The sequence below is a fragment of the Selaginella moellendorffii genome, unplaced genomic scaffold, assembly GCF_000143415.4.
Source record: "Selaginella moellendorffii unplaced genomic scaffold, v1.0 SELMOscaffold_127, whole genome shotgun sequence".
In the NCBI taxonomy this organism is placed as follows: Eukaryota; Viridiplantae; Streptophyta; class Lycopodiopsida; order Selaginellales; family Selaginellaceae; genus Selaginella; species Selaginella moellendorffii.
The window spans coordinates 160348-405971 of record NW_003314388.1 but is presented as its reverse complement, the minus strand read 5'-3'; the positions used below and the strand labels follow the sequence as shown (position 1 = coordinate 405971).

General features: G+C 45.0%; 30 protein-coding genes, 5 long non-coding RNA genes, 3 other non-coding genes and 3 pseudogenes across 55 annotated transcripts; 21 read left to right on the top strand and 20 right to left on the bottom strand.

Moving 5' to 3' along the window:
* Positions 1–51426: 51426 nt before the first annotated feature.
* On the top strand, positions 51427–54948 carry LOC112343013 (glycine-rich domain-containing protein 1-like). The gene is made up of 11 exons (XM_024665783.1): positions 51427–51560; positions 51762–51819; positions 52090–52254; positions 52405–52464; positions 52515–53237; positions 53294–53721; positions 53846–53958; positions 54013–54179; positions 54241–54393; positions 54448–54561; positions 54691–54948. The coding sequence occupies exons 1-11, from the start codon at positions 51427–51429 to the stop codon at positions 54946–54948; spliced, it is 2373 nt and encodes a 790-aa protein (XP_024521551.1).
* A 109-nt stretch (positions 54949–55057) lies between these two features.
* Positions 55058–61364, bottom strand: LOC9650230 (annotated as a pseudogene).
* Positions 61365–72758: 11394 nt separating this feature from the next.
* Positions 72759–76214, top strand: LOC112343012 (glycine-rich domain-containing protein 2-like). The gene is made up of 12 exons (XM_024665782.1): positions 72759–72854; positions 72902–73342; positions 73394–73493; positions 73544–73783; positions 73832–74266; positions 74323–74810; positions 74875–74987; positions 75042–75208; positions 75270–75422; positions 75477–75624; positions 75678–75953; positions 76180–76214. Exons 2-12 carry the CDS (start codon positions 73050–73052, stop codon positions 76212–76214), a joined length of 2448 nt encoding a protein of 815 aa, XP_024521550.1. The 5' UTR covers positions 72759–72854; positions 72902–73049.
* Positions 76141–77520, bottom strand: LOC9650267 (CBS domain-containing protein CBSX1, chloroplastic). Of its 4 annotated transcripts, none has more exons than XM_024665769.1 (8): positions 77194–77520; positions 77036–77123; positions 76911–76975; positions 76804–76852; positions 76700–76752; positions 76527–76642; positions 76397–76454; positions 76141–76343 (listed from the first exon to the last, which is right to left on the bottom strand). In XM_024665769.1, the coding sequence occupies exons 1-8, from the start codon at positions 77446–77448 to the stop codon at positions 76260–76262; spliced, it is 768 nt and encodes a 255-aa protein (XP_024521537.1). In that variant the 5' UTR covers positions 77449–77520; the 3' UTR covers positions 76141–76259. The 4 variants fall into 4 exon arrangements, with proteins under 4 accessions (XP_024521537.1, XP_002992036.2, XP_024521535.1 ...); XM_002991990.2 differs by having other exon boundaries at positions 77036–77120; XM_024665767.1 differs by having other exon boundaries at positions 76700–76852.
* A 106-nt stretch (positions 77521–77626) lies between these two features.
* TRNAP-AGG lies at positions 77627–77698 on the top strand. Its single transcript has one exon. It is a non-coding gene; the product is annotated as a tRNA-Pro (tRNA).
* Positions 77699–77745: 47 nt separating this feature from the next.
* On the top strand, positions 77746–79994 carry LOC9650229 (DEAD-box ATP-dependent RNA helicase 17). Its single transcript, XM_002992028.2, has 10 exons — positions 77746–77823; positions 77877–77949; positions 77999–78108; positions 78188–78331; positions 78388–78496; positions 78546–78808; positions 78868–78944; positions 78998–79296; positions 79352–79598; positions 79657–79994. Exons 1-10 carry the CDS (start codon positions 77748–77750, stop codon positions 79906–79908), a joined length of 1650 nt encoding a protein of 549 aa, XP_002992074.2. The 5' UTR covers positions 77746–77747; the 3' UTR covers positions 79909–79994.
* Positions 79995–84612: 4618 nt separating this feature from the next.
* LOC112342995 lies at positions 84613–86309 on the top strand. Its single transcript, XR_002991144.1, has 2 exons — positions 84613–86109; positions 86183–86309. It is a non-coding gene; the product is annotated as an uncharacterized LOC112342995 (long non-coding RNA).
* Positions 86310–89545: 3236 nt separating this feature from the next.
* On the bottom strand, positions 89546–91579 carry LOC112343011 (pentatricopeptide repeat-containing protein At4g02750-like). Its single transcript, XM_024665781.1, has 3 exons — positions 90076–91579; positions 89778–89972; positions 89546–89670 (listed from the first exon to the last, which is right to left on the bottom strand). The coding sequence occupies exons 1-3, from the start codon at positions 91577–91579 to the stop codon at positions 89546–89548; spliced, it is 1824 nt and encodes a 607-aa protein (XP_024521549.1).
* A 623-nt stretch (positions 91580–92202) lies between these two features.
* LOC9650226 (receptor-like cytosolic serine/threonine-protein kinase RBK2) lies at positions 92203–94460 on the bottom strand. The gene is made up of 7 exons (XM_002991987.2): positions 93898–94460; positions 93547–93798; positions 93111–93262; positions 92949–93025; positions 92741–92876; positions 92503–92652; positions 92203–92428 (listed from the first exon to the last, which is right to left on the bottom strand). Exons 1-7 carry the CDS (start codon positions 94400–94402, stop codon positions 92255–92257), a joined length of 1446 nt encoding a protein of 481 aa, XP_002992033.2. The 5' UTR covers positions 94403–94460; the 3' UTR covers positions 92203–92254.
* Positions 94461–96088: 1628 nt separating this feature from the next.
* On the bottom strand, positions 96089–96818 carry LOC9650225 (60S ribosomal protein L27-3). The gene is made up of 4 exons (XM_002991986.2): positions 96647–96818; positions 96487–96581; positions 96344–96425; positions 96089–96282 (listed from the first exon to the last, which is right to left on the bottom strand). The coding sequence occupies exons 1-4, from the start codon at positions 96797–96799 to the stop codon at positions 96208–96210; spliced, it is 405 nt and encodes a 134-aa protein (XP_002992032.1). The 5' UTR covers positions 96800–96818; the 3' UTR covers positions 96089–96207.
* Positions 96819–96936: 118 nt separating this feature from the next.
* LOC112343010 (pentatricopeptide repeat-containing protein At2g35030, mitochondrial-like) lies at positions 96937–99411 on the top strand. Its single transcript, XM_024665780.1, has 2 exons — positions 96937–98954; positions 99090–99411. Exons 1-2 carry the CDS (start codon positions 96937–96939, stop codon positions 99409–99411), a joined length of 2340 nt encoding a protein of 779 aa, XP_024521548.1.
* Positions 99412–99961: 550 nt separating this feature from the next.
* LOC9650224 (fasciclin-like arabinogalactan protein 17) lies at positions 99962–101314 on the bottom strand. The gene has a single exon (XM_002991985.2). It carries the CDS (start codon positions 101312–101314, stop codon positions 99962–99964), a length of 1353 nt encoding a protein of 450 aa, XP_002992031.2.
* Positions 101315–101795: 481 nt separating this feature from the next.
* On the bottom strand, positions 101796–102897 carry LOC9650266 (annotated as a pseudogene).
* LOC112343009 (pentatricopeptide repeat-containing protein At4g02750-like) lies at positions 102897–104894 on the top strand. The gene has a single exon (XM_024665779.1). It carries the CDS (start codon positions 102897–102899, stop codon positions 104892–104894), a length of 1998 nt encoding a protein of 665 aa, XP_024521547.1.
* Positions 104819–109232, top strand: LOC9650265 (lisH domain and HEAT repeat-containing protein KIAA1468 homolog). 2 transcript variants are annotated; one of them, XM_024665806.1, is made up of 21 exons: positions 104819–104862; positions 104914–105122; positions 105178–105321; positions 105372–105523; positions 105573–105674; positions 105737–105859; positions 105910–106215; positions 106261–106335; positions 106392–106520; positions 106567–106641; positions 106689–106898; positions 107001–107165; positions 107217–107431; positions 107485–107602; positions 107656–107788; positions 107841–108048; positions 108100–108205; positions 108251–108391; positions 108444–108567; positions 108635–108748; positions 108803–109232. In XM_024665806.1, exons 2-21 carry the CDS (start codon positions 104933–104935, stop codon positions 109174–109176), a joined length of 3204 nt encoding a protein of 1067 aa, XP_024521574.1. In that variant the 5' UTR covers positions 104819–104862; positions 104914–104932; the 3' UTR covers positions 109177–109232. The 2 variants fall into 2 exon arrangements, with proteins under 2 accessions (XP_024521574.1, XP_024521573.1); XM_024665805.1 differs by lacking the exon at positions 104819–104862 and having other exon boundaries at positions 104869–105122.
* Positions 109233–109235: 3 nt separating this feature from the next.
* On the bottom strand, positions 109236–109308 carry TRNAK-UUU. The gene has a single exon. It is a non-coding gene; the product is annotated as a tRNA-Lys (tRNA).
* A 67-nt stretch (positions 109309–109375) lies between these two features.
* On the top strand, positions 109376–113474 carry LOC9650264. 2 transcript variants are annotated; one of them, XM_024665807.1, is made up of 12 exons: positions 109376–109418; positions 109471–109569; positions 109653–109871; positions 109949–110161; positions 110215–111026; positions 111078–111221; positions 111274–111473; positions 111530–111706; positions 111760–111933; positions 111984–112622; positions 112682–112842; positions 112891–113474. In XM_024665807.1, exons 1-12 carry the CDS (start codon positions 109416–109418, stop codon positions 112981–112983), a joined length of 2934 nt encoding a protein of 977 aa, XP_024521575.1. In that variant the 5' UTR covers positions 109376–109415; the 3' UTR covers positions 112984–113474. The 2 variants fall into 2 exon arrangements, with proteins under 2 accessions (XP_024521575.1, XP_002992072.2); XM_002992026.2 differs by lacking the exons at positions 109376–109418; positions 109471–109569 and having other exon boundaries at positions 109810–109871; positions 109927–110161.
* A 2949-nt stretch (positions 113475–116423) lies between these two features.
* Positions 116424–117162, top strand: LOC9650263. The gene is made up of 3 exons (XM_024665804.1): positions 116424–116456; positions 116521–116746; positions 116804–117162. Exons 2-3 carry the CDS (start codon positions 116548–116550, stop codon positions 116935–116937), a joined length of 333 nt encoding a protein of 110 aa, XP_024521572.1. The 5' UTR covers positions 116424–116456; positions 116521–116547; the 3' UTR covers positions 116938–117162.
* A 58-nt stretch (positions 117163–117220) lies between these two features.
* On the top strand, positions 117221–119083 carry LOC112343016. The gene is made up of 2 exons (XR_002991149.1): positions 117221–118175; positions 118257–119083. It is a non-coding gene; the product is annotated as an uncharacterized LOC112343016 (long non-coding RNA).
* Positions 119084–121416: 2333 nt separating this feature from the next.
* Positions 121417–124241, top strand: LOC9650223 (probable Xaa-Pro aminopeptidase P). Of its 2 annotated transcripts, XM_002992023.2 has the most exons (16): positions 121419–121559; positions 121616–121679; positions 121755–121894; positions 121951–122235; positions 122286–122408; positions 122459–122677; positions 122741–122827; positions 122893–122960; positions 123010–123076; positions 123133–123267; positions 123310–123390; positions 123441–123495; positions 123551–123655; positions 123715–123786; positions 123842–123966; positions 124023–124229. In XM_002992023.2, the coding sequence occupies exons 1-16, from the start codon at positions 121470–121472 to the stop codon at positions 124176–124178; spliced, it is 1872 nt and encodes a 623-aa protein (XP_002992069.1). In that variant the 5' UTR covers positions 121419–121469; the 3' UTR covers positions 124179–124229. The 2 variants fall into 2 exon arrangements, with proteins under 2 accessions (XP_024521517.1, XP_002992069.1); XM_024665749.1 differs by having other exon boundaries at positions 121417–121559; positions 123842–124241.
* Positions 123783–124054, bottom strand: LOC112343004. Its single transcript, XR_002991147.1, has 2 exons — positions 123943–124054; positions 123783–123879 (listed from the first exon to the last, which is right to left on the bottom strand). It is a non-coding gene; the product is annotated as an uncharacterized LOC112343004 (long non-coding RNA).
* On the bottom strand, positions 124084–145639 carry LOC9650261 (ATP-dependent zinc metalloprotease FTSH 12, chloroplastic). Of its 5 annotated transcripts, none has more exons than XM_024665744.1 (19): positions 127705–128227; positions 127460–127638; positions 127230–127402; positions 126900–127177; positions 126769–126846; positions 126495–126722; positions 126297–126437; positions 126082–126249; positions 125914–126026; positions 125645–125861; positions 125527–125598; positions 125354–125473; positions 125006–125296; positions 124837–124953; positions 124709–124783; positions 124546–124653; positions 124406–124492; positions 124269–124352; positions 124084–124199 (listed from the first exon to the last, which is right to left on the bottom strand). In XM_024665744.1, exons 1-18 carry the CDS (start codon positions 128203–128205, stop codon positions 124275–124277), a joined length of 3024 nt encoding a protein of 1007 aa, XP_024521512.1. In that variant the 5' UTR covers positions 128206–128227; the 3' UTR covers positions 124084–124199; positions 124269–124274. The 5 variants fall into 5 exon arrangements, with proteins under 5 accessions (XP_024521512.1, XP_024521513.1, XP_024521515.1 ...); XM_024665745.1 differs by lacking the exons at positions 126900–127177; positions 127230–127402; positions 127460–127638; positions 127705–128227 and adding exons at positions 144195–144252; positions 144306–144583; positions 144636–144808; positions 144868–145046; positions 145113–145639 and having other exon boundaries at positions 124188–124352; positions 126769–126788; XM_024665747.1 differs by lacking the exons at positions 126900–127177; positions 127230–127402; positions 127460–127638; positions 127705–128227 and adding exons at positions 144195–144252; positions 144306–144583; positions 144645–144808; positions 144868–145046; positions 145113–145639 and having other exon boundaries at positions 124188–124352; positions 126769–126788.
* On the top strand, positions 141469–148059 carry LOC112343001 (aspartic proteinase A1-like). The gene is made up of 13 exons (XM_024665751.1): positions 141469–141825; positions 141972–142032; positions 142099–142193; positions 142251–142363; positions 142416–142627; positions 142684–142748; positions 142796–142909; positions 142958–143013; positions 143067–143208; positions 143278–143397; positions 143480–143568; positions 143704–143779; positions 147949–148059. Exons 1-13 carry the CDS (start codon positions 141484–141486, stop codon positions 147955–147957), a joined length of 1494 nt encoding a protein of 497 aa, XP_024521519.1. The 5' UTR covers positions 141469–141483; the 3' UTR covers positions 147958–148059.
* LOC9650260 (aspartic proteinase oryzasin-1) lies at positions 145716–148017 on the top strand. The gene is made up of 12 exons (XM_024665750.1): positions 145716–146104; positions 146172–146232; positions 146293–146387; positions 146444–146556; positions 146609–146820; positions 146877–146941; positions 146990–147103; positions 147152–147207; positions 147272–147419; positions 147489–147608; positions 147691–147779; positions 147873–148017. Exons 1-12 carry the CDS (start codon positions 145745–145747, stop codon positions 147955–147957), a joined length of 1518 nt encoding a protein of 505 aa, XP_024521518.1. The 5' UTR covers positions 145716–145744; the 3' UTR covers positions 147958–148017.
* Positions 148060–148200: 141 nt separating the features above from the next.
* On the top strand, positions 148201–149512 carry LOC9650222. The gene is made up of 2 exons (XR_002991146.1): positions 148201–148612; positions 148850–149512. It is a non-coding gene; the product is annotated as an uncharacterized LOC9650222 (long non-coding RNA).
* Positions 149513–149729: 217 nt separating this feature from the next.
* Positions 149730–153291, bottom strand: LOC112343000 (pentatricopeptide repeat-containing protein At1g26460, mitochondrial-like). Its single transcript, XM_024665748.1, has 6 exons — positions 151550–153291; positions 151271–151493; positions 150749–151210; positions 150480–150683; positions 150268–150405; positions 149730–150208 (listed from the first exon to the last, which is right to left on the bottom strand). The coding sequence occupies exons 1-6, from the start codon at positions 153271–153273 to the stop codon at positions 149993–149995; spliced, it is 2967 nt and encodes a 988-aa protein (XP_024521516.1). The 5' UTR covers positions 153274–153291; the 3' UTR covers positions 149730–149992.
* A 90-nt stretch (positions 153292–153381) lies between these two features.
* Positions 153382–155519, bottom strand: LOC9650221 (aspartokinase 2, chloroplastic). The gene is made up of 5 exons (XM_002991982.2): positions 154973–155519; positions 154793–154916; positions 154075–154712; positions 153631–154020; positions 153382–153576 (listed from the first exon to the last, which is right to left on the bottom strand). The coding sequence occupies exons 1-5, from the start codon at positions 155399–155401 to the stop codon at positions 153457–153459; spliced, it is 1701 nt and encodes a 566-aa protein (XP_002992028.2). The 5' UTR covers positions 155402–155519; the 3' UTR covers positions 153382–153456.
* Positions 155520–155545: 26 nt separating this feature from the next.
* On the bottom strand, positions 155546–156802 carry LOC112343003 (uncharacterized protein At1g28695-like). Of its 2 annotated transcripts, none has more exons than XM_024665754.1 (3): positions 156584–156802; positions 156140–156523; positions 155546–156087 (listed from the first exon to the last, which is right to left on the bottom strand). In XM_024665754.1, exons 1-3 carry the CDS (start codon positions 156707–156709, stop codon positions 155581–155583), a joined length of 1017 nt encoding a protein of 338 aa, XP_024521522.1. In that variant the 5' UTR covers positions 156710–156802; the 3' UTR covers positions 155546–155580. The 2 variants fall into 2 exon arrangements, with proteins under 2 accessions (XP_024521522.1, XP_024521523.1); XM_024665755.1 differs by having other exon boundaries at positions 156140–156520.
* Positions 156803–156842: 40 nt separating this feature from the next.
* On the bottom strand, positions 156843–159249 carry LOC112343002 (reticulon-like protein B21). The gene is made up of 9 exons (XM_024665752.1): positions 158188–159249; positions 158039–158077; positions 157882–157984; positions 157758–157832; positions 157567–157708; positions 157446–157515; positions 157328–157393; positions 157147–157269; positions 156843–157093 (listed from the first exon to the last, which is right to left on the bottom strand). The coding sequence occupies exons 1-9, from the start codon at positions 158951–158953 to the stop codon at positions 157011–157013; spliced, it is 1467 nt and encodes a 488-aa protein (XP_024521520.1). The 5' UTR covers positions 158954–159249; the 3' UTR covers positions 156843–157010.
* Positions 156894–156966, top strand: TRNAE-CUC. The gene has a single exon. It is a non-coding gene; the product is annotated as a tRNA-Glu (tRNA).
* A 1657-nt stretch (positions 159250–160906) lies between the features above and the next one.
* Positions 160907–162154, top strand: LOC9650258 (tetraspanin-8). The gene is made up of 2 exons (XM_002992020.2): positions 160907–161526; positions 161679–162154. Exons 1-2 carry the CDS (start codon positions 161029–161031, stop codon positions 162006–162008), a joined length of 828 nt encoding a protein of 275 aa, XP_002992066.1. The 5' UTR covers positions 160907–161028; the 3' UTR covers positions 162009–162154.
* Positions 162155–163531: 1377 nt separating this feature from the next.
* LOC9650220 (pentatricopeptide repeat-containing protein At4g02750) lies at positions 163532–168999 on the top strand. Of its 3 annotated transcripts, none has more exons than XM_024665738.1 (3): positions 163532–165214; positions 165288–167475; positions 168137–168999. In XM_024665738.1, the coding sequence occupies exon 1, from the start codon at positions 163538–163540 to the stop codon at positions 165017–165019; it is 1482 nt and encodes a 493-aa protein (XP_024521506.1). In that variant the 5' UTR covers positions 163532–163537; the 3' UTR covers positions 165020–165214; positions 165288–167475; positions 168137–168999. The 3 variants fall into 3 exon arrangements, with proteins under 3 accessions (XP_024521506.1, XP_024521505.1, XP_024521504.1); XM_024665737.1 differs by having other exon boundaries at positions 163532–165227; XM_024665736.1 differs by having other exon boundaries at positions 163532–167475.
* Positions 167710–168138, bottom strand: LOC112342999. Its single transcript, XR_002991145.1, has 2 exons — positions 168052–168138; positions 167710–167891 (listed from the first exon to the last, which is right to left on the bottom strand). It is a non-coding gene; the product is annotated as an uncharacterized LOC112342999 (long non-coding RNA).
* A 3444-nt stretch (positions 169000–172443) lies between the features above and the next one.
* On the bottom strand, positions 172444–173425 carry LOC112342997 (tetraspanin-8-like). Its single transcript, XM_024665739.1, has 2 exons — positions 172898–173425; positions 172444–172824 (listed from the first exon to the last, which is right to left on the bottom strand). The coding sequence occupies exons 1-2, from the start codon at positions 173396–173398 to the stop codon at positions 172504–172506; spliced, it is 822 nt and encodes a 273-aa protein (XP_024521507.1). The 5' UTR covers positions 173399–173425; the 3' UTR covers positions 172444–172503.
* Positions 173426–173614: 189 nt separating this feature from the next.
* On the top strand, positions 173615–176043 carry LOC112342996 (pentatricopeptide repeat-containing protein At3g24000, mitochondrial-like). The gene has a single exon (XM_024665735.1). It carries the CDS (start codon positions 173677–173679, stop codon positions 175828–175830), a length of 2154 nt encoding a protein of 717 aa, XP_024521503.1. The 5' UTR covers positions 173615–173676; the 3' UTR covers positions 175831–176043.
* Positions 175807–176577, bottom strand: LOC112342998. Of its 2 annotated transcripts, XM_024665740.1 has the most exons (4): positions 176360–176577; positions 176234–176285; positions 175967–176136; positions 175807–175894 (listed from the first exon to the last, which is right to left on the bottom strand). In XM_024665740.1, exons 1-3 carry the CDS (start codon positions 176544–176546, stop codon positions 175986–175988), a joined length of 390 nt encoding a protein of 129 aa, XP_024521508.1. In that variant the 5' UTR covers positions 176547–176577; the 3' UTR covers positions 175807–175894; positions 175967–175985. The 2 variants fall into 2 exon arrangements, with proteins under 2 accessions (XP_024521508.1, XP_024521509.1); XM_024665741.1 differs by lacking the exon at positions 175807–175894 and having other exon boundaries at positions 175916–176136.
* Positions 176578–177149: 572 nt separating this feature from the next.
* On the bottom strand, positions 177150–179371 carry LOC9650219 (myb-related protein B). The gene is made up of 5 exons (XM_002991980.2): positions 179112–179371; positions 178877–179003; positions 178437–178701; positions 177340–178322; positions 177150–177179 (listed from the first exon to the last, which is right to left on the bottom strand). The coding sequence occupies exons 1-5, from the start codon at positions 179369–179371 to the stop codon at positions 177150–177152; spliced, it is 1665 nt and encodes a 554-aa protein (XP_002992026.2).
* A 33218-nt stretch (positions 179372–212589) lies between these two features.
* LOC9650257 lies at positions 212590–213490 on the bottom strand. Of its 2 annotated transcripts, none has more exons than XM_024665758.1 (4): positions 213150–213490; positions 212978–213096; positions 212819–212910; positions 212590–212771 (listed from the first exon to the last, which is right to left on the bottom strand). In XM_024665758.1, the coding sequence occupies exons 1-4, from the start codon at positions 213473–213475 to the stop codon at positions 212613–212615; spliced, it is 696 nt and encodes a 231-aa protein (XP_024521526.1). In that variant the 5' UTR covers positions 213476–213490; the 3' UTR covers positions 212590–212612. The 2 variants fall into 2 exon arrangements, with proteins under 2 accessions (XP_024521526.1, XP_024521527.1); XM_024665759.1 differs by having other exon boundaries at positions 212978–213084.
* A 666-nt stretch (positions 213491–214156) lies between these two features.
* LOC9650218 (auxin response factor 17) lies at positions 214157–218351 on the top strand. Of its 2 annotated transcripts, none has more exons than XM_024665757.1 (16): positions 214157–214283; positions 214857–215292; positions 215372–215481; positions 215575–215673; positions 215748–215804; positions 215871–216023; positions 216081–216165; positions 216219–216309; positions 216366–216533; positions 216588–216707; positions 216775–216850; positions 216908–217043; positions 217095–217556; positions 217622–217842; positions 217901–218082; positions 218142–218351. In XM_024665757.1, the coding sequence occupies exons 2-16, from the start codon at positions 215091–215093 to the stop codon at positions 218296–218298; spliced, it is 2319 nt and encodes a 772-aa protein (XP_024521525.1). In that variant the 5' UTR covers positions 214157–214283; positions 214857–215090; the 3' UTR covers positions 218299–218351. The 2 variants fall into 2 exon arrangements, with proteins under 2 accessions (XP_024521525.1, XP_024521524.1); XM_024665756.1 differs by having other exon boundaries at positions 216769–216850.
* Positions 218352–220835: 2484 nt separating this feature from the next.
* Positions 220836–225285, bottom strand: LOC9650256 (SAC3 family protein B). Of its 2 annotated transcripts, XM_024665765.1 has the most exons (9): positions 224928–225285; positions 224771–224871; positions 224488–224703; positions 224195–224422; positions 224048–224139; positions 223910–224003; positions 223766–223858; positions 223005–223714; positions 220836–222954 (listed from the first exon to the last, which is right to left on the bottom strand). In XM_024665765.1, exons 1-9 carry the CDS (start codon positions 225283–225285, stop codon positions 220929–220931), a joined length of 3918 nt encoding a protein of 1305 aa, XP_024521533.1. In that variant the 3' UTR covers positions 220836–220928. The 2 variants fall into 2 exon arrangements, with proteins under 2 accessions (XP_024521533.1, XP_024521534.1); XM_024665766.1 differs by lacking the exon at positions 224928–225285 and having other exon boundaries at positions 224764–224856.
* A 236-nt stretch (positions 225286–225521) lies between these two features.
* LOC9650255 lies at positions 225522–228801 on the top strand (annotated as a pseudogene).
* The last annotated feature ends 16823 nt before the right edge of the window (positions 228802–245624 follow it).

Here is a 245624-nt window from a genome sequence, read left to right as displayed (position 1 = left end):
CCCACTCATCAGATACTAGCCTGTGGTTGTATTTGCTTTGGATGTCGATACGGCTCACGTCGATTGTATATACTTTGTTGGAATAGTAACAAGTACTATTATCTGTGATGATTTTTGCTGCCTCTTCTTGTTCTTTCTGCTCTTTGCGACTCTTCTTTTTGGTGGGTGTAGTGTTCGAACCCGAGGCAATGGCATCACTGAGTAGCTTCTTTTTTGGAGCAGGAGAGTCAGACGTCGGCTTGAGCTTGACCACCCTTTTCTGCTTCGAGGTAGTTTCCAGATCGACCCCCTTCCCCTTTGCTTCGCAAACTGGAGTCACTCTCAACGGCTCAATGTTGGAATATAGTTTTTGAACATCGCCGTAGGTGAGGTCCGTGGATTCCATGTGATCTTCATAGACCCGCAGCGTCTTTGAAATTGTGGGCCTCCTGGACAACCTCTCCCTAGCTCCCTCTAGGAATTCCTCATAGCCGCTGCCCCCCTCCGGGAAGCCGCTAGGATGTGCAAGGTGGATCTTGAAGGCAGACGCTGTCTCTACCACAAGTGCCAGTCCATATTCTTGCATGGAACTGCATGGAGTGTCTGTCACTTGGATGAGGATCCCCATGCATTCTTTTCTCCCACCATCTATATTGTACAGCCTCAGATCCTCGCCTTCCATCCCGAAAGTCCAACTGGTGAGCTCCTCCCCCTTCTCTGCATCCACATTGACAGTGGCTGGAAGAAGAATGCAATTCCTCGCCTGTTTAGAAATGCACAACAATTAGAGCTGACAGATGAAAAGCTAGTAGCTGGAAATAACGTGAGGCCACACGCCATTCACCACTGCATCAGATGTCTTGAGGCTGCATCCTAAGATGGCGTGAGGCTACACGCCATCTATAACCGGACTGCACTCGAGAGCCCAATCGGTGCATGCCAATGTTGCTACTGAATGGCATGTGGCCTCATGCCATTTTCTACTTGGCCTAAAAGACTTACCATTTGAAGCCGAATGGAGGCGTGACAACCGGACTCGCTAGCGAATGTGCACTGTGTGTGCAGCGGATCGTAGTAGCAAGGCTACTCTGCCACTTACAGTTGGAGAGTGGTGCTGAAATCTCCCGGGACGCCAAGTGGGCTGCGTGTGGGTGGCGGAGTGGGCAGCGGAGTTGGCGGCGAAGTTACAAACTGGGTGTGTCTTGAAGTGGACGCCGATGCACACGAGCGCGATGCGAGCGCGAGTGTGATGCAAGTGCGAGTGGACGCCAATGCACACAAGAAACCTGTAGAGAAGTGGGAGCGCGAGTGGGAGTGCGATGCGAGCGCGAGTGTGCGAGCGCGAGTACGAAGCAAAATGCAAAACCTAACCTCACACGCGCGAAATGTCACGACGGTTGGTAATCCCGCCACGTCATCATTCCTCGGACTTGGGCGCCACCATTAATTTCTGGATCGGCGCGCGCATGCGTGAAATCCAAAAGAAATCCGCAACGTCATCATTCCTCGGACTGCATGCACGCGAAATCCAAAAGAAAGATCATGATTGGGATATCATTTAATACCCTCGCTATATTTATACCATGCATGATTGGATATTCCAAAGCATCTTGTATTTCCAAAAATGCCAGATATTCAGCTAAATAAATTGTCAGAGGATTTGATGTGACGTTCAAGCGTGTGGGCTCATGCAATTTTGATCCCAAAAAATGCACCAAAAAATGCTCGGCGTCATCTGGCGTTATCTCTTGAATGGCGTGGGGCCGCATGCCATTTTCAGGAGCACATAGGAGTATATTCCTAGAATATTCTGACACGTGCGAGATTGTTTTGAGTTTCCTGGAGATCCAACCGTTAGATCGCAACTAGATTTTACAGAATGGTATACAATGTCCTTCTTGATGACCCTGCAAAGAAGCATCTCGATCGGACACCACATGAGACCACACGAGCCTTACAATGTTTCAGGGGCATTTGCCATAGATCCGACTGTTATTTTGCTCCAAGATTCTACAGTTTGGTGTGCATTGACCTTTCCATCGACACTGCAAAGGGACATCACAATCAGATGCGGGATCACAAGAAACCAACTTCACTAACTCTGGTTTCACCAAGATCTACGTAAGGAGTTATGAAATGAAAGGACCCTCTCTATTGAAATGTGTTTATGGTCCTAGGGGCATTGTGACATATCAAAGGATTTTGCATCAAATTCTGTATTTGCATGTTTATCAAGCTACTGAATTGCTAAACCCTAAACCCTAAACCCTAACCCTAAACATGTGGCAAATGCTGCGTGAAGAAAGATGCCCTTTCTTGGCAAATGCTGTAAGAAGCAGATTCCGAGCAGATGTATCTCAGGCCAGCGAAGGGGACAAACGAAAGCTAGCTATAAACATGACGGGATGCAAATAGATTACTAGGCTGGTCCTACGAAAATCAAAAACCATAATTGAAAACATTGAAAATGCAAAAAGAAAGGTTTATAATATTTTTGAATTTTAAGCAACCAAATGAATGTAAGTAGGGCATGTGTTTGTAAGTTTAAAAATGCCTCAACCACTTAAATTCCCAAGTAAATAAAGCTGTTTCTATTTTTGGTACAGGTAAACTTTATAGTGTGTGGGCTCATGCAATTTTGAACCCAAAAATGCACCAAAAAATGCTCGACTAGCATTATTCTTTGAATGGCGTGTGGCCTTATATTGCCATAAATGGACGTACACACATAGCATAATTATTCCTTTACACGGCGAATAATCTTGGCACGGATCGCTGACATGGCATGGCAAAGTTCGAATCACTGACATGGCACAGCTGGATCGAGGCAAGGACATGATGTGACAAAGTTCAACCTCCGATAGCAAAGTCTAGAAGCTACTCAGTTTGAAATTTGTCAGAGGAATCATAAGATTTGGTTTGTCAGAGGATTTGATGTGACGTTCAAGCGTGTGTTATTTTTGAATTCTCGAACTCATTCCCGCCGTGTTCTTGGTTCCGCTGAGCGCAGTGAGCGCTGCTTGTGTAAGCGGCGTTGTGAGCTGTGGTTTATGCGTCTACAAGCGGTTGCGGCATTGCGAGCACCATTGCGAGCGGCAGTTTATGCGAGTGGCAGTTTGTGCGAGCGGCGCTACGAGCAGTTGCGGTGTTGCGAGCGGCGCTACGAGTAGTTGCGGTGTTGCGAGCGGCACTGTCTTTGGTGTGGCTACCGCTTCCTCTTGATATTCGGCACTTGTGCTTCCTGGTATGTTCACCATGGAATGGTTTAGGACCACATTTAGAAATGGCATGAGGCCACATGCCATCTTGGGCCCTTGCAATTTCATGGCTAGCGTATTGTCATGTATGTTTTTACTTGCCTGCAGCTGTGTGTATATCAAGATGGCATGAGGCCTCATACCATCTTTGGCCCCTGCTAGCCTTTTGCCATATTCCTTTGTCCTTGCTGCAACTGTATATATTTTTGTATGTGGCCTCATGCTATTGAGGTTGTTTGGTATGTTATGATTTAGGCCATTCTCCATCATTTTTTGTATGGTCTTAACTTCTTTTCTGCACTTTCAGAATGGCCTTCAGGGTTGGGGAAAAGGTTTACATTTTGAATGGTGGGAAGAGAGTTGCAAAAGGGACCCTTGTGTCTATGGATCGGAACTTTGTTATACACTGTCAAAGGCTTGGGGAAGGCAATGCTGCTGTATCAGTAGAGACTGTCTTCGATGGGAATGTGGTCGCTATTGAACGAGGAAAGATGGTCGTCGGGGTAAATGTTGTTGTTGCCTTGAAAAATCTGCAGAAGAAAGCAGATGTTGGGGACAGCACAAGTGCGACGCATGTTCCCTCCGTGGATCTTAAGAACCGTGCTACATGGATTCAGGCAAAGGTGTTTCTAAACAACCCCGAGGGGGAGGTGGTAGCTGAGGGCTTAGCCACAGTTGTCGATCCAAGAGATGCGGTTGCTAATCAAGAATTGGGCTGGGATGATATTGGAGTTGCGATTTTAGAGGTTGTTGACACAGAAGAAAACAGTCTGACTATTGGAAGCATTGTGCGGTGGAAATTGAGGCATTTAGTGTTTGAGAATGTGAAGGATTCACAATCAAACACCACTACAACTGATGACAGAACATCTCTTCATGGGAAAAGAAAGTACACCTTCATACAGCGCAGCCAAAGGGATCTGAGCAACAAACCGAAAAGGCAGAAAATAGCGATGGAGGTTCGAATGGTCTCGACAGTTGCTTGTTGCAAGAGGAGGTGCTGTCAACATGCTGATTGGGATGCTATTGAAGAGGAGAGAGCAAGATACAAGACATTGTCCTGGAAGGCAGCTCGCAATTTTGTGTATGAGGCATTACGGTCATCTGTTGATGCTTCAGAACATCAGGTGGGGGGCATGGTCTTCCAGAGGGGTTTGGTCTGCATGAAGGCATGGAGAATCATTTATGGAGTCCCTCGAAGCACATTCTACATAATCAAAACTGAGTTCGAGGAACAAAGGGTTCAACAGACAGTCCATGGGAATGACGGTACGCACAAAACCAGGGGTCATGTTGTATATGGAGAGGCAATCTTCAAGAGGTTTGTCGACACATGTAGCGAGCAGCAACCACATAAAACCCGCCTCTTGGAAGATGGAACACGAGACACCCAACGAGTTCTCCCTTCCATGTATACCAAAGGGGCCATATTGGAAGATGTGAATCGGGAACTCCAGAGTAATGGCTACAGAAAGCTGAGCCAATCTAGATTTAGTAGATTGTGGAGCAACAGGTTCAAGGATGTGAGTATAGGAAAGTACTCCAGCTTTTTAAAGTGTGACGAGTGCACTGCTATCAAAATGGCTTTGTCGAAGAATTCTTGCAGCGCTCAAGAGCGAGAGACGTTGGTTAGAAGGCGGCTCGACCACAACATCGAGCAGAGAAGCTGCAGGACTGCATATTATCATAATAGGATTCTCTCCATGGAGAGACCTGACTCTTACCTCTGCATCATCCACGACAAAATGGACCAAAAAAAGACGTGCTTACCTCGACTCAATCCTGCCCCCAAGGCAATCTCTTCATCCATGCAGCTGCCTGTGTCTCTGTTTGGCATAATCGCTCATGGGCATGGTGCCCAGAACTATGGGAACTTCTTTGTACCTCTATGGGGTGGCGGGGGTGCAAACATGATGATTGCGTCCCTAGCAAAACACTTAAGGTCTCTGCAAAGTGCGCAGACTGAGCTGAACGGCCAACCCTTGCATAAGGCCCTTGTCGATCGAACCCCATACAGGGTTCAGCTGGAGGAGGAGCAAAGGCTTGCAGTATCGTGTGGGGCCCCATGCCATCCCAGTGAATATGTTGGCCGTCAGATTGTAGGGTTATCACGTGAGGCCTCATGCCATTCCGACGAGGCTGGTCGCCCGGTGAATGCACAGCCTCATCCAAACGAAGCAAAATCTCAAGGAAGTTCTTGCAGCCAATGTGGCCTTCCACCCCATCTTCTGCTCCAAACAGACAATGCTGGCAGTGAGAACAAAAACATGTACGTCTTCGCGTACTTGGCGATGCTTGTTGCCAAAGGCATATTTGAAACGGTTACACTTGGCTTTCTCATGGTTGGGCACACTCATGAAGACGTCGATGCCATGTTCAGTCACCTGGCAGAGTCCCTCCGGCGATCCAATGTCCTCACCCTCTCACAACTCTACGATGAATTCCAAAATTGCATCAAAGGCACTGTTGAAGCTGCACTTGTGACAAAGGTTCCAGACTTTAAGGGGTTTGTTAGAGGCTACATCAGGGACGGATCCGAAACGCTGATTGGCCACTCCAAGCCTCTTCAGTTTCATTTCAGCATGCGTGACGGTGCTCCAGTGATGAGGTACAAGATGAGAGAATGGGACACAGTGTGGCTGCCAGTGGACGGCATTGAACTCTTCAAGAGAGATCCCATAACTGGGGAACCTATGATTCCTCAGGGTTCCCCACGGCCAATGCACCCGGATGGACTCAAAGACCAGGAAAGTATAGTGGCCGGGATTAGACAGCATATTGCCTTCTAGAAGAGGGGGTTGGTGTTTGGTGGAGAATCCTATTTTAAGAGGTGCAAGCCTTTGCTCGAATACTGGGAGAAGATTATATCTGCTATCCAAAATGGGCCGGTTGTATATGAAGAATTGGAAGAGTCCTTTTGGCCAGAACCCAGAGCACCAGATAGTACCGAAACAATGTCCTCTGGAAATGCAGTGACAGATAACGATGTTGAGGATCACTATTGTGGGCCGAGGAACAAGAAGCCGGATTCAGCATTCAATCCAGTACAGGTCTGCAAAGGAATGGTCGTGCTTGTCAGACCCAGTAATAAAAAACAAATGATATGGGTGGGGCGCTGCATCACTGATGCAGAGGAGGACGCGGAAACTAACTCCTTCAATGTAACTGTGGAGTGGTTCAAGCCAAGTTCCGGATATACGAAGGATTGCCTAGAAAAGAGATGGGTGCTGAATCCAAGGGATCCCAGCATGAGCATATCAGTGGATAATGTTGTGCATGGTTGGATGCGGAAGCAGAGTGCCACCATCACCTTGCCAGACCATGCAAGAGATGCAGCAAGAGCATTCATAACCCGGGTTCAAGGTGAGATTCATTAATATTCCTTTACTAAGTTTCTAATGTATTTTATTTCAAGGTGAACAATCCGAATCTGAATCAGAGGAGGCGTGATGGCATGTGGCCCTTTGCACTAGTATATCTTAATACCGGTCTGAGAAATAGAATGGCATGTGCCCTCAGGCCTTTTACTAAATCACCTTTGAAAGAAATGCAAGCCTCTATGTCGTAAAAAAAAGGTACTAGAGAAATTCCTTAATAATATGAATGTTATTTAGTTTCATGAAAATACACTAAGGGTCAAATGAGTTAAATGACTTCTCCAGACTAGCAATGCCTCTTGCTACACCTTCACAATTAGATTCGTTAGAAAAAGATAACATTGAATAATATCTAAATGTTCTCACCATTAAGTTATATGTCTGGCTAATAGGAATGATGTTCATCTTGGAAAGCTCACCACACACTCAATGAACAAACAAATAGCGTGTGCGCGCATGCCATCACTCTTCTTTAGCTTCAGATTCGGCTTGTTCACCTTGACAATGAGATTTATTATACAACCAGATGGACTCAGTCTGGACACAAAGTCACCGCGCTAGTCACCATGCCCCAGATATGTCTAGCCCCTGGACAAAAAACATATAATTTCACGTCATTTTCAAATACTTGAAAATTTGTACCTAGTCCCATTTTACTGAATAAATCCCACTTTAACGAAATAGAGCTTAAATGTAGTGCATGTGGTTTTAACCCGTTATCCTATAGTAAATCACCATAAGATAAAGGGTAAAAACCACATGCACTACAAACTAGCATATATAACATCATTATGTTATTGAGTCTATTGACTAAATAATGTGTTATGATATTATCTAATATATATGTAACTATATTTAGTGCCAAACTATCATGAATGTGACTTTGGGTATCAAAAGTTACCTATCGGCCAGTCCTTACAGATACTTTTTCCTTACTACCATGATGGCAGGAGGTCGGTATTGCTGGTTCCCTTTATCAGCCCCTCTTGTTCAAGTGTTAGTAAACTAGGCTTAGCACATGTACTTAGCCAGATGGACATAAGGTAGGAACTCCTATGTGTTTCTAACTGCGCATACTCGGTCTGGCCAATCTCTACATTTCGTAGATATGCCAAATGAGCAAATCTGGACACTTTCCATAAATAGTATTTGGGATCAACACAAAGGGCATGATAGCGAAGGTGTTTGGCAGACATGGTAAACTATCATCTAGCGATATTGAGGGACTAATCTCAATATGTGAGGGTTCTTGTCAAGTTAGTGCAAGATAGAGCAAAAAAGAACTAAGAGCCAAGCTGAGTATGCTCAACTAGAAACACATAGAAGTTCCTACTTTATGTTCATTTGACTAAGTACATGTGCTAAGCCCAGTTTACTAACACTTGAACAAGAGGGGCTGATAAAAGAAACCAGCAATACTGACCTCTTGCCATTATGGTAGTAAGGAAAGAGTGTCCATAAGGACTGACCGACAGGTAACTTTCAATACCCGAAATCACATTTGCGACACAAACTTGTAATACTCCCCCTTGTAACATAAAAGGATGGGTGGAGTCAATTGTAATTTTCCATTTATTTAGGTTAGTGATGTTTGATTTGATAGGATATTTTCTATAGTTGACTATTAGTAATGAGTACATCATTATTACTTCTAACTATTTGACTTGTTGGGTGGAAGTCAATACTCTTACTAATTTGTGATTGATGTTGGATACTTCTTCCTCAATCGAGTGGTATTTTAACATTTTATCTAAAGAAGATTTTCTCAGATAATGATCCTACATTTATGGTTGAGTTATTTCATGTTTTAACATCTTAACTAAAGATACACCACACTTTCAGAAGTGTTAATTATCTATAGACTAATAGGTTGGTTAAATAGCTTCTTCGGACCTTCAAAAAGATGATCATGAAGTATATAAATTTTCCATATTTAGATTAAGATGGTTATTTATTATCTCTTCAGTATGCATACATCACAAGAGTATAATATAAACTTTTATATGGTCATGATCCAATATTGCTAACATAAACCATAGAAGTGTTCCTATTTTTATATGCTTTAAGACCGAGTGATTACAAGACAACAATTGTATTGTTAAGTTTACCTTTACAATTGCTACGAGCTACTGATGCTAAGTCCTAGAATTAGTATTTAATAAGCATTCTTTCACTGGTTCTAATAGTTTACTAAACACTTAAGCCGCATACAAGTGGGACAAAAATAATGCTATAATTTCATCATCCACCTATAAAGTATAAAGTGGATAACTTGGTGTTAGTTTTTTTTCTGAATTTTATAGTATATTATTTATTTAAGGGGCTTTTTACTCAATGGAAGGGAATGTATTGAGTATTGTAGCAACTTGGACCATAAGTTTAACATGATATTTAATAGGTTGATCCTCCAAAAATTATGCATATACAATAGATGAAACACTTTATATAAAGGGATTATGAAAATTGACACCATCTAGAAATCCTTCAATGCCTCCTTCTTATGTTTCTCCAAATTTTAACCATCAATTAGAGAACCTTAATTGCCTTCTAACTTTTCAAAAGGCGGGGATGATATAAAGTTTATATATACAACTATGATGTTATATATTATTATTAGTGTAATTGCTAGTGTAATATGATCAATAGTGTAATAGCTATTTAGAAGATAGAAATGTATATATCCATTAGCCTAAAAATTCTAACTTATATACAAGAGTGAGTGGTCTAGATTGAAACCAATCCAACAACTATTATTAGTATATGGCATTATAGCTGTACACTTGGACCTCATATATATATATATATATATATATATATATTTCTACCTTCCATTAAGAATAATTTTTATCTTGTTGAGTATCCATCACCTGTGTTAGAGCTTTAAATCACTCTAAATTAATGGGTATTTAGCCTTATTTTTCATTAAAGCAATTTATCTAGATAGAAACACATGGAACATTGGCTCTTTTGGGACGTATGACCACTATGTGACAACTTATTATAGTTCTAAATATTACTATAAATAAAAGGCATTATTTATGTCATTTTTTCTAAATTATTGCAGCATTTAAGTGGTAATCTAATATATATTTTTGAATAACACTAAATCAAAAAATGGAAAAATTATTAAATTATTTCTTTATATATATTATATTATGTATTTTATCAACATGTATTATAGCACCATTGAATAAACCAAAGTTTGGAAAGTTTGGAATTTTAAGTCCTCAAGATATAGCAAAGATAGCTACAGTATTTAGAAATTTAATATCTAAATTAATTGATAATAACCCATATCCTGCTAATTATGCTGATGGTGAATTAATAACTACTTCCATAGGTGTTATAGATTTTAGATTCAAAACAAAATATGAATGTAATAATGAAGAAACACTCCTAGGTAAAACTTTAGTAGCTGGTTTTGAAAAACTTTTCTATGCAAATATTAATGAATTACAGATTAATCATCCTGGATCATTTGAAAATGAAAATCCAAAATACTTTATGCAATATAAATTGGTTCAAGAGTGGTATACTGATGTGCCTGTTAACTTACAACAGAATTATGGTGAAAGTTTTAATCCTTTATGTGCTCTTGGGCAACATACATTATATAATCCACAACAGTTACATCAAGATCAATATTTAATTTCTCCAAATGGTAAAGTTATCTTAATGGTAACATTAAAGTGTCAAGTTACTATTTTCTTTAAAAATAATAAAATATGGGAATCAGAAATATCTCTAATCTATATTAATGTTTGTGTATTAAAACTTCAAAATGATGGCAATCTTGTGTTATATAGTGGCCAAGATGTCATATGGTCATCAGGTAAATATTGTTCTAAGAAACCTAATTGTATAATTTCTTCATACTTAACTATTCAAAATAATTGTAATTTAAAAATTTATTTAGCAAAATATCCTAATACTATTTGGTGGATATTAAATGAAAACTATTTATGTACAATAATTTAATTATCTAGAAAAATTACTACAATATGAATATTTGAAGAATCTATATAAAAATTCAACAAGTAAAGCTACAAAAATTTCATCAATAATGTTTTTTCTTCTATGCAACTTCCTCTTTTGGCAAAAGGAATTCCTAGCAATAATGATACATTATTGTATCAATTGGCAAATAGTCTAAGCTATTGCAAAAGTAGTCATAGCTTTACTTATTTATGTTTAGTCATTTAGAGAATTGTGATAATAACCCTATTAGGGGGGAGAGAGAGAGAGAGAGAGAGAGAGAGAGAGAGCCACTTTATACTTTTTAAGTAAATGATGATGATAGTTATAATATTATTGTTGTCCCCCTTGTGGAAGAATAGTCATTCACAAGTGGAAGAATAGTTATTAAATTTTAATCTTAGGACCTAGCATTGATAACTCATAGTAATTGTGAACTTTATTGGCAGTATTGGATTATGACTATAAAAAAGTTTATATGGTGAAACACTAATAAAACTCTATACCCCTGTGATGTAATTTGAATATTGAAAATTCACATATTTCGTGATCATCCCTTTAAATATCCTAACAAATAATTCCACCAAGCCATTTATCTGTGGATGATAAACACTTGTGAAAGTGATATATATCCCCATTCATGATGTTGCCATAAATGCAAGACCATGAGAGAATCCACTCTAGATAAGAATGTTCAAATACCACTCAATTAAGGAAGAAGTACCTAATAATAGTTTTTGACACATCAGCAAAAGCACTAACTTCCACCTAGCATCAAGTAGTTAGAGGCAATAATGACGTATTCATTGCCAATAGTTGATTGTAGAAAAGGTCTTATCAAATGAAATACCACTAATTTAAATGAATAAGAAATTGTAGTTGACTTTAACTGTTTTATAATATAAGAGGGAGTATTACAAGCTTGGCACCAAACATAACTATGCACATACTAGATAATATCACATTGCATTTCTGGCCTAAAAAGATTTACATAGCTTTTAGTCACACACTAATGTTCTATATATATACCTAGAATAGGAGAGTCATGATAAATAAAGAAAGCGTGGAATTAATATCAAAACCACCACCAATCATAAATGATTAACATACTTAGTCTCAACAAAATAAAGAAGATCATCCTTAAGGCAATATTGAGAATGTAAATGCCAAAATGGCAAGTCATTAACAAGTGATACAGGATTTTCAACCCCCTCACAAAAATTTTAGATCAATAATTCAACGTTTTGAGCCTCACGAACTTTGTCAAAAGAAAGTAAATTTTGCTTTATACTTTATGAATATTAAACATTATATACAACAATCACCAATGGCATAGAATCTTTATCTAAAAAATCCAATAATGCAGAAATAACAAGCTCATCAAGAGAGTATAAAAGGGAGAAGATTTCGGGAAAGGGTATTAACATCAATTATAAAACTCCTTAAGCAATGAACAACCTTTAAATCATATATCTAAATCTTCAAGGCCCATCAAGTAGTACGATAAACTAAGTTTTTACACTTCAATAATAAAGTAATTACAACATAATCACTTTATAGTAATGTCTGAAAACCATGCAAATATACATGAAGCTTCTCAAGACCCCAAACTATTGCTAAACACTCTTTATCTATTATGGAGTAGTTCATCTTTGCTGGTTGTAATAGGATAATGTTGACCAAGCATATTTGGACTCTTTTGCATCAATACACTTGCAACATTGATATCAAAAGCATCCATGTGTAAAATGAAAGTTTAAGTCAAGGTATGTTAAAATTGGAGGAGTGGTCAATAATTCCTTAAGATTCATAAACACCCACTCACAGTCTACAAACCACATAAAAGATGGGGATGGTCCAAAATTGAGTTGAGCTCAACTCAACACAAGTCCATGTAAGTCAATGCAGTCAACTATAACTTTTACAAAGAAAATCTATATTAAAAAAATTAAGGCTCTGAAAAACTTTAAAATATTAAAATATATAAAGATCTAGGTCAAAAGTTTCTACTAGATTGAGTTATTTAGAAAATACAAAGTTCATGAGAACTTATCTATTTTCTTACTAAAGATTATCTTTACAACTATCATATTTTGATTTTCTTGCAATTTGTTAAAAAAGCCTAAATATGAATCAAGATAAAGTTTTTTGAAGGATAGCCATTAATAGTGTATATTGGTCAAGGCAATATATATTTACATATTATTCATTCATTTTAGAGTTTTTAAGTAAAATAGAAAAATCTGTAAGTAAGAGTTGTAGGGCAAATCAATGTGAGAATATTAATTTCCTTTCACTATCACAATATTTATATTAAACTCTTAGTCCTTATTACCCATCCGGGAATGTAAAGACTATTATCACTTTTCATGTTCCAAAACAACAGTCTAGAACAAAAGAAATGAAGAAATGAATATAGCAAAAAAAAAAAAAAACTAACAAATCTACTCTATAGAGCATTTTATAGAGTAATTTATATATTAATTCATATAAAATCTACTCTATAGAGCTTTCTATAAAGTAATTTATATATTAATTTATATAAAGTAACTCTACTTGTCTACCTATAATGCAATCCTGAAGACCAAGGTATATTTTTGGGATGAATCCCCACTAGCATTTTTTCGAGAGTCATTTGTGAATAATAATAATAGAAATCAAAATCTTTTAAAAGACTCAAAAATGATATCACATCAAAGAATCAAGTTTATCTACATTTCCAAGATTAAAAGGTAATCTCACATAAGAGAATACATGTGGGCTTGTGTGCTTGCATACTCTGCTACCATAATATAGTTTATATTTCCTTATTGTGTATTTTTTTAGAAAGTTGACACAAGTGTAGCATTAGAATGACAAATATTCTAGCATGTGTATCTAGAATTCTAGAAGCTCTTCAATTCATAAGTAGACTATCATTGTGAAATCTCATTTATGAGATTGACAATTCACAAATCTAAGTATTATTAGTGTCATAATAAATAAACCTCATTCCCAAGACTAAAAATTAATATATAAATGCCAAGAAAAGTTAGTTATTATAGTATTTTTATTATCCTTACACTCCTAAAAATTCTAATATAAAAATGGCTCAAAAGAAAGTCATTGCTACTCATATATGAGTCCTTAACATCTCATATTAGTCTCCACCTTCATCCCTAAGGTTTACCAACATTCCACATTCACTTCCACCATAACCACATTACAATCTTCTTTTTATTGAGGGTTTTTATGAAGTCGAATTAAAGCTCCTTATATACAAAATTTTGAATATTGTTATTAGAGAGGGATTACCTTCAACGCTTCAAGAGTAGTGCCACATGTTTTTGCAAGATTTTTCTTTTGGTATGGCAAGATTACTTAAAAGCACAAAATGCTATTATATTCAATGTTTGATATGCTACTTTTTTTTTGGACAAGACAAATGTCTTCATTACAAAATTTTCTTAAGCACTATAACAATTGCCTAACAATGGGTCTAGAAAGTGTGGATGTATAATAAATTCAAGAATAAATTATGGACACATACCCACTATTGCTTCATGGTGAGGAACAACATCCTTTTAGAAAATAATGCATTGGCTAGTGTAAACTATAGACTTTTTAAGCTATTGACAAAGTCAATGATAGGGAATTTCCTCAAGTTGAAGTTTAGTACACCCAATCCATAGAAGAGCTCGCTCTTGATTTAGTGGGAATTAGTGAACAAATTAAGAGTTTGATTTTAAAATGCCTAATATGACTTTTTTTTCTTGGGTTAGGACATTTTTATGGGCTTTTATAGTTTTCTTGAGCTCTGCCATAATTGCTACATAAATGGTGTTATCACTTCATATATAATTGTTGATAAGATATTGAATGATGAGATGGCAACACACAAATATTACAAACTGATGGTTGCATGTGAGAATACCAATTTGCAATTATGGAATATGATACTAACATTGACATTATTATGGACATTTTGATATATGACAGGATTTTCTTCTCAAGTAAGGATTCATTTAACTTTCTTCTATTTTATTATCAATATATCATTTCCTTCTATGCCTCCTTCTATATTGGGACTGTGCTCAATTTGCATTTGTTAAACCATAGCTTTTGCATACTTTGGGAAACTTCTAAAACCTCCAACTCTAAAAACTCAAGATTACTGTGATCTATAAAACAAAATTAAATATATACTGAAATCTTAATAAATATAATTTACCTCCTTGAGGTTAGAGGTAGCTCTAAGCTAGTGTTTGAATAGATGTTCTTCAATAGCAAACACTAATCTATCAAAATCATATACTACCTCCACCATAGAACCATTATTTATTGTGCAATCAATCACAATACTATCTAGTGGGTAATAGAATTCAAGCAAAACTTGCATTGCTAATGGAGTTTCAAATCAATACCTAGGAACGTATTGCAAATCTACTCAACCACAAGATTCGATATGATATTAATGGCACTATTGGGCTCACCCAAGGCAAGAAACTGCACGAGGTGGCAAGCCCGAGCTCAACATTGGGCAGTTTTGGGGTCTGGGGGCCTGAGGTTATTTAAATAACCTCAGGCCCTCGAGGCCAAAAACTGTCTGAGGTGGCAAGCTTGAGTTTGACCTCGGGCAGTTTTGGGGTCTGGGGGCCCGAGGTTATTTGAATAACCTCGGGCCCCCGGACCCTGAAACTGCCCAAGGTCGAGCTCGGGCTCGCCACTATGAGAAACAAACCCCTAAGCCCCAAAGTGGAGCTGAAAGGGTGCCACATGGTAGTGGCCGAAGTGAAAGCCAAACAAGCGTAACACATTTGGACTAAAAGCTCTGACTCAAAAAAGTCAAGAGCGGGAGTGGAACTCTCAATGAAGTGTTTGAAGAACGAGCATGAAACGAGCAATAAGTGAGTCTCTAAAAAAGGGACATAAAAGGACCAACACGTGACACGTGGAAGTGCCTGAGATGGAGTTTGAGAAGGAGTCTAAGATGGAGTTCGAGATGGACCTGAGATGGACCTGAGACGAAGTTCGAGATGGACCTGAGATGGACCCGAGACGAAGTTCGAGATGGAGTCTGAGATGGAGTCCGAGATGGACCTGAGATGGAGTCTGAGATGGACCGAAATGGAGTTCGAGATGGACCTAAGATGGAATCCGAGATGGAGTCTAAGAAGGACCCAAGATGGAGTCCAAGGTCGAGACCAAGACCGAGGCCAAGGCCGAGACTAAGCCCGAGCCCGATTTTGAGTCTAAATCCGAGTCTGAGTCCAAGTCCGAGTTCAAGTCTGAGTTCGAGTTCGAGGGTGAAAGCCCAAAGCGTTCGTCTCCTAGACCCTAGGGGGTTTGGTGAGCTTCAAAAGTATAGTAGAGGGAGAACTCTAGTGGAACCAATTTGGCCAGGAAAGGCTAATTTGGCCACCTAGGTGTTGGGTGATGGGATAACCACTAGGAAGTCTAAGGCTAGAGTGAATACGAACCGAAAAACGGGGTAATTTGGTGAAATGTTCAAGAGCCAACTGTAGTTTCCCTAGGAGATCAAATGGTCAATGCTCCTAGTCCAAGTGTGGGTGGCACTACCTATTTGGATACATGGTGTGGCTCAACAGAACCTCACTCTAAGCCCACAGCTAGAGCACTAAAAGGCAGAAGGTGGGGAGAGTACCTATGAGGATTATATAAGACCATAGTGTTCCGAAATGTTATCCCAAAGTCCTAGATTGTGAAAAGGAAAAGGAGCAGTCCTTTAGTGCAATGATTAAGGATACAGTCACATGGTGAGGAAGTCCCAAAGGATAGTGGGACTTAGAGGTTGGGCCTATGAGCCTTGTTCCAAGGGCAATATTGGCAAACATGGCCATGGACAAAAAAGGATTTAGTGGGGACTGAAAAAGGGATATTGGGGAAGGTTGTTTCCCATGTCTGTGGACATCTTAAGGATGCTAAGGAGTGGATTTAGAATGACCACTCATAGATGGATGGCTCAGTCTTGGAGAGACAGGATTGTGATCTAGGGGATATTAAACCACTAGTACAGCAAAGGTGATTAGGCATGGTTTTAACGTAATGGGTTGATATGTCGATGGTACATTTGAGTGTCAGTCATAGGATTGGACATGTGAAGCACTTGAACCAAGTGCAAAGGTTGAGTGGCAGGAATGCCATTCTCGTGGCTAGTAAGCCTCAAGTCCAGAATAGGAATTATGGAGGTTGTGAGTGAGACTCCTCCAAGTGGTTGGAGGTGTGGTTAAGTGACTAAAGTAGAATGGAGTAGTCACTTATAATTTGGTATCAGAGCTATTCCTTACTCCAACTTTTATTAGTGTTCAAGTATATCACCACTGGTGTTAGCATAAGAAGGTCCTAGTAGTGGACCTATCCTTGGGGAGTAACATGTCGGGAAGACATGGCTTTCCACTAAAGTTCATAGGTGAACTTGTAGGTGAGGTGGTGGATAGAAAAGGGCCAATAATAGAACGACTTTGGGATCTTGAGAATAGTATAAGGGTTTCTTTAGAGAGTTAAAGATATGATCCAGATGAGCATTTGGCTTAGCAAACTGGCTAAGGTAGTTATAGTAAACAACTATAATTGGGACCATGGGGAAGACAGAGACTCTAAAACAATAAAGGAGTCACAAGACTACCCTCATATAATTAAGGTTAGTGCTCATAAAATTAATGATTGTGAGAGGTTAAATACAGATAAGGACATAAGTCCTTGAAATGGTAGTGGGAGCTACCTTTTATAAATGCTGAAACAAACCTAAGGAGTTGGGGGTGTGTTTAAAGGATGAGTTAGTATTCTCATAATATGGATAGATAGTCTTAAAGGGCAAAGGTAGCCCACAAGGAATGGAAAATAATCAAGTGTTGGAATAACACTTGTAAAGATGGTCCTTATGAGTAGGATATAAATACAATAGGTTGTATTCCAGTAAGTTGATACCTCAAAAATGGGACGTTGTGGGTTATTGGATTGGCAAAGTTTAAAAAGCTGGATGACTCAAGTAGAGTCAAAGAATGGTCTTAAGGGACTGGTAAAAGCATTTGGACTGAGGTGTGTTGTGTCCTACGAAAGATGGGGAGGATCATAAGATCCAAGTATGAAAACATTGGGTATCTTATTAATGGCAGAAAGTGCCATACTCAAGTCATGGGAAAGGTGAGAACAATTTTGACACAAAGTTGTATGTAAACTCTATGGTATATGCTAATGGATAGTTGGCATGAGAAACAACGAAATTGATCTTGGTAAAGACTTAGACACAAGTAAGAAGTGTTATAAAGGTAGGCTTGTGGAGCCAATAGTGTGAAAACACTGAATGCACCAAGACATGATGCCTTGAGGTCAAGTTGGTAGGTTCTTAAGAACCCTTCCCCAAAGGAATCCTAATAGAAATGGGAATAACATAGCCTAAGCTGGAAGGCATGTGATTGGAGTGTGGTGACCTAGATAATGATGGAGGTGTGGAACCACTAGCAATGAGTTGTAAGACTTAACCACTATGAGGCAACTAAGCAAAAGATGTAAAATAATAATTGGTAAAAGGTAACTACCCAAGACTACTTATTGGGATAAAAAAGTTAAATGTACCCTTATGGGGGATAAATTACTTAAGTTGTGATATAATAAGTCAATGTCGTAAAAGGAATGTTCATTGTCAAATAAGGCCATCATTGGGACACTCAAACACTCTAAAACTCCAAAAAGTGGTATTTGGTATCATGAGGGCATTAGATAAGGCCCAAGGGACTAAGTCCCTAGCGAATGATGAATAAAAAGTGGTATCCAAATGTCCAAGGTTGCAAAGATGGGAGAAGTCTGTCTACCCAAATTAGACAAAATCAAAAAGGGATTTTGGCAAAGCTAGTGATAGACATATAAAGGCCCATAAGTAGCAACGTTAATCCGGGTGTATGGGAATACAAGGTGAGCATACCCAAATTGAGGAACCACTTCCTAAGCTATTCGATTCGTTCATCCCTATGAATACTTGCTAAGGCATGGTAAAAAGCGCAAAGCTATCTTTTTAATCTAGAGGAGAATGACTGAAGGAAATGCATGAGGGCAAAAGTAAGTAGTAAAGGGATAGAATTGAACCATATTAATCGAAGGGCATAACCAAGAAGCTCTATTTCGTTAAAGTGGGAATTGTCATTATCCCACTTGTAAAATAAGGTTTCCAAACCTTTATATAGTATACAAATATAACAAAATTCAACTGCATTGAGGCACATGCCATTTTATTTTAAACAAGGAAATGTCTACTCAATCACTTCTCCTCCCCCTGCCACTGCTTCACCTCTCTCTTCTCCTTGTCATCGTCGTCCAATTTCTTTCCATCCTTTTAATATTGGCTCAATTGCTCCGAGTCTAGGTGGAGCCCAAGTCCCCATTCAATCTTTACTTTCCCATTATTAATAAAACAACTTCGTAGACTTCCAATAACATGCTGTAACACTTCTAGTATAATGCAAATCCTCTCAAAGAATTGTCTTTTAATATTAATACAATGGCATGGAACCCCATGCCATAATAAGTTACATTTTTAAATAAATACATGCCATCTCAGACTGTTATTTTTTGCCTCCAACGCCTATACAATAATCTTGGAATTTCATCACTCTCCACACTATCAGGATTTAAACCCAATAGTAATGCCATCTCTTCTCTAATACGTCCACGCTCATGTTCAGTGGTCGAAGAACCCATCCGGTTGAGCAGATTATGGAGATGCGGATAGTGCTTGGCTAGACAATATACATGCCATAAATGATGACTGGTGTCTGTCCGATCAAATGGCTTCTGATATACCGTTCCATCTGCCATTTGGTTGATTTCTGCAGCCACCTCCTGGACTGGCCGGTTCTCTATCACCATCGCTCCAAGCCGTTTTGCAAGGTCCCCCAGAACATACGGTTTCTTCTCCCTAGTTTCCATACTGCAAGAGATGGGGTGCACTGCATATGTGTGCGTGTTCGCTGCAGTTTTAATCGGCGAGTCATCGATGATGAGGATTTCACTTGAGCTAGCAATCTGGTTCATCACTACAGCCTCTGGCTTGACGAAGATGGGCTTGCTACCCCTCACATGGACCATAGTCAAGCAATCCTCCTGCGTTAGGAGAAAGTCAAATGGTAATATTACTCGCGTCTGATCGTGCATCATCTGTAGCAACGTTAATGCATTGTGGCGCATCATGGATGTCCAAACTCCCAATTGCAAATTGAACCCGGCCCTCTGTTTTAAGTGTCGCATGGTCATTATTAGATCCCGCAGTTTCTCCCGTGTGATTAATGTGAATCTGTCTCTTTTGACCAACTTGCGACCGCAGGCTTTGGAGGGTGCAATGACATTCGAGGACGAGCCACGCTCATGGGAGAAAAGGACACCGTTCAGATCAAAAACGATACAGTACCTTCGCCGTGACTCTGAAATGAAATGCGTCAGCATAAAAAATGGTACAAGTCAATTTTACCATCTACAATATTAGCGAATGTTGCTCCCGATGGTCGTTGAGAGGGTTTTGGTCGAGGAAACGTGAAGGGCGGAAATACTCTCCTCTGCAATGTGGGGTCAATCGCATCCGATGGCATGTGGACACATGCCATTTCAGCTGTAGACTCTGGTACAACTGGCTCAACAGTGGCATGGGGTGGTTCCGATGGCGTGTGATCACACGCCATTTCAGCTGGTGCCTCCGTTGGTAAAGTGGACATGACCGAACAGGCAGCAGGGGCGGTGTAGGGAGGTTCCAACGGCGCGTAGTCAGACGATTGGGCACACGTTGAGTCCGTTGGAAATGAGGATACGACCGGCTCGGCGGCTGGGGCGGCCTCATGTGGGTCCAATGGCGCCTGGTCACCGTCAGTTGGATACGTGGACAAGATTGACTCAATGGTATGGGCAGCATCAAGTGGAGCGTGGTCAGCTTGCTTGGCGTTGATATGGATAGTAGCCTCCACCAGCTCTGATGACTCTTGCAGCCAAGTAGAGTCCACTGGCGGATCCATATGCATGTCCAAATATCTCCCTTCGATTGAGATGGTATCCTCCCGTGCTACTAAAAACAAACTCATTAGCACATTGAATCGACTATACTGTATTTACCATCAACTGCTATTGAGGAACTAGGACCGATATCACTTGGGCGCACTGCTGATTCTGAAGGATTGGACATACGTTTCGACCCTTGCTTGGCACTATCCTTCCTCGACACTAAAGGCTAGAGTTTGTAAATTCAACTGAATAATCTCTACTTACCATTTGCTCTGCGACCTACATGGACAATGTTAGAAATGGTAAAAGGTTAGGAATGGATGTACTATTATTTACCTGATAGTTTGTCTTGTATGACCTTCCTCCGCTGCTCTTTGGCCACCTCAGGCTGGCCATCGTCGTCATCATCGTCGTCGTCGTTATTGTGATCGTCACCATTGTGAGGACCATCCAAGTCCTCTTCGTCCTCCTCTTCTTCGTCCTCCTCTTCTTTGTCCTCCTCTTCGTCCTTCTGCTCTTCCTGCTCATTATCTTTCTCTGGCTCCTCATCCCCCTCCTGCATTTCTTCCATAGGCTGCTCAGGCTGGATGACTTGTTCTTCCAGGACCATCTTGGGAAAATCATCTGGCCGAGTCTCCATCTCAAAATACAAGACATCCATAGCGTGTTTTAGTGCGTGACCTAGGACCGTATCCTCACCCGACTGTCTTAACATGGTTTCTGCACGTTCTTGCACCCTTCGAAGACGACGAGATGAGAAAAACGTGGCCCTGACTTGAAAAGCTTCCCTCATCCATTGTACCTCTCCATTGAGATTGGGGAAGGGGAGTCCGCCATAGGAATCTGAGTCATGAGGTGGTGACTGCCTGCTTTCACTCAGCCCTTGATCTGCAATGAATGGCATGAGCACACACGCCATAACCGCGAGGCATTACCTATCATCTTTTCGTTGCCCTTCTTCCTTTTCGAATCAAACGCCTCTGATCTCGACGACTGTCCAACGTGCTTTCGCTTTTTATGACCACTGTCAGTTTGAGCTTGGCTGGTGCTTGCCTGTTTTGCCTTTGAAGAAGTTTCTCCTGCAAGGAATGGCATGAGACCACACGCCATTGCAAATATAATTTGTACCTCCTTTTTTCCTATTGCTTGTCTGTTTGTCCTTCTTCGATGCGCCACCAGTGCGCTTTTCAGTCCTCGTGTCTGAATATTCACAACGATCTATAATCAAAATGGCGTGAGGCCTCACGTGACCTTACCTTGTGCAAGTTGTGAGCTCGGCCCAACATGGGTATCTTCAACAGTAGCTGTTAACGCCGTTTCAGCATCTGGGGGTGGCCACGCTCCTGCATACAGAGCTTGTGAGATAACATTTAAACTTAAAGTGTGTACTCACCAGGTTCGCAGAGAAGATACTGTTTTTCTTTGGCAACTGTAATTATATGCTCCATTGAAGTCACCTCTTCAATGGAGTTTGTCACCGCAACACACGGGACACCCTTGAGTAGTGCGGCTCGAAAGAATAGTCCGCCACAGTTGTACTCGACAACGCATTTGCCCTTGGAGTCGGAAGCAGGTGACCCACCCGCTATTGCGTTGAAGACCCAGCTGAGCATTTCCCATGCTGCACCTGGAGCTTTCTTTGGATTCAAAAGCTCCATAGCCATCTTCAGTTCCTTAGACACGGGTAAATTGACCTCCCTCAGATCAATTCGATTGGCCTTGTCGAACGAAGCTGGGAAGTCACTCCAGTCCCACTCTGCTGCAGGACCAATAACAAGGGCGAGTGTGAAGATGCGGACATTCATCGGTATCTTCTTCTAAGCCATTATCCCATGGATCCCCCGCATCTCCTTGCCTTTCAACCGAGCCTTCACCTCGTTCAAGGCCTTCCAGAACTTATGATAGGATTCGGAGTCGTAGATCATATAGTGGACTGAAGATTCCACCTCCGCAAGTCCTACCATTAAGTCAATGATGGAGCTGACTTCGTTTGCATGAGTGATCTCCTCGTTTGTGAAGTCCATCACACAAAAGATGTTCTTGACCTGCTCATCTCCGTGGGAAACGATGCTCCTCCACCTTTGATCCTCATCCGAATTCAAGTATACCCGGTAAGGTTCTCGATAGGCCTCTGCTGCGGGGTCGAGCTGTTTCTGAAGCCGGCGGTCGACATCAATCTTAATGAAATTTGGATACTGATCCAACTTCTCAGCTTTACTTTTCGTGGCATCCCGCAGCAGATCGATGAACTTGGGGGCCCCCTTCACGTACTCGTCGATGTCTTCATTTGACAACTCCAGCGCTTCCATCATCTCTTGCGTGGTGTCGATGCTCACCCTCTCCACGGCCACTTGCTCGAAGATCCAATCCTTCAATAGCGCACGAGCTCTCAGAGTCGTGCACAAGTCCTCGTATGTCACAATATGGCCGGGAGTCATTTTGGTCTTGTTGAAGACTACCTCACCACGTAGAAGAGCATTAGCCACTGTCAGAAGGTCGTCGTCGTCTAGAGACCGCGAGAAACGCAAGGCGTTGAGCTTCAAATCATTGGGCTTCCGGCCGTCCTCCACACCCATTGAGTTTGGCAACTCCCCGTCATGGTACCTCCTCAGCACATCTACCCATTTGTCAAAAACAACTTTTGTCGCGAGTAGAATGTTATGGATGCTGAGTGTGTCATTGACCCCCAGTGTTTTCGAGAGAAGACTCGAGAATTCCTGCAATGGAAATGGCGTGAGGCCACATGCTATGCCACATGCAACGAGGCTTACCTGCCAGGCGCTAGTTGCTAGTGCACGTCCTTGTCCTGGTTTTTGTGGCTTTTTCAGTTGAACCCAGAGCTTCCGTGTTCGTGCCAATGTCTCGTGCAGACCCGATTTGTAGCACGTTTCTTGCTTGACATTCAGCGCGTGGGAGATGTATATGATAGATCGGAGGGGCGAGTTGCCTTTTATCAGGCGGACAACTCTTGTCTTGAAAGCTTTCTTCACCTCCTCGCCCACCATAATATCCACAACTATCTCTTGCATCGCCAAGCTAGAATGCTGCCCGGAGACGGCATAGAACCAGATGTTCTGATCGTCCAACACCTTCCTATTGATCAAGTCTGGAAACCTCGTCTCGCCCTTCATTGTTCGGTAGTAGGGGATCACGTCTGCGATGTCGGGTGTTACTAGACTTGCCAGCATCTTCTGCTTCAGTTTCTCCACCCACTCATCAGATACTAGCCTGTGGTTGTATTTGCTTTGGATGTCGATACGGCTCACGTCGATTGTATATACTTTGTTGGAATAGTAACAAGTACTATTATCTGTGATGATTTTTGCTGCCTCTTCTTGTTCTTTCTGCTCTTTGCGGCTCTTCTTTTTGGTGGGTGTAGTGTTCGAACCCGAGGCAATGGCATCACTGAGTAGCTTCTTTTTTGGAGCAGGAGAGTCGGACGTCGGCTTGAGCTTGACCACCCTTTTCTGCTTCGAGGTAGTTTCCAGATCGACCCCCTTCCCCTTTGCTTCGCGAACTGGAGTCACTCTCAACGGCTCAATGTTGGAATATAGTTTTTGAACATCGCCGTAGGTGAGGTCCGTGGATTCCATGTGATCTTCATAGACCCACAGTGTCTTTGAAATTGTGGGCCTCCTGGACAACCTCTCCCTAGCTCCCTCTAGGAATTCCTCATAGCCGCTGCCCCCCTCCGGGAAGCCGCTAGGATGTGCAAGGTGGATCTTGAAGGTAGACGCTGTCTCTACCACAAGTGCCAGTCCATATTCTTGCATGGAACTGCATGGAGTGTCTGTCACTTGGATAAGGATCCCCATGCATTCTTTTCTCCCACCATCTATATTGTACAGCCTCAGATCCTCGCCTTCCATCCCGAAAGTCCAACTGGTGAGCTCCTCCCCCTTCTCTGCATCCACATTGACAGTGGCTGGAAGAAGAATGCAATTCCTCGCCTGTTTAGAAATGCACAACAATTAGAGCTGACAGATGAAAAGCTAGTAGCTGGAAATAACGTGAGGCCACACGCCATTCACCACTGCATCAGATGTCTTGAGGCTGCATCCTAAGATGGCGTGAGGCTACACGCCATCTGTAACCGGACTGCACTCAAGAGCCCAATCGGTGCATGCCAATGTTGCTACTGAATGGCATGTGGCCTCATGCCATTTTCTACTTGGCCTAAAAGACTTACCATTTGAAGCCGAATGGAGGCGTGACAACCGGACTCGCTGGCGAATGTGCACTGTGTGTGCAGCGGATCGTAGCAGCAAGGCTACTCTGCCACTTACAGTTGGAGAGTGGCGCTGAAATCTCCCGGGACGCCAAGTGGGCTGCGTGTGGGTGGCGGAGTGGGCAGCGGAGTTGGCGGCGAAGTTACAAACTGGGTGTGTCTTGAAGTTGACGCCGATGCACACGAGCGCGATGCGAGCGCGAGTGTGATGCAAGCGCGAGTGGACGCCGATGCACACAAGAAACCTGTAGAGAAGTGGGAGCGCGAGTGGGAGCGCGATGCGAGCGCGAGTGGGAGCGCGATGCGAGCGCGAGTACGAAGCAAAATGCAAAACCTAACCTCACACGCGTGAAATGTCACGACGGTTGGTAATCCTGCCACGTCATCATTCCTCGGACTTGGGCGCCACCATTAATTTTTGGATCGGCGCGCGCATGCGTGAAATCCAAAAGAAATCCGCAACGTCATCATTCCTCAGACTGCATGCACGCGAAATCCAAAAGAAAGATCATGATTGGGATATCATTTAATACCCTCGCTATATTTATACCATGCATGATTGGATATTCCAAAGCATCTTGTATTTCCAAAAATGCCAGATGTTCAGCTAAATAAATTGTCAGAGGATTTGATGTGACGTTCAAGCGTGTGGGCTCATGCAATTTTGATCCCAAAAAATGCACCAAAAAATGCTCGGCGTCATCTGGCGTTATCTCTTGAATGGCGTGGGGCCGCATGCCATTTTCAGGAGCACATAGGAGTATATTCCTAGAATATTCTGACACGCACGAGATTGTTTTTAGTTTCCTGGAGATCCAACCGTTAGATCGCAACTAGATTTTACAGAATGGTATACAATGTCCTTCTTGATGACCCTGCAAAGAAGCATCTCGATCGGACACCACATGAGACCACACGAGCCTTACAATGTTTCAGGGGCATTTGCCATAGATCCGACTGTTATTTTGCTCCAAGATTCTACAGTTTGGTGTGCATTGACCTTTCCATCGACACTGCAAAGGGACATCACAATCAGATGCGGGATCACAAGAAACCAACTTCACTAACTCTGGTTTCACCAAGATCTACGTAAGGAGTTATGAAATGAAAGGACCCTCTCTATTGAAATGTGTTTATGGTCCTAGGGGCATTGTGACATATCAAAGGATTTTGCATCAAGTTCTGTATTTGCATGTTTATCAAGCTACTGAATTGCTAAACCCTAAACCCTAAACCCTAAACCCTAACCCTAAACATGTGGCAAATGCTGTGTGAAGAAAGATGCCCTTTCTGGGCAAATGCTGTAAGAGGCAGATTCCGAGCAGATGTATCTCAGGCCAGCGAAGGGGACAAACGAAAGCTAGCTATAAACATGACGGGATGCAAATAGATTACTAGGCTGGTCCTACGAAAATCAAAAACCATAATTGAAAACATTGAAAATGCAAAAAGAAAGGTTTATAATATTTTTGAATTTTAAGCAACCAAATGAATGTAAGTAGGGCATGTGTTTGTAAGTTTAAAAATGCCTCAACCACTTAAATTCCCAAGTAAATAAAGCTGTTTCTATTTTTGGTACAGGTAAACTTTATAGTGTGTGGGCTCATGCAATTTTGAACCCAAAAATGCACCAAAAAATGCTCGACTAGCATTATTCTTTGAATGGCGTGTGGCCTTATATTGCCATAAATGGACGTACACACACAGCATAATTATTCCTTTACATGGCGAATAATCTTGGCGCGGATCGCTGACATGGCATGGCAAAGTTCGAATCACTGACATGGCACAGCTGGATCGAGGCAAGGACATGATGTGACAAAGTTCAACCTCCGACAGCAAAGTCTAGAAGCTACTCAGTTTGAAATTTGTCAGAGGAATCATAAGATCTGGTTTGTCAGAGGATTTGATGTGACGTTCAAGCGTGTGTTATTTTTGAATTCTCGAACTCATTCCTAGGTCTATCATTTTTGTGCGCCGTGTTCTTGGTTCCGCTGAGCGCAGTGAGCGCTGCTTGTGTAAGCGGCGTTGTGAGCTGTGGTTTATGCGTCTACAAGTGGTTGCGGCATTGCGAGCGCCATTGCGAGTGGCAGTTTATGCGAGTGGCAGTTTGTGCGAGCGGCGCTACGAGCAGTTGCGGTGTTGCGAGCGGCGCTACGAGTAGTTGCGGTGTTGCGAGCGGCACTGTCTTTGGTGTGGCTACCGCTTCCTCTTGATATTCGGCACTTGTGCTTCCTGGTATGTTCACCATGGAATGGTTTAGGACCACATTTAGAAATGGCATGAGGCCACATGCCATCTTGGGCCCTTGCAATTTCATGGCTAGCGTATTGTCATGTATGTTTTTACTTGCCTGCAGCTGTGTGTATATCAAGATGGCATGAGGCCTCATACCATCTTTGGCCCCTGCTAGCCTATTGCCATATTCCTTTTGCCTTGCTGCAACTGTATATATTTTTGTATGGGTGACTAGTCACGCACATAAAAATATATACAGTTGCAACAAGGCAAAAGGAATATAGCAACAGGCTAGCAGGGGCCAAAGATAGCGTGAGGCCTCATGCCATTAGTGGTACCACTAATGGCATGAGGGCTCATGCCAATTTTGTGAATGCGAAATTTCACGTGGGTGTCAATAGCATGTTTGAATAATGGCATGTGGCCTCATGCTATTTGGTATGTTATGATTTAGGCCATTCTCCAATCATTTTTTGTATGGTCTTAACTTCTTTTCTGCACTTTCAGAATGGCCTTCAGGGTTGGGGAAAAGGTTTACATTTTGAATGGTGGGAAGAGAGTTGCAAAAGGGACCCTTGTGTCTATGGATCGGAACTTTGTTATACACTGTCAAAGGCTTGGGGAAGGCAATGCTGCTGTATCAGTAGAGACTGTCTTCGATGGGAATGTGGTCGCTATTGAACGAGGAGAGATGGTCGTCGGGGTAAATGTTGTTGTTGCCTTGAAAAATCTGCAGAAGAAAGCAGATGTTGGGGACAGCGCAAGTGCGACGCATGTTCCCTCCGTGGATCTTAAGAACCGTGCTACATGGATTCAAGCAAAGGTGTTTCTAAACAACCCCGAGGGGGAGGTGGTAGCTGAGGGCTTAGCCACAGTTGTCGATCCAAGAGATGCGGTTGCTAATCAAGAATTGGGCTGGGATGATATTGGAGTTGCGATTTTAGAGGTTGTTGACACAGAAGAAAACAGTCTGACTATTGGAAGCATTGGAAATTGAGGCATTTAGTGTTTGAGAATGTGAAGGATTCACAATCAAACACCACTACAACTGATGACAGAACATCTCTTCATGGGAAAAGAAAGTACACCTTCCTACAGCGCAGCCAAAGGGATCTGAGCAACGAACCGAAAAGGTAGAAAATGGCGATGGAGGTTCGAATAGTCTCGACAGTTGCTTGTTGCAAGAGGAGGTGCTGTCAACATGCTGATTGGGATGCTATTGAAGAGGAGAGAGCAAGATACAAGACATTGTCCTGGAAGGCAGCTCGCAATTTTGTGTATGAGGCATTATGGTCATCTGTTGATGCTTCAGAACATCAGGTGGGGGGCATGGTCTTCCAGAGGGGTTTGGTCTGCATGAAGGCATGGAGAATCATTTATGGAGTCCCTCGAAGCACATTCTACAGAATCAAAACTGAGTTCGAGGAACAAAGGGTTCAACAGGCAGTCTATAGGAACGACGGTACGCACAAAACCAGGGGTCATGTTGTATATGGAGAGGCAATCTTCAAGAGGTTTGTCGAGACATGTAGCAAGCAGCAACCACATAAAACCCGCCTCTTGGAAGATGGAACACGAGACACCCAACGAGTTCTCCCTTCCATGTATACCAAAGGGGCCATATTGGAAGATGTGAATCGGGAACTCCAGAGTAATGGCTACAGGAAGCTGAGCCAATCTAGATTTAGTAGATTGTGGAGCAACAGGTTCAGGGATGTGAGTATAGGAAAGTACTCCAGCTTTTCAAAGTGTGACGAGTGCACTGCTATCAAAATGGCTTTGTCGAAGAATTCTTGCAGCGCTCAAGAGCGAGAGACGTTGGTTAGAAGGCGGCTCGACCACAACATCGAGCAGAGAAGCTGCAGGACTGCATATTATCATAATAGGATTCTCTCCATGGAGAGACCTGACTCTTACCTCTGCATCATCCACGACGAAATGGACCAGAAAAAGACGTGCTTACCTCGACTCAATCCTGCCCCCAAGGCAATCTCTTCATCCATGCAGCTGCCTGTGTCTCTGTTTGGCATAATCGCTCATGGGCATGGTGCCCAGAACTATGGGAACTTCTTTGTACCTCTATGGGGTGGCGGGGGTGCAAACATGATGATTGTGTCCCTAGCAAAACACTTAAGGTCTTTGCAAAGTGCACAGACTGAGCTGAACGGCCAACCCTTGCATAAGGCCCTTGTCGATCGAACCCCATACAGGGTTCAGCTGGAGGAGGAGCAAAGGCTTGCAGTATCGCGTGGGGCCCCATGCCATCCCAGTGAATATGTTGGTTGTCAGATTGTAGGGTTATCACGTGAGGCCTCATGCCATTCCGACGAGGCTGGTCGCCCGGTGAATGCACAGCCTCATCCAAACGAAGCAGAATCTCAAGGAAGTTCTTGCAGCCAATGTGGCCTTCCACCCCATCTTCTTCTCCAAACAGACAATGCTGGCAGTGAGAACAAAAACATGTACGTCTTCGCGTACTTGGCGATGCTTGTTGCCAAAGGCATATTTGAAACGGTTACACTTGGCTTTCTCATGGTTGGGCACACTCATGAAGACGTCGATGCCATGTTCAGTCACCTGGCAGAGTCCCTCCGGCGATCCAATGTCCTCACCCTCCCACAACTCTACGATGAATTCCAAAATTGCATCAAAGGCACTGTTGAAGCTGCACTTGTGATAGAGGTTCCAGACTTTAAGGGGTTTGTTAGAGGCTACATCAGGGACGGATCCGAAACGCTGATTGGCCACTCCAAGCCTCTTCAGTTTCATTTCAGCATGCGTGACGGTGCTCCAGTGATGAGGTACAAGATGAGAGAATGGGACACAGTGTGGCTGCCAGTGGACGGCATTGAACTCTTCAAGAGAGATCCCATAACTGGGGAACCTATGATTCCTCAGGGTTCCCCACGGCCGATGCACCCGGATGGACTCAAAGATCAGGAAAGTATAGTGGCCGGGATTAGACAGCATATTGCCTTCTAGAAGAGGGGGTTGGTGTTTGGTGGAGAATCCTATTTTAAGAGGTGCAAGCCTTTGCTCGAATACTGGGAGAAGATTATATCTGCTATCCAAAATGGGCCGGTTGTATATGAAGAATTGGAAGAGTCCTTTTGGCCAGAACCCAGAGCACCAGATAGTACCGGAACAATGTCCTCTGGAAATGCAGTGACAGATAACGATGTTGAGGATCACTATTGTGGGCCGAGGAACAAGAAGCCGGATTCAGCATTCAATCCAGTACAGGTCTGCAAAGGAATGGTCGTGCTTGTCAGACCCAGTAATAAAAAACAAATGATATGGGTGGGGCGCTGCATCACTGATGCAGAGGAGGACGCGGAAACTAACTCCTTCAATGTAACTGTGGAGTGGTTCAAGCCAAGTTCCGGATATACGAAGGATTGCCTAGAAAAGAGATGGGTGCTGAATCCAAGGGATCCCAGCATGAGCATATCAGTGGATAATGTTGTGCATGGTTGGATGCGGAAGCAGAGTGCCACCATCACCTTGCCAGACCATGCAAGAGATGCAGCAAGAGCATTCATAACCCGGGTTCAAGGTGAGATTCATTAATATTCCTTTACTAAGTTTCTAATGTATTTTATTTCAAGGTGAACAATCCGAATCTGAATCAGAGGAGGCGTGATGGCATGTGGCCCTTTGCACTAGTATATCTTAATACCGGTCTGAGAAATAGAATGGCATGTGCCCTCAGGCCTTTTACTAAATCACCTTTGAAAGAAATGCAAGCCTCTATGTCGTAAAAAAAAGGTACTAGAGAAATTCCTTAATAATATGAATGTTATTTAGTTTCATGAAAATACACTAAGGGTCAAATGAGTTAAATGACTTCTCCAGACTAGCAATGCCTCTTGCTACACCTTCACAATTAGATTCGTTAGAAAAAGATAACATTGAATAATATCTAAATGTTCTCACCATTAAGTTATATGTCTGGCTAATAGGAATGACGTTCATCTTGGAAAGCTCACCACACACTCAATGAACAAACAAATAGCGTGTGCGCGCATGCCATCGCTCTTCTTTAGCTTCAGATTCGGCTTGTTCACCTTGACAATGAGATTTATTATACAACCAGATGGACTCAGTCTGGACACAAAGTCACCGCGCTAGTCACCATGCCCCAGATATGTCTAGCCCCTGGACAAAAAACATATAATTTCACGTCATTTTCAAATACTTGAAAATTTGTACCTAGTCCCATTTTACTGAATAAATCCCACTTTAACGAAATAGAGCTTCAAGGGTGGTTGTGCAAATTAGAAGTGGAGAATTAAGAGAGTGCTCGAGCATATTGTTAGAGTCTAAAATATAGAATTATCCATGTTAGACCATATAGCAATTAAAAAGCTTGCGAAAGGAGAGGCCTTAGCAAGTTAGAGGACATAATTCCTTTAAGGTTCCCAAAGATAATTCTAAACTTAAAAAGCCAAGTGTAAATGGTTCAAAGAACACACGAAATCAGAGTGGCGCAATAGAAGAGTGGTCTTGAAACTTACCATAACGCAAGGCTATCAAGGTTAGGGAAGTAGTTCCCAAGTGTTCAAAGAGAAAGCTTTAAATGAAAGTCAATGGTTAAGGACTTTCATGCTTGTGCATGAACTATGTTACAGTGGTTAGATGATTTACTATGTGAGATTGACAAGTCAAGGGAACAAATATCTTAGTTAAATGTGCTAACTTCAAAAGGGGTGGCCCATGAGGCCAAGCATGGAGGAGACCATGCATGATCACAAATTTGTCAAATGAAAGGACTTGGTAGTGTAAAAGAATTAAGTTCTTAAGTTGTGATCTATAGCACGCTTTAAGTATAAGTTGGTGCACTGGCGTGGGGAGTCACGCCAGGCATCCTAGCTGATGCCGTCCGTAAATGCATATACGGAAGTTGGGTTTGAGTCCCAATCCTCTAATGCTTGGGTTCGAGTCCCAAATCAGTAGGGTATAGTAATATAAGGACGCTCATATTTCAGTGGTCATGGACTCTCAATGAAGAGATTGGCTTGGGCACACCGCCAAGCGGAGGATGCCCCAAAGTTGTGATGCACGGTTAGATTTTTTAGTGTAAAAGCTCGGCATATCTAATTTGAACACTTTGGTGCAAATAGCATCAAAGACGTGGTGAATGAGATGAGGACACCCAATTTTGATCCTTAGCCAGAAGGGCTGGCTTAGGTGCACTGCCAAGTGTGGGAGATGACCCTGGGGTCATAGTTAACAACCTAAAAGTTTTGGAAGACCTAATACTTATTAGCAAACCTGTTGAGGTGTTAAGATTAGATCACTAGGTGATCTTCTGACTAAGCAAGGACGAGGTGCTTATGAGGTTGAGGAGTAAAGTTCCTTGTTCAAAGTGTTGATTTGAACTATTGATAATGGTGTGGCTTAGTCAATGTGACTATGTGGGAAGAACATCTAATGGAAATGAACTATAATGATACAATGGTATTATGAGTTCAAAAAAATTGTCTCCAAGGAAAACCCTTGGGTGGGTTGCAAAGTTGGGCCATAGAGAGAGCCTAGAGTAGAAAACATTGGGGAGACTTACTAGGGGTGAATACCCTTTAAATTTGGCAAAACAGAGCCTTTGCTATGTAACCAAAAGGATACCTCAAGGATGGAGGTAGTGATCTTGTGTTTAGTGTAACAATCAAAAAATAGGAGCAAAAGACTAGAGGCCAAGTTTGAACTATAGGATTTATTGAAAGAGATCCAAACAATAAAGTTGAGCAAGGAACACTTATGTGTTGGATGCTAACGAATCATGGGAAAGGAAATATGTTTTCAAGGATGGGTTCCCAAATGCTCAAATTTGGCAAAGGAAAAAGCTCCAAAGGAGGGAGTGGCAAGGTAGCTAAATGATAGGGTCATGGACAACCCTAGCACAAATTATGGGTAAATGGAACTTAGTGCCTAGAGTGGCATAAAATAGAAAAGAGGATGATGGTGTCCTCAAATACAAAACTTCCTAGGATGGGGGAGTGGAGCTTGCAATAAATGTGCAATGCAAGGTGTTGAAGACACCTAGGAAATTGATTAGGAGCAATCAAAATTAAAAGTTCCAAAGTGCAATGGTTACATCAATAGAAGTTGAGTCTACTCGAGAATGAGTAATGGGATGGAGATAGTTCCTCTAATGGGTTTAGTAAAAACTAAGCCAATAAAAGGGAAACAACTAGCACAAGTGATCGAATGAGTCTCTATGTTAGAGAGATTATGCTCCTTAGAGGATAGACAAAGCATAGTGAGCCTTCGATGTCAAACCATTGACAGAGGTTGATTAGGTGCCAAGGACAAGAAGTGGTAACCCATAATGGGGTTATAAAAATATTTACTATTCAATGAGGATATTAAACTTCATCTATGGGAGGTGGAGTTGTGAGACACAAACCCCTATGCCCCAAAGTGGAGCCGAAAGGGTGCCATCTGGTAGTGGCCGAAGCAAAAGCCAAATAAGCATAACACGTTTGGACTAAAAGCTCTAACTCGAAAAGTCTAGAGTGGGAGTGGAACTCCCAATAAAGTGTTTGAAGAATGAGCACGAAACGAGCAATAAGTGAGTCTCTAAAAAAGGGACACAAAAAGACCAACATGTGATACATGGAAGTGCCCAAGGTGGAGTCTGAGAAGGAGTCCGAGATGGACCTGAGATGGACCAAGATGGAGTTCGAGATGGAGTCCGAGATAAAGTCCAAGATGGAGTCCGAGAAGGGCCCAAGATGGAATCTGAGGTTGAGACCAAGACCGAGACTGAGACCAAGACCAGGACTGGGACCAAGACCAGGACCGGGACTAGGACCAAGACCGAGACCGGGACCGGGACTGGGACCAAGACTAAGACTGGGACTAGGACTAGGACTGAGACCGAGATCGGGACCGGGACTGCAACTGAAATCGAGACCAAGGCTGAGCCCAAGACCGAGGCCAAGCCTGATTCCAAGTCTAAATTTGAGTCCGAGGGTGAAAGCCCAAAGTGTTCGTCTCTCAGACCCTGAGGGGTTTGGTGAGCTACAAAAGTATAGTAAGGGGAAGACTTTAGTGGAGCTAGTTTAACCAGGAAAGGCTAGTTTTTCCCAGGAAGGCTATACCCAGGTGTTGGGTGATGGGATAACCATTGGGAAGTCCAAAGCTAGAGTGAATACAGACTGACAAGTGGGGTAATTTGGTGAAGTGTTCAAGAGCCGGCTGTAGTTTCCTCGGAAGATCGAATGGTTGATGCTCCCAGTCTAAGTGTGGGTGGCACTACCTTCTTGGATACCTGGTATGGCTCAATAGAACCTCACTCTAATCCCACGACTAGAGCACCAAAAGGCAAAAGGTGGGGAGAGTACTTATGAGGCTTATGTAAGGCCATAGTGTTTTGAAATGTTGTCCCAAAGTCTTAGACTGTGAAAAGGAAGAGGAACAATCCTCTAGTGCAGTGACTAAAAATATGGTCACATGGTGAGGAAGTCCCAAAGGATAGTGGGACTTAAAAGTCAGGCCTACGTGCCTTGTTCCAGGGGCAGTGTTGGCGAACACGGCCATGGACAGAAAGGGACTTAGTGGGGACTGAAAAAGGATATTAGGGAAAGTTGTTCCCCATGTCTGCAAACATCTTAAGGATGCTAATGAGTGGATCTGAAATGACCAGTTATGGACAGATGGCCCAACCTTGGAGAGACATGACTGTGATCCAAGGGGTATTAGACCACCAGTGCAGCAAAGGTGATTGGGCATGGCCTTAATGTAACGGGCTAATATGTCAGTGGTACCTTTGAGTGTCGGTCATGGGAAGCATTTAGACCAAGTGCAAAGGTTAAGTGACAGGGATGACATTCTCAAGGCTAGCAAGCCCCAAGTTCAGAATAGGACTTATAGAGGTTGTGAATGAGACTCCTCCAAGTGGTCGGAGGTGTGATTAAGTGATTAAAGTAGAATGGAAAATTTACTCACTTATAGCTACCTCGGGCAGTTTCTGGCCTCGAGGGCCTGAGGTTATTCAAATAACTTCGGGCCGTCGAGGCCAGAAACTACCCGAGGTGGCGAGCCCAAGCTCGACCTCAAGCAGTTTTGGGGTCCAGGGGCTCGAGGTTATTTGAATAACCTTGGGCCCTCGAGGCCAGAAATTGCCCGAGGTGGCGAGCCTGAGCTGGACCTCGGGCAGTTTTGATGTCCAGGGGCTTGAGGTTATTTGAATAACCTCGGGCCCTCGAGGCCAAAAACTGCCTGAGATGGCAAGCCCGAGCTCAACCTCAGGCAGTTTTGGTGTCCGAGGCCCTGAGGTTATTTGAATAACCTCGGGCCCTCAAGGCTAGAAACTGCTGGAAGTGGCAAGCCCGAGCTCGACCTCGGGCAGTTTCGGGGTCCAAGGGCCCGAGATTATTTGAATAACCTCGAGCCCTTGAGGCTAGAAACTGCGACAGGTGGCAAGCTCGAGCTTGACCTCGGGTAGTTTCTAGCCTCGAGGGCCCAAGGTTATTCAAATAACCTCGGGCCCCTAGACCCCGAAACTGCCCGAAGTTGAGCTCAAGCTCGGGCTTGCCACCTTAGGCAGTTTCTGGCCTCGAGGGCCTAAGGTTATTCAAATCACCTTGGGTCCCTGGACCTTGAAACTACCCGAGGTGGTGAGCCTGAGCTCGATCTAGGTAGTTTCGGGGTCCAGGGGCCCGAGGTTCTTTGAATAACTTGGGGCCCTCAAGGCCAGAAACTGCCCACCTTAGGTAGTTTTGGGGTCCAGGGGCCCAAGGTTATTTGAATAACCTCAAGCTATCGAGGCTAGAAACTGCCCAAGATGGCAAGCTTGAGCTTGATCTTGGGTAGTTTTGGGGTCTAGGGTCCCAAAGTTATTTGAATAACTTTGGGCTCTCGAGGCCAGAAACTGCCTGAGGTGGCGATCCCAAGTTCAAGCTTAGGCAATTTTGGTGTCCGGGGGCCCAAGGTTATTTGAATAACCTCGGGCTCCGAGGCCAAAAACTACTTAGCCTAAACCCTATTTTATTTTGTCAATAACATAAGTTACATTGATATTGTATGTAAATTGTTTTAAAATTTATAAATGATGGTATATATAGCACCTTTCAATGTTTAAGTTATTGGAGAATTAATATTAGTTTTCCCAATTATATAGAAAGGATGGATTCTCAACAAGATTTCACACAAATTTTGGATTCATGACAGAACTTTAAAGAGTATAAATTTTGTATGTTGCATTTTTATATTAAATATATTATACTATTTCAATCTATGAATGGATGAATCCTCATCCATAAATTTGTTTTGTATTGTGTATGAATCTAAATTATTGGCACATACTCTAAATGTCATTGAGTAGTATTTGCATATATGGCTAAAATTCAACTCATATTAGGAATCAAAACTATGTGAATGAAGAATTATCATTACTAACATCACCTAACACTAAAGATTTGACAAACTACTGATATTTTACACATGATCAGATATTTTGGATTTCCATACCAAAGCAGAATGTCATTACTATCATCACTAACAATGAAACTTCACATGCTGAAAACCTTTTCTAGGATTTGTGTGCATGCAATAGACAACAAAACACATGATAATACTATCACAGTTACACATATTAGATATGCTATAGTATTTAAATTCATTTGTACATTGTTATTATTCTTTTTATTGCTCTCCTTAAATCTCAATTTATGTTTCACTATAGATTTTTATAAGTAGCATAAGGGAGATAGAGAACTCCAAAACCTATAAAAAAGGATGAAGAGGTTTTTCTACATTTTTGAGATCACCCACTGCTTTTGTTGTTTCAAAGTCATTTTCTAAAAAAAATTTATATTGCCATTTTAATCTTCGTCTTGGCTCTATTTTGTTAGAGGTTGTGATCTGCAACAACATTAATATAGTTGCTACTTGGTATTTTCTCTTTCTAGTGTGGGCAAGGGTGGATAATAATAAGATTTGCAAAATTCAAAGTCCAAGGAGATTCAAATTTTTGGATCTCCAATCAAAATGTTTAAGCCAAAGTGAATGTGAAGAAAGAGTTAGTCATCATCCTCTCCTCCTCTTCCAGTTCAAGTGGAAAAGTTAGCCCCAAATTCACAAGCTCCATCTTCAGTAATATTCAAAGCTATTAATAATGCTTTCCACTTTTCCCATTTCCCAGTCAACGTACATTTATTTTTATATAAACCCATGAGTTAGCTTCCATTTTGCTACAATAGTAATATATTTTTTTATCTAAAACCTTTTATCAATAACACTAATTCTAAACGAAAAGGGATGGAAACTAAGTAAGATGTCTAAAACTGGTGTAAGATCAAAACCACACACTTCCAGCATTTTGAAGGAACAGTGTCTATAATTCACTATGGTAAGCATTTAGATTGCATGGATGAAGCATGTAATCAAAATAGTTATAGAAATTTTATATTTTTTGAAAGGTTTACAATCAATCCTCTTATCTCTGACACCATTATTATTGGATTTAAGTGTTAGTTTTGCAAGATTTTTCCTTTATGTTATGCCATTTACAAGGCCAAAATATACTACTTCCTTCTATGGGATAGAGTGGTTAGAAGAGATGAAATTTCTTATTTCTTCTTTCTTTTTTTTGCCTTTTAATGTTGCCTTTTTTATTAGAACCAACCACTTGAACTATGAATCTTTCTAAGAATAAATATTAGAGCTAGTATATTTTGAGGCAAGGAAAAGGAAGATAAGTTTATATAAAACATGTTTATTGGATTTGATATATGCTATAAAGCAATCTTAAAAAACATTAGCATTCGAGAAAAGAAGATACTAGGAACAAGGCTTTTTGTTGAGATGTTACACAATAGGATAAAGAGGAAGGTGACTCCACTAGCTCAAGAAGTAGCAATTGTAGCTGAGGAAATAGTTCGTGGCATATTTATGGAGTACAATTCCCAAGCTTCTATTACTAACATAAAAACTATTCACTCAAAGTGTTATTTTTCTTTATTGGTAAAGATATCAGTATAGATCTTAGAACAAAAAGCTTTCACAGACTTGATATTGAATACTATTTTGCTCCAAAATATTGCACATTGTCATAATAGAAAATGGAGAATACACAATTGTTATTCAATACTTTCCTTACACATAACCAAACTTTACTAAGCACAAGAAATATAGGAAGGTATATATGTACTATATTTTCATCAACACTTTACACTAAGATCCTAAAGTGGACATTCATATACACTAAACAAACTTTACTACTGCTAAGTTGTAAAACTTTTGGAGTTAATAATATTCTCCAAGACTATTAATATTTATTCTTTATCGGTAATATATACCGTTTATACTTTATATAATTAATATTAAAATATTCATTTCATTTCATATACTTCCAAGTTTTCTTGTTATAATACTATCTATTTTTGTCTTTACCATCTCAAAACATATTTTATAGAAGTTTGGGGCTATGATATTGCAATATGTTGTAAGCGTGTATAAGTTGTTGTACTGATTGTCGCCACTGTTTCCACAAAAAGCTAGAAAATAGATGGGGCATTTCTTGAAAATCATGAAATTACAATTTTTTAAAACAAATAGGAGGGAATTCATTTTCGCCTAAATTATTGCACAATTTATCATTGCTTTTATCTTTAATATATAATCATTATTCTCATTATCCTCTTTTCTTACCTTTTGTATGGTTTGGATGTGTTATGCAATAGGATGAATATTGCAGCTCCTAGTCTTTAAATTACTACCCTGAGAAGAAAGATTTCAAGAGTTGAAACTACCAACATTAACAATTTTATTTTATGTTTTAAAAAACTTAAATAAAATAACATACAGTAAATATTTAACTTCTTGGATGAAAAGCCTCTTCTAAAATATCCTTATAAAATGTAGAGAGTTATGAAAATATAATATAAATTTAGGTTTTCTATAACCTTAATTTTTTAAAATTTATAATATTTGTATTAAACGGCAATTGAAAATTGAGCTCAACTTTTCAGCTTATGAGGTCAAGAGTGGTTTTCACTCTAAAAGATATGTTGATAACTTCAACAATGTTAGCAACGATACAGTACGATCAAAAAGATAATCAATGAAACAACTGAGATATTGCACCTTGCTTAAGAACTGCTAGATATCATTCAAACACTTTGGAATAGAGAACTTTAGAATAGCCACAAGTTTATTATGATCAACTTGCAAACCTTCATGAAACATATAACATCCAAGATAAATTATGTCTTTGAACCCAAACATGCATTTCAATCACTTTAGCTTTAAATTAACTTCCAACAATTGATTTAACACTTTATAAATATCACGAACATGCTCCTCAAATGTCTCCTCCAAGTGGATCAATGAAGTCAATAGTCACCTCCAACATATCGCAAAAAACCTTATCCATCGTCCACTAGAAAATTATTAAAGCATTATTCAAAATGAACGACATCACTAAAAACTTATACAAATTAAATGGTATATAAAAAATAGTTTTAGAAACATCTTCTTTGGCCGTCAACACTTGTTAATATCTAAAAGCAAGATCTAATTTAGTGAACTAATGCCTTCCCCCTAAACAATTTAAAAGATCAACCATATGAAGAAGAGGGTATATATCTAGGATAGTCACATCATTTAATAGATAATGGTCAATAAAAAAGTGAATACTCCTATTAAACTTTATCACAAGATAAGGTTTACACACTCATAAACTCCAAGATTTTTAGATAACACCATTATCTAACATCTCCTTGACATTCACATATAATAATCTCCTTTAGTGACCAATACTAAAATAGAAACTTTGATTGGATGAGCATCCCTAGTTAGAATAAAATGACATGTTGCAATCTTAGCCTCAAATGACAAATCAATATTGAAAAAATTAAAATACTCTTTCTTGAGTCAATCCACCTCTACAACATAAACACCATTGAAGGGATCTAAAAGGGGAATAAAAGAGCATGATGGAAACATAATAGAAAGTAGAGGTAAAATTGAAAAGACAAAAGGGAATAGAAGTGATAGGAATAGAAAAAATATGAGAAAGTATGAAAGAAGAGGGAGAAGCCTCAAAATCACATTTGGCATGATTGCATTACAACTAATTTATACTCAAGATGAAATCAAAATTCATCACGTCAAGTAGGTTCATCTCATCCCGTGCATATGCATATGTACGGCTATTATTATAGAAAATGAAGGTTAGCTTTACCACACAATACAATTGTAAATAGTAACATGTGAATAAACTGAGCAATAAAAGATAAACTCAAACTTATATCAATTAACATAAAGAGAATAATAGGAGACTTTTGTTATAAAAACAAGCTTGGAAATTAAACATTTAACGAATTAGTGCTAAATGAACCTTTTGATAGTACTCTCAAAAAAAGGATGGAAAGGCCACGAACTTATTTATGCAAAACCCTCCACTACTTGCTTGACTTCTTGCTTCCTAGAAAAATCACTATGTTAAGACATTCCACCATAACAACATTAACAAGAAATTGACACCAAAGCCTCCACGAAGGAAATGGGGGACACTAGTCTAGAAAACATTGATAACACTGAAATATGTGACTAATCTCATCATACGCTTAGTAGTAGAAATCATGGCCTTGACCAAGTTCTCACCCTTATTCTTAAATAAAAGCAGTAGCAACATCAACCTTTATCAGAAAAGGATCATCTCCCACATAAAGTGGAGCTGAAAGACGTATAATGAGAAGTGGAAGAGGCAATATTTTATAATATTATGCCTATCGAAGAGCATTGTCAAGGGTGGCTAAAGCAAGTGCATACACAAGTCCCACAATGCTTTGATGAAATTAATTTGATCTGTTCTAACATATTTAGCTTTGCATAAAGAAAGAGGCTCCAAAAATGAAAATAAAATTAACTTAAATAGCCCTTGATGAAAATAATGCAATTGTTAAAAAGCATCATCACAATTGTAACATGTCCAAATGCGCATTTAAAGATGTCTAAAAGAATACTCCAATCTACATGAGTGGTTGCATTGAAACCATTACACCACTGCCATGCCATCCTTTAGAGACAATTGGGATATTCATACAAATATGGAGCATCATCCAAAAATGATAGGTAGCAATCACAATAAAATGATCAAATTAATGGTACACATCAACCCTAGGATTCCTACAAAAGAACTCTGGGCAAACACAAAGATTGGCAGTAAGAGCAAGATGATTGTTTAACTACAATTGCATAATATTGAGCAATTGCACTAATTGCTACTCAAGAGTCATAGAAGGAAGAAACTACTACTCTACTATAAAGATGAATAAAAATGAAAAAACAATCAAAAGAGAAGAAATTTAAAATGTTACAAAAGTTAAATCTAAACCAAAATCCCAAAATTAAGCACTCTTTAAGAATAATCAAAGTGTAAGTGACAATTTTTCCATTCTACTTTAATCATTTAACCATATCTCTGACCACTTGGAGGAGTCTCATCCACAACTTCCATAAGTCCATGGGGCTTGCTAGCCCTAAAAATGTCATCCCTGCCACTCAACTTTTGCACTTGGTTCAAGTGCTTCATGTGTCTAATCCCATGACCGACACCCAAAGGTACCACTAATATATCAACCTGTTACACTAAAGCCATGCCCATTCACCTTTGCCACACTGGTGGTCCAATATTTTTTGCATCTCAGTTTTGTCTTTCTAGGACTGGGTCATCCATCCATGAGTGGTCCTTCCAGATCCAATCCTTAGCATCCTTAGGATGCCTACAGACATGAAGAATAGCCTTCCTCAATATCCCTTTTTCAGTCCCCACCACGTCCCTTTCTGTCTATAGTCATGTTTGCCAACACTGCCACTAGATCAAAGCTCATATGCCCAACCATTAAATCCCATTGTCCTTTGAGACTTTCTCACCATGAGACTGTATTTTTAGTCACTACACTAGAGGATTACTCCTCTTCCTTTCCATTGTCTAGGACTTTGGAACAACATTTTGGAACATCATGGCCTTATATAACCTCATAGGTACTCTCCCCACCTTCTGCCTTTGGGTGCTTTAGCCATGGGCTTAGAGCAAAGTTCCATTAAACCACGCTAAATATCCAAGTAGGTAGTGCCACCCATGCTTGGATTAGGAGTATCGACCATTCGATCTCCCGGGGGAACTAAAGTCGGCTTTTGAACACTTTACCAAGCTATCTCATTTGTTTGTCTGTATTCACTATAGTTTTGGACTTCCTAGTGGATATCTGTAGCGCACGTGGTTTTTACCCTTTATCCTATGGTGATTTACCATAGGATAACACCACAAAGCGGAACCTAAACCCTTTGTGCCACATGACAGATGCCACATGTCACATGCCACGTGTCCAAAGGACCGTGGTGTGAAACCCGAGGTTCAAGGCCTTGGCCACTGAACGAAGGAACGGTGCCAAACTCCCAAGCATGGAGCTAAGGAGTGACGGAACCGAACCACAGAGCAACTCCCGAGCGTACAGCCCAAGGAGCGAAGGGACAGGGGCCTGGAGCGACTTGGAATAGTCCTAGAGCAACCAGCATCCCAATGCCAGGACCAGCACGCAAAACGGAGCCAAACGGAGTCTGGCGCTATTTCGGCATACTGGTGGCCTAACGTGAGGATATGGGTACTCCACCAGCTAGCATGGAATGGAACTTGGGCTTAGACCCAAGCCGAACGCAGAACAAGGACAAGCACGCAAGCGGGAGCTAGACTATGCCTCAGGTTGGTCGGCCATACCCGACCTACCCACTATCCCTACTATACATTTGGAACCCCCCACAGCCCCCCCCCCCCCTTGAGGAACACACGCTTTGGGCTTTCACCCCAAACCTCCCTTAGTATCAGGAGTTAGTCTCTGGGACAAGCTCGAAACTTACTAAATATGGAATGTCCCTAGATTGCGAATTTGGACACGGGACGAACACCATTGTGTTCAGGACGATCTCTACATTCCGTAGATATGCCAAATGAGCAAATCTGGACACTTTCCATAAATAGCATTTGGGACCGAAATGAGACCAACACAAAGGGCATGATAGCGAGGGTGTTTGGCAGACACGGTAAGCTATCATTCGGCGATATTGAGGGACCAATCTCAATATGCGAGGGTTCTTGTCAAGCCAGTGCAAGACAGAGCAAAAGACAACTAAGAGCCAGGCCGAGTATGCTCAGCTAGAAACACATAGGAGTTCCTACCTTATGTCCATCTGGCTAAGTATAGATGCTAAGCCCAGTAAACTAACACTTGAACAAGAGGGGCTGATAAAGGGAACCAGCAATACTAATCTCCTGCCATCGTGGCAGTAAGGTAAGAGTGTCCGTAAGGACTGGTCGACAGATAACTTTCGATACCCGAAGTCACATGCGTGACACTCTCCCCCCCTAAGGAAGATCGACATCCTCGTCGATGCATACCCGAGTCTAGCAAACCGTCAAGGAAACAACTCCGAAAGTTAACGGAAAGCACACTATGTGGGAAACACACCGACTTAAATGAGTTATGGAACGACCTCTTTGTCTAACGCGGATGCGCTACCAACTCAGACACCTTTCGGCCGTCGCCAACAAAGAAATGACCAACGGAGTCAGCCACCCTTGCTGCTCTGAGAGTCACCCAGCTTACAAAAGTGTGATATGCCCCTGCCCGCAGAGACATAGAGAGAGAAGCCAGAGGCCCCAACCCTCCTAAGCAAAGAAACCAAACCCGTCGGTAAGGTTTAGATAGACTACTGTAAACAGGCAGTTAGAGTTGTTTACACGGTCACGCCCTTTTAACGGAATAAAGAACATCGACAGAGAGGCGGGTTATGTGACCAGTCGACAGTAGCTACCCCATGACTAGAGACTTCAACATGCACACGAAGTGCCAAAGCCAGTCTGCCTAGACTGGCCCAAACTCAAAGATCAATAGATGGACAATATCAAAGTCAGAGACAATGATATCTGAGAAGCTTAATTACTAGTGATTATATCTTAGAGTAGAACACAAAAGTATTCTAAGTAAGTTATCATCCGATAAACCAGTAGTATTGTAGATAGGAACCACCAAGATCACTATAATTGGTAAACATAGGAATCACCATCCAACAACATTCAATAGCTAGTATATCATCAAGGAAACTCAATGATGAAACTTAACTACCGAAGATAGTAGACAGTAAACCAACAACTTACTAGAGAGAACTCAAAGAACACAAAGTATCATTGACTAACAAGCACAATGCTCGCAAATGTATCACCCAAAGGAAATAACATCCAAATCTATCAAAACTAACTCGAGCAACAATCAACAGAAGAGAATGAATGTGGTAAGACCAACAAACACTCATGCCTGCCAACAATCACAAAAGCCAATCTGAATAGATCCCAGCAAACAACACTAAGGAATTCAAGTTGCCTAAGCAAGTGTCAGCAACATTCTACTAATATCTCAAACCCAAGAGACCAATCCAGAGCAAACCACAAACAACTTGTGGTATTGCAAAAAGCCATAAGCTATCAAAAATAACAACTAACCATCATGAAAGATCATTAATCATCCCATCAATAAGAGATATGCAGAATCATCGTCTTGGAAGGAATCCACCATCCCGAAGAATAGCAAATCAATCTAGATCAACGATAATCAAGCAAAACCTCGTACAAGGATAATCAATTATCCTAGATGATAGTCAATCATCACCAATGATTGCTAAATGCAAATACTAACTTGTACATCGAAGCTAAAGAGCCAAAAATGCCTTCCCCCCCAACAACTTCTAACAAATGGAACAATGAGCATAATAAACTCAAATGACCAAAAGTTCAAAGAAGCCTATAGCCAAGTCTTGTCTAACAATGATCACAAGTCTCGCACGAACTAACTTCAATGTTAAAGAAGAAATCATGGTAGAACCACAATATCCCCTTCAATACATCCATAAGCTAAACTTCATAATGTGAAAGCTAATGAAGAGCATGTCTGCATCAATCCAAAAGCCAAGCATAATGAAGTTATGCTCAACAAGTGATCATCTAATCGATCCTCCATGAATCCATCTATAGCAAGACATAGCTCACATCGTAACAAGCACAAGGGGAATTATCAATGATCATTATATTTTAATTCAAACCCAATAAGGATTCAAACTTTCCAATATTGATCACTAACTCTTTCGCTTGTAGAGTTAGCATAGTCCACGACTGAATCACTTTTCAAGGACAAGCTTAAAGCTCAACCCTTACTAAACAAACTCATCGAGAACATAACTAACTCAACTTGCCACTCAGTTTATTTGAACGTTAACACAGTTGCTAACTAGCAAATGCATGAATGCCAACAACACAAAGCTAAAGCCAAATCATCAACACTTTTCATCAAGACTAATGAAACTCAATATCAATCCTAAGGAAAGACATTTCATTTCACTCAAGTCTCAATATCAACAATATCAATGACAAGGCATCACTTCAATGCCATCAACACCAGGACAAAGCTAGAAGAAAGCAAGAGTGAATCACCACTTGGAGCTTTCTAGCAACCAAGCTAACCAAAGTCGAAGATACTATACTTAGTATCCGAGACCAATCCTTTAGCAAAACTCAGTGACAGATAACACATCATCAAGGAGTGAATCACCACATCCAAGACTCAATGAAATCCAACACTATAGACCAAACGTAACCAAATGATATCGACAAAGGAATTGATATGCCAACATGGAAAAACCCATGCAGCCTAATGACACGATCCTCCGCAACACCATCTGGTAAAGCAAGCCCATCACCGCTAAATCATCATCGAGCAAAGCAAGTGTCAAAAGTCCTTGACGAAGTCTACAAGTAATCACTAGTCGCAAAGAAACTAACAATCACTCCTCAACTTCCCTTCACAAGACCCAAACACCAACTCTTGTCATCAAGTTATATACTTGCCCAATATGAACGTGATACCCCATGTACGAGATAAAAGTTCATAGACAAGCACAAACTAAATGACCACTCAAATCCAACTCAACCGCAATAAGCTCACTAAAACATTTAGCCACTAGCTCTGAGCATGCCTTTGAAGAGGCTAGCTATACAATCAACACTCAGTCAAAACTAAAGTGAAGACCATAAGATGGACTCATATCGGTACACAACCTCCTCATAGACAAAGCTATAGTATGGGTACCAACATCTCAACCTCAAACAACTAAGTTGGACATCACCATCCTTAGCCAAGGCGCAGGGCCACCAAGACCAAGTCAAGATCAGTGAAAGCTCACTACTCTCATAGAATCTTAACAAAATGCAAGGTGCAACCTGTCACCGAGCATAATGCTACAAAAGAAAGGCACAAGAGTCACCCTTCTTAGAAAAGTGTAACGGCCACTTTTCTACACCAACTCTAGACTCTATCCAACTCAATTGCCTTAGCCCCAAAAGTCAGCATCCTTTTCGGGTTAAATCATACAAACTACCTACCAAGGTCTAAGTTAACCGAAGTCAACTCCAACCCCTTCACTAGTTTGTACTGGCCTTCGAAAACGGAATGGTTTTCGGACAAAATGATCAATAGATCAGCCATTGGAAAAGTCTAAGAAAATTTGTGGAAAATTTCCCATCCTAGAGAAAGAATGACTCTCAGTCCAGGATTGCAAACTTTCAAGACTCAACCAACTTCCTTCTACCAACAACTTCATATAGGCTCACCTCAACACAAATTCTCATGATCGAACAACATGTTTAAGCATCGAACATCTTTGCCCATATAACCGACATCCAACACTGACATTCGCAAAGTGCAAAATGAACATCCAAGGCTTGATCACGAAGACCACATCTTTGGATATCCACATTACACTAACATTCTTCTTCAATCACCTTCAAGATCTAATGTGAAGCCGAAACACTAACAAGAAAAATGACACGGAAAATCAAGGTCCAAGGAAAATTCCTCATCACTTGAAATAACAATGCCACTTCCACTAACACAAGTGTTAGTGATGTCAATGTCCCAACTATACATCTTCTCCATCCAACAATCTACTCCAAATGCTAACGGATCAACCGACAAGTCATAGCAAGTGAATGCTATAACCCTTTTCCAACACCTAATGGGCAAACTCAAGGAAACAAGGTACCAACTTAAGTTTAGCATAATGGACCATCTCCGAGAATTCAGTCAAAGCTACTACAATGCTACTTCGTGCAAGTAGACTAGCTTCTCCATCAACCACTTTGGGGTTGATCATCATTTAACCAAGCAACTTCGTAAACACATTGCTCATTATCACATGGATATGATATAGAAATCACAATGACTTGATCATCGATTGAGCAACACCACGAGAAATGCCAATGTCATTACTTCAAAGGTTTATGTGAGTATCAAGTGCCAACTCAATTCGACAAAATGCAACATAAATGCCACACTCCACCAATAAAGATTTACAACACCCAACATTGCTAACTTTTGTTCACAACACGGACAAGCACATGCCACTCTCTATCCAACCAATCTCAAAACTAATCCAACACCAAGCTATTCAAAGAGCAATAGCAAGGTTCCCTAGAAAAGAATCGAGCATTGCAACCCAAGTCTTCCAATAGCAAGCTTAAACAAAATGGTTTAGCGCTTCACCGCTATCCATCCCACAACTCACCATTGTAAGACCACCATCTTCAACATGCATCAAGATAGGGACTCTTGATTGCATGATGTGAACACAAGCAATGAGTTAACACCTCGTTGCAAATCATCTCTCCAAGAAGAGAAAATGATTTATGTATTTGATCCTTCTGTCCCCGATGACTCTCTTTTCGGTCTCATCTTTGACCAAACCTCAAGCTTGCTTTCACACTGCCTTCAGTTCAATCGAAGAAAAGTTTATGAGAGAGCACGGCCATGACTACTTGAACCAATAGACTAATCCCTATAGTCTTGATTGATCCACTTATAATCATGCCTAGGAAGGATCCACTAGTGCCGCACTAAACAACTACGGACCAGCCTATTTGCCACTCATAGCAAACCCAAGTAGGTTTGCTTTCACCCATGGTACAAGGAATAACTCATGGAACCACTGGAACCACTCATGGAACCACCAATAGGCTAACATTAATCCTGCCAACTCAAAGTGCAACCTTGAGTTGCTAATGTGCCTCACTCACGAGCCCAAGCGCAAACTCGTGCTACTGGAACAACTCAAATCCATCTTATGAGCCCAAGAGCAAGCTCACATAATTACGGTACAAGAAGGCAACCAAATCCATACCCAAGGAACGATTGCGAAGTCTTTGCACCAAAACGTGTACCCACTCGGATCATCATTTTCATCTCTGCGTATGCAACGAGACTAGTTGCCCAATCTCATTGAATAGTACTCGCTGAGACTCATCCTCTGATACCAAATGTAGCGCACGTGGTTTTTACCCTTTATCCTATGGTGATTTACCATAGGATAACACCACGAAGCGGAACCTAAACCCTTTGTGCCACATGACAGATGCCACATGTCACATGCCATGTGTCTAAAGGACCGTGGTGTGGAACCCGAGGTTCAGGGCCTTGGCCACTGAACGAAGGAACGGTGCCAAACTCCCAAGCATGGAGCCAAGGAGTGACGGAACCGAACCACGGAGCAACTCCCGAGCGTACAGCCGAAGGAGCGAAGGGACAGGGGCCCGGAGTGACTTGGAATAGTCCTAGAGCAACCAGCATCCCAATGCCAGGACCAGCACGCAAAACGGAGCCAAACGGAGTCTGGTGCTATTTCGGCATACCGGTGGCCTAACGTGAGGATATGGGTACTCCACCAGCTAGCATGGAATGGAACTTGGGCTTAGACCCAAGCCGGACGCAGAACAAGGACAGGCACACAAGCGGGAGCTAGACTATGCCTCAGGTTGGTCGGCCATGCCCGACCTACCCACTATCCCTACTATACATTTAGAACCCCCCACAGCCCCCCCCCCCCCTTGAGGAACACATGCTTTAGGCTTTCACCCCAAGCCTCCCTTAGTATCAGGAGTTAGTCTCTGGGACAAGCTCAAAACTTACTAAATATGGAGTGTCCCTAAATTGCGAATTTGGACACGAGATGAACACCATTGTGTTCAGGACGATCTCTACATTCCGTAGATATGCCAAATGAGCAAATCTAGACACTTTCCATAAATAGTATTTGGGACCGAAATGAGACCAACACAAAGGGCATGATAGCGAGGGTGTTTGGCAGACACAGTAAGCTATCATTCGGCGATATTGAGGGACCAATCTCAATATGCGAGGGTTCTTGTCAAGCCAGTGCAAGACAGAGCAAAAGACAACTAAGAGCCAGGTCGAGTATGCTCAGCTAGAAACACATAGGAGTTCCTACCTTATGTCCATCTGGCTAAGTACAGATGCTAAGCCCAGTAAACTAACACTTGAACAAGAGGGGCTGATAAAGGGAACCAGCAATACCGATCTCCTGCCATCCTGGCAGTAAGGTAAGAGTGTCCATAAGGACTGGTCGACAGGTAACTTTCGATACCCAAAGTCACATGCGCGACAATATCTCATCACCTAACACCTGAGTGGGCCAAACTAGCCTTTCTTAGCCAAACTAACTCCACTAGGGTCCAACCCTCACATTCTCCCTACTATACTTTTGAACCCTCTACAGCCCCCCTCAAAGTCTATATATATAAAGAGACTTTGAGTTTAAACAACAAACAACAAATTATAAGAGAAACAAATCCTATAAGAGAAAATGTAAGCTTAAGTTTTAGTTTAAGTGTCACTTATATATGAAATATGAAATCAATACCTATTAAATTTTGGGATTTTAGAACATATATTACTCTTTCTCATATAGATTTAAAACCTCAACAATGGTAAGCTAGAATCATTTATGAAGAATAATCTATCAAATTTTCAAAATCTCTTAAAATTGAAATAGAAGATTTAGATATATAAAACACTTGGAGCTCTTTATACCTTTTCCAAATTAATTATTTATAAAACTTATAAGTGCTAAATTTTAAATTTATATAATTAAAAATATTCTTTATTCAGCATAAAATATTAATGTAATAAAGTTTGAAAAGATATTTTTTTATATCAGTTTTTCTAAACTTGTTTCTAGAAAACTACCTTATAGACTCTATAGAGAATAAAAATTTTATCATAACTGTTATAACAAATAATAAACTATATTACATTTCATGAACTATATTAAAAAGTAGTAAATATTATATATTAATATATTTTATTCATACAGTATTTTTTTAGGGGTTTTTAGTGCTAGCCTAATATGGTGATTATCAATTTCTTCATAGGCTCCTTCATCAACATCAGAAATGGTGAGATGTAATTGTATATCATCCAAGCGTGTATAATATATGTAATGCATATGATCATGAGATGAGATTTAGATACTATCATCATACATTCTTAGAACTTTTGGTGATAAATGGGGATAAAATAACTATTAAACCTCTTTTATTAAATAATTGCCTCTTTTTCCAATTGGCTGAAAGGGAGAAAGCATTACATATAAATTTTTATTTATTAGTAGCTACTTAGACTATAATATATCCTTTTGAATAAAGTATATTTTTACCCTTAAAATTGAAATTGTATTGAGCATTTATGATTATATTCTTCATCTTGCTCTATCATCTTTCAGATGTTACCATTAAAACAACTAAATTTTTTAAGAAATTAAATTTTTCATTTTACTTAACTATGACCACTTGGAAGAGTTCCACTCACCACCTCAATATATCCTAAATTAATTTGAGGTACTTGCTAGACATTAGTGGTGAACTTGGTGTATGTGTTCTATATGTCTAATCTTATTTTAAACACTTATAAATATCATTGACATATCAACCTTTTACACTAAAGCAATATTCATTCTTATTGGTCCAATTCCACCAATACTATGGTCTTGTATTTGATTATCTATCTATGAATAGTCATCTTATAACTACACTTTAGCATCTTTAAAATGCTTTAATATATAAAGGAATGACATCCCTTAATATCCCTTTTTTGATCCCTACTAAATCCCTCTCATTTTACAATCATACTTGCCAATACTACCACTAAGTTAGGTGTAAAGACTTGTCCACTAAATTTTATTAACCTCTTAGATTTCCTCTAAGAAAGGTGTAATTTCTTGTTAAGAGTAAGCATTTGATTGTAAAAATTCCAAAATTTCCTAGATTTTAGAGGTTTTGCCATTTTTTTTAGCCCAACAACAAACTCAATATGTGTCATTGGCCATACTATGATAGGCATGTGACCATTCTTGAGCAACATAATTATGGCAGGTCAATGAAATATAACCACATGGCAGATGCAATATTGTGTAGTATAGACCTTTTTACCATATCACACAGCACCACCAGTTTACAAATAACACACCATATCACACAGCACTGGTCATGCCATCATTTGAGGCACATCTCACGTCCACAAAGTGCGAGGTTCTGGAGTCCTTGCAAGTCGTCACTGCTATTTTCGACAGCCTTTCTCCCGATCTACAGGTCGGATGTGTTCTCTGCATTCATCCTCCATGGTGACGAAAATTGCTGGCTGTGAAACAATCTCTAGTTCTGTGTGTTTTTACTGCCTAGGCACGAAGTAGCGAGTGTAAGTGGACATGGAAGAGTACTTCTTGTTCCTCTCTTTGAGCTTCTCTTGGCTCTAAAGGACGTGGATTTCCCTTGAGAGTACAGTTGCATCTGAACTATCTGCTGATTTTGAATGTTTTTAGCAGGGCAACGTGGATGCACATCCCCGTGGGGCGGACGATAATTTTTTTTTCTGAAGTCTTGGTAAAAACGGCTTGACGACAAAAGCAAGTTCGACGATCCTGCCTCGCTAGTCTGCTGGATCTTGAGACTTTCTAGACGCGGCTCGCGTGAATTCTTCAAGACACATCGAATTTTTTAACACTCTGTGGACCACGTCAGCACACAGCCCCGTGAGCGATCCAGACGCCGCCACGGATCGTCACGATAAACCCATACATTTAACCATGTATCAACCGTCATAATATAACAAAACACCGTTTCATAATACAACACACTCTACGTCCTTGGAAGAGTCAGTTTCTTCCCGAGAATTTAAGGAGACCAAACCTTGTGCTCGACTCACGGACAACAACAAGGGCTTCCCTTTCCGAGAATCAACTGAATGAATGGCACAAAGCCGAGAATCAACTGAATGAATGGTCCAAAGCTGCAGAAGTTGCGGTGTCTCTCGATGTGGTATGAGCTGCAAAATCACAGTTGGAGTTTCTTTTCCTGGTACATGGCAACTTCAGACTGTTTGAGGGGCCTGTTTTAGGAAGGGCAATCGAGAGGTGAGATATTAATTACTTGCTTCATCTAGTTTTCTGATTTCTTCTTGGATTCTAGATACCAGTACTGCTGCCTTCCGCTGCTAGCAAATTCTTCCATTGCCATCGCTTGAATCCTGTAAGTGTAACCATTCATTTTCTGTTTGCTGAAGTAACCTCTCTGACTAGGTTCAATATGCTGAGGACTGTAAGAGATTGTTCGGTAAGATTGTGGCCGGACCATCTTTGGCGAGACACGAAAGCGATCTCCAGCAAAGCGCCAATACCTGGGCTTCGAATTTCCGGGACGAACCATACACTCTAGACATTTACGGTGGAGACGTGACAAGAAGATATACCGAAAGAGCAACCAATATCTCTTATGACTTGGCAGAAGCGGCTCTCAGGCAGAAAAGTTTCTACTATCAGGCAAGTGGTGATCTTTTCTTGAAAGCAAACTCAACTTTAAGTATGCAGGTTTCTGATCCGCATTACCTGGATGAGAGCTTCTTGCTAGCTGCAGCTGCACGTTACAAGGCATTTCTCCATCTCATACGCACGTCTGGCACATCAACGTTTTTCGTTCCCACTTACGACATTGATTTGATATGGCATACTCATCAGCTTCACACTGTGAGCTACCACAACGATCTCACACAGGTACTGGGAAGCATCTTCGAGCATGACGACACAGATAGCAACCGAGGTTCTGGAGGGAAACTGGACAATGGATTCACAAAAACTCGATCTATGTGGGAAGACACGTATGGCCTTCCATACGAGAAAGCAGGCTGCATGTATAGAGGGGAGCCACCAGTATCCATTCCAGGAACACCTGCTTATGATCCAACCAAGCTCGCTAGGCTTGCTAGTAAAAACGACGATCACTTGGCTGAGCGAAAGACCATTCAGGTATTTGAGTTTGCAGATTTGTTGTCAATCTCGCCGGATCCGATCGATTTCTGTAGGTTCATCTCTCCGTGCGAGGTACTAGAGGTTTGCCAGACGACAAGACCATCTCCTATGTGGTCAGCTCGTTAAACCATCAAAAGTTTCTGAAGCTCGAAAGCCAACGAGTGAAGGCTGCCTCTCAGCAGAACGTAGTGTCAGTCATGACGGCTGAACTCTCCACCGAAGGACTGGTGCTAGCAGTTCGACGGAGGCGGGTTTTGATATCCAGAACTGTGGGCCGGCTCGTGATTCCATGGATAAATGTCATCCGTTCGGAAACACAATCACTCGGCGGCTGGTTTCCATTCCAGGAGGACCGACAAGTGTCGGTGCTGGTTTACATCTCCGTTACTTCTCCAGTCACTGCGCCTTATCTCTTTAGAAGCGTGAGAGTGAGAGACACGGGAGACGACAGTGCCACTCACGACAGTAACCGCGAAAGCATGTGGATAACAAGGAACGTTTTCGACCATGCCAGAGTCGAATCCTTCGTTGTGCGTTTGCAGGTTTGTACGCTGTGATCAAGCCTTCCACTTTTTTTCAGGCTGATGCAGTAACTTTTCTTGTAGATACAAGCGTGGAGGGTTTTGGCTAAGAAGCATTCCAGACACTGATAAAGTTGTGCACGCTCACAAAGGAGGGTGGACATACAAAGGTTCTTATAACACTGGCTCTGTAAACGGTATGGCAAAAGCAACAAATCTTTTGGATCGACAAAATGTTTTTTCTTTCTCAGGTGAAATTCTGGGATCTGCGTGGCAACTGGAGAAACCATCTTTGGAATCTAGGAGATGGTCTCTGCAGAACGGGAAGGCTATTTTAACTGTGGACAGAAATGTGAAGGATAAGCACTGGAACATGAGACCACAGCTCCACGTTGAAATGAAATCCCACAACTGTCCGGTGAGTTAGTGAGATTATACAGTGGTACAGATGGCTGATTCTCTGGAAAACTTGATTGTAGATCATGCTCTTCTCGGGTCGTCACCTGGACTTTGCTGTTCCTGGTGCATCTGACCGACAGGAAGCGTGGTTTGTGACAATGGTGAGATTCACAAGAGACGCTCCTCAAGGCAAGGCGACAGCTCTTTTCAACTGGCGGTCTGGAGGCATGCAGGTAAAGCTCGATCTATCTCATTCTAAGAAACCGTAAATGAAAGCTTACTTCCAGATTGATCCCAACGAGGATGTGCTGCTTGTGCTTCTTTTGTCGGCAACCATAAGCATGTCCGTGTCCGATATGCTCGGCAAAGCCATTCCTTCGTGGACGATGAGGAGTAAACGAGTGATCGTCTCAGAAGAAGAACAAGATCATTGGAGTGAGAAACGAATATTTTGCACCCAAATACTAAGAACATTGCTGCCTGACCAGGTGCTGTGACGATTGATCGCCGTTGCAGCAAGGTGATTGAAGGTGGTGGCGGAGAGGGCAGGGGAGAGGGCGGAGGCGACGGTGGTCATGGTTTTGGTGGTTCAGGCCAGTGCTGGTATGATGGAGGTGGTTCGTATTGTGGCGATGTGGTGGAGCAGGAGGGGAGGAGGTTCGTATTGTGGCGATGTGGTGGAGCAGGAGGTGGAGGAGGAGGTTGTGGAGGAGGTGGTGGAGGCGGTGGTGGCTGCGGGTGCGGTGGCTGTGGTGGTGGGAGTTGAATCACATTGTACAAAGAGATAAAAACAACTTTTAAATCCAAATTCTAGGAACTTCGTTTAAGATGTTACCAAATAGAAATACAAAGAATTGGCCGTAGAGAGAACAAATGAATGTGAATCTTCTTGGATGATTCCGAGAATAAATTTTTTTCTTCGTCACGAGCTGGAAGTATTTTCCTCGGCAGCACACTTGACTTGTAATGCTGCTCGAACAACGTTGCCTCTCGTGATCAAACCGACCTGGAAGTTTACGAAAGAATTCTCACAATCAAGCAAATCTAATTCTTCGTTACCAGGTTTCCAGACTCGTCCACAACAGGAAGCCTCTGGTACTTGGTGTCAAGCAATATCCTTGGATCCAAAGGAAAACCAAGAAGTTTTAGCGAAATTTCTATCGAGTATGGCAGAAACGTTTGAAGCTACCTGGCTGCGTCTTAAATGTTCATGTCCACTCGAACCACCAGCGGCAAGGGAGTCATCAAATCTCCCACAGTCTTGCCTTGGATTTTGGTGAGAAGGTGTTGGATCTCTTTGAAGGCCTGAAAGAAAGAAAAAAGCTAACTCTAGAAAGTTTTGCTCACCTTCCATGTACTTCCTGCCTCGGGGAACAAACTGTTGCTTGATGGCCTCTTCCCTGAGATTGAGAAATTCATAAGAAAAACCTTGGAGCTCTGGCTTACCCAAGATAGAATCAAGAGCTAGTAAATTGTAGTCTGATACAACTCCAACCTGCGAGAGATTTGGCTTTCAGATCTATGAGCTTCAAGAAAGAGATGGCGAGACTGACCAGCTTTCTGTCCTTGTCTGTAACTGGAAGCCCAGTAATGCGATTGTCCACGAGCAATTTCAAAGCTATCATTTTCGAAAGCCACAAAGTCAGTCTGGAAGAGAAGAAGAAAAGAAAACACTAACCATCATCCACTGTTGTTGAACACAAAAGAGATCCTTCTTTGGCATTATGAAATTGCAAATTGTGTAATAATTGTGCTTCTTCTACATGTGTATGGCGTGCCAAAAAGAGAAAGCCCTATGATGCAATCTTTGATCTTTCATTTTAATCTAGAGCATATGTTAACTAGTTCCCTTATGTTAAAAAAAATGGCTTTGAATGAAAGTTAATGTTTGAGGACTTTCAAACTTATACAAAAAACTATGTTACATTAATTATGTGACTTATTAAGTGGGATTAGAGGAGTAAAAACTTTAGTTGAAGATGTTAACTTCAAGAGGGGCCCATGGGGCAAAACATGGGGCATGCATGATTATAAATTGATTTTGTCAAGTGAGAACACTTAAAAATTTGAAGGAACTATGTTATTAAATTGTCAAGCATGGCTATATTCCTAGATTATTCCTCATCTTCTTTGCATGAAACCTTTGCCCCAGAGGGGTATTTATGGAAAGCATTGAAGTATTTCTCATGTTTGAGCAAGTGTTAGAAGAGCACCTTCTCATTCCCCTAACAAATAGTGAACCTGAAATGATGAGTATAGCTTTCAAAGGTGTCATTTCTATCTTTTCCTTTTGGCCGTAAACTTTGAGGAGAAATTTTTTGTTTTTCTAACAGCAGATTTGCTTGATCTTAGGCATATTGGATAGGTCTAAAGCTCCTTTTTTCAGCAAGGTTGATTCTTGGTGCTAGATTTGAGAGAATTTGTGGCATGCAAAATGATTTTCTTTATCTTTTCTTAAATCTCACAGGATATTGAGGTGTTTTCATCACAAATTCTTGGAATAATATGGTAGATGGGGTTGAACTCTTTTCAACAATCCTACTTACAATCAAAATAATGAAGGATCAAGATCAAGGTATTCATTTTTCAATTTTAGGCTAAACTTTGGTGAGGGTTTTCTAGGAAATAAGTAATCTTTCCTATATATGCTTTAAGGTGTGTCTTGGAATGTTAAAAGAGCTACACTAAAGCAATTTTTACCAATCAGCCTATATCTCCTTCCATTTTTAAATGTATTTCTTTTTATCACGGGCATTTTGGGCAATTTTGAGCAACTTGTGAACAAGGCAAAGGATTCTAGGCCATTTATTATGGCCGAGGACTCTTCTTTCTATGCTTTAGAGAAGTTTACAGCCTTATTACTCCTGTCAATTAAGTTGCTTTGACTAAACATTTGCAGTATTCAAAGTATTTAATGCCAGTATAGATTAGGAATATGGCAAACTAGTGCCCTTTTACTATACCTCAAGGCCCTAAGGTACGGAGTAAAGTTTTTAGCATCCAGAGGCAACTTAGGTACAACATAGCACCTTCTCAAGTTGAGTTTTCTTCATCCTCAATAGATTCTAGCAACTCTGATCTATGAGCTATGGCACAGCCATATTTAGCTCAACATCAACTCCATGTTTTGCAAAAGAGGAGTGATTTACCAACCTTCTTAAGTGTTGGAATAGTTTCTCCAACATTGCATATCAATTGCTTTGAGTACTACTACACCACAAACATGATTGTTGATAATGATTGTATATGCTATAACTTCTTGCAATCTTATGAAGGAAAATTAGCAACTTGGGTAGATTCTCTTCTCCTAGAGGACTAAATGGACTTCCAGACACTACTTGCTTTGTTCAAGGAACATTTCATCAAAGAAAAACCCACAAATCGGCTATTTGTCGATTTTGTTTTATTCCAGTAGGGTGCTCATGAGTTTGTCCTTGACTATATCACTAGTTTCAAGTGTACTAGAAGCAATGTTGGGATCATAGAGTGGTCCAAGACAAGCAGCATGGGATCATAGCATTTATAGTAGGTTTGCATGAGAACTTGCAATGGAAACTTCTCAAAAAAACATTCAGGTTTTGCTATGAGGCATTTTCATTTGCCATAAAGCTGGAAAGAGAATTATTTGTCAACTTGGGGATTGTTAAAGTTGATTTTAACGCCTTGTGCAACTATTCACCCATCACCACTAAAGCCTATTGCCGTTGAACACACACCTCTAACTATTGAGAAATGTAAGCTCCTGAGTTTGGACTTCCTGAGAGGTCACCCAACCCAGTATTATTCAAACCCAAGGACACTTAACTCCAACTATCCCAAGACCCTTAACCGATTGGAAAAGAAAGTGCACTTTTGTTCATGGGCCCTTTCCCTTTATATTTGAACCCTATGGACCATTTCTCAAGTTGTTCTCTTTGGTTGTTTACACTTTGCCAACATGATGCAATAGTTGAAGGTGATCATTCTTTAGCAATAGTCACACCATGACAAGCTGCTCTAAGAGTTTATGAAGTCTAGAAAAGAGGCTACTACAGCTTGGGAATGCTAATTCATTCAAGTCCTATTAGTGCACTCACTACGAGACAAACACACATAGCATATAGTGCCACTTCAAACTTCACCTAGTGCTTCAACCTCCACCTTTTCAACGTGTCCAACAATATCCCTTCACTAACAACTCCACACCATCTCATGGTCTAGAGACATACTAAGAGTAGTTGGAGCAATGAGTGATCAAGGCAGCCTTTTCATCAAACAAAGGCAAAGCACCAACTTCATCAATCAACACAATTTTGGTAACTGAGGAACTTTACAAATAGAAACACCAAACCACAATCTCTATTTGCACTAAATCTAGTGATATAGTGAGTGGCTTTTAAGCTCCCCTTCAAGTCACTACTCTCCTCTCCTCCTGGGATCTCATCAACAGCTATTCATGTTTTGGAGCTAGTTCTTCAATAACTAGTTGACACTCTTTTTGCTCCGAGAAATATTGTGCTTTGTCCTTGAATTCTACTAGCATTTAGAGGAGTTTCCAAGGTCAGGAACACCACAGAGCACTTTCAGTAGGACTCCTCAAGAGGTGCACATCATCAACATGACAAAATATGGTGGAGATCTTGGTCCATTCTTCGTCCTAGTGCAAATTGGCACTTCCTCTTGCAATGGATGTTTTGGTTGACTCTAGTTCTATAAGTAATATTATCTCTCTTGAAGATACCTTTTCAGCATAGCTAGAGATCATTGAGTGCTCCTCCATTGTGTTCAAGACCTTTGCCAATCACACTATTCCTCCAATGCTAATGTGGCATTAACATCTCGATACAAGGTGTTATTTTTTAAGTAGATTTCCTTATGGTCGACTACGAGTGTCTTGGAACATCCTCCTTGAAGCACTCTATTATCCTTAGCTGTTTATGGCAAGTTCTAGCCCATTTGTAGCACACCTGAATTTGGAGCTGAATTCCAAGCCCGTTGTGCTACGAAATGAGGGTCCGGTACAATCCTACGAGCACCAACTCCCCGTATCAAGCACCTGCATGCAAAATGGTGTTAGATGGTGTCTGACACAATTTTGGCATACCTGTAGCCTAATGCGAGGAGGAGGGTACCCCACCAACTAGAGCAATATGGAGCTTCGGCTTAGACCCAAGTCAGACACAAAACAAGGAGCGACACAGCCCAGTGGAAGCCAAACTAATGCCTTAGGTGGTCGGACATGCATTCCAACCACTATCCTTACTATACATTTGGAACCCCCCATAGCCCCCCTCCCCCTCTTGAGGAACACACGCTTTGGGCTTTCACCCCAAGCCTCCTTTATTACTAGGAGTTAGTCTTTAGGACAAGCTCGAAACTTACTAAATATAGTATGTCCCTAGATTGCGAATTTGGACATGAGACAAACACCATTGTGTTTAGGCCAATCACTACGTTCCGTAGATATGCCAAATGAGCAATTCTGACACTTTCCATAAATAGCATTTGGGACCAAAATGAGACTAACACAAAGGGTATGATAGCGAGGGTGTTTGGCAAACACAATAAGCTATCATTTAGCGATATTAAGGGACTAATCTCAATACACGAGGGTTCTTGTCACTAGCTAGTGCAAGACACAACGAGAAGGGAACTCCTTACTGGGCTAAGTATGCTTAGCTAATAGTACATAGGAATTCCATCCTTATACTCATCTGGTCTAAGTACATTCGAAATGCCCAATTAACTCCACTAGCACAAAAGGGGCTACCAAAGGGATCCAACTGTACCAACCTCTTACCGTCATGGCAGTAAGGAAAGAGTGTTCGTAAGGACTAGCCGACAAGTATCTTTCGATACCCAAAGTCATATTCGTGACACCATTGCACCATCAATAGTGCAAAAGGCAAGATGGAAATTAACAATGGAATCTATAGCGCCACCTTTCTCAACAATCATAGTAGAGCTCTTTCTCAACATGCCTAAAATTTATGTGATGGATGCTTTCTCATGCAATGTAGTCAACATTGTTGGAGGTGAGTTAAATAGCTTTGGACATCTTTCAACCTTACTCTCTTTATTTGAAAGTAAGGCTAAGCCTCTAGCCATACCCTCTTTATTTGATGGTGGGGCTTATATGGTGCCAACTTCCATATCTAGCTTTTTGGAGTGTTATCTGATTAAGGATGGGCTTCTTGACTTCTTTTTTGCTTAGGACCAACTTTTTCTTATGGAGCTTGATGATAAAGTCATTCCAGACTAAGTCCATCTTCCACAAGATGCATTCAGTTCTCTTTAGCAATTGTTTAAGGTGTCACACAGCCAACATCTTCCTATGGAAATCACTATAGCTAACGATTCTGAGTGTATGGGTTCTTGTCAAGCTAGTGGAAGACAAAGCAAAAGAAAACTAAAAAGCCAGGCCAAGTATGCTTAGCTAAATGAATTTTATCATGCCGGTTTTGGAGATGAAGAGTAATATCTAGGCAAACAGTTGGCAAAAAGACCTAAGCCAATAAGACATGCTATGTGTGAGTTATAGCTGTTAGAATTTAGAGTTTTCCACAATGGAGCCCTTAGTACAAATCCTAGTTTGGTGCATTGAAAATTCCACCCTAGACTTGGACTTGACTTCAATGGAAGATCTTCCTTCACTAGCAAAATATTTAACTTCAGTCCTTACATTGGAGATTGCACACTCAAAGCATTAGAAGCAGAGAAAGCAAGGGATAAAGGCCTTGGATTCAAAAGAAATATTCTTGCTTGACTTGCCAGAGACAAGCTTGCTATATATGGTGTCCTTAACATCTTTATTTAAGGATGAAGACACTCTTATGATTACAGCTTATTTCGATAACACTTTTTGCCCCAAAAACCATCTTGCCGACATTGGTGTTTAGATGATTGATTCTGCTAAGAACAAAGTAGCCAACCTCTCTATCACTTTTCCAGCAACATCAGCTAATGAAGTAAAGTACTTGGCAATTATCAATGCCATGAAGTTGGTAGTAGATCTCAAGTTTATGCAAGCCACTTTCATTAGAGATGCACAACTCATCATATACCAACTTATTGACGAATGCTAAGTTTGCAAAGAGAACCTGAAAGAGATATGGCAGCATGGAAAGTCCTTATCATCACTAAGAAAAATGGCACAAACCTTGGAGTCTAGAGGAACCTTGGGCTCAAGAGCCTCATCTATCTCGAACTCCTCCTCGATCTTCATCCTCGAATAAGGGGTTAATGGGTGTTCATTAGTCTATAAATTAGAGAGTGTTTAGCTTAACTTGTAAATCATGGGCATTTAGTCTAGTGGTATGATTCTTGTTTAGGGTGCAAGAGGTTCTAAGTTCAATTCTAACCCCTTTTCTTTTTCTTATCTTAGGGTTTATGGTTCTAGCTTCATGGAAGATGCCATGTTTGGGAGTGGCAGATTCAACAATCTTGGCCTCAAAGCCATGCCTCATACACATTTGCATGGTAAGGCAATTGAGAATTCATTTGGAACACATGCAGCAGCATCCAACTCAAAACTCTTTCTTGTGTGAACTCCCGGCCTTAGAAAATAGGGAAGAAAGGGGAATATACCCCTGTGCCCCTCATGCCCCTAGAATATTCTGACAGTGGAATATTCTAGAAAATCTTGCTCAAATCTAAGCCATCTATTAACAGTTTAACAACAAAACAACAACAACAAATTATATGAGCAGCAAACTCTATATGAAAAAATATAATCTCAAGTTTTAGTTTAAGTGTTGCTTTTATATAAAATATGAAACTAGTGCTTACCAAATTTTAGAAGGAATATTACTCTTTCTCACATAGATTTAAAACCCCAACAATGGTAAGCTAGAATCACTCATGAAGAATAATCTATCAAATTTTCAAAATCAATTAAAACGATTTAGATACATAAAACACTTAGGGCTCTTTATGCCTAATAAAGTTTGGAAAGATGTTTTTTTATATCAGTTTTTTGAAACTAAGTATAAACTGTTTCTAGAGAACTATCTCATAGACTATATAGAGAATAGATATTGTATCATGACTATTATAATGAATAACAAACTATATTACATTTGATGAACTATATTAAAAAGTAGTATATATTGTTTATTATGGTTTTTACAGGTTTTTAGTGCCAGCCTAATATGGTGATTATCAATTTCTTCAATTTGGGATAGACTCCTTTATCGATATATGCAGCAATGTTAATATGTAATTGTGTGTCGTCCAAGCGTGCATAACATCTGTAATGCATATGATTATAGGATAAGATTTAGATACTGTTATTATAAATTCTTGGAACTGTAGGGGATAAATGAGGATAAAATAATCATTAAAGCCTTTCTTATCAAATAATTACCCCTTTTCTAATTGGCTGAATGGAAGAAAGCGTTATATATAGTATTGAAGCAAATGGCATGAATTATTTATTAGTGGCTACTTAATCTATAATATGTCTTTTTGACTAAAGTATATTTTCAGCCCTAAAATTAAAATTGTATGAATTGGGTATTTATGATTATGTCCTCATCTTGTAGGGCATCCATGTAAGCAACTAAATTTTCTAAATAATTAAATTTTCTATTTTACTTAACTACATCTTTGACTACTTGGAAGAGTCTCACTCACCACCTCAATATGTCCTAACTTAATTTGGAGTACTTGCTAGACATTAGAGGTGATCCTAGAGTCATACTAACTTTATATTTAGTCTAAATGTTTTACGTATCTAGTCCCATTTAAACACCTATAGGTGTCATTGGCATATTAATCTTTTATGTTAAAATAATGTTCATTCTCACTGTTTCATTGGTAATTTAAAACCATCAATACTATAGTCCCATCTCTTAAGACTAGACTATCTATCCATGAGTAGTCATTCTATAATTACACTTTAGCATCCTTAAGATGCCTTAAAGCATGGAGGAACAACATCCTTAATATCCCTTTTTTTATCCTCACCAAATCCCTCTCATTTCACAATTATACTTGCCAATACTACCATTAGGTTAGGGTGTAAAATATCCTAGACTTCCTCAACATATAATTATACCTTTAATTACCAAGCAAGAGGACCACAGTATTTAAGTAAGTAGTGCTACTTGCACTTAAATTAGGAACATTGGCCATTTTATCTCCTAAAGAAGTTAGAATTAGCTTTTAAACACTTTATCAAATCATTTCATTTATCCATCTATATTCATTTTAGCCATGGACTCTCTAGTATCTATATCATCATCCACCACATAGGTATAACCTTTTTTGTACATTAGTCCCTCTAAAATCTTTATATATTTGTAGAATATTAACTTTGAAATCTATAGATAAGATGCCAAGTAATCCATTGTCTTGGTCTCACAAATATTCAAGTGGAGTCTTTGATATTGAAAAATCAAGGGTAATAGCAGAATGATTCACAATAAAATAGTTAAATAGTCTTATTATTTATCACAAGATTAGTTAGGAGGTTTTGATATATAATATACACAATCAAGTCTAAGAAATATGAGTAAGTATGTATTGTCAAATTCAAACCTTTACTATAAATAATGGCTTTAGCTAAGAATGATAATGAGGAACAATACACAAACATATAATTTCTTATTGAGAGTAAATTCTTAAGCATTTGATTATAGGAATTCCAAAATTTCCTAGATTTCTATTATATTTTTATGATACCATGGTCAATAAGACCTAATTATATGTTATTATGGGATGTATATAATAGGCATTGCGAGTGTTCGGGATATAGGAATAGATATATTAATTGAGGTTTAGACCCCTACTTATATACAAGAATGGATGAACCAAACTCAATCCTAAATAGATGGTCTATATACTATAGTACTATAATTAGTGTATTACCTAGCTAGAATAATATATATATATATATATATATATTTTACACCATCCTTTCCTCCGGAGATGAAAAAGTGATGATAATAAGTCAAGTGGAACATCTAGAGTTTCTGTTAGGTGATTATAAACTACCACACGAATCTAAAACTCCCACAAAACCACTAATAAATTTGTTGATAACCATGACTAAAATAAAACCCAAAGCCATGGCATAAGCATCAACTATTTATGGAACCTTGATGAATCAATTACAACTCTGTATACCAACTCTTAAATACTCAAACCAACCACACAATTATAACTTTGAACTAGGGAGATTGGACTCACTCTATTTGTCTTCCACATTCTCCTTATTCCCTCCTCGAAGGAAAAAACATTTTAAAGCATTAGCTCCATTTGGACTTGTTGTGCTTGTCCTCACTCCGCCACCTATGTTAGACTTCACTTCACTATCGCATTTGTTCGGCTTCACTATGTCGGGGTTAGATATTCCATTTGGACTTGTTATGCTCATCCTCATTCCACAATCCATGTCATTTGTCCTTACTCGACTACTATATTCGTTTGTCCTCATTCCATTGTTAGGGCTGGACTCCCGTCCATCCCTTCTACCCCCTCCTCCGAAGAAAAAAAATTTGAAGTGTTAAGGCAAAAAGGAGAAAACAAGAAAAATTGAGGAAAAACAATTATGGAAGAAGAAAAAGTGGATAAAGAAGTATCGGAAGAGGAATTTGTAGCAATTGACAATGTAGAAATGGGGAAATCAAAAGAATGTGTGCTTAAAGCTTGGAAAATAAAGGATTTTCTACTATAAAATACTTCAGCCATCACAATATAAGCAAAAGATTCACACTATTCAATCTCTTCAACACACAACTCAACATTTGAAATAGAAAAATCAATAACAACATCCACACTTTTAAGGGAATATATAAACTTCTTAACAGCAACAATAAATCAAAGGCTCTTAATGGCACTCACAAATAGGGACATACATTCAACTCGAAACATTGGCCAAAGTGACTCAACCCTTGGAATAGAGGAATACTCAACACTAGAACTGATCAAAGACTCTACCAACGAAATAAAAACAAGATTCTCAACTTCATAGACACACTCAACATCTAAATTAATATGAGGAGGACAGAAAACACTCAACTCAACACTAGATTGAGAATGAGAATCATGAGAGTCACAAATGATCAATGTGCCAGAAGAAAAAAACATTGTAGATGAGGAAAAAATACTAAAAACATAAGAAGGTGGCTTAAGCCAAGAAATAAGAAAAAGTTGGGAAAAAGCAGAAAGGAAAGAAAAAGGATCAGATGGCCACTCGAGCTTGTACACATTGTCTTCCCATAAACTTGATTCTCGAACATTTTCCAAGAACTAGACTACATTATCCATAACTCACCAATTAATATCACAATCACATTTCATATCAACAGGAGATAACAGAACACTGAAAATAGGATAATCATATCCCATGAAAGTTGGAAACAGTAATACACCAAGAATGGGTGCAACACCAATATGATCACATACAATAACACCAAAAATTCGATCCAACAGAGCAACATTAGTAGCCTCAAGTGACATACTCCTTGATCGATGATGACGTGGCATAGTAGAGGAAGAGAATGTAATGAAGATAAAAAAAAAGGAGCAAATCTAAACACAATAATAGCTAGAATTTTAAATCTTGCAAAAAGCTAATACAAATTTAGATTTGTGAGGGCCAAGTGTACGGTTACGATGCCGTATACTAATATTAGCGTAGTGGGATTTTGGTAGCCGTCGGATTGGTTTCAATCTGGACCACTCACTCCTGTATATAAGTTAGGGTTTTTGGGCTAATTAATATGCACATTTTTGTATTCCCTTTCCATATTCCAAGCACTCACATTGGTGGAGTTGAGGGGCACCTTTGATTGTCCTTGAGGAGTGCTTGGATTTGGGATTTTGGTTTAGATCTGGCTTTTGCATTGTCTAGATCTAGCTTTTTCTTTTTGTTCTTTCCTTTCAAGATTTTGGTTTAGATCTAGCTTTTTGCATTGTCTAGATCTACCATTTCCTTCTAGCTTTTTGTCATTTTTCTTCTTTTGCTCTTTCTTTTTCATTCGTCTCCATGGCAGATCAGCAATCTCCTCCTTTGACTCTCGAGCAGCAGTTGGTCCAATTGCTTGATGCTATGCGCTTGCAATTGAACAACCAAACTCAATTTATGGCGGCATTCACGGCACATGGTCCAACTCCTCCTGCTCTTGGTGCCAATCCTCACGTTCGGCCGGAGTTCTTTCGTGGGAATTCTGGGGATGATGTGTACCATTGGTTTGATCACTTCACGGTGATTGCCACATATCATTCTTGGGATAATGCTCGATGGTTGCATGAGTTTCCCATGTGTCTCCAAGAGACGGCGTTGCAATGGTACAATGGTTTGAGCGCAGCCACTCGTGGGGATTGGAGTGTTCTCCCAGACGTCTTCAAATGCGCCTTTGGACATGCCGATGATTGTGATGATGCTTTCCAACAATTGCATCGTCTTTGCCAAGGGCCATCTGAGTCGATGATGCAATTTGGCGTTCATTTCCGAAGTCTTTTGCTTCGTGCGGAGCCAAATATGTCGGAGCGGATCAAGCTAGGAATGTTGTGGCCAACACTTCGTCAAGATCTTGTCGGACTTGTGCATGCACTTGCTCCTGCCACCCTTGATGATGCTCTTCGCTTGGCACAACATTATGAGACGTCGCCTCTTCCACTTCTCGCTGCACGTCCTTCCGCTCCACTTCCTATGGGTGATGGTCCTGTTCCAATGGAGGTTGATGCTGCTGCTGCTTGAGTCCAAGGACAAGCACGAGGACGTGGCCGTGATGTTCGCTGCTGGGCGTATGATGAAGTTGGTCATACTTATCGGCATTGCCATCGTTTTCCGGATTGGCAACCTCCATTTCCTAGGTGGAGACCTTGGCGTCAGCAACGTCCCATGGGTGCTGCTGCAGTGGAAGGTCTGGACACCAAGATGCATCCGGGAAACGAGGAGTCGCGCGAGTAACGGAGGGACCTTGCACGAATAAGTTAGTGACCCCTCCATCTTTCTTTTGGGAGTATCATCAAGGGGTTCACTCGGCACCGGTTCATCCAGTGTTTACTTTCCAAGCTCGTTTTTATAACAAGAGGTCTCCTATTATTCTCTCCATATTGGTTGATACAGGTTCGAGTTTATCTTCTATTGCTCGACCTGTTGCCACACGTTGTCGTTTACACTTGCGTCATGCGGCGGAACTAGTTTTCATTCTTTATGGCAACGGCCGTACACATGCATGTGCACGGGATGAGGTGGACCTGGTTGTGCGTGTGGGCGATCTCGAGCTTGAGTTGCAGCCGTTGCGGGTGGTGCCGAGTCAAGCTTTTGACCTCATTCTTGGTATGGATTGGTTGCAGCGCAATCATGCCAAATGTGACTTTGAGGCTACTTTCCATTCCTCTCACTTCCATACCTCTTTGTCCCTCTACTTCTACCTCTGCTTCCATTACTTTTGTTCCCCACTCTTTCCTTTTGTGTTTCCATCTTGTTCTACTTTTCCCTTTTCCGATCCCTCCGACGATCTTTGTGTTGCAGCAGTTGACCGGCTCATGAAGGAGTATTCTGATCTCTTTAAATTTGACTTATCGTCTGGGGCTAAGATTGCCACATGTCATCCGATTCCAACCGGGGATGCTCGTCCAATCAAGGTTCCTGTTTGTTGTTGGTCACCTAAGGAGATCAAGATTTTATGAGCAAACGTCAAGGAAATGCTGGAGAAGGGTGTTATTCGGAAGTCGCGGAGTCCTTGGGCATGTGAACCTCATCTTGTGACGAAGCCTGATGGGAGTATTCGTTTCTGCATCGACTATCATCCGTTAAACGAAGTGACGATCCTAGATGTGTATCCTCTTCCTCACACTGCTGATCTCTTGGATCGTCTGGGGCGAAGTCGTTGGTTCACCAAGCTAGATCTTGCTTCTGGGTATTGGCAAGTACCAATGGCCGAAGAAGATATTCCTAAGACTGCTTTTCGTACACCATTTGGTTTGTACGAGTTCTTGGTGATGCCGTTTGGTTTGAACAATGCTCTAGCAACTTTCTAGCGGATGATGGATGAGGTTCTTTGCGATATGCCGGAGGTGACTGCTGACTTCATTGATGATGTCTTGATCCACTCAGAGGGGACGTGGGAGGAGCACGTTCGTGATGTTTGTAAAATGTTGGATCGGCTACGCGACGTTGGTTTAAAGCTGAAGCGGTCAAAGTGCGTGTTTGGGTCCAAGGACACAACTTATCTTGGGTATCGTATTTCTCGTGAGGGTTTGCAAGTTGATCCTGACAAACTTGTGGCTGTTCTAAAGTTCCCTACTCCGAAGTGTGTGAATGATGTGCAGTGCTTTTTGGGTAAGGTGCAGTATCTCGGTCGTTTTGTGGATCATCTTTCCGATCGCACTACACCATTGCGAGCGTTGCTGAAGTCATCAACGTCATCTTTCATCTGGTCTCCAGATTGTGAGCGAGCGTTTGTGAATCTCAAAGAACTATTGACGACTCCTCCGGTTTTGGCATATCCTGACTACACTTGACCTTTTATTTTGCGCGTGGATGCTTTTGACATTGGTCTTGGAGGTGTGTTGATACAAGAGAGCTCGAGTGTGCTGGGTCAGCACCATCCCATTGCATACATAAGCCGTACATTATAACCAGCGGAGATGAACTACTCCACGATGGAGAAGGAGTGTTTAGCAGCAATCTGGGGTTTCGAGAAACTTCATGCCTATCTACATGGTTCTCGGACGTTACTTGAAGGTGACTATGCTGCTGTTACTTCATTATTGAAGCGGAAGAACCTGGTTGGTCATATGGCTCGATGGGCTTTGAAGCTTCAGATATATGATTTCGATGTTGTTCATCGCCCAGGGAGTTCTATGGCTGATGCTGATGCCCTTTCTCGAGCTCCTCTTCCTTCTCCACTCACTTCTCATGTTTCTGACGAACCTGTTGTTCCACCATCTGTGGATTTTCTAGATGAGGATTCTGTGCCGTCGGCGGTTGCTGTCCTTGACGTTCAGTGTCCACAAGGTGTAGAGCAAGATCTACCTTCTCTTGATGAGGTTCGCGAGGCTCAAAAGATTGAGCTGTGGATTTGGAGGCTTCGAGATGGGTTTGAGAATCCTGCATCACTTGCTGATGACTTGCCTCTCCGGCATTTACATTCTCAATATCGCCTTGACGATGGCCTTCTTTATTTTGTGGGGACAGATCCTGATGATCATTTACGGCTGGTGGTGCCTTTGGTGTTTATTCCACGGTTTCTCCATGCCTACCATGATTCTCCTATTCTAGGTGGGCATATGGGACACTGTTGTGTCACCGAGAAGCTGCGCAGGTCTTTCTATTGGCCGGAGATGTGACGTGATATTATCCGGTATGTGCGTAGCTGCATTTGGTGCCAAGCTCGTAATACTCCCCCTCGTGCTGCGGAAGGACGGTTGGAGTCAATTGTAGTTTCCCATCCGTTTGAGTTAGTGGCGTTTGATCTTATGGGACCTTTTCCATGGTCGACTGCTGGCAATGAGTATGTTATTATTGCTTCTGACTACTTGACTCGTTGGGTGGAAGTTGGTGCTCTTGCTAGCGCCTCTGCAACTGCTGTTAGATACTTCCTTCTCAATCGAGTGGTGTTCTAGCATTCTTGTCCAGAGCGGATTCTTTCGGATAATAGTCCCGCATTTATGGCTGAGGCATTTCATGTCTTGACGTCTCGGTTGGGGATATGCCACACTTTCACGAGTGCTTATCATCCACAATCAGACAGTCTGGTGGAATGGCTTGTTCGGACATTCAAAGGGATGATTGCAAAGTATGTGAACTTTCAGCATTTGGATTGGGATGGTTATTTGCCGTCTCTTCGGTATGCATATGTTACAGGGGTGCAGAGTTCTGTTGGTGCTTCACCATATAAACTCCTATATGGTCATGATCCAATATTACTAACGGAGCTGGGTTTACCTTCACGATTGCCACGTGCTGCCGATGCTAGATCATGGGATCAGTATTTGACGAGCATTCTTCCACTTGTCCGAGTAGAGTTTGCCGAACACTTAGGCTGCGTACAAGTGGGACAACAACAGCGCTACAACTCCCATCATCGTCCACCTGCGGAGTACAAAGTGGATGATTTGGTGTTAGTCTGTTTTCCCCATTTTACGGTACGTGGTTTATCTAAGGGGCTTCTTGAGCAATGGAAAAGACCATAACAAGTGTTGCGACAAATTGGACCACAAGTTTATGAGTTCAGCATGACGTTCAACAGGCCGATCCTCCAGAGATTGTGCATGTGCAACGGCTAAAACGCTTCGTACAAAGGGATCAGGAGGAGTTAATACCACCTACAGATCCACTGATGCCTCCTCCTATTGTTCCTCCGGATCCCGGCCCATCTTCAAGAGAACCCTGATGGTTTTCCATTATCCCAAGAGGAGGGGATGATGTGAGGGCCAAGTGTACGGTTACGATGCTGTATACTAATATTAGCGTAGTGGGATTTTGATAGCCGTCGGATTGGTTTCAATCTGGACCACTCACTCCTATATATAAATTAGGGTTTTTGGGCTAATTAATATGCACATTTTTGTATTCCCTTTCCATATTCCAAGCACTCACAAATCTAGACGAGAATGAAAAAATAAAAATAAAAAAGCACAATCCTGAACACTATGTAAGCAACCAAAGGGAACGATTCGAGAGACGATCCATGGGGTTCAAATATAGAGGGAAAGGGCCCATGAACAAGAGTGCACCCCCTTTTCCAATCGGTTAAGGGTCTTGGGATAGTTGGAGTTAAGCGTCCTTGGGTTTGAATAGTACTGGGCTGGGTGACCTCCCAGGAAGTCCAAACTCAGGAGCTTACATTTGGTATCGGAGCGGTCTCGGGTCTGACTCTGTTGGTTGGCTAGGGGAATCACACCACATGTTGATTGACATCTGGCTGGTCCAGTTTGCTCCCACTGGGCTCGACCCGAGGGGTAGGGTGTCAAGAGAGCGAGGCTCTCGGGAGAGTTGCGGCTCTCAGCTTCCGTTCACGAGGGCGTGAACTTGCAAGGAAGCGTGGTGGATTGTAAGCAACCAAAGGGAACGATTCGAAAGACGATCCATGGGGTTCAAATATAGAGGGAAAGGGCCCATGAACAAGAGTGCACCCCCTTTTCCAATCGGTTAAGGGTCTTGGGATAGTTGGAGTTAAGCGTCCTTGGGTTTGAATAGTACTGGGCTGGGTGACCTCCCAGGAAGTCCAAACTCAGGAGCTTACACACTACTGTCAAAAAGCTTTACCCTTTAGGGACAAATTGCAATGCCTTTCACCTCCACTAATGTGAATGCTTAGAATATAAAAATAGATATATTAATTGGGGTTTAAACCCCTACTTATATATAAGAATGGATGGACTAAATTTAGTCCCAAATAGATAATCTATATATTATAGTATTATAATTAGTGTATTACTTAGCTAGGGTAATATATGTATATACATACATATATTTATAAATGTGACAATATGTATATTCTCCATCATAAAATGCATAAAATTATGAAAGGCCAATGAAATATCACCACATGGCAGAGGTAGTTTAGACTTTTTTACCACATCCACAAATAACACACTATATCACACAGTACTGGTTTAGAATAACATGCCATGGCTTGCGTTGGAGTGGCCTCATCATTGGCAGCTATTGAACTAATTCAGTACTGCCTTGTTGAGCAGCAAGGTGCAATGGACAATTCTCGTGGATTTCCATTCGGTGGGACTCTTCCGCCTTCTTCCATAGCTCCGCCAGATTCCGTCTATTGCTCTCATCACTGCCCCAGGGAACCAAAGGCTGCTGCCGCGAGGAGGCACTTACCACGGAATGTGTAGACAGCGCGCTTGTGTCACCGACGGCATTGCAACGAGGCCATTGCACGACATTAAGCCCCCAACCCCCACCCCGTGTTTATTGTATCTATAACGGCATTTTTTCTCGTTTAAACCTAGCGGGCGGAAGCTATGAAGCGCCCGAGGACGACGACGAGGCGGCGGCCACTGGAGCTGGAGGATGGAATCTCGGATGCTGACGACGACGATCTTGATTGCAACGCAAGCACGAGGTAGCTCAACTTCTAGCCGTGTTTGCTTGCGCATCATTCTCTGCCAGGGTTGATTCTAGCACCACGTCTGAGGTAATGGCCTGGCTCTTCTCTTTCGTCTCCTCTCATTGGATATTTCTTCTAGGATGTATCATTGAGCAAGCTTCCTGTGCAAGAGCTTCAAGAGTTTAGCAGCGACGAGGGCGATCTTCCGGCAGAAGCCTCGTCAAAGCGTAAGTCAGTGACTCTTTCTTCCATGTGTTTGAAGCGCTCTTGGCACATCTGGGAGGGTGCCACAATCACTTGAGCTCAAACTTGAAACCAGCTGGTATGTTGGTGTGATCGTTTTTTTCTTTAACGCGATCCTTGTTTTAGATGGTTCTCTCACTTTACGAGTGCTCGAAAAACCATCATCTGAGGCACATCTCACGTCTACAAAGTGCGAGGTTCTGGAGTCCTTGCAAGTCGTCACTGCTCTTTTCGACAGCCTTTCTCCCGATCTACAGGTCGGATGTGTTCTCTGCATTCATCCTCCATGGTGACGAAAATTGCTGGCAGTGAAACAATCTCTAATTCTGTGTGTTTTTACTGCCTAGGCACGAAGTAGCGAGTGTAAGTGGACATGGAAGAGTACTTCTTGTTCCTCGCTTTGAGCTTCTCTTGGCTCAAAAGGACGTGGATTTCCCTTGAGAGTACAGTTGCATCTGAACTATCAGCCGATTTTGAATGTTTTTAGCAGGGCAACGTGGATGCACGTCCTTGTGGGACGGACGATAATGTTTTTTTCTCTCAAGTCTTGGTAAAAACGGCTTGACGACAAAAGCAAGTTCGACGATCCTGCCTCGCTAGTCAACTGGATCTTGAAGCTTTCCACGCGGCTCGCGTGAATGCCGAGATCTAGTCTGAAGTACCCAAAAGCTTCAAGACACATCGAATTTTTGAACACGAAAGAGTCAAAACAGGCAGCTCCTTCCCAAGAATTTAAGGATGTGCTCGACTCACAGACAACAAGAATGGCTTCCCTTTCCGAGAATCAACTGAATGAATGGCGCAAAGCTCAAGAAATTGCGGTGTCTCTGGATGTGGTAGCAGCTGCAAAATCACAGTTGGAGTTTCTTTCGCTGGTACATGCCAACTTCAGACTATTTGAGAGCCCTGTTTTAGAAAGGGCAATCGAGAGGTGAGATATTAATTACTAGATCCAGTTTTCTTATTTCTTCTTGGATTCTAGATACCAGTACTGCTGCCTTCCGCTGCTAGCAAATTCTTCTGGAACTTTTGTCCCACCGCTCGACTGCAATTGGATATGGCATTGCCATCGCTTGAATCCTGTAAGTGTACCCATTCATTTTCTGTTTGCTGAAGTGACCTCTCTGACTAGGTTCAATATGCTGAGGACTGTAAGAGATTGTTCGGTAAGATTGTGGCCGGACCATCTTTGGCGAGACACGAAAGCGATCTCCAACAAAGCGCCAATACCTGGGCTTCGAATTTCCCGGACGAACCATACACTCTAGACATTTACGGTGGAGACGTGACAAGAAGATATACCGAAAGAGCAACCAATATCTCTTATGACTTGGCAGAAGCGGCTCTCAGGCAGAAAAGTTTCTACTATCAGGCAAGTGGTGATCTTTTCTGGAAAGCAAACTCAACTTTAAGTATGCAGGTTTCTGAGCCGCATTACCTGGATGAGAGCTTCTTGCTAGCTGCAGCTGCACGTTACAAGGCATTTCTCCATCTCATACGCACGTCTGGGACATCAACGTTTTTCGTTCCCACTTACGACATCGATTTGATATGGCACACTCATCAGCTTCACACTGTGAGCTACCACAACGATCTCACACAGGTACTGGGAAGGATCTTCGAGCATGACGACACAGATAGCAACCGAGGTTCCGGAGGGAAACTGGACAATGGATTCACAAAAACTCGATCTATGTGGGAAGACACGTATGGCCTTCCATACGAGAAAGCAGGCTGCATGTATAGAGGGGAGCCACCAGTATCCATTCCTGGAACACCTGCTTATGATCCAACCAAGCTCGCTAGGCTTGCTAGTAAAAACGATGATCACTTGGCTGAGCGAAAGACCATTCAGGTATTTGAGTTTGCAGATTTGTTGTCAATCTCGCCTGATCCGATCGATTTCTGTAGGTTCATCTCTCCGTGCGAGGCACTAGAGGTTTGCCAGACGACAAGACCATCTCCTATGTGGTCAGCTCGTTAAACCATCAAAAGTTTCTGAAGCTCGAAAGCCAACGACTGCAGGCTGGCTCTCAGCAGAACGTAGTGTCAGTCATGACGGCTGAACTCTCCACCGAAGGACTGGTGCTAGCAGTTCGACGGAAGCGGTTTTTGACATCCAGAACTGTGGGCCGGCTCGTGATTCCATGGATAAATGTCATCCGTTCGGAAACACAATCACTCGGCGGCTGGTTTCCATTGCAGGAGGACCGACAAGTGTCGGTGCTGGTTTACATCTCCGTTACTCCTCCAGTCACTGCGCCTTATCTCTTTAGAAGCGTGAGAGTGAGAGACACGGGAGACGACTGTGCCACTCACGACAGTAACCGCGAAGGCATGTGGGTAACAAGGAACGTTTTCGACCACGCCAGAGTCGAATCCTTCGTCGTGCGTTGCAGGTTTGTACGCTGTGGTCACGCCTTCCACTTTTTTCCAGAGCTGATGCGGTAGCTTTTCTTGTAGATACAAGCGTGGAGGGTTTTGGCTAAGAAGCATTCCAGACACTGATAAAGTTGTGCACGTTCACAAAGGAGGGTGGACATACAAAGGTTCTTATAACACTGGCTCTGTAAACGGTATGGCAAAAGCAAAAAATCTTTTAGATCGACAGAATGTTTTTTCTTTCTCAGGTGAAATTCTGGGATCTGCGTGGCAACTGGAGAAACCATCTTGGGAGTCTAGGAGATGGTCTCTGCAGAACGGGAAGGCTATTTTAACTGTGGACAGAAATGTGAAGGATAAGCGCTGGAACATGAGACCACAGCTCCACGTTGAAATGAAATCCCACGACTGTCCGGTGAGTTAGTGAGATTATACAGTGGTACAGATGGCTGATTCTCTGGAAAACTTGATTGTAGGTCATGCTCTTCTCGGGTCGTCACCTGGAATTTGCTGTTCCTGGTGCGTCAGACCGACAGGAAGCGTGGTTTGTGACAATGGTGAGATTCACAAGAGACGCTCCTCAAGGCAAGGCGACAGCTCTTTTCAACTGGCGGTCTGGAGGCATGCAGGTAAAGTTCGATCTATCTCATTCTAAGAAACCGTAAGTGAAAGCTTACTTCCAGATTGATCCCAACGAGGATGTGCTGCTTGTGCTTCTTTTGTCGGCAACCATAAGCATGTCCGTGTCCGATATGCTCGGCAAATCCATTCCTTCGTGGATGACGACGAGTAAACGAGTGATCGTCTCAGAAGAAGAACAAGATCATTGGGGTGAGAAACGAGTATTTTGCACCCAAATACTAAGAACATTGCTGCCTGACCAGGTGCTGTGATGATTGATCGCCGTCGCCGCAAGGAGATTGAAGGTGGTAGGCGAGAGGGCGGGGGCCACGGTGGTGACTTTGGCGGGGGCCACGATGGTGACTTTGGCGGTGACACTGGTGGCGACTTTGGCGGTCACACTGGTGGTGATGGTTTTGGTGGTGAAGGCCAGTGCTGGTATGATGGAGGTGGTTCGTATTGTGGCGGAGGTGGTGGCGGAGGCGGGTGTGGCATCAGTGGAGGTGGGGGATGTGGTGGAGCAGGAGGTGGAGGAGGAGGTTGTGGAGGAGGTGGCGGAGGCGGTGGTGGATGTGGCGGAGGCGGTGGTGGTGGGTGTGGCGGAGGCGGAGGCGGTGGTGGTGGTGGTTGCGGTGGCGGTGGCGGTGGTGGTGGGAGTTGAATCACATTGTACAAAGAGATAAAAACGACTTTTAAATCCAAATTCTAGGAACTCATAAAACGACATTTTCTCGTTTAAGATGTGATCCTTTGTTAACCAAATAGAAATACAAAGAATTGGCCGCAGAGAGAACAAATGAATGTGAGTCTTCTGGGACGATTCCGAGAATAAATATTTTTCTTTGTCACGAGCTGGAAGTATTTTCCTCGGCAGCACGCTTGACTTGCAACGCTGCTCGAACAACGTTGCCTCTCGTGATCAAACCGACCTGGAGGTTTATGTAAGAATTCTCACAATCAAGCAAATCTAATTCTTCGTTACCAGTTTTCCACACTCGTCCACAACAGGAAGCCTCCGGTACTTGGTGTCAAGTAATATCCTTGGATCCAAAGGAAAACCGAGAAGTTTTAGCGAAATTTCTATCAAGTATAGGAGAAACGTTTGAAGCTACCTGGCTGCGTCTTCAATGTTCATGTCCACTCGAACCACCAGCGGCGAGGGAGTCATCAAATCTCCCACAGTCTTGCCTTGCGTTTTGGTGAGAAGGTGTTGGATCTCTTTAAAGGCCTGAAAGAAAGAAAAAAAAGCTCATTGCGAATGGAAACTCTAGAAAGTTTTGCTCACCTTCCATGTACTTCCTGCCTCGGGGAACAAACTGTTGGTCGATGGCCTCTTCCCTGAGATTTTGAGAAATTCATAAAAAAAAAAACTTTGGAGCTCTGGCTTACCCGAGATAGAATCGAGAGCTAGTAAATCGTAGTCTGATACAACTCCAACCTGTGAGAGATTTGGCTTTCAGATCTACGAGTTGCAAAAAAGAGATGGAGAGACTGACCAGCTTTCCGTCCTCGTCTATAACGGGAAGCCCAGTAATGCGATTGTCCACGAGCAATTTCAAAGCTATCATTTTCGAAAGCCACAAAGTCAGTCTGGAAGAGAAGAAGAAAAGAAAACACCGACCATCATCCACCGTTGTTGAGACCCGAACACAAAAGAGATCCTTCCTTGGCGTCATGAAATCGCAAACCGTGTAATAATCGTGCTTCTTCTACACGCAAACCACGAACCTCTCAATCGCGAGAAAGAAATGGGGAAGGAGAGAGAAATTTCCACCATACCGTGGCCGAATTCTCCGACGGCAAGCTGTGCGGCATTGTGGGAGTCGCTCCCGCCGCGCATCGCTCCGCAGGACTCCGCCGCAAGAGGCTGCGATTCGTGTAGCCCCAAACCAAATGCTGTGGGGGAGGAGGCGCCAAGGATTTGCAATCGCAGGAGGACGCTCGCGACGCCGCCGCCGCTCTGTGCAATCGATCCAGCTGCTGCTGCGCCCCGCTGGTCGTGGCCGCCGCCGACGCCACCGCCATCGCCTCCATTGCAAGGGCGAGAGCTCTGGCGTGGACAAATATCAGTCAGCACTCAAACGCGTATGGCGTGCCAAAAGAGGAAGCCCTATGATGCAATCTTTGATCTAGAGCATATGCTCGAATAACGGGTTAAAGGGTGTTTATTAGTCTATAAATTAAAAATTGTTTAGCTTAACATGTAAATCATGGGCATTTGGTCTACTGGTATGATTCTCGCTTAGGGTGCGAGAGGTCCCGAGTTCAATTCTCGGAATGCCCCTTTTCTTTTTCTTTGGGTTTTTGATCTTAGGGTTTATGGTTCTAGCCTCATGAAAGACGCCGTGTTCGGGAGTGGCGAATTCGGCGATCTCGGCCTGGAGCCACGCCTCGCGGCGCATTTGCACGGTAAGGCGATTGAGAATTCATCTAGAACATACGCGACAGCGGCGCATTTTCAGGAGCTATGGGGTTCCAATCTCCGACTGTTGTCCAGAAATCGGCGATTCCATTACTTCTTTCCGGGAGAGACCTGTGAGTGTTATTCTCTGTTTTGTGAGAGCGGTCTTGACAGTTTTACCAGCCTCGTGAATGCTCGGACAGGAACGGGAAAGACGCTGGTATATCTGGCTCCAATCGTCCATGGTTTACAAGCGCGTGAACCAAAAATCACTAGGACGGAGGGTACATTTGGTACGAAGAGTTCCTTCTCCTTGTTTGTTTTTCTTTTCTCGTTTGCTACTTTCAAGGTTGATGTTTGCACTGTCCACAGCTGTGATCCTCGTTCCAACGAGGGAGCTTTGCATCCAAGTATGTGGCGTAGCAGAGCAGCTTGTGCACCGATTCCACTGGCTTGTTCCAGGCCACATCATGGGTGGAGAAAACCGAGCGAAAGAGAAAGCGCGACTGCGGAAAGGTGTGTTGAAGTCCCTTGTTTGGTCTTGAACTAAATTCCAGATTCTGGCTAGTCAGGTATCACCATTCTGATCGCTACACCGGGACGCTTGCTGGATCATTTGAAGAACACTGCGTCGTTTCAGTATGACTTTTTGCAATGGATTGTTTTTGACGAGGCGGATAGGTGGGAAGTTGCGTGATTCTATTTCTCCTTCTAAAATACTGTCCTTCAGGTTATTAGACATGGGATTCGAGAAGGATATCAGAAGCATTCTCGATTTCCTTGGTACGCACCAGCGTAATGGCAGCAAAAGGCAGCACGTTCTTTTATCGGCCACACTGAACGATAGAGTGAACAAGCTTGCCAAGATTAGTCTCTGCGATCCTGCTACCATAGGTTTGTCGTCAACGCCTCCTGAAGGAGCGCCGGACCTGGACACCAACGCTAATATTGAATACAGCATCTCAGATAAGCTGCAACAGTGTGTTCTAAAAGGTTCTACACCAATTTTATTGTCTTTGCTTGGGTTCTAACATCTGCTCACGTGTCCGTAGTTTCAAGCAAGATACGTCTGGTCACATTGTTGGCTCTGCTAAGGCTGAAACTTAACAGCACAAAAGGCTCCTACAAGGTAAGCTTTTTCTCTCTCTAAATGTTTTGGTGATCATACAAATGTTTTTCCAGATAGTTGTCTTTTTCTCTACATGCGATGCAGTAGATTTTCACCATACTGTCATGAGCAGATTCTCCTGGGTCATGGACGACGGAAGCTCCATGCGGGGGAGATTTTTGGATTGCGACATATTTAAGCTGCACGGCAATGTCGAACAGAGGGAACGAACGGACACGTTTCACAAGTTCTCGCAGGCTGAAAGGGCCCTGCTCCTGTGCACGGACGTCGCTGCACGGGGACTTGATTTTAAGGGGCTTAGTTTCATAGTGCAATATGATCCTCCAGGTGAACCTGTAGATTACGTGCACAGGTAAGGTATCGTGCATTTCAAGGCCTTTCTACGCTACTAATGCTTGTAATCGCAGAGTTGGAAGAACTGCCAGGCTTGGTAGGAAAGGTGAAGCAACTTTGTTTCTACAACCGTGTGAAGCCGAGTACGTTCAAGAACTGCGCAAGCATGGCGTGGTTCTGAAGGACCTCGACACTCGTAAGGTTCTGGATTCTATCTACACCATTTCTCAGAAAAGGAGCTTTGCAAGCGTCGAAGTTGCAGAAATGCATCCAGCAGCTGCAGCCATGCAAACCGCTCTCGAGTCATTTGTCACGTCAGAGGTACAAACTCCAACTGGCCCTTTCCGTTTTGTTTTCTCATTTTTGAGTTTTCTTTCAGGGTGATCTCAAGCAGCTTGCAGTAAATGCATTTCGCTCTTCCGTGCGTGCGTATGCCGTCCACAGGGAGGGCTTGAGGAAGATCTTCCAGGTGAGAATGCTTCACCTGGGACACGTAGCCAAGAGCTTTGCTCTCCGCGACGCACCATCGGGCTTGTCCAAGTGCTCCGCGCAAAAGGCATCCAAGAGAATGAGAGCTGAAAAGAAGAGAGCCGGGAAAAAGAGGAGGCTCCACGCTGCCAAAATGGAATAGAGAAGCGGTAGCTAAAGCTACATTCTTTGCGAGTAGCCTTCGTGGACTAAAAATATCTATCAATCAATATATTTGATTTTATTATATGTTAGTTTCTACATTACCTTGATCTTAACAATAGAGGTAAAGATAAACCTGCAACATATAGGGTTTAAGGATGATAGGCCGCCGGCGCTCTGTTGTGGTGGCTTACCCGAGGCTACTGGATGGAACAGTGTACAATCTGACCAGAGCGAGGGAAGCGCATGGGAATATGCAAAAGATCCCTTGGAAGGAGCTCTATGAGAAGCTCAAGGCGCCTGGGGAGGTGAGTTCGTTACCATATCCAGGCATAGGCGTGCCCCCTCGTAGACCAGGCGGGGATTTGAAGTTTGCAGCCAGGGAAGACATAGCTGGACTGTTCCGGGCATTCCTCCACGCTTGTAAACATCCAGGCCAAGGACATATAATCTACGTGACGGGACCAAAGGGCGTGGGGAAGAGCTGCTACCTGAGGGGACTTGCATGGCTGCTGTTCTTGAAAGGCCGCGAGGAGGGAAACATTAGAATCGTCTGCCTGTGGAGCATAGAATCCGCATACACCACTTTATTGGCGCAGGTGAAAGACGCACTACGTTTCACTTATTGCCAGGCGCAAGATGTACTGCAAGAGATTGACAGTCTCGAGTCGCTGGAAGGCGTGGAGAAATTTCTGGACCAAAGGCTGGAGCTGAAGGAGAGATTCTACTTCATAGTTGATGGGGCTCAGGTTCTTGATACCGGCGAGGATCATCGAGCTGCCGTGGACACGAAGTTGTCGAGCTTGCTTCAGAAAGCGCATGTCTCTATTAAGGCACTCTCTCCTATGGCGGATTTTTCTCGCAAGCGTAAGGGTGATTCATACTGGGTCCAGTTCCAGCAGGGATTTTGGGGAGTAAGTACTTCGTTTATCTCTGGTTTCCTTAGCCAGCCGATCATTCTTGCAGGAGGAGTATGGCGCTTACTTGAACCATGCATCCATTCTAGGCTGCCTTCCTCAGTGGCGGGAACAGATAGCATATTATGGTGGTGACCACCCTCTTTCGCTGTCTGTTTTGGACTCATCCTGCAGACTTCATGCTCGGAACCGTCTGACAAGCGACGATGTTGATTTCGATGCCGTTTTCCGAGCCACTTTCCCGGTGCCTAGTGATGTGGAGATTGCCAACCTGCTAAAAGATAAGGATGAATGGGAGGAAGTGGTGAAGTTATTTGTTTCTTCAGCAGAAATGTCCAGCATCAGGGCTTTACTTGCGGACACACTTTTACGCTTGTCAACCGCCTGTCATTCACAAGTGAGCATGATGGAACAGGACATGAGGTTCGTAGTTGGGGATCCGAAATGTAACGATGCAGATTATGTAACTCCGTACATCAGGAGGATATACACTGAAGGGTTCAGGGAGGCAGAAAGCCGGACAGTATATGAGAAGACTGCATGGCATCACTATTGCAGGTACTTGCTTGATCAAGTCGGCCCCATAAACTGGGCTGAAATGGGATGGCTTGTTGAAAACCTGGCTGCGGAAGTAATCAGCTGTAAGGGCTTGAATCTCAACGGTATGCATATCCGGACTGGTCAGACCCAAAGATTTGGTAGTGTTCCAGACTACAAGACGTGGATCTCTGAGGCAGAGACTGGAGGAATTATTTATTTCCTTCCGCTCACGTATAATTATCGCTCTATCGACGGGCTTATCGTGTGGCGAGATGCTTCCGGAAAGTTGCATCTTCTTGCCATCCAAGTGACTGTCAATGACGAGAAGCACCAGGCCAGCGCAGAGGAATTTATGTCTTTTAACAGCATCATAAGTTGGATACCGGAGGAGCACCTAAGCAAATGGGAGTTGCATTTTGTCTTCCTTTGCACGCGGAGCTTGCCAGTGAAACCGGTGCCAGAATACCTGAAACCAATGAGGGGCAGTGGATGCTATGGTAATGTCAAGTACTCATTGCACACCGTCTCGTTTCAAGACGCTTTCACAGGCTCGGTTAGCAGCGACATTGGGCAGACGCTGAAAGAAGTTGCCGCTAAAAGATACGAGGCGTTACAAGAAGGAGCGGAGAAAGAAGCCGAAGCTGAAACTAAGGCTATAGCAGATGCAGTGGCTGCTGGACCATCGCTCGGAACACCACAGGTTGTGGCCTTAATTCAAGGTATTCTCTCCAAGTCGGAATTTACAAAACAGAAGCTGGAGAACCTTGCCAAACATCACAACATTGCAGTATCTTCGTCAGACACAAAGCCAACCTTGATTTCGAAGATTTGTGGAGGCGTCTTGGAACTTTGATGTTTTATATTATACTTCCTTGGAATAATTATATATATAATAAATATGAGCCAACAGTTTTTAGCTGATTTCTTAAACCTTGAGCAAGCAAGTAAACCTGGACAAACTGGCCATGCACTACCTTCGGAGGAACCTTTCTTGAAAACGCTGAAGGAGAAGGCACTTACAGCTTTTGGAATTTACAAACACCGAGTTCCTTGCTCCAATCCTCCAAACTCGCATGTGGAGAGAGTGGAACTTGAGGTTTTTGTGTTAAAATATCCACAATGAGATCAGCTTGCTTCAGGCTTGTTTGTTATGGCTGTTTTAAACTTCTATATACTTTCTTGTTGGTGCTTGCATGCTGTACTGTCCTGTTGAAGGAGAAATTTTGGTGGAGGCTGGCAACTGCTAGGCAGGTACTTCCTTAAAATTGTCACCAGGCGCCGCAGTGCAGCATTCGATCCATCCAGAGGTAAGCTCTCACGGGGTGCTTGCAGCCACAAGATTTTACACACGAAGATCTCGCAAGCAGAAGCTCGATCCACATGCTCTCCGCCCTCTTTCTGCTAGCAGCGACTTCTTGCTTGATCGCTTCATCTCCACGTTCATCTCCACCCTTCATCTCCACGTTTCTGAACCCCTCGGCAAGCAAGTGCATGTCATCTCTCGCTTCAAGCCCGCAAGCTGGTCTCGTGTAACAGCACGTCCTCGAGCTCAGCAGCTGTGATCCTCGTTCCAGGAGCTTTTCATCCAAGTGTGTGGCAGCTTGTGCACCGGTTATACTGGCTTGTTCCAGGGTTAAAAACCGAGCGAAAGAGAAAGTCGCGACTGCGGAAACGTGTGGTAAAGTTCTTTGTTTGGTCTTGATTTAAATCCCAGATTCTGGCTAGTCAGGTATCACCATTCTGATCGCTACTTGCTGGATCATTTGAAGAACACGGCGTCGTTTCAGTATGATTTTTTGCAATGGATTGTTCTTTGATGGGATAGGTGGGAAATGCCGTGAGTCTATTTCTCCTTCTAAAATTCTGTCCTTCAGGTGATTAGACATGGGATATCAGAAGCATTCTCGATTTCCTTGGTACGCACCAGTGTAATGGCAGCAAGAGGCAACTTTTATCGTTCTTTTATCGGCCACACTGAACGACAGTGAACAAGCTTGCCAAGATTAGTCTCTCTGCTACCATAGGTTTGTCGTCTACGCCTTCTGAAGGAGCGACGGACCACACCAACGCTATTATTGAACACACCAAAAAGGTTCTGCAACGTATTTTATCTCTCCTGTCCGTCAAGTAAGATACTTCTGGTTACATTCTTGGCTCTGCTAAGGGCTCCTACAGGTAAGCTCCTTTAGTGTCTCAAGTTTTCGTATGGACGATGATAGGTCCATGCGCGGGAGATTGTGACATATATAAGCTACACGGCATTGTCGAACAGAGGGAAGGAGGACACGTTTCACAAGTTCTCGCAGGCTCAAAGGACCTGCTGCTGTGCACGGACGTCGCTGCACTGGGGCTTAGTTTCATAGTGCAATATGATCCAAGCTGTAGATTACGTGCACAGGTATCGTGCATTTCAAGGTCTTTCTACGCTACTAATACTTGTTGCAAAGTTACTTTCGTCCGTGTTGGATCTGCAAGCCAAGGATCATTGATGACGGGAGGAAAAAGAAAAAATCTGAGTCAATACAAACCGGAACCAGTGCCGTGCACGTCCTGTACTTGCCTCCTCGAACTTCATCCTCTTTTCTTCTTGTCGAGCTTCTTTCAGTCGAGCTTCTTCTTCTTTCCTTTCTAACTCCTCAGCTTCAGCCAGCGAAACCTCTCCAGGACTAGTAAATCTCCTGCTTTTTTGGAGAGTGGTCCTGTTCTTCATAATCGTCTGAACGAGTTCTTACGTTTTCTCAGCTACCATGCTGTCTTGCACCCACATCTATGTGCTTCTCGGCTGGGGTTGCGAGGCCTCCATCCATGGATATTGCCCACATCGCATCGTAGAGCGTCGCGGAAGTCTCAGCTCCTCTCTCCTCGCTCCTTTGCTCCCCGATGGGCTTGCGTCTTGCTCTTCAGACCGAGGATGCTTGCGATTTTTGTCTTGTCTCTTGGCCGGTGATTTTTGAAATTGTGAAGCCCGGCTATTCGTCTCGGCTCTCTGTGTCGCAATGCAAACATCAACGTTGGAAGAAAGAAAACGAAACTCTTCGTAGTGGTTTTCGGTTTATGCGCTTGTAAACCGAAGCCAAAAATACCAGCGTCTTTCCCTCAAGAAACATAGATTAACACTCGCGGAAAGAAGTACTAGAAGTCGGATATTGGACTCCTCCGCTTTATTGGTTCCAAGCCGAGATCAGATCGAGTAATTAAGTAGCTCATTAATTAAGAACTTTCAAGTTTAGGGTTCATCGTTGATGAAGGGCTAGAGCAGTGATGGTGGATGTAACGGACGGGTTGGGGTTGGGGTCGCTGATCCTTCCACTCTGCCCATTGTCCAGGTAGGCTGCTTCGCCTCTCTCCACCCTCGCAAGGTAAGTTCGTTTAGGTAGGGCTTTTCTTTGCGTTAGCAACAAGCGAGTAAGACAGAGATTTGGAAAGACCTAAGAGTTATGCTAGAGGCGATCAAGAAATCGTGTTGAAACTCTCAACGCTTGAAGACACCTCTTTTCGATTGCAACGCAAAAGGGAGCCAGTGACACAACAAACAACTCAAACAAGCAAAGTGCAAGACAACGGGCCAAGGAACTCTCAACGCGAAGGGAAACGCACTGATGTGGACAACGCTGTGTGAATACTAGCGATCAACGATACTTAGTTTCACGTTGTCAGGTTCGCGTGTGTTTGGATTTGTTCTAATTCCTTGTCATGAAGAAGCCAAGTGACATGCTGGTGCTGCTCAACGACGATAAGAACTGAAAAACGCCATGTCACAGCGTGTTCCAAGAAGAAAAATGCTACTAGATTGGAGAGATTTTGTGTCAACGTTTTGGAGCTTTGAGTTGTGTTGTTGCTGTGCTCAACGCAAGATCTGCGACAACTGTGATCTTCGGAACTTAAATCCAGCTGAAGTTCTACACGACAGTGGTCCGACCTCAATGAAAACAGTCGCTGATCCTTGACCGGCTCAGTCCACTCACCTCGCAAGGTAAGTTCTTTTAGGGCTTTTCTTTGTGTTAGCAATAAGCGAGTAAGTCAACGAAACAAGAGAGGTTTGCTGGAGACAAGAAAGCGAAGCTGCTTGCAACGAGTTAAGATGTATTCTCTATGATCAACGATAAAGAGAGGCTAGAGGCGATCAAGAATTCGTGTTGAAACTCTCAACGTTTGAAGACGCTCTTTCTTTTCGATGCTATGCTCAACGCAACAAAAGGGAGCCAGTGACACAGTCCAAGTTAAACTGATATGCTCGATCAAACAACGCAAACAAGCTAAGTGCAAACAACGGTCCAAGGAACTCTCAACTCGAAGGGAAACTTAATAAAACCAACGATCGTTGGAAGTTGACATACTTAGCTTCATGTTGTCAGGTTTGTGTGTGTTTCAATTTGTTCTAATTTCTTGTCATGAAAAAGACAAGTGACATGTTGGTGCTGCTCAACCACGATAAGAACTAAAAAACGCTGTAAAATGCTACGAGATTGGAGAGAATCTGTGTCAACATTTTGGAAAGATTTTCAGCAATGTTGCTGCTGTGCTCAACGCAAGACCTGCGAGCTGAGAAACAACGTTGGGCATTTGCAATCTCCAGAACTTCAATCCAGTTGAAGACGTACATGACAATGGTCCAACCTCAATGAAAACAACGATCATGAAAACTCTGGCTGTCTAACGATATGGAAGTCGAAGTTTAACAGGTTCATGAGCTGCTTGTTCTAACCTAAATGTTTGTTCAACGAACTAAGAGGCTTCAACCCCAGGTCTATGTTCTCTTTAGTTTTCTTTATGGTTTGTCTAACTTCCTTTTGTTTTTGCAACGCCATGAGATTGCAGAACAACGTTCCAGGGCCAGCTAACGATGGGTAGAAGGAAGTGTACGCTTTGGCAGTGGCAAAACGAGACAATCTACACAAAGCACTCTGTGGTTTCCTTGAAAAGAAATGAATACATTTACAAAGTTGCAAACATTTGTCGAGTAGTTATGTCAAAAAACGCCAAAGTAACTTGTAAGCTTCCCAGAGACGAGTGTCTACTCAAGAGCTCTTGTAGCTGTCCGAGCTTGAAGACCTCGGGCTCGTCACTTCCAAAACTTCCAAGCCGATCCCCTCTGGCATGAGCACGAGCAGCTTCGTGTCCTCTGTCCACGGCCGAGGAATTTCTTCCAGTCCAGTCGCTGCTGCCTGAGTGTTTTCATCCAGCCTTCTGGCCACTAGCTCGTCGGTTCCGTCTGAGGTAGCACTGCCTCTTCTTCGTCCCTGGCCTTCGGGAGTAGACTCAAAAGCTCGAGCTCATCTCCGCTTCTCAGGTACTCGAGCTCGTGCCTGAGCATCACGTCCTCTGGCGCAGTACCACGCGGTCTCCTTGGTGTACTGCCGGTTCCACAAAACTCACAATCTTTTCCTGGATCGACTCGGGGACGTCGCCACCTTGGAGCCAAGACGCAAACACGAGACTCTTTTCGAAGTCCCCTACCTCGTCTCTGTGAAAGGACATCTCGCGCAAGAGATAAACCGTTGGGAGAGGCTCGCTGTTCAGACGCATCAGCTTCGTCCAGAAAATGCTCCGGAACACCCGACGCCAGTTCGCCAGGATCCGGGAGCCAGCTCCATCCAAAATGCTGGCTGCGACACGGTTAGCCTCCGGTTCTTGGTAGCCGAGCTTGCTCAGGTACACTTCCAGCGGAGCCAGTAGAGATTTGTATTGAGCTCTCACGCAGTCGAGGATTGCCTCCACCGACAATGGTGAGAGAGCTAGAGCGAACGCGGTTGCTAAAGGCAAGGAAAGGGAGGAAGTCGGCAGAGCTCCAGCGAATTGGCTGCAAAGTCGCAAAGCTGTTCCAGCCTGCGGGAAGAGTGTCCCGATTCTTATATCAAGCTTCCGGCAAAGTCAAAAGGTCGGGAGGAGGCCAGTGACTGGGACTCGTACTGACAGCGTTTGTCACCTCCGCTGTAGTGTCCTGGAGCGCTTTGTTGAAGACTGCTACGTTGGCTTTGGTTTCTTCCCGTGACGAGTTTAACGTAGAGTAGAGCTTTTCTGCCACCAAGTCGCGGAGATCCATCTGGCTGAGCTGGCGCTAAAGTCGCGAGCCACTCAATACCCCTGGCTAGAGTCTCACTGCAGTAGAACCCGCAGTGGTCGATAAAACTATCCAGCTGCTGATCTTGTCGCCGTCCAATCTGTGTAGCTGAAGCAGCAGCGCAACTCTTCTTCTGGTGGCGGCCTTCTGTTGAGATCGCCTTCGTTCGATCCAAAGCCACTTGAAAATACCAACAGCGGCACAGAGGTCCCGGTAGGAAGAGATTCCACCAGCGAATGTAGCTTGCTGCGCATCCTGCTTAGAGGCGAGCCTTGAACAAGAGAGCGCTTGCCATGTTGATACTGGCTTCGGTCGAGACCAATCTCGCAATGGCGAGCTACTTCGTTTTTTGTAGCACGTTCCCTTTCATATTTTCGATTAGCTTCGACCTCAGCCACTGCACCGGAAGCTCACTGCCTCGTCTTCCAGGTGGGAATGCTCCTGGGACATGTAGCAAGAGCTTTGCTCTCCGCGACGCACCAAATGGGGCCGCTGACCCTTGATCGCTTTGGCGGACTTAGACGGTGTGGCTTTCCAGGCTAAGTCTTTATGGCCAACTTGATCGGGGTCTAGAGGATAGCGTTAAGTTCCCAGCCCCCCAAAGCTGGCCCGCGAATCTCAACAGCAAGAAGCAAATTTTTTTCAACAAGAACCACTTGAATTTATGATATTATAGCGCTCTTAACGCAGCATCATCAGAAGAATGTGAGGCAGTCGCGGTATGCCGCAGCAAGAGATCTTTGATAGAATGCTATCCCCCCTCAAGAATGTGAGGCATCATGTCTCGCCAGAAAAAGATCGCATAACAATCGATTTTTGAAAAAAAAAGAAAACCAACTGAGATGGTAGCGTATACATGGGGCTGCCCAGCATATTCACCACGTTGGAATATGAAATCGAACTCGTGGCTTTCCATGAAATTAAAACCGGTTTGCAAGCTTTTAACAAGCAGTTCTCAGGCGCTTGGAAGATTGCTCGCTCAACAGCCCCCAAAACGCCGTGTCTGGAATGCCGGCCACGCTAACTAGGCCAATTCCTCTCCTGCTTGCCCCACATGAGCTTCTGGTACGGGTACGAAGCGAAAAGCTCCTCCGGCACCACGTACAGGAACCTCACAGCTTTGAAACGCTGGATCGCTGCATCAACGTAGCCGAACAGGGCATCCTGCTCCACATTTCGTGTTATCCGCAGCAGCCAGCATTCGCCACCCGGAAGAACCGCAAGCGAGTCGTAGCACGGGCACGGCCAGTAAACGGGGACGTAGTATCCTGGGCAGTCGCCCTTGACATCCTTGAGCTTGAGGAAGCGTGACAGTTCGGAACCAAAGCCCAAGCACACTACACTCCGCCATGGTGCCTGCCGTCACTAGAGAGTGCACCAGATGTTCATAGGTACTCGCACCATGGCCGCTTCCTGGGGTATCCGCTTCTTCCTCTCGATAATCTGATATCTTCTTTGATGCCGGTCATGAGCACCCGTTCCGCTTCTAGCCTCGCTTTCACATACGGAGACGCATACGTGACTGCAGCAGTCGTGTACGTTGAGTCGAGCACTTCGAAATGGAAGAGGTATCCTGTCCACGAGCTCTCACGATATCTAGGTCGCTGGCACTTCTGGCGTCGTCTAGAGCCTCGGGTTGTAGTCCGCGCAATCGAACTTGTCACTACCGCGCGTGCGAGCCACCACGGCTTCGAAGTCTCTAGGGGTTCGCAGCACCCCCCTGGACGCGGACAAGAGCGCAACCTCGCAAAGATCCCATGTTGGCATGTAGAGAACCAGCGTCCGTGTGTCCTTGAGGAACCGCTTGGTGTATGGTTTTTCATCCCAGTCCGACGAGAACACGACCACCTTGCTCAGCTTGTGTACAGGCCTGAGAGACGGCCGTTCACCAGAAACACCGTCTTCTCCCGGTCAGCCAGATGATCGAAATCCCCGACCATCCCTTTCCGAACTTCACTCCCGACTTCACTCCCCCGAAAGAAGTAACTCGGGCTCGTTTCAACCTGTGGAGCAGAATCTTCCCAGATGATCTTCCAGTCCCTAAACGCGGCATGACGAAGCTCGCACAAGAGATAGCGTCCTCTTACCAGTTCCTGAGCTTCCTGCTATGATAACATGCCTCATGGGCCGACCACCTTGCAGCAGCGGCGGCTGAGTATGCAGTAGAATCTGTCCCGGATCATCGCCAAGAAGGTGCTATAGTGATCCCTCACAAGCAGAGGTCCGCTGTCCTCAATGTCGGTGTCTGGAAAGCCAGTACCTTGTTTGATCACGAACAGGGGCAGAGAAACCTCCACCTTGTGCTTGTTCTCGAAGTCGGCGGTGGGATTCACGCACACGGAATTGGCTCACAGCCATTTGTGGTACGTAGCACGTCGCCTGGGATGTGGTCGCCGAGGATAAACCGCTCCAAAAGGCGTGCACTGCGAGTGGGATTGCCACCTTTCTCGTCAGCTATTGCGCAAACAAGATTGGCAATCGTTCTAACCTGGACCGCCAACTCCTCCCGAGCAAAACCCCAACGAAAATGCGAAAATGCCATAAACCCTAAAATGCATGAATGGTATACTTGTAAAAATAATAATAGTATAGAACCACGTGGCATATTTAATTATTCAAATTATATTTTTGTTTTTTTGAGACAACACACTTAAGTACAAATCGTAAGCTGCCCTGTTGCCTACATTCATGTTGAGAATGGAGCCTGTGGCGAGCTTAGCCAGCCCAGGATTGCGGAAGTTTCGACATGCTCCCAGAAAACTCGTCCAGCCGGCTTCACTGGTAGAATTCGTGGTTTCCAGCAGATGCCACGCTTGGTGCAGGTAACCGGATCTTGCGAGCAGATCGATCATGCAGCAAAAGTGGTGCTTGGTGGGCTCCAAGCTGAAATCCAGACTCATTGACCCGAAGTGTGATCTTCCATCGCTGAGATTTCCGGTGTGGCTGCAAGTGTGGAGGATTGACAGGAATGATACCTGGTCTGGTGATTCAACGATCTTCATGCTGTTAAACAGTTCTTTGCTCTCATCCACGTAGTTATTTTGGGAGAACGCAGTGAGCAGTGAGTTCCACGAGAATTTATCCCGCTCTAGCATTCTATCAAAGATCTCTTTAGCAGCCGAAACGTTCCCAGCATGAGTGTAAGCATCCAGTAGAGAATTCCAGGAGGCCAACGTTTTCTCCGGCATCGAATCGAAGAACCTTTGTCCGTCCTCCGAATGACCACTCAAGGCAAATGCTGAAAGCATGGTGTTCCAGGAAACTAAGCTCCACTCAGGCATAAAATTATCAAAAAAAGTCTTCGCTTCAATGGTTCTTCCAGACTTAGAAAATGCATCTAGCATAGAAGTGCAAGTGAAACAGTTTCTCAAAAGGATGCGATCAAACAATGCTTTCGCCTCCTCTAGATCTCCTCTTTGGGCATACGCTGCAAGCATCACATTGGAGCAATGAAGATCACACACCGGGAGACTGTCGAAGATCTCGCGAGCTCTAGAAATCTGAGAGTCCCTCACGAGTGCCTCGATCACGCAGCTCCACGAGACGACGTCTCCCAGGGGCATTCGATCCAAGAGCTCTCTCGCGGCGCGGGCATCTCCCAGCTTCGCGTACCCGCAGAGAATGGACGTCCACGAGAAGAGATCACGCTCGGGCATGTCGTCAAAAACCTTTCTCGCTAGTTCCATCTCGTCCCTCTGGACATAACATTCGAGCATCGCCGTCCAGGAGACGAGAGACCTCTCGGGCATGGAATCAAAAACATGTCTCGCACTCTCCAGATCCCATAATCGGGCATATGCCGATAGCAAAATTGTCCATGATACTACGTTATGCTCTGGCATGTTCTGAAATATCACCTTCGATTGATCAATTTCGCCAGTGGTTCTATAAAGGAGAAGCAAGGCATTCCAGGAAATGATGTTCCTTTCTGCCATAAGACTGAAGATGTTTGTACATTCCAGTATATGCCCACGGCGGGCATATGCGCAAAGGAGCATATTCCACACCACGACATTCCACCCGGGCATGGAATCAAAGACCGACTTTGCGGCCTTTATGTCTCCGCTTTTGATGAGGGACGAGACCACGAGAGCCCACGAGTGAAGGTTTTTGCTTTTCAAACCTCCGAGCTCCAACGAGTTCGACCAAAGCATCGAGAGAAACAAAGAATGTCTCGTGGTACTGTCTCGTTAAAAGTATAAGAGTGGAGCATTTCAGTGGACACCAAGCATATTCTAAAACTTACTTGGCACCCTAAAGACTGCGCCTCCTTCGATATGTAAAAGCTTGTGAGAGAAGTGATTGTATGAGCGCGCCCGCTTCAAGGTGGGAGCCAGTGATGACGTGGCTGATAATGTTGCGTCAGGCGAGTAACCGAGCATCGCTACAGCTCCAGCTCTCGCCAGTGAAGTGATCACGCGCTCTTTTTAATTGATCAGCAGAGCTCAAGATTTACATGGAACTGTAGTACTTCGAGTGCTAGTACTTTGGGATATGAATTTAGTTCTTGATTATAACGAGGATTTTTAGATGCTGCATTGCATACTAAAGCTGCTGGACGAAGGCTTGACTCCTCAGAGCTTTAAGGGCGGAGGAGAAAGATCGGTTGCCCTAAAGCAATGTTTTCTTAAGAAACTTACGTTACTCGTTACTTACAGTACTGAACGATAGATGGTTTTTCTTGCGTAAAAGATCGCTTACTACGGGAATTTGCATTCTATCTGGTACCAAAGCTTACAAAAAACTTGCTTCTTGGAGTTAAGATTTACGGGCCAGCTTGCACGAAGAATGTTTTACTTTGCATCCAAAAACCAAAACAAGAACTGGTCTCATACAAGATCCGGGCTCTCGCTAGAATCAAAAGCCAGAGCCTTGTACTTGCTCATGTCTTTGCCCTGGAAACTTAACGCGAACTCGTCGTCCGCGTCGAATTTGTCCCACAGAGAGTGGGATTGAGTCGAGAGATTGAGGTCTGGCCTTCCTTCGACCAAAAGCTTCACGACCTGGAGAAAGAAATCAAGTAAAGTATTTTAAGGATGGACAAGTCAAAACCGGGAGATAATGTATAAGAGCTTACGTCTGCCATGCACGGACGTGCTATCGCAGACTGTCGTATGCAAAGCCGTGCCGCAAGAATGGTCTTTTGCACCTCGCTTAAGTTGTAGGCACCTTTGAGGCGACCGTCCACGAGCTGTTGAATGTTAGCTGATTCAAGCAGCGGTCTCACCTGCGTGAATTGTCATTCATTCATCCAAAACTTTTCTCGCCAGACTTGACCACACCAATACCGAATGGACGGAACTTCAAAGGCATACCTTCATGACTAGGCTTTTCTGAGTGCTATCAATGGGTCTTAGACCGGTGACGAGCTCCAAGAGCAGCACTCCAAACGCGAACACGTCCGTCTTTTCGTCGACAATGCCGTGCAAGAAGTACTCCGGAGCGAGATATCTACAAGAAGAGAAAAGAAGAAACTCCTGCTGCTCATTCATTCTTACGGAGAAAGAAGGAGAATCTCTTTACCCGAAAGTCCCTTCCACTGGAACCGTATGGTGAGTCCATTCCGATGGCAGCCATTTCGCCAGGCCAAAATCAGTTATCTAGATCGATTAAAGAAAAGGAGGTCAACTACAGACGAAGAGAAGAGAAAAAGAGAACAAAAGAACAGAGTGAATTGTGAAGTACCTGCGGCTCAAAGTCTGACCCGAGCAAAATGTTGGATGACTTGATATCCCGATGGATGATCCTGCGCCGACAATTCGAGTGCAAGTAGTGAAGACCTCTGGCTGTCCCGATCGCGGCCTTAAAGCGTGCGGGCCACTCCATGAGCCGAGAACCTTGAAAAGATTTAAAGATCAAAGATAAGTTCCACCTTGATTCCAGTTGGATCCACAAAAGTCCAACGCTGCCAACGGAGAAGAAGAATTGATAAATCCAAGAACCAACCAGACCAGCTCCATCCATAACAAACACAAACGAAGGAGTCAAGAATCAAGGATCAATCGATCGATCGACAATGCGCGCAAGCAAGGAAAATCTAATCGATCAAGGACCAAGAACAGCAAGAATCAAACAAGAAATGGATGGATCGATCGGCCATAGCCGGAAGAGAGGCGCTTACCGTGCAGCATTGCGGCGAGGCTTCCATGGGGGAAGAAGTGGAACACGAGGAAGAGGCCGCCATCGACGCAAAACCCTAGCAAGGGCGTGGCGTTTGGGTGAGAAACATGGCCCAAGACGCCCAGCTCCGTGAGAAAACTCGTGCCCTGCTCCTCTTTCCCGCCCCTTGTGAGGCGCTTGACGGCCACCAGCTCGCCACTTGGCAGGCATCCCTTGTAAACATCCGCGTAGCCACCTTTGCCGATCAAATTCTCTGCAATTAGCCACGATCAATCAAAGACTTCCAAAGAACAGTCAAGAACAGGAGAGAAACAAGAGAGAACTTTTTCTTGGATTTTTCGTGATCTTTTACCTGGATTGAAGCAGCCTGTCGCGGACTCGATCTCGCCGTATCGGAATTGCTTCCATTTGGCCCCTTTTAGCTTCTTGGATTCGACCGCCAGCGGCGCGACTTTGCTCATGAGCTTGAAGCTCGACGTGCGGAGCTTGCGGGAGCTCCGTCGATCGCTGGGAAATGTGCCCAGCCGGCGGAACACGGTGAAGCAGCGGGCGCTGTGATTGCTGTCCTCGCTGCCGCTGCTCGAGGGCGATGTGTTTGAGTGGGAATTCAGGCGCTCGTCGAGAAGATCATGGAAGTGGTGGTGGTGGTGGTGGTGGTGGTGGTGTCGATGGTGATCATGGAGGAAGCCTGTGCGGATGCTCATTGTGTCGGCGTAGGCGTAGTAGGATTCGCTGCCGCTGCTGCAATTGTGGTCGAAAGGGGCGTCGAGCACCGCGCGAGGGGACGAGAAATTGCTGGCGTCCAGCAGCATCTGCTTAAGCGTCTGCCTAGGCTGTCCAGCCGATTCAATCTCCATGGATCCTCTCCAAAGGAAGAAGAAGACTGGAAAGAAGTCCAGAGAGAGAGAGAGAGAGAGAGAGAGAGAGAGAGAGAGAGAAGAAGATTATATAGTCAAAAAGGAGCTGCTTGCTACTTCCAAAAAGAAAGCAAACAGAGGAGAAGAAAAAAAAACGAAGAAGCTTTAACAATCTCCGAGAGTTGTCACCTTCACATCACTTCACCCAGGCCAGGGATGGTTGATGAAAGAGCCCATCTCAGCAAGAACACTGATCCAATAACAACTCCTCAAAACCCGCTTGGATGCAAACACTCCAGCTTCCACTCTGGAGTCACGCCTAGAAACTCGGGAGCTCTGCCTCTCGTTCAAGCAGGCGCTGCCTCAATTCCAATTCAGTTGGATCCGGAGATCATGCATCCATCCATCCATCCATCCAAGCATCAATCACAATCGCCCTCCAACCGCAGCGGCAGCAGGCCACCACGATCTGGAAGATTCCCTGAGATGTTTCACCAGGAACACTCGACACGAACACGAAACCCAGGAGCTCATGCTCACGCTCCAAGATTCACACGTGCGTTTTAACCAGCCACGCAAGAAGATCAGGCGATCGAAGAATTTCTCGGCTCTTATCCCGAGGACGAGGGTGAGATTCGTTTTTATCGGACATAATCGTCCAATTTGGTCTTGAAGAACAAGAGAGAAAAATCTCTTTTTTAGCTTGCCAGCCTCCAAATGGAAACAATCTAAGTCGCAACTGTCACTCCACCTAGCAGCAATCTCGCCGCTCATGCAACTCCCGGGAAAAGAATAATAAATATCCTCCAAGATAGAAATCTATTGGAGCTCCACTCTTATCGCTCGTTCTAATCAAAACCCGCTGAAACTTCCATGGTGGGCTTGCTCCAATTCAAAGCTCGTACTCCATCTCGTAGTTTTATATGAATTTCCGGGCGAGCAACATCGTCAGCAGTGATAGATCCCGGGACCACTCTCTTTATTCCCGTCCCTTTTGCTTTGTTCTTTCGCTTCCGCGATCCAAATGTTTTCTTAGTGCTACTTGAGCTCATGCCCATAGATATTAACGTCGTTTTCGCCCCTGGATCAATCAATCAATCAGCAAGGCACCAAGAACTGTTTGATCTTCCGCCTGTAGCTGGAATAGTTTGGCAGCCAGCGTGAGTGCTCCTCGCATGTGAATTGTGTCAGTGTTGAGCTAGCATTCCTCCGTCCGTACGAGACAATGGTCCCTTTTACCCTTACCCTTTTCTCCCGCCACCTTTTTCTCTCTAAAACCATGGGAGCTCTCTTCAATCTTTGAGCGATGGTTGTCATCGAGGAGCTTCCCGACGATTTTGACCAAACGCAAACTCAAGAGCAGCTTCCTCCTCCCCAGATTTGTGCGGCACTGGAAGATCACGGTCAGAGGAGAGCGGCGTTTAAACCCGCTTTTCACTGCCCCGTCCCCTGAAAGCCCGGGCACGAGTTTGAAAATGATCCTCAGAAGTTATGGAGGGACGAGATGAGTAGACACGCGATATACTACACCATGGAGGGACGATACTCGCTTGCCATGCACTATGCCTCGCTTGTGGGCCGGCCTCCCGAGTTGATGGAGCTCATGGATCGCCTCGCACCAACCAAGCCAAACTTTTTCGATCCCAACTATACGATTTGCAACCATTCGCCGCTGACATTCGATTATCCTTAGCGAATGTATCTCTTGCTTGTAATTTTGATTGCAAAATTCAAAGGAAAACCTCCGAAAAGAAGAAAGGCGTCGTAGTTTACCATTAGTCTCAGCTGCGAAAGAAGAACAGGGTCTAGAACCGGAGCTTTGTGAAGAACCATTTGTTCTTGCCGGTTTTGAATCTCTCCTCGAAAAGCTCCTTGACTTCCTGTTTGTTTCCAGCCCGAGAGTTAGCCACAGAGAAAGCGAGAAAAGGGAGAGAGATTTACCTTGCGAGTGGCCTTCTTCTTGGCATCGGTGTCAAGCTTCTCGGACGTGACAACGTTCTTGAGATCCACATCGAGGGTGTACCTAAATGAAACAAAGAAATTTAGAACAAGAACCACAAAGAAAAACAAAGTCGAGCTCTCACCTCGTCGGCATCATGTGGTTGTAGTTCACGAGCTTGACAAAGGGTTTCAATCGGCACCTCTTGGCGATCTTCTTCTGCGACAATTTCCTGATCACCTGCGAGAATCCAGATTGAAGAAAATGCCCTCCAGATTGGAAATGCCGCAGCTCCAAGCGCATACCTTTCTCGGGTACTTCGAGATCCCGGCGACCAATGCGTGGCCATAGGGGCGAGCGCCGCCCTCGTCGAAGTTCTTCACTATGACCGCCTTGCGCCCGGCGTAGCGGCCCTGGAGCATCACCACGACCTTGTTCGCCTTGAGAAACTTCACCATCGTGCCGTGCCTCCGCCGCGCCGCCCCTAAACCCTAAGCTCTACAAGAACCCTAGAACTCGGACAGGGTTCGATTCCAGCTTAAACAAAAGAGAATGTTTCAAGGGAATATGCTTCTTCTTCCCGCCAACGCCGCGCATGAATCCCAGCACCGTCGAGGAGCTCGCCGATGCCCTGAAGCAGTGCGCCAGCGCAAGGGATCTCTCCCGCGGCAGGAATTTACACTCTTTCATTGCCAGCAGCGCGCTCCACAGCCGCGATAAATTCCTCCACAATCTCCTCATCCGGATGTATGGCAAGTGCGGCAGCATCGACAGCGCGCGGAGGGTCTTCGATGCCATCCCGGATCGAAATCGCTACTCGTGGAATCTCATGCTCCAGGCCTACGTGCACAATGGGCGGATCGATTGCGCGAGGCAGCTCTTCCATGAGATGGAATCCAATCGCCGCGCCGATGTAGTCTCATGGACCGTGATGGTCACGGCCTACGCACAGATCGGCATTCTCAACCAGGCGAAGCATCTGTTCGATCGAATGCCGGAGAAGAACCTCGTCTCGTGGAATTCCATGATCACCGCATATGCCGCGAACGGGCAACTTGATCTAGCGAGGAAAATGTTTGCCGATATGGAAGATCGAGGGATTGCGAGAGGAGTTGTGACATGGAATACAATGATCCAAGCCTACATTGAGGTTGGAAGATTTGACGAATCAAGGAATCTTTTTCATTCCATGCCAGATCGTAACGTAGTGTCGTGGACGTGCATGATTCCGGTATATGCCCAGCTTGGGGAAATGGAGAAGTGTGAAGATCTCTTCACATCCATGCCGGAACGCAACGTGGTGACGTGGACGGCTATGATACAGGCGTACACACACAACGGAAACATATGGAACGCGGCGAGAATATTCAACACGATGCCGGAGTGGAATCTGGTATCATGGAACTCTATGCTTCAAGCATATGCCGAGGAAGGGCATCTGGAGGAATCGAAGAGGATTTTTAGCGCTCTTCCCCAGCGTGATATCGTCTCCTGGAATGTCATGATCACGGCGCGCTCACACGAATCGCCAGAGGCTGCCAATGCGATCTTCGTTGCGATGCCGCTCAGGGATCTCGTGTCCTGGAACTCGATGCTCACGGCGTACGCCCAGTCGGGGCACCATCTCTGCGAGGCGAAGATCACATTCGACGCCATGCCCGAGAGGGATTCCATCTCCTGGAGCAGCATTCTCTCCAGTGTCGCCGAGAAGGGGGAGATCGAGGCCGCCAAGGCGCTGTTTGATGCGGCGAGCGCGAGCGCGGGAGGGATTGATAGCAGCGCCCTCATCGCCGCCTATGGCGACCTCGGCTACCTCCGCCAGGCCAGGGCCCTCTTCGATCGATCGACCAGAAGGAGCATCGTGACCTGGAACGCGATGATCCAGGGGTGCGCGGCAAATGGGCAGCTGGAGGAGGCGCAGCAGCTCTTCGATCGGATGCCACAGAGGAACATCGTGTCGTGGACGGTGATGGTGGCGGCGCACTCCGCCGCCGGAGATCTCCACCGGGCAACGCACCTCTTCCAGGCCATGCCCGCGAGGAACGCCGTGTCGTGGACGACGATACTCCAGGCCTATGCCCAACACGGGCATCTCGACGAGGCGAAGAAGATCTACCACAACCTCCCGCGATTCGACGCCGTCGCGGGCAACACGATGATCGCCGCATTGCTGGAGCGCGGCGAGATCGCCCAGGCTCGTGTGATCTTCGATGGATTGCAAGAACGCAACGCCGGATCGTGGAATGCGCTGATCACAGGCCTTGCGGAGAATGGCGAGCTGGAACCCGCGCGAGTGCTGCTCGAATTCTCGGTGCCATGGGTGGAGCTCAAGCCCTGGACGGCTCTCATCGCCGCCTACGCCCACCGCGGCCACTTCGAAGAGGCCCACGCCATTTTCGCGCACCGGCTGCCCGAGCACGACTCCATCCTCGCCAGCCTCATGGTGACGCTCTATGCCCAACACGGGCATATCCCCCAGTCAAAGGCATCGTTTGACGGCATATCCCACCGTACTACCGTGTCGTGGAACGCCCTCGTGGCGGCGTACGGAGCAAGCGGCCTGTTGCGCGACGCAAGCCGGGTCTTCGACAGAATGCCCGAGAGGAATATTGTGTCGTGGAACGCTCTCGTCGCAGCATATGCCCACAAGGGGCATGGCAGTTTTGCGCTGGAGCTCGCGCGCTACATTGGGCTGCTGGGACTCGAACCCGACGCGGTGACGTTCATGAGCGTGCTGTCTGTGTGCAGCCACTCGGGTCTTCTCGAGAGGGGGTGGCGGTACTTCCAGATGATGGGCGACTACGGGATTGATCCAATCCGCGACCATTACCACTGTATGATTGATCTGCTGAGCAGGGCCGGGGATCTGGAGATGGCCAGGGAGCTCATACGAACGATGCCGTTTGAGTGTGATGCCTTGGCGTGGAAGACACTCTTGGGCGGGTGTAAAGTCCAGGATGACGCTGGAAGAGGGGAGGATGCCGCGAGATCCGCTTTAGGGGCCTGTCCCCAGGAATCATCCAACTATGTGCTCCTGGCAGAGATCTATTCATCTAAAAGTAGCTCCTGACATTCTCCTCTTACAATTTTTTTTTCTAAGATGGGTGGATTTGTTAATGTCAACCTTTTTTGTGGCGGTGTACAGCACAGACAATGCCCACTGATTTTTGGTTGCAACACATGTTGTGAAGATCATGGCATATTGTAAAGAAGTAAAAGTAATTCAAAGCAGTGAGGAAAAGCGGATTGTACCTGGATGGATTTAAATGGATTTAAATGCTTATGGAATCTTGTAAACTACTGACCCTGACCCTGATGATGTCACGCCATAGATGCATCTGGGTGGTTAATACTAGTGGCATGTTTTTTCTTTTCGAATTTCCATTGCAATTTTGTTTTTTACCACCAACAGTGGAAGCAACATTTGTGTAATTTCGAGCAATGAAAGAGCTGCGCCACCAAAGAGAGACATACAAAATGGTTAGAAGAGAGAGAGAGAGAAGGGACGAAAACGATCGTTCGCGAGGAAGAACTAGTGAGTGACGACGATCCTTTGTACTTTTGTCAACCCAGCTGCTGCGATGCATTCAAAGTTGAGAGTGGAGCGCTGCTGCGACGACTTAAATCCCGCGAAAGAACATTTGGAACAGCTTGCGTGGTGGCTTGTTGTCTTTAAAGCCCGCCAGCGGCGAAGGAGTGGGCGGGGAGCTCTCCTCGTTGGAAGCATCTCGGCCTCGAGGTGGAATCAACACAGCGTTGATGCCTTGCACGGAGATCCGCCCGTCTGTGTAGATGTTGGGATCCATCAAAAGCCCGGTGCTCGAGCGCGAGGAATTGGAGGAGGAGGCGAGATCGTTGCCACTGCCAAACTCCACCGTGCCATCGATCTCCCTCGCCACCAGCCGGTTGAATGGAGGCTCGTGGAGCGTGCTGAGCACCACCCTGTCGTGCCGCTTGGCGAGGGTGTAGAGGCTCTCCTCGGTCTGGTACTCGGCGACGATGTGATAGGCGAGGATGGATTCGATCGCCCCCAGGTGCTCCGCTGCCAGGCGCGCGACGGCGCGATCGCCCGGCGCCAGGACCGTGAGCGCGTGCCCTTCGTTGACGAGGTTAGCGATTTCCACGGACAGGGAGGTGAGATTGACGAGGAGGTCTGCGATCTCGCCGTAGCCGCCGAAGGACACCAGCGCCGCGATGAAATCCTGGACTCTGCCATGGCCGTCGGCGGAGAATCTTGAGGGCGATGGCGCTGGCGCCGGAGCCGAGCCGATGAGATCGTCGATCACTGGGAATGTGACATGGAAGAGCTTCGCCTCCGCCTTGGTGCCGAAAGATTCCCCGGAAAGAGATGGAGCGGCTTGGGGAAGAACCGCCGAGGAGGAGATTCTTGCTGCCGAGTAGGCGTCCTGGACCGATTTGGGGACGAGCAATCCGTCGATTCTGTGCACCACGCCGTCGCTCCTCACGATCATGTCCGGCCAGTCCACCGTCGAGCGATCCACCGCCAGGCGCTGCTTCTTGTCCCAATGCAACAGGACCTCGTCCCGGCTGCCAGACAGGCTCTGGAATCTGCCGCTGCGCCACTGCGACGCCGTGATCCTGATCGGCAAGACGTGGAACATGACGAGCTCCTGGAGAAATCTCACGTTTCCTGGCAGCAAGAGGAACCTCCGGAAGTCGGCATCGAAATGGAGCTCCAAGAACTCGTCCCTGGGCGCAAAGATCGTGAGATTATGGCGATCCGCGGCCAATTCCAGCGCCTCCAGCATCCCTGCCTGCTCCACGAGCTCCATCATCTCCGTGGCCGGCGATTCCAGGAGCGCCGCAAGAACAGACTTCGAAGCCACATTACCTGCGCCGGAGGATGGCGCTGGAGGATGATCCACCGAAGCCGCGGCGCCTATCGATCGCGCATTGTGAATCGCCAAGATCGCGGCCACGGCGCAAAGAAAATGCAGATGAATCGTCCTCATTGCCACATCGATCGATCGATCGAGCTCGCGGCGCGCCTTGAGCAGCAAGGAAGCATAATATCTTGCCCTCCGTCGCGTTCTCTTGGTATGAGAAAGACACGATGGGTTTTGGAACACCAAGAGAGCATCATCTCAGCCGTTAAAGCGTCCAGCTGTTACAGATCTACCACGCTACCTGTGGTTACACGCGCGCCACGGCCAGGATCGCGCCACGTCACCGGAGGGGCAGCGTCCGTACCACGCGGGTAAATCAACGCAGATCATCACGCCAGCTGTTTGCTGGCACCCAGCCATTACTGCCTTTTTCCCCTAGCGGATTTGCATGGGAGCGCTTAGGAACGGCTAGGCTTGGGCCGTACCGCCTCGCGTCATTAACATGGTTACATGATCTCCTTGTCCACTAAAAGATGCCTTGGATCTTACGCGTGATGTCATTCGTCCGTCCCTCCCTGGGCTGTGACACTACACACACTTTTTGTCATCAAAGAAACCATACAAGTTATTTTTGTTTCGTTTGTGAGAGAGATGGCTACCTTTACATGCATACTTATAACACCGATGGATGATTTGCAAGCTTCGTTTCACTGGAACTGATAACTCGCGAAGCTTGCTCCGGCCCGGCCCTCGTTCGTTGCCTTGAGATCGAGCTTTTGGAAAGGACTGCAATGGATCGATCGAGTTAGGACAGATCGAAAGAGCTAAAACACTGGATAGAAACCTGCTGTTTGGATCGTAGTAGAAGCCTTGGACGGCGCCATTGTTGCGGGAGAAGCAAACGTAGTAAAAGCCGGCTATTGTCAAGCCGCAGTCGGCACCAACATTGACGAAGAACTTTTCTTTCCACCTCTGTGAAGTCCATGAGAAACTTCAAGCCCAGAACTCATTTTCACAAGGGAAATGGGGTACTTGCCATGAAAATGGATGGGTAAGTTGCGAGATCAAGAGATCTGCCTCCGTCTCTTTCCACGGTATCCTGTTCTAAAGAGCGTTAGGAAGAAAGAATGCGTGTAAGTACGAAGAACAACGAACCGAGAGTGGTAAAAAGGATGAAAACTTCGACCAGTGCTTGACATCCGTGTCTGGACTGGAAAAACAACGAAACAAGATCGATCGATTACTGTGACTTACTCTCCGAAACCACTTACCTTGCGTCCCACTGGCCAGTGAAGAAAGTGTAGTTTCGATTGTCTACAATTTGGCCCTCCCAAAACGTTACAACCTTAACAGCGAGCGAGGATCAGTATAAGCATAAGAAAGAAAAAAGTTTCCCAAAGCTGGAACTCACTGGAGTTTCTGCGGATGGAACATTGAGAGCCTCCATGCTACCGCAGAGGTAGCCGTGCTGGATATCGCAGCCTTGCAAGCGGACATTGACCTTCCAAGCTTCCTCCTTCTGCGAATTCGACACATTCTGGATCCCTGTGAATGCCTGCGCGATCAAGGCGGCGATCAGATCGCTCTAGCAGCAGGAGGAGCTTACCTGGCCGACTTGGAGAAAGGAGCACGGAGGAGGAATCGCCTGCCCAGGCATTTTGACCTAGTACGGTATAAGTTAGCGAGGAGCCCTAAAATTTGAAAACCAATGCCATTGTCCGGAAAGAGAGCTAGAATAGATTTGCTCAGTAGCTCCCTGACAATTCGCGAATTAAACGATCTTTACCAACGCGTAAAGCCCTTTCTTAGCAATGACACTTTTCTTTGTAACCAGCTAATAGAGAAGTACGGCAAGTGTGGCAGCGTGGAAGGGGCGAGACGAGTTTTTGATGCCAATGTCTGCAAAGATTCCTTCTCTTGGGCGCTCATGGCGGCGGCATATACTCGGAACGGGCATCTCACAGATGCGGAGCTCCTCCTGGAAAGCATGCCTGAGAATAATGTAGTGGCGTGGAATGTGATCCTTAAAGAATATGCCCGATCCGGGCATATGGACAAGGCAAGAGATTTACTCCACTCTTTGCCGGTTGTTAATGCACATTCCTGGAACACTGTAATTTCGGGATATGCAAAGCATGGGTTCTTGCAAGAGGCAAAAGAATTATTTCGCATACTTCCAGTAAAAACTCTTGTTTCTTGGTCTTCTATGATAATCGCATATGCCTTAAGCGGGCATCTCGAGTACTCTAAGCAAATTTTTGTGAATATTCCGCAACGGGATTTGATTTGCTGGTCGTCCATGCTCGATTCATACGCCCAAGCGGGATATGTTTTAGATGCCAAGAGGATCTTTGACGAGATGCCCGAGTGGAACGTTTTTGCATGGACGTCCTTACTAACTGCGTATTCCCACACCGGGAACGTTGAGAAATCCAAGAAAATCTTTGATAGCATGGAACAGAGGAATCTTGTGTGTTGGAATGCCATGTTGGCAGCATATTCGTTCACGGGATACGTGAGTGAGGCAAAGCAGGTGTTTAATTTCATGCCAGAGCACGACCTTGTGTCGTGGAGCTCCATACTTTGCGCATACGTCCAGAATGGCCTCATTGACCAGGCCAAACAAGTCTTTGATTCCATGCCACAGCAGAATCTCGTATCTTACAGCTCTATGCTGGCGGGATATGCCCAGAACGGGCATCTTGATCTTGCGAGAGCGATGTTTGACGAGATGCCACAGTGGAATATTTTCTCGTGGACTTGTATGATAGCTGCATACGGCCAATGCGGCGCGACGACAAAAGCAAAGGCCATGTTTGATAGTTTGTTGGAGAAGAACCACGTCTGCTATACGTCAATGATAACGGCATATTCTCAATCCGGGCATCTTGAAGCTGCAAGGCATCTGTTTGATGCGATGCCATGTCACGATGCGGTGGCGTGGTCTGGGCTTATAGCTGGGTATGCTCAACATGGATATACCGAAGAAGCTAAGAATCTTCTTTCCATGCTTCCTGTTCCATGCTCTGCTGCCGAGAATGCTGTACTTGTGGGATACACCACGTACGGCTACTGGTATGAAGTCAAAAGAATGTTCGATTCGATCTTAGTGAAGGATATTTTCTCTTGGAGCATCATGTTGGCCGCATTTGCAAAGAATAGCTGCATCCATGAAGCAAGAAAATTGCTAGATACCATGCCAGACGCAAACCTTGTATCAAGGAACTCGATGCTCGCAGCATATGCCCAAAATGGGCACGCGCTTGAAGCCAGAGAAGTGTTTGATGAAATCAAGACAGTGTTTATGCCCGACGAAGCCAGTTTCACGTCACTGCTAGTCGCCTACATTCACAAGGGAGACGTGGCCAATGGGAGGCCGTGCTTTCTATCAATGACTGTGGATTACTCCGTACAAGCTACCAAGCAACTGTACGGCTGCATGCTGGGCTTGCTGGGACGGGCAAGATACCTGGACAGCGCACGGGACCTCCTCGTGAATATGCCTTTTGTTCCAGACGCGGTGGATTGGACGAGCTTCCTCTCGGCTTGTAAGAGCCACAACGATATAGAGAACGGGGCCTTTGGCACGAGGCATATTCTCGGCTTGCATGGAAGAGATTCGGCCGCGTTTGTATTGCTCGCAACGAGCTGTGAAGAAAATGCGTTGATAGGAAGTAAGCTTGGTTCTAAGGAATCGAACTCGTGACCAGTTGCATTGGCGGTAGGGCTTTGGAAGCGCTGGCTATGGAGATCGTGGATGGCGTCGTGGATTTTCTCCTGCGGGAGCGCTACCTCCTCTCGGCTTTTGAGCTCCTGCACGAGCTCATCGAGAATGGAATGGAGGATTCCGAGGCGGTGAGCAAATTGAGCCAGTTCTTCGCAGATCCGGCAGTATTTCCATCGGATCAGCTGCTCCATGTCCAGAATTTGCAGGGTAAGGGGTCCTGGTAGCTTGCATTCGCCGTGCTCAAACCTCTCTTGTGTCTCAGAGACGGATTCGAAGAAGATTATGGAAGAGAAAGCCGCCGCTCTGGAGAGAGTTGCGGTCTTGGAATACGAGCTCCGCCTCGCTCAAGAGGATGTGAAGACGCTCCAGATGAAGCTGGAGGCGCGATCACAAGATCCTTCTCAAGGTTATTTCTCGTACATTTTCCCCCTTTCTCCTAAAGGGTATATATTCCAGATCAAAGCAACTCCGATCAGCTTCCACAAGCGATAAGTTCTCGTACACAGGATCAAATAGGATTGCACGAAAGGAAGGACTTGAACGGTGCTGTGAAGGATTATCTCGTGTCAGCGGGCTATAAATTGACTGCTATGACTTTTTGTGAAGAGGTACGCTTATCGAGTTTAAATTGGTGTATGCTCAAGTATCATGAAACAGGCTGACGACCAAGTTCTCGACGACTCTGGCCGGGTTCCAAATGCATTGCAAAAGTACTACCGTGCGTATCATACGAGTGAGCATGAGACTGTTCCATCTGAGGTAGAATACTTTTGTTGTTGCTGTGCTCTTTTGTTCTCTTTGACTCATGATTATTAATTCAGGAGCCTTCTTCTGCACAATGTGATGAGCTTGCTGAAATGAGGGATAGTTATGAGAAGGAAAAAGATTTGTTGAAAGAATCACTTAAGAATGCGGAGGCAGAAGCTACTCGCAGCGCTACAACGGTATTTGTGTTCAATTGTGTTTGCTTGTAAACTGACTTTATGGTGTAAAGGTTCACGAGCTGAGGGAAGCGCTAAAGCAAGTCTCGGAAGAGTTGGATGCAAGTAGAGCGGAGATTGTTTCGTTAAATTCGCTGCAAGAAAGATACCAATCATTGGAAGCGGATTTAGATAACGAGAAGGTGATCAGTACGGTGGAGACTGAGGAAGCATTGAAATCAAGGGAAACAGTGGAGCAGTCCGAAGAGTCCCATGAACATCAAGAACTTCACGGGAATCCGTCAGATAGAGAATCGCCAGAGGTTTCTCAGCCGCAAGTTAGTGTACCGGAAGAACCATCTTCAGTCAAGCGCGAAGAGGTAAGCCTCGATATTGGCATACTGATCTTACAGACGATGTTTTAGGATCCGGAAACTATTCACATACTGGCGGAAGCTCTTCCGAACATCGTGCCTTACGTACTCATCAATCACCGTGAGGTATTACTGGAAGTTTTATCAAAGACTAGCGTGAAACGTTTTGCTGGCATTGTAAGGAACTCTTACCTCTTATGATATGCGCGATTGGACGACATCCCGATGGCAATGTCCGAGACTCTCTTACTCACATACTGTTCAACCTGATAAAACGACCGGATGAAAATCAAAGAAGGATCATCATGGATGTAAGCTAACACCTCATTTTGGGAGTTCTGACTACTCTGTTTCCAGGCGTGTATTTCCTTATCAACATCTATCGGGGACATTCGTACGGAAAATGAGCTGCTTCCTCAATGCTGGGAACAGGTGTGAACGTTATTTGTTCAAGCGCGCTGCTAATCAAGGTTATGCAGATTAACCACAACTACGAAGAGCGACGGTTGCTCGTGGCACAGTCCTGTGGAGAACTAGGAGGATTTGTCAGGTCCGATATGCGCTCATCGTTGATCCTTTCAATCCTAGAGCAACTAATTGAGGACCCAGCACCTGTTGTGAGAGAGGCGGCTTCAACGAATTTGGCAAAGCTACTGCCACTATTTCCCAACACGGACAAATATACCAAGGTCAGCTCGATGTCATGGAGCAGTCTTGTCGTCTCAGTTTCTTGAAGTAAGCGTTAGTTGTATCTTGCTTGGGGGTGTTGCTAAAGTATTCGTTTTTGCCAGGTCGAGAAGATGATGTTTCATCTGCTTTCGGATTCCTCGGCCCAAGTTGTCGAAACGACACTGAAGGCGCTTGTACCAGCGGTTGTGACGTGGACCAGATGTCTGAGATATTCAATGAAACAGCTGGTTCAGGCTCTTTTTGGTCGTATGCTAACTATTGTTCAGGTAATACACATTGTATTCTCCGCGACTTAAGTTTTTTGTGCATTGTTGCAGCGCTGCCCTCCTGTGTCAGGCGTCGAGACGTCATCTGATTCTCAGCTGCGAATTTTACGCGAAAGGGAAGGATGGAATGTTGAAGTATTGCTGCGCATGTTGATACAACTTGTTCCTGATTTGCGTTATGCATGCGTCCATAGCTGTCCATTTCCTATCAGTGAATCTGATCAAACACTGGCATTTTCTCCTGAAAACTTGACGCAACACTTACAGTAAGGGACACAAATTCCAATGCAGTAAGGCGCTAATTCAACTTCTTATGCAGATCGAGTACGCGATGGGAGTATTTTGACTGGCTAGCCATGGACTTTTTCCCCATACTGTTGAAGCTTCTTTCTATGATTTCTCCTAAAGAGGAGGCTTTACGAAAAATCATATGTCAGGTGACCGACTCTTGGTTCTTTAGATGCTCACTTCTTTGTGAATTCCTTAACAGCTTCTTTTACGCTTCAACGATTGTTTCGGCAGCCACTTTCATACCATGGTTCTGCGACCGATATTTCTAACAGCAGTTGGTGATGACTCGTTGTTGCATTTTCTTGGATCAAGCATTTCAAACAGAATCGAAGGTGAGGAACCTGTTTAGCAGTTTGTGCATGATGTCTATATTGCTTTACGCAGGGCTAAAGCCTCAAACGGAAACAGCTCAAACTTTGGCCTTCAAGTGCATCCTACCTCTTCTCTTGGTTGGAGTTTTGGGGATACCAAATGCGCACGACTTTGATTTGCAAGGGTTTATAAAGAACTTGATACTGGATTCTTCGCTAAAGCACGGGTCGTGGAGCTGCGTTCGCACTCCCGAACTTGTAGAAACCATCCGATTCTTTTGGTAAGGTTACGTATGCCCCGAGAAAAGCACTAACTATGCTGGATCTTAAAGTTCTTATGATCGCCATCACGAGGTTATGACCGGTGTTCTTTGGGAGCTTGTTGTGAACTCAAATGTCAGCGTCAAAGTTCATGCAGCTCTTCTTCTCAGGGAAATGGTCTGTTATCGTCATACATTTTACAAGCGTTAACATCCTGTTCAGGTTCCCTATGCAAGCACTCAACTAGTTTCAAAGCAGTTGTTACCTGCATTAGTCACTCTTGGCTCGGACACGAACCTTGAAGTCAGGCACACAACAATACCTGCATATGGAATCATTGCTCAGCATTTCCAAGATGAAATGGTACTTATAAATGTATTGATCCAAAATCTGATATTTCTGGCTTTATTCGCAGGTTAGTGAGAAGATCCGCGTGCAAATGGATGCTTTTTTAGACGATGGATCCAACGAAGCCATATCTGGAGTGGTTCGTGCATTGACAGTCGCGGTGCCACTGGCTTCCCCTGTTTTGAGGGACTATATCCTTTTTTATTTGTGACTACACCATCGTCGCTTGCGAGTTTTTCTTGACGAACGCTTCCGTACATTTGCTGCAAAAGCTGGTGGTTCTTACGGCAAGCCCCATGGGAACAAATGTAGCACGCCGACGTGAGAGAGCGGACGTGTTTTGCGAGGCCATCCGGTCTCTGGATGCCACAGGTAATGCCGTCTTGCTTATCTCAAGCTCCAACAGAGGCGAAACTTGTGGAACAGATTTATCTCCTACCAGCATTCGGGAGCTACTGCTGCCAACAATCCAGAACTTGCTGCGTGATCCCGAGCTGCTTGATCCGGCCCACAAGGAAGCGCTGGAAGTTATAATGCGGGAGAGGTCGGGTGGGAAGTTCGAAGCTATCACCAAGGTGGTGATGGGAGCTCACCTCAACATGTCGTCCATGGCAATGACGAGCTTTTTCGGCGATCCAATGGCCAGCCCCGCGACATCGAAGCCCGCCGTTAGCTCTGAGCCGTCCAGCCCCTCGAATATCCAGCAGGCATCCACAGCGGCTCAGCAACAAGACCAACAAGAAGGCGTGTTGAAGAGAATGATGCGAACGAACTTCTGGAGGAATGATAATGCGAGCTAGATTCAAGAAAAAAAAAGAGGAAAATGAAGCTAAACAAGCAGGTTATTAAGCGTTAATTACGCCGTCTGTGGGAATCGAACCCACGACCACGTGGTTAAAAGCCACGCGCTCTACCGGCTGAGCTAAGACGGCAGCACGTTATTTATTTTAGATTTTAGCTTTTCATAACTAGATTCTGCGAATATGTTATTTGGAGCTGTTAAGCCCTAAGTTTTTGAAAGCGATTTCTTGGCGGAGGAATGGTAAAATTATACGGTCGATCTCTGGGCGACGGCTTTTCTCTACTTTGTGTAGGATTTGGGATCGCACTGGGAGCGCGAGAAGAATGTCGCGATTTTGGAGCTGGACAGGAAGAACAAATGCTTGGAAGCCAAGCTGTTGGAAGCTACCAAGGTCTGGCGCTTGGGGCTTGGGCCTTCTCTCAGATTTTTCGCTTCTCTGTATTGTAAGAGGGCGGCGATGGCGTGTCTTCCCAGGTCGAGAAGATGCATCACAGCATTCTTGAGGCGATTCACAGTGCGTTTGAAATGGAGTCTCGAAAGAATATGGGTCGGAGTGCTACTACAGACAATCTTAAGGAGCAGAAGCATGGGAAAATTTTGTCTCGGGATTTTCCATCCGGATGGGAAAGGCAAAAGAATGAGGCCTTGCTAGAGCTTGAGCACCGTAACCGGCAACTGCAAAACTTGCTCAAGGTAATACGTCTTTCCTTTCTCTCTCTTTTTCTCTCAAACATAATTTGGCTCCAAGTTCTCTGATCAGCTATGTACAGTCCAAGGAAAAGAGAGCGGAGGAAACGGAGCGAGAGAACGAGCTCGTTGAAGAAGGTTTTGTTCGAGGAAAAGAGTGCATGCGGCTCTATGCACAAGTTCGAGCAATGCAAGGATCCCTCGTAATGCAAGCGCAGCGTATCTCGCAATCTCGGCGGCTTCATGCAGTAATATCTTCCTGGCAACGTCTCGTCATGCATGCGAGAAAATCCAAGGCAAGGTCGACTGTCTAAAACGTTTTCGATGGTGATTGATCGTCTTTTTGCAGACTCTTAGGAAGGCTGAAGCATTATGGGACCGTCGTATACTGAGAAAGTCGTTCTCTTCGCTTGCTTCCAGACGTGCCAAGTCTCTCTCCACCAAGAAGCTTGTGGCTATTGCTGGGAAGCACTGGACGAGAACGATCTTGCTGCAAACTTTCGAGTTCTGGCTGCTCACCGTCCATTTGAAGAAGTGTTCATCCGACAGGCTTGCGGTTTTCATGGTACTTCAGAGGTCTCGGATAGCAAGGGTGGCTTTTGGAGCCTGGAAGCTGTTCAAGGGAACTCTGTCAGTGAAATCGTGCCTAGAGCGCAGAGTCAGAACATTCTTTGTCCAGCACAGGCTTCAAAAGTCGTGGCGAAGCTGGAGAAGCGACGCTGATTCAGCTCGTGCAAATGCTTACGAGGCTACCGAGTTTTCCAAGCTGAGACTGTTGGCGAGAAGTCTGGAGACATGGAGTACGAATGCGGGGGAGAGCGTCTTTGAGAGAGCTCAAGTCTTGCGGATAGAGCAGCACAGGATGTCAGTACTTCTCCACAAGTCATTTAGAGGCTGGCTGGGAATAGCTCACGTCGGAGCTGTGGTACAAAGGCGCTTGACAAAAGCTATCGTCACCCGGACGAAAAGGATACTTCTTTTCACGTTCATTGGGTGGAGGCAGCACGCCAAAAACAAAAGAGAAGTTAGCATCTGGAGAAAGGCGATGGTGGTGAAGCAGCAGCTAGAGTTGAGACTTCGCGCCTTCGACTGGTTGAAGTATCTGTGGACTCGAGGACGCCTGCTATTGCGTTTAAAATCTCGACATTCATCCAGAATAAGGTGATCTTCTGGCTTTCAGTTGAGAGTGTCGTTTATGAATATGTCTTGCAGATTGGCTATTCTGAAGGTGTGGTTTCTTACATCACAGAATCACAAAGCATGTCGGCAAAATCTACAAAATATAGCAAACAGATCTCAAATCAGGCAACTGAAAGATAATTTCCAGCAATGGTTATCTTTCGTAGCAGATTGCAGGTTCTTGCGCTCCATAACTTGCCTACGTGAATTTTCTTTCGACACTTTTCAGGAGAGCGGCACTTTTGAAAGATGGTAGAGTCTTGCAAGCTCGGCTAGAACTTTCTCAGGAAGACCTTCAAAATGCTCAGATGATTCAAGCCGTGATGTCAAAGACGATCACAAGTTTGGAGAAAGAAAAAGCCACGATGGTCCATTGTATGGACATCGTTACGGCCAGAACACCTCCATGGACTTCCGGCTTTTTAAACGGTATGCTGCTGCCGCATATGGTTTTCAAGTTTTTCAAGTTAAGTCGTCTTTTCCAGCTGATCTACGTTGGAGCGCTTCAAGAAGTCCCAGTGGAACTCTCCCAAGTCCTCGTGTTGGTCACACTGCTGTTTCTTTGTGCTTGACGTCTCGCTCGCCATTGCCATCTCACCTGGTAGTGACTGGAGGCTACGATGGGCAGTCCCTTCTCAAGGACATCTTAGTCTATCACGTAGGTATGCTTCCAGAGCTTCAAACATCAAGTTTCTGTGACAATTATAACTTCCAGACGAATCAATGTGGAGAATACCAGAGCTCAAGCTTAATATCGCCGAAGAGTCATTCCGATCGGTTCAGCATCACACAGCCTGCGTACGCAACAACAAGATCATATTCTTCGGCGGATTCAACGGAGCCGAGGATTCTTCGGACTTATTCATCCTCGAGTTTTCGGAAGATGGAAGTAAGCACCAGCTTCAGTTTTTTCTTGCTTACAAACTTTGTGTATCGTAGATTCCTGTGAGTTGTCACAGCCAGAGTACAGTGTGGGAATTGTTCCAGGCCCAATGTCACAGCACACGAGCTGCGTGAGCAGTGACGACAACCATATGATTGTTTTTGGTGGATACCGCTCAAACGTGGGACACTTGAACGAGCTATGGATGCTAGACTTGCGGTGGATGGATTGGCACTTGCCGGACTACTATCGGGATCCTCCAGCACCTCGTCGGGGGCATGGAGCAGTGATAATCGGGACTAAGATGTACGTTTTTGGAGGCTACGACGGGAAGACCAACTTTGGAGACTTTTATACGCTCGATCTGGGGACGATGGAGTGGAACCAAGTGGAGCACTTTGGAGAGGCTCCCACAGCAAGGAGACACCATGCAATGGCGGCTGTTGGGAAGAATCTGGTGCTTTACGGGGGATACAATGGCGTTACGTACCTTGACGACGTTTACAGCTTCGATACAGAGACCTCCTTCTGGAAACGCTGGAAGATCTTGAAAAGTTCTTCCTCCGGCAGAGACACCGAAATCTATGGGAGGTCCATGCACGCCATGGTTTCTATGGGACAGCGCTTTGTTATAGTTGGGGGTATACACGAGTATGGAACTCTTGGAGGCGTGGTTTACCTGGAAAACGGTGCAGGTATCGCTTTGCTAGATTTATTTTGTTTCTTCTCCCTTAGCTGAAAGTTTCGTTCTCAGCTGTTGATGGACTTGCGCTGCAAAAGGAGCTCACCAGCGAGCGATGCAAAGTCGAAACTCTCCAGCAAAATCTTGCCCAGTACGAGGGAATGGTGCATAGAAAGGTGGCCGATCTCGCGCTTGCTTACTCTAAAATCGCTGAGTGCCAGGCCGTGTTGAAGGTAAATATCTCCACACGATCATATGAATCTAACTCCGGCGATTCTCAGGAAGAAGTCAAGGCGAGAAAGGCAGGAGCCGTGAAGCAACAAATCCTCATTCAAAAGCTAAAGAAAGTTCGCAAAAAATCCACCTTGTGGTGATGATGAAAGTTCTTCCCCTTTATACTGAGGTTTTCGCTCTTCGCTCGTCCTTTCTGTCCGATCCATTTGGATTCAGTAGACATGTCCTGGAGAACAGTTGATCCAGGAGCGAAGCAATCTTTCTTGGGAAGATCACCAGCGAAGCAGGTAGATGGCAGAAACAGTTCAAGATCTTGGGAGATGGTGGGCATCATAAACATCATGGCTTAGACAATAAAAGTGATGGAGGGCAGGAACAACCATGACCTTCAGGTCTTCAGAACAAGGAAAGAAGAGTGTTCTCTGTGAGCAATCTCTTTTGTAGGAAGCAATCTAAGATACTTTCTTACAAAATCCTGCTCGTATCCAGGACAACCACGAAGGCATCTTTCGACGACAGGGTGGAGTGTGTTTGTAAGCCAGAAGAAGCCGATACTGTTGGTCATTATAAAGTTTTCAAGCCTTTTGATCTGTTTTTCATACCGTAATAATATTACGTAGCACGTAGGGGAGATCATGGTGAGTTGAGAATCGGTATTGGGTGTGCTGTGCGCACGCAGAGCAGTTTCACTTCGTCTTCGCTACTGTCTAGCCACAGTATGCAAATCAGATTCCTGGCTGCTGCTGCTCATGTTGTCTCCACTAAGATCATGTTCACCGTGTTCTACAATCCTCGTTTGACATTCTTTAGATTTAACACGGCAAAGTGGTGAATTTGTTTCTCTTCAGGGAGTCCAGCTGAATTTGTTGTTCCATACCACAAGTACGTGAAATCTTTCAAGATGAAAATTTTGATTGGTATGCACTTCAATGAGATTTGAGACTGAGGATTCGTCGGAAAGAAGGTAAATCGTTATGAAGTGAATCTCTTGTTTGAAGAGAAGAATAGCGGAAGCTACGATGGTCAAGGATGACTCTCAGGATAATCGTATATATCATAGCTATATATACATGATGAAGAGACACACCTCTAGCCTACACCTGGATCAGTGAAGTGGCACTCCTGCCACCTAGGATCATGTCATAGAGAGCACTCCCTCTCGATCTCAATGACATGAATCTGAGATCACTCTCCCTCTGCATCCAAGCACTCTGTCGTATCCTCAACAGAAATCTGTCTCTGCTCGGTGCCTCCTCTCAGCACCTCTGCCAGCACCTTCTCACACCAGCGCTGCACTCAGCACTCGAGTGGAGTCTCTGCTCGGCCAGCCCTCGGGGCCTCGTGCCTCTACGCCTGGCACTCACCTCTGGTGAGTCTCTGCGGGGCCTCGCACGCCCTAGCGCCTCGTTCACGGCCTCTAATCGCAGTCTCTCCTCTCTCAGCGCCTCTGTCAGCGGCCCTCTACCCTTCAGGGTGCCCAGCGCTCACCTCTGCTCGGCCAGTGCCTTGCACTAGCCCTCTCTCAGCGCCTTTGCCAGCGCCTCCTCCAGGTCAGTCTCTACTCGATCATGCCCTAGTGCCTTGCTCAGCTCGCTAGTGCCGTTATCTTGGCACTCAGTACAGCACAGTGCCAAATCTTGGCACCTCTCAGCCACATCCGGGGGCTCATCGTCATCCTCACTGGCCTCCTCCTCGGCCAGCGCCATCGTCCCAGGATCTGAAGCCCTCAGGGCTCTGATACCATGTTATGAAATGGGGATACCCAGCCTTGTGAGCGCAGCAGTGCTCCATGCTGGGTCCACCTTTATTGCAGAAGACGGATCAAGAACAGAATGTGTCGGGCGTGATCACCTACAGAACCTAAACGGATGTGTCCCTTCTGCTGACGTGGCATCCCAGCTTGAGATTGCGGCTTAAGTCCTCAACACTCCCACTCGAGCTAAGCTGGGATCAGCCTCGAGCAACTGTACACCAAGAGCTTGGACATGCTTGGAGAATGCAGCTAGGGGCAGAGCTTTTGTGAAAACATCTGCCACCTGATCTCCCGTCGCACAATACACTAGCTCCATTGTCTCCATGGCAACCTGCTCACGAATAAAATGAAACTGTACCTGTATGTGCTTGGTACGTCCGTGATACTTCGGGTTCTTCGTCAAGGCATTTGCTCCCTGATTATCACAGAAGATAATCGTTGGAGTCTTCTGTGGATAATATACTCCACTCAATAGTTGCCTCAGCCAAACACACTCTTTGGCTGCTAAGGTAGTGGCCACGTACTCAGCTTCGGTGCTTGATAGTGCAATTGTTGGCTGCCTTTTACTGCACCAAGTAACTGCTCCACTACCAAGGCTGAACATATAGCCTGAAGTGGACTTCCTCTTGTCAACTTCACCAGCCCAATCAGCATCTGAGTATCCAACGAGCTGAATACCCCTAGGCTGCTGCTTGTAAACAAGACCATAGTTGGCAGTCCCCTTCAAGTATCTGAAAATCCGCTTTACTGCTAACCAGTGCTGGTAGCCAGGATTTTCCAAGTGCTGTGAAACTGCTCCCACTGCATAGGCTATGTCTGGCCTCGTACACACCATCAGGTACACTAAGCTTCCCACCATCTGCCTATATGGGATCCGCTTCATATGTTCCTCCATAGGTGTGGTTGCTGGGTTCAGCTCACTGAGTTGAAACCTCTGAAGCACGTCCAGAATGTACTTCTTCTGAGACATCTGAATCACTCCCTTCCTCCTGTCTCGGAAGATCTGAATGCCAAGGCAGTAGTGAAGAGGTCCCATGTCAACCATCTTGAATCGGCACCCCAAATCCAGCTTCAACTGCTTCATGGTAGCACCTTCACTTGAGAAAAGGATGCAGAGAGCTATCATGGCTCGAAATTGAATAATGGTAAATCGTTATGAAGTGAATCTCTTGTTTTGTCTCCTTTTGCTAACAGTCAGATATATGGGAACTATTACTGGAATTGACGATATCGATGCAGCTCGATGGCTCTAAATGGCGCTTCCTAAAGGTAAAGAGTCTTGTCTTCTATATAGGTCGGTTGGGACAAGCACGCGGCTAGCAAAAGACAGGAGATAGAGCCATTTATTGCTCCCAATGTGAGGCCAAGGGAAAAATTTCCCTACAGCTCTCTATTCTGAGGCTAAGATAACTCCAAGAGTTAGTGAGGGTCATAGTGTTCCTGGTTTTCCTTCTGGATTTCCAAGTCCCGGAAACGAGGGGCTACCATCTCATCATAAAGTCGATATGCACCAGCAGCAGATGGCCACTGGCAACGATCGCGTGTTTGAGCTCCACGCCGATCCATCGTCCGAGAGCACAGTGACGCTGGTGAGTAGCAAGTAGCTCGAATCGTGCGTTCGATCCTCTTTTCTTTCAGAGGGAGAATCCTTTGCGGCAGAAAGATGTTGTGAGGATTGGATGTGGCGCCGGCTTTGCTGGCGAGTTTCGAGAGCAGAAGGTTCCTCCACAATTCTAGAGACTGCAGCAGCCTTCTCCAACCAGCAGCTTCGCTTATTGGCAAGCAGCATTAAGTTGCCCAGTCTACTTGCAGCCTCAACTACAACAGACAACTCTTTTCTTAAGCTTCTCATGGCTCACAGTAAGTGAAATCCGTCATCACTTCTTATGTAATGCTTTTTTTCTACTCTTTTTTGTTCTTTCAGGAGGTGAGGAGCCCCTTGCGAGAGGTAATGCAAACGATTCTCACCGCAAGTGCAAACTATTTGGTTTCTCGTCTCGTTGAAACCAAAGACAGCTTTGGCCAGCACCGCCAAAGACGACGTCCACAAGGATCTCGAGTTGGAAACTTCCGGCTTCAGGAAGTGTTTTACTGGCCAGAACTGGAACCAGCAGCAGCAACAACAGCAACCAAGCAGGACGTGCACCAAAGTAAGATCTCATTCTTTATTTGAAGCGCCAGACTCTGAATCTTCTACTTTTCAAAAGTTCACAAACAGGGTGAGCTTTGGACTTGTCCAAGTTTTGGGGATTATACATGCAACACGCAACTCCTGGAGGAGCTGCAGCATCTGTTCGGCATTGACGAGAACCTGAACGTGGCAAGCCGTGTACGTAGATAATGAAGGCGACATGCTGCTCGTCGGAGACGCATTTCATGTTGTGTTTGTTTAACACGACGGTGCGATGCATACGGATGTTATCGCCGGCTGAGATCCAGAAGCTTCCCGTGCTGGCAACAGCAGCACGGAAGAGCCAACCAGCAGGCTCCGATCAGCAGGATTCCTCGAATAATTAAGTAGCTCGTAAGATTCTTCGTTTTGCACTAATTGAGAACTTCCCCTTTTTGCCCTGTCTATATAAAACAGTACTTAGCTCAAGTTTAGGGCTCATCGGTGATAAAGGGCTAGGGCAGTGATGGATGCCGCGTCTTGGGGTTTCGCGACCCTTCCACTCCGCCCATTGATCGGAGCTCCAGGTAGGCTGCTTCGCCTCTCTCCACCCTCGCAAGGTAAGTTCGTTTAGGTAGGGCTTTTCTTTGCGTTAGGAGTAAGACAGATTTGGAAAGCGAAGCTGCTTGCAATGAGCTAAGAGGTATGCTTGTTGAAACTCTCAACGCTTGAAGACACCTCTTTTCGATTGCAACGCAAAAGGGAGCCAGTGACACAACAAACAACTCAAACAAGCAAAGTGCAAGACAACGGGCCAAGGAACTCTCAACGCGAAGGGAGCTGTTTGAATATGAACAAAACTAATGATCAACGATACTTAGTTTGACGTTGCCAGGTTCGCGTGTGTTTCGATTTGTTCTAATTTCTTGTCATGAAGAAGCCAAGTGACATGCTGGTGCTGCTCAACGACGATAAGAACTGAAAAACTCCCATGTCACAGTGTGTGCCAAGAAGAAAAATGCTACTAGATTGGAGAGATTTTGTGTCAACGTTTCGGAGCTTTGAGTTGTGTTGTTGCTGCGCTCAACGCAAGACCCGCGAGCTGAGAAACAACGTTGGGAAACTGCGATCTTCAGAACTTAAATCCAGCTGAAGTTCTACATGACAATGGTCCAACCTCAATGAAAACAACGATCAGGGCCGGTCAAGGATCAGCGACGGATCAAGTCCCACCTCGCAAGGTAAGTTCGTTTAGAGTAACAAGAGAGATTTGCTGGAGACAAGAAAGCGAAGCTGCTTGCAACGAGCTAAGAATTCGTGTTGAAACTCTCAACGTTTGAAGACGCTCTTTCTTTTCGATGCTATGCTCAATGCACACAATATGATATGCTTGATCAAACAACTCAAACAAGCTAAGTGCAAAACAACGGTCCAAGGAACTCTCAACACGAAGGGAAACTTGTTGTCAGGTTTGTGTGTGTTTCAATTTGTTCTAAGTTCTTGTCATGAAAAAGACAAGTGACATGTTGGTGCTGCTGAACCATGATAAGAACTAAAAAACGCTGTGTCCAAGAAGAAAAATGCTACGAGATTGGAGAGATTCCATGTCAACATTTTGTAGAGATTGTCAGCGATGTTGCTGCTGCTCAACGCAAGACCTGCGAGCTGAGAAACAACATCGGGCATCTGCAATCTTCAAAACTTCAATCCAGTTGAAGACGTACATGACAATGGTCCAACCTCAACGAAAACAACGATCATGAAAACACTGGCTGTCCAACGATATGGAAGTCGAAGTTTAACAGGTTCGTGAGCTGTTTGTTCTAACCAAAATGTTTGTTGAAATGTACATGACAATGGTCCAACCTCAATGAAAACAACGATCATGATCCGTCGCTGATCCTTGACAGGCCCGGTCCACTCTCGCACCTCTCCACCTCGCAAGGTAAGTTCGTTCAGTTTTCTTTGTGTTAAGCGAGTAAGACAACGAAACAAGAGAGATTTGCTGGAGACAAGAAATATGCTCTAGAATGATCAACGATAAAAGAGAGGCTAGAAGCAATCAAGAATTTGTTGAAGCTCTCAACGTTTGAAGACGCTCTTTCTTTTCGATTGAGATTGTCGACGGGGTATGCTCAACGCAAAAAGGAGCCAGTGACACAGTCAAGCTAAGATGATATGCTCAAACAACTCAAACAAACTAAGCGCAAAACAACGGCCCAAGAAACTTTCAACGGGAAGGGAAACTTGTGAATACGAACAAAAGTAACGATCATTGGAAGTTGACATACTTAGCTTGATGTTGTCAGGTTTGTGTGTGTTTCAATTTGTTCTAATTTCTTGTCATGAAAAAGACAAGTGACATGTTGGTGCTGCTCAACCACGATAAGAACTAAAAAACGCTGTGTCCAAGAAAAAAAATGCTACGAGATTGGAGAGATTCTGTGTCAACATTTTGGAGAGATTGTCAGCGACGTTGCTGCTGCGCTCAACGCAAGACCTGCGAGATGAGAAACAACGTTGGGCATCTGCGACTTCAGAACTTCAATCCAGTTGAAGACGTATGTGTTGGAAGAAATTTGGAGAGAATTCCAAGCTCAGCCCAGCTTTGTAGTGTTGTGAGGGAATCATTGAGTTGCTCGTTATCGACTGTGGAAACACAGTGATTCCAGGTATAGTAGAATTGCTGGGAGAGGTCTCTAATGAGTTGGAGTGGCCAGGAAAGAATCCTAGCGCAAGAAATAACCCACCAACTTCTTGGGGGAGTGTAGGAGAAAGATGGAGGCCATTTTTGTCATGGCTGAGAAGCTAGGAGAGAGATTATTTGGAGAGGCTGTGCACAACATCCTCTTGGTGGTATGAGATGGTGGGCAGCATGATCTTGCTGCCATAAGACCTTTGAAGTTGCAGTTGCGCAAGCCAAACAAGGTCAAGAGCACCACCCCTGGATGGTACGCACACAAATCAAGGAGATTGCTCCAAGTTCCATTGAGCATAAGTTACAAACTTATTTTTTACTTGTATTTTCGAATTTTACCTTTATTGTTAACTTCCAATTTTTCTAATTTATTTTGAAAGCATAGGACTACTCTTTTACTTCATGCCATGGTGTAAAGTGAAAGTCTAGAACTATTGGATGCTATAAGTGATACTGGTATCAGTTCTTTTTGTACGGGTTGGAAACATGTTACGAATCCCCACTCTCAAAATCCCTAGTTGCTGAAGGGGCATTTTGCAGGGCTTGTAAGGACCATGACGAAGTTCCACAATTTCAGCTCGTCGATCTGGTTCCTTGTGCTGCAATGGGTTTATGCATTCTGGCAAGCAGTGAGGAACACAAAAGGCTTCAACCTGTGCTACTATGGACTGCAGTGGCTCTTGACTAGTGGCGGAACTCCAAAGAAGAGGATCATTTGGGTCAACAAGGATTACCAAGCATTGGAATCACTTCGAAGGCCATATGGTCCATATAAAGATTGGCAGGAATTCAAGGAGCGTATGCTTGGCAAGCAAGACAATGGCATCCACTATCTAAGTTTCGAGGACTGCTGGTACCAAGTAGAGTACAACCACAAGTATTACTGGGTGCACCAGGATGTCTTCTTTGAGGTGTCCGTATACAAGCTCAGCGAGTGTGTCTTCGTCAAGGATCTCTATCATCTTGACCAGAAGTACTCGGTTGCGCAACAAATCAGCGAGGAGGAGGCCATGCTCATGATGTTCAACAGGGATATGCACTTTTACCCGGTGGAGGAAAGGACTGTTATATACGGAAGAGAGTTCAACATGATGGAGTACAACTCAAAACTCTCTGGGTTCCTGGCGACCATACCCCTAATTCTTCAGGCTAGGAAACTAAGCGGGGCTTCGAGTTTAGCATCTTTGCTCTTGCTTCTCATCGACTTTTTTAGAACTCCATTATACCGAGGGTATGATCAAGCTTTTTTCCACTTGACTAAGTTCATGAAGCTCTACGTCTTCCAGAAGAGAACATGGTTGTACTCATTATTTGGCCTCTTCAGTAATCGGTGGCGTTACAGTGATTTTAACAAGGGTTATGCATACATGACACAAGGAGAAGAGCTTGAGGTCATCTCATATGTTAGCATGTTGGGTAGAGACGATTGTACCCTCGTAACGTCAGGGGATCACATCACGTTTCATCCAAAAGCCTACGCCCCGCACTTCACTATCAGGAATAGCATAGTGTCTTCAGCTCAACCCTGGCAATATATAGGTGATGTGTCCCTCTTCCGAATCAACAAGAAGATATTTGTTTCGTGAGCTGAAAGCCAACCATGTTAATTTTTGGTTATAAACTTTTTTTTTTCATTTCAGTAATCACCCATAACACTAAACACTATTATTTTAGCCAAAACCCTTAAGGATTCTACAAATTAGTTCATATAGTAGGTTCATCAAGTATTTGTTCTTACCAAAATTCTTGATATTCAACGAACTGGATAATAAACAACTGAAAATAAGTGTCAAATGCCATACTTGTGCTCAAACAACGCAGTGACACGGTCAAACAAACATACAAAGGGGAAAATGTGCCTTTCTGGAAGCAATGATAATGTGGCACTACAAAAAAACCTACACCAAAACTACGAACACAAATCATCTTACCAGATTCGGGTGTTGTGTAGTTTGGTCTAAGTTCTTGTCATGAACGAGCTATTGTGCGATCACAGCTATAGTTTATAATCTACAAGAATATACGGCTGGAAAGTGAACCCTGGGTTTAGGGTGGGTTTGCGGTGATGGATCCGTTGGACGCGCTCCGGCCGCTCATGGCGTCCCGCGATCCGCCCCTGGACGCACTCATCGTTCCATCCGAGGACGCTCACCAGGTCGGCTCTCTCGATTCTCTTCGCATTCTTCTTCAATCGTCCTTTTCATTCTCCAGAGCGAGTACGTCGCGGACAGGGACAAGCGGCGGGAATTCGTGTCGGGATTCAGCGGCAGCGCCGGTAAGAGTGATCTCGATTTCCACTTGTTTCCAATCAAACACTCGCGTGGATTGGATTTTCCTTTTTTCTACACAGGCCTGGCCGTCATTACCAAGAACGAGGCATTGCTGTGGACCGATGGCCGCTACTTCCTTCAGGCCACGCAGCAGCTCAGCGAGCGGTGGAAGCTGATGCGAATTGGAGAGGATCCAGTCGTGGAAAGCTGGCTGGCCGATGTGAGTTCTTCATGGAGATCTTGGAAAGAGCTTTGATGCCACGCTCTTTGTTTCAGAACCTGGAAAGCAATGCTTCCGTTGGAGTGGACGCTTGGTGTGTCTCCGTCTCTAATGCAAAGAGGTGGAGGGAGGCGTTCGCTAAGAAAGGAATTGAGCTGGTGAAGACCGAGCGCAACCTTGTCGACGAGATCTGGAAGGACCGTCCCGCGCAACCGGTTTCTCCTGTGACCATCCAGCCGCTCGAGTTTGCCGGGCGGAGTGTTGCAGAGAAGCTTGCTGATATTCGTGGGAAACTTTCTCAGGAGAGAGCCTTTGCTCTCGTTGTTTCGACACTTGACGAGGTACCTTCGTCTTCTCACAAAAATTCATCTTTTTTGTTCCGTTGCTGTAGGTTGCTTGGCTTTTTAATTTGAGAGGCTCCGATGTCATGTACAATCCTGTTGTCCATGCCTATGCGATTGTCACTCTCGATTCTGCGTTCTATTATGTTGATAAGCACAAAATAACTGCGGAGGTATCATTTCGTCTATCTCTTTTGTTCCTTTTGCTGATATATTTCTACAGGTTGAGAGATTTTTGACGGAAAACCAAGTGGTGATCAAAGACTACGAGGAGGTTGTACAGGACCTTGATGCGTTAGTTTCCTGTCCCGAAGAAGTAATTGATGGGAAAGGTCTAATATGGATAGACCCGAACTCCTGCCCTCTCAAGCTGTACCCCGACATTCCAGCCGACGAAATGTTGTTGCAGCAATCGCCAATAGCTCTGTCCAAAGCTTTGAAGGTCAGAGAAATTTTATTTATTTTTCCAGAAAACAGAGTTATTTGAGCTACAACATGGGTGCAGCATCCTGCAGAGCTTGAGGGTCTTCGAAACTCTCATGTTCGTGACGGAGTTGCAGTGGTGTCTTTCTTCGCTTGGCTTGATAACCAGGTCTAAGAGAAAAATGCTTTCGCTATGTTTTTTTTTTCTCTAAATCGTGTTTGTTTCTAGGACAGATGCAGGAAATTTATGGTGCCCCTGGTTACTTCCTAGAAACAAAAACATCTCTCAAACGCAAATCACCGTAAGTCTCACGTGCTTGACTTCACTCGGCCAAACTCTTCTGTTTTCAGAGAGGTGGAGAAATTGACAGAAATTTCTGTAAGTGACAAGCTCGAAGAATTTCGTTCGACGCAAAAGGTTCGATGTGTGCTATGGTCTTTTAGTTAGTGATCTTATTGTGTTCGATCTGTCAGCATTTCAGAGGACTGAGCTTTGAAACCATCTCCTCGGTGGGAGCAAACGCTGCTGTCATTCACTACGCTGCAAAACCCGAGAGCTGTGCCGAGCTTGACCCGGACTCGATTTATCTCTGCGACTCTGGAGGACAGGTATAACGTTCTCGTTTCCACGTCTTGACAAGTTTCTTTTAGTACTTGGATGGAACAACAGATATCACCCGTACCGTGCATTTTGGCAAGCCTTCGCCGCATGAAAAGGCTTGCTATACCCAGGTTAGTGTCTCGCATCTTCTCTGTTTTTCTTCTCATGATCTCGCTACCAGGTTTTAAAAGGACACATCGCGTTGGATTCGGCCATTTTTCCAAATGGAACAACTGGTATCTAGCATTCGGTTACTAGTTCGAACAAATCCTGATGTTTATGTGTTTGTAGGCCATGCTTTGGACGTATTGGCACGGGTTCCACTATGGAAAAGTGGACTGGACTATCGACATGGGACAGGCCACGGTGTTGGCTCCTATCTTAATGTTCACGAAGGTAACGCTTACCATGGCGATTTTCTTCAAGCTAATGTTTTACTTGCATTCTTCGCACAGGACCTCATCTTATTAGCTTTAAGCCACAGGCTCGAAACGTCCCATTGCAAGCTTCCATGACCGTAACGGACGGTAAGTATTTGCTAACATAAGAAACCACAACCGTCTAAGAGCTTCTCTTCCACAGAGCCGGGATACTACGAAGATGGCAAGTTTGGAGTGCGACTGGAAAACGTTCTCATTGTCAAGGAAGCTCAAACAGCACATAATTTCTCAGACAAAGGCTACCTCTGTTTCGAGCACATCACTTGGGTATGGAGTGTTCTTCATGAGATCTCCAGCTCTTATCCTTTCCTCCTGTCTTTCAGGTCCCTTTCCAGAGGAAGCTCATCGACATGTCGCTACTGTCACCTGAAGAGATTGCATGGGTCAACGAGTACCATGTTGGCTGCCGAGAGAAGCTGGGACCTCATTTGTCTGGTGTTCATTCGGAGTGGCTCCTTGATGCAACACAGCCTCTATAGATTCTTAGCGGACTTAATAACCTTCCAAGTTTTAAGATGCAATTTGGTGTTGATTTGATTCTACGCAAAGTCGAGAAGTAGAAGACGAACCTTGGTCTAGCAACGATGTAATCGATCTGCATAGACATCCAGATCCCGGTAGTAGCCGTCACGGATCTCCTCAGGAGTTGGATCCTGCACGAAAAATAGCTTAGAAACGTGCAGTCCATCCGGGGTCATTAACTTACAATCGGTACAGCCTTCGAGAAATCAGGTGGGCCGCCTATGTCAGGCAGTAAAACCGGGTTCATAGAATGCACGATGTCCTTGATTTCCTGTGCTCGCAACATGTCAAGAATTCAAGCAAAAACGAATCCAGGAAACTTACATCTCCCGTCATTTTTATGTTTAGCTCCAGTTCACGGGCTAGCCTCTCCAGGATGTGTCTATTGTTTTGCAACGCCTTCATGGCCATCTTTTCTGTGTCGTCGATAAACTGCCAAGCACCAAATGCTTGAAAGGTTTGAAATAAAAGTTTCGTCATCACTCACCATTTGGATTTCTCTGCCTACAAGTTCTGAAACCTCGAGGGTCATCGGAATCACGATGGAGCGGGGATGATTCCACTGTCCAAACAGCATTCTCACATAAGATAACTTAGGAAACAGACAATACGTACCGTCATTGGGTAGAGCTCTTCTGGTCGAGGACGTGGACGCGGTGGAAGCGGTTTCCTTGCTACTTGCAAAAGTCCTAGGTTTCGATTTTCCGGGTGCACGGCACATTCCCTTGCAAGCTGGAAAGAAATTTTTCAATGAAGTAGATAGAGCATTTTGAAGCACAATTACCGCAGATATCTTTTCGAGGTCGTCAGTCCATCCATCAGTGATGTTGTCGCCAAGCAAGAGAATCTCTGCTCCACGACCCCCATGAGCCACTATCATCTGGGCCTCGAAATATCCGATTGTTCCACCGTACTCAAGCATGTCTTCTGAGGGGTAAAACACGGACAGCGAGGACTCTGCGCCTCCAGGCAACAAATGCGTAAACGCATGCCAATCGAAACGAGGGAAAAGATGCGCTAGCAGAACATGGCCAGCTTCATGAGCTGCCAGTAGCCTTTTTGTTTCCGCCTTCACCTGACAATTGAAAAGATCTTAGTGCAAGTAGAAACTAAAGAATTATTTCACACTGACCTTTAGTTCCGACTCTTTCTGTTGTTCCTGAGTAACTGTCATGCCTATTCCTTCAAACAGCTGTTTCTCCAAAACATCTAAAAGATCACTTTGCTGAATGTATGCGCGACCTTTTTGCTTCTGCAAAACCAGGACCAGGTGAAGAGCAGCACATCAGAAACAAAAAAGCGTACCGCGTAAACAAAAATCTCGTTCGCAAAGTTTTTGAGATCGGCCCCTGAAAACCCTCTGGTGCGGTATACAACCTGCGTAAGCGTAAGTGACAGACAATAAGAATCTGAGACGTGCTACCTTTTCAAAGTCTACGTCATCGGCTAGCTTGTATTTTGCAGTGTGTACTTTGAAGATTCTCAGCCTCTCTGCTTCTTTGGGCAATCCCACATGAATCTCGCGATCGATTCGTTGACGCTGTAGAAATGCTTCGTGCAGATCGTCTCGACGGTTTGTTGCACATATCAAAATAAATGCCTGCCGCGGAGCAAATCTGTGTACTTCCGTGTCGATCTCCCTGTCTCAAGGATATGAAACGTAAGCATTTAGATACTGATATCGGTCCTTACAGGCCATCTAGCTCCTTTATAAGTTGTTTGAAAGTTTTCAGCCTCCTCGGATCCTCATCGACTTGCTTTCCCGCCAATGCATCAATCTCATCGATAAAGACGATCGAAGGTGCCTGAGAACTTACACGTCAATTACTTCAATCGCATCAGCAATGAAAGGATACTTGCATTGGCCCTGGCAGTAAAAAAGAGGTCGAACACTTTTTTAGGACCGGGGATTTCAGAATCTCCAAACTCTGAGCCTGAGGCAAATATGAATGGGAGCTGAAGTTCCCTCGCCATTGCCCTTGCGATATGAGTCTTGCCAGTACCCGGAGGCCCATGTATCAGAATACCCTGCACGACTTAAAAACATTACACAGACACATGTTATCGTTGCTTACCCGAGGAATGAAACAAAATTTATCATAATATCGCATTGGATCGCTCAAGTAGTTACCGATTTCCTCCACCACCCTCCACACTGTGTGGCTTACTATCACATCATCGAAAGATGGGAAGCCGGCTTCTTCAGCTTGTTCTGGCTGTCCAAATTTTCAGGAATAATTCCAAGAAATTGAAGTTTCGAGTTTAAACCATACCAGAACGATGCTTGATGATTTCATTTTGATAAGGTCCACGATCTTTTCAGATGCATTTCGCCGGATGTTGAAAATTGTATTGTCCAGCTTCAAAGCAATGAAAAAACACGGGAGAAGAATAGCGTAGGCACGCAGTATGTTACGTAACCCGCTCTCAGGAATTGTATCCACTTCCACCTGAAACCTTTGCAGCGCGTCATTTAGATAAGGATCTGCTGGAGCATCTACCTGCAATGTGGCTGTTTCAGGAGAATAGCTAAATGCTGATATTTACCACAAACTCGGAAGGAAATCCTTCTTTCATTGTCACGAACAACCGAGTCCGGTCTTGGCTAAATACGGCACTTTGAACCTGCAAAAATCCCAGGAGCATTATAGAACAATCCTTTCCTTGCTAATGCTTACCTCCATTCTCTCCACTTTCTCAAAAAAATCGAAGTAAGGCATCTTCGGCCTGTATTTCCACCACCTTCTGGCAGCCCAGAAACCCCTCCCATATTGCGGAGGAATAACCGGCTCTTCTTTTTTCTCAGCAATATCCTTGGCCATCTCCTCGCTGTCCAGGAGGACAACATACTTGCTTGTTAACGCATCAGTGTCTTCCTTGATGCTTTCTTTTTCAAGCATGTCCTCTAGTTTCGTCAGTCTTTCTCTCCACGTAAGCTTCTCGTTGGTTCCAGTATCTGAAACGAAGGAAGGAGATCAGGAGGGAATCGAAATATCGGTTTTCGTGACCTTCGGCACCTTTGTTCAATTCTTGCGCTGCCGCTGCTTCATTGCTATCATCGTCCCAAGCGTGCTCTCCAACGAACGAAGGATCGTGACGATAACTCCCATCGGGTTGCAGTAGATGCTTTCGTACGCGAACACCGCCAGGCATATTTTCTCGCCATTGAAACTTCTCCAGCCTATTTCAAACGATACAACATCCATCAAAGGACATCTTCGAGACAAATCTAGCTTACTTGCGAACGTTTTCCAACGTTGGTTCTGGAATCGTGGCCTCCAAGTACGCCTCAGTCAATTCCTTGGCCTCTCTTTTGCTTAGCCGAGGTGTGGTTGCCGCTACGTAGAGACCTCGGAAGGAACCAATTACCAGGAGAAGGTACAGAACAAGCGCTCCAATGTGTTGAGCATCCAACTTCTGAGAAACAAACCCAAAAACAATACTGGTTTGAGAATCAACATCAATCTGCTAGAAAAATCATACCTTCCATCGCTCCCAGTGGTGCCAGGCTACGATTCGAGGCCATACCTTAAGCCTGAAATCCTCGAGCAGCTCATCACCTTCGTTTCTAGCGACTTCCAATCTTCCTCTAGCGTCTTGCGCTGTTGACGCCGCTCTGTCAAAGACATGAGAGGCATTCTCGCGTAATTCCTTGTACCGAGCAGTCACGACCTCCTTAATGTTCTCTACATCCACCCCAGCCTCGGCCTTTAGATCCTGGACAAAATTCCTGTAATATCTGCTCAGCGCGGCTCGCAGCCTTCGATTCGACGACCCCTCCGGCACCGATTGGTCGTCACTACTCAGCTGCGCGCTAGGGCGAGCTCGAAATCTACTCCTAGAGCCTGCATTTATCCTCTGGACGTCGCTGCCAAACGATCTATCCACAAAATCAGTACCGCAAGGTCGACCTAGCACTGGCGCCGGGAGATGGAATCTCGGGGATGCTCTAGAGTGAGAGGCGCCATAGCCGAGAGCTTGCATTGCTCTCGGGGTTTAGGGCTTATGCTAGATAGATGCTCGGCGAATAATTACGAGGTATATTCTCCAGACTATTCAATTAAACCCTAGCCCACCCAAAATGGGGGATGCCTAGTAAAATACATAAATAAAATAATTTTACATAGCACATTATTTAAAAATTTTGCCCATTTTATTTTTGCTATTATGTATTTTTAGAAGGGATTTTTTAATGATTTGAGAAAGAAATTTGCAAAAAAGGAAGAATTACTCACCCTCATTTTGTTTATAGTTGCAATTTAACTCTTATTCTAATTCATTAATAATTTAAACTTATGTAAGTATGAAATTTTGTAGTTCTAAAATTTTACTAGTTTTTTCTTAATGTCTAAAAAGGAGAGGGTTTTTCTTTTAATGTTAACATGGGATCTATGAACATGTAGTTATGATTTTGGTACTTTTCATTTTCTCTTTGGTTTTTCTTTTTTTATTTAGTAAAATTTTGCAATGGTTTTTAATTTAACATTATTACATTCAATCTAATGATTAAATTTATTCTTGTGAGTGCTTGGAATATGGAAAGGGAATACAGAAATGTGCATATCAATTAGCCCAAAAACCTTAGTTTATATACAGGAGCAAGTGGTCCAAATTGAAACCAATCCGACGGCTACCAAAATCCCATTATGCTAATATTAGTATATGGCATCATAGCCGTACACTTGGCCCTCACATCATCCCCTCCTCTCAAAATAATGAAAGGCCATCAAGGTTCTCTTGTAGACAGGCCGGGATTTAGAGGAACATCAGGAGGAGGCATTGGTGGATTTGTAAAGGGTATTAATTGCTCTTGATCCCTTTGTATAAAGTGTTTCAACTGTTGCACATGCACAATCTTTGAAGGATCAGCTTGCTGGACATCATGGTGAACCTCATAAACTTGCGGTCCAACTTACCGTAACACCCGATTGTGAGACACAAAATCCCTAGGCCCCAAAGTGGAGCTGGAAAGGGTGCCATGTGGTAGTGGCTGAAGCGAAAGCCAAACGAGCGTGACCCATTTGGACTAAAAGCTCCGACTTGGAAGGTCAAGAGTGGGAGTGGAACTCCCAACAAAGTGCTTGAGGAACAAGCACAAAGCGAACAATAAGTGAGGCTCCAAAAAGGGACCCCAAAAGGACCAACACAAGACGGAGTCCGAGATGGAGTCCGAGGTGGAGTCCGAGATGGAGTTCGAGATGGAGTCTGAAGTGGAGTCCGAGATGGAGTCCGAAGTGGAGTCCGAGATGGAGTCTGAGATGGACCGAGACGGAGTCCGAGATGGACCCGAGATGGAATCCGAGATGGAGTCCGAGAAGGACCCGAGATGGAGTCCGAGGTCGAGACTGAGACCGGGACCGAGACCGAGACCGAGACCGGGACCGAGACCGAGACCAAGACCGGGACCGAGACTGAGACCGAGGCGAAGGCCGAGACCGAGCCGGAGTCCGAGTCCAAGTCCGAGTCCGAGTCCGAGTCCGAGTCCGAGTCCGAGTCCGAGTCCGAGTTTGAGTCTAAGAGGGTGAAAGCCCAAAGCGTTCGTCTCCCAGACCCTGGGGGGTTTCGTGAGCTCCAAAAGTATAGTAAGGGGGAGGACTGTAGTGGAGCTAGTTTGGCCAGGAAAGGCCAGTTTGGCCCAGGAAGGCTAGACCCAGTGTTGGGTGATGAACTGACCACTGGGAAGTCCAAGACTAGAGTGAATACGGACCGACAAGCGGGGTAGCTTGGTGAAGTGTTCAAGAGCCGGCTCTAGTTCCCCCGGGAGATCGACTGGCCGATGCTCCCAGTCCAAGTGTGGGTGGCACTACCTACTTGGATACCAGGCGTGGCTTAACGGAACCTCGCTCTAAGCCCATGGCTAGAGCACCTAAAGGCGAAAGGTGGGGAGAGTACCCATGTGGCTCACGTAAGGCCACGGTGTTCCGAAATGTTGTCCCAAAGGCCCAGACTGTGGAAAGGAAGAGGAGCAGTCCTCTGGGGTAGTGACCAAGGACACAGTTGTGTTGTGAGGAAGGCCTAGAGGACTGTGGGACTTAGTGGTCGGGCCTGTGGGCCTCGATCCAGTGGTAGTGTTGGTGAACACGGCCATGGACAGTAAAGGGACTTGGTGGGGACCAGGAAAGGGACATTGGGGGAAGGCTATTCCCCATGTTTGTCGGCATCCTAAGGATGCTAAGGAGTGGATCTGGGATGATCACTCATGAACGGATAGCCCAGTCTTTGAGGGACGGGACTGTGGTGGAGGTGGTGTCAGACCACCGGTGTGACCAAGGTGAATGGGCATGGCCTTAGCATAACGGGCTGATATGTTGGTGGTACCTTGGAGTGTCGGTCATGGGATCGGTCACGTGGAGCACTTGGACCAAGTGCAAAGGTTGGGTGGCGGGGATGCCATTCTCGGGGCTAGCAAGCCCAAGTTTGAAATAGGACTTATAGAGGTTGTGAGTGAGACTCCTCTAATTGGTCGGAGGTGTGGTTAAGTGACTAAAGTAGAATGGAAAAATTAGTCACTTACAACTTGGTATCGGGGCTGTTCCTTAGTCTAACTTTTATTGGTGCTCAAGTATATCACCATTGATGTTGGCATTGGAAGGTCCTAGGAGTGGCCTATCCTTGAGGAGTAGCATGTCGAGAGGACATGGCTCTCCACTCAAATTCATGCGTGAACTTGGGCACGATGTGGTGGATAGAAAAGGGCCAATAATAGAACGATTTTGGGATCTTGGGAACAGTATAAGGTTTCCTCAGAGAGCTGAGGATGTGATCCAGATGAGCGTTTGACGCAGCAAACGGGCTAACGTAGTTGTGGTAAACAACTATAATTGGGATCACAGGAAAGATGTAGACTCCAAAATAATAAAGGAGTCACAAGATTACCCTTATATAGTTGAGGCCGATGCTCATAACTTTGAGACCGGAATTGATGACCATGGGAGGTCAAATATAGGAGAGGACACAAGTCCTCAAAATGTTAACTGAGGTTACCCTTGATAAATGCTAGAACAACTTAAGGAGTTGGGGATGTACTTAGAGGATGAGTTGGTATTCTCATCACATGGACAAGTGGTCCTAAGAGGCAAAAGGTTGCCCCAAGAGAACAAATCAAGTGTCAGAGTAACACTTGCAAAGATGGTCCTTGTGAGTAGGACCTGAATACAAGAAGTTGTATTCTAGTGAGCTGGCACCTCAAAGGTAGGACCTCATGGGTCGTCGGATGACAAAGTCCAAAAAGCTGGATGACTCCAATAGAGTCAAGGAATAATCCTAAAGGATTGATGGAAGCATTTGGATTGAGGTGTGTGGTACCCTACGAAGGATGGGGGGGATCATAGGATCCAAGGATGAGAACAAAGGGTATCTCATCGATGGCAAAATGTACCATGCTAAAGTCGTGGGAAGGGTGTTCCCAAAAGAAAACAACTTTGAAACAAAGTTGTGTGTGACCTTTATGGTGCAGTGCTAACGGATGGTTGGCATGAGAAAGAGTGGTATTGGTCTTGGCAAAGACTTAGACACAAAGAAGAAGTGTTATAGAAGTAGGCTCGTGGAGCCGATGGTGTGGAGACACCAAATGTGCCAAAGTGTGATACCTTGAGGCTATGTTGGTGGGTTCATGAGAACCCCTTGCCAAAGGAATCCCAATGGAAATGGGAATGGCATAGCCTAAGTTGTAGAGCATGCAGTTGGAGTGTGGTGACCCAGATAATGATGGAGGTGTGGAAGCACCAGCAATGAGTTGTAGGACTTGACAACTATGAGGCAACTAAGCAAGAGTTACAAAATAATTGGTTAAACGGGTAGAAGGTAGCTACCCAAGCCTTCTTAATGGCATAAGGAAGTTGGATATACCCTTATGGGGGATAAGTTGCTTATGTTGCGATATAGTAAGTCAATGTCATGAAAGGAAATACTCATTGTCAAGGAAGCTATCATTGGAACACCCGAACACTCTAGAACATTAGGAGGTGGTGTTTGATGTCGCGAGGGCAATAGATAAGGCCCAAGGGACTAAGTCCCTAGCGAATGATGGATAGAAGGTGCTATCCAAATGTCCAAGGTGGCGGAGACAAGAGAAGACTGTCTACTCGAATTGGACAAAGCCAAAAATGGAATTTTGGCAAGGCTAGCGATGGGCATGTAAAGGCCCATAAGCAACAACGTAATCTCGGTGTGTGGGATTATAGGGTGAGCATACATGGAATGAGGAACCACTCCCTAGGCTATCGGGTAGGTTCATCCTTAAGAATACTTGCTAAGGCATGATAGAAAGTGCAAAGCTATCCTCCTGGTCTGGAGGAGAATGACCAAAGGAAATGTGTGAAGCCAAAAGCAAGAAGTAAGGGGGTAGAACCGAACCATAGGAATCGAAAGGCATAACCAAGGTTGGTTATGCCAGCTGGGAGTGGAGAATCAAGTGGGGGCTCGAGGGTGTTGCCGCTAGCAACCGTGATGCCATGGAGAGTCTAAAATATGGAATTGTCCATGTTAGACTATATGGTAATTGGAAAGCTTGCAAAAAGGGAGGCCTTAGGATAGAGTTCCTTCAAGGTTCCCAAAGATGATTCTAGGTAGCTTAGTACCTAGAAAGGCCAAGTGTAAATGGTTCAAGGAACGCGCGAAATCAGAGTGGCGTAGCAAAAGCGCGGTCTTGAAGCTTGCCATGAAGCAAGGCTATCAAGGGTAGGGAAGTAGTTCCCGAGTGTTCAAAGAGAGGGCTTTGAATGAAAGTCGATGATCAAGGGCTTTCACGCTTGTGCAAGAACCATGTTACAGTGGTTGGAGGGCTTGCCAAAGCGAGATTGGCAAGTCAGGGGAACAAATACCCTAGTTGAAGGTGATAACTTCAAAAGGGGTGGGCCATGGGGCCAAGCATGGAGGAGTCCATGCATGATCACAGACTTGTCATATGAGAGGACTTGGCAGTGTGGAGGAATTAGGTTCCTAAACTGTGATCTATAGCGCGCTTTGAGTATAAGTTGGTGCACCGGCGTGTGGAGTCACGCCAGGCATCCTGGGTGATGCCGTCCGTAGATGCATATACGGAGGTTGGGTTCGAGTCCCGACCCTCTAGTGCTTGGGTTCGAGTCCCAAATCGCTAGGGCGTGGTGATGGTTTGGAATATGAGGACACTCATATTTTGGTGGTCATAGACTCTTAATGAGGAGATTGGCTTGGGCACACCGCCAAGCGGGGGATGCCCCGGAGTCGTGATGCACGGTTAAATTGCTTATAGTGAAAGTTCGGCATATCTAACTTGAACACTTTGGTGCAAAAGGCACCAAGGACATGGTGAATGAGATGGGGACACCCAGTCTCAGTTGCTATAGATCCTTGGCTGGAAGGGCTAGCTTGGGCGCACCGCCAAGTGTGGGGGATGCCCCCGGGGTCATAGTCAACAACTTAGTAAGGTCTAGAAGACCTAATTCCTATTGGTAGACCTATTAAGGGGTCAAGATGAGATCACTAGGTGATCTTATGGCTAAACAAGGATAAGGTCTTTGTTTGGGTTAAGGAATATGATTCCTAGTTCAAAATGTTGATTTGAACTATTGATAAAGGTGTGGCTTGGTCAAGGTGACTAAGTGGGAAAGACACCTAAGGGAAATGAACTACTACAATACAATGGTATTATGAGTTCAAGAAAATAGTCTCCAGAGACAGGCCCATGGGTGGGTCACAAGGTTGGGCTAGGAAGAGAGCCTAGAACAGTTGGGGAGACTTACTAAGGGTGAACACCCTAGTCTGGGCAAAGCAGATCCTTTGCTATGGAACCAAAAGAATACCTCAAGGAGGGAGGTAATGATCCTATGTTGCTTGGTGCAACAATCCAAGGATAGGAGCAAAAGATGAGTGCCCAAGATAGGGCCGTGGAATCCATTGGAAAGAATCCAAGTGGCAAAGTTAGCCAAGGAACACTAATGTGGTTGATGCTAATGGATTACGGAAAAAGAAGTGGACTTTCAAGGATGGATTCCCAAGTGTTCCAATTTGGCAAAGGAAAGGCTCCAAGTGAGGGAGCAACTAAGTAGCCAAAAGATAAGGCCGTGGACAGCCCTAGCACAAATAATGATAAATGGAACGTAATGCCAATGGGGGCACAAAAATAGAAAAGAGGATAAGGGTGCCCTCGAGTAGAGAACTTCCTAGGAGGGGAAGTGGAGTTGCACAAAATGTGCAAGGCAAAGTGTCGGAGACACCTAGGAAATTGACTTCAAGAAGTCAAAACTAAACGTTTCAAAGTGCAAAGGTAGATCAATGGAATCTGTGACTACTCAAGAATGAGTAGTGGAATTGAGTTAGAGAGGGTGTCTCTAACGGGTTTAGCGAGAACTAAACCAATAAACGGAAAGAACCACCACAAGTGGTCCAATCAGTCTCTAAGTTGGAGAGACTATCCTCCTTAGAGGATGGACAAGGCATGGTGAGCCTTCGAGGTCAAACCATAGACAAATATTGGCCGGGTGCCAAGGATGGGAATGGTAATACCTGCAAGTGTTACTTTATAAAAGGGTTTACCGTTCGATGAGGACATCGAACTTTGTCTATGGGTGGTGGAGTTGTGAGACACAAAATCCCTAGGCCCCAAAGTGGAGCTGGAAAGGGTGCCACGTGGTAGTGGCTGAAGCAAAAGCCAAACGAGTGTGACCCATTTGGACTAAAAGCTCCGACTTGGAAGGTCGAGAGCGGGAGTGGAACTCCCAACAAAGTGCTTGAGGAACAAGCACAAAGCGAACAATAAGCGAGGCTCCAAAAAGGGACCCCAAAAGGACCAACACAAGACGGAGTCCGAGATGGAGTCCGAAGTGGAGTCTGAGATGGAGTCCGAGATGGAGTTTGAAGTGGAGTCCGAGATGGAGTCCGAGATGGACCGAGACGAAGTCCGAAATGGAGTCCGAGATGGACCGAGATGGAGTCCGAGATGGAGTCCGAAGTGGAGTCCGAGATGGAGTCCGAGACGGAGTCCGAGATGGAGTCCGAGATGGACCGAGGTGGAGTCCGAGGTGGAGTCCGAGATGGAGTCCAAGATGGAGTCCAAAGTGGAGTCCGAGATGGAGTCCGAGATGGAGTCCGAGATGGACCGAGACGGAGTCCGAGATGGACCCGAGATGGAATCCGAGATGGAGTTCGAGAAGGACCTGAGATGGAGTCCGAGGTCGAGACTGAGGCAAAGGCCGAGACAGAGCCCGAGTCCGAGTCCGAGTTCGAGTCCGAGTTTGAGTCTGAGAGGGTGAAAGCCGAAAGCGTTCGTCTCCCAGATTCTGGGGGGTTTCGTGAGCTCCAAACGTATAGTAAGGGGGAGGACTGCAATGGAGCCAGTTTGGCCAGGAAAGGCCAGTTTGGCCCAGGAAGGCTAGACCCAGTGTTGGGTGATGAACTGACCACTGGGAAGTCCAAGACTAGAGTGAATACGGACCGACAAGCGGGGTAGCTTGGTGAAGTGTTCAAGAGCCGGCTCTAGTTCCCCCGGGAGATTGACTGGCCGATGCTCCCAGTTCAAGTGTGGGTGGCACTACCTACTTGGATACCAGGCGTGGCTTAACAGAACCTTGCTCTAAGCCCATGGCTAGAGCACCTAAAGGCGAAAGGTGGGGAGAGTACCCATGTGGCTCGCGTAAGGCCACGGTGTTCCGAAATGTTGTCCCAAAGGCCCAGACTGTGGAAAGGAAGAGGAGCAGTCCTCTGGGGTAGTGACCAAGGACACAGTCGTGTGGTGAGGAAGTCCCAGAGGACCGTGGGACTTAGTGGTCGGGCCTGTGGGCCTCGATCCAGTGGTAGTGTTGGTGAACACGGCCATGGACAGTAAAGGGACTTGGTGGGGACCAGAAAAGGGACATTGGGGGAAGGCTATTCCCCATGTTTGTCGGCATCCTAAGGATGCTAAGGAGTGGATCTGGGATGATCACTCATGAATAGATGGCCCAGTCTTTGAGGGACGGGACTGTGATGGAGGTGGTGTCAAACCACCGGTGTGACCAAGGTGAATGGGCATGGCCTTAGCATAACGGGCTGATATGTTGGTGGTACCTTGGAGTGTCGGTCATGGGATCGGTCACGTGGAGCACTTGGACCAAGTGCAAAGGTTGGGTGGCGGGGATGCTATTCTCGGGGCTAGCAAGCCCAAGTTTGAAATAGGACTTATGGAGGTTGTGAGTGAGAGTCCTCCAATTAGTCGGAGGTGTGGTTAAGTGACTAAAGTAGAATGGAAAAATTAGTCGCTTACACCGGTATGGTCCTTTCCACTGCGCAAGGAGCCCCTTAAATAAACCACGTATTGTAAGATGGGGAAAACGGACTAACACCAAATCATCCATTTTGTACTCTGCAGGTGGACGATGATGGGAGTTGTAGCGCTGTTGCTGTGCCACTTGTATGCGACCCAAGTGTTCGGCAGACTCTGCTTGGACAAATGGAAGAATGCTCGTCAAATATTAATCCCATGACCTAGCATCGGGAGCTCATAGCAATTGTGAAGGTAAACCCAGCTCCGTTGGTAATATTGGATCATGACCATATAAAAGTTTATATGGTGAAGCACCAACATAACTCTATACCCCTATGACATATACATACCGAAGAGATGGCAAATAACCATCCGAATCTAAATGCTGAAAGTTCACATACTTTGCAATCATCCCCTTGAATGTCCAAATGAGCCGTTCCACCAGACCGTCTGATTGTGGATGATAAGCACTCGTGAAAGTGTGGTGTATCCCCAACCGAGACATCAAAACATGAAATGCCTCAGCCATAAATACATGACCATTATCCGAAAGAATCCGCTCTGGACAAGAATGCTGGAACACCACCTAATTGAGAAGGAAGTATCCAACAGTAGTTGCAGAGGCGCTAGCAAGAGCACCAACTTCCACCCAACGAGTCAAGTAGTCAGAAGCAATAATAACATACTCATTGCCAGCAGTCGACCGTAGAAAAGGTCCCATAAGATCAAACTCCACCAACTCAAACGAATAGGAAATTGCAACTGACTCCAACCGTCCTTCTGTAGTACAAGGGGGAGTATTACGAGTTTGGCACTAAACACAGCTACGCACATACCAGATAACATCACGTCACATCTCCGGCCAATAAAAAGACCTGCGTAGCTTCTCGATCACACGACGATAAGAGAATCATGGTAGGCATGGAGAAACCGCAGAATAAAGACAGAAGGCACCACCAGCCGTAAATGATCATTAGGATCCATCCCCACAAAATGAAAAAGGCCATCTTCAAGGTGATATTGAGAATGTAAATGCCAGAAAGGTAAATCATTAGCAAGTGATATAGGATTCTCAAACGCATCTCGAAGCCTTCGAATCCATAACTCAATCTTTTGAGCATCGCGAACCTCATCAAGAAAAGGTTGATCTTGCTCTGCGCCTTATGGACACTGAATGTCAAGGACAGCAACTGCCGATGGCACAAAATCCTTGTCTAGAAAATCCACAGATGTTGGAACAATTGGCTCATCAGAAATATGAGAAGAGAGTGGAGAAGGAAGAGGAGCTCGAGAAAGGGCATCAGCATTAGCCATAAAACTCCCTGGGTGATGAATAACATCAAAATCATATATCTGAAGCTTCAAATCCCACCGAATAGTACGTCCAACCAGGTTCTTCCTCTTCAATAATGAAGTAACAGCAGCATAATCACCTTCAAGTAACATATGAGAACTATGTAGATATGCATGAAGTTTCTCAAAACCCCAAATTACCGTTAAACACTCCTTCTCTGTTGTGGAGTAGTTCACCTCTGCTGGTTGTAACGTACGGCTTATATATGCAATGGGATGACGCTGACTAGGCACACTCCGACTTTCTTGCATTAACACACTTCCAAAACCAATATTAGAAGCATCCACACGCAAAATAAAAGGTTGAGTGTAGTCAGGATATGCCAAAATCGGAAGAGTCGTCAACAGCTCTTTGAGATCCATAAATGCCCGCTTACAATCTAAAGACCAGATGAAAAATGATGTTGATAACTTCAGCAATGCTCACAACGGTGTAGTGCGATCAGAAAATGATCCACAAAATGATTGAGATACTGCACCCTGCCCAGGAAGCGCTGCACATCATTCACACACTTTGGAGTAGGGAACTTTAGAACAGCTACAAGTTTTTCAGGATCAACTTGCAAACCCTCACGAAAAATACGATACCCAAGATAAGTTGTGTCCTTGGACCCAAACACGCACTTCGACCGCTTCAGCTTTAAACCAACATCCCGTAGCCAATACAACACTTTACACACATCACAAATGTGCTCCTCCCACGTCCCCTCTGAGTGAATCAAGACATCATCAATGAAGTCAGCAGTCACCTTTGGCATATCACAAAGAACCTTGTCCATCATCTGCTAGAAAATTGCTGGAGCATTATTCAAACCAAACAGCATCACCAAGAACTCGTACAAACCAAATGATGTACGAAAAACAATCTTAGAAATATCTTCTTTGGCCATTGGTACTTGCTAGTACCCAGAAGCAAGATTTAGCTTGGTGAACCAACGACTTCACCCTAAACAATCCAAGAGATCAACAGTGTGAGGAAAAGGGTACACATCCGGGATCGTCACTTCATTTAACGGACGATAGTCAATGCAGAAACAAATACTCTCATCAGGCTTCGTCACAAGATGAAATTCACATGCCGAAGGACTCCACAACTTCTGAATAACACCCTTCTCCAACATCTCTTTGACGTTTGCACGTAAAATCTTGATCTCCTTGGGTGACCGACGACAAACAGGAACCTTGATTGGACGAGCATCCCCAGTTAAAATGGGATGACATGTGGCAATCTTGACCCCAGATGATAGGTCAAATTCAAAGAGATTAGAATACTCCTTCATGAGCCAATCAACAGCTGCAACACAAAGATCGTCGGAGGGATCGGAAAAAGGAAGAGCAGAACAAGATGGAAACATAGGAAGAAATAGTGGGGGAACAAAAGCAATGGAAGAAGAGGTAGAAGTAGAGGGACGAAAAAGTACGGAAGCGAGAGGAATGGATGAAACATAAGGAAGTATGAGACAAGGGGGAGAAGCCTCAAAGTCACACGTGGCATGATTATGCTGCAATCAATCCATACTAAGAATGAGGTCAAAAGCTTGATTCGGCACCACCTGTAACGACTGCAGCTCAAGCTTGAGATTGCCCACACACACAACCAGGTCCGCCTCATCTCGTGGACATGCATGTGTACGGCCGTTGCCATAAAGAATGAAAATTGGGTCCACCGCACGACGCAAGTGTAGACGACAACGTGTGGCAACATGTCGAGCAATAGAAGATAAACTCAAATCTGTATCAACCAACACAGAGAGAATAATAGAAGACCTCTTGTTATAAAAACGAGCTTGGAAAGTAAACACTGGATGAACCGGTGCCAACTGAACCCCTTGATGATACTCCTGAAAGAAAGATGGAGGGGTCACTAACTTATTCGCACAAGGTCCCTCAGTTACTCACATGACTCCTCGTTTCCCGGATGCACCATGGTGTCCAAACCTTCCACTGCAGTAGCACCAATGGGACGTTGCTGATGCCAAGGTCTCCACCCAGGAATTAGAGGTCGCCAATCTAGAAAGTGCTAACAACGCCGATAAGTATGACCAACTTCATCACATGCCTAGCAATGAACATCACGGCCATGACCACGTCCTTGCCCTTGTCCTTGGACTCGAGTAGCAGTAGCATCAACCTCCATTGGAACAAGATCATCACTCATAAGAAGTGGAGCTGAAGGACGTGCAACGAGAAGTGGAAGAGGCGACGTCTCAAACGTTGTGCCAAGCGAAGAGCATCGTCAAGGGTGGCAGGAGCAAGTGCATGCACAAGTCCAACAAGATCTTGATGAAGTGCTGGCCACAACATTCTTAGCTTGATCCGCTCCGACATATTGGGCTTCGCACGAAGCAAAAGACTTTGGAAATGAATGCCAAATTGCATCACCGACTCATATGGCCTTTGGCGAAGACGATGCAATTGTTGGAAGGCATAATCATAATCGTCGGCATGACCGAAGGCGCGTTTAAAGACGTCCGGAAGAACACTCCAATCCCCACGAGTGGCCGCGCTTAATCCATTGTACCACTGCAATGCCGTCCCTTGGAGACACGTGGGAAACTCACGCAAACGTTGAGCATCATCCCAAGAATGATATGTAACAATCACCATGAAGTGATCGAACTAATAGTACATATCATCCCTAGGATTCCCACGAAAGAAATCCGGCCAAACGCGAGGATTGGCACCAAAAGCAGGAGGAGTTGGACCACGTGCCATGAATGCCGCCATCAATTGAGTTTAATTGTTCAATTGCAAGCGCATAGCATCAAGCAATTGGACCAATTGTTGCTCTAGAGTTAAAGGAGGAGATCGCTGATCTACTATGAAGACGGACAAAGAAAGAGCAAAAGAAGAGAAACAACAAAAAGTGAGAAAGAAATGGGAGATCTAGACAATGCAAAAAGTTAGATCTAAACTAAAATCCTAAAAGGGAAGAATAAAAGAAAGGAAATGGAAAAAGCTAAATTTACACAATGCAAAAGTTAGATTTAAACCAAAATCCCAAATTCAAGCACTCCTCAAAGACAATTAAAAGTGCCCCTCACCTCCACTAATGTGAGTTCTTGGAATATGGAAAAAGAATACAAAAATGTACATATCAATTAGCCCAAAAACCTTAACTTATATACAAAAACGAGTGGTCCGGATTGAAACTAATCCGATAACTACCAAAATCCCACTACGCTAATATTAATATACAGCATTGTAGCCGTATATTTGGCCCTCACATTCTAAATATGTTTGCAATGCAAATTAACTTCAATTCATCGAGCCAAGGTATTTTTTTTAATTGTTTTTCTATTATATTTTTAATACATTTTTGCAACAACAAAGATTTAATAGTGGTAGAATTAAAAATTCTCCTTTCATAACTTTATTATCATTACCTCCTCAAAAAAACTAACTCTAAAATGGACATGGCTAAGCCCAGGATAGCCATTATTGTGCTCAAATCTTGATCACCTTTGCTCATCGTGTCATTCCCAATCCTCCCCCTCTGCCCTAGCTCCTGCAACCCCTTCTTCTTGCCCCTGCTAGTGCCTCCCAAGAGGTTCCATCGCCCACAAACCATTTTTCCTGCCGTCCATGTCATTGTCCCGCCTCACTTTGTTTTACGTATTGACCGCTACAGCACGTGCTGCTAGTGGGGAATATATAACAACGAGGAACCGGAGCTTTGAGATATCGCTATGGCGGGAGCTAAGGTTTCTGGCGCACTCCTTCTCGTGGTATGGGGCTTGTCGTGCTTGATCGCGGTCACGGCGGTGGAGGTCGTGCCGCTCAAGAAGAGGCCGCTCACGGCCGAGCGCCTGAGGCTAGCTGTGAAGTCCGTCCCTCGCAAAGCACACGCTCTTGGCTTCCACAATGTGCACGGCGCGAATTCGCTCACGGATATCGAGCCGCTCAGGAACTATCTCGACGCGCAGTACTATGGTGAGATTGGGATTGGCAGCCCGCCGCAGGTGTTCACGGTTATCTTCGACACTGGGAGCTCCAATTTGTGGGTGCCTTCCTCGCGATGCATTTTCTCTGTAAGTCCAAAGGTTTCTTGTCTTGAAAGTGATCCTTAGTTTGACTGGAATTATTTTTTTACCTGGAGTCTCGACTGACTAGTAGTTTTGCTTCTAGCGCTTGGTTTGGTGTTATTATTGTCTTTTACTGTTTTTGTCTTCTATAGCCAGCGTGCTGGTTGCACCGTCGCTACAAGTCCAGGAAATCGAGTACTTACAAGCCTGATGGTATAACTAGTTCTACTTTTTTTTTTCTTTTTTTCTGTAGAGTCTAATCCAATCTATGGCTCGTAGATGCTTCGATTGCTATCCAGTATGGGACTGGGCAGATGGCTGGATTTTTGAGCACGGATTATGTGACCATTGGTGACGTCGTGGTTAAAGATCAGGTTTGCAAAGTTATCGATCTTACGATCGCTATATACCTTTTGCTATGCCTGTTGTAGACATTTGCGGAATCAACAAGTGAGCCTGGGCTTGTTTTCCTCTTTGCCAAGTTTGATGGCATTCTTGGACTTGGATTCAAAGCGATTTCCATGGGACAGGTTACTCCCGTCTGGTATGTGAAGAGTCACTTTACTTTGTCATTTTCTACTGGATCTTTATTGTAGGTATAATATGCTAGCCCAGAAACTGATATCGCAACCAGTCTTCTCTTTCTGGCTGAATCGCGATGCCTCGGATGAGGAGGACGGCGGTGAAATCGTGTTCGGTGGAGTCAACAAGGATCGGTTTAAGGGAAAACATGTTTATACACCAGTTACCAGAGAGGGATACTGGCAGTTCAACATGGGAGATGTGGTTGTGGATGGCCAGAGCACAGGTTATATCATAATGGCTTGCTATATGCACTAGTTCTTAATGGTTTCATGTTTGCAGGGTTCTGTGCTAAAGGATGTGCTGCAATTGCAGATTCTGGAACTTCACTGCTTGTTGGTCCTACGGTATGTTACAAGCCAAAAGCAGTCATCTACAGTTGTTGTTTTGACAGAGTATTGTGGCTCAAATCAACCAAGCTATCGGGGCTACGGGGCTCGTCAGCGAGGAGTGTAAGATGGTCGTTACTCAGTATGGTGACTTGATTGTGGAACTTCTTCTTGCACAGGTTAGTAAGCTTTGGCCTCTTTTTACTCATGACTGTCTTGTCCCGTAGGTGACGCCCGACAAAGTATGTGCTCAAGCTGGGGTCTGCACTCTTCGTAATGACAAGTACATGTCATTTTCAATTTCTCCTTGATACTGTTGCTGACCAGTTCCTGCAGCCCACATATTGCGAGTGTGCTGGACAAGGAAAGTCAAAAGGTTGGAGACGACGTGCTTTGCTCCGTCTGCGAGATGGCCGTTGTTTCGGTCCAGAACCAGCTCAGGCAAAACCCTACCAAGCAACAGATTGACCTCAATCAGGTATTTATGTGGAAACCATAGCTAACAACCTTCCTGCTCCGATGATTCTAATGACTTCGTGTTTTGCAGCTATGCGAACGGTTGCCGAGCCCGAATGGCCAGTCCTTTGTTGACTGCGCGAAAATCTCCTCCCTCCCGAACGTCTCATTCACCATCGCAAATCAAATGTTCGAGCTGACGCCTAAACAGGTGATGGATGCGTGACGCCAGTCTCATGCCGACGTCCATTTGTGTTCTTGCTGCTGACTCTCACTCTCTTCTCTCTCGGCAGTACATCTTGCAAGTTGGAGAGGGAGCAGCGGCGCAGTGCATTAGTGGCTTTACAGGAATGGACGTCGCTCCTCCAGCCGGCCCACTCTGGTACTCTCTCTCTCTCTCTCTCTCTCTCTCTCTCATATTCATTTTTCACTGTAGCTTTAGCTCTCTCTCTCTCTCCCCTTTGATTTGCTGTAGCTCTAGTACTTCTTTCTAAAACGTTTGGTTTTGTTGGATCAGGATTCTCGGTGATGTGTTCATGGGGGTATACCATACGGTGTTTGATTTCGGGAACAAACGCATTGGTTTCGCCAAGGCAGTCTGAAAAGACTCTTAATCGTATTAAATATGCTATAAGCTTTGCGGGTACGAGCCTTATCGCCGTTGCTTGTTAGGACCGCTAGATCCGGCATCCGACGGTGCCGAGCTGCCGGCAAAGAATAGAGCCATTTTGTCTGATTAGGGGAAGGACGCTCGCGGCTCTCTTTCTTCCCCCTGCGCGTGCATGGCTTAGCAGGGGAGCATCCACATTCTCTTTCCGGAGATCTTCGCCCATCTGTGAGCCGCAGAGAATCGCCATAGAATACTCCCCAGGATCATCCATTCTCGTCCGTGGCAACCAGTCGCTAGCGCACGGTCAGCTCCTCCTCCCCTTCTTCCTTTCCTTGTTAATAAGGGGAGGGGAGCGATCGACCAATTTTGGGATGGTCGCCGTTTAGATTCTTTCATTCCTTCTTTCATTGTCACGAACAACCGAGTCCGGTCTTGGCTAAATACGGCACTTTGAACCTGCAAAAATCCCAGGAGCATTATAGAACAATCCTTTCCTTGCTAATGCTTACCTCCATTCTCTCCACTTTCTCAAAAAAATCGAAGTACGGCATCTTCGGCCTGTATTTCCACCACCTTCTGGCAGCCCAGAAACCCCTCCCATATTGCGGAGGAATAACCGGCTCTTCTTTTTTCTCAGCAATATCCTTGGCCATCTCCTCGCTGTCCAGGAGGACAACATACTTGCTTGTTAACGCATCAGTGTCTTCCTTGATGCTTTCTTTTTCAAGCATGTCCTCTAGTTTCGTCAGTCTTTCTCTCCACGTAAGCTTCTCGTTGGTTCCAGTATCTGAAACGAAGGAAGGAGATCAGGAGGGAATCGAAATATCGGTTTTCGTGACCTTCGGCACCTTTGTTCAATTCTTGCGCTGCCGCCGCTTCATTGCTATCATCGTCCCACGCGTGCTCTCCAACGAACGAAGGATCGTGACGATAACTCCCATCGGGTTGCAGTAGATGCTTTCGTACGCGAACACCGCCAGGCATATTTTCTCGCCATTGAAACTTCTCCAGTCTATTCCAAACAAAACAACAGATCCATCAAAAGACGTCTTCGAGACAAATCTAGCTTACTTGCGAACGTTTTCCAACGTTGGTTCTGGAATCGTGGCCTCTAAGTACGCTTCAGTCAATTCCTTGGCCTCTCTTTGGCTTAGATGAGGTGTGGTTGCCGCTACGTAGAGACCTCGGAAGGAACCAATGACCAGGAGAAGGTACAGAACAAGCGCTCCAATGTGTTGAGCATCCAACTTCTGAGAAACAAACCCAAAAACAATACTGGTTTGAGAATCAACATCAATCTGCTAGAAAAATCATACCTTCCATCGCTCCCAGTGGTGCCAGGCTACGATTCGAGGCCATACCTTAAGCCTGAAATCCTCGAGCAGCTCATCACCTTCGTTTCTAGCGACTTCCAATCTTCCTCTAGCGTCTTGCGCTGTTGACGCCGCTCTGTCAAAGACATGAGAGGCATTCTCGCGTAATTCCTTGTACCGAGCAGTCACGACCTCCTTAATGTTCTCTACATCCACCCCAGCCTCGGCCTTTAGATCCTGGACAAAATTCCTGTAATATCTGCTCAGCGCGGCTCGCAGCCTTCGATTCGACGACCCCTCCGGCACCGATTGGTCGTCACTACTCAGCTGCGCGCTAGGGCGAGCTCGAAATCTACTCCTAGAGCCTGCATTTATCCTCTGGACGTCGCTGCCAAACGATCTATCCACAAAATCAGTACCGCAAGGTCGACCTAGCACTGGCGCCGGGAGATGGAATGTCGGGGATGCTCTAGAGTGAGAGGCGCCATAGCCGAGAGCTTGCATTGCTCTCGGGGTTTAGGGCTTATGCTAGATAGATGCTCGGCGATTATTAAGAGGTATATTCTCCGGACTATCCACGTTGCTGCTAATGGGGAATATATAAGAACGAGGAAGCGGAGCTTTGAGATATCGCTATGGCGGGAGCTAGGGTTTCCGGGGCGCTCCTTCTCGCGGTGTGGGGCTTGTCGTGCTTGATCGCCGTCACGGCGGTGGAGGTCGTGCCGCTCAAGAAGAGGCCGCTCACGGCCGAGCGCCTGAGGTTAGCTGTGAAGTCCGTCCCTCGCAAAGCACACGCTCTTGGCTTCCACAATGTGCGCGACGCGAATTCGCTCACCAAGAACGGCAGCGTCCCGGATATCGAGCCGCTCAGGAACTATCTCGACGCGCAGTACTATGGTGAGATTGGGATTGGCAGCCCGCCACAGGTGTTCACGGTTATCTTCGACACTGGGAGCTCCAATTTGTGGGTGCCTTCCTCGCGGTGCATTTTCTCTGTAAGTCCAAAGGTTTCTTCTCTTGGAAGTGATCCTAAGTTGACTTTATTGTTTTTGTCTTCTATAGCCAGCGTGCTGGTTGCACCATCGCTACAAGTCCAGGAAATCGAGTACTTACAAGCCCGATGGTATAACTAGTTCTACCTTTTTTTTTTCTTCTAATCTCTAATCCAATCTATGGCTCGTAGGTACTTCGATTGCTATCCAGTATGGAACTGGGCAGATGGCTGGATTTTTGAGCACGGATTATGTGACCATTGGTGACGTCGTGGTTAAAGATCAGGTTTGCGAAGTTATCGATCTTAGATCGCTATATAGCTTTTGCTATGCTTGTTGTAGACATTTGCGGAATCAACAAGTGAGCCTGGGCTTGTTTTCCTCTTTGCCAAGTTTGATGGCATCCTTGGACTTGGATTCAAAGCGATTTCCAAGGGACAGGTTACTCCCGTCTGGTATGTGAAGAGTTACTTTACTTCGTCATTTTCTAGTGGAGCTTTATTGCAGGTATAATATGCTGGCCCAGAAACTGATATCGCAACCAGTCTTCTCTTTCTGGCTGAATCGCGATGCCTCGGATGAGGAGGACGGCGGTGAAATCGTGTTCGGTGGAGTCAACAAGGATCGGTTTAAGGGAAAACATGTTTATACACCAGTTACCAGAGAGGGATACTGGCAGTTCAACATGGGAGATGTGGCTGTGGATGGCCAGAGCACAGGTTATATCATAATGGCTTGCTATATGCACTAGTTCTTAATGGTTTCATGTTTGCAGGGTTCTGTGCTAAAGGATGTGCTGCAATTGCAGATTCTGGAACTTCACTGCTTGCTGGTCCTACGGTATGTTACAAGCCAAAAGCAGTCATCTAACAGTTGTTGTTTTGACAGGGTATTGTGGCTCAAATCAACCAAGCTATCGGGGCTACGGGGCTCGTCAGCGAGGAGTGTAAGATGGTCGTTACTCAGTATGGTGACTTGATTGTGGAACTTCTTCTTGCGCAGGTTAGTAAGCTTTGGCCTCTTTTTACTCATGACTGTCTTGTCTCGTAGGTGACGCCCGACAAAGTATGTGCTCAAGCTGGGGTCTGCACTCTTCGTAATGACAAGTACATGCCATTTTCAATTTCTCCTTGAAACTGTTGCTGACCAGTTCCTTCCTCTCTTCTGCAGCCCACATATTGCGAGTGTGCTGGACAAGGAAAATCAAAAGGTTGGAGACGACGTGCTTTGCTCCGTCTGCGAGATGGCTGTTGTTTGGGTCCAGAACCAGCTCAGGCAAAACCGTACCAAGCAACAAATTGAGGACTACCTCAATCAGGTATTTATGCGGAAACCATAGCTAACAACCTTCCTGCTGCGATGGTTTCGATTACTTCGTGTTTTGCAGCTATGCGAACGGTTGCCGAGCCCGAATGGCCAGTCCGTTGTTGAGTGCGCGAAAATCTCCTCCCTCCCGAACGTCTCATTCACCATCGCAAATCAAACGTTCGAGCTGACGCCTAAACAGGTGATGGATGCGTGACGCCAGTCTCATGCCGTCGTCCATTTGTGTTCTTGCTGCTGACTCTCACTTTCTTCTCTCTCGTCAGTACATCTTGCAAGTTGGAGAGGGAGCAGCGGCGCAGTGCCTTAGTGGCTTTACAGGAATGGACGTCCCTCCTCCAGCCGGCCCAATCTGGTACTCTCTCTCTCTCTCTCTCTCTCTCTCCCCTTTGATTTGCTGTAGCTCTAGTACTTCTTTCTAAACCGTTTGTTTTTGTTGGATCAACAGGATTCTCGGTGATGTGTTCATGGGGGTATACCATACGGTGTTTGATTTCGGGAACAAACGCATTGGTTTCGCCAAGGCAGTCTGAAAAAAAGTGTTCTTAGTCGTATTAAATATGCTATAAGCTTTATACAAAGATGTCGCCGTCCATAGGGTACCAGATGGACGGCTAGATAGCGACCAGAGAAAAGTCGAGCATGAGCACGTGGCCCAATCCCCAGTGTCCTGCGTGGCGCGCTTATCGCCGTTGCTTGTTAGGACCGCTAGATCCGGCATCCGACGGTGCCGAGCTACCGGCAAAGAATAGAGCCCCGTGTATTTTGTCTGATTAGGGAAAGGAAGCTTGCGGCTCTCTTTCTTTTCTTCTCCCTCGTCCTCTTTCTTCTCCCTTCGCGCTCCGGAGCGCGTGCATAGCTTAGCTGGGGAGCATCCACATTCTCTTTCCGGAGATCTTCGTCCATCTGTGAGCCGCAGAGAATCGCCATAGAATACTCCCCAGGATCATCCATTCTTGTCCGTGGCAGCCAGCCGCTAGCGCGCGGTCAGCTCCTCCTCTTCTTCCTTTCCTTGTTAATAAGGGGAGGGGAGCGATCGACCAATTTTGGGATGGTGGCCTTCTAGATCAGGATCAGGGTTCCTCGCGGTCGGAGATTTTTTCATGGGTTGGATTTGCAAAGTCATCCTAATGCCGCTCCGCCGCGCATGGGAGGTGGTGGTTCTCCGGATTCAGCACAACAAGCGCGGTACGTGTTCTTCCTTTGATACCTTTTTCCGAAGTAGGAAAAATATCATCTTTGAATCCGTCAATGCGTAGATCTTTGAGATTTTGCACCACCTCAAGACTGTACTTTTCGTTCCTGGTTCTTCCTTGTCACTCTTGGTACTGCTGTCGCTGGCTTTTGTTCTTGATTTGTATCGCTTTGTTCTTGATTCCAACCTGATCTTCTCTCGTTTCTAAAGCTTCTGTTTCGTCTTTCCAGGCCGGCGCGGAATTGGGATGCTCTACGACGACGTTCAGCTGTGCGCTTACGAGGACGTCCAAGTTATGTGGTCCATGCTGCAGCACTCGTCCACGACAGAACCACAGCAGACGAGGTCGTCGAGGCTGTCGAAGTTTTGGCTCTGCCACAAGCCCCGCGCCTTCTGAGACTCTCGGCAGAGCAGCTCCCACACAAGGTTCCTTGTCCCTTTTCCTGCTCTGGCTAAGAACAACGCAGGGATCAAATCTTCCAGATGGGAGCGAGGAAAACCAAAAAAGAAAAAACACAAATGCAGAGCTATAGCTATAGGTGGGAATGGGGAGAAATAGTTCGAGTGGTCGTCAAGGCGTCTCAGTAGTGGCGCATATGTAGACAAGGGGAGCAGCAGGCAGCAGCTTTTCAAGGCGTGTAAATGAAATGCGGAAAGAGGGGAGGGATTGCCACTGTAATTATCACCAAAGGGGTCGAGAAAGAAAAAGAGGAAGAGCATCACCACCACCATCTTTTCTTTTGTGGTCGGTCACGGATAGATCACCCATCCTTCTCGACACTCTTAGAAAGACCCCACTTTGATTCCCTTGCAGTCCAACCAAGTTCCACTTTCAATCAAGGACTGGATAGATAGATGGAAGTTTTATATACGTATATATTTCTTTTCTAGTCTACTTGGTCCTCGAAGAACAACTTCCAAAGCTACCACTCCTTTTTCTCCTGGTGTTTAGGTGGCGCCATGGCGGTGTTCTTCCAAGAGAAAAAAAAAAAACTTCCAAAGTCCTTTTCATTGATCACGTCACAGATCTTTGAAAGCGGCCAAATTCCTGCCCTGGGAGGGATGGATCACGGCGGAGGAGACCAAGTAAAAAAGAAAAATCACCAAGAAAAAGAAACAAGATGTCACCAAAGATTGTTAAAGATCGCAATCCAATCCTGTGACAAGCGTCTGCGTCTCTGTTCTTCGAAGCATCTTATTCCTTGTTTTGGGACCCGCGGAAGAGCCTTTGTCATCAAACACTGACATGGGAGCTGTACAGACCTCTTGTTTGCGTGATGAGCTTCTTCTTCTTCTCCTGCTGCTGCTGCTGTTTGGCGATGGTGCCGTTGTGTGATCCCCACCCCTCGCCCCTCCAACCAGCTTTTCCTCGCCTAGCGAGAGTCCATTCCCACCGGCGGGGGTGGCCGGTCTCCCTTGATAACGTCCAGCAACATCTTCCGCCTGGCGTTCGCAAAGAAAGACTGGCGGTAGTCGAGCGCCTCTTCCATCTTGCGCAACCGGTCCAGCGCATCGTTGTCGTCCTGCTGCTTGCAACGTGTCCACACCTTGAGAGTCGTTTGACGAAACGGGCGGTGGTGGTTCTCAATCTGCCACGCAAAAAGGCCGCGCGCTGACAATCAGAAATCGAAAAGAAATCTGCCTGTACCATGGTCTGGAGAACGTCCAGTGCCGCATTTGCATCGTGGTTCACAATGTGTGCGTCAGCCAAAAGCATGTAAGTCCACTTGTCTGGCTTGAATCCCGCCTCCTTTATGTAGTCGTACACCCTCAGAGCGTCCTCCGTCTATACAGCAAAACCAACAAACGGGAGTTAGAGGCGCTCTTAGCCTGTAGTATGAAAACAAAAGCCGGCCTAACCATCTTCGTTCTTCCCAGCGCATGCAGCAGCGCATTGCAGGAGTGAATATCGGGCCTTAGGCCAAACACGCTCTCGATCGCTTCAAACGTCTGGTATGCACGCTCAGAATCCCAGAGGTTGGCACACCCCTGAATAACGCAGTTGATGGCAGCTATAGACACACCTTGCTTTTTCGTGTGCGCCTCTTCCAGCTTGTAATAAGCCTGCAAAAAGAGAGAGACATGAAAGAAGTGTTGAAAGCAATGACAAGGATAGGAATAACTCTTACCGCATCCAAAGCTGCCGCGCCACCTCGTGAGCACGCCGAAGCAAGCGACTTTAGCGACGTAAACGGCGAAAAGGCCTCCGTATCGCTGTCTTGCTTCCGCCCGTGATGGACCTCGAGCTCCCAGACTGCTCTAAAAGCTGTTGACATATCTCCACTCAGAGCGAGGGCATGGACGCGAGCAAGATACGCCTCCACGGACGGGGTTTTCCCGATTCCTTGGGTGTGGTGAACGAGAGCCTCCCAAGCATGGTTGCATAAAGCTGTATCACCTGTTCTTGCGGCACTTCCCAGAACAGCTATCATAGTGCCTTCGTCCAATATCATCTTCGGACCGAACTTCGCCATGGGCCTTTCAGTGATAGCAGCTAACGCAAGGCGGGCGCACTCGTTGTCATCAACTTCACTCGCGGCCATCAGCAGCTCCGCGCAAGTGTTCAGCATCGGAAGAGGCAGTTTTCCAGCCTGACCAAGACAGAAAACATTCTCATCAGATACAATGGCATAACTCTTCCAGTGTCTCACCTTGAGATCTTTCAACAGAGAGGCCCCAAGCTTCGTCTGATGAGAACGGGCAGTGGCCAGAGCTACCTCGTTTATTGTTGTCCTGCTGGGCTCAAAGCCTTTCTCAAGCATGGCCTTCACGTACTTCGTAGCCGCCAAGACTTTGCGGTCGTGTGCACACAACACCACGACCAAGTTGTAGGAGTCAGCGTCGGGCTGTGCATGTGGCCCCTCCTTTTCCATTCTGCACGGTTAAAGCCAGCAGCTTAGTGGCACAAAGATAACGAAGAGCTCACTTACTGCTCGAGAAGCTTTTCGGCCATGGCTGAATCCTTCTTGCGAAACAGAGCGCGAATGAGAATGTTGTAGCCGTTTAAGTCACGTGGGAGGCCCGACTCCTCCATCTCAGTCACCACCTCCTGGAGCTCCGCAAAGTTGGCCTCGTGTTTCACCTTCGCCTGCATGTAAAGGTTATACAGCCTCCGGTCTGGCTTGTTGCACTCGAGCGTGACAGGATTGATCTTCGTCCGCCAATCTTCGAAAAGAGCAATGGCCTCGGGAACCTTTCCTTCGGTCAGCCGGTTGTTCAGCTCGTCCGCTACAGCATTGGCGTCCATCGGAGCAGGCTCGGCGGCTGGAGTAGACAAAGAGAGGCGCAGAGAAGGTGGTGGAGTTGCCGGCGACGGTTCCACTGTTTCCTCCGGCTTTGCATTTAGAGCCTCAAATATGGGTGCGGCTGGCGATGGAGACTTGCCACCTTTCTCTACGCTCTCCAAGAGCATGTTAATAGCTGCGTTTGTCTTCTCCGCGGACGGCGAAGATGGATCAAACCGAGGTGAAAGCTTCGGCGACGAGGGAGGCTTCGCAGCATCTGGAGGCGTCTTATCTCCAGTCTCCCGGATCTTTGAACGAAGAAACTCGAAAACCGCGGTGTCCGCCAAAGGAGTCCCCGGCTTGCTCGACGTGGCGGCCTTCTTCGCCACCTTTGAAGGCACAACTTTGGTAGTCGCTGCTGCTGCTCCTGCTGCTGCTGCTTTCGGCTTCTCAGTCGCTGGCTTTGCTGCTGCCGGGGTCGCGGGTTTCTCCTCCTTTTTCTCACTCTTCGCGGTTTCTGGCCTTTCACCCTTGGGCTTCTCCGTAGTACTTTGAGACGCAGCTGGCTTCGCTTTGGCAGGCGAAGGACTAGCAGTTTTCGTTGCAGCTTCTGGTGGAGCGGAAGCTGGTGGAGCAGGAGCTGGCGGAGTAGGGGCTGGAGGGGCAGGAGCACTTGGCACAACTGGAGCTAGAACTTCGGCGGGTGGCAATCCCTTGATAAACTCGTGGACGCTCGCTGAGAGTTCCTCTAGGCTCTTCTTAGTTGTAGTGGACGTCGCAGCTTCTCCAGCTCCAGCGTCCACGGTGGCTTCCACCACTACCGATTCCTCATGTGAAAGTTCTCCTCCCTCCTCCATAACACTTTCCACCTCCACGGCACTCTCCTCCCCAACAGCACTCGCCTCCACAACACTTTCCATCTCCACAGCACTCTCCTCCAGAGAATTCTCCGCTGGCTCAAGAACCTCTCCCTGGATCCCAGCTACTTCCACTCCATTCTCGGCCTCTTCCAATCTATAAGCTCCATCCTCCTGGGTGTGGAGGAGCTCCGCCTCCTCCTGCGAGTAAGCATGCAAGGCCGGATCGCCCTCTACCTCCTCCGCCTGAGCCTCTTGCTCTACCTCTTGCACCGCGGCCGGCGATACCTGGTTGCGATGGAAAAGCTTGGACAGGAAATCCAGTCCCAAGATGGACTTCTTCCTGGGGACTGAGCTCTCCGGATCGTCGGGAGCGCCCGGAGCTTGAAATACCTGCGGGGAAGAACCCACATTCCTCGCCAGAGGCACCAATCCCAATGCTACGATGCCCTGACATGGGGCACGACCCGATCCAGCGGCGCCACTGCCAAGAACCCTCCCTGCCTGGAGCAGCCGCCCTAAGTCCTTCACTCGCTGATGCCGCTGCGTGCCAAGAACTCGCCACACAACCATGACTCGGTATGGATCGCTGATCTAACCTGTGATGTCTCCCATCGCTGGGAAGAGCAGCCGTAACCGCGATGGCGACTCTCACATTCGTCTCTTACCTCTGGCACAAGGTTTAGGGTTTATCCCCAGACAATCTTAACCGTCGGATAGAGTACAAAATTCCAGTCAGTTTGTCAAAATTCCGGATCATAAAATGCCAGCCGGAAGATCCTTGCTAATTGCGATCTCCTGCTCGAAAAACGCAGAATGGAGCTCCCTGACGCAGCGCTCGGCCTCCGAATCATTCACTATCAACGAGATATTCACCTGTCAAAGCAAAAGGATGGTCGATCGAGCAAGAACAAAAGGAAGAACTTTTACCTTGGAAGCACCTTGTGAGATCATCTGGACCTTGACTCCCAGCTCCTCAAACACCGAGAAAACTTTCTTGAGCACAAGGGAGGAGCGCTCCACGTTTCCAATCAGCGAGATGATGGAGCGCTTCTGTAGCAGCTTCACCTTTGCAATCTTGCGGAGCTTGGTCACCATGTTGTCCAGCTCTGTCTGGATCAAGTCGCGGCTCCAGATCTTAATGGGATCCAGCGTCAGCGAGATGCTAACCTCGCTGGTCGCCACCACGTCCACGGAGATCCCCAGCTCCTCGAAAGTCGAGAAAACTTTCGCCAGGAAACCAACCTGGCCCAGCATTCTCGTACTCACGATGTCCAGCATCGTTATGTTTCGCTTGAGAACAATACTTGTAAGCAGTGTCTACGGGGAAAAACACAATTTTGTAAGCAAAAATCCTTGGAAACTTGTTCTTACCTCACTCATATCACGCTTCTTCGTGATGAGTGTTCCAGGAACGTGTGGATTGTAGGAGTTCTTCACGCGGACTGGAATGTTGGCCTCTCGCGCGGGCCTCATCGACTGTGGATGTAGCACCTGGGCACCAAAGTACGCCAGCTCTGTAGCCTCGTCGAATGTGAGGCATGGAACTGGAACCGCGAGAGAGTGGACGTTGGGGTCGCAAGTTAGCACTCCATCGACATCCTTCCACACCTGGACTTCCCGTAAGCCAAGAGCTTTTCCTATCACCGTGGCCGTCAAGTCGCTTCCACCTCTTCCTAAGGTGGTGATGGCACCAGTTTTCTCTCCCTTTCCCAGAAAGCCCGTGAACACTGGCACTGCCTGATCTCTCCTCCAGTCTTCGTGCAACCGCTTCGCCACCGCCGGATAAGTTGCCTCCAGGATCTCCGCATTTCGAAACTCGTCAGTTGTGATAAACCCCGCCTCAAAAGCATCGTACTGCCTCGCCTTGACTCCAATCTTGTTGAGGTATGCCGCAAAAACCCTCGTCGACAGGCGCTCGCCGAATGAGACGAGGTTGTCTTGCGTGCGGGGGGTCAGCTCTTTCATCAGCGCGATGCCTGTAAGGAGCATGCCAAGCTCCTCGAACAAATCTAGGAAGATAAAAGAGAACAAGGTAAGAAACAAAACGAGAAAACAAGATGGAAAAACAAAACCGGAGACGAAAGTTTACCTGAAAACACAGCCTGGTCAATACCAAGTTCCTTGGCAGTACGAACATGGAGATCCTTGATCACAGAAAACTCTTCAATGTAGCAAGTCATTGGAACTCCACAATGGAGGGCCTTCTCGCCAGCCTGCACAAAAGAACTTAGAAGTTGATAAGTTTTTCTAGAAGAGAGAAAGTCCATACCGCAAGCAAGTTGTTCGTAGTCTTTCCCATGGCCGACAAAACTAGCACAGGCCTTTCACCCGGAAAGCTTTGCACGAGCGTCGCAACCTCCTTCATCCTCGCCGCAGACGACACAGAAGAGCCCCCAAACTTCATCACGCAAGTCAGCCCATCCGCGAAACTCTTCTCGCCATCTCCAACCTCCAGTGCCTGGCGATTCACGTCGTGGAGCGACGATTTCCTGTGCTCAAGCTCCTCCTGCTTCGTGGAAACCACCGCAGTAGCCGCCCCATTTGAAATACATCCACTCCATGCTACCCCTCTCACCAATCTACACTGTAATGTCGACGAATTCGCGAAGCAGTGGGAGCTCCTGGGCGGAGGCGCCAGATGCAAGCTAGAGCTGCTGTAATCTGGGAGAACCCGGCGGGCCAGCCACGGCCCGGCCATCCTAATAGCGGAGACGCGAAGATCTATGGCGAAATCTACCTCCGCGATTGCAATGTGGCTGATCCGGCCGCGCGCCGGCCCTCGCTGGGCGCCCCCGCCGCGATCGCTCCCCGCTTAAACCCTGCCGCAAATTAGGGCTCCTGGTTTGACAATGGCGTCACTATATTTCCATGGAACCATTACATGGAGATTTTCTTCTCCCACGATCTCTTGCAGCTATCTGGCGCTCTGAATCGAAATCTCTTTTCCTGGACGGGCGACGCCATGAAATCCTGCCAATCTTCCATCGTGAGCTTCAAATCGGCCAGCTTGGCCGCCATGCCCTTGCAGCAATTGGCGTGCATCGTGACGATCTTGCCCATGTCGCGCGCCCCGACGTCCCCGAAGTTGCTAAACAGTGATGTCGGCAGGAAATCTACACGAATTTCGAGCGCGCCAAACTCCGGGGACGATCGAAACGCGTTGAAAACCTGCTGCTCGTTCTTGCCCGGCTGCTGCTCCATCCGCGACGCCCAGAATTTGTAGAGCTTGATCGTCCTGGCGTTGGATCTGGCGTGGATGAATCCCGTGTTTGCTTTGCTCCTGCTCGCATTGCCTCGATGGAATACGTCGCACGAGACTGCGATGTCGGCAGCGCCGCGATTGAGATGGTTCCAAGGATTGCGGAGCCAAAGAACGTCCAAGTCCTGCAAGGAATTTCTTCTCAAAAGATCATCGAGGAAAAGTGCCAGATCTTGCCGTGAAGATGAAATTATATCCCAGCTCGAGAACTTCCCCGAGGAACTCCACTCTGCGCTTCATCATCCAGACGAAATCCCGCGACATAAACAGGGCCTCCCGCGACGAGAAATCCACGCCGCTGGTCTCGAGGAGGAGGCAATGCTTGTGGATCGCGAGGCAGCGCTGGTGAGCAACCTCGTCGAGGCTCACGAGGACCAGATTCTCGAGCAATTCAGCGGTCTTGTTCCCGGATCTAAAGCCTCCAAGGAAGATATCAAGGAGCGCCCCTTCTTCCGCCCATGCCTTGTTCAAGCTCGCCAAGATCACATTTTTACCTCCGTCGCTCGCGCTTGCTAGCACGGCGTCGCGATGGTTTCCAGGCGTGATCGCCATGCCTTGCTGCTGCCAAGGAAAGCCAAGTTACTCGAGAGTTCCACTCGCATTTCAGTGAATAGTCGTTACCATTGTGCTGTCTTTGGAGTACGAGGTGGCGAAGAACGTATCATCGTGAGTGCTCGCAATCAAGAAAACTACGAAGGCTGCAATGGAGATCACAAGACACACTTGCTGGAGCGCCAGAGAAGCCATAGCTTTTTGTCACGACAAGAGATGCTGCATTATTGCTCAGGAGAAAGGGAATCGTTGGCTCCACACTTTCTTCCAAAGTTCAACTCTCTGGAGAACCATAGCTTTCAGTCTACATGGACTTCACTCAAGAAAGTTTCAAAGTAGTGGTTCCATTTGGCTTTTCTTCAAAACTTCAGGGAGTAAATCCGTTGTAGTCTAGTTGGTCAGGATACTCGGCTCTCACCCGAGCGACCCGGGTTCAAGTCCCGGCAACGGAACAATCTCGCTAATAACGCGCTTATATACGTTCAATTTATCCTTCCTAGTGTTCCTTTTTTATGGCCTCGCAAGGAACTTCCGAGCGATAGTTCTGGTACTGCTTGAATGCCACTAGAGAGAAGAATGCTGCAAAACACGAGACATAAATCCCCGCGCTAGATACCAAACGAAGACCATACCGATCCAAAACCTTGAAGACATGGAGAGAAATTTCCAAATGAGAACAGCAGCGACCCCGGCCACCATTTTCTTGTGAGGACAACTCTCCCAGCCGGAACTCAAGTGGGACACGAGATGAATCCCTGCATTTGATGTGTTTGTCAACGAGGAAAACACGGACCACGGAGTCAATGCTCTCACCTTTTTCGTGGAGTTGAGCCGTGTACGACACGTAGAACTTTGGCACAAGGAAGGCTCCAAAGAACGCTACAGCATACGGGATCATGCGACTGCGAGATGGAAAGGCGACAGCGCTTACCAAGTCGGAAGATATTCCACAGTGACATCCAATACCCCACATGAGCTACGCACCACAGAGTTGCGGCAACCTGCAAAAATACAAGTATCACAGAGATTTGGAGCGTGTACTACCAAAAAACCTTGAGCGTCGTCCCCGGATCACCAGAGAATAGCTGCGAAAACTTAAAAAGCACGGCATTGAAAGCTGGCAGTGCGCCTCTTGTCAGCTCCAACGCTGCGGCTTCACTTATCTTCCAGGAATCGCTTGAAGAAGACGGCGCTCTACACGGACCATTTCAAAAGTTAGTGTGACAGCACTTTGGTGGAGAACCTTCTCAGAATGTTAATTCTGAAGAAAACAGCCGATAAATACGTCAATGCCAAGTACGACAGAGTCGTGACAATGCTGCAAAACGGGACGATTTAGCAAAAAGCTTCAGAATAGAATCACTCACTTCAAATGGATATCTTGCATAAGCGAGGCAGACAAAATGGCAAAAGCGCCAGCTCCAAAAATGAGCGACGACGTCGAGAAATCGCGCCACAGTATCACGTTCACTGCCAGAATCAAAAAAGGTCACAGGAATGGATCATCGCAATCGAAACACTTACTGACAAGCTGCATCCAGTCCTCCTTGTGTGAACTTTGATCTGTAAAAGACGTCGTAAATGTCAAAGAGAAAAAGAAAGACAAGGCTTTCAAATCAAAGACTATATCGTCAGGTCTAAACTTACACTCGAGACTAGACAAACACCCTCACCTCTTCCCGGAGGTCTGGAATGAAAAGAGGGCGATCCATTGACGCTACTGGCGCGTCCACCGAATGAAAAAGACGACGGCAGCGAAGCAAACAGCTCGGTGGCCTTTTGCTTGAACTGACGAGAATTCTTCTGGACTGGACTGGCTTTGAGCTGGATTGGATCGCTCTCCGGTTCCACGGGCTCAACCTTCACCGCCACAGGAACCGGTTGCCTCAGCACATTCCCCTCCACAGTCTGCTCGCAAGGCACCTCCACATTCCCACCACCATTGCCACCATTTCTCTCACGCACCGCATCGCCCCGCTGCTTTTTAGCACTACCATTTCGCATGGAAAAGGCCATGGCTTCTCCGCTACGTCTCACCATCTGATCCTCCGATCGCGAGAGCTTATCGTACCTCAATCGCCTCGCGGAGCGGCCATTCTCCTCGGCTTGCATCCGAGAGAGAATGGCGTTCCTGACGCTCTCCTCGTCGATGTCCATGGAATCGGGCACTCCTGCCACAGCCGGCATGATACGATCCGGGACCGAAACGGCCCGCCTGAAAACCCTAGCCTCGGAGGAATGGGGAGGAGCTGGAGCTGGCGCAATGCCACCGTTGGCGGCCGATTCCTCGCCCGTGCCCAGCTGCTGCGGGTGAATGCTCGCCGGCAGCGATCGAGATTGCGACAATGTAGCTCCGGAAGCGGTGGCAGAGGAGATCGAAGAGGAGGAGGAAGGGGACGGCGTGCGCCTGGCGACCAGCATTGGCGACGATCTCCTCATCGCCTCTGCTCTATCTCTATAAACCCTAGCTCCGTTGATGGAGGGGGCCAATAGCAAGCGGGTAAAGCGACGCTGGCCGTTGGGTTTTTTCGAAAGCTAAATGCCCTCAAATCAGTATAAGATTCCTTGCACGTGTCGCACGCATGCAGCCGTTGGATCCATCCAAACTCGCCAATTTTGAGCATAGTAAATTCACAATTTTTATAAGTTATAATCCAAGCCGGAGCGACAAATCTATGCCACCACCAGCGCTACCGCCACCGCCACCGCCACCGCCACCGTCACCGCCACCGCCACCATAGTTACCACCACCACCGCCACCACCACCATTCTGGCTATCACCATTTTGGCCTTGACCATGGCTGTAGCCATTGACCGGCTTGGACTTCCGGAAGTTCTCGTCGACACACCGACGCATGAACTCACCCGTGCGGAAGCTGGCAGCGCCGGCGGGCCGTGCAAACGTCATCGCCGGCTGTCGCAGGGAACTGGACTTCCCGATGTTTGCTCTTGGGGACAGCGACGACCACGCGGCAGCTCCCGGATGTTGGGAGCTGGCTGCCGCCGCCGCCGGCTGCGGGACGCACATAGTGTTGGCCACCATTGGCGTCGTGGAGTGGGCTTGGAGTCCCATGGACTGGACGCGGAAGGGAGCGGCGCCACCGGAGAATCTTGCACCGCCACCGCCGTGGTTCTGGTGGTGGTACCGCGACCAGGAGCCGTTGAAGCTGGCGAGGTTGCTGGTGTGGCAGCGGAGAGCCCGGCGGGCCGCCGACCTCTCGCGCTTGTGCGCATTTTGGTGGCCGCCCAGCGCCTGGGAGCTTGAGAATTTGCGGTCGCAAAAGGTGCAGGAGAAGTGGCGGCAGGGGCTCGATTGCGTGGCGGCCGTAGACGCTGGCGTGGGCGTGGCCACCTCGGCCGCCTGGTCCTGATCTGACGCTACAGAGGCCGACGATCGGGAAGTAGAGTGCTGGCACCCGGCGCTCAGGAAATCCGTGGCCGCCAGCTCCCTCGCCGCCTCCTCCTCCACCAATTCCTCCCTCCAATCCTTCCGTGCATCATCGTTCCTCCTGGCCTCCTCCTCCTCCTCCTCCTCCTCCTCCTCCTCCTCCTCCTCCTTCTCCTCCTCCTCGACCGCCTCTTCCTCCTCTTCCTCCTCCTCCTCCTCCCGCTGCCGCCACTCGATCTCCTGCTCACCTGATCGATCTTCCCGATCCAGCGTCACTCGGTCCGCCTGGAGGCCGCCATCGATTTGCATCACCGACCTCTCTTCTCACTTTCTCTCTCTATCCTTGCCCTCAAGCTTGTGCTCTCTTGCGATCGCTCCTCTCTCGTGCTCGATTGGTGGAGCCCTAGCGAAGCGATAGATATGAAGCAAACACAACTATTAAGCAAGGAGGCCAAGCTGGGTGTGAGTTTGTGTCAGGCTGACAGGAGCCTTCTTCCCATTGTGGAAAACTGCGCTACGTGGCAAGGGGCATATTCGGGGGATACAATCCGATCACGGGGTTGAATTGGCAAAGCCCCAATGGTCAAAAAGGGTCAACAATTAGTAAGATCCCGACAAAAACTCCCGGACGATGTTTAGCAAAAAGGCCGGTTCAAATTTAGGGAAATTCCAAAGTTTGGCTAAAAGGTCTGTTCGAATCCGGCGTGGCGTTAGGCACACATGGGGCTCCAGAACATATGACACGTCGAGATCTAGTTGAGGCTTGGCAGCCGTCGGATAAGTCGCATATTCTTAGAGCTGTTGGATCCTACGTGGCGACAAGACACGTGGGGTTCCAAACGTATGCCACGTGGAAATCTAATTGGCGCTTTGCCAACCGTTGGATGAGTCAATTCAAGTCCAGAAGAAAGTCTTTGACAAAGTCGAGATTGGAGGTCGTCACCGAAGGAGCCTAGCAATGTCACCACACTTGCGAACGCGTCTTGAGCTATGTATAGAAGACGTCGCGCGTGGGGCTGCCTTCCATCCTCCTCACATTGCCTCTTTTTCTCCATTCTCGTTGATCGATAGAGTGTAATTCTCGCCGCGATTCATTCAATCATTCCATCGATCGAGCGCGGCAGCCATGGGCGCCAGCAACTATGTCACCGGGATCATCAACTTCTGCACGTTGGTGCTCTCCATCCCGATCATCGGCGCTGGAATCTGGCTCGCCTCCAAGGGCGACACCGAGTGCGTGCGATTCCTCCAGTGGCCCGTGATCGCCATTGGCGTCTTCATCCTCGTCGTCTCCATCGCGGGATTCATCGGCGGCTGCTGCCGCGTCGCGTGGCTCCTCTGGTTCTACCTCTTCGCCATGTTCTTGCTCATCCTCCTCCTCCTCATCTTCACCGCGCTCGCCTTCGTCGTCACCAACAGGGGCGCCGGCCACGCGCTCTCCAATCGCGGCTACAAGGACTACCGCCTCGGGGACTACTCGACGTGGCTCCAGCGATATGTGGAGAAGCCCAGAAACTGGCGCCGGATCGGCAGCTGCCTCAGGGATTCCAGGGTCTGCAACGATCTCGACGGCGATTACAACACCCGGGACCGGTTCTACGCGGCCAATCTCTCGCCAATCCAGGTCAGTCACACGCAATTCCTCCCCAAATCTCATTCTTCTCCCAATTTGGATCCTCTGTTTTTGTCTTGAGTTCTTCCTGGCATTGCACTCCAAATCTTCTCCAATTCCGATCAATGCTCTCGGATTTCTCATCGATTTGTTTTGGTTTCCAGTCCGGATGCTGCAAACCCCCCACCGATTGTAACTTCCAGTTTCAAAACGCCACCACCTGGCTTCCATCCCCGACCACGGCTCCCGCGAACGCCACTGAGCGCGATTGCACGACCTGGAGCAACGATCGCAGCCAGCTCTGCTACAACTGCGATTCCTGCAAGGCCGGCCTCATCCAAAACATCAAGTCCAAATACAAGAGCGTCGCCATAGTCAATGCCGTTGTCCTCGTCTTGCTCGTCGTCGTCTACTCCATTGGCTGCTGCGCCTTTAGAAACGCCCGCAGGCAAGGGAACTATGGCCATGGTGGCTACTACTACGGCAAGGCTTAGCTTGTCAACTCCATAGCCATTTCTTCTTCCTCAGTGGAGTGTTTTTCGCTGCTCCCGATATTCTTTTCTTTTCTTGTCATTGTTTTGTATAGCTTGGATTGTTTCTATACGTGAATATCATTGACTTTCGAGCTCCTGGAAAATGATCTATGAAAACGCGTTAAGGAGAAGAAAAAGTCGGGAGGAAACGACCACCACGCTTACGCCAAAAGCTTGAGCTTACCTACCTAGAATACACCGTAAATCAGACAAAGTCTTGATTCGATTGTACGAAACCGAGAAACCTTCAAGCGAAAATCAGAACACTCTCGCGATTGATAGCTTACATTGCGGGCCTTGTCGCTCGACAATTACCGGGAAGACAAATTGTAAAGACGTGCTCACCTGTGAAAGATAGAGGCATCAGACAATGGAGCTATTCTCACCTTGCTCTGAGCAACTCTCGACGCTCTAAAGTGAATAATCAGTCCAGCGAGCCAATTCGAAAGTAAAAAGTCTCAGCGCAACCATGGAGACTCTTGAATAGAGCATCTATCGGCAAGAATTTTAGAACAAACTTTCCTTTGGGTAGCCATCGAGTGTAAGACGCTATAAAACCTCGAACCAGTACAGAAAAAGAGAAAACAATAAGAGGACAAATCTCATTACCAGCATTCCAACCCGGAAGATCCGAAGTAAAAGGAAAACTGGGAGACAGGCAGCGAATCGGTGTATGCATAGATTTCTTCATTGAGTTGTTCTTGAAACTTTTGCAGTTCAAGTAGCCTTGTTTAGTTGTCCCAAAGAAAACGAAAGAAACTCCTGTGATCACTGTGCCTATTATCGTGCACAAAGTGTCGCTTGGGGCAGAATTAGAGCAAATTAAAGAACACGGGGGTAAGATGAACTCGTTCTCGACTTCCGTCTCGACTTTTACTGATCCTTGTTTTTCATGTGTTGTTTTCTTATTGACAGGCAGTCCAGTTATCACTGTCTTCAATGGCAAGCGTTTCTTCCCTTCACGCAGGGAGTTCCTTGGGCTGTTTTTTTTTTTGCATTCAGCTTGTTTGAGTTGTTTACATTGAGCATACCATCTTTGACTGTGTCACTGTGTCGTTTGTCTCTCGCCATTGGCATTTTAAATAGAAAAGAAACAGCGAACCTAGCATCTTCAAACGTTGAGGAATTGTTAATCGCCTTGATCTTAGCCTACGGAATCGTCTCGTTCGTCTCCAGCAGCCTCTTCCAAGTGATCACAGCGTCCTCTTAAAAAAGGAGCTCGTTTCACGTTTTCCTTGGACGTTGAGCTGCGTTGAGTTTTATCATTTTAAAACCTCTAGCTCTTGAGTTCCGACATTAAGAACTCGCCATGTTAAACGAACATGAATCTTTTAGATCGTTCTCTTAAATCTTTAGAAGATTCTAAGCTCGCAGCTACAGAGCACTGGCACAAATCTCTCCACAGCCATGTGTCCACTCCTGGAGCTCCAAAGGAAAAAAAAAAAGAGAAGTAAATCTAGGGTTCTTGGAATGACATTGTGAAATGGGGGATGGCAGCCGCGGCCCTGGCGAGGAGATTCGAGGAGCGCATCAGGGCGTGCGCCATCGGGCGGAAGCTCCACGAAGCCAAGATCCTCCACGACGAGATCGCCCGCAGCCCCCACGGCGACAACCGCCGCCTCACCAATCTCCTCATCGACCTCTTCGGCAAATGCGGCGACCCCGACGCCGCGCGCGCGGTGTTCAATCGCGTCCGGCTGCCCAACGAGTACTCGTGGAGCTGCATCATCCAGGCGTACGTGAGCAGCTCCCGGATCCACGACGCGCGCGCCCTCTTCGACTCCATGCCGGGATTCGACGCCTTCACCTGGAACATCATGATCGCGGCCTACGCGCGCATCAATCGCCTGGACGACGCGCGCGAGCTCTTCCACGGGATGATCTCCGGCCGGGACGTGGTGAGCTGGGCGATCCTCGTCGCGGGCTACGCGCGGCACGACCGGCTCGAGGAGGCCAGCGCGCTCTTCCGCCGGATGCCGCTCTGGGACACGGTCACTTGCACGTCGGTCCTCCAGGGATATGCCCACAACGGGCATCTGGCCGAGGCACAGGAGCTCTTCGATCGGATCGGTGGCGCCGGCGATCGCGACGCCACTGCTTGCAACGCGATGATCGCGGCCTATGGGAAGAACGCCCGCGTCGATCTCGCCGAAGGGCTCTTCGCGCAGATCAAGCTGCGCAATGCGGCGTCTTGGTCCTTGCTGCTCCTCACCTATGCCCAGAACGGGCATCTGGATCTTGCCAAGAAAAGCTTCGATCGGATGCCCCAGCGCGACTCGATCGCCTTCACCGCGATGACCGCCGTGCTCTCCGACCAAGGCGAGCTCCGCGGCGCGAGAGAGATGCTGCGATACCTCTCCGCGGTGGACGTGATCGCGTGGAATGCGCTGCTCGAGGGATATTCCCGGACCGGGGATCTTGACGAGGTGAGGAGGCTGTTCTCCGCCATGGAGCACCGCACGGTAGCCACGTGGACGATCGCGATCCAGGGGCACGCGCAGTACGGCCGCGGATCCGACGCCCTGGATCTCTTCCTGGAGATGCTGCTCGAGGGCGTGGGCATTGACGGGCAGACGATGATGGGCGTGCTGGCGGCGTGCGCGCATCTAGGGCTCCTCGATCCGGCGAGGGATTACCTCGTGTCCATGGCGGGCGATCACGGCGTGGCCTGCGATCCGGGCCACTACGGGTGCATGGTGAGCGTGCTGTGCAAGGCCGGGCGCCTCGATCTGGCGGAGGAATTGCTCGACACGATGCCGGTGATCGCAGATGTGGTCGCCTGGACGGCGTTTCTGGATGCGTGCAAGATGTTTGGGGAGGCGGATCGAGGCGCCAGAGCGGCGGGGGAGATCACGCTGCTCAATCCCATGATGTCCTCGGCGTATGCCATGTTCTCCGAGCTCGCATTGAGCGAGCAGGATGAGGACCTCGACTCGTGGCGGGCATCCAGTCGTGAGATTTGTTGTTCTTGAGAGGAGCTGCCATCGTCGCAGCGCGAGAAACTCTCGAGGTACATTTGAGCAAGAGTGAGGGAGAGAATCATTTGCCGAATATTCCTACTATGAAAAATTATTCCAACGAAGAACCTGAGGAGTTAAGGAAACAAGAAGAAGCTCTACTGAAAGAAGCTCGACAAGAAGAAGAGAGGGTGAAGCTCGAGGAAGCAAGTACGTGGTTCCGGTTTGTATTGACTCAGACTTTTTTCTTTTTCCCCGTGAAACGTTTAAGTGGTTTTTGTAGGAGGTGGAAGCATAAGACTGATGATATGGAGGCTGCCAGATTGCGAAAACTACGAGCCCGAGCGGCTCTGTCATCAATGATCCTTGGCTTGCCGATCCAACACGGACGAAAGTACGTTACTCGACTTACAAAGCAAGGACTCGCCAAAGAAGACTTAAAAACGCATCGAGTCTCGCCTCTCAACAGCATGTGGGAGTTCTTGGACGTGCCGGAAATAGTTTCTCCGGTTCTCAGAGCTAAGAATCCACGGGCGAGAACTATTTACTGGAAACTGGTTTTCCGCATGGGAGACAATTCGTCCAAGGGACGAGGCAGTGAGCTTCCGGCGCAGTGGCTGAGGTCGAAGCTGATCAGAAATCTGGAAGGGAACACAGTAGCATGCTACGTCTCGAGCAACGTCGAAAACGTGCCATTGCGAGATTGGTCTCGACAGAAGCTTCCAGCCAAGTATCAACGGGGCAAGCGCTCTCTTGTTGGTTGACGAAGGCTCGCCTCTAAGTAGGATGCGCAGCAAGCTACATTCGCTGGTGGAATCTCTTCCAACCGGGACGTCTGTGCCGCTGTTGGTATTTTCAAGTGGCTTTGGATCAGACGAAGGCGATCTGAACAGAAGGCCGCCACCAGAAGAAGAGTTGGCACTGCTGCTTCAGCTACACAGATTGGACGGCGACAAGATCAGTAGCTGGATAATTTTATCGATCACTGGGAAAAGTGAACACGGGTTCTACTGCAGTGAGACTCTAGCCAGGGGTATTGAGTGGCTCGCGACTTTAGCGCCGGCTCAGCTGTGGATCTCCGCGACTTGGTGGCAGAAAAGCTCTACTCTACGTTAAACTCGTCACGGGAAGAAACCAAAGCCGGTCCCGGAGACTACGTTTTCAGCAAAGCGCTCCACGACGCTACAGCGGAGGTGACAAATGCTGTCAGTACGAGTCCCAGTCACTGGCCTCCTCGATCTCGTCGGAAGCTTGGTATAAGGATCAGGACACTCCTCCCGCAGGCTGGAACAGCTTTGCGACTTAGCACCCAATTTTCTACGCGCTGGAGCTCTGCCGACTGCCTCCCTTTCCTCGTCTTGACGAACGAACCACGTTTGCTCTGGCTCTCTCACCATTGTCGGCGGCGGCTCCCCGACTGCGTGAGAGCTCAATACATGTCTCTACTGGAAGTGTACCTGAGCAAGCTCGGCTACGAAGAACCGGAGGCTAACCGTGTCGCAGCCAGCATTTTGGATGGAGCAGTGAGCCTCGAGTGGTCGGAAGGTGGCCGCGCGGGCGTCGGGTGTTCCGGAGCATTTTCTGGACGCGTCCCAACAGCGAGCCTGGTAGGGGACTACAAAAAGAGTCTCGCGTTTGCTTCTCGGCTCCAAGGTGGCAACGTCCCCGAGTCGATCCAGGTGAGTTTTGTGGAGAGATACAACCAGCAGTACACCAAGGAGGCCGAGACTGCCTGTGATACTGCAACTTCAAAGCCAGAGGACGTTATGCTCAGGCACGAGCTCAAGTAGCGGAGATGAGCTCGAGCTACTTCCGAAGGACAGGGGCAGTGCTACCTCAGACGGAGCCAGAGGCACGACTGGACGAGCTAGTGGCAAGGCTGGACAAAAGGCTGAATGAAAACACTCAGGCAGCAGCGACTGGACTGGAAGAAATTCCTCGGCCGTGGACAGAGGACACGAAGCTGCTCGTGCTCACGCCAGAGGGGATCGACTTGGAAGTTTTGGAAGTGACGAGCCCGAGGTCTTCAAGCTCGGACAGCTACAAGAGGTTTAACGAGCTCTTGAGTAGCTGCCACAGCGCCCAGACGCTCGTCTCTGGCAAGCTACTGTGGTGTTTTTTATAACTACTTGACAAATGTTTGTAAATGTATTCATTTCTTTTCAAGGAAACCACAGGGTAGCTTTCTGTAGATCGTCTCGTTTTGCCACTGCCAAAGCGTACACTTCCATCTACCCATCGTTATGGAACGTTGTTCTATGTCACCGTTGCAATCTCATGGTGTTGCAAAAACAAAAGTTAGAGAAACCATAAAGAAAACTAAAGAGAACATAGACCTGGGGTTGAAGCCTCTCAATTCGTTGAACAAGCATTTTGGTTAGAACAAGCACCTGTCAAACTTCGACTTCCATATCCTTGAACAGCCGGAGTTTTCATGATCGTTGTTTTCATTGAGGTTGGACCATTGTCATGTAAGTTCTGAAGTCGCAGATGTCCAACGTTGTTTCTCAGCTCGCAGGTCTTGCGTTGAGCGCATTGCTGACAATCTGTCCAAATGTTGACATAGAATCTCTCCAATCTCGTAGCATTTTTCTTCTTAGACACAGCGTTTTTTAGTTCTCGTGGTTGAGCAGCACCAACATGTCACTTGTCTTTTTCATGACAAGAAATTAGAACAAATTGAAACACACACAAACCTGACAACATGAAGCTAAGTATGTCAACTTTCAATGATCGTTAATTTGTTCGTATTCACAAGTTTCCCTTCCCGTTGAAAGTTTCTTGGACCGTTGTTTTGCGCTTAGCTTGTTTAAGTTGTTTGAGCATATCATCTTAGCTTGACTGTGTCACTGGCTCCCTTTTGCGTTGAGCATACCCCGTCGACAATCTGAATCGAAAAGAAAGAGCGTCTTCAAACGTTGAGAGTTTCAACAAATTCTTGATTGCTTCTAGCCCCTCTTTTATCGTTGATCATTCTAGAGCATATTTCTTGTCTCCAGCAAATCTCTCTTGTTTCGTTGTCTTACTCGCTTATTAAACGAACTTACCTTGTGAGGCGAGAGTGGACTTGATCCGTCGCTGATCCTTGACCGGCCCTGATCGTTGTTTTCATTGAGGTTGGACCATTGTCAGGTAGAACTTCAGCTGGATTTAAGTTCTGAAGATCGCAGTTTCCCAACGTTGTTTCTCAGCTTGCAGGTCTTGCGTTGAACGCAGCAACAAAGCGCTGACAATCTCTCCAAAACGTTGACACAAAATCTCTCCAATCTAGTAGCATTTCTCTTCTTGGCACACGCTGTAACATGGCGTTTTTCAGTTCTTATCGTCGTTGAGCAGCACCCTTCATGACAAGAAATTAGAACAAATCGAAACACACGCAAACCTGGCAACGTGAAACTAAGTATCGTTGATCGTCAGTTTTGTTCGTATTCACACGGCGTTGTCCACATCGGTGAGTTTCCCTTCGCGTTGAGAGTTCCTTGGCCCGTTGTCTTGCACTTTGCTTGTTTGAGTTGTTTGAGCATATCATCTTAGCTTGACTGTGTCACTGGCTCCCTTTTGCGTTGAGCATACCCCGTCGACAATCTCAATCGAAAAGAAAGAGCGTCTTCAAACGTTGAGAGTTTCAAAAAATTCTTGATTGCTTCTAGCCTCTCTTTTATCGTTGATCATTCTAGAGCATATTTCTTGTCTCCAGCAAATCTCTCGTTTCGTTGTCTTACTCGCTTATTGCTAACACAAAGAAAACTGAACGAACTTACCCTGCGAGGTGGAGAGGTGCGAGTGGACCGGGCCTGTCAAGGATCAGCGACGGATCATGATCGTTGTTTTCATTGAGGTTGGACCATTGTCATGTACATTTTCAGCTGGATTGAAGTTCTGAGATCGCCGTTGTTTCTCAGCTCGCAGGTCTTGCGTTGAACGCAGCAACAACACAACTCAAAGCGCTGACAATCTCTCCAAAACGTTGACACAAAATCTCTCCAATCTAGTAGCAGTTTTCTTCTTGGCACACGCTGTGACATGGCGTTTTTCAGTTCCTATTGTCGTTGGGCAGCACCAGCATGTCACTTGGCTTCTCAATGACAAGAAATTAGAACAAATCGAAACACACGCGAACCTGGCAACGTAAAACCAAGTATCGTTGGTCGTTAGTTTTGTTCGTACTCAAACAGCGTTGTCCACGTCGGTGAGTGTCCCTTCGCGTTGAGAGTTCCTTCAAGCGTTGCGAGTTTCAACACGATTTCTTGATCGCCTCTAGCATACCTCTTAGCTCGTTGCAAGCAGCTTCGCTTTCCAAATCTGTCTTACTCCTAACGCAAAGAAAAGCCCTACCTAAACGAACTTACCTTGCGAGGGTAGCCGTTGTTCACGAGCTGCCGCTGTGGCGCCCAGTAGGGCGACGTCTCGGTGAGGGGAGAGAGGCGAAGCGGCCTACCTGGAGCTCCGATCAATGGGCAGAGTGGAAGGGTCGCGAAACCCCAAGACGCGGCATCCATCACTGCTCTAGCCCTTTATCACCGATGAGCCCTAAACTTGAGCTAAGTACCACCGTTTTATATAGACAGGGCAAAAAGGGGGAGTTCTCAATTAGTGCAAAACGAAGAATCTTACGAGCTACTTAATTACTCGAGGAATCCTGCTGAGGCTCTTCCGTGCTGCTGTTGCCAGCACGGGAAGCTTCTGGATCTCAGCCGGCGACAGGATCCGTATGCATCGCACCGTCGTGTTAAACAAACACAACATGAAATGCGTCTCTGACGAGCAGCATGTCGCCTTCATTATCTACGTACACACGTTCAGGTTCTCGTCAATGCCGAACAGATGCTGCAGCTCCTCCAGGAGTTGCGTGTTGCATGTATAATCCCCAAAACTTGGACAAGTCCAAAGCTCGTCCCACTGCACCCTGTTTGTGAACTTTTGAAAAGTAGAAGATTCAGAGTCTGGCGCTTCAAATAAAGAATGAGATCTTACTTTGGTGCACGTCCTGCTTGGTTGCTGTTGTTGCTGCTGCTGGTTCCAGTTCTGGCCAGTAAAACACTTCCTGAAGCCGGAAGTTTCCAACTCGAGATCCTTGTGGACGTCGTCTTTGGCGGTGCTGGCCAAAGCTGTCTTTGGTTTCAACGAGACGAGAAACCAAATAGTTTGCACTTGCGGTGGGAATCGTTTGCATTACCTCTCGCAAGAGGCTCCTCACCTCCTGAAAGAACAAAAAAGAGTTAAAAAAAAGCATTACATAGCAAGTGACGACGGATTTCACGTACTGTGGGCCATTAAGAAAAGAGTTGTCTGTTGTATGTTGAGGCTGCAAGTAGACTGGGCAACTTAATGCTGCTTGCCGAGAAGCGAAGCTGCTGGTTGGAGAAGGCTGCTGCGGTTTCTCGAATTGTGGAGGAAACTTCTGCTCTCGAAACTGCTGAACACAAAGCCTAAGCTGCTGCTGGTGCATATCGACTTTACGATGAGATGGTAGCCCCTCGTTTCCGGGCTTTAGCAATCCAGAAGGAAAACCAGGAACACTATGACCCTCAGTAACTCTTGGAGTTATCTTAGCCTCAGAATAGAGAGCTGTAGGGAAATTTTTCCCTTGGCCTCACATTGGAAGCAATAAATGGCTCTATCTCCTGTCTTTTGCTAGCCGCGTGCTTGTCCCAACCGACCTATATAGAAGACAAGACTCTTTACCTTTAGGAAGCGCCATTTAGAGCCATCAATTCCAGTAATAGTTCCCATATATCTGACTGTTAGCAAAAGGAGACAAAACAAGAGATTCACCTCAAAACGATTTACCTTCTTTCCGACGAATCCTCAGTCTCAAATCTCATTTTGAAGCGCATACCAATAAAAAATTTCATCTTGAAAGATTTCACGTACTTGTGGTATGGAACAACAAATTCAGCTGGACTAGCACAAATTCACCACTTTGCCGTGTTAAATCCAAAGAATGTCAAACGAGGATTGTAGAACACGGTGAACATGGTCTTAGTGGGTACAGCATGAGCAGCAGCAGCCAGGACTCTGATTTGCATACTGTGGCTAGACAGTAGCGAAGACGAAGTGAAACTGCTCTGCGTGCGCACAGCACACCCAATACCGATTCTCAACTCACCATGATCTCCCCTACGTGCTACGTAATATTATTACGGTATGCAAAACAGATCAAAAGGCTTGAAAATTTTATAATGACCAACAGTATCGGCTTCTTCTGGCTTACAAACACACTCCACCCTGTCGTCGAAAGATGCCTTCGTGGTTGTCCTGGATAAGAGCAGAATTTTGTAAGAAAGTATAGGTGGGACTTCCATTCAAGATCTTTTGCTGTAATCTCCTTTGCTGGAGGGGTTTGCTGATAATCCTGAAATCGAGTTTAACAAATATATTGAGTGACATATATCAGGATATATGAGCCTCGGTTTAGAGAAGCTCCTCGGTTTACTGCTCAGAGTCCAGAACACTACAAACGGATATGACAAAGTACGTTTCATTCAACGCTATGCAAGAAGCTCCAACGGAAATGGTGGAAGAAGAAATGCCCGACTATGACGACGGACAAACAGTCTTTATCGATGGTAGTCGAGACACCGGTTGCTCCATCTTACATCTTTCGGACTGGATCGTTTGATTGGTTACGGGCGCTTAATTTTAGCCAGCCAGCCGAGAAGCACACTCTGCTGCCAAGTACGCAAGACAGCATGGTAGCTGAGAAAACGTCCACAGGGAAAAAAACTCGTTCAGACAATTATGAGGAGCAGGACCACTCTCCAAAAAGACAGGAGATTACTAGTCCTGGAGAGATTTAGCTGAGGAGTTAGAAAGGAAAGAAGAAGAAGCTCGACAAGAAGAAGCAAGGATGAAGTTTGCGGTTTGTATTGACTCAGATTTTTTCTTTTTCGTTGTGAAACTTTTAAAGTGGTTTTTGTAGGCATACTGTGAGATTGTAGTAATACCTATTGTATTACAATTGGTATATTACTCTAAAAATTGGTGCACACAATAAAAAATTAAATTTAATAGTAAAACATGAAAAATTTGGTCCCTGATAACAAAAAGTTAACTCTATCACAATTTCAAATGGTTTTACCTTTTAGTGACAACATAAATTGTAAATAATGTCCTATTGTCTAGATGCTCCAGTTTCAAACGAACAGAGCATTGTTTGTTATTTGGTTAGTGCATTTGTTCAGATTCTGAGCACAGCATTTTACAGTTGACACCATTTGCACGGATACACCAACTATCACCTCTAGAGTCTTTGTCATAATGTTAATTATGAACCTTTGACATAATGTTAATTATTTTAGTAGTCTTAACTCATCCTTGTCTTCCCTCTCTTCAACTCCACTGAGACTGGGGCCTATGCTTTCTTTTTATTTTCACTCTTGCAGTAGAGATTGAAGGTCACTCAAAGATTGTTCAGAGTGAATTTTACTTCACTCTTCTTTATCCAAAATAAAATGCTACTCTTTTTTATTGCACAAAGAAAACATAAACCCGGTTCTTCAGGTCGCTGTCCCAACATGCTTCTCTACGTGTAATCTCTTCGCGTTTCGGAATGCCCGGCATGCCACAACGTACACCAAGACGAGTACTGCCACAACTACGATGTTGACGATCGCCGCTGTCTTCCAGTCCCCTCGGATATCCTGCTCCACCACGCCCGCCTTGCAAGAATCGCAATCGAAGCACAGGCGCGTAGGATCGTTGCTCCACCTCGCGCAGTCGGGATTACTACCGCTGCTCCTCCCGCGGGATGGCGGATCCCAGGACGTCGCATTGCGGAAGACGAGATCACATTCTAGAGGGGGCTTACAGCAGCCAGACTGATTTGGAGGAAAGAAAGATTTTAGAGGTAACATTTCGATCGCAAGGACCAGGGAAAGAGAGAGCATGTACCTCCACAGGAGACAGCCGCGCGGCATCGAAGCTCTGGATTGTTGGGTACGCCATCGCCAGATCCCGGCAAACGTCCAAATCCTTCAAGCATCCCTCGATCTTCCTCCATTGCTTCGCGCCACCGACGCGTTTCCTGAGCCAGGGCGAGTAATCCCCGAGACTGTACTCCCGGAATCCCTTGCCGGGAAGGGCGCGGCCATGGCGCGTGCCACTGCTCACGACCATGGTGAAGATGGTGTCGGCGAGCAGCAGTAGGATGAGGATGGAGAGAAGGAAGAGATAGATCCAGAGCAGCCATGGGACCTTGAAGCAGCCGCCAATGAATCCGGCGATGGAGAGGAGGAGGAGGAGGATCCCGATGGCGAGCACCGACCACTGGAGGGATTGGACGCAGTGGCTATTGGCGGAGGCGAGGAGCCAAATCCCAGTGGCGATCACTGGGAGGGAGAGCAAGAGCGTGAAAACACTGATGATCGCAGTAATGTAGTTGCTAGCACCCATTCCCTCCTTATCTTTTAACTAAAGAAACAACCCCCTTTAGGGTTCAAGATAATGGTAAAATAATCTAAATCTTTTAACTAAAGGAACAATCCCCTTTAGGGTTCAAGATAATCGTAAAATAATCTAAAATGGCCACGTGTTGGGCAAAGCAAAAAGGAAATATCTTTAAGTTTTAAAATAATCTAAAAATGGTGGTGGGCAAAGCAGAAAGGAAATATCTTTTCTTGAAACCCTAAAGAGGGTTAGTTAAATCTTAAACCCTAAACCCTGAATGGTATATGCTTTTGGCCAAGACATGCCAGAGGAACAAGGCGGGATGGAGGGCGATCGCCATTCCGGCAGCGGCGCCGCCATCGCCACCATCGCCACCGTCATCGCCACGCACGGTGAGTATAAACGACTACGCATCGCTGCTATGGCAATGCCGCGGCTTGGACGAGGTGAGGAAGCTCCACGCCCAAATCGCGGCCCGGAAGCTGGATCGCAACACCTTCCTGGGGAATGTCCTTGTCGATGCTTACAGCAAGCACGGCAGCCTCCATGGCGCGCAGCTCGCCTTCGGCCGCATCACCCTCCACAACGCCCACTCGTGGAACATCCTCATGGCCGCGTATGCCCAGAACGGGCATCCGCGCGGCGCCGCCACGCTCTTCCACTGGATGTGCTCGCAGGGCGTCCGGCCCAACGCAGTGACGCTCAGCACCGCGCTGCTCGCCTGCACCGCCGCCAGGAACCTCGCGCTGGGGCGGAAGCTCAACGAGCTGATCGCGAGCGAGGCGCTGGAGATTGACTCCCACGTCGAGAGCAGCCTCATCACCATGTATGGCCGGTGCCGCGAGATCGAGGAGGCCGAGCGGGCGTTTGATCGCAGCCCAGAGAAGGACGTGGTCTGCTGGACCGCGATGATCTCCGCCTATGCCCACAACTGGAGGACGTCGCGGGCGCTCGAGCTCGTCTGGAGGATGGATCTGGAAGGCATCAAGCTCGGCTTGCCGACGTACGTGAGCCTCCTGGACGCCTGTGCCAGCACCATGGATCTCCGCTCCGGCGTGGCCTTCCACCAGAGAGCCGCTGCTATCGGACTGGACCGCTCCAGCACCGTCGTCGCTGGCACGCTCGTCAACCTGTATGGGAAGTGTGGCCGTGTGGACGACGCCCGGAGAGTTCTCGACGCTATGCCGGTGAGGACGAGCGTCTCCTGGACAGCCATGATCGCCGCCTATGCCCAGAACGGGAACGCTGCCGAGGCCATCAACCTGTTCCAGTGCATGGATCTCGAGGGGGCGGAGCCGTCCGACATAACTCTCATCTCGGTTGTCGACTCGTGCGCTGTGCTCGGGACCCTGTCTCTCGGGAAGAGGATCCACGCTCGTATCCGGAGCTCACCGCTGTTCTCCCAGAGCTTGATGCTGCTCAACGCTGTCATCACCATGTATGGCAAGTGCGGCAACTTGGAGCTCGCCCGAGAGGTGTTTGAGAGTGTCCCGCTGAGGACGAGGAGCGTCGTCACCTGGACCGCGATGATAAGAGCCTACGCACAGAATGGTGTCGGCGAGGAGGCGATAGAGCTCTTCCAGGAGATGGTCATCGACGGTGGCACCGAGCCGAATAGAGTGACTTTCCTCAGCGTTCTCAGTGCTTGCAGCCACCTCGGTCAGCTCGAGCAGGCCTGGGAGCACTTCTGTTCCATGGGACCGGACTTTGGAGTGCCACCCGCGGGCGACCACTACTGCTGCCTGGTCGATCTTCTGGGTCGAGCTGGCCGGCTTGGCGAGGCCGAGAAGTTGCTGCTGCGGCATAAGGACTTTGAGGCGGACGTTGTCTGCTGGATTGCGTTCCTGAGTGCCTGCCAGATGAATGGAGATCTGGAGCGGAGCCAGAGGGCTGCCAAGAGAGTGTCTGAGTTGGAGCCGGAGAATGTTGCTGGCCGCGTTCTGCTGTCAAATGTGTACGCTGCCAAAGGTAGGAGAGCTGACGTTGCTCGAATCCGGAACGAGATGAAGTCCTCTGGCGTTAAGAAGTTCGCAGGCCGGAGCTGGATCGAGATCAACAATAGAGTTCACGAGTTCATGGTGAGCGACGTCAGCCACCCTCGAAAGCTGGAAATATATAGCGAGCTTGAGAGGCTGCACCGAGAGATCAAGGAGGCCGGATACGTCCCGGACACGAAGATGGTGCTGCGGGACGTGGACGAGGAGAAGAAGGCCCAGCTACTGGGTTACCACTCGGAAAGGCTTGCAATGGCTCTTGGCATCATCAGCACCCCTCCCGGAACTACTCTCAGAGTTGTCAAGAACTTGCGCGTGTGCTCTGATTGTCATGCTGCAACCAAGTTCATTTCCCAAATTGTAGGAAGACAGATTATTGTGAGGGATACCAGCCGGTTTCACCACTTCAAGGACGGCGTGTGTTCGTGTGGAGATTATTGGTAGTAGCTCGTAGACACTTTCAACGCGGTGGGACTCCTTGACAGCAGCCCAGGATTCTGATTCCTTTCTGTACCAGCAACACACAAACGAAATTGAATTCAACTAGCTATTAAATGCTCAAATCGAAGATAGTCCTTACAAGTCACGAGCCAGAAAAGTTAGTTGAGCGCGCTGAGAAGGTCCAGAACGCTGCAGGCCGCTTGCTGGAACTTCTCCTTCTCCTCCTCGAGCCGTGCCTTCTTGGCCACGGCGAAATCTCTTGCGTGCTGGAACTCCTCCGTCACTTCCACGTAGGTTGTATTTATGTTCCTGGGACGACCAGTCAAAAGTTTTTTTGTTTGCGCGGCGCCCACACAAGAAGCTGTCAGTAGCCTATAAGTAGAAGAAAAAGCTTAAACGGTCTTACGCTATGGCAGGAAGAAGCTCCTCCATGACTGTTTGCGTCTGTTGGATCACACCTGATTAAACACAGATGGATAGATCGGAGATCAAGTAAGAAAGAAAAAATCGCACGAATTCGAGGAGCGCTTACCGGTAACAAGACCGGACAGCTTCTCCGCAACTGGATCCGGATCGTCCTCAGCCGACACCGCATCGTTGTCCAGATCGGCATCCTCCTCAACGGCAGCGGCAGCTCCAGGCCGAGCTCCCGCTGCGGACACGGAATCAGGCGCCGCGCCTCCACCTCCGCCCTGCTGCCCTACATTCTCCATCGCCATAATATTTCTAGGGCGGATCACGAGCCCCAAATTTTAAACACCTTTCCCGCCCATTTCATGTTTTAGGGCTTATGGATTTAGGGGTTCGCCTTCTACGAATCGAATCGATAGAATTCAATGGATCGCGTCAGCGTGCTTTTGGGGAATGGTTTCCTCTCTTTCTGGATTGATTGATTCCTCGCAATGGCGATGATGTGCATGTACCTCAAGCTTCCCTCCACGCCGTGCGCGTTTTCCCCTCTTTGTTTGTATATTGCGGCACTTGCAGCGCTTTTAATTCGTTTGTTGCCTTCTTTCTTTCCTTCGGCACCACCATACGACGTACTGCTATTGCTCTATTCTTTCTTCCTATCTTCCACTTTCCTTTCTTTTCTCCTCCTTTCCTTGTGTGTGCTTTTGTTTGTTTGTTTCTTATTACTTGTCAAACAATCAATGTTTGTGGGTGTGTGGGTGTGTGGGTGTGTAAGAAGATTGGAATGAGAGAGTGCTGTTAAGATTTTTTTCTTTCTTCCACTCCTTTCTTCCTTGTCAAACAATATCTGTCGCAAGCTAGCTCAGAACAAGTGTTAAAGATTATTCTCAATTTTTTTTTGGAAAGCATGATCATCGAATATCGAGTCGTCTAGCAAATCCCTGCAGAAGAGCCGATCTTGTTGCTCATCTTCTAACAATTCTAGTAAAGGTAAGTCATTGCATTTTGATCTAAGCCCGGAGAAAATACTAAAGAACCTTGGTGGTGGTGGTGGTGGTGGTGGTGGTGGTGACTTAGTTGATCGTCAGCCGCGGCAAGAACCTCGCTACGATCATCGTGATCGTCATTGTCAGTAGCAGCAACAGTGGCAGCCACTTTCTTGAGATTAAACTCCCGACTGGAGCTCGTCACCAGCTCGATCAAATCCAGCTCTTGCTGCTGCTGTTGCTGCTGCTGGTGCCGGTTGATCGAATCGTGCTCGCTGCTCCAAAACGATTGCTCGTCATGACCGACGTGTTGCTGCTGCTGCTGCTGCTGCTGTTGCTGCGAGAGGTAACTAGAAAATTGATCATCGTTGTCCAGGTGAAGCATGCTGGGATGATAAGTCTCTTGCTCCTCCATGGCTGCTGGATTAGCCGTGCCGTGATCTCCCAAAACGCTGCTAACGTTGCTAAGATCCGCCAGGCCCTGAACTGTACAGCGCTGGCACTTGCATGGAGTTAATGCTGGCGGGCAGCAGCAATCGACGTCGTCCACTACTACGTGATGAGGTTCCACGAACAAAACATCTGCCGCTCGTCGCCCGCTGCTACCGCTGCCACTGTTAATCTGGTTAAGATGGTTACTGACGTAGAAGTTGCCAGTGTTTGTAGACGCTGGAGTGGGCCATGGAAGCTGCTGGAGATCAAACTGGTGCTGTTGTTGTGATCCTCCGTTTGATCCTCCTCCGCAACCACCACCGGCGCCATCGCCTGCGCTGCCGCTCAAGGTGAATCCTCCTCCTTCACTCCACACTGTGACTTGAGGATTATAGTTTCCTGGCAGAGCTCTGGCCTCTCCCCACGACGACTGCAACGCGTTGCCCGTGATCAAGCTCCCAAAGCTGGCGGCGGTGGAATAGTCCTGGAAGTCCGACGCGGCGGCGGCGGCGGCGGCAGCGGCGGAGATGATGTCCGCGATACCAGTGCTGGTACTAGCGGCGGCCGCGGCAGCATCGCTCTCCATCATCCTCTGGAGTAGCTGGTCCACTTCGGTGGTGCTCATGCTCATGCTCGTTGGCGGCGGCAAAGCGCTAGCACTGGCTGCTGCTTTGGAGGATCTGTTGGAGCGGTGATTCAGGGATCCTGAGCCGCCGCCGCCACTGCCAGGGGACTGGTGGTGGTGGTGGTGGTGGTGGCGGGATCTTTTGGCGGAGCTACCGCCGCCGGTGGGCTGGCAGTTTATTCTCTGCTGATAGTCGCGGAGAACTGTGGAGCGCGGCACCACCTCGAGCGTGTCGGAGCCATCGGCGGGCTTTCTGTGCTTGCGACGGAGGTCTTTTCTTCTCATGGTTGCGTTCCAGTGGTTTTTGATGGCGTTTTCTGTGCGTCCAGGAATGAGCTTGGCGATATCTGCCCATTTGTTTCCCAGCCGATTGTGCGCCGAGACGAGAAGCTGCTCTTCGTCCTCCCTCCAGATGTCTCTCTGAAAGCACAGACCAAAAGAAAGAGAAGCACGATTTTCAAGGCATGAGTTTATATCATCTTCAACAAACATCAACATCAAACATCAAAAAGCTTCTTTCTTTTCTCCTCAAACAACAGATAGTCGATTTTACTGAAAACGAGGAAGAGAAAATGGATTAAGGTTCTTCGTTTACCTTGATATCTGGCTTGAGGTGATTGTGCCATCTCTCTCGGCACTGCTTTCCAATCCGCCCAGGAAGATAAGTTGCTATAAGCGACCATTTCTGGCAGCCGTGCTTTGCAACAAGCTCGCCTAGAAACCTGAGACAAACCAACAAGAAAGGAAAAAAGAAAAAATCGTGAGTTCCCAATTCGCAAGGGGGAAAAAAACTTTGGAAGCGAAAGAGGATCAAGGAATTCCAAGTAAACCTGTCTTCCTCCGGCGTCCACTGGCCCTTGATAATGTTTCGTTTCTTGTTGGAGCTGCTGATCCCGCCGCTGCTCGATCTACTGCAGTTGCGCGCTCTCAAATCCGCGGCCTCTACGTGGTGATCTAGGATGAGCCGCTGCTGCTGGTCCCGCTGCTGCTGCTGCTGCTCCCGGAACTTTGCATTCTCCTCTAGCTGCATGTCGAGGAGGTGCGCCTTTTGTGCCGCGCTCGCAAAGAGCAGGAAATTCTCGCTGCCCATGGCGCGGGCGCGCGCCCCCTCTCCTCTATCACTTTCAATCGATGGATCGATCGCAGTGAGCTTAGGTCAGGGAAGGAGGGCTCGGGAGACCGAGCGTCAGTATATGTCAGAACAATTGATCCATTTTTTTCCCCTTCTTTTTCCTCTCTTGTGTAACGGCTGGGCTGGGTTTTGAAATCGCACACACGCATATATTTGGTTTTTTAAATGGCGAATATACCCGTTGGTGCCGCTCGGACCAGGCGGCGGCTCCGGGCTGCCACGTAGGACGAAGGCCTTGGCATTTGTGTTGTGTTCCATACTAAGCTGCTGTGCTGCTGCCGCTGGTTGCTATTTTGATACACAATCATGGCGGAGAGCCACCAACTTCTAACAATCATCGTTTAGGGCACTGGTGTCGTCCCAGTCAGCATGACATGCGACGGGATCTATATGCGCTGTCTGAAGCCGCGTTTTCTTAGCCAGTAAGATACGGGATGGATATCCGGTGCGGGAATTTTGGCAACTTACAAATTGCTACCATTCTGTTAATTGCTATTTTTATATATATAAATTCAAGGAATATCTTTTGTTTCATACCTATTGTAGTGGCATTTAGAGAGAGAGAGAGAGAGAGAGAGAGGGAGGGTATATCCCAATTTCTAGGATATATATGCTTGAGAGGTCAGATATAAGTCCATGCTTCGCACCCAAGAGAGAGTGTTTGGTGTGAGAGTGAAGCCAAGTTGACACCTATGGAAGATTAATATGAATCCTCTTGATTAAGAACCACCTCTAAATGTGTGTCAAATTCAGGACTGGTGCTTGAGTGCTTTTAGTAGTCTTCTATATAAAAAGGCCTCTCTAGCATTTATCTTGTTAGAGTAGCATGGGGAATGCTTGTTATCACATTTAATTTCTTACTTTGCTAAGGCAGGACTGGATCAAGGTTAGGATTGTTTTCAATTAACAAGAATGCAAATAGATTTATAACAGTTGTTGTTGGAGAGAAAAGCCTTCTTGCTCAGTATGCTTTTCATTTAGATTATATTGCTTCATAGCATTTATGGTTTACCATATATTTAAGTTTGGATATGGGAACAACACTATTTTATTTAAGACAATCTTTACATTCCATAAATATGGCCAAATCACATATCTAAGCACTTTCCATAAATAACTTATGGAACTAAAACAAGTAGTCTCAGAGAAATTTTCTCAGATAATTAAGGTAGTGAAAACATTTGGCAAACATTGTAAATTATCATGTAGTGATGCCTAATATGCAAGGGTTGTTGTCAAGTCAATATAAGACAAAGCAAAAAAGAGCTAGCAAACTGGACCATGTTTGGATAAATAAACATTTAGAAATTTCTTTTTTATGCTCATTTAGTCAATTATAGATACTAAGTTTAATTTAAGTGAATATGATTGCAAGTATCAAATCAATTAATCCTTTTGGATATTCTTTCTTTACTGCCATGACGGTAAAAAATTGATATTACTAAACCCTTTATCCTTGTTCAAATGTTAGTAAACTTTATTTAGCATCTATACTTAACCAAACAAGCATAAGGAAAGTGTCTATTCAGCCAAATCAAAATGATGTTTATCAACCAAATTCTATACTCATGGTTGCTTAGACTGCTTGGATTAACTAAACCAAAATGAAGTTCATCAACCAAAATCTATATATATAGAACATAATAACCAAAATCTATACTCAAGGGACATATGTGAAGTTATAGCAACCAAATATGTACCCACTCATCCTTTGGGTATGGATTTTGAATACCATATTCCATACCTAATATTTGCATCATGCAATTGAGAGTTTCTATTATGATGCATATTGGTTATAATGATTTTACAAGTAATGAATCATGAGATGGATAGTAGTGAAGTGTTAAATCATTTTGTTTAAGTTTGTTATTGGAAGGCTTGGGTTACAATGGCTAATTCTTTTTCAAGGAAACTTACTATTGCTCCTTGAGTAGTTTGGTATTGGATTAGTTTTGAGTTTAATTAGAAAAATAGTAATATAGATTTGTCTATATTTTGAATGAAGTTAGTAGTGTTAGGTGTTATAAATCTTTATTGATGGGGATAATTATGTTGCATTTTGTTGAATGGACATGGCACTTGATATTCACATAAACCTTTGAAGTAATAATGTGGGCTAGCTAGTGGTGTTGCTAAATTGATGATTAAGTCATTGTGATTACTATATCATATCTATGTGATTGTGAGTAATGTGTTTATAAAGTTGTTTAGTCAAACAATGATAAACCCTAAAGTGATTGATGGTGAAACTAATTTACTTGCATATAGTAGTATTATAGTAGTTTTGACTAAGTTTTAAAAGTGATCTATTATTCTAAGTTAAGTGTTGGTACCTTGGTTCTTTGAGGGTTTTCCCATTAAGGTTTTTCAAAATGTTATAATATTCATTTATTATAACTTATTAGTTAATTTGTTACCACTTGGAGTAAATTGTTGAATTGAAAAAGTGTGTAGTTGGGACATTGATATTACTAACACTTAGCTTTGGCATTTTGCCGAATTTGAGCATTTGGGAATCCTAAGAAACATATTTCCTTTCATATAACCTGTTAGCATAAGATAACACAAAATCACTACTTTCATCCTTAGGGTATCTTTTTGGTTTTTGAGTTAAAACTTTATTTTGTTAAGTCTAAGGGGTGTTTACCGTTCATAAATCTCTTTAGCATTTTCCATTCTAAGCTCTATCTACAGCCTAATTTTATGACCATCTTATAAGTCCTTCCTTAGAGACTACTTTCCTAGACTCACATTACCATTGTATTGTCATATCATATCTCACCTAGATGTCTTTCCCATTTGATCATATTAACTAAGTCATACCACACCATTTGTTCAAATCACTATTTTGAACTAAGAACTATATTCTTTAATCTAACAAAAAGCTTGTCCTTGTTTAACCATAGGATCACCTACTTGGTGGTGTGCTCAAGCCAATTTCTTTACTAAAAGTCCATGACCATTGAAAAATGAATGTTCTTATATTCCAAACTATCATCAGCCTTAGTGTATTGGGACTCAAACCCAAACATTAAAGGGTTGGGATTCAAACCCAACTTTTATATATATATCTACGGATAGCATTACCCAAAATGCTTAGCATAACTCCTCACACCTGTGCACTAACTTATATATAACACATGCTATAAATTATAGATTAGGAATCTAGCTTCTCCGAGCTTCCAAATCCTTCACTTGACAAACTAATTGACTAACTTATGATTATGCATAAACTCCTCTATATTTGACCCTATGGTTACCCTCTTGAAGTCATTATTTTCAACTAAGGCTTTTGTTCCTTTTACTTGCCAATCTCACTTAGCAAGTCATGCAACCAATGTAATATGGTTCTATATATAAGTGTGAAAGTCCTTAAATATCAATTTTCATTCAAAAACATCTCTTTGAATATTTAGGAACTATCTCCCCAACCTCCTCGCCACATGGCAAGCTTCAAAATCATGTAAATGACACGGGTTCAATTCCCATTGATTAGTGGCTACTTAAAAAAAATATTTTATTTTTATTTTATTATTTTTACTTTTTTTTCCCCTAAATTTAAAATCGTTCCATACATATGTCTTTCCTTTTCATTAGACTACAATACGGGTGAATGACTAATTGCCTCACATAGAATAATTAATCTACACAATAGAATGGTATGCACAAAGTTTTTAGAGGTTTTCATTCTACACTAGTGGTAAATTCATATCAATTTGTAAAAGTATGAGACTTTGTGTTAAAATAATTATTCTTTAAATCCATTTGTGGTTGTAAATTTTAGAGTTGTTAAGTGATTTTTGCAATGGTTCTGCTACACCACTATAATTTTACACATTCTTATAAACCATTTACACTCATTTTTCTAAATAGTAAAGGGATAGAATTGAATCATAAGATTTGAGAGACATAACCTAAAGTAGTTATACAAGTTAGAAAATACTCCTTATTTAGGAAGTCCATCATTGAAATATATAAACACCTTAAAACACCAAAGAAATGGTGTTTAGTATCATGAGGGCATTAAATAAATCTCTAGAGAATAATGAATATAAAGTGTTATCTAATGTCCAAGGAAAGCTATAGATAGGGTAGGTTCATCTATCCTAAATAGATAAAGCCAAAAAAAATTTAGCATGCCTAGCAATTGACATAGAGAAGCCCATGAGTAGTAACATTAATTTTAGTGTATAAAATTACTAAATGAGAATATCTAGGTTAAAGAACCACTCCTTAAGTCATTGAATAGGTTTATCCATAAGAAGAGTTGTTAAGGCATAGCAAGAAGTGCAAAGCTATTCTCCAACTAGGGAGAAGAATAAATTAAAAAAACATATAGAGCTAAAAATAAATAGTAAAGGGAATTGAACTATAATTGAATTGAACTATAGAATTTAAAAGATATAACTCAAAGTGGTCATACAAGTTATGAGTGGGAAATAACATGGGTGCTCGAGGGTGTTGCTATTTGCAACTATAATGCCTTGGAGGGTTTAAAATATGGAATTGTCCATATTAGATTGGAAAGTAAGTAAGAAGCTTGTGAAAGAAAAGGCTTTAATAAGCTAAGGGAGAAAGTCTCTTTAATGCTCCTAAAAACAATTTTGGGTAAATTAATACCTACTTTTGGCTCTAAATATTTCTTTAATTTATTCTTACTAAGAGAATAGTTTTGCACTTCTTGCTATAACTTAGCAATTATTCTTATAGATGAATTTATTCAATGACTTAAGAAGTGGTTCCTCAACCTAAATATACTCACCTGATAATTCTATACACTAGGATTAACATTGCTACTTATAAGCCTATACATACCCATTACTAGCTATACCAAAATCTTTTTGGTTTTATCCATTTAAGATAAATGAACTTATCTCATTTATAACTTTTGTCAACCTTAGATATTAGATAGTACCTCCTATTCACCAAATTTGGGGGTGTTTTCCAATGGGCAAGGGCAAGAGTCAATAGTGTTCCAAGATGCTCTAGAAGATTGGTAGTTTCTGTCTTCAGCACCTCCTGTATTCAACTCGTTCACCAGGATCCTTTCTAGCTTGTCTCCATGGAAAAGGGCCAGCCTTTGTTTGTGTCTGTGAACCCTTATTTTCTAGAGATTTATCTAATACTCACATGATATTAAACACCATTTCTTTAGTATTTTAAAGTGCTTATATATTTCAATGATAGACTTCCCAAACAATGAGCATTTCCTATTATGATATTGACCCATTATATCGTAACACAAACACATTATCTCTTAAAGGATGTATCTAACCTTCTTTTTATCTCAATAAGAAGTATCAAAGAGTTAACTCCCACTATTTCAACCATTTACTTGAAACTATTATATAATTGCCTCTTAGTTATCATATCTTACAACTCATTGCCGGTGCTTTCACACTTCCACCAATATTTGGTCAAAACACACAAATTTTATACCTTCCAACTTAGTTTATACCAATCTTGTTCCCATTAGGGTTTATTTGGCATGGGGTTCTCATGAACTAGCTAACTTGCCCTTAATATATCTTCTTTTGAAATATTTGGTGTCTCCACACCATCAACTTTAGAAGCATATCCTTATGATATACTTCACTTGTGTCCATATCTTTTGCTAAGACCATTATATTTATCATTTTTTATGTTAACTATTGGTTAATATTTGTAGCATATGTGATCATGAGATAAAATTTGAATATACTATTACCAAGAATCCTTAAAACCTTAGGGGATAAATAGGGATAAAATAGCCACTAAAGGTTCTTTCATTAAGCAATTACTCCTTTTTTAGTTAATTTAAAAGGAGAGAGATAAGATGCATTATATGTAGTATTAAAGATAATGTATGTCATGGGATGAGATTTAAATATATTGTCACTATAGAACCTTGGGAGATAAATAGGTATAAAATAGCCAAAAAGGGCTCTCTCATCAAAAAATTACCCCTTTTTCAGTTAGTTTTAAAGGAGAGAGAAAAAGTGTGTTATATGTGGTATAAAAGTAAATGACACAAGTTCAATTCCCATTAATTAATAGCTATTTAAAATATAATACACCCTTGAATAAAATATATTCCTACCTCTAAATTTAAAAGTGTATATATTAGGCATCCATGCATACATCCTTCCTCTTTTGGAGCATCCATGAAAAAAGGTATCCTTGCAATATGAGTGAATAAATAACTATTTTACATAATTGAAGGATTGGTAAATTTAGTATGGAAATAGAGATGTTAGTTCCCCTTGGCTCAATAAGGGTTGTTAGTTAATATTTAATAAAGACATTGACTTCTCTAAAGGGGGTGATAGCACACGTGATTATAAAAAAAGATTTAGATATCTTTAATATATTTTGAGGATAAAATAGGAAAGGGAAAGAGATAAGATAATAGTGTTTATATACAACTCTTCGCAAAAGTTGTTTTTTTTGTGAATACTTTTTTACTACTTTAATATGGCACTTTCTGCCATCAATGAGATTCCTATTATTCATATACTTAGACCTCATAATACATCTCATTCCAAATATATTTCCTCCAAGCCTTTGGGACCATCTTTTGACTCCTTTAAGTCATCTAGATTTTTGGACTTTACTAATTTGATAACCTATAAAATTTTAATCTCATTATTACCTTTGAGATGCTATTACACTTGAATACAACTTCTTGTATTTCTGGCCTATTCATAAAGACCATCTTTGCAAGTGCTTCTCCAACAATTGTAAGCTACTTTTTCCTTTTAGAATTATCCTTCCATATGATGAAAGTATCAACTCATCCTTTAAGTACATCCTTAATTCCTTAGGTTATTCTAGTACTTTCTAGAGGTAGCCCCCAACTACTATCTTAAAGACTTATATCCTCATCCATATTTGACCTCCCAGAATCATCATTTCTAATTTTAAATTCATAAGCATTATCTTTAACCATATAAGGATAATCTTTTAACTTCTTTATCGTTTAGGAGTCTCTATCCTTCATGTGATCCAAACTATAATTGTTTACCATAACTATTTTAATAATTTACTAAATCAAATGCTTATATAGATCACATCCTCTACTCTTTAAGGAGATCATAGTGGTGAGCGAACCAAGTGGACCTTCGACCAGATTCCACTGTAGGATGTTGTCTCGAGGAACGTGATGATTGCTGCATTTGCCTAGGGCGGTAAACTAGAGCAAATAACACAGCTCTTCCAAAACCTTCTATTGTTCTCAAAATCCTAAAGTTGTTCCTTTATTGGCCTCTTTCTATCCACCATATTACCTACCAGTTCATGAACTAAAATGGAGAGCCATATCCTCTTGACATGCTACTCCTTAAGTATAGCCCCACTTTTAGGACCTTCAAATATCAATATCAAATGGTGATATACTTGATTGCTAATAAGAGTCGGACTAAGGAATAACTTTGATACCAAGTTGTAAGTGACTAAATTTTCCACTTTACTTTAATCAATTAACCATGTCCCTAACCACTTGAAGGAATCTCACTCACAACCTGGGTATTTGTTTACCCCCAAATGTAATCTCAAGACTACATTAGTTTTGCATTTAGTTCAAGTGCTTTATGTGTTCGATCTCATTTTCAACACCCAATGGTACCACTAACATTTCAACCTATTCTGCTAGGGCTATATCCATTTGCCTTCGTCCCATTAGTAGTCCAAGACCACCTACAACATAGTCTTGTCTCATTGAGGCTAGGGCGTCTATCTGTGAGTGGTCATCCCATGATTACACTTTAGCATCTTTAAGATACCTCAAGATATATAAGGAACACTATCCCTCCATATCCCTCATTTTGTCCCCACCAAATCCCTCTCCTACCATAGTAATAGTCGCAAACACCACTACTAGTCTAGAGCTTAAAGGCCTATCCACTAACCTCTAAAACTTACCATATAACTATACTCTTAGTCACCAAGCAAAAGGACCACTCATTTTCTTTTTATGATTTAGGACTTTAGGATGACATTTCAAAACACTATAGCCAAACACAAGCCTCATGAGTACTCCCCTCACCTTCTACCACTAGAGTGCCCTAAGCACGTAGTTAGAGTGAGGTTCCAATGAGCCATGCAAAGTATCCAAGTAATGCCACCTATACTTAGATTGGGAGTATCGATTATATGATCTTCTAGGGGAGCTAGAGCTTCACTAAGTTACTCCACTTATCCATTCAAGTTCACTCTAGCCGTGGATTCCTCAGTGATTATATTATCACCCACCACAATAGGGAACATAACAAAAAAATTATAGCCAAAATAGTTGTAGACCTTCCTGATAATGCAGTGCATAAACGGTTCCCAGAAACTATTATGTGGACAAAGGAAAAAACACTTCATCAAATATTTGAAGTGCTCAAGTGGCCAAGCCTTAGTGGCTTGATTAGAGAAATCCCTCTTTGTTGTTTGCAATAAATGAACCTTGTATATATAACATCCAAGTATGTCAACCCAAACATATATAACTTGTTCAAATAGAATGGCTTCGTAATGAATATCAATATATTTTTAATCTCTTTATGCAAGCTAAGGACAATAGAGATTATTATTGTCACACATGAGATTATAAATAGCTAAGATCCTATTTGGAGGAGGAAGTCTGTTGAATTTGATGTTTGCAAAAGCAATATTCCAAATTATTAATGATAAGCATTGGTATAGGGCTTAGATGAAGTGTATCAATAATTATTTTCACAATGATCTTGTATACCATATCAACATTCTAGAAAGTGCACTCGCACTCAGAATAACAATATAACATGGTTTAATAATTTAATCAATTTTATGTTTATAGTGTGATATAAAGTATGTCTTTTCTTTTCACTTTATAAGGGTTTAGGGTTTAGGGTATATATTGCATTAACACTCTTCTTCAATCACCCTCAAGATCCAATATAAAGCCAAAAACATTAACAAAAAAAATTGATATAAAAAATCACCTTCATCACTCAACAACCTCATAGCTTACCTTCACATAATCATTTGTTGCCTATGGGAATGATGACCCTTCAGAGTCTAAGATAGGTTATCCCACTCAAACAATGCTATTTCTATTGGTAAGCTCTTGGACAACCCTAGGATAAATTATAGATGAGTGAAACTTAGTGCCTTGGGTGGCAGGGGATAATGATGCCCTTAAATAGAGAATTTCCTAAATTGGGGAACTGGAATTTATATAACATGTGTAATGCAAGGTGTTGAAGACATCTAGGAAATTGACTTGAGAAGTCAATATTAAAGTTCCAAAGTGCAATGGTTTTATTGATAATAGTCTAGATTACTCCAGAATAAGTAGTAAGATTGAGACAGAGAAGGTATCTCTAATAGGTTTAGCAAGAACTAAACTAAGAAATGGAGAAAATCACCACAAGTGTTTTAATAAATTTCTAAGTTGGAAATACTATACTCTTTAAAGGAAGGGTAAAGCATGGTGAGGTTTTGGTGTTAAATCATTAACAAATTATGGTTTAATGCAAAGAATAAAAATGGTGATCCATGATGGGGTTACCTTAGAAAATGGTTTAACTTCATCTATGGGTGGTAGAGTTATAAGATACAAATCCCTAAGTCCCAAAGTGGAGCTCAAAGTGTACTATGTAGTAGTGGCCAGAGTGGAAGCTAAACTTTGAGTTAAGTTGTCTTTGAGTTTTTGTTATTGTCTATAAAAAATCATTGAGCACTTCTAAATTATTTGGATCATATTTCTATCTTTCTTCCTAAAGATGCTTTGAATCTCCTCTACTACCACCAGATCTAAGGGTGTAACAATGGATGATTAGGAGTTTAAACAAAGTTCATATGAAAGGTATCAATAATATTAGTATTAGAACCTAGTTCAATTCTCATTAATGAAGAGTGGGTAGGAATATTTTGGAGTATTCAATATGGTAGAATTAGAGAAAATTTTGGTAAACCCTAAGAGAAGAACCATAATAACTAAAAAGTGGTTTACATATGATTGCAAATGATTATTCTCTAGCAAAGGGAGGATTGTTGAGCACTAGTAAAATAAAAAAGGGCTTTATAATCAAGTGATCACCAATTGCCATAGGATGTAATGAATAGAATCTTAACAATTGTGTCAGCAAGTTATCACAAAGTCACAATAGGTGATAAAACAGAAAAAATGAGAAAATTATGTGCTTTTAAAAAAAATATTTGTGTGTAGTTGATCTAGGATCTTAAAAAGTGGGAAAAATAGAAGGAATAAACTTTGGTATATAAACCTAAAATTCATGACAAAAATAGTAGGCTTTCTTGTCAATAATATTTTACTTATGCAATTGAACTTAATATAATAATTTTGAGAGTAATTTAAGTATGATGAATTGTTTTTGGAATCATGACCACAAGTCTCTAAAATATTCTCTCATTCTGATGTAACCATTAAAAAGGGGTGGTAGAAGTCACTAACTCACCCATTTTAGCTAGGAATGGGCTCACCTTACTTAAGATAGGTTATCCTCACTCCAATAATTTATTATTGTAGTGTAGTGAAATGTTTATGAAGCATGTAACTTTGAAGAATGACTAAGATGATCTTGTGTTCATTCAATTGCTGTTAGAGTAAATTTTACTTTATACATTTTTTATTTTTTGTTTTTTTTTCTTTAGACCAATTGAAAATACAAACTGTCAGGAATCCCCCAATTCATACCACATTCCTGAATCTAGCTGGATTCCTGACCTGCAGACCACATTCCTGATTCTCGAGACACTTCCCTATTCTTGACTCTCGAGACTTTTCCCTATTCCTAACTCTCTAATTTTCTGTATGATTCCTGAGTCTTGAGCCACATTCCTGGTGATGATGTGGTGCCTCCTCAACCTCAGCTATATTTAGGCCGTCCTTAATCCAAGAGTGGTGGAGTTTCATTAACCTATAGTATATATAGGTTAGCCTTGTTCCATTTCTCCACAATTTGAATCAACACCAGTTTAAAGCCTCTTTTTTGTTTCCACTAGCTTTTCTCTTTGTCTTTTGCATTTTCCAGTCTTGATCTTGTTGGGGGTCTTGATAGTTTGATTCAGATTGTGTTTTTTCGTTTTTTGTTTTAGCTTGTTTTGATTGTTTGACTACCTTTGCCTTTTTCCCCTTTTTTCTTTCTTTTTGCCGATGGAGTTTCCAAGCCATCCTGATTTCTTTGCCGAAGTCCTTGCAAAAATCCAGTCTGAGAATACCGAGCTGAAGACGACCCTTCTTCGCATGCAGTAGGAGCTTGCTTCACTTTCGGCTCAAGGATCCAGCAAAGTTCCTGAACCGAAGGTGAGTTTCCCAGCAAAATTTTCAGGCAAGCATTCAGAGCTTCGCGGATTCCTGAACCAGATGGAGCTGATCTTCGCACTTCAACATCAGCGGTACCCCACTCCCGAGTCTCAAATCGGCACGATTGGGATGTTGCTCAAAGGTGCAATTTTGTCATGGTTTTCTTCTCTTCTGGAGAAGAGCATGAAGGGGTTGTGGTTCCGGAGCTGATGGATCTTCAATTGTTCAAAGAGAAGCTCAAAGCATGTTTTGGCGAAATGGATCGGGTTCGAGCTGCTACCACAAAGATGAGACGTCTCTCTCAGGGGTCTCATCCTGCCTCGATTTACATTGCAGAGTTCCAACTCCTTGCCTTGGACACTCAGTGGGATGAGTGGGCCCTAATTGACCAATTTTGTTTTGGCCTCAACAACAGTGTCAAGGATTTGTTGCTCACCATGGAGGATCCCAAGGACCTGTTGGACGCCATCAACAAAGCTGTTCGATGTGACAATCGTCTCTTTGAGCGTCGTCAAGAAAGTTGCCGCACCGCTGTTTTTCCGTCCTAGACTCAGGAATCCCAACTTGAGTCTTCGGGGCATACTCCTGAACCTACTGTTTCGGTCCCGATGGATATTTCTAGTACTCCCCAACTCATCAAAGGGAAGTTGAGTCCTACTGAGAAGCAACGTCGAATATCTCATAATCTTTGCCTCTACTGTGTTGATCCTAATCACAAAGCAGCTATGTGTCCCAAGAAGCCTCCCCGACTGCTCAAGTTCACTCTACCTCAAAATCCACCTTTGTTGCAGTCAGGAAACGACCCTGTCCAAACAGAGTAAGAGCTATCTGTTTGGACTCCCCGAATAAAAATCACTTTTCTTCTTTATCAAGCTCCTCACCACCTTTTATCAAAGCCACCACCAATTCCCGCAACTTCCGCGTCCCATGTCTCCTTTCTTTCACCAGACAATCAGGACTCAAGGCTTTGGCGCTACTGGACTCGGGTGCAACTTCCTGCTTCATGGACATGGACTTTGCTGCCCGACATCACGTTCCTCTTTCTTTTACCATACGGGATCTTAGGGTTGAAGGCATCGGCGGGCATTTTGTGTCTCCATCTTTTGGACTTAGGGAAATGTTGCCCGTTCGAGTACACATCAGGTCCACTGTCACCGATATCACCTTCAACATCATCAATAGCAAGTCCTCCTCTGTGGTGCTCGGTCTTCCTTGGTTCCAACTACATCAGCCTCAGATTTATTGGAAGGAATTACAGCTCATCTCTCCCACATCACCATCTCCTACGGCTTCCCTTACTGTTCATTGAGTCCGAATCAGGAAAAGTTCCCTAAACTCAAATCAGGGTTTTGTTCTTGACTCTATGAAGGTTTCACCCTCTTCTTTTTCCTCTCCTCCATCTTACACTAGACAGTATCCTCGTCTCATCATTCCATTTAGTCGTACGCCTCCTCCTATCTCCACAATCACTATGAAAGAACTCCTTCATGAAGAACCTATTTTCCGTTTTGCTTTGCATGTTTCTCCTGTCAGTCTTCCTGAGAAGTATCATGATTTTGGGGATGTGTTTGACAAGAAAAAAGCTAGTGTACTGCCTATTCATCGGCCTTATGACTGTCCTGTTAATTTACAGGAAGGAGCGTCACCTCCGTGGGAGCCTATCTATGGGTTATCCCCGTCCGAGCTTAACACCCTCAAAGAGTACGTGGATGAGAACCTTGCCTCGGGGTACATTCAGCATTTGCAGTCCCCGGCTGGAGCGCCTGTCTTCTTTGTCAAGAAGAAGGATGGGAGTTTGCGGCTAGTCATCGACTACCGAGGTTTGAACAAGGTGACTATTCGGAACCATTATCCGCTGCCCCTGATCTCAAACATGTTGGAACACCTCGGCAGTGCCCGCTTCTTCACCAAGATCAACCTCCGTGGAGCATACAACCTGATCTGGATCCGGCCTGGTGATGAATGGAAGACTGCGTTCCGAACCCGCTATGGCCACTTCGAGTACACTGTCATGCCATTTGGCTTGACAAATGCTCCAACAGTTTTCCAACACATGGCAAACAACGTCTTTTGAGAGTTTCTTGATCAGATGGTGATTGTTTACCTTCATGACATCCTCATCTACTCAAAAACTCAAGAGGAGCACAACAAACATGTACGCAAGGTGCTGGCGAAGCTGCGAGAACACGGCCTATATGCGAAGCTTGAGAAATGTTCCTTCGATCAGCAGTCTGTGGAGTTCCTTGGGTATATTGTCACTCTTGAGGGTATCACGATGGATCCTGCCAAAGTCAAGACTATTCTCGAATGGGAGCCTCCACAATCAATGTCGGATGTTTAGGTTTTCCTTGGCTTCGCCAACTTTTACCGCAAATTCATTGATCACTACTCTGACATTGTCCTTCCTCTCACGCATCTCACTCACAAGGATGTTCCCTTCTCTTGGTCTACTGCTACCCAGTAGGCTTTCGACACACTCAAGGCGACCTTCAGTTCTGCTCCCGTCTTGATCCACGCTGATCCCTCACAACCTTTCTTCATCGAGGCTGACGCCTCCGACTTTGCCATTGGTGCTGTGCTGTCTCAACTTGGAGTGGATCACGAACTTTATCTGATCGCTTTCCATTCTCGAAAATTCTAGCTTGCGGAGATCAATTACGAAATCCACGACAAGGAGCTCCTTGCCATCGTGGATTCCTTTGGAGAGTGGCGCTGTTTCTTGGAGAGGGCAGGCCATCAAACAACAGTCTGGACAGATCACAAAAATCTCAAGTACTTTGCCACTTCCCAAGTTTCGAGCCGTCGTCAAGCAAGGTGGGCACAATTCTTGAGTTAGTTTGACTTTGTTATCAGGTACAGACCTGGAAAGCTTCAAGGCCTTCCTGATGCTCTTTCAAGGCGCTCCTATCTTAGTCTCAGGCCTGGTAATCCTGCCTTCAATCAACAAGATCAAGTTATCTGTGGTCCTGATCGGCTTCAAGTTATGGCAATTTCCCTGGCCCCTCAGGACTCCTCCTTGATGGATGCGATCAGAAACGATCTTCAATCCGATGACCTCGCTAGTGACATTTTTCCCCATCTTCAGGCTGGACACCCAGTGACTCTCGACTGCCGGCAGTTTGATGAGTTCGAGTTCTTAGATGACTTGTTGTACCGTGGGGAGTAGCTTTACATTCCTAAAGGTGATGCTCGAAGGTTGGTCCTGATGGCGTGCCACAATAGCCCGACTGCTGGTCACTTCGACATCGCAAAGACCTATGAGCTGGTTGCACGGGACTTTTGGTGGCCTCACATGGACGACTACATCAAAACTTTTGTTACCTCCTGTGACACTTGTGCCCAAAATAAGATACTTCGCCACCTTCCTTCAGGTTTGCTTCGTTCCCTCCCTGTCCCCTCAGGTCCTTAGGAATCCATTTCCATGGATTTCTTGAGTGATCTTCCGAGTTCTGGAGGCTTCAACAGCATTTTAGTCATGGTGGATCGCTTCACAAAGATGGCACACTTCCTGCCGTGTACCAAGGAGTTTTCGGGCGAGGACATGGCAAAACTAGTATTCAGGGAAATTTTCTGACTTCATGGGACTCCTGCAGATGTGGTTTTGGATCGGGGACCTCAGTTCATCTCTCGTTTCTGGCAATAGTTTTTGCAGCTGCTTGGAGTGAAGGCCAACCTCTCTTTGGCGTATCATCCTCAAACTGATGGATAGTCCGAGTGAACAATTCAGACGTTAGAACAATTCCTGAGGTGCTTCATCAACTATCATCAGGATGACTGGTTCGATATCCTTCCCCTTGCTGAGTTCTCCTATAACAACTTTGTTCACTCCTCTCTTCGAGTTTCCCCCTTCTTTGGGAACTCTGGCCGAAATCCCCAATTCAATCTCTCACTTCCTTCTCCCTTGCTGAGTTCTCCTATAACAACTTTGTTCACTCCTCTCTTCGAGTTTCCCCCTTCTTTGGGAACTCTGGCCGAAATCCCCAATTCAATCTCTCACTTCCTTCTCCATCCGAATCCTCTCATTCAAATCCCCGCTCTGAGACATTTGTCTCTGTAAACGCTCCTGAATTTGGACTTCCCGGGAGGTCACCCAGCCCAGTACTATTCAAACCCAAGGACGCTTAACCCCAAGTATCCCAAGACCCTTAACCGATTGGAAAAGGGGGTGCACTCTTGTTCATGGGCCCTTTCCCTCTATATTTGAACCCCGTGGATCGTCTCTCAAGTCGTTCCCTTTGGTTGCTTACAGTCTCCAACCTCCAGGAAATCCACAACTCTATCTCCTTCCACCTCCATCGTGCTCAGGAATCTCACAAAACATTTGCCAATGCCCATCGTCAGGATTGTCCCCCTTACAATATTGGGGATAAAGTTTGGCTCCTCAGGCGAAATATCTCCACCACCAGGCCATGTCCCAAACTCGATTTCAAATGCCTCGGTCCTTTCCCTATCACTGCTATCATTAATCCTGTTACTTATCGTCTTGCACTTCCCTCCTCCTATTAAATTCACCCCGTTTTTCACTCCTCTCTCCTTGAGCCTTATATTCCCAGTCCTATTCCAAATCGGGTCATTCCTCCACCTCCACTAGTGCAGCTCAAGGATGGGTCTGAGTACGAGGTTCAGGACATCCTTGATTCCAAGATCTCACGGTCTAAACTCTACTATCTGGTTTACTGGAAGGGTTATGGACCTGAAGAACGCACTTGGGAACCTGCGGACAACCTGATTCATGCTCCTGACCTTGTTCAGGACTTCCACCACCGCTATCCTTTTCGTCCCAGTCCTCATTCTTTTTCTCCATCTCCCGTCCCTTCCTCCTCTTCGTTCTCATTCACGTCCTCGTTCCACTCGTTCTTGAGGAGGGGGTGCTATCAGGAATCCCCCAATTCATACCACATTCCTGAATCTCGCTGGATTCCTGACCTGCAAACCACATTCTTGATTCTTGAGACACTTCCTTATTCTTGACTCTCGAGACTATTCCCTATTCCTAACTCTTTAATTTCCTGTACGATTCCTGAGTCTTGAGCCACATTCCTGGTGATGATGTGGCGCCTCCTTGACCTTAGCTATATTTAGGCCGTCCTTGATTCAAGAGTGGTGGAGCTTCATCAACCTATAGTATATATAAGTTAGCCTTGTTCCATTTCTCTTTGTTTCCACTAGCTTTTCTCTTTGTCTTTTGCATTTTCCAGTCTTGATCTTGTTGGGGGTCTTGACACAAACCACTCTATTTTCAATTTAGAAAATAGAGAAATTACTATATTGAGTGTTATTTAAAGAGTAAATTTAGTAATAAAGTGTTCAATCTAGCATTAGGTAAAGATTTGATGTTGTATGGAAGAGCTTATTAGGTTTTTTTTATTTTTGACCTTATATTAAACACAACTTGAAATTGTAGTTCTTGCATCACTAGAGCATCTTTAATCTTAATCATTTTAAGTGATCAGTTTCTTTGTAAAATCCATTACAGCTGCATATAAGTCCTTAATTAAATAAAAACTATTCAATCTCAAAATAAATTACTACAAATCATTTAAAAGAAATAGTAAAAATCTAAATCTAAATCTTGATTGCATGGAATAATACAGAAATATGCATATTAATTAACCCAAAAACCCTAGCTTATATACAAGAGTGAGTGGTCCAAATTGAAACTAATATGATAGTTACCAAAATCTCACTACACTAATATTAGTATATGGCATCGTAGTTGTACACTTGGACCTCACATCATCCTCTCCTCTTAGAATGATAGAAGACCGTCAGAGTTCTCTTGTGGATAGGCCGAGATTTAGAGGAATATTAAGAGAAGGCATTAGTGAATCTATAGGTGATGCTAATTGTTCTTAATCCTGTTGTATGAAGCGTTTCAACCATTGCGCATGCATAATTTTTGGAGGATCAGTCTATTGAACATCATGCCAAACCTCATATACTTGCGATCCAACTTGCCACAACACTTGATATGGTCCTTAAACCAAATGAAGTACAAAAAGTAGTCTTGGGAATACCTTCCTTAGCTATCGGCACTTACCAGTACCAAGAAGCAAGATGTAACTTGGTGAATTAACAACAACCTCTTAGATAAACCACATATCGTAAGATTAAAAAAATAAACTAACACCAAGTCATCCATTTTGTACTCTATAGGTGGACAATGATGGGAGTTATAATGCCATTGTTGTCCCACTTGTACGTGGCTCAGGTGTTCGGCAGACTCTACTCAGACAAGTGGAAAAATGCTTGTTAAATAATGATTCCATGACATAACATTTGCAGCTTGTGGCAATTGCGAAGGTAAACCCAACTCCGTTGATGGTATTGGATCATGACAATATAGAAGTTTATTTGGTGAAGAACAAAAATAACTCTACACCCCTATGACATATGCATACTAAAGAGACGACAAATAACCATCCTAATCCAAATGCTGAAAGTTCACAGATTTCACGATTATCCCTTTGAAGGTCTAAATGAGCTGTTTCATCAAAGCATCTGATTGGGGATGATAAGCACTCGTGAAAGTGTGGCATATCCCCAACTGAGATGTCAAAACGTGAAATGCCTTAACCATAAATGCAGGACCATTATCCGAAAGAATCCGCTCCAAATAGAATTGCTAGAACAACATTTAATTAAGGAGGAAGTATTTAACAATAGTTGTAAATGCACTAGTAAGTAGTCAGAAGCAATAATAACATACTTATTGCTAATAGTCAATTGTGAAAAAGGCCCTATTAAATCAAATGCCACCAACTCAAACGGACACATAACTGTCAGGAATCCCCCAATTCTTGCCACATTCCTGACTCTCGCCGGATTCCTGACCTGCAGACCACATTCCTGACTCTCGAGACACTTCTCTATTCCTGACTCTCGAGACACTTCCCTATTCCTGACTCTCGAGACACTTCCCGATTCCTGAGTCTCGAGCCACATTCTTGATGATGATGTGGCGCCTCCTCGACCTCAGCTGTATTTAGGCTGTCCTCGATCCAAGAGTGGTGGAGCTTCATCAACCTATAGTATATATAGGTTAGCCTTGTTCCATTTCTCCACAATCTGAATCAACACCAGTCTAAGGCCTCTTCTTTGTTTTCACTAGCTTTTTCTCTTTGTCTTTAGCATTTTCTAGTCTTGATCTTGTTGGGGGTCTTGACAGTTTGATTCAGATTGTGTTTTTTGCTTTTCTTTTAGCTTGTTTTGATTATTTGATTGCCTTTGTCTTTTCCCCCCTTTCTTTTCTTTCTTCTTGCCAATGGAGTCTCCAAGCCATCCTGATTTCTTTGCCGAAGTCCTTGCGAAAATCCAGTCTGAGAATACCGAGCTGAAGGCGACCCTTCTTCGCATGCAGCAGGAGCTTGCTTCACTTTCGGCTCAAGGATCCAGCAAAGTTCCTGAACCGAAGGTGAGTTTCCCGGCGAAATTTTCAGGCAAGCGTTCGGAGCTTCGTGGATTTTTGAATCAAATGGAGCTGATCTTTGCACTTCAACATCGGCGGTACCCCACTCCCGAGTCTCAAATCGGTGCGATTGGGACGTTGCTCGAGGGTGCAGCTTTGTCATGGTTTTCTCCTCTTCTGGAGAAGAGCATGAAAGGGGTCGTGGTTCCGGAGCTGATGGATCTTCAATTGTTCAAAGAGAAGCTCGAAGCATGTTTTGGCGAGACGGATCGGGTTCGGGCTGCTACCACAAAGATGAGACGTCTCTCTCAGGGGTCTCGTCCTGCCTCGATCTACGCTGCAGAGTTCCAACTCCTTGCCTTGGACACTCAGTGGGATGAGCGGGCCCTGATTGACCAATTTCGTTTCGGCCTCAACAACGGTGTCAAGGATTTGTTGCTCACCATGGAGGATCCCAAGGACCTATCGGACGCCATCAACAAAGCTGTTCGATGTGACAATCGTCTCTTTGAACGTCGTCAGGAAAGTCGCCGCGCCGCTGTTTTTCCGTCCCAGACTCAGGAATCCCAGCTTGAGTCTTCGGGGCATAGTCCTGAACCTACTGCTCCGGTCCCGATGGATATTTCTGGTACTCCCCGACTCATTAGAGGGAAGTTGAGTCCTGCTGAGAGGCAACATCGAATATCTCATAATCTTTGCCTCTACTGTGCTGATCCTAATCACAAAGCAGCTGTGTGTCCCAGGAAGCCTCCTCGATTGCTCGAGTTCACTCTGCCTCAAAGTCCACCACTGTTGCAGTCGGGAAACGACCCTGTCCAAACAGAGTAGGAGCTGTCTGTTTGGACTCCCCAAATAAAAATCACTTTTCTTCCTTATCAAGCTCCTCACCACCTTTCATCAAAGCCACCACCAATTCCTGCAACTTCCGCGTCCCATGTCTCCTTTCTTTCACCGGACAATCAGGACTCAAGGCTTTGGCGCTACTGGACTCGGGTGCAACTTCCTGCTTCATGGACACGGACTTTGCTGCCCGACATCACGTTCCTCTTTCTCCTACCATACGGGATCTGAGGGTTGAAGGCATCGGCGGGCATTTTGTGTCTCCATCTTCTGGACTTAGGGAAACGTTGCCCGTTCGAGTACACATCGGGTCCACTGTCACCGATATCGCCTTCAACATCATCAACAGCAAGTCTTCCTCTGTGGTGCTCGGTCTTCCTTGGTTCCAACTACATCAGCCTCAGATTTGTTGGAAGGACTTACAGCTCATCTCTCCCACATCACCATCTCCCACGGCTTCCCCTGGTGTTCATCGAGTCCGAATCAGGAAAAGTTCCCTAAACTCAAGTCGGGGTTCTGTTCCTGACTCTACGCAGTTTTCATCCTCTTCTTTTTTCTCTCTTCCATATTACACCGGACAGTATCCTCGTCTCATCATTCCATTTAGTCGTACTCCTCCTCCTATCTCCACAATCACTATGAAAGAACTCCTTCATGAAGAACCTCTTTTTCTTTTTGCTTTGCATGTTTCTCCTGTCAGTCTTCCTGAGAAGTATCATGATTTTGGGGATGTGTTTGACAAGAAAAAAGCTAGTGTACTGCCTGTTCATCGGCCTTATGATTGTCCCATTGATTTACAGGAAGGAGCGTCACCTCCGTGGGGGCCTATCTACGGGTTATCCCCGTCCGAGCTTAAGGCCCTCAAAGAGTACGTGGATGAGAACCTTGCCTCGGGCTACATTCAGCATTCGCAGTCCCCGGCTGGAGCGCCTGTCTTCTTTGTCAAGAAGAAGGATGGGAGCTTGCGGCTAGTCATCGACTACCGAGGTTTGAACAAGGTGACTGTTCGGAACCGTTATCCACTGCCCCTGATCTCGGACCTGTTGGAACGCCTCGGCGGTGCCCGCTTCTTCACCAAGATCGACCTCCGTGGAGCATACAACCTGATCCGGATCCGGCCTGGTGATGAATGGAAGACTGCGTTCCGAACCCGCTATGGCCACTTCGAGTACACTGTCATGCCATTTGGCTTGACAAATGCTCCAGCGGTTTTCCAACACATGGCGAACGACGTTTTTCGGGAGTTTCTTGATCAGATGGTGATCGTCTACCTCGATGACATCCTCATCTACTCAAAAACTCAGGAGGAGCATGACGAACATGTTCGCAAGGTGCTAGCGAAGCTGCGAGAACACGGCCTATACGCGAAGCTTGAGAAATGTTCCTTTGATCAGCAGTCTGTGGAGTTCCTTGGGTACATTGTCACTCCTGAGGGTATCACGATGGATCCTGCAAAAGTCAAGACTATTCTCGAATGGGAGCCTCCACAATCAATGTCAGACGTTCAGGTTTTCCTTGGCTTCGCCAACTTCTACCGCAAATTCATTGATCACTACTCTGACATTGTCCTTCCTCTCACACATCTCACTCGCAAGGATGTTCCCTTCTCTTGGTCTGCTGCTGCCCAGCAGGCTTTCGACACACTCAAGGCGGCCTTCAGTTCTGCTCCTGTCTTGATCCATGCTGATTCCTCACAACCTTCCTTCATCGAGGCTGACGCCTCCGACTTTGCCATTGGTGCTGTGCTATCTCAACTCGGAGCGGATCACGAACTTCATCCGGTCGCTTTCTATTCTCGGAAATTCCAGCCTGCGGAGATCAATTACGAAATCCACGACAAGGAGCTTCTTGCCATCGTGGATTCCTTTGGAGAGTGGCGCCGTTTCTTGGAGGGGGCGAGCCATCAAACAACAGTCTGGACGGATCACAAAAATCTCGAGTACTTTGCCACTTCCCGAGTTTTAAGCCGTCGTCAAGCAAGGTGGGCACAATTCCTGAGTCGGTTTGACTTTGTTATCAAGTACAGACCTGGAAAGTTTCAAGGCCTTCCTGATGCTCTTTCAAGGCGCTCCTATCTCAGTTTCAGGCCTAGTAATCTTGCCTTCGATCAACAGGATCAAGTTATCCTCGGTCCTGATCGGCTTCAAGTTATGGCAATTTCCCTGGCCCCTCAGGACTCCTCCTTGATGGATGCAATCAGAAACGATCTTCAATCCGATGATCTCGCTAGCGACATTTTTCCCCATCTTCAGGCTGGACACCCAGTGACTCCCGACTGCCGGCGATTTGACGAGTTCGAGTTCTTAGATGGCTTATTGTACCGTGGGGAGCAGCTTTACGTTCCTGAAGGTGATGCTCGAAGGTTGATCCTGATGGCGTGCCACGATAGCCCGACTGCTGGTCACTTCGGCATTGCGAAAACCTATGAGCTAGTTGCACGGGACTTTTGGTGGCCTCACATGGACGACTACATCAAAGCTTTTGTTACCTCCTGTGACACTTGTGCCTGGAATAAGGTACCTCGCCACCTTCCTTCAGGTTTGCTTCGTTCCCTTCCGGTCCCTTCAGGTCCTTGGGAATCCATCTCCATGGATTTCTTGAGTGATCTTCCGAGTTCTGGAGGCTTCAACAGCATTTTAGTCGTGGTGGATCGCTTCACAAAGATGGCGCACTTCTTGCCATGTACCAAGGAGTTTTCGGGCGAGGACATGGCAAAACTGGTATTCAGGGAAATTTTCCGACTTCATGGGATTCCTACAGATGTGGTTTCGGATCGGGGGCCTCAGTTCATCTCTCATTTCTGGCAACGGTTTTTGCAGTTGCTTGGAGTGAAGGCCAACCTCTCTTTGGCATATCATCCTCAAACTGATGGGCAGTCCGAGCGAACGATTCAGACATTGGAACAATTCTTGAGGTGCTTCATCAACTATCATCAGGATAACTGGTTCGATATCCTTCCCCTTGCTGAGTTCTCCTATAACAACTCTGTTCACTCCTCTCTTCGAGTTTCCCCCTTCTTTGCGAACTCTGGCCGAAATCCCCGATTCAATCTCTCACTTCCTTCTCCATCTGAATCTTCTCGTTCAAATCCCCGCTCTGAATCATTTCTCTCCAACCTTCAGGAAATCCACAACTCCATCTCCTTCCACCTCCATCGTGCTCAGGAATCTCATAAAACATTTGCCAATGTCCATCGTCAGGATTGTCCCCCTTACAATATCGGGGATAAAGTCTGGCTCCTCAGGCGAAATATCTCCACCACCAGGCCCTGTCCAAAACTCGATTTCAAACGCCTTGGTCCTTTCCCTATCACTGCCATCATTAATCCTGTCACTTATCGCCTTGCACTTCCCTCCTCATATCAAATTCACCCCGTTTTTCACTCCTCTCTCCTTGAGCCTTATATTCCCAGTCCTATTCCAAATCGGGTCATTCCTCCGCCTCCACCAGTGCAGCTCGAGGATGGGTCTGAGTACGAGGTTCAGGACATCCTTGATTCCAAGATTTCACGATCTAAACTCTACTATCTGGTGGACTGGAAGGGTTACGGACCTGAGGAACGCACTTGGGAACCTGCGGACAACCTGATTCATTCTCCTGACCTTGTTCAGGACTTCCACCGCCGCTATCCTTCTCGTCCCAGTCCTCATTCTTTTTCTCCATCTCCCATCCCTCGCCGCTCATCTCATCCTCCTCTTCGTTCTCGTTCACATCCTCATTCCACTCGTTCTTGAGGAGGGGGTGCTGTCAGGAATCCCCCAATTCTTGCCACATTCCTGACTCTCGCCGGATTCCTGACCTGCAGACCACATTCCTGACTCTCGAGACACTTCTCTATTCCTGACTCTCGAGACACTTCCCTATTCCTGACTCTCGAGACACTTCCCGATTCCTGAGTCTCGAGCCACATTCCTGATGATGATCTGGCGCCTCCTCGACCTCAGCTGTATTTAGGCTGTCCTCGATCCAAGAGTGGTGGAGCTTCATCAACCTATAGTATATATAGGTTAGCCTTGTTCCATTTCTCCACAATCTGAATCAACACCAGTCTAAGGCCTCTTCTTTGTTTTCACTAGCTTTTTCTCTTTGTCTTTAGCATTTTCTAGTCTTGATCTTGTTGGGGGTCTTGACAATAACTACAATTGACTCCAACTATCGTTTTGTAGCACAAAGGAGAGTACTATAAGCTTGGCAACAAATGCAGCTATGCACATACCATATATATCATATCACATCTCTGGCTACTAGAAACACTTGCACAGCTTTTTAATGACACGACAATGTTCCATATGCCTATCTAAAATAGGAGAATCATAATAGATGTGGAGAAAGTGTGGAATAAAGATCAAATGCACCACCAGCCATAAATGATATTAGGATCCATCCCAACAAAATAAAGAAAACCTTCCTCAAGGCAATATTGAGAATGTAAATGCTGAAATAACAAGTCATCAAGATGCAGGATTCTTAAACCTATCACAAAGCATTCGAATCCATGACTCAATATTTTTAATCTCATGAATCTCATCAAGAGAAGATAAATCTTCCTTTGCACCTTATGGATACTAAACATCAAATATAACATCTGCCGATGGTATGGAATCCTCGTCTAAAAAATCCATAGATGCTAAAATAACAAGCTCGTCAAAAACATGAAAAGAGAGTGAAAAAGGAAAAGGAGCTCAAGAAAGGGCATCAACATCAGCCATAGAACTCCCCAAGTGATGAATATCAAAATCATATATCTAAAGCTTCAAAGCATACAGAGTAGTACGACCAACCAAAATTCTTCCACTTCAATAATAAAGTAATTGTAGCATAATCACCTTCTAATAATGTTTAAGAACCATATAGATATCTATGAAATTTCTTGAAACTCTAAACTACTACTAAACATTCCTTCTCTATTGTGGAGTAGTTCACTTTTACTGGTTATAATGTATGACTAATATATGCATTGGGATGCCACTGATCAGACACACTCAAGCTCTCTTGCATCAACACACATCCAAAACCAATATTAGAAGCATTTATATGCAAAATGAAAGGTTGAATGTAGTTAGGATACACCAAAATTGGAGGAGTCATTAATAGCTATTTGAGATCCATAAATGCCCGCTCACAGTCCACAGACTAGATGAAAGATAACGTTGATGACTTCAGCAATGTTTGCAATGGTGCAATGCAATCAGCAAAATGATTAACAAAATGACCAAGATATTGCACCTTGCACAGGAAGCATTGCACATCATTGACACACTTCAAAAAAGGGAAGTTTAAAATAGCCATAAGTTTTTTAGGATCAATTTGCAAACCTTCACAAGAAATATGGTACTGAAAATAAGTTGTGTCATTATACCCAAACATGCACTTCGACCACTTCAACTTTAAACCAACTTCCCATAGCCAATCCAACATCTTACAAATATCACGAATGTGTTCCTCTCATGTCCCTTTTGAGTGGATTATCATTGATGAAGTCAACAGTCACTTCCAACATGTCACAAAGAACCTCATCCATCATTCATTGAAAATTTGTTGGAGTATTGTTCAAACCAAATGGCATCACCAAGAACTTGTACAAACCAAACGGTATACGAAAAGCAATCTTAAGAATATTTTCCTTGGCCATTGGCACTTGCCATTACCCAGAAGCAAGATCTAACTTGGTGAATCAACAACTTCTCCCTATACGATTCAAGAGATCAATAGTGTGAGGAAGAGGGTACATATCCAAGATCGTCACTTCATTTAACGGATAATATTTGATGCAAAAATGAATACTCCCATCAAGCTTCATCATTCACATATCCAAAGACTTTACGACTTTTGAATAACACCCTTTTTCAACATCTTTTTTATAAAATCTTAATCTCTTTTGGTGACTAATGACAAATAAGAACCTTGATTAGACAAACATCCATAGTTGGAATAGGATGACTTGTTGCAACCTTGGGCTCAGACGATAGGTCAAATTCAAAGAGATCAGCATACTCCTTCATAAGCAAATCAACCATTACAATATAAAGACCATTGAAGGGATTGGAAAAAAAAATATATAAGAAAGTAATAGGGAAACAAAAGTAATGAAAGTAGAGGTAAAAGCAAAGAAACAAAGAGGAACAAAAATGAGAGGAATAGAAAAAATATAAGGAAGTATAAAACAAGGGAGAGAAGCTTTAAAGTCACACTTTGCATAATTGCACCATAACCAATTTATACCAAGGATGAGGTCAAAATTTTGACTCTGCACCACCTATAATGACTATAGTTCAAGCTCGAAATTATCCACATGCATAACTAGGTGTGCCTCATCCCATGCACATGTATATGTATAGCTATTGTTATATAGAATGAAAACTAGCTCTGGCACACGACACAAATATAGATAGCAATATGTGGCAATAAGCTGAGCAATAAAAGATAAACTTGAGCTTGAATCAACTAACATAGAGAGAGAAACCTCTTGTTATAAAAACAAACTTGGAAAGTAAATACTTGATGAATTGATGCTGAATAAACCCCTTAATGATACTCCCGAAAGAAAGATAAAGGGGTTATTGACTTATTTGTGCAAGGACCCTCTACTACTCACACATCTCCTCAATTCCTGAAAGCATCTCAATGTCTAAATCGTCCACTACACTAACAGGACATGGTTAACACTAAGGTTTCCACCCAAGAAATGGAGGTTGCTAATCTGGAAAACTCCAACAATGTCAATAAGTGTGGCCAATAATGGATATCATAACTATGAACATGTCTTCACTCTTGTCCTTGAACTCAAGTAGTAGTATTATCAACCTCTATTGGAACAAAATTATCTCCCATAGGAAGTGGAGTTGAAAGATATGCAATAAAAAGTGGAAGAGGCAATGTCTTATAATGTTATGCCAAACAAAGAGCCTCATCAAAGGTGGCTAAAAAAAGTGTATGCACAAGTCCTATAAGATCTTAAAGAAATATTGGCCATAACATTCCTAACTTGATTCGTTTTAACATATTGGGCTCCGCACGAAGCAAAAAGGTTTGGAAACAAACACCAAATTATATCACAAACTTAAATGGCCCTTGTCGAAAACAATACAATTATTGAAAGGCATCATCACAATCATCAACATATTCAAATGCACATTTGAAGATGTCTAGGAGAATGCTCCAATCCTTATGAATGGCTGTGTTCAAACCATTATACCATTGCAGTGCCATCCCTTAGAGACATGTGGAAAATTCACATAAACGCCAAGTATCATCCCAAGAATGATATGTGGCAATCACTGTGAAGTGATCAAACCAATGATACACATCATCTCTAAGATTCCCATGGAAGAACTCTAGTCAGACTCAAGGATTAACAATAAATGCAGGAGGAGCTGTATTATATGCTGTGAATACCACCATCAACTGAGTTTGATTGTTCAATTGCAAGTAGATAGTGTCAAGCAATTGCACCAATTGCTTCTCTAGAGTCAATGGAAGAGGAGGCTAGTGCTCTGCCATGAAAGTGAACGAAAAGGAAAAAAATCAAAAGAGAAGAAATTAAAAAAAAAAATTTATAAGGAAAGGGAGATCTAGACAATGCAAATGCTAGATTTAAAGTAAAATCCCAAATCCAAGCACACTTCAAGGACAATTAAAGCTGCCCCTCACCTCCACTAATGTGAGTACATGAAATATAAAAAGGGAATACAAAAATGTGCATATCAATTAGCCCAAATACTCTAGCTTATATAGGAGTAAATTGAAACCAATCCGATGGCCACTATACTAATATTAGCATATGGCATAATAGTTATACACTTGGACCTCACACAATATGTCAAAATCAAAGCATTTAATATATATATTTGAAATTCTTATTATACATTAAAAAAACTAGTAAGATTTTTATATTCTTAATCTTACATTAGATGAGTGATTGATGTCTTATAAAGGTGCCATGTATGGCACACATTAGGGAATAATGTTATGGGGGAACAGAAATTAAGTATGAGAAGAGAGGATATATTTATTGTGAGCAAGTAAGTACTACATGATTTTTTAGTATATTTAAAATAAAATCAAGCAAAGGGAGAATCATCTAATCTAACACCATAGTAAGCCATGTTTAGCTTACTATGGTGCACATATAATATTGCCTAATGTGTGCCATACATTGCACCTTTATAAGAAATTAATCACTCATCTAATGTAAGATTAAGAATATAGAAATATCCCCCAACAATATTGCCTAATGTGTGCCATACATTTTATGTTAAATATACTAAAATAGTATATGCAGTACTTACTTGCTCACAATAAACATATCCTCTCTTGTCATACTTGATTTCTGTTCCCCCATACTAGATTTCTATATTGCCCTAGCCATATAGAAATCTTACAAGTTTTTTAATGCTTAATAAGAGTTTCAAAAATATGTATTAAATGCTTTGATTTTGACATGTTGTAATTTATTTGATTTAGATTTAGATTTTTACTATTTCTTTTAAATGATTCTTAGCAATTTATTTTGAAATTCAATAGTTTATATTTAATGAAGCCCACTTGTGGCTAGGGCTAGGCTGGGGCTATAGGGAACTCTTGATTGTGTTCCCTATAGGTGTTAGCTGTCTTTTCATAGATAAATCTAGGAGAAAAAAAGTATCTGATTTATTCTAATGGCCAACTTTATACTATCACAAGGATTCAAAATATAGAATTATTGTAATTCAAGCTGAATAAAGAGCTATAATTCAAAAGAGCCTCTAAAAATGCCTTAAGAAAAGACACCTTTTAAACAATAAAGTAGAACATACTTATTTGGTATGAGGTGTTTGTAAATAACATTTAATATTTGCTAAGTTTTTACTAAGAATACAAGGATTTTTATATATAAGTTTATTAGTCAATAATGATCCAGTATACTTATAATTATTTATTTCAAGATAAGGTGGGATAATAAATGATAGTAAATAAAGAAGATTCTATCTTGAAAGAGCAATTCATTATTAAATAAAAATATTATCTTGGATAGTAATATTTATGAATATTAAGATTTAAAAGCTTAATCCATTTTAAAATATAAATAGTGAAATATTTTTCTTATCTACATATTTTGACAAAGTTATATTTACATTAAATTTAAAGTAATTGAAAAATAGTAGCATAACATAAAGAAGATATTAATATTTTACAAAATAATATTAGAGCTAAAAGAATAATGAAAATTTGGGAAATGATGTTTTTTAAAATTCACTCAAAGCCATGAATGCAAGAACATGGTAGTGACAAGTTAGTGCTGCAGTACGCAACCACTAGTGGGATTCACAAGACTCTAGCATACAAGAATTCACAATTGAGATGGTCCTATGTGTTGGAATGTAGTGTCCAAAGAGGGTAACTACAGAAATAAAGAGATATGGCAAAGAAAACATGAAAAAAAAAAGCTGAAAATGGAAGTCAAAATGAATGAAGACAAAATTAAAATATGAGATAAGAGTTTAAAGTTCAAAGACACGGGGAAAACCCAGTGGGATACTATATAATTTAATTAGAGATTAAAAAAAGTGGGAAAAAGAGAATGAGAAAAGAGTAAGAAAACTAAATGGAACAAACTTGAATTTAGCTCCCATGCATTGGAAAGTGAATATGCTAATGTAACCTCAAGCTTATATAGTTTGCACTTAAAACTTTGGCCGAGAATGGAAAAAAAAAAAAAAAACACAAGGAATGCATCAGTACTGGTAACTGTGAGAAATGAGATGGATTATAATGTGAAAGTGTGATAAAAGAGGATATCTATAGATGGATAATATAAGTGAGTGTTTTTATGGATGGGCTTTGAATCTGATGTCATGAGACTTAAATTTGCATATATCAAAACTGCTAGACCACCACTCAAAAGGTAGCAAAAGTGCTACACCTAATATTTGAGCTGAGAGAAAAGGTTGTTAGCTCTATTGTTTGCACCTCTAAAAGCACTGAGGCCCTTGGGGTCTTCTAGTAGAAAAAGAAATAAGCCCAAAAGGGAAGAAAGTTGTAGTATGGGACTAATCTATCAAATATGTTATACCTTGTGAGTGAGAATATTTTGTTGTTTATTTTTACGTGTTTAGAAGAGCTTCTATGATGAAGTGATGTTTAAAAATGCTTATTTAAAGTCGTATATAGTGGGAAATGAAAATGAGATGATCAGGTATGTATAGTGAGAGTTGGGCAACGGTGATATGTGTGTAGACTATGGTTGATGTAAAGTGATAGTGAGGGATATAAGGACAAAAGTGATGTAGAAGAAGCTAAAGATTTTAAGGACATATTAGTAGGAGTTCAGGAGATTTCATCTGATTAGTAATACAATCAAAGCATGTTCACCATAGAAAAAAACTTGTTCCACTTGATTTCCTTGTTTGAAGAAGGATGGAAGAAAAGTGAGTAAATACATGAATAGGTGTACATATGGTGGGAAGTCTTCAGTTGTTTGGAGATCAAGTACACCCAATTGGTCAACTAGTGTACCTTAGGCAGTCTCTTCAGATCCCATGCAGTCAACTTATTCAAATCTCCACCATATTCAAGTCTCCTAATATCACCATCATGTGCCACCATTGTTTTTAGACCTTCATGTAGTAGAGATTTAGGGTTACCATCTGTGTGTAGCTAAGAACTAAGACTTGTAACTTGAGCCAACCATCTTGTCAACACCATTTTTGTGCCACCTCTGGGCCTTGACACCACAATCCATTGCTAGGTACCACTAGGGTCTTCTTGGATGCCCACATTGAAATCCAACATTGTTGCCATCTTGTGTTCCTGGAGCCATAGAATGTTGATTGCTCTTTCCATCCCAATTTTCCACATGTGTGATTTAAGCTCTGTGCACTTCAAGTAGCCACATACCGATGTATATCCAGAAAAAAAGTATTGCTGGCTGGCTGCACTTGCCAATCCAGATGCTTTGCCCACACCTCATAGCAAATGAGGAAAACCCCATCTATTCTATGATTTTTTTCTCAGAGTGACCTCTGGGAATATAGATGTTTAGACTAAGCGGAATCCTCACTAACTTTGCCCTAAAAATAAACCCTAAACCCTAAATAATTGTTTATTAGGATCAGGGTTTATGTATAATTTTGAATAATTAAATTAATTAGAAATAATTATATCGTTTCATATTAGTAATAATTAATTTAATAACATTTTATTATGATTTTGAGAGTCTTAAACTAATTTTTGGGTGTCAATTTTACAAAAATAATCTTTCTAATCAATATATTTAAGCTTTGCACTTTTTTCTTCATTTTTTTGTTTTGTTTTGCATGTATGAAGCATATGTCCTTCATATGATGCTTTTCTTGTGCTCTTTTGTGGTGTGCCCACGGCAAAGAGCAAACTACAACACTTAGTAATTTACATTCAAAGTAGTGAGAATCTTTCTTCTTTTTTGATCTTTTTGTTAAGTAACTTGATATGGACTTATATGATGTTCTAGGATCTAACAGAGTGGAATCTGGTTGTTTCTTTCACTATATTTAAATTTAAAATAAGTCTATAAACCAAACAAAAAAACAAACCAATATCAAAAACATGTAAACCACTACTTGATCTAGACTTTACCTATTTGTAACTTGATGGAGTTTTCATAGGAGGCAGATTGGAGAAAAGAGACTAGAAATTCTAGAACTTCTTGAATCCATGGTGAAAAATGGCAATATTGGTATTGGTAAAAAAAATGTTTCAATGTATTTTTTAAAAATAGAATATTGTCTAAAAAAAAATATTCACATGTTCTTGCATATTAGACAAGCTGGTTTATGATTTTCTTATTTTTTGATTTAATGTCTACCTGAGTATTCCAAAAATTTATACTTGCTTTTTTTGCCTAAAAAACAATTGTTCAGATCTCTGAACAGCAAGAGGCTTTCCAACAAGAAGAATACTTCTTGCCCTGGAGAAACCCACTTGCACCACTCCAAACAGCTTGATCCAAAGTGTTTGTACACAATGATATCAGCAGCTCCTTTATCATTCTATACTCTTAAGAACCTATTATGCTAATACAAATATTCATATTTATGTATTAAGCACTCTAAATATCTAAAATAAATAGCTAGAAAAAGAAAACAAGAAGAGATTACGACATGGTGAGTTGCAAGATCAAATTCTCATCCCTAGCTCCCATATAACAATTAACCTTTTTCACCTGGATACCAGCGGCTATATAGTTGTTCATGATCTTCAACCTTGCATCATCCGAAGTTCCCCCATGCACAGTGACACTGAACTCACTGAATTTTACCAGTGGGACAACAAACACAAGCTCCAAGCTGCCATCCTTGTACACGCTCCAGAGGAAGTCAAATGCTTTCTTCTAGCTGAGCCTTCAGCCATATGGGAAGAGCCTCTCATCTTTTCTCTTGTCAGATACTATCAGCTGGAGAACTCTTCTGCCATAGATGATATCCCAGCTCGTGTTATTGTGATCCTTTGGCTTGATGACAGTGTGATCAAGCTGTTCTGGAGTCATATCTTATGGAAACTCCGTCTCAATAAGCATCAGACCCGTAGCCTTGATGAAAGACTTTGCCTGCTCCTCCAGCCCAAACAAGCCTTTCTTGTTAATCGTCACATGGCACGCACACAGCAGCCTTGCAGAAGCACCTGGTGGAACTTCCTGTCAAAGAACTCACCATTCTTGAAATCCACTGTGGCCATGTCGTAGTTCAAAACTCTATCCAGAATGTTGATGTTAAGACACTCTGCCATCTTGTCTATGATATACAACGTGGCCAACTTCTTGGTGGCAATGGCATAAGTCTGGTCATTCTTATGTGGTAGACAAGATCTGAAGCATAGCCATCCTGACCAGCATTGAGCCTCTTGCTATCACACACAGCCCTAGCAACTCTGTGAATTACATCTCAAACTCTTGCCGCTGATGTATGCCAGTCTTGGATAGCACATGCCTTGGGATGCCTCCCCACTTGTCAAACCTCTCGTCCACCTCAGCCTTTGGATGCTTGAACACCCAATCATTGAGCGTGTGGATTTCTTAATGAGACCAAGTCGGGAAAACAAGCCTGATCACATCATCTCCCTTGAAAAGGTGGTGGTGATTGTCCCGGTCTGGTAACAGTCTTGCAAGGCAGGCTCTAGTGGTCCTTTATCATCTTCCAGTCCGCCAGGTACCCACCTTGCCTTGCTCTTACCCATTCTGCGGCAACGACCAGGTTGGCAGTGGATGTAATCTCGCTGTCCTTGTTAAAGGCGTAGTACCTATTGGATTCTTTGAACTTGAGAAGGATGAGATCCCAGCGACGCTTGTGAAGGAGCCCCCACAACAGAACGAAGACAAAACCGGACTTGCTGATCCTGGGCATGCCCAACACAACCATGGAAGCTACCTCTGACGTCTCACCGTGAGTCGAGGATTTTGCTGTAGCAGCTCCTCACAGACACCAGCGGCTCGTGCTTTCTTGAGTATCGCCAGAGCCCCGTGAACACTTTTGGCAGCGGCAGAAACTTACCCCCGGGCTCGTTGAGCAGTGGCGTCTGTGAGAAGGCTTCCAGCTGCTTTTGCTGTCGTTCGCAGACCTCGCGAGCAGGGGGTATGCCTCGCCGCTAGATTGCACGCCGCCAAGAGCCTCGCTGCCATCTTCCTCAATATATTAACTTTGGGGAATATTCATAGAATATATTTTTCTTTATTGCATATTCTCCACTAGACTCTCACCAGCTGCATTTACATCACCAGGATGCTGACGCAGTCCGTGGACCTTGCGGCGTGCGGGCTCCAGCATCGCTCGCAGGCCATCAACTTTTGGCTGGAAAAACTCTCGCCCTTTCACGGGGATATCATCCATCTGTCGAATCGGTCAGCCAAACGTTAAAAATCCACCTACACACTTACGGATTTGATGCCCAGACGAGTTGTTATCATCTTAGCGCCTAAAACACCCCCTCCGCAAACCAGAGCAGTGCCTATAAAGAAGGCCTTGACAACTGGAAGGACACGGGGAAAAAAACTTGGACGAGCGCTCAAAACTAAAAGCGAAAAAGTTGTTCTTACTCATGAGATAGCCTTCCACGACGAGCTTTGCTTGAGCCGCGCTCATCTCCGGCGCCGCTCTCGTCTCGTTTGCTGTCGATGGCTGCCTGTTAAATCCTTCCAGCGGCCTGAATCCCCATCTAGGCACAAGAAAAGAATCTCAGCAAAAGAGTTTGAACAAAATCCAGCTTACGTTCTTGGAGTGGCTGTGAGATAGCCGTCGCCGGGGTCAATCCTTGGGCTGGCTATGGTTTTCTCCGACCTCAAGCCCGAGTCGACGCTCATCTCCTCCTTCCCCGGCCTTAGGGGGATGGAATGCTGGAGAATTTCGGGCAGCACGTCCGCCTTGGCTTGATTCTCGGCCTCGGACAGCAGCGCGACATCGGAATTGGATTCCTTGCTGCTGCCTACCTGTTCTTGCTGCTTCCTGCGGAGATTGGCGATGGCCTCGCGCGATCGGCTAGCGAAGTATCCCCCCTCCGCGGCAGCAACCCGGCGCCCTAGAAATCCTCCCACCATTTTCAAGATCAGGGGTTCGAATCCGCGCTGTGACAATAACGCATTGGCGCCTTTTGTGAGATTTTCCTCAATTAGATACTGAGGTGGTAGCATGTCACATTGGGGCGGCGATTTTCTCTCAAGCGATATATTCCCTTCTAGCCAATAGTAAAAAATGTTTTCACCTGTCACTGTAACAAGGAGTTACTACTAGCCACAAACCACGATAGCCCCCGGGTCTCCCCAATCTCAATCACCTGCCATTGAGTGAGACCTGATCCGCCGTAAAAAACGAACCAGATTCTCTCCGATTTAACCGCGCGCTCGTTAAAAGGCGCGGGGTATGCCAGCTGGCCCTAATTAGGGCAACGTGGCGAGTTAGTTGCCGGCTCCCTGGCCGACATGCCAAAAAACCGCCGCTGTCCCCAATGATGATTCGCCATGGCCCACCATGTGGTCGCGCGCGCCACTGTACGGTACACCGACGTGGAAGAAAATGTGTGCTGGGAACCAACGGGGAGCTGCCACGCAGGACAAGAGCATATTCAGGCTAGAGATCCTTCACTCTACGCGACGGCTAATGTGACAGCTGGTGCCGCCGGGGCATTAACGGCGCGAAAAACCACGCGCCGCCGTCTGCCTCCACCGGCCGGAATAATCTTATGCCCGCGGTAAAAAGGCCAGGCGTTTTGTTTAACCCCACCACAGTTAACCCTGAGGTTTAAGGGAAACCAGGCGGAAGAAGATGAAGAACAAGCAAAGAGAGCGCGTGGAGGCGAAGGCAGCGGGATGATGGAGGAGCTCCATCCGCGGCGGCAGCGCAGCGCAGGTCTGTGATCCGGCCATGGCGATGCGTGGATTGGTGTTCTTGGTGAATCTTTGCTGCTTCTTTGCTGCCTGGTAGCGATATTTTGCCCAATGCTGCACGAATTGGCCGCGCTGCATTCTTCTTGCCGCTCGGCAAGGCTCCGCGCTGCCAAAATCGCTCGCGCTATCCCCGTGTCGATCTGGTGGCTGCTTGCTCGCTCGCCTTGTCCGATTTGGTCGAGAGATCCCTTCTTTCTTGCATCTTTTGGCCGCGTCCTTGCTGCTTGCGGCCAATCGCATCACGGGCGTCGCGAGCGTCGCAAATTTCTGTGAAATCTGGGGGTCTTCTTCCTTCTGGTGTGTCGCGCAAGATCTGTCCGTGATTCTTGCCTTTGGCAAGAGCGTGAGCGTTTTGTCCTTTGCCTGGCCGGGCCGATTGAAAGGCCTTGTGCTACCGATCCACCGCTTTTCGCGTTGGTTGCTAGGTTCCTGTTGGCATAAGTGTTGTGTGGCTCTTCTTTGTCGTCCTCCCAATCAGATATATTTTTCTTTTTTTGTTTCCTCTCTAATGCGATGGTTCTTGTGATTCTTGCAGGATGAGACTTGAAGAACAAGAGGACGAGGACGAAGAGTTTGGTCGGGGCTCGAGAATGACGCTGTAGATGTGGAGGCGTTCTAGGGGGTGAAGCTCTCGGTCCTGATCAAGATTAGATAGATAGATACAAGCAGTGCATAGAACTCACGGTAACAAGGGATAGTCTAGAGGGGACATGGGATAGCTAGTCCTTCTTACAGGTTCGTTTAGCCGGATCGTCCTTTCTCCGCAGCGATGCGAGAGAGTGGCATCGGGTCTCCACGAATGTATGCAACGCCAGGAGGAGCAGCAGCAGCAACAAGCGGGACAATTTTCGCTCGACCAGCAGGACCGAGGCCGGATGGCTCATCATCATCGCCACAGGTTCCAGCAATGGGAAGACAAATCCCACAACGGGTTTCGGCGTTCAGCGGATATGTTTCATCAGGAAGTTCAGGTCTTTCGGTTTTTCCTCTCCTTTAAAAAAGTATTATTTCTTTTAGTTTCAACGGCGATCGCTGTTTTTTGTTTTCCAGGTGGCAGCTCACTCGACTCAGAGGCTTGGCATGCTTGTGCTGGACCTCTTGTTTGTCTTCCTCTTGTAGGCGATAGAGTTGTCTACTTTCCTCAGGGTCACATTGAACAGGTTTGTAGTGCGTGTTTGTCTTATCCGGCTGAGTTTTATATTGGGAAAGCAAGGCGAGAACTAACACGTTGGTGCTATTCGTGATCTTGACAGGTTCTGGCCTCTACAAATCAAAACGCTGCGGATTTGCAAATCCCGCAGTATAATCTTCCATCCCAGATTTTCTGTCGAGTGCTGAACTTGTCGCTGGGTGTAAGTTTTCTTTTTCCACCTTTTTGTACGCGAATGCCAAGAGGGATGTTTGTGAAACTTCTTTTATGTTACAGGCGTATCGGGAAACGGATGAAGTCTACGCGCAGATGACTCTCGTTCCTGAAAACGAGGTTTTTTTGTCTAATTGATTCAAGTGCATGGACATGTAGCTATTTTATATTCGTATTTCTGACCAGCAACTTGACCAATCACTGGAGCTTGATGAACCTACAGCATCTTCAAAGGCCAAGCTGTCCATGTTCTGCAAAAACTTGACATCTTCTGACACAAGTACTCATGGAGGATTTTCTGTTCCGAGGCGTGCCGCTGAAGAATGCTTCCCCCGACTGGTAAGCTCGTATATCCTGATATATGTCACTCCATATATTCGTTAAACTGGATTCCAGGATTATCAGCAAACCCCTCCAGCTCAGGAGATTATAGCAAAAGATCTTCATGGAATTGAATGGAAGTTCCGCCACATCTACCGAGGTTCGTACATAGTTTTTGGCTATACTTTCTTACAAAATTCTTGTCTTATCCAGGACAACCACGAAGGCATCTTTTGACGACAGGGTGGAGTGTTTTTGTAAGCCAGAAGAAGCTTGTTGCTGGCGATACCGTTCTCTTTGTCAGGTGAGCTACGGATTTGATCTGTTTTTCATACCGTAATAATATTTCGTAACACGTAGGGGAGATAATGGTGAGTTGAGAATCGGGATTAGGCGTGCTGTGCGCACGCAGAGCAGTGTCACTTCGTCTTCGCTACTGTCTAGCCACAGTATGCAAATTGGAGTCCTGGCTGCTGCTGCTCATGCTGTATCCACTAAGACCATGTTCACCGTGTTCTACAATCCTCGGTTTGACATTCTTTGGATTTAACACGGCAAAGTGATGAATTTGTTTTTCTTCAGGGCTAGTCCAGCTGAATTTGTTGTTCCATACCACAAGTACGTGAAATCTTTCAAGATGAACATTTTGATTGGTATGCGCTTCAAAATGAGATTTGAGACTGAGGATTCGTCGGAGAGAAGGTAAATCGTTTTGAAGTGAATCTTTTTTTTTTTGTCTTCTTTTGCTAACAGTACTCGGTAGTGTCAGATATATGGGAACTATTACTGGAATTGGCGATATCGATCCAGCTCGATGGCCTGGCTCTAAATGGCGCTTCCTAAAGGTAAAGAGTCTTGTCTTCAAGTGACGCATTTTTTAGCTTCTTCCTTTTTTATATAAGGTCGGTTGGGACGAGCACGCGGCTAGCGAAAGACAGGAGAGGGTGTCACCATGGGAGATAGAGCCATTTATTGCTCCCAATGTGACTCCCCCAGTTTCGACGAAGAGATTCAGGCCAACAATGCTCACAGACATAAGTACGTTTCGATACTCTCTACATGCACTTTTAAACCTTGGTCTATTATCAGGTGTCAGTCGAAAGTCATACGACAATCATCTTCGTCAGATCCTACAGGCCAACCGTAATTTGCAGACATCTCACAAGTACGAGGCTGACGAGAGGGAAAACTTTCTCCTGAAGTCTCCTACAGCTCTCTATTCTGAGGCTAAGGTAACTTCAAGAGTTACTGAGGGTCATAGTGTTCCTGGTTTTCCTTCTGGATTGCCAAGCCCCGGAAACGAGGGGCTACCATCTCATCGTAAAGTCGATATGCACCAGCAGCAGCTTAGGCTTTGTGTTCAGCAGTTTCGAGAGCAGAAGGTTCCTCTACAATTCGAGAAACCGCAGCAGCCTTCTCCAACCAGCAGCTTCGCTTCTCGGCAAGCAGCATTAAGTTGCCCAGTCTACTTGCAGCCTCAACATACAACAGACAACTCTTTTCTTAAGCTTCTCATGTCGCCTACGCTGTCCTCGCTGCAACAGGCTCCCAGTAAGTAAAATCCATCGTCACTTCTTATGTAATGCTTTTTTGTCTACTCTTTTTTGTTCTTTCAGGAGTTGAGGAGCCCCTTGCAAGAGGTAATGCAAACGATTCTGACCGCGAGTGCAAACTATTTGGTTTCTCGTTGAAACCAAAGACAGCTTTGGCCAGCACCGTCAAAGACGACGTCCACAAGGATCTCGAGTCAGAAGCTTCCGGCTTCAGGAAGTGTTTTACTGGCCAGAACTGGAACCAGCAGCAGCAACAACAGCAACCAAGCAGGACTTGCACCAAAGTAAGATATCATTCTTTATTTGAAGCGCCAGACTCTGAATCTCTTCTACTTTTCACAGGTTCACAAACACGGTGCAGTGGGACGAGCTTTGGACTTGTCCAAGTTCCGGGGATACACACAACTCCTGGAGGAGCTGCAGCATCTGTTCGGCATTGACGAGAGCCTGAACGGGTCCGAGTGGCAAACCGTGTACGTAGATAACGAAGGCGACATGCTGCTCGTCGGAGACGACCCCTGGGAGTAAGATCTCGTCTGTGCATTTCATGGTGTGTTTGCTTAAAAGAGTTTTTACATTTCAGGGAGTTTTGCACGACGGTGCGATGCATACGGATCCTATCGCCGGCTGAGATCCAGAAGCTTACCGTGCAGGCACGCAACAGCAGCACGGAAGAGCCATCCAGCAGGCTGTCCGATCAGCAGGATTCTTCGTCTCCTCCCGCTACTAGCGACGAGTAATTAAGTAGCTCCTAAGATGCTTCGTTTTGCACTAATTGAGAACTTCCCCTTTTTGCCCTGTCTATATAAAGTAGTGGTACTTAGCTCAAGTTTAGAGTTCATCGATGATAAAGGGCTAGGGCAGTGATGGTGGATGCCGCGGATCTTGGGGTTGGGGTTGGTGGTCGCCGATCCTTCCCCTCTGCCCATGGTAGGCCGCTTTGCCTCTCTCCACCCTCGCAAGGTAAGTTCGTTTAGGTAGGGCTTTTCTTTGCGTTAGCAATAAGCGAGTAAGACAGAGATTTGGAAAGCGAAGCTTCTTGCAACGAGCTAAGAGGTATGCTAGAGGCGATCAAGAAATCGTGTTGAAACTCTCAACGCGCTCTTTCTTTTCGATTGCAACGCAAAAGGGCCAGTGACACAACAAACAACTCAAACAAGCAAAGTGCAAGACAACGGGCCAAGGAACTCTCAACGCGAAGGGAAACTCACCGATGTGGACAACGCTGTGTGAATACGAACAAAACTAACAATCAACGATACTTAGTTTCACGTTGCCAGGTTCGCGTGTGTTTCGATTTGTTCTAATTTCTTGTCATGAAGGGTGCTGCTCAACGACGATAAGAACTGAAAAACGCCATGTCACAGCGTGTGCCAAGAAGAGAAATGCTACTGGATTGGAGAGATTTTGTGTCAACGTTTTGGAGCTTTGAGTTGTGTTGTTGCTGCGCTCAACGCAAGACCTGCGAGCTGAGAAACAACGTTGGGAAACTGCGATCTTCAGAACTTAAATCCAGCTGAAGTTCTACCTGACAATGGTCCAACCTCAATGAAAACAACGATCAGGGCCTGTCAAGGATCAGCGACGGATCAAGTCCACTCTCGCCTCGCAAGGTAAAGGTAAGTTCGTTTAGAGTAAGACAACGAAACAAGAGAGATTTGCTGGAGACAAGAAAGCGAAGCTGCTTGCAACGAGCTAAGAGGTATTCTCTAGGCTAGAGGCGATTAAGAATTCGTGTTGAAACTCTCAACGTTTGAAGACGCTCTTTCTTTTCGATGCTATGCTCAACGCACACAGTCCAAGTTAATATAATATGCTTGAACAAACAACTCAAACAAGCTAAGTGCAAAACAACGATCCAAGGAACTCTCAACGCGAAGGGAAACTTGTTGTCAGGTTTGTGTGTGTTTCAATTTGTTCAAAGTTCTTGTCATCAAAAAGACAAGTGACATGTTGGTGCTGCTCAACCACGATAAGAACTAAAAAACGCTGTGTCCAAGAAGAAAAATGCTACGAGATTGGAGAGATTCTATGCCAACATTTTGTAGAGATTGTCAGCGATGTTGCTGCTGCTCAACGCAAGACCTGCGAGCTGAGAAACAACGTCGGGCATCTGCAATCTTCAAAACTTCAATCCAGTTGAAGACGTACATGACAATGGTCCAACCTCAACGAAAACAACGATCATGAAAACTCTGGCTGTCCAACGATATGGAAGTCGAAGTTTAACAGGTTCGTGAGCTGTTTGTTCTAACCAAAATGTTTGTTGAAAATGTACATGACAATGGTCCAACCTCAATGAAAACAACGATCATGATCCGTCGCTGATCCTTGACAGGCCCGGTCCACTCTCGCACCTCTCCACCTCGCAAGGTAAGTTTGTTCAGGGCTTTTCTTTGTGTTAGCAATAAGTGAGTAAGACAACGAAACAAGAGAGATTTGCTGGAGACAAGAAATATGTAGAATGATCACGATAAAAGAGAGGCTAGAAGCAATCAAGAATTTGTTGAAACTCTCAACGTTTGAAGACGCTCTTTCTTTTCGATTGAGATTGTCGACGGGGTCAAGAAGATGCTATGCTCAGCGCAAAAGGGAGCCAGTGACACACAGTCAAGCTAAGATTATATGCTCAAACGACTTAAACAAGCTATGCGCAAAACAACGGTCCAAGAAACTTTTAACGGGAAGGGAAACTTGTGAATACGAACAAAACTAACGATCATTGAAAGTTGACATACTTAGCTTCATGTTGTCAGGTTTGTGTGTGTTTCAATTTGTTCTAATTTCTTGTCATGAAAAAGACAAGTGACATGTTAGTGCTGCTCAACCACGATAAGAACTAAAAAACGCTGTGTCCAAGAAGAAAAATGCTACGAGATTGGAGAGATTCTGTGTCAACATTTTGGAGAGATTGTCAGTGATGTTGCTGCTGCGCTCAACGCAAGACCAGAAACAACGTTGGGCATCTGCGACTTCAGAACTTCAATCCAGTTGAAGACGTACATGACAATGGTCCAACCTCAATGAAAACAACAATCATGAAAACTCTAGCTGTTCAAGGATATGGAAGTCGAAGTTTCACAGGTGCTTGTTCTAACCAAAATGCTTGTTCAACGAACTGAGAGGCTTCAACCCCAGGTCTATGTTCTCTTTAGTTTTCTTTACGGTTTCACTGACTTCCTTTTGTTTTTGCAACGCCATGAGATTGCAACGGTGACATAGAACAACGTTCCAGGGCCAGCTAACGATGTGTAGATGGAAGTGTACGCTTTGGCAGTGGCAAAACGAGACAATCTACACGCACTCTGTGGTTTCCTTGAAAAGAAATGAATACATTTACAAAGTTGCAAATATTTGTCAAGTAGTTATGTCAAAAAACGCCAAAGTAGCTTGTAAGCTTCCCAGAGACGAGTGTCTGGGCGCTGTGGCAGCTACTCAAGAGCTCGTTAAACCTCTTGTAGCTGTCCGAGCTTGAAGACCTCGGGCTCGTCACTTCCAAAACTTCCAAGCCGATCCCCTCTGGTGTGAGCACGAGCAGCTTCGTGTCCTCTGTCCACGGCCGAGGAATTTCTTCCAGTCCAGTCGCTGCTGCCTGAGTGTTTTCATCCAGCCTTCTGTCCAGCCTTGCCACTAGCTCGTCCAGTCGTCCCTCTGGCTCCGTCTGAGGTAGCACTGCCTCTTCTTCGTCCCTGGCCTTTGGGAGTAGACTCAAAAGCTCGAGCTCATCTCCGCTTCTCAGGCACTCGAGCTCGTGCCTGAGCATAACGTCCTCTGGCTTTGAAGTTGCAGTATCACGGGCAGTCTCGGTCTCCTTGGTGTACTGCTGGTTGTATCTCTCCACAAAACTCACAACCTTTTCCTGGATCGACTCGGGGACGTCGCCACCTTGGAGCCGAGACGCACACGCAAGACTCTTTTCGTAGTCCCCTACCTCGTCTCTGTGAAAGGACATCTCGCGCAAGAGATAAACCGTCGGGGGAGGCTCGCTGTTGAGACGCATCAGCTTCGTCCAGAAAATGCTCCGGAACACCCGACGCCAGTTCGCCAGGATCCGGCAGCCACCTTCCGACCACTCAAGGCTCACTGCTCCATCCAAAACGCTGGCTGCGACACGGTTAGCCTCCGGTTCTTCGTAGCCGAGCTTGCTCAGGTACACTTCCAGCGGAGCCAGTAGAGACTTGTATTGAGCTCTCACGCAGTCGAGGATTGCCTCCGCCGACAACCGTGAGAGAGCTAGAGCAAACGGGGTTCGTTCGTCAAGGTGAGGAAAGGGAGGCAGTCGGCAGAGCTCCAGCGCGTAGAAAATTGGCTGCAAACTCCCAAAGCTGTTCCAGCCTGCGGGAGGAGTGTCCTGATCCTTATACCAAGCTTCCGACAAGGTCGCAAGGTCGGGAGGAGGCCAGTAACTGGGACTCGTACTGGCAGCGTTTGTCACCTCCGCTGTAGCATCGTGGAGCGCTTTGTTGAAGACTGCTACGTAGTCTCCGGGCTCGGCTTTGGTTTCTTCCCGTGACGAGTTTAACGTAGAGTAGAGCTTTTCTGCCACCAAGTCACGGAGATCCACAGCATGAAGCTCTGGCTGAGCCGGCGCTAAAGTCGCGAGCCACTCAATACCCCTGGCTAGAGTCTCACTGCAGTAGAACCCGTGTTCACTTTTCCCAGTGATCGATAAAACTATCCAGCTACTGATCTTGTCGCCGTCCAATCTGTGTAGCTGAAGCAGCAGTGCTAACTCTTCTTCTGGTGGCGGCCTTCTGTTGAGATCGCCCTCGTCTGATCCAAAGCCACTTGAAAATACCAACAGCGGCACAGACGTCCCGGTCGGAAGAGATTCCACCAGCGAATGTAGCTTGCTGCGCATCCTGCTTAGAGGCGAGCCTTCGTCAACCAAGAACAAGAGAGCGCTTGCCCCGTTGATACTTGGATGGAAGCTTCTGTCGAGACCAATCTCTTTGGTGATGCAGTGGCAAGCTACTTTGTTTTCGACGTTGCTCGAGATGTAGCATGTTACTGTGTCCCCTTCCAGATTTCCGATTAGCTTTGACCTCAGCCAGTGCGCCGGAAGCTCACTGCCTCGTCCCTTGGACGAATTGTCTCCCATGCAGAAAACCAGTTTCCAGTAAATAGTTTTCGCCCGTGGATTCTTAGCTCTGAGAACCGGAGAAACTATTTCCGACACGTCCAAGAACTTCCACATGCTGTTGAGAAGCGAGACTCGTTGCGTTTTCAAACGGTCCAAGTCTTCTTTGGCGAGTCCTTGCTTTGTAAGTCGAGAAACGTACTTTCGTCCGTGTTGGATCGGCAAGCCAAGGATCATTGATGACAGAGCCGCTCGGGCTCGTAGTTTTCGCAATCTGACAGCTTCCATGATAGCATCGGTCTTACGCTTCCACCTCCTACAAAAACCACTTAAAAGTTTCACGAGGAAAACTGAGTCAATACAAACCGGAACCAGAGCCGTGCACGTCCTGTACTTGCTTCCTCGAACTTCATCCTCTCTTCTTCTTGCCGAGCTTCTTCCAGTCGACCTTCTTCTTCTTTCCTTTCTAATTCCTCAGCTTCAGCCAGCGAAACCTCTCCAGGACTAGTAATCTCCTGTCTTTTTGGAGAGTGGTCCTGCTCCTCATAATCGTCTGAACGAGTTCTTTTACCTGTGGACGTTTTCTCAGCTAGCATGCTGTCTTGCATACTTGGCAGCGGAGCACCCACATCTATGAGTTTCTCGACTGGCTGGCTTAGATTAAGCGGCCGTAACCAATCAAACGATCCCGTCGGAAAGATGTAAGATGGAGCAACCGGAGTCTCGACTACCGTCGGGGCCTTTGCGATAAAAACTGGCGTCTCTCCGTCGTCATAGTCAGGCATTTCTTCTTCCACTATTTCCGCTGGAGCTTCTTGCACAGCGTTGAATGAAACGTACTCCGTCATATCCGTTTGTAGTTCCGGACTCTGAGCAGTGAACCGAGGAGCTTCTCTGTTCTGGGAGACAACGTCGTCAATAATTCTTGGGGATCTTTTGGATTCCACCAACCGGGATCTATGAAGCCCGTAGTCCTGGTCTTTATTCAGGAACTCGGACTCCTTTACCACGTAAGGCTCTTCAAACAGTTTGATAGAAAATCCATGATAAGATAAGAGATCGCCAACCTCATGCCTCTGAAAGAAAAAGGAGGTTTTAAGTATCGTTTGTTTCAATTACATTCGTACCTCCATGCCTAACCATTGCTTAAGTTGAGATAACGGGATGCCTTGAGACACCCTCAACCCGCTGTAAAGAGCGGCCAGCGCCTGGCTGCGAACCTGTGCGCTCCAGCACGTTAAAACCAGATAATACAGACAATTTATAGAAACCTTTGAAAACTGAGCATGCATGAGGCAGGCTTGTAAATAAGTGGCCTTTGCAGCAAGCTTGAAAAAACCGATGTAATTAGGAAGCTTGTACATCCTGATTCAAGAAGGTTACGTCAATAAAGGCTTCCAGTCGCTTACCTCGCAACTTTGCGGGCAAAAATAACATCAGAGGAATTTCTCATAGCAGGACTCATTGAGGACAAATGAACGGAGAGATCAAATGGTTCTACCTGGAAACAGAGGATAAGAAAATGTACAGCTTTCAAGACTATGATGAAAACTTACGGCAAAACCAGGATGCTGGTCGAGTTTGAGAAGCGCATAATACCCCCGGAATTCGGGCTCAGTCATAAGAGGCTCCCCTTTCCTTCGATGATCATCGTACATTTGGAAGAGCTCGCTAAACGCCTTGTTCATCTGCTCGATGTTAAGATGAGCGTCAAAACCCTCCACGAAGCCTTCCCCCTTGGGAAACTCGCACAACTCGTGCATGGCCAGTATATGCAGCCGAATCTGGGGAAGAAAGAAACGCAAAAAAATACGTTTTGACTTTCACGCCGCCACAGCAGAGAACTTACCATCTGCTCGTGCATCACAATGGCCTCGTGGTTGAAAATATGCTGCATCCTTAGATCCACCCTCACAGCTCGCATACGGTCCCAAAGAAAGTTATACAAGCCCAAGAGCTCCTGAGTATAAGACTGCTCCAAAAGGCCGAGAAGATAGTCCATGGTTGCTCGCAACACAGGCAAGGAGCGTATCAGCATTGGATCCTTGTCCGGAGTCCTCGTGTACTGCGAATGAAATAAGACACAGAATGAGCGAGCGATACACGCTCTTTCACCATTGCTTACTTGTCACCTTTTTCACAGCAAGACTGATAGAGGTCTGGTTTCTATCCCCGCCTACACGCTCGTAGCGATCGAGATCTCCTATCCGTTCTCTTTCGGATCTCTCACTCTCTGATAAGGAAGAACAAAGAGAGATGAGTGAAACAAGCACTATTGTGACTTCATACCTGGGCACATATCAGGACAAAGGCCAGGAATTGGCTCGCTGGGTCCAGAGAAGCTGGAGGAGCTTGGTCTAGGCACCGGCGGCTTCTGGATGGTAGATCCATGAGGAGGAAGAGGCGCTCCTCTTCTAGCCGGCAGGTCGAGAGAGAATGCCTCTGGAGAGAGCGCCTCGCCCCTTCTGTTGGACGGCGGATCGGGAGAGAATGGCGATGATGCCACCACCGCTGTCGCCGCTGCTGGCGCTGGAGCCCTGAATGCCGCCTTACCGAAACCGAATGGAAGCGTGGGCGGAGTGAGAGGACCGGCCGTGTCCGCTCCAAAATTCGTGTAGGCCGCGATCGGCGTGGCATTCTCCTCCATTTCCATAAACCCTAAAACATTTGCCCTAAAAGAAGCTAAGTGTAATCATACAAGAAGATTCGTAGAATCTTTCTTTCTACTTAGAAGATCTACGATTTTTTTTAAAACTTGAAGACTTTTGTGTTTGATACAATCGTCACTAACTTTTTGATAAGATAGCCGCGCAACAGCTCCGCTAAAGTTAGCAAGGAGTGAAACTAGTTGAAAGATTCGCTGCATTTTCCGGGCTTTCTAAGTTTGTCATCATCGCGCGCTGACCCTTTCTCCTTGCTCTTCGTCTTCCTCTTTGATCCTATCCAGCGCTTCCACCGCATTCATGACAAGGGGAAAGCTTGGTTTTCTCTAGCGCGCTCGCTGGTTTCTTCAATGGAAGAACACCAAGATGGCAAGGGAACGATGTGGGAATTGGATCAAACGCTGGATCAGCCACTGGGCGATGAAGCCACCCAAGTTCGCGGCTTCCAAAATTCCAAGGTAATCACCGCTTTGTCGTCCTTCTCTTGCATCTTCGTTGTAATCTTTCTCCAGGAGCATCCTTTGGCGGTGACCATCCGGCTAGCGTTTATAAGCCTGGGCGTTGTTTATGGCGACCTTGCGACGTCTCCCCTCTACGTTTTTCCCAGCGTTTTTCCCGACGGCATCGTCGACCGAAGGGACGTTCTCGGCGCCGTGTGCCTCATCGTCTACTCCTTCACGCTCATTCCTCTTATCAAGTATGTGTTCATCGTCTTGAGGGCAAATGACAATGGCGAAGGCAAGTTTCGATCGATCGTACTAGTTCTTGGTTTCCTCTCCCAAGACCTTAGAACTCATGAATCCATTCAGGTGGCACATTTGCTTTGTATTCTCTGATCTGTAGACACGCCAAAGTGAACACCATTCCAAACCAACACCCGACCGACCAGTACTTGACAACGTATAGCCGCCGCCCAGTGCCCGAGAACTCCCGAGCTTCCACCATCAAGAAGCTCCTCGAAGGCAGGAATTCCCTCCAGAAACTCCTGCTCGTCCTCGTTCTTCTTGGAACCTCCATGGTCATTGGCGATGGCGTCTTAACTCCAGCAATCTCGGGTATGTTTTCTTCGTCTTAAGCCACTCTAAACTAATCGCAGTCGTGTCCCTTTCGAATTTCTCCTTCCTCTTTTTGTGATCTTTTGTTTCGACCAGTGCTGTCATCAGTCAGTGGGATCAAAGTAGCTCATCCATCTTTTCACCAAGGTATTAATATAATCTTATTCACAGCAACTTTATCGTATTCCACTCGTCTCGATCGCTGATCAAGCTACTATGCTCGATTTGTGCGCGCAGGCCATGTCGTGATCCTGGCTTTGATCATCCTCGTGCTCTTGTTTAGCATGCAACACGTTGGGACGGACAAAGTGGGGGTCATGTTTGGCCCCGTCATTCTCGTCTGGCTCTTGTCTATTGGAGCCGTGGGTGTTTACAACATCGCGATTCACAAGCCGGATATCTTCCGGGCCCTCTCTCCCGTCGCTGGCTTCGATTTCTTGAGGAGAACCAAATCCAAAGGATGGGCCAGGCTTGGAGGAATCGTGCTCTCCATCACAGGTAAACTGTCCTTTCTCTTGAAAGTTTCTATCTTGGTTTTTTTTCTTCTTCCTTGCGTCTGAGTGACGTTGTTTTGTCGAGTTTTTCTTTGATATTTTCTGGTCTTTCTTTCCTCGGTCTTACTTCTGGTCTAATGCATGCCAGTGATATTAACAGATTGAGAAACTACAGGAGCCGAAGCCATGTTTGCGGACTTGGGACATTTTTCTACTGTGTCGATTCGGGTGAGTGTTGTGAACTCCTTTTTCTTTGATCATGGAAGATAATTTTCTTGTAAGAGTTCATCGTGGTCTGTGTTTTGTAGCTGGCTTTCACGTCTTTGGTGTTTCCTTGTTTGCTGGCTGCGTACCTCGGTCAAGCGTCATTCCTTCTCAAGTTTCCCGACAAGGTGGATCAAACTTTCTATAGATCAATCCCAGGTAGGCGAGAGTTTTTATTCTTCTTGATCAAAAGCTCTCTCGCATTTTATCAGATCCAGTCTACTGGCCAATGTTTGTCATTGCAACAGTTGCAGCCATCGTTGCAAGTCAGGCAACAATCTCCGCCACCTTCTCCATCGTCAAGCAATCGGTAGCTCTCGGGTGCTTCCCCCGGGTGAAGATCATCCACACCTCCAACCGCATTCTCGGCCAAATCTACGTCCCGGAGGTGAACTGGATTCTCATGCTCCTCTGTCTGGCCATCACCGCGGGATTCCGAGAAACAACCCAAATCGGCAACGCTTACGGTTCGTCAACCCAAAGTTCTATCAAGATCGTCACCTCTCTTTTTTCTTCTCGATCCAAACAGGAATCGCTGTCATGGCCGTGATGCTCGTCACCACTCTTCTCATGACCTTGATCATGCTCTTCATTTGGCAGACCAACTTATCCCTCGTCCTCCTCTTCCTCGTCACCTTTGGCTCCGTGGAAACAATCTACTTCTCCGCGGTGCTCTTCAAGATCGCCAAGGGCGGCTGGGTTCCTCTCGCCATCGCCGCGGCACTCATGCTCATCTTCTACGCCTGGCACTACGGCACCGTCAAGCGCTACCAGTTTGAGATCCAGAACAAGGTCCCGCTCGCCTGGATCCTGGGCCTCGGCCCCAGCCTCGGCCTCGTCCGCGTCCCAGGAGTCGGCTTCGTCTACACCGATCTCGCCCACGGCGTCCCCTCGATGTTTTCTCACTTCATCACTCACCTCCCGGCGATACACTCCGTCCTCGTCTTCGTCTGCGTCAAGTACCTTCCCGTCAACACCGTGCTCGAGGACGAGAGGTTCCTCTTCCGGCGGATCGGCCCACCAGACTACTGGATGTACCGCTGTACCGTGCGATATGGATACCGCGACCTCCACCGCAGAGACGAGCAGTTCGAGGAGCGCCTGATAGGAGCTCTGGCCGACTTCATCCGCAAGGATGATGACAACAATCGGGTGGAAACGTCGTCCACGGCGCCGTCGGAGCCGATGACCATGGCTGCCTCCGATCGGGAGCAGAGCTTGCCGTCCGCGATATCGCCCAACGATCGCCGGTTTAGCTTCAGCTACAACAGCAACGAGGAGGCGAGCTGCTGCTCGGTGGAGATCAGAAGGGTGATGGGCGATCAGTCGGGCACGTCGAGTTACAACTCGAGGGATTACCAGGTGGTGCTGAGCCAGCGGCGGATCGAGCATCAGGTGGTGGAGGATCAGCTCAAGTTTTTGGTGGCAGCCAAGGAGAGCGGCGTGGTTCATATCCTGGGGAACACGGTGGTCAAGGCGAGGAAGGGGTCGGGACTGGCCAAGAGAATAGCCATCAACCATGTCTACAGCTTCTTGAGGAAGGTTTGCCGCGAGACCAGCGTCATTTACCACATACCTCACGAGACAATGCTCAACGTTGGGATGATTTACGATGTGTAGGCAGGATTCTATGTGTACGTACAACGAGTCATATGTATAAATACTTTATGCCGTTCTTTGTCACCAAGATTCCTACTTTGTTTTGAAAAACAGATATAAACAAACACTTGTGCAAAGAGATGAAAGTATTTCTATTTTTGACAATGTTCTGGTTTGTTGTCTTTGCATATTGTGAAATAGGTACAAAATGTATTCAGGATGAAGGTGGAGGTGTAGGTGAAGGTGGTGGTGGGGGTAATGATGATGGTGGTGGAAGTGGTGCTGTCTTAAAACTTTTCAAAAATCATGTGTGAAAAATGTCAACATACAAGAATTAAAAAGAAATCTTGAATGTGTATATCAATTATATTTACTTTAAAACACCTTTAGTTTTTAAAAATTTAGATATAAAATGAATGTTTAAAACAATATTATAACACAATTTAAAAATTGGTAATATAATAAATGAAAAGAATGGTGTAAGCGCAAGGAATATGGAAAGAGAATACAGAAAATGTGCATATCAATTAACTTAAAAACCCTCTTATATATAGGAACAAGTGGTCTGGATTAAAACCAATCTGACGGCTACTAAAATCCCAGTATATTAATATTAATATATGACATCGTAGCCATACATTTGGACCTCACAGCATCCCCTCTTCTCGGAATAATGGAAAACCATCAAGGTTTTCTTGTAGATGGGCTAGGTTCTAAAGAAATGTTAGGAGGAGGCATCAATGGATCTGTAGGTGGTATTAACTGTTCTTGATCCCTTTATACAAAGCATTTCAACTGTTGCACATGCACAATTTTTAGAGGGTTGGCCTGTTGGATGTCATGTTGAACCTCATAAACTTATGATTTAACTTGCCACAACACCTGATATGGTCCTTTTCACTGAGAAAGGAGACCCTTAAATAAACCACGCATTATAAGATGAGGAAAATAAATTAACACTATGTCATCCATTTTGTACTCTGCAAGTGAACGATGATGGGAGTTGTATCACTGTTATGATCCCACTTATATACGGCCTAAGTGTTCAGTAGACTCTGTTTAGACAATTGGAAGAATGCTCATCAAATACTGATCTTATGACCTAGAATCAGCAGCTCATGGTAATCATGAAGGTAAACTTAGCTCTATTAGTAATATTGGATCATGACTATATAGAAGTTTATATGGTGAAACACCAATAAAACTCTACACACCTATGATATATGCATACTGAAAAGATGGCAAATAACCATCCCAATCCGAATGCTGAAAGTTTATATACTTTGCAATCATTCCTTTGAATGTCCGAATAAGCTGTTCCACCAAATCGTCTGACTGTGGATGATAAACACTCGTGAATATGTGGCGTATCCCCAATTGAGATGTCAAAAAATGAAATGCCTTAGCCATAAATGTGGGACCATTATCTGAATGAATCCGCTCCAAATAAGAATGCTGGAACACCACTCGATTAAGGAGGAAGTATCTAATAGTAGTTGCAGAGGCGCTAGCAAGAGCACCAACTTCCACCTAATAAGTCAAATAGTCAGAAACAATAATAATATATTCATTGTTAGTAGTTGATTGTGGAAAAGGTCCCATAAGATCAAATGCCACCAACTCAAACGAACGGGAAATTGCAATTGACTCCAACTGTCCTTCCGTGGCACAAGGGGGAGTATTGTGAGCTTGGCACCAAATGCAACTACACACATATCAAATAACATCATGTCACATCTTTGGCCAATAGAAAGACCTATAGAGCTTCTCGCTCACACAACGATATCTTATATGCTCGTCTAGAATAGAAGAATCATGGTAGATATAGAGAAAGTGTGGAATAAATATTAAAGGCATTACCAGTTGTACATGATCATTAGAATTCATCCCTATAAAATAAAGAAGACCGTCCTCAAAGTTATATTGAGAATATAAATGCCAAAATGACAAGTTATCAATAAATAATATAGGATTCTCAAACTCATTGTGAAGCCTTTAAATATATGGCTCAATCTTTTGAGCCTTGTAAACCTCATCAAAAGAAGGTAAATTTTGCTTTACACTTTATGGACACTAAACATTAAGTATAGCAATTGCCAGCAGCACAAAATCTTCGTCCAAAAAATCCATAAATATGGGAATAACAAGCTTGTCAAAAATATGAGAAGAAATAGAGGAGTTCAAAAAAGGGCATAAGCATCAGCTATAAAACTCTCTAAGTGATGAACAACATCAAAATTATATATCTGAAGCTTCAAAACCTACTAAGTAGTATAACCAACCAAGTTTTTCCACTTCAATAATAAAGTAATTACAGCATGATCACTTTTTAGTAACGTTTAAGTACCATATAAATACATATGAAATTTCTCGAAACCCCAAATTGCTGTTAAACACTTTTTTGTTGTGGAGTAATTCACCTTTGTTGGTTGTAATGTATGATTGATATATGCAATAGGATGGTGCTGACTAAGCACATTTGGGCTATTTTGCATCAACATACATCTAAGATTGATATTGGAAGCATCTACGCACAAAATGAAAAGTTGAGTGTAGTTAAGATATACCAAAATTAGAGGAGTTGTCAATAGCAATTTGAGATTCATAAATGCCCACTCACAGTTTGTAAACCAAATGAAAGATGATGTTAACAATTTCAAGAAAATTCGCAATGGTGCAATACAATCATAAAGATGATCAATAAAATGATTGAAATATTGCACTTACCCAGGAAATGCTATATATTATTCACACACTTTGGAGAAGGGAACTTTAAAACAACCATAAATTTGTCAGAATTAATTTGTAAATCTTTATGAAAAATATAATACCTAAGATAAGTTGTGTTTATAAACCCAAACATACACTTCAACTACTTTAATTTTAAACCAACTTCCCAAAGTTGATCCAACACTTTACAAACATTATAGATATGTTCCCTCCAAATGGATCAAGACATCATCAATGAAGTCAGTAATTATCTCTAGTATATCACAAAGAACTTCATCTATCATCTGCTAAAAAATTGCTAGAGCATTATTCAAACCAAACAACATCACTAAAAACTTGTACACATTAAACGGTGTACAAAAATAAGTCTTAAAAATATCATTTTTGGCCATTAGTACTTGCTAGTAGCCAAAAGCAATATATAACTTGGTGAATCAACAACTTCTCCCTAGATAGTCTAAGAAATTAACAATATGAGGAAAAGGGTATATATCCGAGATGATCACTTTGTTTAACAAATAATAATTGATGTAGAAACAAATACTCCCATTAGACTTCATCACTAAATGAAATTCACATGCCTAAGGAGTCCACAACTTTTGAATAACACTTGTTTCCAATATTTCCTTGATGTTTACACATAAAATTTTAATCTCTTTGGGTGATTGATAACAAACAAGAACCTTTATTCGACAAGCATCCCTAGTTAGAATAGGATGACATGTTCCAATCTTAAATCAAATTCAAAAATATCGACATACTCTTTCATGAGGCGATTGTAAGGTCCTGAGTTTGGACTTCCTGGGAGGTCACCCAACCCAGTACTATTCAAACCCAAGAACACTTAACCCCAAGTATCCCAAGACCCTTAACCAATTGGAAAAGGGGGTGCACTCTTGTTCATGGGCCCTTTCCCTCTATATTTGAACCCCTATAGATCGTCTCTCAAGTCGTTCTCTTTGGTTGCTTACAATCCACCACGCTTCCCTGCAAGTTCATGCCCTCGTGAATGGAAGCTGAGAGCCGCAGCTCTCCCAAGAGCCTTGCTCTCTTGACACCCTACCCCTTGGGTCGAGCCCAGCAGGAGCAAACTAGACCAGCCAGATGTCAATCAACATGTGGTGTGACTCCCTTAGCCAATCAACAAAGTCGGACCCGAGACCGCTCCGATACCAAATGTAAGGTCATGAGTTTGGACTTTCTGGGAGGTCACCCAACCCAGTATTATTCAAACCCAAGAACGCTTAACCCCAAATATCCCAAGACCCTTAACCGATTGGAAAAAGGGGTGCACTCTTGTTCATGGGCCCTTTCTCTCTATATTTGAACCCATATGGATCGTCTCTCAAGTCGTTCTCTTTGGTTGCTTACAGCGGTCAACTGTTGAAACACAAAGAGCATTGGAAGGAACAAAAAAGGGAAGAGAAGAATAAGATGGAAATATAGAAAAAAGTAATGGGGAAATAAAGTAAAACCAAAAGGACAAAAAAAAAATAGAAATGAGAAGAATGGAAAAAAAATAATGAAGTATAAAACAAGGGGGAGAAGCCTCAAAATCACACTTGGCATGATGATGTTGTAACTAATTCATACCAAGGATGAGGTCAAAAGCTTGATTCGACACCACCCACAATAGCTGCAACTCAAGCTTGAAATTGCCCACATATAACCAAATTCACATATGTGTGTGTATGGCCATTACCATAAAGAATGAAAACTGGTTTTGCCATATGATGCAAATGTAGACAACAACATGTGGCAAACATTACATGAACTAATGCCAAGTGAACCCTTTGATAATACTTTCAAAAGAAATATGAAGAAATCACTAACTTATTTGCACAAGGTCCTTTCGCTACTTACATGACTCCTTGTTTCTTAAAAGCATCTCGGTGTCCAAACCTTCACTACAGTAGCACCAATAGGACATTGTTGACACCAAGGTCTCCACTCAGGAAATTAAGATTGCCAATCTAGAAAATGCTAACAAGTGTGACTAATTTAATCACACACCCAATAGTGGACATCACGGCCATGACCATGTCTTTACTCTTGTTCTTGAACTTAGGCAATAGCAGCATCAACCTCCATTGAAACAGAACCATCTCCCATAAGAAGTGGAGTTGAAGGACGTATAGTGAGAAGTGAAAGAAGCAATGTTTTATAATAATGTGCCAAATAAAGAGCATCGTCAAAGGTGGTTGGAATAAGTGTATGTACAAGTCTGTCACAAATATGACTTCGGGTATCGAAAGTTACCTATCAACCAATCCTTACAGACACTCTTTTCGATCTTAACTTTAACTAAACCTCAAGCTTGCTCACTCCTTGGCTCCATGTTTGGGGCTTTGGCACCGTTCCTTCATTTAGTGGCCTAAAGCCTTGAACCTCGGGTTCCACACCACTATCCTATGGACATGTGGCATGTGACACGTGGCATATAACACGTGGCACATAGAGGGTTTAGGTTCCACTTTATATTGTTATCGTATGGTAAATCATCTGTAAGCGACTAATTTTTCCATTCTACTTTAATCACTTAACCACACCTTCAACCACTTGGAGGAGTCTCATTCACAACCTCCTCAAGTTTGATTCAGGACTTGGGACTTGCTAGCCCCGAGAATGACATCCATGCCACTCATCCTTTACACTTGGTCCAAGTGTCCAGTCCCAAGACCGACACCCCAAAGTACCACTAACATACCAGCCCGTTACGCTAAGGCCATACCCCTTTACCTTGGTCACACCGATGGTCCAACACCACATGCATCGCAGTCCCATCTCTCAACGACTGGGCCATCCATCCAGGAGTGACCATCCAAGATCCACTCCTTAGCATCCTTAAGATGCCTGTAGACATGGGAAATTGCCTTTCCCAATATTCTTTTTACAGTCCCCACCAAGTCCCTTTTCTGTCCATGGCCGAGTTTGCCTACACTACCACTGGGACAAGGCCCATAAGCCCGACCACTAAGTCCCACTGTCCTTTAGGACTTTTTCACGACATGACCGTATCCTTGGTCACCACACCAGAGGACTACTCCTTTTCCATTCTACAATCTGGGACTTTGAAACAACATTTCGGAACACCGTGGCCTTACGCGAGCCTTGTGGGTATTCTCCCTACTTTCTACCTTTGGGTGTTTTAGCTATGGGCTTAGAGCGAGGTTCTGTTGAGCCACGCCAGGTATCCAAGTAAGTAGTGCCACCCATACTTGGACTGGGAGCATCAACCATTCGATCTCCCGAAGGAACTAGTGTAGCGCATATCATCATGGGATGAGATTTGGATGTACTGTCATCATGGATCTTTGGAACCTTGGGGGATAAATGGGGATAAAATAGCCACTAAGGGCTCTCTCATCATGCAATTGCCCCTTTTTCAATTGGCTTAAAGGGAGAGAGATAAGGTGTGCTACAGTTAGTATCAGAGAAAATGGCACGGGTTCAATTCCCATTGATTAGTGGCTATTTAAAAATATAATATACCCTTGAGCAAGGTATATTCCTACCTCTAAATTTGAAATCATACATATTAGGCATTTATGCGTATGTCCTTGGAGTATCCACGGACGAAGGTATCCACTGTGGGACTGCAGTACAAGTGAATGACTAGTTGCCTCACATGGAATAACTGGTCTATATAATGGAAGGATTGGTAGATTCAATGCAGAAATGGAGGTGTTGGTTCCCCTTGGCTCAGTAGGGGTTGTTAGTTAATAGTCAATAAAGACATTAACATTTCTAAAGAGGGGTGAGTGTAGCGCATATTATCATGGGATGAGATTTGGATATACTGTCACCGTGGATCCTTAGAACCTTGGGGGATAAATGGGGATAAAATAGCCACTAAGGGCTCTCTTATCAAGCAATTGCCCCTTTTCCAGTTGGTTTAAGGGGAGAGAGATAAAGTGCACTATAGTTGGTATCAGAGAAATGTAGTGCATGTGGTTTATACCCTTTATCCTATGGTGATTTACATTAGGATAACACCATGAAGCAGAACCTAAACCCTCCATATGCCACGTGTCATATGCCATGTGTCACATGCCACGTGTTTATAAGACAGTGGTGTGGAACCCGAGGTTCAGGGCCTTGGGCCACTGAACGAAGGAACGATGCCAAACTCCCAAGTATGGAGCTAAAGAGTGATGGAACTAGACCATACAGCAACTCCCAAGCATGCAACCCAAGGAGTGAAGGGACAGGGGCACAGAGCGACTTGGAACAGTCCTAGAGTATCCAACATCCCAATGCTAGGACTAACACACAAAACAGAGCCAAACAAAGTCTGGCACTATTTCAGCATACCGGTGGCCTAACACGAGGACATGGGTACTCCACCAGCTAGCATGGTGTGGAACTTAGGCTTAGACCCAAGCCGGATGCAGAACAAGGACAGGTATGCAAACAGGAGCTAGACCATGCCTCAAGTTGGTCGGCCATGCCCGACTTACCCCCCCCCCCCCCTTGAGGAACACACACTTTAGGCTTTCACCCCAAGCTTCCCTTAGTATCAGGAGTTAGTCTCTGGGACAAACTAAAAACTTACTAACTATGGAATGGCGCTATATTGCGAATTTGGACATAGGATGAACACCATTGTGTTCAAACCAATCTCTACATTTTGTAGATATGCCAAATGAGCAGATCTAGACACTTTCCATAAATAGCATTTAGGACCGAAATGAGGTTTTTATCAAGCTAGTGCAAGACAAAGCAAAAGAGAACTAAGAGCCAGACCGAGTATGCTCAGCTAGAAACACATAGGAGTTTCCACCTTATGTCCATCTAGCTAAGTATAGGTGCCAAGCCCAGTTTACTAAAAGAGAACCAGCAATACCGACCTCCTGCCATCGTGGTAGTAAGGAAAGAGTGTCCGTAAGGACTAGCCGACAGGTAACTTTTGATACCCGAAGTCACATTCGTGACACTCTCCCCCCCTAGGGAATATCGACATCCTCGTCGATGCATACTCGAGTCTAGAATACTGCCAAGGAAACAACTCCAGAAAAATTTCATGGTACTCACATTATGTGAGAAATGCACCAACTTAAATGAGTTAGGAGACAACCTCTTTGTCTAACGCAAATGCGCTACCCACTCAGACACCTTCTGGCCGTCAGCGACAAGGAAATAACCAACGGAGTTTGCCACCCTTGCTGCTCTAGTTGTCACCCAGCTTACAAAAGTGTGATATGCGCTTGCTTGCAGGGACATAGAGAGAGAAGCCAGAGGCCCCAACCCTCATGAACAAAGAAACCAAACCCATTGGTAAGGTTTAGATAGACTACTGTAAACAGGTAATTAGAGTTGTTTACACAGTCACGCCCTTTCAACGGAATAAGGAACATCAACAAAGAGGCGGGTGATGTGATCAGTCAATAGTAACTACCCCATAACTAAAGATTTCACCATACACATGAAGTGCTGAAACCAATTTGCCTATACTAGCCCAAACTCAAAGATCAATATATGGACAATATCAAAGTCATAGACAATGATATCTTAGAGTGTTAATTATCAATGAATATATCTTAGATTAGAACACAAAAGTATTCCAAGTAAATTATCATCTGATAAACTAATATGATAGTATAGGAACCACTAAGAGCATTATAGTTGGAAAACATAGGATTCACTAGCCAACAAAATTTTATAGCCAAACTATCATCAAGAAAAGTCAATGATAAACCTTAACTATCAAAGATTGCAGACAGTATGCCAAAAAACTTACCAAAGATAACTCAAAGAACACAAAGTATCATTGACTAGCAAGCAAGATGCTTGTAAATGTATCACTTGAAGGAAATAACATCCAAATCAATTAGATCTAACTTGAGGAACAATCAACAATACTAAATGAATGTGGTAAGACTAACAAACACTCGTTCATGCCAATTATCGCACTAGTCAATTGAAATAGATCCCGGCCAATATTACTAAGGAACTAGAGTTGCTCAAGCAAATGTCAGTAACATCCTACTGATGTCTCAAACCCAAAAGACCAATCCAGAGTAAACCACAAAATATATGTGGTATTGCGAAAAGCCACAAGCCATCAAATAGCATAACTAACTATAATAAAAGATCAATCCTCCCATTAAAAGAGCAATACATAATCATCATTGAAGAAAAAATCCACCATCCCAAAGAATGGCACATTAATTTACATCAACAACAACTAAATAAATATATTTTTTTTAATGAGAACAATCAATTATCCCAAGATGATAATTAATCATTATCAATGATTGCTAGATGCAAATACTAATTTCAATATTGAAGCTAATAAGCCAAAAATGCCTTCTCTAACAACTTCTAACAAATGGACTATAAACATGAAAACTCAAGGAACCAAAAGCTTGAAAAATCCTATAACTAAGTCTTGCTTAATAATGATCACAAGTTTTACATAAACTAACTTCAATGCTAAAGAAGAAATCATGGCATAGTCCATAATATCCTCCTCAACACATTTATAAGCTAAACTTCATAATGCAAAGCTAATGAAGAGCATATTTGTATCAATCCAAAAGCCAAACACAATGAAACTATACTCAACAAGTGAACACTAAATGATCTTTCATGAATCCATCTATAACAAAACGTAACTCACTTCATAACAAGCATAAGAAGAATCATCAATGGTCAATATATCCCAATTCAAATCTAACAAGGATTCAAACATTTCAATATTAATCACTAACTCTTTTTCTTGTAGAGTTAGCATAGTCTACGACTAAATCACTTTTCAAGGAAAAGCCTAAAACTCAACCTCGACTAAGCAATTGTCTAGAACACAACTAATTTAACTTGCCACTTAGCTTGTTTAAATGTCAATATAGTTGCTAACTAGCAAATGCACGAATGCTAATAACGCAAAGTTACAACTAAATCATCAACACTATCTCTATCAAGACTAATGAAACTCAATATCAATCTTTCAGAGAGATATCTCATTTCACTCAAATCTCAACATTAACTATGTCAACGACAAGGCATCACTTCAATGCCATCAACACCATAACAAAGCTAAAAGAAAGCTCAAGTGAATCACTACTCAAAACTCTCTAGCAACTAAGATAACCAAGGTTGAAAATACTTTATTTAGTATTTGAAATTAATCCTTCAGCAAAACTCAGTTATAGATAACACTTCCTCAAGGAGTGAATCACCATGTTCAAGATTAAATGAAATCCAACACTATGAACTAAATGCAACTAAATGATATTGACTAAGGTAGAGTTGACATGCCAACATAGAAAACCCATGTCTGTTTAACAACACGATCCTCCGCAAAACTATCCGGTAAAGCAAGCTTATCACTGCTAAATCATCATCGAGCAAAACAAGTGTCATAGTCTTCGACGAAGTCAATAAATAATCACTAGTCGCAAAGCAACCACCCTTCAACTTGCCTTCACAAGACCCAACACTAAACTCATATCATCAAATTATACACTTGTCCAACATGAATGTAATACCCCAAGTATAAGATAAAGGTTCATGGACAAGCATGAACTAAATGACCACTCGAATCCAACTCAACCGCGATAAGCTCACCAACACATTTAGTCAATAGCTCTGAGCATGCCTTGAAGAGGCTAGCTATGTATGATCAATACTCAGCCAAAACTAAAGTGAAGACTATGAGATGGACTTATATCGGTACATAACCTTTGCATAGACAAAGCTATAGTATGGGTACTAACATCTCAAACTCAAACAACTAAGTTGGATATCACCATCCTTAGCCAAGGTGTAGGGCTACCAAGGCTAAGTCGAGATTAGTGAGAGCTCACTACTCTCATAGAGTTTTAACGAAATGCAAACTGCAACCTGCCACCAAATATAACGCTATAGAAGAAAGGCACAAAGGTCACCCTTCTTAGAAAAGTGCAACGGCCACTTTTCTACACCAACTCCAGACTCTATCCAACTCAATTATCTTAGCCCTAAAAAGTTAGCATCCCTTTTCGTGTCATATCATACAAATTACCTACTAAGGTTTAAGCCAATTGGAGTCAACTCCAACCCCTTCACTAGTTTGTATTGGCTTACGAAAATGGAATGGTTTTCAAGCAAAATGATTAACAAATTAGCCATTGGAAAAGTTTAAGAAAATTTATGGAAAATTTTCCCTCCCAAAGAAAGAATGACTCTCAATCCAGGAATGCAAACTTTCAAAACTCAACCAACTTCCTCCTACTAACAATTTCACATATATTCACCTCAACACAAATTCTCATGACCCACAGTATGTTTAAGCATTGAACAACTTTGCCCATTTTCTGAATCCAACACCAACATCTGCAAAGTGTTAAATGAACATCCAATACTTGATCATGAAGACTATATATTTAGATATTCACATTACACTAACACTCTTCTTCAACCACCTTCAAGATCCAATGTGAAGCCAAAACACTAACAAGGAAAAATGACATGGAAAATCAAACTCTAAGGAAAATCCCTCATCACTTGAATAACAATGTCATTTCCACTAACACAAGTGCTAGTGATGTCAATGCCCTAACTACACACTTTTTCCATCCAACAATTTATTCTAAGTGCTAACGGATCAATAAACAAGTTATAACAAGTGAATGCTATAACCCTTTTCAACACCTCAATGGGCAAACTCTCAAAGAACAAGGTACTAACATAAACTTAGCATAATGGACCACCATCGAGAATCCAGTCAAAGCTACCATAATGCTACTTCATGCAAGTAGACTAGCTTCACCATCAACCACTTTGGGGTTGATCATCATTTAATCAAGCAACTTCGTAAACACATTGCTCACTATCACATGGATATGATATGAAAATCACAATGACTTGATCATCAATTGAGTAACATCACGAGCAACACCCATGTCATTATTTCAAAGGTTTATATCAAGTGCCAACTTGATTCGACAAAATGCAACATAAATGCCACACTCTACCGATAGAGACTTCTAACACCCAACACCACTAACTTTAGTTCACAACACAGATAAGCTCATGCCATTCTCTTTCCGACCAAAGTCAAAACTAATCCACACTAAACTACTCAAGGAGTAATAGCAAAGTTCCCCAGAAAAGAATTGAGCATTGTAACCCAAGTCTTCCAATAACAAGCCTAGACAAAATGGTTTAGCGCTTCACCACTATTCATCCCATGATTCACCATTTCAAGGACCATCATAACCAACATGCATCAAGGTAGGGACTTTTGATTGCATGATATGAATATGAGCAATGAGTTAACACCTCGTTACAAATTATCTCTCTAAAAGAGAAGATGATTTATATGTTTAATCCTTTGTCCCTGACAATTTTCTTTTCGGTCTCATCTTTGACTAAACCTCAAGCTTGCTATTGCACTGCTTTTAGTCCAATCCAAGAAAAGTTTATGAGAGAGCATGGCAATGATTACTTGAACAAATAGACTAATTCCTATAGTTTGATTGATTCACTTGTAATCATGCCTAGGAAAGATCCACTAGTGCCATGCTAAACAGCTGCAAACTAGCCTATTTGCCACTCATAGCAAACCTAGGGAAAGTTTACTTTCTCCCATGGTACAAAGAACAACTCATGAAACCATTGGAACAACTCATGGAACCACCAATAGGTTAACATTAATCCTGCCAACTCAAAATGTAACCTTGAATTGCTAATGTGCCTCACTCACAAGCCCAAGCGCAAACTCGTGCAAATAGAACAACTCAAATTCATCTTATGAGCCCAAGAGCAAGCTCACATCATAAGGTACAACAAGGTAACTAAAATCCATACCCAAGGAACGAATGCAAAGCCTTTGCACCCAAACATGTACCCACTCGGATCATCGATTTCATCTCTGAGCATGCAATGAGATTAGTTGCCCAATTTCATTGGATAGTACTCACTGAACCTCATCCTCTAATACCAAATGTAGCGCATGTAGTTTTTACCCTTTATTCTATGGTGATTTACATTAGGATAACACCATGAAGCAGAACCTAAACCCTCCATGTGCCATGTGTCATATGCCATGTGTCACATGCCACGTGTTCATAAGACAGTGGTGTGGAACCCGAGGTTCAGGGCCTTGGGCCACTGAATGAAGGAACGGTGCCAAACTCCCAAGTATGGAGCTAAAGAGTGATGGAACCAGACCATACAGCAACTCCCAAGCATGCAACCCAAGGAGCGAAGGGATAGGGGCACAGAGCGACTTGGAACAGTCCTAGAGTATCCAACATCCCAATGCTAGGACTAACACACAAAACAGAGCCAAACAAAGTCTGGCACTATTTCAGCATACCGGTGGCCTAACACGAGGACATGGGTACTCCACCAACTAGCATGGTGTGGAATTTAGGTGTGAGACACAAAATCCCTAGGCCCCAAAGTGGAGCCGGAAGGGCGCCACATGGTAGTGGCCGAAGCGAGAGCCAAACGAGCGTAACACGTTTGGACCAAAAGCTCCGACTTGAGAAGTCAAGAGCGGGAGTGGAACTCCCAACGAAGTGCTCGAGGAACGAGCACGAAGCGAGCAAAAGGCGAGGCTCCAAAAAGGGACCCAAAAGGACCAACACATGACACGTGGGAGTGTCCGAGATGGAGTCCGAAGTGGAGTCCGAGGTGGACTCGAGATGGACCCGAGTTGGAGTCCGAAGTGGAGTCCGAGATGGAGTCCGAAGTGGAGTCCGAGGTGGACCTGAGATGGACCCGAGTTGGAGTCCAAAGTCGAGTCCGAGATGGAGTCCGAGGTGGACCCGAGATGGACCCGAGCTGGAGTCCGAAGTGGAGTCCGAGATGGACCCGAGATGGAGTCCGAGATGGAGTCCGAGATGGAGTCCGAGGTGGACCCGAGATGGACCCAAAATGGAGTCCGAGATGGAGTCCGAGATGGACCCGAGATGGAGTCCGAGATGGACCCGAGATGGAGTCCGAGATGGAGTCCGAGATGGACCCGAGATGGACCCGAGATGGAGTCCGAGATGGAGTCCGAGATGGAGTCCGAGATGGAGTCCGAGATGGAGTCCGAGATGGAGTCCGAGGTGGAGTCCGAGATGGAGTCCGAAGTCGAGACCGAGACCGAGACCGAGACCGAGACCGAGACCGAGACCGAGATCGGGACCGAGACCGAGACCGAGGCCGAGGCCGAGACCGAGCCCGAGCCCGAGTCCGAGTCCGAATCCGAGTCCGAGTCCGAGTTCGAGTCCGAGTCCGAGTCCGAGTCCGGAGCCTGAGAGGGTGAAAGCCCAAAGCGTTCGTCTCCCAGACCCTGGGGGGTTTGGTGAGCTCCAAAAGTATAGCAGGGGGAGGACTGCAGTGGAGCCAGTTTGGCCAGGAAAGGCCAGTTTGGCCCAGGAAGGCCAGACCCAGTGTTGGGTGAGGAACTGACCACTGGGAAGTCCAAGACTAGAGTGAATACGGACCGACAAGCGGGGTAGCTTGGTGAAGTGTTCAAGAGCCGGCTCTAGTTCCCCCGGGAGATCGATTGGCCGATGCTCCCAGTCCAAGTGTGGGTGGCACTACCTACTTGGATACCTAGTGTGGCTCAATGGAACCCGCTCTAAGCCCATGGCTAGAGCACCCAAGGGCAGAAGGCGAGGAGAGTACCCAGGTGGCTCGCGTAAGGCCACGGTGTTCCAAAATGTTGTCCCAAAGGCCCAGACTGTGGAAAGGAAGAGGAGCAGTCCTCTGGGGTAGTGACCAAGGACACAGTCATGTGGTGAGGAAGTCCCAGAGGACCGTGGGACTTAGGGGTCGGGCCTGTGGGCCTCGATCCAGTGGCAGTGTTGGCAAACACGGCCAGGGGCAGAAAGGGACTTGGTAGGAACTGACAAAGGGACTTTGGGGAAGGCAATTCCCCAGGTCTGTGGGCATCCTAAGGATGCTAAGGAGTGGATCTAGGATGACCCCTCGTGGACACATGGCCCAGTCTTGGAGAGACGAGGTGGTGATGCAAGTGGTGTTGAACCACTAGTGCAGCAAAGGTGAATGGGCATGGCCTTAACGTAACGGGCCGAGATGTCAGTGGTACCTTTGGGTGTCGGTCTCAGGACCGGACACGTGGAGCACTTGGACCAGGTGCAAGTGTGGAGTGGCATGGATGCCATTCTTGGGGCTAGCAAGTCCCAAGTCCTGAATTGGATTGATGGAGGTTGTGAATGAGACTCCTCCAAGTGGTCGGAGGTGTGGTTAAGTGACTAAAGTAAAATGGAAAATTTAGTCGCTTACAATTTGGTATCGGAGCCGTCTTGGGTCCGACTCTATTGGTTGGCTTAGGGGAATCGCACCACATATTGATTGACATCTGGCTGGTCCAGTTTGCTCCCGCTGGGCTCGACCCGAGGGGTAGGGTGTCAAGAGAGCGAGGCTCTTGGGAGAGCTGCGGCTCTCAGCTTCCGTTCACGAGGGCGTGAACTTGCAGGGAAGCGTGGTGGATTGTAAGCAACCAAAGGGAACGACTCGAGAGACGATCCATAAGGGTTCAAATATAGAGGGAAAGGGCCCATGAACAAGAGTGCACCCCCTTTTCCAATCGGTTAAGGGTCTTGGGATATTTGGGGTTAAGCGTCCTTGGGTTTGAATAGTACTGGGCTGGGTGACCTCCCGGGAAGTCCAAACTCAAGAGCTTACATTTGGTATCGGAGCTGTTCCTTAGTCCGACTTTTATTGGTTCTCAAGTATATCACCACTAGTGTTGGCATCGGAAGGTCCGAGGAGTGGGCCTATCCTTGAGGAGTAGCAAGTCGGGAAGACATGGCTCTCCATTACAGTTCATGTGTGAACTTGTAGACGAGGTGGTGGATAGAAAAGGGTCAATAATGGAACGACTTTGGGATCTTGGGAACAGTATATGGTTTTCCTCAAAGAGTTGAGGATGTGATCCAGATGAGCGTTTGACTTAGCAAACTGGCTAATGTAGTTGTGGTAAACAATTACAGTTGGGATCACGGGAAAGATAAAGACTCCAAAGCAATAAAGGAGTCACAAGATTATCCTCATATAGTTGAGGTTGGTGCTCATGAATGTGAGACCAAAGGTAATGACCGTGGAAGGTCAAATACGGAAGAGGACTCAAGTCCTTGAAATGGTAGCCGGGGCTACCTCTAATAAATGCTGGAACAACCCAAGGAGTTGGGGTGTATTGAGTGGATGAGTTGGTATTCTCATCACATGGACAAGTAGTCCTAAGGGGCAAAGGTTGCCCCCAGAGAACAAAATCAAGTGTCGGAGTAACACTTGTGAAAATAGTCCTTTTGAGTAGGACAGGAATGCAAGAAGTGTATTCCAGTGAGCTAGTGCCTCACAAGTAGGACCTTACGGGTCTGTGGATTAACCAAGTCCAAAATTGCTGGATGACTCAAGTAGAGTCAACGGATGGTCCTAAAAGGACTGATGGAAGCATTTGGACTGAGGTGTGTTGTACCCCACAAAGGATGGGGGGGGGATCATAGGATCCAAGGATGAGAACAGAGGGTATCTCATCGATGGCAAAATAGGCCATGCTAAAGTTATGGGAAAGGTGTTCCCAGAAGAAAACAACTCTGACATAAAGTTGTGTGTGACCTCTATGGTGCAGTGCTAACGGATGGTTGGCATGAGAAAGAGCGGTGTTGGTCTTGGCAAAGACTTAGACACGAAGGGGAAATGTCATAGAGGTAGGCTCGTGGAGCCGATGGTGTGGAGACACCAAATGTGCCAAGGTGTGATACCTTGAGGCTATGTTGGTGGGTTCATGAGAACCCCTTGCCAAAGGAATCCCAATGGAAATGGGAATAGCATAGCCTAAGCTGCAGAGCATGCAGTTGGAGTGTGGTGACCCAGATAATGATGGAGGTGTGAAAGCACCAAGCAATGAGTTGTAGGACTTGACAACTATGAGGCAACTAAGCAAGAGGTGCAAAATAACTGGTTAAACGGGTAGAAGGTAGCTACCCAAGACTTCTTAATAGCATAAAGAAGTTGGATATACCCTTACGGGGGATAAGTTGCTTGTGTTGCGATATAGTAAGTCAATGTCATAAAAGGAAATACTCATTGTCAAGAAAGCCATCATTGGGACACCCGGACACTCTAGAACACCAGAAGGTGGTGTTTGATGTCGCGAGGGCAATGGATAAAGCCCAAGGGACTAAGTCCCTAGCGAATGATGGATAGAAGGTGCTATCCAAATGTCCAAGGTTG

What these genes read in the sequence shown, in the direction of transcription:
- LOC112342996 (XM_024665735.1), top strand. Translation starts at nt 173,677, where the DNA reads ATGCTTTTGGCCAAGACATGCCAGAGGAACAAGGCGGGATGGAGGGCG.
- LOC9650260 (XM_024665750.1), top strand. Translation starts at nt 145,745, where the DNA reads ATGGCGGGAGCTAGGGTTTCCGGGGCGCTCCTTCTCGCGGTGTGGGGC. An exon ending in GGACAGGTTACTCCCGTCTG is followed by an intron (nt 146,557 to 146,608) that starts GTATGTGAAGAG and finishes GCTTTATTGCAG; the next exon opens with GTATAATATGCTGGCCCAGA. An exon ending in CACTGCTTGCTGGTCCTACG is followed by an intron (nt 146,942 to 146,989) that starts GTATGTTACAAG and finishes TTGTTTTGACAG; the next exon opens with GGTATTGTGGCTCAAATCAA.
- LOC9650263 (XM_024665804.1), top strand. Translation starts at nt 116,548, where the DNA reads ATGCAAACGATTCTCACCGCAAGTGCAAACTATTTGGTTTCTCGTCTC. An exon ending in CAAGCAGGACGTGCACCAAA is followed by an intron (nt 116,747 to 116,803) that starts GTAAGATCTCAT and finishes ACTTTTCAAAAG; the next exon opens with TTCACAAACAGGGTGAGCTT.
- LOC9650261 (XM_024665745.1), bottom strand. Translation starts at nt 145,613, where the DNA reads ATGCAAGCTCTCGGCTATGGCGCCTCTCACTCTAGAGCATCCCCGACA. An exon ending in ACGAGATTTTTGTTTACGCG is followed by an intron (nt 125,474 to 125,526) that starts GTACGCTTTTTT and finishes CTGGTTTTGCAG; the next exon opens with AAGCAAAAAGGTCGCGCATA. An exon ending in TAGGCAGAGAAATCCAAATG is followed by an intron (nt 124,654 to 124,708) that starts GTGAGTGATGAC and finishes GGTGCTTGGCAG; the next exon opens with TTTATCGACGACACAGAAAA.
- LOC9650223 (XM_024665749.1), top strand. Translation starts at nt 121,470, where the DNA reads ATGGATCCGTTGGACGCGCTCCGGCCGCTCATGGCGTCCCGCGATCCG. An exon ending in AATTTCGTTCGACGCAAAAG is followed by an intron (nt 123,077 to 123,132) that starts GTTCGATGTGTG and finishes TCGATCTGTCAG; the next exon opens with CATTTCAGAGGACTGAGCTT. An exon ending in CTATCTTAATGTTCACGAAG is followed by an intron (nt 123,656 to 123,714) that starts GTAACGCTTACC and finishes TTCTTCGCACAG; the next exon opens with GACCTCATCTTATTAGCTTT.
- LOC112343000 (XM_024665748.1), bottom strand. Translation starts at nt 153,273, where the DNA reads ATGGTTGTGTGGCGAGTTCTTGGCACGCAGCGGCATCAGCGAGTGAAG. An exon ending in GCCGAAAAGCTTCTCGAGCA is followed by an intron (nt 151,494 to 151,549) that starts GTAAGTGAGCTC and finishes TTAACCGTGCAG; the next exon opens with AATGGAAAAGGAGGGGCCAC. An exon ending in TGGACGTTCTCCAGACCATG is followed by an intron (nt 150,209 to 150,267) that starts GTACAGGCAGAT and finishes TTTGCGTGGCAG; the next exon opens with ATTGAGAACCACCACCGCCC.
- LOC9650257 (XM_024665758.1), bottom strand. Translation starts at nt 213,475, where the DNA reads ATGGTGGGAGGATTTCTAGGGCGCCGGGTTGCTGCCGCGGAGGGGGGA. An exon ending in CTCACAGCCACTCCAAGAAC is followed by an intron (nt 213,097 to 213,149) that starts GTAAGCTGGATT and finishes TCTTGTGCCTAG; the next exon opens with ATGGGGATTCAGGCCGCTGG. An exon ending in CTCGTCTGGGCATCAAATCC is followed by an intron (nt 212,772 to 212,818) that starts GTAAGTGTGTAG and finishes CCGATTCGACAG; the next exon opens with ATGGATGATATCCCCGTGAA.
- LOC9650225 (XM_002991986.2), bottom strand. Translation starts at nt 96,799, where the DNA reads ATGGTGAAGTTTCTCAAGGCGAACAAGGTCGTGGTGATGCTCCAGGGC. An exon ending in AACCACATGATGCCGACGAG is followed by an intron (nt 96,426 to 96,486) that starts GTGAGAGCTCGA and finishes TGTTTCATTTAG; the next exon opens with GTACACCCTCGATGTGGATC. An exon ending in AGAAGAAGGCCACTCGCAAG is followed by an intron (nt 96,283 to 96,343) that starts GTAAATCTCTCT and finishes GGAAACAAACAG; the next exon opens with GAAGTCAAGGAGCTTTTCGA.
- LOC9650218 (XM_024665756.1), top strand. Translation starts at nt 215,091, where the DNA reads ATGCGAGAGAGTGGCATCGGGTCTCCACGAATGTATGCAACGCCAGGA. An exon ending in AAGAATGCTTCCCCCGACTG is followed by an intron (nt 216,024 to 216,080) that starts GTAAGCTCGTAT and finishes ACTGGATTCCAG; the next exon opens with GATTATCAGCAAACCCCTCC. An exon ending in GATACCGTTCTCTTTGTCAG is followed by an intron (nt 216,310 to 216,365) that starts GTGAGCTACGGA and finishes CGTAACACGTAG; the next exon opens with GGGAGATAATGGTGAGTTGA.
- LOC112342997 (XM_024665739.1), bottom strand. Translation starts at nt 173,398, where the DNA reads ATGGGTGCTAGCAACTACATTACTGCGATCATCAGTGTTTTCACGCTC. An exon ending in CGCGGCTGTCTCCTGTGGAG is followed by an intron (nt 172,825 to 172,897) that starts GTACATGCTCTC and finishes CCTCCAAATCAG; the next exon opens with TCTGGCTGCTGTAAGCCCCC.
- LOC112343009 (XM_024665779.1), top strand. Translation starts at nt 102,897, where the DNA reads ATGCCATTGTCCGGAAAGAGAGCTAGAATAGATTTGCTCAGTAGCTCC.
- LOC9650267 (XM_024665767.1), bottom strand. Translation starts at nt 77,448, where the DNA reads ATGGAGGCGATGGCGGTGGCGTCGGCGGCGGCCACGACCAGCGGGGCG. An exon ending in CTCAACAACGGTGGATGATG is followed by an intron (nt 76,976 to 77,035) that starts GTCGGTGTTTTC and finishes CGAAAATGATAG; the next exon opens with CTTTGAAATTGCTCGTGGAC. An exon ending in TAGACGAGGACGGAAAGCTG is followed by an intron (nt 76,853 to 76,910) that starts GTCAGTCTCTCC and finishes AATCTCTCACAG; the next exon opens with GTTGGAGTTGTATCAGACTA.
- LOC112343010 (XM_024665780.1), top strand. Translation starts at nt 96,937, where the DNA reads ATGAATCCCAGCACCGTCGAGGAGCTCGCCGATGCCCTGAAGCAGTGC. An exon ending in ATGCCCGAGAGGAATATTGT is followed by an intron (nt 98,955 to 99,089) that starts GTCGTGGAACGC and finishes GTCTGTGTGCAG; the next exon opens with CCACTCGGGTCTTCTCGAGA.
- LOC9650265 (XM_024665806.1), top strand. Translation starts at nt 104,933, where the DNA reads ATGGAGATCGTGGATGGCGTCGTGGATTTTCTCCTGCGGGAGCGCTAC. An exon ending in TACTCATCAATCACCGTGAG is followed by an intron (nt 106,336 to 106,391) that starts GTATTACTGGAA and finishes TGGCATTGTAAG; the next exon opens with GAACTCTTACCTCTTATGAT. An exon ending in GTATGCTAACTATTGTTCAG is followed by an intron (nt 107,166 to 107,216) that starts GTAATACACATT and finishes GCATTGTTGCAG; the next exon opens with CGCTGCCCTCCTGTGTCAGG.
- LOC112343001 (XM_024665751.1), top strand. Translation starts at nt 141,484, where the DNA reads ATGGCGGGAGCTAAGGTTTCTGGCGCACTCCTTCTCGTGGTATGGGGC. An exon ending in GGACAGGTTACTCCCGTCTG is followed by an intron (nt 142,364 to 142,415) that starts GTATGTGAAGAG and finishes TCTTTATTGTAG; the next exon opens with GTATAATATGCTAGCCCAGA. An exon ending in TGGAACTTCTTCTTGCACAG is followed by an intron (nt 142,910 to 142,957) that starts GTTAGTAAGCTT and finishes CTTGTCCCGTAG; the next exon opens with GTGACGCCCGACAAAGTATG.
- LOC9650258 (XM_002992020.2), top strand. Translation starts at nt 161,029, where the DNA reads ATGGGCGCCAGCAACTATGTCACCGGGATCATCAACTTCTGCACGTTG. An exon ending in CCAATCTCTCGCCAATCCAG is followed by an intron (nt 161,527 to 161,678) that starts GTCAGTCACACG and finishes TTTGGTTTCCAG; the next exon opens with TCCGGATGCTGCAAACCCCC.
- LOC112343011 (XM_024665781.1), bottom strand. Translation starts at nt 91,579, where the DNA reads ATGCTTTGGTCGAACTCGTTGGAGCTCGGAGGTTTGAAAAGCAAAAAC. An exon ending in AGCTTACGATTTGTACTTAA is followed by an intron (nt 89,973 to 90,075) that starts GTGTGTTGTCTC and finishes CATGCATTTTAG; the next exon opens with GGTTTATGGCATTTTCGCAT. An exon ending in GCTACGTACCACAAATGGCT is followed by an intron (nt 89,671 to 89,777) that starts GTGAGCCAATTC and finishes CTGGCTTTCCAG; the next exon opens with ACACCGACATTGAGGACAGC.
- LOC112342998 (XM_024665740.1), bottom strand. Translation starts at nt 176,546, where the DNA reads ATGGCGATGGAGAATGTAGGGCAGCAGGGCGGAGGTGGAGGCGCGGCG. An exon ending in GCTGTCCGGTCTTGTTACCG is followed by an intron (nt 176,286 to 176,359) that starts GTAAGCGCTCCT and finishes GTGTTTAATCAG; the next exon opens with GTGTGATCCAACAGACGCAA. An exon ending in GAGCTTCTTCCTGCCATAGC is followed by an intron (nt 176,137 to 176,233) that starts GTAAGACCGTTT and finishes TGGTCGTCCCAG; the next exon opens with GAACATAAATACAACCTACG.
- LOC9650220 (XM_024665738.1), top strand. Translation starts at nt 163,538, where the DNA reads ATGGCAGCCGCGGCCCTGGCGAGGAGATTCGAGGAGCGCATCAGGGCG.
- LOC9650224 (XM_002991985.2), bottom strand. Translation starts at nt 101,314, where the DNA reads ATGAGGACGATTCATCTGCATTTTCTTTGCGCCGTGGCCGCGATCTTG.
- LOC9650256 (XM_024665765.1), bottom strand. Translation starts at nt 225,285, where the DNA reads ATGGAGGAGAATGCCACGCCGATCGCGGCCTACACGAATTTTGGAGCG. An exon ending in TCAGTCTTGCTGTGAAAAAG is followed by an intron (nt 224,704 to 224,770) that starts GTGACAAGTAAG and finishes TTTCATTCGCAG; the next exon opens with TACACGAGGACTCCGGACAA. An exon ending in ACCAGCATCCTGGTTTTGCC is followed by an intron (nt 224,140 to 224,194) that starts GTAAGTTTTCAT and finishes CTCTGTTTCCAG; the next exon opens with GTAGAACCATTTGATCTCTC.
- LOC9650226 (XM_002991987.2), bottom strand. Translation starts at nt 94,402, where the DNA reads ATGGAGATTGAATCGGCTGGACAGCCTAGGCAGACGCTTAAGCAGATG. An exon ending in GACAGGCTGCTTCAATCCAG is followed by an intron (nt 93,799 to 93,897) that starts GTAAAAGATCAC and finishes GGCTAATTGCAG; the next exon opens with AGAATTTGATCGGCAAAGGT. An exon ending in CCAGTGGAAGGGACTTTCGG is followed by an intron (nt 92,877 to 92,948) that starts GTAAAGAGATTC and finishes CTCTTCTTGTAG; the next exon opens with ATATCTCGCTCCGGAGTACT.
- LOC112343002 (XM_024665752.1), bottom strand. Translation starts at nt 158,953, where the DNA reads ATGAGGAGATCGTCGCCAATGCTGGTCGCCAGGCGCACGCCGTCCCCT. An exon ending in ATCCGGGGACGACGCTCAAG is followed by an intron (nt 157,516 to 157,566) that starts GTTTTTTGGTAG and finishes GTATTTTTGCAG; the next exon opens with GTTGCCGCAACTCTGTGGTG. An exon ending in GGCTCAACTCCACGAAAAAG is followed by an intron (nt 157,270 to 157,327) that starts GTGAGAGCATTG and finishes CATCAAATGCAG; the next exon opens with GGATTCATCTCGTGTCCCAC.
- LOC112343003 (XM_024665754.1), bottom strand. Translation starts at nt 156,709, where the DNA reads ATGGCTTCTCTGGCGCTCCAGCAAGTGTGTCTTGTGATCTCCATTGCA. An exon ending in ACTCCAAAGACAGCACAATG is followed by an intron (nt 156,524 to 156,583) that starts GTAACGACTATT and finishes TTTCCTTGGCAG; the next exon opens with CAGCAAGGCATGGCGATCAC. An exon ending in GATATAATTTCATCTTCACG is followed by an intron (nt 156,088 to 156,139) that starts GCAAGATCTGGC and finishes AATTCCTTGCAG; the next exon opens with GACTTGGACGTTCTTTGGCT.
- LOC112343013 (XM_024665783.1), top strand. Translation starts at nt 51,427, where the DNA reads ATGCCATCATTTGAGGCACATCTCACGTCCACAAAGTGCGAGGTTCTG. An exon ending in TTTTTTTTTCTGAAGTCTTG is followed by an intron (nt 51,820 to 52,089) that starts GTAAAAACGGCT and finishes CGTCCTTGGAAG; the next exon opens with AGTCAGTTTCTTCCCGAGAA. An exon ending in GGCGGTCTGGAGGCATGCAG is followed by an intron (nt 54,394 to 54,447) that starts GTAAAGCTCGAT and finishes GCTTACTTCCAG; the next exon opens with ATTGATCCCAACGAGGATGT.
- LOC9650264 (XM_024665807.1), top strand. An exon ending in GACTTCCGGCTTTTTAAACG is followed by an intron (nt 111,474 to 111,529) that starts GTATGCTGCTGC and finishes CGTCTTTTCCAG; the next exon opens with CTGATCTACGTTGGAGCGCT. An exon ending in CATCTTAGTCTATCACGTAG is followed by an intron (nt 111,707 to 111,759) that starts GTATGCTTCCAG and finishes TATAACTTCCAG; the next exon opens with ACGAATCAATGTGGAGAATA.
- LOC9650219 (XM_002991980.2), bottom strand. Translation starts at nt 179,371, where the DNA reads ATGGGCAGCGAGAATTTCCTGCTCTTTGCGAGCGCGGCACAAAAGGCG. An exon ending in TGGACGCCGGAGGAAGACAG is followed by an intron (nt 179,004 to 179,111) that starts GTTTACTTGGAA and finishes GGTTTGTCTCAG; the next exon opens with GTTTCTAGGCGAGCTTGTTG. An exon ending in CTGCCAGCCCACCGGCGGCG is followed by an intron (nt 178,323 to 178,436) that starts GTAGCTCCGCCA and finishes CCTCCAAAGCAG; the next exon opens with CAGCCAGTGCTAGCGCTTTG.
- LOC9650221 (XM_002991982.2), bottom strand. Translation starts at nt 155,401, where the DNA reads ATGGCCGGGCCGTGGCTGGCCCGCCGGGTTCTCCCAGATTACAGCAGC. An exon ending in TGACCAGGCTGTGTTTTCAG is followed by an intron (nt 154,713 to 154,792) that starts GTAAACTTTCGT and finishes TTATCTTCCTAG; the next exon opens with ATTTGTTCGAGGAGCTTGGC. An exon ending in AGAAGCGTGATATGAGTGAG is followed by an intron (nt 154,021 to 154,074) that starts GTAAGAACAAGT and finishes TTTTCCCCGTAG; the next exon opens with ACACTGCTTACAAGTATTGT.
- LOC112343012 (XM_024665782.1), top strand. Translation starts at nt 73,050, where the DNA reads ATGCCGAGATCTAGTCTGAAGTACCCAAAAGCTTCAAGACACATCGAA. An exon ending in CTGAGCGAAAGACCATTCAG is followed by an intron (nt 74,267 to 74,322) that starts GTATTTGAGTTT and finishes CGATTTCTGTAG; the next exon opens with GTTCATCTCTCCGTGCGAGG. An exon ending in TGAAATCCCACGACTGTCCG is followed by an intron (nt 75,209 to 75,269) that starts GTGAGTTAGTGA and finishes ACTTGATTGTAG; the next exon opens with GTCATGCTCTTCTCGGGTCG.
- LOC9650229 (XM_002992028.2), top strand. Translation starts at nt 77,748, where the DNA reads ATGAAAGACGCCGTGTTCGGGAGTGGCGAATTCGGCGATCTCGGCCTG. An exon ending in TAGGACGGAGGGTACATTTG is followed by an intron (nt 78,109 to 78,187) that starts GTACGAAGAGTT and finishes CACTGTCCACAG; the next exon opens with CTGTGATCCTCGTTCCAACG. An exon ending in GTTTTTGACGAGGCGGATAG is followed by an intron (nt 78,497 to 78,545) that starts GTGGGAAGTTGC and finishes ACTGTCCTTCAG; the next exon opens with GTTATTAGACATGGGATTCG.